The sequence below is a fragment of the Festucalex cinctus genome, chromosome 2 (assembly GCF_051991245.1).
Source record: "Festucalex cinctus isolate MCC-2025b chromosome 2, RoL_Fcin_1.0, whole genome shotgun sequence".
NCBI classification, from domain to species: domain Eukaryota; kingdom Metazoa; phylum Chordata; class Actinopteri; order Syngnathiformes; family Syngnathidae; genus Festucalex; species Festucalex cinctus.
This window is the reverse complement of record NC_135412.1, coordinates 13,905,475-14,168,148: the sequence shown is the minus strand read 5'-3', so window position 1 is coordinate 14,168,148 and position 262,674 is coordinate 13,905,475. Positions and strand designations below refer to the sequence as shown.

At 40.1% G+C, this 262,674-nt stretch overlaps 11 protein-coding genes, 3 long non-coding RNA genes and 1 pseudogene across 37 annotated transcripts; 8 read left to right on the top strand and 7 right to left on the bottom strand.

Moving 5' to 3' along the window:
- The first annotated feature begins 352 nt into the window (after nt 1-352).
- Nucleotides 353-12,681, top strand: LOC144013812 (protein Shroom2-like). Of its 6 annotated transcripts, XM_077513038.1 has the most exons (16): nt 353-513; nt 2,158-2,570; nt 2,907-2,992; nt 3,068-3,152; nt 3,356-3,447; nt 3,521-3,595; nt 4,561-4,662; nt 4,853-4,870; nt 5,030-5,149; nt 5,301-7,404; nt 7,479-7,534; nt 7,718-8,185; nt 8,360-8,815; nt 9,529-9,697; nt 10,057-10,329; nt 11,560-12,681. In XM_077513038.1, exons 7-16 carry the CDS (start codon nt 4,568-4,570, stop codon nt 11,830-11,832), a joined length of 4,032 nt encoding a protein of 1,343 aa, XP_077369164.1. In that variant the 5' UTR covers nt 353-513; nt 2,158-2,570; nt 2,907-2,992; nt 3,068-3,152; nt 3,356-3,447; nt 3,521-3,595; nt 4,561-4,567; the 3' UTR covers nt 11,833-12,681. The 6 variants fall into 6 exon arrangements, with proteins under 6 accessions (XP_077369164.1, XP_077369163.1, XP_077369169.1 ...); XM_077513037.1 differs by lacking the exon at nt 353-513 and having other exon boundaries at nt 2,152-2,570; nt 2,907-3,447; XM_077513039.1 differs by lacking the exon at nt 353-513 and having other exon boundaries at nt 2,481-2,570; nt 2,881-3,447.
- Nucleotides 12,682-13,074: 393 nt separating this feature from the next.
- LOC144015058 (claudin-34-like) lies at nt 13,075-13,914 on the top strand. The gene has a single exon (XM_077515375.1). It carries the CDS (start codon nt 13,075-13,077, stop codon nt 13,765-13,767), a length of 693 nt encoding a protein of 230 aa, XP_077371501.1. The 3' UTR covers nt 13,768-13,914.
- sumo1 (small ubiquitin like modifier 1) lies at nt 13,821-16,325 on the bottom strand. Its single transcript, XM_077513036.1, has 5 exons — nt 16,171-16,325; nt 15,758-15,832; nt 15,575-15,652; nt 14,906-14,977; nt 13,821-14,823 (listed from the first exon to the last, which is right to left on the bottom strand). Exons 1-5 carry the CDS (start codon nt 16,180-16,182, stop codon nt 14,755-14,757), a joined length of 306 nt encoding a protein of 101 aa, XP_077369162.1. The 5' UTR covers nt 16,183-16,325; the 3' UTR covers nt 13,821-14,754.
- A 922-nt stretch (nt 16,326-17,247) lies between these two features.
- Nucleotides 17,248-29,501, top strand: map3k2 (mitogen-activated protein kinase kinase kinase 2). 3 transcript variants are annotated; one of them, XM_077513034.1, is made up of 17 exons: nt 17,248-17,609; nt 19,758-19,830; nt 20,004-20,122; nt 20,270-20,310; nt 20,389-20,488; nt 21,561-21,674; nt 21,785-21,881; nt 21,997-22,127; nt 22,211-22,290; nt 22,373-22,437; nt 24,287-24,379; nt 24,463-24,696; nt 25,854-26,002; nt 26,081-26,212; nt 26,287-26,416; nt 27,177-27,354; nt 27,781-29,501. In XM_077513034.1, the coding sequence occupies exons 2-17, from the start codon at nt 19,776-19,778 to the stop codon at nt 27,998-28,000; spliced, it is 1,938 nt and encodes a 645-aa protein (XP_077369160.1). In that variant the 5' UTR covers nt 17,248-17,609; nt 19,758-19,775; the 3' UTR covers nt 28,001-29,501. The 3 variants fall into 3 exon arrangements, with proteins under 3 accessions (XP_077369160.1, XP_077369159.1, XP_077369161.1); XM_077513033.1 differs by having other exon boundaries at nt 21,785-21,899; XM_077513035.1 differs by having other exon boundaries at nt 19,758-19,917; nt 21,785-21,899.
- Nucleotides 29,502-30,450: 949 nt separating this feature from the next.
- LOC144015055 (alpha-tectorin-like) lies at nt 30,451-39,190 on the bottom strand. The gene is made up of 19 exons (XM_077515372.1): nt 38,399-39,190; nt 37,501-37,536; nt 37,292-37,392; nt 36,959-37,180; nt 36,798-36,875; nt 36,620-36,722; nt 36,405-36,534; nt 36,055-36,301; nt 34,259-34,418; nt 34,092-34,185; nt 33,901-33,966; nt 33,626-33,828; nt 33,337-33,471; nt 33,089-33,276; nt 31,544-31,701; nt 31,227-31,472; nt 30,997-31,150; nt 30,824-30,919; nt 30,451-30,682 (listed from the first exon to the last, which is right to left on the bottom strand). The coding sequence occupies exons 1-18, from the start codon at nt 38,484-38,486 to the stop codon at nt 30,824-30,826; spliced, it is 2,505 nt and encodes an 834-aa protein (XP_077371498.1). The 5' UTR covers nt 38,487-39,190; the 3' UTR covers nt 30,451-30,682.
- Nucleotides 39,191-46,618: 7,428 nt separating this feature from the next.
- LOC144013808 (DNA-binding protein SATB2-like) lies at nt 46,619-60,169 on the top strand (annotated as a pseudogene). Its single transcript, XR_013282331.1, has 12 exons — nt 46,619-46,758; nt 48,258-48,455; nt 48,654-48,840; nt 50,770-50,910; nt 51,321-51,444; nt 51,864-51,971; nt 54,071-54,121; nt 54,204-54,670; nt 54,753-54,953; nt 55,565-55,708; nt 55,939-56,130; nt 58,575-60,169. The product of XR_013282331.1 is annotated as a DNA-binding protein SATB2-like (transcript).
- An 18,268-nt stretch (nt 60,170-78,437) lies between these two features.
- Nucleotides 78,438-97,027, bottom strand: avpr2aa (arginine vasopressin receptor 2a, duplicate a). Its single transcript, XM_077513032.1, has 6 exons — nt 96,636-97,027; nt 86,588-86,967; nt 83,735-83,980; nt 83,408-83,554; nt 81,872-82,388; nt 78,438-79,980 (listed from the first exon to the last, which is right to left on the bottom strand). Exons 2-6 carry the CDS (start codon nt 86,963-86,965, stop codon nt 79,781-79,783), a joined length of 1,488 nt encoding a protein of 495 aa, XP_077369158.1. The 5' UTR covers nt 86,966-86,967; nt 96,636-97,027; the 3' UTR covers nt 78,438-79,780.
- A 22,364-nt stretch (nt 97,028-119,391) lies between these two features.
- LOC144014971 (uncharacterized) lies at nt 119,392-121,124 on the bottom strand. Its single transcript, XR_013282657.1, has 3 exons — nt 121,089-121,124; nt 120,913-121,011; nt 119,392-119,967 (listed from the first exon to the last, which is right to left on the bottom strand). It is a non-coding gene; the product is annotated as an uncharacterized LOC144014971 (long non-coding RNA).
- Nucleotides 121,125-122,281: 1,157 nt separating this feature from the next.
- idh3g (isocitrate dehydrogenase (NAD(+)) 3 non-catalytic subunit gamma) lies at nt 122,282-128,717 on the bottom strand. Its single transcript, XM_077513031.1, has 13 exons — nt 128,258-128,717; nt 128,074-128,121; nt 127,867-127,878; nt 127,637-127,734; nt 127,439-127,554; nt 126,131-126,191; nt 125,929-126,061; nt 124,898-125,031; nt 124,731-124,833; nt 123,517-123,663; nt 123,338-123,432; nt 123,198-123,258; nt 122,282-123,093 (listed from the first exon to the last, which is right to left on the bottom strand). The coding sequence occupies exons 1-13, from the start codon at nt 128,336-128,338 to the stop codon at nt 122,992-122,994; spliced, it is 1,191 nt and encodes a 396-aa protein (XP_077369157.1). The 5' UTR covers nt 128,339-128,717; the 3' UTR covers nt 122,282-122,991.
- On the top strand, nt 128,601-139,022 carry fam3a (FAM3 metabolism regulating signaling molecule A). 4 transcript variants are annotated; one of them, XM_077513030.1, is made up of 11 exons: nt 128,653-128,726; nt 128,842-128,904; nt 133,092-133,128; nt 133,215-133,322; nt 133,651-133,674; nt 134,470-134,596; nt 134,878-134,936; nt 135,016-135,066; nt 136,073-136,157; nt 136,513-136,639; nt 138,173-139,022. In XM_077513030.1, the coding sequence occupies exons 3-11, from the start codon at nt 133,116-133,118 to the stop codon at nt 138,269-138,271; spliced, it is 693 nt and encodes a 230-aa protein (XP_077369156.1). In that variant the 5' UTR covers nt 128,653-128,726; nt 128,842-128,904; nt 133,092-133,115; the 3' UTR covers nt 138,272-139,022. The 4 variants fall into 4 exon arrangements, with proteins under 4 accessions (XP_077369152.1, XP_077369156.1, XP_077369154.1 ...); XM_077513028.1 differs by having other exon boundaries at nt 128,654-128,726; nt 128,842-128,897; XM_077513026.1 differs by having other exon boundaries at nt 128,601-128,904.
- On the bottom strand, nt 131,032-132,399 carry LOC144013806 (uncharacterized). The gene is made up of 3 exons (XR_013282330.1): nt 131,991-132,399; nt 131,535-131,621; nt 131,032-131,453 (listed from the first exon to the last, which is right to left on the bottom strand). It is a non-coding gene; the product is annotated as an uncharacterized LOC144013806 (long non-coding RNA).
- Nucleotides 139,023-139,784: 762 nt separating the features above from the next.
- Nucleotides 139,785-193,002, top strand: wnk3 (WNK lysine deficient protein kinase 3). 7 transcript variants are annotated; one of them, XM_077513021.1, is made up of 25 exons: nt 139,785-140,407; nt 150,647-151,648; nt 161,893-162,065; nt 162,389-162,609; nt 163,037-163,194; nt 163,286-163,374; nt 163,455-163,674; nt 164,399-164,690; nt 164,780-164,889; nt 165,141-165,302; nt 167,410-170,160; nt 170,879-170,922; nt 171,801-171,936; nt 172,021-172,137; nt 172,304-172,405; nt 172,485-172,533; nt 172,620-172,772; nt 174,132-175,495; nt 177,676-177,922; nt 182,410-182,504; nt 182,583-182,917; nt 184,262-184,497; nt 184,566-184,658; nt 185,664-185,827; nt 187,375-193,002. In XM_077513021.1, the coding sequence occupies exons 2-25, from the start codon at nt 151,007-151,009 to the stop codon at nt 187,930-187,932; spliced, it is 8,511 nt and encodes a 2,836-aa protein (XP_077369147.1). In that variant the 5' UTR covers nt 139,785-140,407; nt 150,647-151,006; the 3' UTR covers nt 187,933-193,002. The 7 variants fall into 7 exon arrangements, with proteins under 7 accessions (XP_077369147.1, XP_077369149.1, XP_077369148.1 ...); XM_077513023.1 differs by having other exon boundaries at nt 165,141-165,335; nt 177,676-177,778; nt 182,422-182,504; XM_077513022.1 differs by having other exon boundaries at nt 165,141-165,335; nt 177,676-177,778.
- Nucleotides 193,003-194,404: 1,402 nt separating this feature from the next.
- phf8 (PHD finger protein 8) lies at nt 194,405-208,532 on the top strand. The gene is made up of 22 exons (XM_077513018.1): nt 194,405-194,673; nt 195,115-195,349; nt 198,213-198,298; nt 198,410-198,536; nt 198,637-198,797; nt 198,917-199,058; nt 199,614-199,800; nt 199,886-200,048; nt 200,200-200,287; nt 200,431-200,537; nt 200,625-200,716; nt 200,831-200,920; nt 201,081-201,362; nt 201,447-201,529; nt 201,606-201,772; nt 201,892-201,977; nt 204,647-204,768; nt 204,880-205,226; nt 206,137-206,232; nt 206,321-206,430; nt 206,536-206,896; nt 206,972-208,532. The coding sequence occupies exons 2-22, from the start codon at nt 195,252-195,254 to the stop codon at nt 207,058-207,060; spliced, it is 3,084 nt and encodes a 1,027-aa protein (XP_077369144.1). The 5' UTR covers nt 194,405-194,673; nt 195,115-195,251; the 3' UTR covers nt 207,061-208,532.
- A 620-nt stretch (nt 208,533-209,152) lies between these two features.
- Nucleotides 209,153-253,796, top strand: huwe1 (HECT, UBA and WWE domain containing E3 ubiquitin protein ligase 1). 7 transcript variants are annotated; one of them, XM_077513017.1, is made up of 81 exons: nt 209,153-209,215; nt 214,316-214,362; nt 214,481-214,547; nt 217,625-217,723; nt 217,877-218,083; nt 218,744-218,896; nt 218,994-219,056; nt 219,191-219,268; nt 219,370-219,417; nt 219,520-219,688; nt 219,767-219,867; nt 220,676-220,826; nt 220,903-221,030; nt 221,107-221,247; nt 221,335-221,440; nt 221,553-221,660; nt 221,748-221,849; nt 222,389-222,469; nt 222,614-222,720; nt 222,899-223,076; nt 223,154-223,245; nt 223,323-223,525; nt 223,614-223,671; nt 223,747-223,923; nt 224,045-224,290; nt 224,482-224,615; nt 224,694-224,806; nt 224,888-225,061; nt 225,181-225,397; nt 225,469-225,591; nt 225,695-225,932; nt 227,594-227,938; nt 228,094-228,216; nt 228,311-228,406; nt 228,502-228,771; nt 229,349-229,501; nt 229,571-229,698; nt 229,830-229,911; nt 230,414-230,590; nt 230,688-231,233; nt 231,348-231,543; nt 231,618-231,785; nt 233,814-233,962; nt 234,058-234,124; nt 235,184-235,407; nt 235,499-235,710; nt 235,789-235,971; nt 237,345-237,517; nt 237,828-237,967; nt 238,069-238,144; nt 238,228-238,326; nt 238,405-238,532; nt 238,603-238,762; nt 238,946-239,174; nt 239,292-239,467; nt 239,575-239,664; nt 239,974-240,134; nt 240,274-240,316; nt 241,681-242,070; nt 242,274-242,481; nt 242,554-242,678; nt 242,801-243,021; nt 243,181-243,572; nt 243,682-244,330; nt 245,821-246,529; nt 246,607-246,698; nt 246,832-246,988; nt 247,077-247,209; nt 247,392-247,594; nt 247,676-247,758; nt 248,501-248,600; nt 249,627-249,776; nt 250,261-250,506; nt 250,714-250,831; nt 250,940-251,080; nt 251,162-251,449; nt 251,537-251,642; nt 251,835-251,952; nt 252,422-252,603; nt 252,692-252,882; nt 252,963-253,796. In XM_077513017.1, the coding sequence occupies exons 3-81, from the start codon at nt 214,503-214,505 to the stop codon at nt 253,063-253,065; spliced, it is 13,539 nt and encodes a 4,512-aa protein (XP_077369143.1). In that variant the 5' UTR covers nt 209,153-209,215; nt 214,316-214,362; nt 214,481-214,502; the 3' UTR covers nt 253,066-253,796. The 7 variants fall into 7 exon arrangements, with proteins under 7 accessions (XP_077369143.1, XP_077369141.1, XP_077369138.1 ...); XM_077513015.1 differs by having other exon boundaries at nt 247,676-247,905; XM_077513012.1 differs by having other exon boundaries at nt 219,520-219,867; nt 241,681-241,995; nt 247,380-247,594; nt 247,676-247,905.
- LOC144013799 (uncharacterized) lies at nt 211,589-213,581 on the bottom strand. Its single transcript, XR_013282329.1, has 2 exons — nt 213,311-213,581; nt 211,589-212,385 (listed from the first exon to the last, which is right to left on the bottom strand). It is a non-coding gene; the product is annotated as an uncharacterized LOC144013799 (long non-coding RNA).
- Nucleotides 253,797-262,674: the final 8,878 nt, after the last annotated feature.

The following is a 262,674-nucleotide window of genomic DNA, read 5'->3' as shown; positions in this document are numbered from 1 at the left end:
AATTCAGGGTGTACCCTGTCCGAAGCCAGCTAGGACAGGCTCCAACACCCCTGCGACCCTTTTGAGGAATAAGCTGTTGTCATGTCTGGGTGGTCACGCCAGGCTTAATTTTGAGTTCATGACCTGTTAAGTTTGGGTTCATGGCCGTGAGGTTAAGTGTCTGTTATGTACTGATGTAACAAGTGTCTGTTTTGAATTGATGTAACAGCATCTAGTTTCAACTGGTTTTAAGTTATGTGACAGCTATGTGATGTCAGGAGCTTTGTGATGTCAATCTTTAATCCTTTACTTAGTCACAACCAATCAGATGGATTCACTGTCTGTAAGAGCGGTCTGAGAAGTGTTTGTCGGATTATTACTTCTGTTACCACTGTCCACTGTGCAACTCTCTTTGTTTCTCGTCTAGTCAAGTTTGTTCCAAGCCTCTCGATGTGAATACATAGTTAAAATGTTATTTGTGTCTGCGCTTTGGGATCCAACCTTCAGCACATGACAGCGGTTAAGAAAATTGATGTATGGATTTTACGACGATCTCCCCTCTATCTACCTTTAAAAGTGTCTTAAAACTCATCTGTATTCTTCAGCTTTTGGCGCACCATGAGACTTAACATTATTTTGGTGCTTTGTAGTGTGTGCTGTATTTTGTGTTATGAATTTATGTTTATGTATTTGTTTGTTTGTATATTCACTTTGTTCAGTTGTTATTAATTTATTGATGTAAATTTTATTTACTTGTATACTTACTTATAATGTTTGTTTTGTTCTTGTTTTACTTATTCTTTACTGCATGCCCGATTTCTGTTCCATATACAGTCTTCCCTCGCTATAACGCGGTTCACTTTTTTTTTTTTTTTTAAGTACAATTTTGCATATTTTTTTTACAGTAATATACCCATTTTATAAAATTTATGAAGGTTTGAACATTGTCAAAGTTTGAACAAGAGAGAAATGTGAGAACATGTAAATGCCTCAATGAGAAAAGTGTATAAATTGCGCGGTCGGGGATTTTAGAGCCTTAAAACATTTATAAGAGTTGTAAAACATAAAGCTAACTACTTCGCGGATTTCATTTATTGCGGGTATTTTTTGGAACCTAACCCCAGCGGAAAACGAGGGAACACTGTACAGCATTTTGTATATGCAATGCTTGTTTTAAAGTGCTTTATAAATAAAGTTGAGCCAGTAAATTCCTGTAAATTAGAATACAAAAAACGCCTGTAAACTAACTAGATTCCAGTGAATTATTTTCTTTCTTTAAAATATTAAATAACTATTATTTATATACAGTAAAAACACTTGTAGAAAAATACAGTAATATACTGTAATAGATTTTCACAGTAATTTAATGACATTTTACAAGACTTAGCTGGCAAATTTTTCCCAGTTATTTCTTGTAAATTCTACAGTCAATTTGTTACTGTGTATTTATTACTCCTTTGTGTATGCCACATACACTGCTGTCATTCAACTGTGTTATGTGATAGTTGTGGGAGTTTATTTATTTATTTATTTATTTATTACTAGTTTTAGTTTTAATTTCCATTTTGACTTATTAACATTTCAAATTCTGTTAATTTTAGTTTTAATGGTGGGCTTGCTATTTGTTTTATTTTATTCCTTTGTTTCTCTTTAGTTTAATTAGGCTTAAATTTCTTTTTGTAATTTGGGGTATTTCTCTTAACAAAAAATGGTCACAATAATTACTGTAGAGTAATAAAAATTGAATTTTAGAATGAATTGTTAAGTTAGTACAGATGTACAACATTCACAAATCAAATATAAAATTCAGCAGAGCCCAAAAAAACAGCTTTCAAATCAACCCAAAAAGCTTACAATAATTATATATACCGTAAAATTAATTGTTCAAGATGGCAACAAAAGATATTTTCATTCTAACGTTTTAATTTGTTTTATGAACAAATACTGTATTACAATTTGAGTTACCGTTTTTTTTAAATTAACCTTTGTTTGTCTAATTTCAATTAATAAAAATGTTTTTAAATTTTTCATAATTTTCATACTTCGTTAGTTTTCTAAGACGACTATCAACTATCATTATCATAACCTTGACATCTATGCATTTATTTATTTATTTTTATTTAATGTGCTGTTACATGATAACAAAAACATGTTTCCCTTTGTTTCCCTCGCTTACAGACATCTTTCAGCGTGGGGCTGCTTAGCGTGGCTATGGTTGAATCCAATTATGAGTTGCCAAGCCACTAGTTGGGCCATAGCTTTTGAGGTGTCGCTTGGGGGTTGGAGAGAGTTGGAGGGGATGCAGATTGCGAGATCTACTCACCAGGCAAGACAAATGGACTTGATGTAATGATCACAATGATGATGAGGCAGTTCGTGTGAAAATTTGGACTCAGTAAAATGAGGTTTTAAAGTTACCCCCAAGTGCACGTGTGTCCAAGTAGCCTCCCCTGCTGCAGGAGGATGGTACGGCCCATGTTACCAAGGTGAGTGGACTGCTTAGTGGGAGAGGCCATATCAGCCCAACTCATTGTGTTCACACAGAATGTCCGCTTTGAACCTCTCTGGACATGCTGGGATTCCACTCACAGGTACTTCCTGTTTCCCTCCATATATTGTGCTTTTTTTTAATCTGCTCTGATAAAATCATGTGCTTTAAAGAGAAGAGGGATTACATCAAATAATGGTGTGTGTGTTAGTCTGTTAGAGATAATAACAGCTAGATAACACCAGAAAGTTTAGGATGAATGATTGGTGCTTTGTTCTAAGGTTTGTGCTTAGAACTGAATAGAATTATCAGATTTTACAGCTGTCTTTAGCACATGTTGTCATACTCTCATGCTTAATTTTCTGGTACAGGCAATGGCACTCAGATAAGCCCAGCCATGATGACTGTGGCAGTTTGCTTTGTGTTGTTGTGTTTGTAGATGACCACTCATCCGTTAGCCCCATAGCTGCATATTTTGGCCCTGTTGTCAGCAAGCTGTTGAATCAGAGGGGCTCAGATGCTCAGGTGACGGAAGTCGAAATGACACTTGCCAGATAATGAGTGATTGGATGATGCATTGACATGCCTTCTGTTTTCAAGGGTGTAGATCTTGCAGTATCCTAACCCGGTGGAGGACTTTCACAATGATGGAGATCAGGCTGAAATTGTTTGCTGTCTCCACAGGGTAAACATTCTTGTTCAGATGCGCCTACGTGCTCACAAGGACACAGACTCATATGAAAAACAGAACTCTGGACTGTGAAATATATGTTCTTGACCCTTTGAACCTCGAAAGGACCCAACTTTCACACACATAATTTATGAAAAGTTTGTACATGACAGTCTTACTGCCTTCGATTGAGTGTGAGCTCCTTTCCAAAATCCTAGATTACAGCAAGGACACTGTGCTGGACAATAGCTCCTCCCCTTCTTTCAAATCCCCCTTTATAATCCCTGCAGAGATCTACCATCAGCAGAAGGTGTGTTGCACTTGTTAGTACAATGCCACAAACTCTTGTGTTACACTGGTATGAAAGCATAGCTTTGTTGCAGGCATAGCTGTGGGAACGTGACATGAACGTGCATCTTATCCAAGTCTTCAGTAGACTGAAAGTACTCATGCAATAGGTAAGTTTTTTTTCTGTATTCAATATTTAATGTCATACCTTCTCCTGTGATGCCCCAAGTTGATCACCTTGAGCTCTGATATGCCTTGATAGCTCTGTGTTTGAGTTAGTATTGTAAGAATCACAAGTATTCTTGTCCAGTTGTGAGTATTGCCGTTTCGAGTCAGTTGAACATCTCTTCTGGTGTGGGATAGACTCCCTGACAATGGACAAAAACACCTAGTTGCATTTGCATTGTGGATCAGCTTGTTGGGGGGGGGGGGCAACACAACACTTACTTGTGTGTCACACTGATGTTTGACTGTCAAAGTAAGAGTACCTTTACAAAAACTGTGGCACAATCTTCTGCCTTCTGGAAGATGCAGAAAAGATAGATCAGTTCCTATCATACTGTCGTACATATAACTACATGTCATGTTACCTTCTGGCTTGCGTTCATAAACATATTAGCCTGATTACTGCGGCAGCTAGAAACTTTTCCACATGAAGTGAGAGCATGGCAGGAAAGGAAAATGCCTCCCTGCATTCCTCAGTGGAAAGAATGTGCTTCCATCACAGCTTGGCAGTGTCAAACCATGGGTAGGACCGTTTAATGATTATGTTGACATTCGGTCAGCAACAACCAAAACAATTATAGTCACCTTGTAAAACTGGTGAAAAAGATTCTTCACATCCCAGTAAAGGTAATTTATTTCACTTGTTCATCCTGACAAGTTGCATGTATTTCCATTGTAAGCCTCATTTTGTCCACATGACTTTCCCTGATTTCCTGAGTGTGAGATAGTTTGGTGTAAACTTAAGAATTTAGAGTTCACCAAAAGCTTCATGGTGTTTGGGTTGACACAACCAGGGGAATTATTAATGTCGGTTCTTGTCTTATCAACCTGCTTTAGAAGTCGAAGTGTTGGTGGTCTGCAATCATCCTCTCTTTTTTCCCTTTTCTCTGCATTTACTCGTCATTATCAGGGCTAAAATGGTTGATGTTGTATCACCACACACCATGCCATCAGAAAGCGAGGTTCTTGTGGCAAGGTGCTTTCTGACCAAGATTTTGCGAAGCTCTATGAGGTACAATTACGTAGCTAGCATCCTCTGATCACATAGCGCTCAGGGCTGGAGAATGGAGAACGTATCCTCCATTGTTCTGCTTCTCTAGTTTTAATTCCCTGTGTCATGACTGCTTGTCAAATGAATAGACATTTTAGTACATTCCTACATGAATGATAAAGCGTCATTTTTTGTTCAACATGCCAACCAGGAAGAATCGCCTCAAAGGGTATGTAAGACCAATTTAGATGGTGTGAAATATACCACAATTTTTTTTTTTCCATACCTTTTAATCTTGTTCTGCAAGTCTGCCAAGATAGTGAAAGAGAGACAGTCTTCAATTTGCAGACATGATAAGTGCATTGGTTTCTGGCATTCTGCTCAACAGGAAGAATGATCCGAGCTCTCGCCCTCATTCCTGGCACTCCTCCAAGCTGATAGTGGAGGAGTCTGAGCTCCTTGGCAAAGAGACCACCACAATACCAGTGTGGCAGCAAAAAGAAGCAAGGTGGGTCTGAAAAGTTTGTATGCAAGGGATTCCCTAAGTTTCTTCCAGACCTCATCAACTCAAAGTAATCTTTATGCACTACTGTAGTGACGACAATGGCCATTAAAATGGTGCTTTAACTCCAAATGCTCATGTGATCTTTCATCACCAGGCTCAAGGAGTTATCCTGTCAAACAGACCAGAACCAGCATCAACGAACTGGCCAGCTCAGCACAGCGGGCAACATGGAGAAACTGGAGCGTCCTGCTCATCCTTTCCCACCAGATCGCGTTTCCCCGACGAAATATACTAGCATCAGTGAGCCTAACAGTGGTTCAGAAGGCAGAAGAGACACATTCAGCTGTTTCTCCAGTGGATCCAACTCTCTCGTTCGAGACTCAAGCTCACTTGGCAGAAAGGGAACCAGTGCAGAAAACATTTTTTTCAAAGGTCTTCAAGATGAAGGGCCCTTTACAGTGGAGCGCCCCGAGTACTTTCATACTCCTTGCCAGGAGGGGCATTGGTTCGGTAAACAGAATTCCTCTTGGATGTCAAGTAGATTTAGGCCCAGCATTGGTTCAGTGTGGCAGGTACCAGAAAAGAAGAAGTCCAAGTCTCCTCCTGCACCTCCCACTTTGCGCAATGACGGTTGTGTTGCCACAAGCATGTTGGCATACCCTGAGGGATCTGAAAAAAATCCAATGACTTACCGCAGGTCAGTTGAATGGCTGGTTGAAGGTAACAAATTTCAGCTGGAAACAAACATTAAGTCCAGATGTAGCGTCACATCAGAAAAAGACTTTTTCCATCCCAGCAGAGCAGGTGAACACAACCAACTCCACCCAAACAAACATTTCTCATTGTCCAGCACTGATGTCAGGCAATCTCATTATGCCAGCAGACATCCCCACCAGAAACAGTACAGTGACGAGAACCCCTTTTATCCCCAGACATGCTTTGCACCTCGCCCCAAGATTCAGAGTGTTGGAAGTTATTATCGCAGTTTACAGGACCTGCCCATGAAGGCCCCCAGCCGTAAATTGGTCTGGTGCTCCTCAGCCTCTGTGGCTGACACAAACCTAGAAAACAACAGATACTCTGGTTCGGTAAACAAAAAGGGAACGCACCAGTCAGTCCACCCAGAAAATAAGGGGCACAATGGTCTTATGAAAAATGCTTCCCTTCTTGACCCCCAAATCTCTGAACACTCTCACTGCCGTGGGCCACCGGATGCCACGAAGAGAAATGAAGGACACATTAACAATAAGAAAATAATTTCCCCAGCTCATCAAAGTTGTAATCACAAGGTTAGTCTTTCAAGTTTTCACGACCCCTGGGTACCACAAGAAGATCACCGAATATCCCCCTTGGAAACCCCATTGCTTCATTCACTGGCACAGGAGAGCAGAATTCAAATGGAAGTTACACCAACAAGTAATGTATCATCCCAGAATCTCTGTGATTCCATGGTTGCCAGTGGTGGAAAAAACAGTCGGCGTGGTGACCGTTATGCCACTACACTGCGGAATGAAGTGCAACAGAAGCGAGCCCAGCTGCAAAAAAGCTGTAGTGCTGCAACACTGACTTGTGATATCCAGGATGATGACTCCGCAGAGTGGAAATACGCAGAGCCTTCTATATCATGTAGCAAATCCCCCTCAAACACCTACAAAGACAATCTTAAAGAGGCGCAAGCTAGAGTCCTCCAGGCTACGTCTTTTCAGAGACGTGATCTAGAACCCCTTGGAGAAGATGCACCGGTGCTAAAAACCTCTAATGGACGAATTAGAGGACGTAAACGTTTCCACTTAGCCAAACGTATGCATTCCTTCTCCGAACCTGACAAAATAGATAGAGTCGGAGTGGACAGAGAGCATCAAGATGGACCTGAGGCCTCATCCTCTGAGGCCAAGCCGGCATTTTCTAAACCAGTTAAGCCAATGTCAACATCCAATAAAGATTTGAATCGAAGTCAACTTAGGGTTGTAGAAACCAAAGAGAAATGGACATTGGGGGAAACTCAGGAGACTCATTCATCTGTAGAAACCAGCTGCCTCATCCCCCCAGGGATGTTGGTCCTACAGGAGCAACAGAAGCTTGGAACATTTGCTGAGTACCAAGCCACATGGAACACACAGAAGAGAACAAGATCTGAGGCCAAGATCCAAGGCAGGTATTACTCGGCAGAGAACATCTTGGATACTGAAGCTGGGGAAACGGCAACTTGCTTCCACGAAAGATCCAGATCTTCTCCCTCCGCAGACTTTTGTACTCAGGTGAGTCAAGGATGCAGGTTATATTGCCTGATTCTTCACGCTGAACAACACGAAAACATTCATTTCTTCTGCAGAATATTCCATCCATGTGGAAAGGTCTTCAAGGAGAGCAGAGTAATTGCGATACAAGGTAAATTTAGTGAGACAAGAGGAAGACCTAATAAACTAATTTTGGGGTGACTGTGAGTGGAAGCTGGAGAACCAAGAACAAAAATGTCTTTGTAACTAAATTTAAATAGTAGCACAAAAAGGACTCAGAGCATAAAGTCTCTGGACACTACATCTAAATGTCTGTTTTCTATTTGACCACTAGAAACAAGGCCCCAGTCCCAGGCATCACTGACCAACAGACCAGCCCAGATGCTGTCAACGCGACCTTAGCAGTCTCCTCTGATCCTTGTAGCATGAGTCCTGTCCTTGACTCCCAGCAGCCAACCCAGCCACTACATGTCAATGCTATCTCACCCTCTAGACCCCATTTAGGCCCAGAAACTTGCTTATCACGGGACTTACTCTCAACGGTCCTTGCGGACCTTGAAATTCTTCAGCCTCTGTCCAGTTTGGATCCCACTACAAAGACTCCCACCGCTCCTGGCTCTCCTTGCCTTTGCACAATGCCTCAATCTGAAGGGAGAAGAGAGGATGCAGAGAGCAAGAAGGGGCAGTCAGCATCTTCCTCCTATTTATCCCTTGTAGCGAACACCCCTCATGTTACCTCGCCACTTCTGAGGCTGATGGACAAACAGCCGGCTGTGTCCGTGCAGGAGGATTCCCCTCTTCGGTAAGTGGCTTATCTGAAGTGCTTCAGATCTGCATCATCTCCTTGCCTTCTTGTTACGTAATGGTTTGCTGCTCTAGTCATACCAACTTTACTTGAAGAAAAGAAGATTTCATTGCAAAGTACCAAATTACTGCACAAGCTTTTTGAAAATTTTGGGACTGTGTTTCTTTTCAGGTCTGAAAATGACTCTAAGCTCTCCGATGGTATGATGGACATAAGCAGTTCAGGGGGGGGAATTCTTGTCTCAACCTACTCACCTCAGAGCAGCAACACTTCTGGCATCCTGAATCCACACTCAGACATCACCTCAGTGGATGCCAACGAGACATTGCCCTCATCATTCAATGTCTGTACACAGCAATCTACTAAGGACCTGGGATGTGGATCAGAGCAGTGCAAAGACCGCATTCCTGAGTCAAACCTAACGGGGGAAGAAGACGCAAAAACACAGCAGCTGGTCAGGGATATAATGGGTAAAGACAAATCCCTGGTGGAGATCTTAGATCAGACTGGAAGGAAGACCACAATGGACCTGATGGAGGGACTATTTATCCAAGAGAAGCAGATCCTGGAGGGGTCCCAACAACGTAGAAGAACCTCTAGCGGCTCCAGGCAGCCCACCACAAGCAGGTCGGTATTAAGCCCACCTCACGGATGGATGGATGGATGGATGGATGGATGGATGGATGGATGGATGGATGGATGGATGGATGGATGGATTGTTTTTCTGGTGACCAATTCAGGGTGTACCATACAGAAGCAGGTTTACGTCCATTGATCTAGGTCAGTACAGACGGTCCTTCTCAGTTCGTGTATTTTTCCGAGGCTTCGTGTCATTAAGCACTCACCGAAAATGTGGGCATCCGTCTACAATGGGGCCACCTGAAAGACGGAAGTACCTACCTCTGACAATCTCATCTGATTGTTTCAATAATGTCATTTAGAGATATGAAACAAGCACCCTTTTCTGGCTAACACAATAATGGGGTAAATCCAAGTTTCCACACATCAGCGCCGTTTCCGGCTACTGCTGGCCACGTTCCAACAATCGCACCCCCACCCCTGCAACCCCCCCCCCAAACCGGCTTCTCAGCTCTCTGAAGTGCTTCGCACAACTGAGACAGACACACCACACACTCGTACCCGTCAACGGGAACGCGCAACTGAGGGGCAAAGTCGGAAGCGCAAGTATTGTGACGCAGCCCACATGTCACAAACTGGAACCGGAATCAAAGCTGATGTGGGAAAACCCGGAAGTCCTGCCTCCTCCGTGGCATATACCCCATAGAAGTGCAGTCAGACTGATCTTCCTTTGTCTCTGGTGTGTATGTCCATGCTGTTAGGAGAGATGAGGAGGATCTATCTGCAGCGGGTTCCCTGGTTCCCAGCTCCTCATACTACAACACGTCAGCTCCAAAAGCTGAGCTTCTAATCAAGATGAAGGACATGCAGGAACAACTGCTGCAACAGGACTCTGAAGATGAGCTGGATGTAGACCTAGCCAGTAAAAAGGTATTACATCCTTACAATTCCCGACCTGAAAGCAGGTTTCCAAACCTTTATTGAGTCATGGCATTTAACATTAGAAAAGAAAATCTCAGCACACCACCAAACAAAAATGCCACAAAAAGTTCATAGTTCATACACTGGTTTGTTATGTACCTGTGGCTATGTAGTGGAAGACCATAAATAGTTGAACGAAGAGGAATTATTTGCAGTAAGTACCAGTAAATAATTTTCAGACTAATAAGGTAAAACTGGATAATTTCCCCCGGCACACCTGATGTTCTCTCACGGTGCAGTCTTTGGGAATTAATTAATAAGTAAAATAAATTACTAAATTAAGTGAATTTGCTTCGGAATCTCTCCAGCAGGAACTGATCTCAAGCCTGGCCAAGAAGCTGGAGGTGCTAAGGGAGGCACGACAGAGCCTGCAGGAGGACGTAGAGGACAACGAGGCTTTGGGCAGCGAGGTGGAGAATACTGTGCAACGTTTATGCCTGCCCAACCAACTGGACAAGTTCAGGATGTTTGTGGGTGATCTGGACAAAGTCGTGAGCCTGCTGCTGTCCCTTTCGGGTCGGCTGGCGCGTGTGGAGAACGCTCTCAACAGTCTGGAAGATGGCGCTCCCTTGGAGGAGAAGGTAGTTTCTTGTACATTCAAGCCCTAGTGTGTACTTTAGCGCCATCCAGTGGTGAACTAATAATTAATTGAATGTAAAAAAACAACAACGATTGATTTCAATAATATGCAAAAAAAAATCTTCCATCACATCAAAGTATTTTTTATATAACCATAGGTATAGTAATCACTTATATTACATGTCTGTATCGTTGCACCAAACAAGAGGCTGTCATGTTACACCACTACGGATGCCCAAAGGACAACTTCGCAAACGTAGTTAGCCCGGGTGGAGCTTCCATCAAGTATCGGACCCAGTGGGTCGACCATTGCTTCCCTTCCACAGCTGGAGCCTGCAGTGGTCATCGCTGACTCCCGTGATTCAAGCTCCCGTCGCTTGTCACCTTCTGCTTTGCTCTCGCAAGCTTTTTTTTTTTTTTTTTTTTTTTAGCTTCTTCCCGTAGCCACTCTTGTTAGCCACTCCAGCCTATGGCTCCAACTAACTCCAGCTAGCGGCTCTTGTTAGCTGTTCCGGCTAATTTTGGCTCGCTCAGTCTTGCGGAGTCGCTCATTGTGCTTCACAGCAGCTGCCAAGTCGTCGTCGCTCGCCAAGATGCTCGTTTGCTCACGCAAATTAGAATTGGTGGTAGGCTTGCCAAGTGTGATCTCTCTGAGCCACCGTAGTGTGTGTGCTTCTAAATGCACACATGTTGGTTGCATTCTATGACATAGCGACACCCAGTGGTCACTTTTTACACAGTGTGGCTTGAACGAGAACAGTGAGCGATCAGAGCAAAGCTCATTTAAATATTGAATTTTAATAGGAAATCGAGCTGTCCGAGATGTCAGGCATTTAAGACCAGAATGAATAGCTTCATAAAAAAAAAAAGTGTGGCATGGGACCCTCAACTTACTTGCCTATTCTTCCACTATGGTCTGTGGTCCATGCATCTTGTCTCATAAAATATTTCTTGTAATTTAATTTTGTATGTATTGTATGTATTAGTCAAAGTGTATATTTTACTTAGGAAATGATCAATGTAAAAGAAATAGTTGCCAAAACTAGAATAATGAAGTTAAACTACAAATACAGGAAAATTCTACTCAAGTACAGTAATTAAGAGTATTTGTAGTCTTTACAATACCAGCAGATGTGTTTTTTTTCGAGCCCTGTGGGCCCAAGACTGGTTACTATCACGTTTTTCTCTAATTTACCATGTTCAGTTAACAGATGTCCCTTCTCTCCTATCAGCGCACCCTGACTGAGAAGCGCAAATTGCTAATGCGGCAGCACGAGGATGCCAAGGAGCTGAAGGAGAACTTGGACCGCCGGGAGCGTCTGGTGTCCTCTATCATGGAGGCCCACTTGGACCCTGAGCGCCTGGATGACTATCGCCATTTTGTCAAGATGAAGTCTGCGCTCATCATTGAACAGCGCAAACTGGAGGACAAAATCAAGCTTGGCGAGGAGCAGCTCAAGTGCCTATTGGACAGTCTGCCGCTGGAGCAGAGGTCGCAGTTTTAAAATAAAAATAAGAAGGAGCTGTCCACTGGTTTCTGGACTATAGTTACACTCTAACTGGTAACATTGCCACCGGTCGTGTAGCCTACTAAGGTTTTTTTCATTTTGCACATGATGTATCATGCTTCAATGTATGTACTGTACAGTTATGTGACAGTGCTCAATGTTATAGAATCAATGCACTTTTGGAATGCTGTGATTTTAATGAGATTATTGGTTTAAATGTCTTGTATTTTATTCCCTAGGTATTTAATGGCATAAATCATAATATATACTGTAGCTGGGAAAGAACTGCAGCAGAACTTGATGTATGCCTTTGTGAATGATGAAGTCCACCGTAAAATGCACAGGGAAAAAAAGGTTTTTCTCAAAGTGTGCAAGGCAGTCCTGATATGTTTACCACATACAAAAGAACTGGTTCCGTTCATATTTTGTACATTGACATTGTTACATATTCTGTAAAGTCTCGATGGAAACACTGACATACAAAAAAAGTTGTTTTGAATTCTTTGTTACTTTTTCACTTTAGTTTAGTTTTCGTATTATTATTAGTTTTTTTTATGTGTATTGTGCGCAATATTTAAAAAACACCATTGAAGCGACGTAAACTGAGGGTGCTTTTGTTGTTGGTGGTTTTCTACTCAACAAGACTTCAGACATCTGGGTGCAGTTTCTAGTGACAAACAGGTATTCACTGTAGTGTGACACTGATTTAAAAGCCTCCAGCTGGAACTCGCGTGTCTGGTCCTTTGCCAGGACTTGTGTACAATACCTATCAATTGGCACGGTGCAGCCACACCTCATGTACCCTTTCACCAGGGCAAATGCAATAAAAGGATCAGGTGATCGCTACTTTTTGTTTCCTGTTGTTCAGTCCATTTAGAAAGATGTCAAGACAGCAGTGTAGTACTGTGTATGACTGATAACAAGCTGAGCAAAAGCACTATAACAGCAGGCACTGTAAATCATTTACAGACAGTAGCATTGGATCTGACTTACCCGGTAAGAGGACAAGGAAGTTTCACTTAGTCTGAAGACGTTCGTTCTACAGGTACCAAGAAAGCAGGTGCGTGATTCTAAAATAAGTGACTGGTTTCATGTTTGATTTGGCCCTGTGTTGTCATTCTTCTGTGTGTTCACCATCTTAGGCTGGGGCCCGAGTGATGGAGCTTAGCCACAGATTCAAGTGCAAGTAAAGTCAGTTGACTCTTGATGTGGATTTGTTCGTGAAATTGTGCACTGGCGATGAGCCGCTCCCACCCCCAGCTCTATGCTTTATGGCTGGGTTGCATGGGATGGACTCTAACTGCCGTAGCCCTCGGACTGGTCCAGTGGAGGGTTTGGTTGGTGCACGACAGCGAAGCGATCAGCTCAGGGGTCGCATGGGTCGGCGTGTGGAGGGCTTGCTTCAACAGTCACACGCAGGTGAGCCCCGGTTTCATGGTCAGGCACTGTGGGTCCATCAGCCTGTCAGAGGCGTCCACACCACCCGAGATCGCAGCAGCTCAAGTCCTCATGCTCCTTTCTCTGCTGGTGGGGCTACTGGGGAACAGCGGTGGTGTTTACGCCTTCAGGAACGCCTACTTTGGCTTGGAGACTAATACGGCCAACTGCTTTTTAATCACTGGAGCACTGTTCTTATCAGCTTCTGGGATGTCTCTCTTGCCCCTCGCATGGAATTTGAGATCAGTTTTGGCCAATCAGACCATCGCGTTCCCCCCTGGATTCAAGATGCCCCGTGCCCCGGATTCTCAGCACGTGGGATGTGGCATTGCAGTGGGAATGGCGGGCATGGTTCTAATGGTATTGTCTGGGGTTATGTTCTGTAGATATGGGTTATGTCGAACAGTGAAATCACCAGTGAGGTCGCAATGTGATAGATCGGTTGAATATGATAACCCAGCATTTGACTCTCATGAACTTGCTAGGGATATTTAAATCAAATAATAATTTAAAAAAAAAACAACAAAAAAAACAATACAAGATCCTGCTTTGTCCTTTCATAAATATTTTATTTGGAAAAAAATGCTCATGAGAATGTCAAACCATCTGTATCAAGGTTCTTCTGAAGAACTAGCAATGTTTGGACTCCAGTAAAAGCTTTCAAAGTGTTGTTGCACACAACTCTGCAAGAGTGTGACCTTCCACTGGATCATCATCTTGGACATTTGCGGTTGAAGCGACGGTCGCCTGTTAATCCCTGAGTGTGCAAAGATGAATTATCTCCAGAAACTTCACACTATTGAATGTAGGATTTCAGAAGCAACGAGTGAAGCTCCCACCACAGCAATGTGTCCAAAAGGGTGCAGCAAGCAATTTATTTACATGGTGAAATCTTCCAATACGAGCAGTAAACCACACAGGAGATTAACAAGGCTTTATCAAACACTCTAAAACTGACACTAACATGTACAACCACAAATACAATTAGTATAAAAACAAATATTGAAATTATTTCAATACCAAATTATTTAATGGGAACCAGTTGCAAATGCAATGTAGACAGCGGTCTCCTTGACAAACTATTGCATCACTTTTCTGGAAGGAAACAGCGAGACTTTACAATTCTGTACAAGGGAAATGCAATGTTCAAAATAAAATACATCAAAAATTGTATGTCATTTAGTTACATGCAGCATTTTTTACATCCTGATGCTGTTGCTTGTCTAATCTGTGTATATGACATTACAGGACATGGCTTCTCTGCGAGTTGAAACCAAAAAGGCTCCTGTAAAAATAAATCATTGGAATGGTAACCTCACGCGTACCCCTGCAACACCCAACCCCAGTCCTTATCCCCACCTTGCTGTCCCGATGCATGGAAGCCCACATAGTTTTGATCCAGATGGTTTGAAAGTGAACAAATGCATTCATAAAAAAAAACAAAAAACTAAATGCGAAATAAAAAGGATGAAAACAAGAAGTTTAATCATTCCAAAGTCCGCCTGTCTGTTCTTGATATACCTCAATGACATCCTCATCTTCCATTCCCAACTGTCGAGAGAAGATCATGCATTTCAGCAAGATGCCTCAAATGTGAACCTAATGTAAAAGTGTTCAATTTTAATGCAAGTACCTCTTTTGGAGTTTGATTATCTGCGATTCTCTGGCCTTCAAACAAAAACCTGAGTGTATTTGCTGCGACGCCCTGCAACACACAGAGACAAACGGTTTCTATCACTCTGTGTGACAAAAGGTATAACTCAACTCAAATTTATTTATATAGCGCTTTCACACAGCCTGAGCTGTCACAAAGCGCTTTACAGAAACACAAAAAACAAACATAACATAAAACAATAACACTAATACAATACAATCACAACAAGTCAACATTCTTCCATTCCTACATGCACTTTGATGTTTGAAGCAGTTATAGATGAAAGATGACAGAATAAGTCTCCTTTCAGCAGTTGATCAGAGACATGATGTCACACACGTCGGCTACAAGCTAAGTTTGCTTATAAACAAGCAGCTAAAAAGAAGAAGAAAAAAAAGCAGCTACTGCGTTCGTGACGAGCACCATACACACAAAAAGAATGGTCCAATTTTCCAGTCTCATCCAAACTGCATCTCCTCCAAAATTAATATTAAAATGAAATAGGAAAAAATGTCATTAAACAGAATAAAGAACATACCACATATTGTTGTGAACGTTTTGAATGATAAAGTGGCGTGCAATTTGTTCAATTCAATTTTATTTTCAGTTCACGTCATGACAAATTGCGCAAGTTGTAGAACTTCTAACCTGTCTCTGGCTGTAAGAGTCCTTCAGCTTTTTCAGATGCGTCGTCATCTTCACTTTAAAATGAATTTCACTGCTGTCCTGTGGAACCAAAAGTGGTCGAACAATAACGTTGTCAACTCGTGCAATGCAAACCAACAAAAACAAAGTTCACAATATTGGGACAAGATTTCGAACATCTCCTACCTGACCGATCACCTTTAATTTGATGTACTCCCCATCCTTTTTATCCCCATAGTCTTGGCTCGATGGTTTTGTCTCCTACAAAATAACGAATACACAAACGTTAAACGTTGCGATCGTAAAAAGTTAACACAAAGGACCCTCAGAACGAACAGATAACGGTAAAAACGCCGCGGAAGTTTGTATTCCAAACGACTGTTTAAAATACATGTTAAGAAATTTGCCTTTGAAGTTTTGATCTCGATGCTAAACTGGACAATTTTTAAATAGAGTTTGGGCCTCTAGCTAGATACGTGAGCTAACACAGTTAGCATTCCAGAGCACAAGACACAAAGTTAGCCACTAAACACCGCGGTGTTGTTTTGCCTTACACGCAAGTACAGAGCAACAACTGCTAGCTGATCCTTTCATCTCACCGAATCTGACATGTTTCCCTATTTGGGCGATGAGAGAGATACAATATTAAAATCAGCAACGGCAAATAAACGTTGCTTTTTCTCTCACATAAGCACACTTAGCTTATCTCGGACGAGATGTTGTTAAATGTGAGTCACAGGAAACGGAAAAACGTAGTAGCATGGCTACACTTTCAAAATAAATTATGTTTCAAGCGTCACGGGCACAGGGCGGGAAACCACACGATATACTTCTTTTATAATAAGAAGGCTCTAAAAACTCAATACAGTACAGTACTTGTAAAATAAATGAATAATAATGATGATGATGATAATAATAATTATAATAATAATAATAATAATAATAATAATAATAATAATAATAGTAATTATTATTATTATTATTATTATTATTATTATTATGAAGTTATTTGGATGCATATATAATATTGTGTTTTTTTGTTGTTTTGTTGATTTGTTTCCTTATGTTGTTGTACACTAGTATACTAATATATAATGTTTAATTTTATTTATTTTGCTATGCTGTTCTGTACTTATTCTATAGATCAATAAAGCTGACTAAAAAAATAACAACAATGATACACAAAATAAGAATCACAAGCTGACTAAAAACAACAACAATGATACACAAAATAAGAATCACATGCTCGTCAAAGAACAGATGCTTTGGAAGAGATCGGGCATTTTTAGTCACGATCTTCATAATGTGTGTGAAACTGTGGGTGATTTAAAACAATGAAAAGTATGAGAAAATTAATTAATTTAGAAATTACATGTGGTTCAGAAAATGGATGCCATCGCCATGTATTTTATTGGAATGTATTTTTTTTCCTTCACAGTTGCAGGTTGTAAATTCTATTTAGTGGAATAGTGTCTCATTTTTTATTATTTCTTAATCTTTGGTTGTGTTTTTGTACTTTCAGCCAAAGAGGTCGGAGGCTATAACATGTCAAGTGTGCTATTATAATAAGCATTGATGCCTTCTGTTTGGCTACAAAATAAAAAGCTTCAGCAATGTATGATGTCGTAAACGACCTTTATTTTGTTAACATAGTATAGCGACTTCCGTCACTCACTAACAACAATAAAGCTGTTAAGGCCACAGCAAGCAAAAGCTAGCGTAGTACTTAGTCAGCCAACACGGCGAAAAGTAAGAAAAAAATCGCAGCAGTGCAGTAACTTCGTTTTATATATATTTTTTAAAATCAGAAATAATTCCACAGAGAAGGTTCTCGATCGTAGTTCAATGCTACATTCGACGTCCGTTTTCCAAGGCAGACGGCGCTGAAGTGACAGCCTGAGGGCCTCGTCGTCGTGTCCCAAGCAGCTCTCGAGCGAACTTGTCAGCTCGGTGCCAAACTTCGGCTTCAGTTCTCCGCAGGGCTCGGGGCGCGAGGCTCCGGCCCTGTGGATGAAGGCGTAAATTTCGTTCCATCCAGGTAAGATATATCAAATACGAGCACGACGGTACAGTGTTATTGCAACCGCGTTTCCCAACATTACTGTGCAATGGGTTGAATAGCTTCACCATTCGTCCACTTTCACGTTAGCGTAGCTTGATAACTTCCCTGGCCTGACAGCTAAGCTGCACGCCGAAGTAATGCATCTCGCTTATTTTTCTTGCAATTTATAAGTACGCCGTCGTATGCTGTTGGTTGACATGATCTGTTGCCGCTTTGCTTTGGAATTAATTAGAGACTAGCCGCGCTAGTCTATATAGCATAGAGGCTAATACTCTGCAAAGCAGGCCATAATCACCCCTGCAATGTTTGTTGTTAGTAGTAACAAGTAATTTGCTGTAATGTAACAAAACCTTTATTGAACAAAGATGCATATTTGAATCCCATCGCACACTGCTGAACAAAAATGTCACCAACAAGTGCACAGGTCAATTTTGTACCTTCTGTCATCTAATAGCGTTGCCTGTCAATATACTTGTACCTCACTGGCGCAAATGACTGATCCAACGACACTTTACATAATAAAATTCATGGGTGAAATTGGATAAATTCCCATAGCACACCGGAGGATATCTCATGCTGGTTGGTAATCACTATTCACTATTGTATTGTATTTCAATGGGGCATGTTAGATGCTGTCGAATGCAGTTTCACAGCCTTTACTGAGACAAAGTTGAGCAACACTAAGAAAAAAAAAAAAAGTGGATACATAGGTCAGTTATGTGCCTACTACCTTCTGCCATCTAATGGAAGACATTTAATTGTACTACCGTTCATTACAGATTGTACACATAGATAATCATAATAATCTACATTTTATTTATCGCACTTTTCAAAGTACTCTAAATCTTTACAGTGGAATGCATTAAAAGGAAAAAAAAAACACAAGTTAACATCATGAAACAAAATCACACAAAAGCATTGCAGATGTGGGTTTTGCAAAGGAATTTGAAGGTGGCCTAGGTAGGGCGTCTGTCTAGGGAGTGTTCTTTAGGGGTGGGAAGAATGATGCAATATTAGTAAATAAATAACTAGGATTTGGATCAGTTAAGTGAAATTGAATATATTCCTGTAACACACTTGATAATCCCTCACTGCACACTTTTTTTTTTTTTTTTAAATCATTGCTTTAAAGGGATAGTTCGGATTTTTTGACATGACTCTCTATTTCATCCTCACCTCGAGTGTGTGACTTACCCTTGACAGTGTTCTGTGAGATGAGTTCTGGTCCGGTGTTGGATGAGAAGAAAATAGTCCGGCGAGTTGGCTGGGACCACTTAAATAAAACGTTTTTCTTCTAAAAACAATTTGTGCTCAAAAGAGTGATACATTTGCACACAAAACCACATCCTGAAAAAAAAGTCAGACTCCATTACCCCCGGGCACTATTTTTCTGTTCGTTCGTATCACTGCGCGTCACCCTGTAGACAGCTGATAGTTGCGCCTTCCGCCTTCGAAAAGACAAACGACTTGTAGATTAGTGCGCGTCTATCAGCTAAATGCGGGGCGCCGCGCAGTGATACGAACGAACAGAAAAGTAGTGCCCGGCGGTAATGGCGTCTGACATTTTTTCAGGAGAGACTATTGTGATGCAAATGTATCACTCTTTTGAAACAAAATTGTTTTAGAAGAAAAACACTTTATGTGACCCCAGCCAACTCACCTGACTATTTTCTTGTCCAACACCGGACCAGAATTCTTCTCACAGAACACTATCAAGGGTAGGTCAGTGCTGATCGCACACACTGGAGGTGAGGATGAAATAGAGATTCATGTAAAAAAAATCTGAATTATCACTTTAAGGGCCGGTGAATGCTGCACGATACTTCCAAATCCGACCATCGCAAAAAATGACAATTGCCCTCTTGCGTGTGTGTTATTCGTCTATGATCGCAACTTGTGGCAAGTGAATCCATGACTTGTTGGCTGATGCCCACAGATCGTATTTCTGATCTAGTAAAACACATTTACTTTTTCGGACACCTCGCAAAATGTGCAGATTTTGTGAGCGCATTTGTTTTTATTGGACAGTGACAGCGACAACATGCATATTAACGTGGCGTTGCATGAAGAAGAAATGTGTAAGTGTCAGTTGTGCTCATCTTCTTGTTCTAACTTGTCTTACAGGAGGAAGGAATCCCTTTGATGGGAGAAACTTCTTTCCTGGCCTCTTGGGTCAAACGTTGTGCCATTATGATGGGTATGTTTGTATTTACACGACAAGTTCTTAAACCCGTATCTCACTGAGCAGCGAAGGTAGCCCATTTCTCGTCAGGGTTCGTTTAAGGTCACAAAGACGTTCGCCAACACTTAAGAGTTGGCGTTAACAATGCTTAACTTGCTTTTATGCTTGTGTGCCAATTGAATGAGCAGATGAGCAGGAGGCGCTGCAGTCAATCATGCAGGACCTGGCAGAACTTCACCGCTCCAGCCGTCCTGCAGGGTTCCTGTCGGACCTGGCCAAGCCCAAAGCCTCCTCGCCGAAGAACCTGGTAAGCTCAGTGTAGATCTTGGGTTTATTGATGGCCGTTTCCTAGATTAAATGCTCTACCACTAGATGGCAGAGCATACAATTAACCTGTTTGTTGCCATTCATAGAACAGAGTAATAGTTTCTCTCACTGTTTGTGTTTGGGACAGAACGACGTCAGAGTGAAATTCGAGTTTAAAGGGGAGAAGAGGTGAAGTTCAGGCTTGCTTTGTAATCCATGTTCCTCTTTTAATGTGCACCCATTGACATCTTCTGTTCATCTGTGTAGGATTTTGCAATTTTCTCGCCCCATCAAGTTAGACGATCTAAGGGAAAAAGCAAAGGTGGCTTTCGGTCAGATGATGGACCTTCACTACAGCAACAACGAGGTACAGCCTGGACTCGTATTCACCGTGATACTGTGTCATTTAAGTCCTGCTGCACACTGAGTGACGTGGTCAAATGCATGGCAACTGACACTTGCAGGCCTGCCGAGTGCGCCCCCTGGTATTATTGGGAAATAAACTTTTGATGTGCATAATATTACTTTATTTTTCAACAAAAATATGGTCCCATTGTCAAGGAAAAAGTGTGTTTTCCTTGACAGTGTAGCTACATTATAGTGGAAGTGGAAGAGATAAAAAAAAAAAAGTGGATATTTGAGAGGCTATTGGCAATGACCCCCATTCAGAGATCGCAATCGTGAATTTTGGTGGTGGGAGGACTTCACGCGTCTCTTTTTAGTCATAGTACATATGAAATATAAAAAGATAGACGTTATTTTAGAGCCTAATATACAGCTCTGGAAAAAACAAACGACTACTGCAAAATGAGCCATTTCTCTGTTTTGGCTATTTATACTTATATGCTGATTGCTAAAGTAAAATGAACATTTTTATTTTAACCTATAAACTACTTACATCAAAATTTTAACTATTCTCATGCAGAGCATTTACTTGGAGAAAATGAAAAATAGTCTAAAGGCCAGTGTTTTTTTTGTTTTTGTTTTTTTTTTGTTTTTTTTAATGTCGCTTAATTTTTTTTCCAGAGCTGTAAAGGTCCTTTCACACTGCACTTAGCATAGTCATCGACCAACCCATTCATTGTGAATGTGCTATTGTGACACAATGGCTCAGCGCCAGCCAGCGCCGTGCCGTGGAGGCTGGCGGCAAAAGAGTTGGAAAATGTCCAAATCAGGCAGTCATGTTCAGAACCCAGGAACAATATTTCTGTTGCAAAAGACAAAACACGACAAACAAAACACGAGTGGCCCTTAAATCTGCAGTGTTGTGATGCCATTTACTTGCCATTCGAATTTCAAACCAACCGCAAAGCTAGTTGCAGACAAACTGCTCGCAGAACCGTGCACACTACGTGACAGTTCATTCGTGTTGCCTGGTTGTGTGGCGTTCCTAAGATTAACAATTGAGTAAAGCAATTTTCGCTGTTTGTTTTCTGCAGCTGGTGATTCCACTCACCGTTCAGGACGACCTGGACAAGGCGGTGGAGCTGCTAGATCGAAGCGTTCACATGAAGAGTCTGAAGATCCTCTTGGTGCTGCAGATCTCCTCGCAGGTCGCTTGGGTCAAGTCTATTGCTGTCCTTAACCTCGAGGTGCATTTAATTTTCAGTTAATTTTTTCTGTCCTGACTCTCTCTTTTTTTTTTTTTTTTCCTCCCCCCCAGAACTCTTGCTGCAATGTGGGCCTTCTGCCTTCCTGCGAGGAGTTGGACAACACAGGATTCAGAGTCACAGACAAGAAGAGCGTGCTTCCGTCGTTAGGTGAAAAAAAAGACAATGGTTGTGCTTGGAATACATTCAATTATTCCATACTCCCTCATTAATATGTATAGGGATTTCATTCTTTTAGCATGACTGTTGTGTCTTACTGGGTCAGGGTCCCATTCGACGGACCGTAGCTCTCCTCCACCCGGATACATTCCTGACGCACTCCAGCAAGTGGCAAGGAATGGCTCCTTCACGAGCATTAACAGTGAAGGAGAGTTCATTCCAGAGAGCATGGACCAGGTGCTTCTCCTGTCTGGAAAAAGAAAATACACTTTTTCACACACAGGAAGTATTAGTGGTGCTGCTTTTTCGTTTCTCCTCAGATGCTTGACCCGCTGAGCATGAGCAGTCCGGAGAACTCTGCTTCTGGAAGTTGTCCTTCTTTAGACAGCCCATTAGACAGGTAAAGATACTCTGGTTTAATCAGGTAAAAATGATTGGCGATGGCGGTTCTTGATGGAGACACTTTCTTGTTTGTTAAACAGCGAATACCCAAAGTCAAGGATGCCAAGAGCGCAGAGTTACCCTGACAACCATCAGGACTTTCCAGGTGTGTGAGTGTATTATATTTATTTCACACCATTACGTCAATGAGATTGGTCTTAGGGATAGACCGATAATCGGCCCCGGCCGATTATCGGCGCCGATATTTGGCATTTTGACAAATATCGGCATCGGCCATTTTTTGAATCTGAAGGCCGATAAAGCTCACTGAGCAGGGGATACTTGCGAACGTAGCGAATTTGGGGTTTTCATCAGGATTTGTAAGATGTTCGCAGTCAGTTTTTATTTGTCGTAAACACATTTGGAACATATTCACACAATTTTTCACCGCGAAAATCTTTTTGAAACGTTTTTACAAACCCTAACAAAAACCCCAAATGAGCTACATTCACATGAATTTGTTACTCAGTGAGAAATTATATATAGTTTGAAAGAATTCCCCCCCCCTCCCCATTTTATTGCAAATGAATATCGGCTTGAAATATCGGTTATCGGCCGACTTGACTACAAATAATCTGTATCGGTATCGGCCTTGAAAAAACCATATCGGTCTATCACTAGGTCACTCTTCTACCAGTTATGTCTGTCCTGCCTCTCCTGTGGCTCCCTGTGAATATCTAAAAATATTAGAAGAAATTAATATCAACAGGACTGTCTCAGAAAATTTGAATATTGCGATTTTCTGTAATGCAATTAAATAAGCAAAAATGCCATACTTTCTGCATTCATTGCAAATCAACTGAAATATTGCAAGCATTTTATTGTTTTAATATTGCTGATTATGGATTTATTTATTTTTTTACTTGGTCTGAGGAAATATTCTAATATTTTGAGTTAGGATATTTGAGTTTTCTTAAGCTGTAAGCCATAATCAGCAACATTAAAATAATAAAAGGCTTGTAATATTTCAGTTGATTTGTAATGAATCCAGACTGTATGGCATTTTTGCTTACTTGATTGCATTACAGAAAATAATGGACTTTATCACAATATTCTGATTTTCTGAGACAGTCCTTTTACATATTTATTTATTTTAGATCAAATGTTCTTTCAATGAATTAATGATTAAAAAAAGGAATAATTAAATATTCAAAAAATATCAGTCCAAATTTATTAGTTGTCACTAAAACAGAGATGAAAGGTATATAAAAATAGTTTTAAAAATGTCCAAAAAGGAAGCGGAAAAGCAGAAAGTTAGCATAAAAGGTTCATGAAATTGCCCCAAAATCCCAGACTTGCATCACAAAACATTCAAAAAGTAATCTCAAAATGTCCAAAAACAAAAGAAATCCTTAAAATTACCATAAAATGTCCCACAAAATTGGCAAAAATGTCAGAAAATTTATAGCAAATAAGCAGAATAAATATAAAAAAATAAAAAAAAACATAAAATGTCCAAAAAGAAAGTCAGAAAAGTAGCATAATATCCATAATATTGCCAAAAATGTCAGAAATTTGACGGAAAGGTATGAAAAATTACAACAAAGATATATATATATATATATATATATATATATATATATAATCTCCAGAAACGCAAGGCATAAGAAAGAAGAAAATGAATCTCAAAAAGTATTGGATGATGCATATTTTTCTGCTATTTATTAGCTCTTGGCCCCTCAGTACATTAGAAGTTACACTAACACACTGTTTCCTTCTTCACAATCTTCAAATGTTTTGCAGCTCTAAAAAGATTTTTAGTTATTTATTTGGCCTAAAATGACTCTTTAGACAGTAAAGGTTGATGAACCCTGGACTAGGATGTAAAAAAAATGTGATTTGGAACGTCATCTAACGGCCGCACATAATGCAAACTGGTCCAAATGCATTCACACAACCTAGTGATGTGCCTTCTGTCATGAAGAGCGCTCCTCATCGTGTCCCTTCCTCTCCAGAATACGACATCCCGGTTTTTGACAAGTCAGGCAAAGGAGGCACGTACCCTCGGCGATACGGCGTTCCCTTCGGCCTGCAAGATTACAGCGACGGTTGGCATTCACTTTTTGGTTTCCTCTGAAACACTAGACCACGAAAGCACGACACACATTCCGCTTGTCGTTTTGTGAGTCAGGGAGGAAGACCTTCCCTCGCGCTCGGCGAACGCAGGCACATGGTCTCCGCTCGCCTGTCAGCTTCAGTCCCACCGAGCAGTCACCCAGCACCAGCAGCGGCAGCAGCGTGTTCACCCCCGACCTGGAAGACGGCGCTGGGCCTGCCAGGCGGCCGCGAAGGGGAAGTGACATTGAGGCCAACCAGTCGAGCACCCCAACCCTGTCGGTCATGGACATTAGCCCGCCCAGCCGTTGTGAGTTCGCACTCTTGCATCGCAAACGTTCAGTTTCCTTTTGTCACACTGATCAAATGCACAGGTGGATGGAGTAGCCAAACATTTTACTTGGGTAAGACTACTGTTATTTGAAAATAATGATTCCTTTGTTTGTTTTTGTTAGGAAAAAAATTGTTAATATCAGAATGTGCAAGTGTTTAAATAATATGCAGTATGTATCTTCTGTGTTTTTTGGAGTTGGGTAATATTTGTTAGGAGATGGTTTTGGAAAGTCAGGTTTACATGCAAAATAAAAACAATTAAAAAAAAGAAGAATAATACAATTCAAGCATAATATGCCTATGTTGCACAGGCGCAGCATCGTGTCATCCGCGATGTTAACGATAACGGCGATATCGTGATATCGCGATATTGAAACTGCCACAATATATCGTCATGTCACGATAAAATCCATGCTAATGCTTAGATGAAATGGCACATAATATGCTTGTGAACAGAGTCAATATGTGGAGGAATAAGTGCCTCAGTATTAAGTGTTATTAGAGATTGTAAGTTGTTTATATAAATTGCTGTCATGTACAAAAGCACTTAGTATGAGCTCATTTTTTTTTACAGTGTTGTGACCTTTTTCTTGTCTCGCCAACCTCCCACAATATCGTGATAATTATCGTATCATGACCTTCATGTCGTAATATCGTATTGTGATGTTTTGGATATCGTTACATCCCTAATGGCTAACACAGTGTCATGGCTAACCAGTGTTAGCAACAGAGTCTGATAGCTTTGACTTGGAAGCGTTTATGGTGGCACCACAGGGATGCACAAGCGTCAAAAGGAATCACAATGTGGTTGAGGCCTGATTCCATATCTGACATACTGGTGTCTGGAAGCTAGCGTTAGCACACACAGCTTATGCTGTATGTTTGATGTAACGTTGATTATGCTACAATCTACATTTCCCATTAGTTGACTGATGGCGACTACTTTCGGTGACTAGTCGACTAGTAAAATATTTGTTTGTGGCAGCCGCTAGCACTCGTCAACTATGTCTTTAACATATATGCTCAAGCAAAATTAAATTATGTTGTGCTAGAGTTACTCTTAGAAGTACAGGTAACAAAAAATGTACTTTACTAAATGTAATTGTAGTGCATTACTACCCACCTTGTGTTCAGCTCCACGCGCGCCCACCAACTGGCGACTGGGGAAGCTCCTTGGGCAAGGCGCCTTTGGACGTGTTTATCTATGCTACGACGCAGACACTGGACGGGAACTGGCTGTCAAACAGGTCCAGTTTGATCCAGAGAGTCCAGAGACGAGCAAGGTCAGAATTGTCGTTACACCATTTTTCCGTCTTTTATCCAGACCAGGAATGCTTTTATCGTTATTTTGTTTTGAGTAGGAGGTGAGCGCGTTGGAGTGTGAAATCCAGCTTTTGAAAAACCTTTGCCACGAACGCATTGTCCAGTACTACGGCTGCCTGCGAGACTCCATGGAGCGAACGCTCTCCATCTTCATGGAGTACATGCCTGGGGTGAGTGCGTCGCTTTTGTCAAATCTGTGATTGCTTGTTACTTAATGCTTTACTGATGATGTCCGTCTCTACAGGGTTCCATAAAGGACCAAGTGAAGTCCTACGGTGCGCTAACGGAGAATGTGACGCGTCGTTATACCAGGCAGATCCTTGAGGGGGTTTCCTACCTGCACAGCAACATGATCGTTCACAGGGATATCAAAGGTATAATAAATACTAGACTAAGTGCAATTTCTGGAGAAATTGCGTGGGAATGCTGAAAGCTGAATGCTAAGATTTGAATGCCTGTGGAATGCTTATGAAGTAAATTGAGAGATAAACTATGAAATTCTAACCTCCTGGTTACTGGACAAAACCAGCAGTATCAGACACCTGGTAATGATAAGTTATATCAGTTATATCTCTCACCCACAGTGGAGAGTTGTTATAAAAGTGACTAGTGCATGGTATAAAAATGTTTTTGTTTGCGTTTCCTTCTTAACTCATTAGCTCCCAAAAACGTATAAATACGTCATATTTTAAATGTTTTGTGTCCCAAATACGTATTTATACGTTTTTTTTTGTTTTTTGTTTTTTTATGCCAGAGCATGGAGAAGGCTTTTATGCAGTCTCTCGACTGCAGAAAATGGTTGAGTGGCAGCAGAGTATAAGAGATCAACCAGGCCATGTTAAAACTCCCACAGTTCTAAGCAGAATTGTGAAAAACGATTAAACTTAGCTATGTTCTACTGCTAATTGCTGCACAGTGGAAACGGATAGGAATATACTTTTTTTTTTTTTTCCCTGATAATTGAAGAGACTCTAATCTCTCTTTTGGTATGTTCCATATTTTTATAGCAATAGAACATAATATTTCACGGGCCTTGAAAAATCAGTCAAAATCCAAGAAAACACTTAAGTGAAAATGGTTGGGAGTGAATGAGTTAAGAGCGATGGAAGGAAGCTTAAAAGTTGTTGTCTTCAGGGGCCAACATCCTCCGAGATTCGGTGGGAAACGTGAAGCTGGGTGACTTTGGGGCCAGTCGGAGGCTGCAGACCATTTGCCTATCAGGAACTGGAATCAAGTCGGTGACCGGCACGCCCTACTGGATGAGCCCAGAAGTAATCAGTGGCGAGGGCTACGGCAGGAAGGCCGACATCTGGTAGGAACACATGACATGTTGCTGTGTTAACATCAGAGGTGGGAGGCGGACTCCAGTCGCCTATTTGAGGATTTGTGACACGAGCCAAATTTCCACTTGATTTTGACCATGAGACTCTTTTGACTTTGACTTGAACACATCTTTCCTGTTTACCATATTTTATTTATTCAACAATAAAAACAGTAACACAAAACTTTTGCTGTTTGTGCTCGGCCTGTTCTTTTCTCATCCAATCACAGATCAGGACTTTGCCTTCACAAATTCACTGCCTTGCAAACTGGACTTGAGACTTCTGACATGCAAATATGTGACTTACTCCCACCTCTGCTTAAGAAATTCTGTTGTAACATTTTGTATGAAAATAATAACCGTACAGAATATTGTATATGAGTGAAGGACTTGCACTTTGCTGTGTTCTTCTCTCAGGAGTGTGGGCTGCACTGTTGTTGAGATGCTGACCCAGCGACCCCCCTGGGCAGAGTTTGAGGCCATGGCGGCCATCTTTAAGATTGCCACTCAGCCCACCAATCCCGTATTACCTGCCCACGTGTCGGACCACTGCAGAGAATTCCTCAAACGTATCTTTGTGGAGACGAAGCAACGTCCGTGTGCGGATGAGCTGCTGAGGCACATTTTCGTACATTAACTTTCTGCCCTTTCTGCTAATTGGACTGAGCTGGGCTTCCTTGCTGTAACCATATTGGACCAGGAAGAAGGTCAGGTGCTTCCAGGCCTTTGTATAAAACTGTAGAGGACAAACGTCTTCTGTTTTTGCACCTTAATTTTTCAAGTGGGAATAAGTCAAGTCCTCCTTTGTGGTGATTTGAACTCTTGGGAAGCATCTCCGTTTTTTGTTTTTTTGTTTTTTGTTTTTTTAACGCTTTGTCGTCAAACGAATCCTGTTGTGTTGCGGGATGGTGTCTACGTTGCGAACCCGACCCCAGAATGTAGTCTCCCGCCTTCGATGACCAGGGCCTGCTGCTGCTTTGAAAAAAAACAAACAAAAAAAAAAAACAAGAAAAAAATGCAACAAAAAAATAACATCCGGTGAACTTCCTCTCACCTGCCTTCATCTCGCCCACTTTATCAGTCACCATCTCACTTTGTGCCTTTTTTGTTTCTCAACATTGCCTGAATGAGTTTGTGAGTAGTCATTCGTGTTTGCTCCTGGATGAAACCTAATCCTGCTCAAATCTTCAGTTTGGCTGCTGGCTTATTGCCCATTGCCACATCACATCACTAAGCACATCCACGTCAGACGCTGTCACAAAAACAACAGGAAAAAAAAACAACTAATTAAGACATTGAATGAAACACTTTGTTAGTCAGCAATTTTGAAACATTCCCTCTCCTAGAGAGGCAACGTTGAGTCACACAAGCTGCGTGGCTACCAGTAACACGCCTGATTGTGCCTCTTGACCTGGCTTAAGTTGCCGTTAAGCAAACGGCAACCATTGCAGAGTGGTCTCTGCTTTTAAAGCGCTTCCGTTTCACCACAGATGCACATCGATCCTATCAAATGTGCCACATTGAACATGACCTGCTCTTCGTTCAATTGTGATTTGAAGCTTGATGCTGTTAGAATTTTCACCAGTGGTGGTCTTAGCTTGAATGGCGAGACTGCCTCTAATGGTCACCATAGGTCCACGTAAAGATTGCAGTTAACCAACCGCATTTGAGTTTTTCAACTGCAGCCACTAGGTGTTACTCAAAGCCACTAAAAGTTAATTCCCTCTCTTCCTCTGAAAGCACTCTATCCGACATGCTTTGCTGTTTGGCACTAAGACGGACACATCTCCGCATTCACTCATAATAAACTAAGAATGTACCCAGGATGCATATTTAACTCACTAAGGTTTAATGAGTGTATGTAGACATATATAAATGCAAATGTATGTGTATTTAAGTATATGTATATATTTATGTAGATATATGTATACATACATCCAATTCCTTCTCATTGTTTTGCATGTTTGCTTAGTTTTTTTTTTTTTTTTTTTTTACAAAAGTGAATGAATGTTTAGTGTCAAGGTGGCCTCGTTCACCAGTTTTGGTTGATGAGGTTGTGGGTGCGTGTTTTAACTACTGTCTTTGCTGAGTTGGGGCCTCCCAAATTGCCTGGAGCCAGCGTTCTCAGCATGGGGGGGGGGGGGGGGGGACACTGGCGATGGAAATCTTGTACAAATGTAAGAAGTCAAATGTATGTACCTTTTTTGTTTTTCTAAAGTCTGTGGATGTCTTGTAAAAGAAGCCATGTTTATAATTCTAAATTGGTTTGTGACCAATACGCCTGTTTATATCAGATCTGTATATCAGTGGTATGTATAATTTTTTAATATATATATTTTTATTTCACATGGGAGATTTTATGCATGGTCGGTCCAGACCGATGCAGCAGTGCCGTTAAATGTTTTTGGCCAAATTCCGCAGTCATGCGACAGCTCGGTGTTCATTAAATATGACGGTGAAGAATAATAAAAGATATTTATTTCACCTGTTGGCGGTGTGTCCACGTGCATATGCGTAAATTCGAATTGACATCTAGTAGGGTTTGAAGTAGGGGTGCACGATATTGCAAAAACATGGTATGCGATATAGATACTACAATATTTAACATACCTAAAGAAATGGCTTATCAAATGAATTATTTTTTTGGGTGGCAAAATAAGCAGGATCAATGTATTCTTAATTGTAATTAGTAATTACCCTAGAAAATCAACTACTGAATGGTGATGCACATTTAATGGACAAATTGAGATTAAAAACAAACAATTCCATTTTGTTATTGAATGTTTTTGCAATATCCATATATATCACGATATAGCCTAGATTTTATTTTTTGATACATTGGCCAACCCTATTCTGAACCATTCAATTGACTGACATAACACATTATCAATTATAGCTTTAAGTCAATCACTAATGAATCGTTTGCACATCCAGGAATGGAGAAAAAGGGAATGTGTCATATAGAAACATATCCACACTCTATTTACCCGATACTGTACATCTTTATGTTGCTTTGTCATCTGCGAAGGTTGAAAAAAAAAAAGTAACGTGTCTAACAGTTTGGTTCAGAAGAAACAACACATTACAATCACCAAATCCTTTTATTATGATGATGATGGTTATAAACACCATTATGTCAATACACCAAATTCTAGTGGTATGAAGTAGTAATAATTTGTCTTATTCTTTTTCCTCGAAAATTATTTGTCCCTAATCTCCAGACACAAAACAAGGTAATTCGCAACATGATAAGAAGGTCATCCATATGTGGACATCAAATGCATGTTTAACTTGAAGAGCCCATTGGGATCTTGGTCACCTGAGAACACAAAACGTGGTATTAGCTCCTGTCATTATACATTCACCCTATACCCTTCTAACGAGGTTCCATATCACTTCACATATCATACGCGATTATTGTAAGTTGTCGATCTGACAAATTTGAGCAAACAGGTCCTACCTAAATGATCCATTCCATTGAGAGTAAGTCCCCACCAAACTCTTCAGAGGCTTCCTTTAAGGCTCTGCGTCGTCTACCTGCTGACCCACTGCAGTCCTGCTTAGACAGAAGAAAATTCTGCCTATACTCCCTGACCAGTGGGCCGAACGTATAAGAACGTGCTGGCAACTCACCGGGGCGCACTGCTGCTTCACGCACAGGTTCACATTGCAGTGCAGGTAGAAGCTTGCACTGTCCACAAACTGGAACATTCGGAACGAGAAGTAGTTGTCCATCCCATTTCCGTTGTCCGCAATCTCCACCGTGCCATCTTGGAGATTCGGACAGCTGCTCAGAAACAAGAAAATACGTCTGACAAAGTGTTGGCCAGCCTGCTTTAATGTGGAGCCGGTGGGTTCGTCACCCGTCAATGATGAGGTCGTATCTCAAAGTGGCGTTGGGCGAAGGTTCTTGTGTCACCCAGCAGGACTGGGTCACAATTTTGACCGTGTTCCCGTCCAGCCCGTCTCCACTCAGCTGGATCCAAATCTGCTGATTAAGCGCCAAGTACGCGTTGGGCGCCAACAGCTGTGTGCGCTCGCTGTCTGTGTACGCTTGCATGGTCAGAGTGTAGTTCTCGGTCTCCGATACCACTCGGCGTACCACGGCGCTGCGAAACACTCAAGTCGTCAGCTGTTTGACCGTCACCTGGTCCGAGCTGCAATATAATGCTCCGCTTACCTGCTTTTGACTAGGAAGGTCAAGGTATTGATTTCCGGCTGCCTGTACACACACGTGAAGTTTAACTCCACCATGCGGGTGCGTGTGATAATGGAGTTGTTTTCAGGTGCTGAGCCCATAGCAATGCTGTTCCTTAAAACCACAAAACTGTTGTTCACCTGTCAAGAGTAGAAAGGTTTACTGTCTGTGTACAGTAAATGCCATGTAGTCTTCCATGTCTAATAATCTCTATCGACAAAAGGCTCTTATAGGTCTCGTCCTCTCATTCATCACCCAGTCACTCATTTTTTTCCTCTTTCTCCTGTTAACTCTGTTTATATACATTCTGTCCCTCAACTCTCTTCCCATCCCAAGTCAGCCAGCTGAGTGGATTCTCTTGGGGGTTTCTTGCATAAAGGAGGTTTTGCTTCCTTCCGTTGTCAAGTTTTTTGCTTTTGTGTTTTGTTTAATGGATACATTTCTTGGCCTGCTCAGTGTGGAATTTCTGTCACTCAATATTCTGATTGCTTCTATTGATATCCTACTGCATGAAAATAGTGGGATTTTTGGGCTATGAGACGAAGTGATGTCAGAACCTCAATCGCCATTTTGCTGGCTCAAAGAGCACATTTCAATAAGCCTGGTTCGTTAAAAAATTTACCAATAGAAACTGAAAGTGTACCGAGTCATTTTCGCCTATTAACTCATTAGCTCCCAAAAACGTATAAATACGTCATATTTTAAATGTTTTAAGTGTCCCAAAGACGTATTTATACGTTTTTTGTTGTTGTGTTTTTTGTTTTTTGTTTTTTTATGCCAGAGCATAGAGAAGGCTTTGATGCAGTGTCTCTACTGCAGAAAATGGTTGAGTGGTTGCAGAGTATAAGAGATCAACCAGGCCATGTTAAAACAAGCTGATTTCCCCACAGTTCTAAGCAGAATTGTGAAAAACGATGAAACTTAGCTATGTTCTATTGCTAATTGCTGCACAGTGGAAACAGATAGGGATATACTTTTTTTCCCTGATAAACACCCAAGACTCTGATCTCTCTTTTGGTATGTTCCATATTTTTATAGCAATAGAACATAATATTTCACGGGCCTTGAAAAATCAGTCAAAATCCAGGCAAACACTTAAGTGAAAATGGTTGGGAGTGAATGAGTTAAGCTGCCTTTGAAACGAAGTCATGCGGCTCTTGCTAGCCTAGGGGCACGCACATAGCAGTTAGCGACTAGCTGCTAACGCTTGTTGCTACTAACTGTCATGCATAGCTAGCTATAGCATGGAAAATTGTTGATGCGCCTGGCTTGACTCATCTTCCCAGCAGTGCACGCTAAATAAACAGTTACCCATGACAGAAAACGTTCCTCCCGAAGCTCTTTCAGGGAGATGTCACATAGAATTAGTTTCCTGATGTGTCAAGGAGAAATTAGAGTTATTTCTGAGACTTTGTAAAGATAGATGTTTTAGGGCACAAAACAGCGGAATGTAAAACCCAAAAGGGCTAAAACACATCTCATAATAATGGTCCTTGACAAACCAAAGGCAAAGTGTTGTTGCCAAACCTGGGTTTCTGTCCCACATGTGTTGCTTGAGTCAAAGTTGAAGGTCACCAAGTGGGTCTCCTCGTCCCTTTCACCTACGCAGGTATCATTTTTGAGATGCAAGGCGCTGTAGTCGATGCCTTCCTCCTCCAGCAGACAGCCATACAGAGAGATGGATCCTCTGCCCGAGTGGCAAGTTGGTGGGTCACCTGAAGAAACGAAAATGTTGGCCAATGCAGGTAACAGAGGGAAACAGTGTTTGTTGTTACCGAAAGTGTTTGTCAACTTGTACTCTGAGGCGAATATGGCTCGGCAGAGGCAGGTGGGTTGATTGAACGCGGAATCTCCACAGAACTCGTTAGCGCTGCATGTGTGATTCTGACAGTACCCCAGATTGTCAGAAGCTGCGGACAGACACACAAGTTTTCATTAATAGCCTTGAAAATTATTTCCTTTCTTAATGCGCTACTGATTGGCCGAGTGGATAGTAAAAGGTTATGACCATAGACAAGCCTCTCGGAAGGTGTGCGCGGCGATGTGTGCATGTGTCACCCTTACGGCAGTTGACGGAAGACCTCCAGTCTCCCAGGTCGATGCCATATTGCTGCTTGCAGACTCCGGCATACACCTCGAAGAACTGGCAATTGAGGTTGTCCTTAATGGGGTAATCGTTTAGCGTGTCGTTGCACGACTGGATGTATGGCTCGACTTCGACTTTATTGTGGCATGCAGTGAAAGGGTCCAACCGGAGCAGGGAGCAGCTGCACATGCACAGAGGGGATTGGTGAGTGTGACGAAAGCAGAACATGATACTCTCGGGTGATTGTGCTTACAGTTCTATTCCCGCCGCACTGTTGACCCCTACTATGGTGTTACCCACCCGGGGCATTATTTCACATCTGGGGACGATAAAGAGGAAGTGCATTAGCAGCAGGGAAAACTTGTTGACAATCAGTCATCAAGTCAGAATCGTGTACCATATATTTTACTATAGATGTTTCAATTATACCGCACTTCCACCTACCCCGTAAAGCTTTGGCTATCCGCGACGGGGACTGGAGAATAAGCTTGATCGCTTGCGTCTCCACATAGGCCCTGCAGAGGTGCTCCGTCAGGTACTAAGAGGAAGAAGCACAACGCAATTTGTCAATTGCAGATGAAATGTACAACGGTGACTTGTACTCAACCTACCTGTGATGCGCGCAGTGGCCCCGTCAAAGTAAATGGAAACATCGACGTCCGAGATGGCGTTGTTCGATATCTCCAAAGTGACACCATTCTCGTCCCTCGAGAGAAGCACTCCGTGGACATCAGTGGGAGAAGTACCAAGTGTTTGTATTACGCCATTTACCTGTATTACAAAAAAAAAAAAACAAGTTTAGTGCCCACCCAAATGACTAAATCCGTTTTCACACTGCATTTAGCAGTCGATAAAACCCCTTCATTGTGTATGTGATGAGGGGCAGGAACCACGGAATGAAGCGTTGTAGGCGGCATGGAGCGGCATGATGCCTCGAATTTGAAAATGTTCTATTGGAGAGCAGCAGCTGACGTCAGGCATTGGAGAGGAGCTGGCCAAGTGATATATTGTTATTTTGGCTGACTTATTTACAACAAGTAGCCACCACATGTTTAAACTATCCAAGTTCACGGCTCACCTGTTTTCTGAAGCTGAGCTGTGATTGGTTGTTACCTCAGACCTGAGCAACTGTGATGTCATTTTCACTCAACAGCAAGTGGCAAAATGGCCGCCTTCTGATATTACTAAAAACTGCTAGATTTTGCATCTTAACTCATATTCCACTAGCGCAATATTAAGCAGAATACCGTATTTAGACTAGTGGGGCTGCATAGAACATCTTATTGTCAAGAGGTTTTTGGGTGGTTAACTTCCTTCCATTTAATTCTTTGAAGTCATCAAAAGTGAGAACAAGCTTTTGCTCACTTGTCAGAGGAGGGAGTGCAGATTTTTCTCTTATTACTTGACTAATAACTATATTGTTAAAAAAGGACCCTACTGGCGGATTTTGTGAAAACGGCCATGTGCAAAACCACATACATATCACAATTCACAACATGTAAAATTGACTCATAAATCAATCAAGTATTTATCGAACAGCAGTGCATGATCCTACTATGGAGGACCAAAACTGCCAAAATTAAAAATAAAGAAATAAATTACTAAAAGCGAAAATAAAATTGGATATAATTTAAAAAATAAATACAAAAAATATATATAAATGGAAATAAAAACAACAACAATATAAGTAAATAAATAAATAAAAGAAAAAATAAATATAAAAATTTAAAAACCTAGATTAAAATATAAAAATAAATATAAAATAAATGGCCCAAAATAAATACAAAAATAAATAACCTATATAAATATAATTAAATATCAATCAACAAATAAAAACGCTGTGCTCTCATATTTATTTTTTTCATGCTTGCACACTATCTGTCAGGATGAGCCAAAGACACGCTTTGGACCGCCCCATCATTTGAAGAACATTTCGACCTGACAGAGCGTCTATACAGCATGAAATAAATAAATGTGAGAGCGGAGCGTTTTTATTTATTGATTAAAATGTTATTTTATTTATATATTCATTTTATGCGCTTATTTTTATTTTTTGAATCTCATCTTTTATTTTTTTATTTATTTGTAGTTGTTTTTATTGCTATTTATATTTATTTATTTATTTATTTATTTTTAAAATCATATTTTTATATCTGTTTTTATTCATTATTTATCATTCACATTTATTTATTTATTTATTTATTTATTTATTTATTTATTTATTTATTTATTTGTTTGTTTGTTTGTTCATTCATTTATTCATTCATTTATTTTTAATTTCGGCAGATTTAGTCCTCCATATCCTACTACCCCCCAGTTAAGTGTGCTCTATCGCCGACTCTTTCCACATCTACTTGAACCTCACTGTGACGGAACATCAGCCATAGTTTAGTGGCCATCTTCTTACCCGAACTCTCCCGCTTGTTTCAAGAGAGAAAGACACATTGGATGACGGAAGTTCCAGGTCCAGACGGTCCAAGAAGGTCATGATCAGACTGCGGCGATCTTCAAAAGCCGCCCGCAATATAAAGTTGCCACCAGTGGTTGGCTCAAGCAGTCTGTACATGCAGCGGTCCGTAATGGAAGACACTTGGCCGAAGAATTGGATTACGTGGCTACCCGTCACCGTGCACACACGGTGCGTCGGCTGGCACCTAAATGAAATGGAACCGAAACAGTCACGCGTAGTCGCAAGGTCACAGCCTTTACTAATCAAGTCAAGTCTGTTTTTTTTTTTAATATGGTGAAATTATTTACATGTTATTGGCATTGCAAGTCTCCATGGCTCCACAAGTTTGATCGGCAATGATTTGAGCCTGCGCGCTGCACGAGTAGTTGGTGCAGTTGTCTGAGATGATCGTATTTGAAGCAGGAAAAACGACCAGTCCTGCAGATTTAAACCGATGAATCCGTGTTATGCATCATTTATGTTGGCGTGACATGCTATCCAACGTTAAGGTTTTTTTACGTACCCTGGATCCTGCAGCCACTGAGGTCCAAGTATTTTGTTGCCACGCCTTCAGCGTTGGTGAAGTTGGTGTCAAAACCAGCTATGCTGCCAACTGAATGTACGCGCTGCAAGTGGAAAGGCACACGTACAAATGTTACATCTTAAAACGCTTCACCCATTACTACGTATAGGCTACTTACAAGATCTGGGTTCTGGTATGACGCCAGAAGCACACTTAAGGCCGTTTGGGATTCAAATTTCAAAAAACGAATGGTCATCTGAGCACATCAAACAGACAAGCAATATTAAGTACTTAGTAGTGGCTCATGTTGCGCATCTGAGCTGAAATGAAATGACTCACATTGAGTTGGCTGCCAGTGAACAAGTTGAATTTCAAATAGCAGGTCAGGGTGCCGGCGAGCTGAGGAAGTTCTGCCTTAACTACTGCTTCAAGCCCACTGGCAGCATCGCCTGTGTCCACCGCCACAGTGAACTCATTTGCACCAGAGATTTCAATGCATTCAGAGACAGTTGAATTAGTAGCCATAAAGCAGAAGTGAGTCAAATCATCGATCTGGCTTATCTGTCAGGATAGAAAACATCATCAGTATATTGAGGAATTTCAAGGCAGAATTATTTTTTCTTTCTTTTTTTCTGCGAATTGAATACAATATACGACTGTGTTGCTTCTCACTTCTAAATCTGTTTGCATTTTCCCAAAAATGTAAATAGGACAGCTGGTCAGACTGACAGACTGTGTCTGGGCGTGTGTCTGGCCGAACTGGCTGCAGACAGCTGTTGTGAAGAGGAGAACACTTGTCAGGTTGGACTTTTTGCTCAATGACAATAATGTGGTGAAAACAGCAGAAGCGTTAAGAAATTGTGATGTGAACGTTGGCTCACCTGCCAGCAGGAGTAGCAGCGAATTGGCCTTCATCACTGAAACATCAACATGAATAATGTGATCAAATATGGCTTTCATCAGCTTTCATCACTGCACATTCAAGCAGCCAATATTTTTTTATTTTTTGTCCGCTTACACTTTATAAAACATTAAATGTAGAACATAAAGATTAACATAATATTCAGCTGTGGCTGTAATTTGAGTTTTTTTCCACACTTTTTTTTTTCACATCTTATCAGAAAAGAATACAAATTTTTGTTCATTTACAGAGATGCCAGATGGTTTTAATTTGAAATCACAATATTGTGATATTCTTGATATCACATCAGTATTGAATTGTAAGTTACACGGCTAGTCAACATCTGCAAATGCTGATGGACTGCATCTTTTCCACGCCCATCATCAACTTAATAATGAGCTTTTAACAATGTTTCTCAAGATGCTTTTGGAACGTTAAACATAGTCGGGTCAAATTGACCCACTCTATATAGGACTTGAAATTATTATTTTTTCTATTAAACTTCTCATCAATTTAAATGGTCTGCTATGACCAATTTTCATTTAAAATGGTGACTAATGTTTATCTGAATGCTTTTGGAACATTAAACATATACGGGTCAAATTGACCCATTTCAAATGGTCGGTAAAATTGTAGTATTTCATGATGAAACTCGTTGAAAATATAGTTAATTTGAAACATTTGCAACAAAAGCAGATTGGGATATATATTTTTTTATATATAAATTAAACATGGCCTGGGTCAAATTGACCCAAGAACATTATTGTTATTCCTGAGATAGCAACCTATCAGGAGGGTTAAAACATCTCGAAATGGATTCATTTCAACATCTTTTTTTTGTTGTTGCCGTTTTAGTTGATGCTGAGTGCTCGACTTACCGCATGCAGTAGGATGGAGAGAAGTGAGGAAAGGATGAGCTTGGGGAGCAGAAGTCGCTTTCGATGCCTGCTCAGTGTCTCCGGCCATCTGCTTACATCTGCTTATATGCACTCAGTCCATATGCACGCCCCCAAATGCAGGTAACTGGACACATTCTTAGAATTTTCCAACCTCCCAAACTGGCTTTGCAAAACTGACATTATATATGGAAAAAATGTCATCCATCTCCAATAAATAGCTTCATTTTACCCTCCCCCCCTTTTATTTTATTTTATTTTTTTCTGATATAGGCTCCAGCACACCCACCATCCTAGTGAGGATAAGCGGTTCAGAAAATGGTGGGATGGATATTACATATTTTGTGAAACAGATCCCAATGTAAATTTGGAAATCTACGTGGAAATAAAAGTTCTTGCCTTATACATCTTTTGGTATCAAATGCAAATATTACTTGAGTCGGGCTAAAATATCATAAATCAAAAATTTAAAATAAAAATAAATACATAAAAAATTCTACACTATTGGTATTGATTGCGGGTGCTTCACTGTGTCTCAATGGAAAGCGTTGGAACTATGGAACAGCTACAGTTATGAATTGAAATCATGTAAAACAATAGGTAGGTTTATTTTATTTATTTATTTAAATACATCTTTAAAACTGAAATATTAAACAGATACAAAGCAGAAAAAGAATAGAAAACAAATACAATTAACATCATCATGAGTGTTTTGTATTCAGCGATGTCAATTCCTTTTTTTTTTTGTCTTAAATTTAGTATTTTATGTTATTTGCCTGATTTGCTGTTACTGTACTTGCAATCAATATTATTTGTTATAACCAGAATAGGGTTTCAATGAGTTGAAGTGGAACATTTTTGACAAGGAATCAGGGGTGGGACTAGATAAGTCGTTTTACTTCTTCTTACACTATTTTCAAACAGAATCTTCTTTTTGAAATTAGCTAAAAAAACAACAACATAATTTTGTTGTGTATGTACAATTGTTTACGTATTTCTTTTTGAATTAAGTTTGTCTTGATTTATACAAATTACTGACCAATCTAAAGTGTTGAAAATGGCTTGCTCTCTTTGATGAGATGCAATGTTAATAGTTGAACAAACATGCCGTTTTTGGGGGTCTCCTGAAAAATGCAGATTTTTGGAGGTACAAGGTTTTGGGCCCGATATGCTCTGTTTACAGCAAAAACAAAAAAAAACAAAAAAAAAAGGAATTGACCTCACTGAACCCTAAAGGTGAATGTTGAACTGAACGTCATAAAATATTTCAATAATAAACCCACAGCGGCATTTTTAAAGAGGTTTGTGACCACAAGACAGACACAAGGGTGTTTAATTGCCGTGGCTATACTGTACTGCATTTATGACACTTATTCTAAAACTACAAAGGTGACAACTTTGCCCGAGGCTGAATTTGTGAGAAAAAAAAAAAGAGCAGTGGGTGTTCATTGCCCCCAAAAAGTTGATCATCCAGTTTGAAGTACTGAACCGACCACATTTAGCTGCACATATGCTGTTGAAGGAGCTTTTTTTTTTTTTTTTTTTTTAAATGGATGTAGTCTTTTGAAGCTTTATGGTCTGTTACTGTGAAAGTGAAATGAAAAAATGACCAGGATATAATTTCATCCATCCATCCATCCATCCATCCATTCTTTTTCATACAGCTAAGTTATCCTGTTCTTTGTTTCGAACTGGCGCCTGTCCCAATTGAACTTTGGGTGAAAAGCAGACCGCATCCTGGACTGGTTACCAGTCAGGAGTAGGGCTGGGAACCTCTGGCTACCTCACGATACGATACAGTATGTGATACAACAAGGCTCACGATAATGATTATCTCACGATATGACGATACCACGATTATCGATATATTGCTCAGGTAATAAATCCACGATAATCGACAGTAAAACTAATCATATAATAATAATAGTAATAATAATAATAATAATAATAATAACGAATAAAATAAAATAAATAATAAAATAAATAAATAAATAAATGCCTAATAATAATTAAAAAATATATACAAAAAAGAAATAAATATATATATATATATATATATATATATATATATATATATAATAAGAAAAAAAAGATAAGCTTATGAGTCTTCTTCACCTGAAGACTTCCGTCCATTTCCCCGCCACTCGTATCAGGCGCCCCCCCTAGTGGCCCGCCAAGTGATTGCTCAATAAGTCATGAACAATGGAGCCCTTATAGTGACTTTATATTAACTACAAATATTGCGATACTTGCATAGACGTATTGATAATTTATCGGGAGACAAAGTATCGTCACACTCCTAGTCAGGACGCATATAGGCAACCATTTACACTGTCAGTGGGACGGAATCTACAGTGCACTTTCTTCTTATCCCAACTTTGCTACACCATCAGTCATAAAATTTTCAAATACTAGTTGTATAAAGCACTCCTCTGAATCCTTACATATACAATAACAGCCCTAAATAGTCTTGTCAGTAAATGTATTCATTCATACTTTTGTTGTTGTTGTTGTTGTTTTTTGTAGGTAGTCAAACATGAACACATACATGCATATCGCTGGCAGTAGTTCAAATTATCCTGTTATAAATCTCAATATCAAAAATTACTATTGGACAGGTGTGTGTTATTTTTACAAAGTGCTAAAAATGGAATGCTGTATTTGATGATGCAATGTTAATTGTTGAACAAACATGGTATTTAATTTTTGTTGTTATGAGGATTCCACCCAACACGAGCGGTACACTGGACATTTTTGCGCAATGGTTTTCCAACTATACGTTACTCACAACTACTGTTTCATACGCAACCAAGTTCTTACTGATCTGGCCATCAAATCACATGACTAACCAAAGTAGATGAAAGGCTTCCTAACCTCCTCCCACTTAATGTGTTCATTTTTTACTTTTGAGAAAGCAGGTTGTACTTGTAGGTGTAGTCGTAAATTAGTCTGACTTCCGCATGGGCTGCGTGGGATTCATTCTCGCTCGGTCATTTTGTTAATGGTTGTCTGAGTATGTGCCCTGTGATTGACAACAGGTGTGGCAAATGAATCCAATTGCACTCAATAGCGTGTGAAGCAAATTTGGGCCCAGCAAGTCTACAGGACTCAATTCTGATCCTGTCTGTTCTGTTGTCATCACTCCCAAAGAGAATCTGATATACAGTACAGTCACTTGAATAACACACACCCGTGTATAATACGCACCCCCCAAAATCACACTTATAAAACAGTTTTTTTTCTCTGCATGACTTTAAAAAATCTACTTTCACTCCAGTCAAACTTGCAAAATTTGCAACATGCAAAAATGACAATTAACTCACAACCAAAACATCTCCGAAAAAAATTTGCCCTTAGCAAGCATAAGTGTCACAACCATTTTTTCTTGATGTCTAGTATGAATGGAGTAAATTGTGCTACCACACGATTAAATTTTAAAATCAGGTTAATCAAATCTTAGAATTTTGATTAATCACGATTAATCGCTTAATTAAAAAGGCTTTTTCATCATTTTTGCCCACCAAATTTGAAGAGAACCCATTATGTACAGTATTAATTCTTTCGACATTTAATATTACGAGGACATCTTCAACATTTTTTGATCCACTGCACACGCTCATCCTCTTTTTCGAATCAGTTAATTACGTGCATAATTAAAATGGGGGGGGGACCACAATTTTGACATGAACAAATATTCTGAATGTCAAACACAAACGTTTATTAAATGCTTTATTTTAATGCATGTAATAATGTTTAACACAACCTGTGCTACCTTCGAGGTAGACATCCGCTGTCAAGCTAAAGGATCATCTGTGGTCAAAATTAATAGTGCGATTAATCTGTCTTAATACATGATTAATGTGATAATTCTTTTGTGATTAATTAATTACTTAACGCTTTAACTTTGACAGCACTACTTGGAATGCAGCAAAATTTAGATTTATTTAGATAATTTTGTTATATTCATCTTTTGTTGTCTAAACCTAAAATATGCCCCGTTTACAATCTGTTTGACAAAACAATTGACTTCACTGTGGACTGCATACGTTTAAAAATGAGTGCAAAACACATGTTGAAACAATTTGAATCATAAACCCAAAAGGGATGGGCCACTTTTAAACACGTTTGTGACGCACGAAGACAAAAAAGAAAAGAAAAAACAGGTCTTAAGTATCGTGACCGTACAGCATTTTTAACAATTATTGTAAAACTTCAAAAATGATCCCAATGTTACCCGAGGCTGTATATGGTGACAAATGAGCAGTGGGTGTTCATCTCCCCAAAAACGTTGATCATCCAGTTTGAGCGACTGAACCACATTTAGCTGCATATGCTGTAAAGGGGATTTCTCTTAGGTGTGCTCTTCTGTGTTCTTCTGAAGATGTCAGTGGGAAAGTGACAAATAGCAAGTTTTGGTACAATAATAATAATTTAAAAAAAATATATATATATGAAATTATCACGACAGTAGGTTTTGAGTAACACATGAACCTTTCAAGAATGCCCCTTTTATATCCAATCATAACTCTTGTTTCCAATGAAACTGGTCACATGTCAAATGTTGCAAACAAACAGGTGGTGTTTTTTTTTTTTTGAGTATTTATTGAGTATTTCAGTTTTTTTTGGAATGTGTTACCGGCATCAAATTCAGAAGCAAGCAAGCAAGCAAACAAACAAACAAACAAACAAACAAAATAAAAACGTTCATCAGTTTCTTTGGAGCATGTTCGATTGAACATAGGTTGAGAAGGATTTGCAAATCACTCTTTTTTTTATATTAGGGATGTAATGATAAGCTCGATATCGTGATATCACGATATTAAAACTGCCACGATATCATCGTCGTCATGTTCACGCTATTTAAATGCAACACATCTGTAAAAAAAAAAAGTCAGGTTGATTTCCATTTGTGCAGTTCCAGAACCCTCTGGTGGCTAGTTTTTTGTGCAGTTTAATTTTCACAAGGCATGTTTTGGCCCTTATATGTTTAAAATCTACACTAATTGTCAGATGAAGGGGAACGTAGTATGCCTGTGAAGCAAGTCAATATGTGGAGGAACTCAATGCGTGCGCGCATTAACAACATAACATAATAATAACAACAACAACAACATAATAATAATAATAATAAAATGTAATAATAACAATTGTGTCCTCTTTCATCTAAAAACTGCTTCAAACATCAGCGCGTATGTAGGGATGGAAGAATGTTGATTTGTTGTGATTGTGTTGTAGTGGTGTTAATGTTTTATGTTATGTTATGTTATGTTATGTTATGTTATGTTATGTTTGTTTTTTGTGTTTCTGTAAAGCGCTTTGTGACAGCTCAGGCTGTTTGAAAGCACTATGTAAATAAAGTTGAGTTGAGTCTGATCTTCATCTAAACCACAAGAATAAAGAGAATCTGCAAACACCACATAAACAGTGATATGTTTTCATATTTTTTTAATTGACTTTTCGTCACCCTCTTAAAATAATTGCCTAAGTCATGTTTTATTTATTAAAAAAAAAAAATTGTTGTTTTGTTTTTGCCTAAATTATCTCATAGCCCGTATTTCTTGAAATGGCTTGGTCAGAACCATCAAAAAGCCTAAAACGGGTCATAATACTGCCTACGGGTTTTAATGATGCAAATCGTTCAATATTTCTTAAGAAGGCTTCGATTATTTTAAGAAGGCTTCAATTTACTTTCACAAGAGAAATCTGAGTTGATCCTTGGATGTAACAATTAGTTGAACCTCCTTTGGCTGCAATAACCTCAACCAATCACTTCTGGATGAATTTTCATGATGAATGTTGAGACCATTCCTTTTCACAAACCTGTGCAGTTCATGTCTGGTGGGACGAGGATTACCCTACTTTAAAAATATCGTTATCGTTATGGTGAGAGTTTCAATTTAGGGTTTTGGATAATTTGAATTTAGGGTTAAGATAATTAGGTGTTAAACTTGGGTTAAGGTTTCAAATTAGGGTTTTGAAATCAGGTTAGGGTTTCAAATTAGCATTTTCAAATAAGGTTTGGATGTCACAGTAGGGTTTGAAAATAGATGTAGGGATTCAAAGTAGGGTTTGGGATCCAGATTAGGGTTTTAAACTAGTTTTAGGGTTTCAAAGTAGGGTTAACGTTTCAAACTAGTGTTAAGGTACTCTAAATGCATGCTCTTTAGGGGCTCTTTGTGTAATTAATTAATTAATTATTGCATAAAATTAGAGTTAGAGGAGATGTATTGTAGTGGCCCCCGACTAATGGCACGGCAAGGTTAACAGGTAAATGACGGAAGTTATTTCAAAGACGTTTTTTTTTTGTGGTTATGAGTTTATTTGTTTATTTCTGATCTGAAGTTTAGCTGCCCTCCAGTGGTGACAAGGAACAATTGAAGGCTGAAAGAAAAGAGAGGCAAATGAATGACAGAAAAAGGCCAGAGGCCTGTGGTGCAGGTGAAGACATGGAAACGTAGGAAGGTTATGAAGATTCTCGAATGGGGATTTGAGCACCATGGTGCTGTTCCTCTGGTTACCACTAGATGTCAACGTTTAGCAAATGTTTATGTCTGCTCGACCAAATTGACAAGATTTGATGAAAACTGTTTTGAAATGTCTCTACTGATTTGGGATTGTTTTAACAGCCATACATTTTGAATGCAAAATACAATCTGTGTCTGAAGACATTAAAGTAATTAGATGGACTACCATAATAAAGTGCACATGTAGTCAAAATGTTACGGAAACATGCACAGTCACCACAAGATGGTGTGAGTGAGACAAATGCGCAAAAGTGAAAAGCTGGAATTTGTTGCACTTGTTTTCATCCACAACTGAGATATTTTGAGCTTTTTTTTTTTTTTTTTTTTTTTTTGGTGGTGGTGTTATGCGTTTGTCACATTCCTCTTCCATTTTTAATAATACTTGTAGAGTTGGGAAAAGTACTAGCACTCAAGTGGGGAGACAAGGGCTAGTTGAATCACTTTTTATACTTTTATATATTTCTTGGAATCAATACATCGTATATAAACACAATATATAGCAGATGAAAGACCAAAGCCTTAGGTATATTTTTGTATCTATGCCATTTTCATATTTTGTGTCAGTGCAGTTATAAGCCATCAAATAGAGGAAGTGAACATGTGACATTTTGCTCCACCAATGGATAAGTTTCCACACTAATAAGCACTAATAAAACAAGGACAAAATTATCCTTGTTCTCCTCTTTTGTTTTGTTTAGTTTGTTTTTACAGCCATTGATCTTGACAATTTACTATAGTCATTGACCAAACTTTAACATAAAATATTATGAAATAAATTAAAGTCCTTGGGAACTGCTGGCATGTAGGTTATAGCTCACAGCCTCAAATATCTTTTTTGTTTCCCTTAAACTAAAAATTAAATTTTAAATTGAATTGGAAAAAATAAATTATTTTGGTTTATAGATGGGTGGTTCATTATGAAACTTAAACCAGTCCTGACATATGAGCATATTGTAGTTATAACAACTGGAAAATCAATTTTTAAACAATGAAACAAACCCGAGCAAACAAATTTCCTCATTCTTCAGACTCATCATCTGAAGAACAATTCTTGCATACGAAAACAGATTTATTTTTTGAATATGTGACAACAAACCCCAAAATGACTGAGACAAGTTGCCCCAAATTACCATATTGGCTAACACTTACTCTAGTTTAAAGATAGCTTAAAACAGAGCAGTGATTGAGGCATGACAAGATGGCTGAATCTCTCCTTTAACGAGTTCACATTACTTGCTGCTAGAATTTGTCTATGTATGCCGCCTGCTTCAAATTATATGAAGGTGACAATTTTTACTTTGGGTTGTGCAAAACAAATAACTGGCACTCATCTCAGCTCACATAGCGCTATTCTCTTCTCAGACAGTACACAACGCCTGACCATTTATACGAAGAAAACTAGTATTCCACTTATTCGTTGCGCCCTCTGGTGGAGAAGAAAATTACAATGTGACAACTTACCCGTGATACAACGAGCCCCGGTGTCCCTACTGATCAGTTTTAAACCATAGATTCTGAAATGTATAAAAGCAAAACAATTTTGTTCTATCAATCATCTCAACTTCCCACCACTGGCAGAGCGTAATCAAGATATTCAGGGCCACTGTGTCACTGGGCCCCCTCCCACTTTACTTGCCAGCCTCCGTTCCCTCCTCTGTCCTCTCACTCAGCAGCTGAAGCTGCAGCATTTGCATCTCTGTCACTCTTCGTGTTCACATCTCGTGTGCGCGTGTGAGCCTGCCAAGCAAAAGTTGCAGTCGCACAACTTCCCCGATGGACGGACTTTATTCACTCGTGAGCAAGATGGCATCATGAAAAGTAAGTAACATAAAAAAAAAAAAAAAAAAAAAAAAAAAAAAGTACTTCCACGTTTGTGTTCAAATTACAATTAAGAAGTAAGAATCAGGGTGTCGGTAAAAACACTTAAAAATCGATAAAATAGTTTAATTCATATGAATTAAGATCATTCTTGTAATCACTAATGAGCCGTTCAATTTTCACATGTTCAGCTGTAAATTAACACAAATTCTATAGAAAATAAATAATTAATTTAATTCATTTAATTTATGAAATAATTTAAATGTATGAAGCATACCTCATGCCCTGGTATATTCTCAACATGTATTTATTTATTTATTTATTTATTTATTTATTTATTTATTCTTTTGTCACAGTAAAAGTTGACTACTTATGGAACATATTTTAAATGTTGCTTGTAATTTATTGATATAACTAATAGTGGTGTTTCATTCCTAGATTACACATTGAGTGAGGTTGAGTGTTAAAAAAAAAAAAAAAAAAAAAAAAGTTGCGATGCATTCAACATTTTCATTTCAAAGTTATGCCACCGAAGGGGTTTTTGATTGTATATCAAGAACTCACGAACAATCAATCCCAGTCGCAATATTTGTATCCATGTGTCTTGACCTGAAGTGGATGCTTTTTAACTTTTTGGATGCCAATATGTGTTATGTTCTACTTTGCATTACAGGTCAGCCTGTTTAGATCGTGATTGTATTATCATATAATATATATTTTAAATTAAGGTCCAGTTCAAGCTCAGCTCCACAAAGATCTGTGACTGTCTAAACTGTAGAGTGTCCATCAACATTTTTTTTTTTTTTTTTAGATTCCCCCAACCACAATATTCTATGGTTACATTTTTTTTTCTACTATTTCAAATGCTTGTGAGTCCAGATGGCTGCTGTCTTTCGTTCTGTCTGATTTGTGTGCAATAATAACACCCTTTATTTTATTTTATTTTATTTACGTCATATAGAACAGGGGTTCCGAAACTGGCTCAAGAGGCAAGCCATGGCATGGTGTCCACAAAGTAATTTGCAATAAATATCATTTTAAAAAAGTGCATGCATGCATACATACATACATACATACATACATACATACATACATACATACATATAGGGATCAGTGTGTGAATAAAATAAACATAATAGGCCTAAACCTAATACTGCCCCCAACTTTAGCTTTGGGCCAATTGTGTTGCCATAACATCAAATAAGTCTGATCCGCATGAATTCGATTGGGTTCATATTGAACTGCTCATGAATTTTTAGGTTAAAATATTTATAAACGAAATAATTTGTATGACATTTAAGGCTAAACATGGCATTTGTGTTTACCTGGTGTTATGATGTTGAAGGTGCCCATTTGATATAGAAGCTGCAGTATTGTTTGATATCTTCATCTTTCAGGACTACAATTTAATGTATAGAAAAACATGTCTATTCAGTGTGGCTTCAACATACGAACTTTGACTTTAATGAACTTTTCCTTCTTGCTTAATCTTTTTCCAGGTTCTTTGCCAGGTGACCCAGGCGGAGCTGGGGGAACCGACAGTCTTCGAGACAACCCCGAGGAGGGCGGCGGCGTCAAGGGCGGGAGCAACGTTCCGAGCGGACGCCTGCTGTGCAAGATGAACCTTCTGGAGGTCAACGGCAGCTCGGACACTCCGAAAGCTCGACACAAAAGCGACGCACCGCTGAGGCCGGGAGGTGAGACTGCGGCAGGACTCCCGGGCTAAACTTAGCTCCGCCCTGATTTACAAAGCTTGTCTCTCACTTAAGATGCACCACTTCAAGGTAAAAGTGATGTGGCATCTTTAGGGCGTTAAAGAATTGTGACTTTTTTCCATCATTATCTTTAACATCTAACGTGTCTATCGTGTATTTTTATACCTTTTTCTGTACCAGGTGTGACAATCCCGGTCTACTGTGTTGTGGAATATGCAGACATGGACAGTGACGGCGAGCAGCATAGTCACCGTCACGCCGAATTTGTGCTGATCCGGAAAGATGTCCTGTTCACACAACTGGTGGAGACCGCGCTGATGTCCTTGGGGTACTCGCAGGGTTCGGCTGCACAGGCCCGAGGTGGGTTGTGTGTTTCGGTTCTTGGCTTCATTGGTAACTACGGAGTCTTGGATGTGATGTGAAAGAAAAAAATGAAAAGTGGCCACAAAGAAGTTTAATTTCAGAATTTACATTGATAGTGGAGACCTTCTTGCGGTTCTTTGAACTGTAAATGCACGTGGAACAACTGCATGGACTCCACTCAAGTGAGTCCTTCCGCTTGTAGCGTGCCTCTCTTTGCTCCCTCTGCTGAATTTGCATCCATTAATGAGGGGAGCCGCTTCAATTGGCTGAGAGTCTGCTGCGTTCACTCCCACAATGGCACACAGCGGAGCAGCTGCTCTCTTCTATCTGCGCAAGTCTAGCAAAATATCAATACCTTCTTAACTCATTCACTCCCATCCATTTTCACTTAAGCAACCCAGCAAGCAGCCCTTTTCTCCTGGCTGTTTTACTGGATTTTTCACTGATTTTGCAAGGCCCACAGAATATTGTGTTATTTTGCTATAAAAACATGGAACCTACCAAAAGAAAGATTAGAATCCCTTCTTTCATCAGGAAAAAATGTATATTCTATCTATTTCAGTTTTTGCAGCAAATAACATTTGAATATAGCTAAGTATCATCATTATTCAAAAATCTGATTAGAATTGTGGGGAAAAACAGTTCATTTTCAACACGGTGCTGGTTGATCTCTTATACTCTGCTGCCATCTGCTGGCCGTTTTTGTAATTACTACTTCTTTTTTTTTCACCCATTCGCTGCAGTTGAGAGGCTGCAACAAAGCCTTCCGTATGCGCTAGCACAAAAAACACTCAATAAGAAACAAAAAACATATAAATACTTTAAAAACATTTAAAACATTTAAAATAGAACATATTTATGTTTTTTGGGAGCAAATGAGTTAATTGGCACTAGTGCTGTCACTATCGAATATTTTTAGAATCGATTAATCTATCGATTATTCAATAAAATAATCAACTAATCGGATTAATTTTAATTTTGCATTAAAGTGTATTACAAAAGCATTTCCCCCCCATTACTGTATATTAACCAGTGATTGGTGTTTATTTCGTCATTCATATTCATATAGTGATTGAAAAAAAGGGGGGATGGATTTTAATTGTCTCATTTTGATGAAACACAGAAGATAGTCAGTCTTCTTTTATGAAGGATTACAGAAATCAGTGAACAATTACTGTTGATATGCTAAAAGGATTTGGACAATTGTGAATTAAAAAATGGCTCCAAACGATTACTCGATTATTAAAATAGTTGTTTTCATTTACAGAAAAAATATCTCTGGAATTTCACGTCTGGGAAACGCTTATCTAAAATGTTCCATCACTCCATATTTCAGCCACTCGTTTGTTTGGTAATTCATGAGTAATGAATTATTAACAGCAGCAATGAATAGATTGTAGCTGTTTTCCAGATGGGTGGCTCGACCACATGAATGTCCTGCGTGCCAGAAAGTTTAGACAATAAAGACAAATTACTGTATGGTTTTTTTTTTCAATAACAAAAATGTTTTTTTGAGATTAAATATAAAAGCATTGTCGGATATGACATTCCTGGTTGTGTCCTAAACACAGGGCGCATACACCAAGTGGGTAACACCCTCCATGCGACCCTCCTCCACCCATACTAAGCCTTTTCTTTTTAATTTTTTTTGTCTGGCATCATCCCAACGCCAGTCCACAAGTGTGGTCACACAACCAAATTATACAGTCTATTTTTTCCTTTTGATTCCATTTTATTTGGCATAGCTTTGGCTCAGTAAAGTATTTTGAAAGCGAGACAGCGGTTCTTTGATTAGGCTGCATGTTATGGCTCAATCACAAAAGTTGTTTATAATAAGCATGCAGGATTCTAGTGTGTGGGGTAAAGTCCAAGAACGAATGAGTTTCTCTTATGTGCTTTTATCCTATAACAAAAGTGTGTGTGTGTTATCCAGGCGTCATCAAGTGGGCCAGTGGAAGCCGATGCCCATCCACAATCTGACGGATGCTCCAGAGGCAACTGTGGCTGATATGCTGCTGGATGTTTACCACATGGTCACGCTGCAGATCCTGCTGCACAGATCCTCCAGTCCTGAGTGTGTGATCTGCTCATAACATATAGATTGTGTGTCATGTGCAATTTTGGGGTTTTTTTTGATAGAGAGCTCAGAATTATCCATTCATCACCAACCAGACACAACCCAACACCCACAGAGTTACAAAACCAGAATCTTACATCAACCCCAGAAACATCGAAATTCCAACAGATATGGGAGACCCCAAGAGACCAGAGGAAAGACTCAAGGAAGGAAGGAAGGGAGGGAGGATAAATGAAGCAGTGAGATCCACAAACACCAGCCTCCACTGATTCAGCGACCAGGGTGTTCTGTTTGCGTTTCAGTAGATGCTGGCGTGGTGATCTGGCATGCATGTGAACCTCCACCAAAGAGGGGAGCCGTCGACCTTTTGGTGTGTGTATTCAAATCAGCTTTCCACGTGTGTGCAGGTTTGCCCGGCTGGAGGAGTTGCCCTCCGAACAGTGGACGCATGCCACAGTGAGGAAAGCCCTCAAAGAGCTGCTCAGAGTGACCAATCAGAACGCTCTGCCCAAGGAGTGTCCGCTTTCCCAGGTCTGTCGACAGAGGTGGCAAATCCAGGTCCAGAAGGTAAAAACCGTGCCACGGTTTGGCTTTAGCCCCTTGTGCTAGCTAGCTAGCTCAGTAGCAGGTAAACAAGCACCCGGAGAGAGCTAGCTAGGTAGCTCGCTAGCTAGCACCTGGGGCTAAAGCTAAACTGTGGCAGGGTTTTTACTTTCTGGACCTGGATTTGCCACCTTTGTCTGTAGGGAGCTGGCTTACACAAGCATACAATAAGTAAATTAGGAATTGTAATTTACATTATTGGAACATATTGTATTGACCCCAATACTCTCTCTCTCTCTCTCTCTCTCTCTCGTCTCTCTCTCTCTCTCTCTCTCTCTCTCTCTCTCTCTCTCTCTCCTCTCTCTCTCTCTCTCTCTCTCTCTCTCTCTCTCTCTCTCTCTCTCTAGAGTATGATTTCTTCCATCGTCAACAGTTCCCACTATGCCAATGGTCCATGTCCAAATGCCAGGAGTTTGGACACTGGTACAAACGGTACAAACATCCAAGCATCCAAGGTGATGGCTCACATTCACACAATGATTCTGCTCTTCCGTTTCTCCCTTTAAGTCGCATTTTTGTGTGTGCTCGAGCTAAAGTGTCAAGCTCATGTGCCATATGTCAGTGACGGCTCATGGTCGGAAGGAACCGTCACACGTGGTTCACATTAATGTCACACTTAATACACATTGCAGAACTAAGCCATTTTAAATCCTAATAGAAAACAGCAGCATCAACCCCCCCAATCCTCACACACGTACACACACACACTTATTAACAAAGGGTGGTCACAAATTTGACGCCCTGCCAAGCTTCACTCCCATTTTTATGTGACCCTCAATCTGACATCATTGTAACAAGAAACAGATTCAGTACGGTGAGGACGAGTCATTAAAATCCACAGGAACTGAAAAGGACTTCCCACCAAATGCTGTCAGGTCATTGATCAAACAATAAACCAAAATGTCCCACAAGAAGAATAGAAGAACTCCACAACTCAGTCATAGAATCACCAACCATGACTTTAGGTACACTGTCACAATCTAATGACATACAATTAAAAGCCATTTAAGAAATGACACTGTTGAAGTTTCAACAGTTCATTGAAGGTTGCAGTTTGAAGTGGTGTCGTGTTTCTAATAATTTGTAACAGGGTGTTTCTGCTTTAATGAAGGAGAAACTTTAGAGAATTATGATGTACAAATTAGAGACAGTGGCACTGAAGACACAGCAGGAAACAAAGGTAGTGGCGGTGGAAATGCAGATGTTGAGGTTTTCTCTTTGTGTGACTGGGTTGGGACAGCCAAGGTTAAATGTTTTGGGGACAAATGGTGTACAGAATTTTGATGGTTTGCACACAGTAGAAGGTGATGAGGTTAGAGGTGCCAGGAAGGAGAGCCAGAGGAAGACCTAAGAGAAGGTTGATAGATGTAGTGAGGGAAGACATTAGGGTAGTTGGATGCATTGTGGCGAGCCCCTAACAGGAAAGTAAAAAGGAAAAGAACATTTAGGTAAATAAAGGAACAGGAATGAGAGAAATCCTCTCACTCTCGTGTTTTGGATTTCTGCCTTACTGACCAGTCTAGGATGTGTACTGCTCTTTCTGAGCAGTAAGTATGAAAATGCATGATTTTTCTTCTTTGATCGGTAAGTTCATACAGTAAAGGGGGTCAATGAACAGGTTCAATTTTGTATGAAGTAAATGAACAGTTCAAACAATTGAAAGAGCTTTACAGTGCACTGGAGATCATTCAATAAGAACCTCACCAGGTGATCTGGAATCTGTCTCGTTTTATCCGTCTGGATTCTTCCCACAGTGTGGGGAATGTCCATCTGTTATCTCGAGAGCATAGCTTTCAGTCAGGAGGGTTCTTTGCTCAACGCATTTGCTACCTTAGATAGTGCAAAGTGTGACGATCATCGCTGATGCGTGAGCTAGCCTAATATTGCACAAGTGATTTCTAAAGCTAGAAAAGATGAAACGATAGATACTAAAACTGATTACAATTTTACATTTATTGAGGCAGAATGCTGGGAAAGTGGTTATCTCGTAAGCCTCACAATCAGGAGATTGTGGGTTCCAATTTCTGTTGGAACAACTGTGTGGAGATTGCATGTTCTCTGTTTCTTCCTACATACTAAAAAAAAAAAATAACTTGCATGTCAAGAGGTGGCAAATCCAGTTCCAGAAAGTAAAAACCTGCCACCGTTTGTTTTTAGCCCTAGGTGGTAGCGAGGGAGCCCGCTAGGTAGCACCCCGGGTGCTTGGTTAACTTCTAGCTAGCTAGTTGGCACAAGGGACTAAAGCCAAACTGTGGCAGTGTTTTTACTTTCTGGACCTGGATTTTCCACCTCTGTGAAGACTGATCTAAAATTGTCTATGAGTGCCAAAGTGGGTGTGATTGCTTATTTGTATATTCTCCTTGAGCTTGAATGACAACTGGTCCAAGGTGTAAACTTGTTCTCTCCCAGATTTAGCTCCAGTTACCTGTGACCCTAATGTGGATAAGCACTACAGAACAAGGACAGATGAAAAATGAATGAATTGTAAAAATGCCTTGTGACCTTATTCTATGACACGTCTTACGATCTGATTTGTTGATTATAACTTGTTTAGGTGAATACGCAGAGACATTGTGGCAGCCCCAGGACAAATCTGATGTAAACGGTACACTTAATCGTTTCTGTGACTTGCTTGGATTTGAAGCCAAAAGCTTCTTTACAACATTTTTTTCTGTGTATTTACACAGTGGAGAAAGATTGGGAGCAAAGCGTCCTCAGCAAGCGTCTTCCATCTCTTTTACCCTACCTGGGTGGCCCTGGAACAATCAAAACTCGCCTAATAGAGCAGCAGAACTCCACCCTGACACGCTCCACCAATCCTTCCCCCAGCCCCCCCTTGCACTCCCAAGCTCCACCTCATCTGGGACATGCTGGCCTCCTGCCTCCGCAACTCATGCGCCATCAGCTTGCTGTGGCGCACCTCATCAACCAGCAACTGGTCGTCAGACGCCTGCTCTCCCAGCAGCCCGCACATGGGCTCCCCCAGCCATACGTCAACCACCCGCCCATTTCACGGACATGCAAGGGCCTTTCAGAGCCCCCGTATTCAGGATCTGAAGTGGCTTCTGATATCTACCACCGAGTTCGGAGTGAGCTAAAGAGAGCCAGTGTCTCTCAAGCTGTCTTTGCCCGCGTGGCTTTTAACCGCACACAGGTAAACTGACCAAATGATCTTAGCTTGTAAAACCAATAATCCCAACCAACATGCCAACTAACAATTCTTCATACATGAGCAGGGTTTGCTGTCGGAGATCCTACGCAAGGAGGAAGATCCCCGCTCTGCCTCACAGTCACTGCTGGTCAACCTAAAGGCCATGCAGGCTTTTCTGGGTCTACCAGAAGGAGAACGAGATCGCATCTACCAGGGAGAGCGAGAGAGGAATACTCAAACAAACCACAATCACATATCCAATGGCAACACTCACAAACACATGGAGGTACACAAGTTCTTTATTCTTAGGAAAATGTTAATTTGATGAATAATTTTTATTTTTAGGTACTTTTTTTTTTTTTTTTTTTAGATTTCAGAAAATATTCAATACAGTTTGTAGCATATACACCGCGCTGAAATAACACAGATGCAAGGAAATGTAGAGTTGAAAGTAGTTTTGTTATTGTCAGGTGGAAAATTCAGGTCCAGAAAGTAAAAACCGTGCCAGAGTTTGGCTTTAGCCCCTTGTGCTAGCTAGTTAGCTAGCTAGGGAGCTTGCTAGCTAGCACCTGGGGCTAAAAGCAAACTCTGGCAGGGTTTTTCTGGTCTCCAAATCAGCCCTTTGATCATTAGTTCCATACAAACACTTGCTGGTTACATCTTATTCCAGGTTATCCAAATCCTTGCAGGCATGATTCAAGCCTTTCTGACTCAAGACCTGAATCATGCATTTTATGGGTTATCAAGTAGTAATTTCCATTATACATCCACTGCTTTAAGACACCAATAACATTAATACAAGAATAATCTGAATAGAAAACTTTATATAATCAGATTGAACAGAATCAAAAATTGATTAATTGAAAAGAACCCTCAGGTTTTAGTTTTTGTCTGCAGACCAAGTCCAGTGCGGAATCCCACCCTAAGATGGATTCGCTAGTGAACATCACACCGAGGATCTACGAGGAGATCCAACAGGAGATGAAGAGGGCAAAGGTCTCCCAATGTCTTTTCGCCAAGGTCTCTGCTAACAAAAGCCAAGTAAGTTTTTAGGTTTCTGTTTCCTGTTAACAGCTTTGTTTATTTCAGTTACTAAAAGAAAGCCGAGATGATGGAGGTTTGATCACATTAGAAGTATTAAATTCCATCTAACAGCTGGTGCAAAAAAAATAAGGCAACCCCCTCATTTCTCGACATGCTGTTTTCTTGCAGGTTTTTTGTACTTTAGTGGGCAAATGTTCAAATGTTGTCACTGTCACCTCATCTGCCAGGGTTGGCTGTGTGAACTACTCAGATGGAAAGAAAGCCCAAGCCAAGAAAACCGCACACTGTGGGAGAACCTGTGCACCATCCGCAGGTTTCTTTCCATCCCGCAGGCTGAACGTGATCGTGTTTATGAGGAGGAGGCGAGGCAGCAGCACGGTGATAAGCTCCCTGCTGTCCTGCACATCCCGGAGCATCAGGTACAAGCATATTGAATTAAGGAATTGTGGGGCCAAATCAAATGTTATACAGTTACAGAATTTGTAGAGGGCAATGTTTCCTGCTTTGCGGCTTGTCTTTGTCTTGTTTTTGCATCGTAAGTCATTGAAAATAGACATGGTCAACGAGCTGCCCACACAGTCCCCTACCTCTCCCAGAAAAACCCCAAATACTTGCCAGTCAGGCTCGACCTCAGTATTATTCTAAACACAGCCTGTAATTTTTGATGGAGAGAAAAAGGAATTGCCATTATCTCTATTTAGATCCCTTCTATTTGATGGCCCGCAGGTTTTTGATGCCAGGTTCACGTTTTTGGGTGTACAGGCCACTCCACCCTGGTAATACACTCTCAAAACGTGGTTGTTAGGAATGTGAGAATTTAGCTGGCCAGTCACACTTTTGCTTTGATACATTTCCATTCATGTCACTGCGTTGGAGGAGCAGCACACAGCAAAAACTCCAGTGATTAATTGACTTGAGTTGATTTGAACACTTTTTCATAGTTTATATAACTCCACACTCTCCAGTGAAATCAACATTTTTAAAGTAGTTAAATATTTAACACTGTGAGAGAGTACATTTTTAACTCACTAAACAGAGTTAAATTATCAAACACCTTTTATTGAATGTTAGTGTTTTCCAGTGATGAGCAAAGGAAAGGAGTTTGACGAAAATGGTGATGATTTGTGTTTCTCAAAATGGAAAAGGGCAGGTGCAAAGGCAGAGTTAATTTAACACTGTCGAGTTAATCTAACGCGATGAAATAACTAGTGTTGTTCCGATACCGATACTGGTATCGGCAGAGTTGCCGATACTGCATTAAAACAGTGGTATCGGTATCGGTGACTACTCACAAGTAACATGCCGATACCATTAATTCCAACGCTAATATAGGATTTTGGATGCAGCATCTTGTGTCTTGCTGGTGCACGACATTCACTGGTATGTGACATGTTCACTGCATGCCGATCTAAGATATCCTATTGGCCCTTGAATGCTCTGAACCAATGGCAGGACAGCTTTTTTATGTTGAGGAAAAAAAAAAACACTTAAGTATCGGTATGGTATCGGTATCGGCCGATACTGCAAAGCTGAGTATCGGTATCGGTATCGGGAGCCAAAAAACAGTATCGGAACAACACTAGAAATAACACCAGCCCCGGACACCATTTAACTCCTAAAATGTTTAAATTACACTTTTCTCTTTGTAACAACTTGAGCAAAGAAATCTTTACAATAGCCTTTTTATTTGACCATTTTTGACTGAAACATCTTCTAATTTGTAGATTAACACCTTAGTAGCTGTTCACGATGCGTAATCCTGCAAGCCTCTGGCCACTAGTCTTATATAAATTAAGATGACTTGACTTGGCTTGACTTCAGACTGGATTTGAGTTTGAATTTCCCGCCCTTTGTCTGTTGATGTGGCATCATCTGCGCATTGTGTACGTGTAGAAGGGGATGTGTAGTTTCATTTATGGCCACAGGTGGCAGTAGCGATTCGAAATTCAATATTCTGCGTTTAGCACACTGCAAAAACCGAAATCGTAGCTAAGATATAATTTCTTAAATGTAACCTAAATTTGCTTATTTTGCTTTGACAAGTTATTACTTAAAATGGAATTGTCAGACATAATCAATGTGCTTATTTTTAGATACTTTTCACTTAATTATCTTATTTGATCAAGCAGTGTTAGCCTTGAGTGTTAACAGCCAGTTTTAAGTACCGTGAGGCTTAAAAAAAAGCATTTTCCACATTTTAAGATGACAATTAACCAACATCAAATGCCCTGAACTGGGGTTTCATAAGATAAATGTTCTTATTCTAAGATGTTGCATAATTGAGAAAAAAGATAAATGGAAAAATTAGAAGTATGAAAACAATCAGACAAACGTGCAAGTTTCGTTATATTTACTAAGCTCATTTTTCATCTTTCCAATATTCTGACATCCAAATTCAGTGGTCTAGTGGTAGAGTAAAAATACATATGCACGTTAAGAAAATAGTTATATTTATTAAAGCTTTGAAAAAGTCAATGTAACTTGTTTTTTTGTATAAAAAAATAAAATACTACTTTCAAGACCGCTGTGCTTGATATGGAATAGTATTATTTTCTTATTTTTCTAAATCTTACAGGTAAATTTAAGTACATTTTTCTTGTTCTTTTGGCAGATAATTTTGCTTATTTGAAGTAATAATTTTCTTATTTTACTATATTTTTTTTCTTAAATTTTCTCATGAAGAGGGGATAGGGCTCTCAGAGGTGGCAGTGGTGGTGCCTGTCCAAAAAAGAAAAGAAGTTGTACAGCTTTAAAATGACCTCCCACAAATTTACTCTAGAATTCCAACCCTGCAGGGTTTGAGAGATGAAGACTGAAGGTCCATGACATGTACCTTTTTTTCTTTTTTTCCTTTTTTGGACAGGCACCTCCACTGCCACCTCTGAGAGCCCTATCCCCTCTTCACGTGGACCCACAACTTACAGCGTTACCCCTCCTTATTGGGTCCGCAAGTGAGCCTCAGCATGGAATGAGCCCTGGCCTTGGAGAAGCAAAAAAGGCCCGTTCACGAACCCGAATTTCCTTGGAGGCGTTGGGCATCCTGCAGAGCTTCATTGGTGATGTGGGGCTCTACCCTGACCAGGAGGCCATCCACACCCTGTCAGCCCAGCTGGACCTGCCTAAGCACACCATTGTCAAGTTCTTCCAGAACCAGCGCTACAATTTCAAGCACCACAATTCCAGGGAGTCAGGCCCTGAGGAGGGAAACCGGGAATGTCCCTCCGAGGCGGTACGAGAAGAGGAGCAGCTCTTCGTGCCCATGGACTCGAGTGAAGATGGAAGAGGTTCAGCAGATGCGTTAGCAACGGAGAAAGAGGCTGAAACGGATCGAGAGGAGCGGGATGATGGGAAAGCAGCAACATCATCATCCATGTCTCCATATAGCAGCCCGGACAGCCCAAATTCTGCAGGGCAGCAGAGATAACAACAGGAAAAAACTGTGAGATTTGATGTCCTTTCTTGTCATTATTGGTTGATTATCTCCACATTTAATGCAATTGTTTGGAGCCACATGGGCGCAACAACACCAAAACCGCCACACAAAAGTGGAGCCACAGTTTCATTGTATACATCTACATATAATTTATTGTTCCATTGTTACTGCACCAACTGAACTTCATGTGAAACTTATGGAAGAGGATTAGGGCCAGTGAAGAGAGAGAAAAAAAAAAGTTTGGCAGGATTCTCACTTTGTTCACAGAATTCTGACTTTGGAATTCTGACTTTAAAGTAAAAATTCTGACTTTATTCTCAGAATTCTCACTTTAAAGTCAGAATTCTGACTTCAGATTTTAAAGTGAGAATAATAACACTAATGAAGTCAGAGTTCTTGACTTTAAAGTGAGAATAAAGAAAGTGAGAACTTTAAAGTCAGTATTCTGAGAATAAAGTCAGAATTCTGACTTTAAAGTTCTCACTTTATTCTCAGAATTCTGACAGTGAGAATTATGACTTTAACATTCACTGCCTTTGACAAGTATACTTGTCAATTGTATTTTTTAGAGCGGTGCGAAATGGGGGCGAATCTGAGCATGCTCCACTGTAAATATCAAACTTGGAAACAACTTTACTGATGCCCAACCACCGGTAGATGACATCATTGCCCCATTTTATAGGAAATAAACACAGTTTCAGAGTCCATGGGAGAAATGGCTGTATTTTGGCAAACCTACATTTTTCTGCTGTCAATTATAAAAGAACGGGACGGGACAAAAAGTAGGGAGTCTATTCTGTTATTTGGTAGATTCGGTTTATATATAATTATTGAATGTAATATCACGTGAGTATTGGAAATGTAAAAATTTTCTATAAAGACTGGCAGTGAATGAGTTAATCTCAGAATTCTGACTTTATTAAAGTCATAATTCTCACTTTAAACCCAGAATTCTGAGAATAAAGTGAGAATCCTGCCAAACTTCTTTTTCCCTCTCTTCACTGGCCATAATCCTCTTCCGTAGAAACTCAACAGCACAGCAATAAACAACAGTATTTATTACAACTTTTATATTTACTGCAGTAAATAAAGATTTACTACTCTCGCTCCTTGACTTCTTTGATGTGAAAAAGAGACAACAGTTACTTCTTTTTCCACTTAGAATACACATTTCGCAGCTATAATAACACATAGAGCCTGAAACGTTTGCAAGTATAACTGAGTTGTGTCTGAGTTTGAAGTGTTTTTTGAACGTTTGCGTGAAATTCGCTTTCATATAATATTACAAGTGCATCAGTGACTGTTGGCACGCTCCGTTGGCTCTTTGCACACAGCTGGCTATTAGAGCCGTATGGCGGACCGATGAAGGGCCATTAGGCGTGCTTGCGTGTGTGCGTGCGTGTTGTGGCATAAGGACGCAGGTGCTCTGCAGGCTGATATTACTCAGGATGCTCAGGGCCGGGGGCGGAGGGCTTTTGGAGGAAGGAGGCTCTCTGTGGAGCTTGCAAACACACCTGTGATCCTCTGCTCACATGGTCTGTCATTTTTCTCACACACACGTACACACACATTATACACACACCCTCCCCTAAGCATGTTAATGCACACTTTGATAAACAAGCTAATACTCAGAGCGACAGAACTTTACAAACCGCTGAGCACGACACAAGACCGTGTGTGTCTGTGTATGTATAGGCTTTAAAATCAACATTCTTTTACATCAAATAACTTCAATTGCACATTTGTTGAGACTTGATGTGGTACTGAACATTTAGATGTGAAAATAGAAGATTACTTTTTGGCATAATGTTGCTGATTAGTAGGCAACCGCATGTACGGTTGGCTCAGCAAGATACAAACATTAAGTCGTTTTATTGTTACACATCACAAGAAAATCCTCAACATATCTCGGTCTTTCTTTAAATGTGATGCAGCGCTTTGAACAGTTGCGCAACAATGAAAAGCAATTCAAAGCTATGGAACTGCCAATGTGGAGTAAACATTTTTCACTGGCAAATACAGTACGTTATTAATTAAGTAGTTATTTAATTACGTTTGAACAATTTATTTCGAACGTATTTGCCGGTACCGGTACGTTCGCATGTGAATGCACGCACTTTCAAATATGTTTGAAAGTAAATGCTATACGTTTGAACATATTTTCAAGTACGTTCAAACATTCAGGGGCATATTCACTAAGAATGCGCTGCGTCCGCTAATAGCGCGAAATATTGTACCACAAGTGCACCCGCAGTCTGCGCCCGGTTACCCACCTATTCACTAAGGATATTGCTCTAATCATATACCGGCGCAAACACGCCCACAAATTCTGGCAGCTGGGAGCAAATTTGCGCCTGATTTACCACACATGGCAATGGATTTGCGCCAAGAACATGGTTGTTATAGTAACAGTTGCGAGAAAGATGACATTATCAGAAAGCAAGGTTGGACCGAGTGGTGCAGAAGCGTTTTCCTCATTCAGCGCCATTAAGCTGTACAGAGGAGAGAGGACGACAATGACGTCATTCATTCATAAATGACAAATTATTGGGGCCATCTTTTATTAAAAATATATTTACAGAGGTTGATGTATGCATACAGTTTGCATCTGGCACATAAAAATGATCGTAAAATGCCGCCCCCACCCCCGGCCCCCCGCCTATGTCGATCAGCCCGGGTTACGTCATAAAAAGAAAAAAAAACAACAACAACAGAAAAAGCCCCCCCCCCCCTCTCTCTCTCCTCTCTGCGTGATCAGCCAAGAGGGACGTGCACCATGCGTCTCCATACATGCACTGCTGTAGTGATCAAGGGTGCGGCAGGTGACACATGCTTTCCATAAACGTTATTTGCGTCACGTAAACTCCTTGTGGCTATTTGGGCATTAGTGAATTAGATGCTGTATATCAATGAGTCTCATTTGCATTGGGGTGGGCATATTTTGCGTCAAATGTATTTACCTAATTGAAATAATAACACCGGCGCACCGGGGTGCAATCTGGTTGGCAACGCACTAAGTGACGGATTTCCCCATCTGCGAGTGTTTAGTGAATTAGGCGCTCCCGAATTGCTCCATTTTTACCGGCTAGCGCTGTGCAAAGGCTACGCAAAACTTTAGTGAATTTACCCCTCAGTATTTAAATATGTTCCAATATATTTGCAAGTAACATATTCACAAGTACGTTTGAATCATTTGAACGTACCTTGTAGCCTAAATGCTGAAAATTGAAATTTTTTTCCCCATAATGCCAAGGTGTATTTATGTGCGCAAACACAAGCTAAATTATTTTTTAAATTGTGTTGTTTTTTTTTTAGCAATTGGCCCACATACCAATAATTCAAAAGTTAAGTAAGTAAACATGGTTTATTCATAATTTCTGCAGTGCATTCCGATTCAGCATTTTTTCCAAGAATGCCATAACAAAAATGCTGAACTTGCAAATATGTATATTTGCCAGTCAAAAATGTTTACTCCACATTCGTAGTTTCAGGCTTCCGCACAAAGCAAATGCGAACAATAAAAGAAAAACAAATAGGTTTGCTTCTCTTTGTCCCATTCTTTCTTTATCACAGAATTTTATTTTGCGTAAATAATCTTTTTTAGTGTTCAGAATTCGGCTACTATTAAACTTGTAAATCGGACAGTGTTGTGGCTCTTGAATTAATGCCTCCCTGAGCTTTGACTTCAGCTGATGCTCAATGTGCTGTTGAGGCACTCAGTGCTTATGTAATTGCTGACTTTACGCTTGCTGATAATTACGAGTGCACGTAACATGTTGCATCAAACCTTAGTTAACATTTTAGTTTTTAATTGAATGGGCAGGTGCAGAGGTCTATAAGGTGATATGATCATGCACTCCCATATCTTGGGCAGTGTGGGCACTGTCAAGGAGCCACAGCTGGCAGTTCTGGGCTTTCTGCACCAGCTGCGGAAGAAAACGCCACCAGGTGTCTGAGATTTCACGCCACCTTCCCTCCTTCGCTGGTTCCCATGCGCAGCCTGCTGAACCATTTATACAGGGACGATTAACAGCGGCTGTTCCTTAGCTGTGAATGCAACTCTTAATACTGCCATAACGTTGAAAAACAATATACAAAACCACAATATCTTGTAACTATGTATAGAATTATACTAAGAGAGAGACAGCTTACATATTATTGAATATCATCAAGACATCACCTATAAACACATCTTCACAACAGTATAGCAGTTCATTATCAATATTTATCTGACATGACAAAAGTACATATTCATCATATAGACCAAAGATGTATATTTATCAACAAATCATTTTTTGGCTATAGTTATCAAATCTACAGGGTGTCCATAAAGTCTCTTTACCATTTAAAAAAATTTATTAAAAATGCAATTGATTAGATATTTTATTCTGATTTGTTCTATAGTATTCAGCGTTTATTAAAGTTATTTTATTTATTTTATTTGATTTTTTTTTACCTCTTTTAATACACTTCATTGCGTTCAGTGTTAACCTGTCTTACAGGGTGAAATTCCACACTTATCACAAACATCTATAGTATTCGGGAAAAATCGTGACAGCCTAGTCTTAGAATAATGACATCGAAATACAACTTTAAATTGAATCAGTGTCAAACGAGAGCAGATAGAAGTTGTATGAATAATCCTCGGTGCAGAGTCCCACCAGTGATCATCAAAAAACAAATCCAATTCACGTTCCCATGCTTCCTTTGTTGACCTAAACACGGACGCATTAAAAGAGTGAATAGAATCATAAATTTTAGAAGTTAAAGCTTTTCGTAATGGATCATGTTCATGAGACATATTTTGTATGGATTTCTTAACCTTGCTCTCGGACCAATCACAGATCGACATTGTGTTTGGGGGCGGGATATGCAACTGTGACGAAACCATGAAGCCAGCGCCAACGCCGGAGCTAACAAACAAACCTAACATGGACGAATGGACGCTGCAATTAATCCTGTTTTCGCAGAATTACTCACCATTTCCTTGTTGATGTTGAACAGCGAGGGGCGCTTCGTGCATTTCTAGCTGGTAAGATGTTCATGCTTTCCCCCCTTCGACATGAACGGAGATGACATTTTGAAATTTTCACCCGTGGCCGTGGTTGGTTAAAACAAACGTGTAGAATGTCGCATGGTCCAATCAGCTCGAATTAGTGTACAGAATGTCATGCCTTTTCCCGACGAAATTAGTATGGAGAGGTTATTGCCAGGTTACTTCTACTATCTCTCTTGTGACACTGGTGGATGTCAGAGATTTTCCAGAATTGTTTATGGATAACTTGAACATATGATCACCTAATTGTCTTCCAAATTGTCTAGTCGTTGCACTTCAATCATAGTTTCATACTTCCAGCAGCACTTTATGACAAATCTTATTTCTTCAGAAGATAATCACACATTTACGTATTTAGTTAGTAGAATGAAGGGGCACTAGTAATGGAAAAAACAAGAGCAGTTGTTCTACTAGTGCACCCATATTGTACTGCCATGTTTCCAAAGATGTGGATGTAAATGGTTGTTTCTTTTTAGGTTGGACTGATAATTGAAAGGTCACACATTACATTACTTGAGTATTTCTGATTTGTTTTGTATTGGATTTATGGAATCCATTGGGCTAACCTTCGGAGTTCATTAAAGCGAAATCCAGCTGTACAAGTCTATTTCTTCCCTTCAGCTTTCATGAAGGGAACATTCGACTGTACAACGGGACTGAAGCCTCCCCGGCTGACATGGGCCCTAATTTCATTAATTATAAACCAATATGCTGCTGGTGGCCCCTTCAGAGAAGGCTTTACCCAGCGCTGGCATCTGTTCAGTACAAACAGCGAGGGACGGAGGGAATGGAAGAAGGAGAGAACAAGGACGTACGCTGTGATAGGGCAGCGTTTTAAAAGTGCATGTCCCCAACATGGATGTGTCTGAAGACCGTTCCATCTAAGATCAAGATCAGAGACTGTGGTTTAAGGAGAACAAATTCAGACAAGAAAGGCCTTTAATGAAAAAGACATCGCAGATAGAAGCAAGCAAAAAATATAGATCTCCAACAGTGGAAACCAAAGCCTGTAATAAACTAAACTTGGAAGGCTTTGGCACTATGATTTTCTATGCATTTTCATTGTTGTCACATATTGTATGCATTTAGTCGCTTACCCAAAAGCACGGAGCCAAATTACAGCTTTGTGGTTTATTTTGCTGCTCAGAATTGTGGTGATCATTTTTGGCCCTTTTCAACAGAAGTTCTCAGATGCATGATGCAAAATCCTATTATACAAGACGTGGTTTTCACTTTACATTTCCTCCTGTGTATGATACAAATGACAATGCAGAGGCAGATACTTGGGGGGTACGGGGGGGAGCAAAAACAAAAAACAAAAAACAAAGCTGTTGTTTCATGTACGCCAGAGCTCGACTCTCACACGCATATACACACAAAGTGCAAAAGCATGTAACCAAAGTGGAAGCTGTTTACGCCCTCATTGTGCATAAATTATAGCACAAACACACATGCACACATAATTTTGTTCTTGGGTGTGAAATAACACAGAAAGGTGATGATTGTGAGCATTTGCTTGGAAATAAATACATTTCGGACATGACCAAAAACTAACCACATTTAATTTCCTCAACACTACCTTTAATAACTTGTCCTATGCAGATGATCTATTTATTGTGACCTTCTTTATAATCATCAATTGCCAATTATTATTATAACCAGTTACTTTTTTGTTACACAGTGAGCAGTATTAAACAAAACAAAAAAAAAGGGGGGGGGGGGGGGGTAGAGTGTGCAGCTTCATATATCACCGAGCGGCTATAATGTGATTTTCAGCTCTAATTAGATTTAAGTCACTTAGTGTGTCATAATGATGTTTGTCTCGTAGAGCAACAAACACCGTCCATCAGCCCAATTAAATATTAAACTGACCTACCGCTGGATCGTGCGTGTGCGCATCCACCCACAAACACCAATGCTCATATCTGACCTACATTCTTGTACACAAACAGTGTCGAGAGAGGTGACAAATGTGCGTGTGTGCGGGGTTGAAAATATGCAGGTGCACTGGGCCGTGAATCTAATGCAAAATTAGTGTTATCTTCCTGCCAAATAATGCATGACGCCACATCCCAGGACGCCAGCGCAACTCCACATGTCAACGCTGCAGTCGTTGTCACTCTCCCTGATGAAGGATATTTTATTCAAAATGTCACATGGAGCAGGAACTGGTAAATAAGTACAGCTACAATTGGCGGCGCACAGGCCTCAACCCAGCTGAATTAGAGGACTAATTAGCCCATAGACAAATACAATGCAGAAAAGCATATCTTTATATTTTTTTTTTCCTACTATCGGTCAACTTGTGTCTGGCCATTGGCCACTTTGGCTGTGCATGAATCGGTGGTGACTTAAACGGACATGCAAATTGGCTATTAACTCAGCCATTTTCATTGAAGCAACGCTCCCGGCTGTTTTACTGGATTTTGACAGGTTTTTCAAGGCCCACAGAATATTTTTTTTTTTAAATTGCTATAAAAACATGGAACCTACCAAAGAAGGATTAGTTTCTTCTTTCATCAGGAAAGAAATGACATTTCTATCTGTGTCCGTTTTGCAGCAATTAGCATTAGAATATAGCTAAGTTTCATCATTATTCCCAAATCTTTTTAAAACAGTGTGGAAAACAGCTTTTTGCAATATGGCCTTGATTGATCTCATGCTCTGCTGCAACCTACTGGTGATTTTTGTAATGACTACCAATGCGTCAATCATTCTCTTCAGTTCAGAGGCTGCATCAACGCCTTCTGTATGCTCTAGCATAAAAATGAAATGAAAACGTATAAATACGTCTTTGGGAGCATGGTAATGTTTAAAATAGAACGTATTTATACGTTTTCGGTAGCAAATGAACGAATGCTGAATCAGAATTTTCAGATAATGAATCATAGCATATTGTCAAGTGTGCTAGTGTCAATGAATCGAATGGCAATGCATATTACGTATGTGGAGAGTGCAGTAGTCTTGGTACACCCTACTATGTTTGCAAAAAATGTTGTGGAAAACATGTGGTGTAGATAAAGCACGATTTGATTTTTTTTTTCATCTCTATATAAATTGACTGACCCAATTTACCATTTGCCATGATCAAATTGGATATTTCATTTTTTGTGACTATGATGTGTTTTTCGGCAAAAATACAATGAGGAACTCATTCTAATTGATTTGGGGTTCAATGGTTAAATTGTAAACAAATATGCAAACACGATTCACGAGTCGAAGCACTAATGGACAATAAGTACAACACAGCAAGGCCTCCATTTATAAAACGGAATGATGGTAAATAACCACGTACAAATACTGTTACTGTAATTAAGTATATTTTTCAAGTACCTGTACTTGGAATATTATTTTTATAACATTTTTACACTTACTCCCTAGATATGGACATATATTTCTACTCTTTATTTTGTCAAATGACACAACTTTTGTCAACATCTGCAGTTGACGACATAAACATTACATAGAGAAAGGTAAAACCAACCATGATTGATTGATTGATTGATTGATTGATTGACGGAAATATCTGTAATTCTACTATTAAGTGCAGAGTGTGAGTACTTTGGCCAACTGAGAAGAACCCAAGCAATACAATCTCAGTGCAGTCGATCCAAGCTTAGTTGTGTTGGCCATTGATGCCCTGCAATTCAAACAGACAAGGCACACATGCCTCTGACGGCAGTCACCTGCATTCCCAGACTCCAACTGGCACTTTTAGTGATTAAGCTGACAAACCGTGCTGCCTGTGAGAAAATCAGATGTATAGACACAGGCAAAAGAACAGTGGACCAAAAACCACAGTGGAACTCAGTCATGGTCAGCCAAGCCCACCACGCCTCAGCCATGTGTTTGTCCAAACCTGTTATTTCTGGCACTGCACTGTCTCGAAGAGATCAGCGTCTTCTGAGTGAGGAATGCAGGAGCTTTAAATAGAATCGAATCGAAGGATGAAGGATGGGGAATTACAGAGCCTGTGTGGAACTCTTGGTTCATTTTTTTCATCAGCCAATGTCTCCACAACTGTCTGACCGAGGTAAAAGGTTCAATTTCTCTGTGAGAAAAACATTGAAGGCTGAAAATGTGACTCACATGTCTCTTTCTATTCAGACATATTTTAATTTTCCATTTTATTTACCATGGGTCATCACTATGATCACTGGTGCGCTGGAGGCGTTCACCCTGGACTGGTCGCAAGGCCATATATAAAGAAGCATGTACAATTTAGAGTCTTCAATCGACAATTAACTCATTCACTCCCAGCCATTTTCACAGAAGCAATCCCGTTCGCTCCCGGCTGTTTTACTGGATTTTGACTGATTTTGCAAGGCCCATAGAATATTGTGTTCAATTGCTATAAAAGCATGGAACCTACCAAAACAAAGATTAAAGTCTCTTCTTTCATCAGGAAAAAAAAAAGTATGTTTCTATCTGTTTCCATTTTGCAGCAATTAGCATTAGAAGAGAACTAAGTTGCATCAGTTTTCACAAATCTATTTAAAATTGTAAGTAATTGAGCTTTTTTTCTACATGGCCCTGGTTGATCTCCTTTGCTCTGCTACCACCTGCTGGCCGTTTATGTAATAACTACCATTTCTGCAACCGTTCTTTGCAGTTGAGAGGCTGCATCAAAGCCTTCTGTATGCTCTAGCATAAAACAAAAAAACAAAAAAAACGTATAAATACGTCTTTGCGACACTTGGAACATAAAAAAACGTATTTATACGTTATTGGGAGTAAATGAGTTAAGAAACTTCAACGCACCCAATATGAATGTTTTTTTTTTGAATGTAGGAGCAAGCCACAACATGGGAAAAAAACATCCAAACTCCACAAAGGTGGGCCCATGACAAGGTTTGAACCACAAGCCTTTCGACTGTGAAGCAGACATGCTTACCACTAATTCCCCCAAATATTATATCTGCTACAGCATGTGCAAGTAAATCTCAAGTTTACAGTGAAAAAATTGAATAAAACATGAGGGCATTCTTATGATATTCCAGTTTTCTTTCTTTTTTGCTTTTCTTTTTTTTTATATATAGCTCTTAATCACAAAATTCTTAAAGGGCTTCGCCTTCAAATACCAAAATCTCAAAAACATTACAATAACAAAGCATACAAAATAATCTGAGAATGTCCTATAAAGTTTAACAAAACATATAAATGGATAATAAATTCAACATCACAAGTCTACAATTTAAAGAAATTATTCATGACGCAACAAAAATTGGTCCAGCACGATACAACAGTGGTTTGAATGTGTGCCTCACAGGCAATAGGTTCTGGTTTTCAATCTTGGCTCAGGCACTTCTGGAGTGGATTTTCTGCAGTTACGTCACTTTCCACTAACAGTCCAATAACATGCACGATAGTGTCATCCAGGCTACCTCTCCAGTCTCTGTGCACTTGCCGAAAGTCAGCTGTGAGGACAGACAGTAGAAAATGGTTGCCCTTTCATACTCCCCTCATGACGAACATTTAGGCTATTTATTTTCTCGTTTATTAGTAAGAATGATCTAATATGAGATATCTTTATTAGAAAGTCATTGAACATGTTCTTTCTTTGGATAAAAAATTGTAATACAGTACAGTGCACTTGCATGCAGCACAGTACATACATGCACATATACCGCCCTCATGTGGCTTCAAAATGTTGTGCAACAACAATGCTGGCTGATTTGTAATATCAAATTGAAGTCATTTTTTTGTTTTGTTTTTTACTAGCTGTGTTAAACATGAGCACGCTGCTGTTAGTTTTAGCTAACCTTTGAGAATGTGACTGAAACTACAAGCAGTCACACTGAAGGCAGGATTCAGAGTTTTTGCACATTTGCGACCCCTGCAGAATGGACGCCAGCGACGCGCACGGCCAGGATCATGAGCATGACGTCATGCTCAGAGCAAAAGTTAAAGTTTCCGGCCTAACCGCACCAACATTATTTCACTTTCCAGGAAAATAGGGGCAACAGTCATTGTGCCACAGTAGTGCTTCCTGTCCATTATGCAATTCTTAGACTTAGACTTAGACTTGACTTTGTTGATCCCTTTGTGATGGCTCCCTCTGGGAAATTTACATTTCCAGCAGCAATAAGAACAGATAATAAAATAAAAAATAATTCAATCAATCAATAAATAAGGTTATTACACCAGAGATTGAATTAATAATAATAATAATAATAACAACAAAATAAAAATTCAATCAACCAATAAATAAGGTTATTACACCGAGATTGAATTAAATAAATACAGTACAGTTCAGTAAAGTAAAAATATGGCTATTTTAACACTCCACTTTGAGTTTTAAGTTTTGTCATGCCCCTTTAAGTATTCAACTTGTTGCTGTAAATACTGTTATTGAACATACAAATCAATCACTGCGTTTGTGTTAAAACCTATAAATGCCCTCATTGTACTTTATTTAGTTTATTTTCCACCCTGGTGAGTATTTCAATGAGTGATAAATCAACCATAGCGTCTTAGACTGTATTTAAACTTTTATGTGTCAACATATTAATTAATATTTATTTGTCACAGACACAGTCCCGGAGCGGTTGCTGTCCTGAGCTTTTGGTTGCTTGCTCCGCCTAACAACATCAACGGTCCCACCAAAGACAGAAGACATCCCCAACCACCAGATTTTGACGACATTAACAACAAGGTCAGATCTATAAGTATTGACGATAATATACAGTGAGCAAAACAATCTGAGTAATGTTTCCCAACCTTTCATGAGCAAAGCCCATAGGCTGACCTTTAGAAAAAACTCAAAGTACACACCAAACAAAAATGTATACTGAAATAATGATGATCTCATCTTGGCTTACCACAAATGGACAATAAAGGCTATTCTTTTCAATGGCAACTGGTGGATAAACAGCTTAATTGGACTGTCTGCCATCTAGTGGTAGAGCATTAATTGTTCTGCCTTATTATAAAACATTATATTCATTTGACATATTACTAGTAAAGTAATATAGTATTGGCCTGGGCGGGTGTGCAGTTACACAAATTCCACACAGGGTGGCGGCAGGGTTGTGCAGTTTATTGAAGTCATGTGGCGATCAAGTGATTAGCAAATAGGTCTACTTTTGAAAATCCATCCACTCACTAAGTTGTCATTAATATATAAATCAACACAAGGAGGCCCTTTTTTATTTCACAGTTGTCATCTTTTCTTAAATTTTTTGAGACACGACTGGTAATTGAAATAAATATTGTGCAGTTAATTTTGCGACTGAGACTCAAACTTAATAGGGTCATATCAGTCTTTTACTGTTCATGTTGTTCCTTACTTTTTTAACCTCCAAAACAACACAGTCACAAGGCAAGGCACAGTAAGGCAAGTTTTTTTTTTTTTTTTTTTTTTTTTTTAAATAAATGGGGCAAGTATTTGTGCTTTACAGAGGCAAAGAAAATAGAAATAATGATTTTTAAACAAGATTAGATGAAAAATGTCAAATCAAAATAAAACCTAAACATAACAGCATCATAAACAGTCAAATGTAAACAGAACACTGGATTATAACATTAGTTACAAAATGCAAAAAAAAAGATTTTTTTTAAGTAAAGTTTTAGTAAGATTTATGATAAAGCAGCTGTGATCATTACAATTTTTAGGCCAAATTTCAGTTCACCATACTGACCGTTTGAGCACATCTCTGGTTTTCAGAGAGTTTGTTCCACAGTTGCGGAAAACTGAATTGAAAACTGCTTTACTTTTTGGCACAAGCGCGTGTAAACTTACATTATGTGCAGTCAACTTGGCCAGAGAACAACAGAGATGTCCCATTGTTGATGATAAATAGGAGACATGAGTTGGAGGGTATCCAGGCAATACCAGATGGAGTCACCTATGAGACTGTGGAAAGAAGTGATGCATCACTGGATGGATAGAGCAAACAAACACTGCAAAAGGCTTTAGGCTTGTCTTTCGCTCTAGCTGTCGTGTGATGATGTTCCAAGACATGATTACACATCATTGCGGGAGTACAAATCAAATATGTTGGCGTTTTTTGTTTTTGTTTTAGAGTAATTGCAGCCACAGGAAGTTTATATTTTATTGTCGTTTGCCTGTTGGATTAGCTAAAGGTTATATTAGACAATCAGAAGAAAACAATTTTTATGTGAGAGCTTGAATATGAAGCACTTTAAAGTGTTTGTATGGCATTAAAAATTTAGGAAACACATTTTTTCCCCCATATCCATACATCCATTCTCCATAGATTGCATTCAGGGGTCACGGAAAGCTAAAGCCATTTATTTATTTATTTTTCAAATGGACGTAAATCAGTTGTAGTCAATCGCAGTCCTAACCGCATCACCATACTCTTGAGTTTTCATCTTGGAACATGTCGTCCTAAGTGTGACCAAACTCCCCAAAAAGTCCAAATAAAAAGCAAAACACATCCGCAGTTAAACCTGCAGTTCTAGTATTTGGGTGTGCATGGGTGTGAGGCCAAGCAACTTTTTAGACTCACGGCGGTCTGAATAAGTATCCATCCATCCATCCATCCATCCATCCATCCATCCATCCATCCATCCATCCATCCACCCAACCACCCACCCACCCATCCATCCATCCATCCATCCATCCATCCATCCACCCACTCATCCATCCATCCATCCATCCATCCATCCATCCATCCATCCATCCATCCATCCATCCATCCACCCAACCCATCCATCCATCCATCCATCCATCCATCCATCCACCCAACCCATCCATCCATCCATCCATCCATCCATCCATCCATCCATCCATCCACCCACCCATCCATCCATCCATCCATCCATCCATCCATCCACCCAACCCATCCATCCATCCATCCATCCATCCATCCATCCATCCATCCATCCATCCATCCATCCATCCACCCAACCCATCCATCCATCCATCCATCCATCCATCCATCCATCCATCCATCCATCCATCCATCCATCCATCCATCCATCTTCTATTCAGGCAAAAGACAACCATCCACTCTCACATTCACACCGTCACTGTGTAGTAACCAAACCCAGATTGCCCGCACCGAAGTCAGGCAAATTTACAACCACGACGTCAGTGACCCTTAGTGAGATTGGAAAGCAGCATCACACAAATAAAGTCACACTATCTTTTCACGCCATGTTTGGCTTATTATTGTATTTCGGTCACAGTCATTGTTGTGGTTATTTGGTTGTTGAAGCATGCAGGCTCAGACTTATACTGTATGTACAGTAGAGCAGCTGCGAATGCAACAGACGACATCAACTGTGAATGAGCCATGTAAGCCTCTTACGTTCCTCCCAGTCTTATCTCACTCTTCCTGTTATGTGTGTTCATCTACTAATGCACTTTGTCTGCCAGGCCAATTGCTTGTCAAAAAGCAGCCATATATGGCTCTTTGGGTTCTTCTTTCATTGAGCTTTTGCATCATACTGGAGCCTATTTCACTCAATCGCCACGTGATCTCATTTACAACTCTCAGCTGGAAGTCAGCCATGAAGTACTGCAGATGAAACAGCAGCAGACGTAGCCCGTCAAACCGTTTCATTGGCGATAAATCCATTGTAAGCATGTTCGATGATCTCAAGGAAGATGCCTTTTACCAGTCGCCGCTTGCATGACTGAAACATATGAGGTGTAAACACAAGGTGGGTGAACACTATAAAATCTCACCGGCTCTTGGTGTGAGCCCTCTTTCAATATGTACCAAGCGTGCGCTCTATAAAGAATCAGGTTAGAATTACTAAAGAATTGCAAACAAACAGTAAAAATAGAAATGTGGCTATATTTGGTAAAAAACTGAAAACGGCCACAGATGAACTGTACTCACCAATATAAAGTGGATGCCTTGTACTATTTGTGTTTATATTTGGGGGTAAAAAAAGCAACTCAATTTCCAGCTGCTTGGGCTAGCTGTAAAATCTGCATAGCGGTGTCTTGAGGTTAGTGGCCCAAAAGTTGTACTGTTTGTAGTTTATTGGTGAAATATTCATCATACATGATACATACATACATCATACATTAGAAACTTATCACTTTCTACTGGCACTGTTCCAGTAGCTCAGGGGTGTCCAAACGTTTTCATTTGAGGGCCACATACAGAAAATCAGAGGGGCGCAAGGGCCACATAATGTTATGAAGAGAAATTGATACTAGTCATAAAAATTGTACAAATAATGTATTTGTGCTTTTGAATATTTAGAAAAATGCAACAGTACATAAACTAATTTATTTGTAATATGGCAGTAGGGTTCTTATAGTTTGGGAATTTTTTATTTTAGTTTTCATTTCGTTTTGAGTTTTGTTTTTTTTAATTTAGTTATTTAGTTTTCAGGGTGGTTCTGTTAGTTTTTATTAATTTTAGTTCTTTAATAAATGCTTAGTTTTAGTTTAATTAGTTTCAGTATTAGTTTTAGGGTTGTTTTTTTAATGTGTATTTTAATGTTTTTGTTTTTTTTTTGTTTTTTTTTTTTTTTTGTTTGTTTTTTTTTTTTTAGCTTTCCCTTGCCCTTTTGTGGTTTGATCAGGTGATGTCGTTGCTATTTGTCAACTGTGGGCATGTGAGGCCCTTTGAGACTTTTGTGTGATTAAGGGCTATATAAATAAACTTGACTTGACTTGACATGAAGGTCTGCGTATGTGTTTTGCTCTTTTCTTTGGCTTTTTATTTACATATGAGAGAAGATAAATATTTGCATATTACTGGGAAGAAAGCGCACCCTGATTCTTAGCAGAAGAGACTCTTGTCCAAATTCTTCTGTCCAACGTTTCCAGATCATGCTCGTTGGAGATGATCTCAGTAGTCGTAAGGATGAGTGAGCACAAGTGTATGAAGCATGTGAACGTGTTTCCCGTAGTTGGAGATTATCAGAAAACTCTCGAACTTCTTTTCAGAAAAGTTGATTTCTTCTAGGTGTTAGCAGCAATCCTCATAGAAACTGAAAAGCTATTCCACTCAACCCACCGAAGTCCAGCTTTTGGTGTTTGAGCCCATATAGGAAGACCAGAGCCTATATACGAAACACTAAGATCAGACCTGGGAGGTAGATGAGCAAACCCTATTTCCATTTTGCTGCCCACATTACAATTGATTACTTGTGGGTCTGTTCAAACAGAAAACAAGAAAAAACAATGTTGGTCTTAAAGGTCATAACAAATTGTTCTGCTTGTTGTTCTTTTCCTCTCATGTGTTTAATGTTGCAGTGCACAAACGTTCGATTTATTGTCTGCAGATGTGCTCATAGTCTGGTGAGAAATGTAGTGAAGAATCGAGCAGAACTGCTGCTTGGTGGGTCTGATTTATCCTGACATTGGTCAAGGCTGGAGGCCTCATCATTCCACACTTCTCTGCTGGACCTCAATTGATTTCAGGAGAGAGGTTCGCCCGTTTTGCTGACCTTGCGACAGCCTCCAAGCTGAGTCATTATTCCAATTATAATCCGTCGCTTGGCAGGAAACACCACCAAAGCATAATAAAAACACTTGATTTGTGACATCAGCCTGAAACGCATCCCCATCAGGTTGTTTAGTGAGCTCTCACACACGTATGCATCAAAAAACACACTGTAACTGAATGCGCACAAGAGCGCTAACCCTTCAGACCTTCGTCAGGTCACCTCAACAATTGATTAATCAATGGCTATCGTCAAAGGACATTATATTACATTATGAATGGCTGTTTTTGAGAGTGGCGCTCATCCACATTAGTGAGGGGCTCGGATGTAGTCACAGACTCCAAAGGGGAGTGATAAGAACCACTGTCAGGTAATGTTTCTAGATCCAGAATTTAGAGTGAACAAAACAACCTTAAACAAACTTATCATTTAGGCATCTAATAACCTCCTATATGCAGTTCATAAGCAAAAAAAACAAAACAAATTGTTTTGAGGAAATTTTGGTAGAAGCATCTGAACATTACCAAATTGGTAAATTAAATTTTCCATGTTAGGGTTATTGCTTCCAAATTAGTAATGTATTGTAATATGTATTGTCATTACTGCTTGTGACCATGCATACACACAAATAAGATTTTGATCCGCTTTTTCTATTGTAGTCAATAGAGATTCTATATAACATGTTCTGTTTGTGGGCGGCACGGTGCCTGACTAGTTAGCACGTCCACCTCCCAGTACTGAGAACTCGGGTCCAGGCCTTCCTGGGTGGCGTTTGCATGTTCTCTCCGTGCCCACGTGGGTCTTCTCCGGGTACTCCGGTCTCCTCCCACATTCCAAAGACATGAATGGCAGGTTAATTGGGCGCTCCGAATTGTCCCTAGGTGTGATTGTGAGCGTGGATGGTTGTTTGTCTCTGTGTGCCCTGCGACTGGCTGGCAACCAGTCCAGGGTGTACCCTGACCATAGCCAGTTGAGATGGCTCCAGCACCCCCCGTGACCCTTCTGAGGAACACGCGGTTCAGAAAATGGATGGATGGATGGATATTCTGTTTGTTTTTTTGTTTACGGTCAGTGTGAATTGTTTACAAAATTGGACTCATCAAAACGTGTGAACAGCATTATTTTGTTTTTTGCTTTTGCTCATCAATATGTGATTTTTCAACATTATTTTATGTGATAACCCCCATAGAAGAATAGCCACTAAGGAAGCCCACCATGCTGTGCGGAGCGTCACAAGTAGACAGATAATATTCACAGGCATACATGTTTTTTTTTTCTATCCTCTGCAAAGAACAACGAATGTTACTGCATCTTATTGAGGACTCATAAGAGTCTCCATTGGTCTCTGTATGTCTGTATTATGATGCCCCCGGTGGCCAAAGCATGTAAACCATCAGGAACAGCACAATGTCCATTGAGTGGAAGAAAAAAACTGTGTCCAAAGCTCTCTAGCTCTCTTTACAGTCTTCTTAATTGTCATCAGAATCAAATTTTGGCATTTAAACAGCAACTTAAGATGAAAAGATACAACCTTCAAAATGCAACCACACAAAAATGGGCTTCATCTTGACTTTCTTTTTGAGGCTGTGTGAGTTACTAGCAGGGGGCCTCACATCGCATCACATCATATTATCAAGGGGGACATTGAAGGTTTCGCAAGCTCTCGTGTTTATCATTAAGCAGCCGTAGTGCCCACTAATGGCTGTAAAGACAAACAGACAGCGATGTACCAAAAATGTGTGGCATATCTCATCCATCAGAGAGGCTGAAGCTGATGACTATCGGTCGAGAAAAACCATCCATTGGCCTGGCCATTTCCTATCAGGAAGAGAAACATACATTAACACCCAAAGGAGCTGGGGAAGAACTTCATCCATTTCCTGATGAAACAAAATAGGACATGACAGGGTGTTGATGTAGCTTTTCATCTGGCACTCCTTCAAAGTGGAGTCTTGTGTCTGGGGAACAAATGTACAACGGAGCGCCGGGCAAGAGGAAAAGGTGAGGCTTCTCCCTCTACACGAACGAGGATTCCAGAGACATCTTGAAAGCATCCCAGCATTGTCCTACGCGTTTTGTATTTTGGACACAAAAACAGAACGTCTGAAATGTCTGCTTTGAACTTCTACACTCACTGGCCTCTTCAATGGGGACATCTGAACAATCTAATGAGACACTGTTAGAGAGGTATTCTGATATAACAATAGTGTATGTATATTATTGTGCTTGTAGTTTGCAGTGCATTGTGTCATATTGAGAGCTCGTTTCAAAGTGGTGTCTTGAAGTTTAAGTTGCTCTCGTAATTCAAAACGCTGTTAAAACGTCTTTACCCACTGAGATGAATGAAAATGACATTAATCCATTCCAGCCTCCCATGAAACCCCAACAAAAATATTGTAATGTGTAACAAGAAAACCAGCACACAATAATATCGAACTCCAAAAAGCATACATTACTGTCATAATTAAATAGAATGTTAAGCATTCAACAGTTTGACCACATTTTGCTTCAATTCAAATTGTGCTGCTCTATAGAAAAGCTTTAGATAAGTTTGGTTTAATACACATGTAATTCCCCATATTGACACATTACACCATCTGTGCTATAACTATAGTTTAGATTTACGAAGCATTTCAATGATGTCAGGCTCACATTGAAGCGGTGGATCGGATTTGTTTGTTTACACTGCATTCACATCTAAAATTCATCACCACCCTGACCTCTCTCCTTACATGCCTGCATGTGTATCATCTGCCTCTCTGTGTGGTGTGGTGTGCAACACAAATACTGAATACAGAAGTGGGTGAGTAGAATTTAGCCTTGAGAGATGAAAACGAGAAGAATAAATTCAATAAGAATTTAAATAATACAGAAGATTTTTATTGGGCTACTTGGGGGGTCATAATGAGGAACTTTAACCTGCAGGGTAATTACAGTCTTTGAGTGCTCATTGTTTTGTGCAAGTGTACCTAATGCTGTGGTCAGTGAGTGTACACTTTAGCTGGGATTGCAGTTAAATTAATACACAATCATTTACTTGCATTCGCTAGCTTATACAACAATACTTTCAAAAAACAATCACAATATGTGTACTTGATGTCAGCAGTTGATGGGTGGATTGCATTCCCAATTTCAAACTTACTGTGAGAGAAGACGTAAGCTAGAAACTGTCAAGAAATGAAATTGAAAAATTAGCATGTGCTAGCAAGATAGCACATAAGCTCCCGCCTCTGGTGATAGCGTCTCCAAGAATAACATGGCTGACATCATCAGCGTAAGATTAAACGTGTCCATGTGCATCACACACACTTGCTTAGGACTGGGACTACTTTCCTCGTCTGAATGACATGCACTTTCTTTGCTTCTTTAGATACCCTTGAAATGTCAGAAGACCACACGTTTATCTTTGTGTGAGTGAAATCTGGCAACATTTACTTCACGCACATTATAATCATGTCTAGTGTGCATGATGAATTTTAAATAAATATATTTCACGTGGTTCGTTCGCGTATACATGGAATGCTTTTCAAATCTTGCTCCTTCAGCATATTGCTCAGCTTTTCACAGTCAGGAAGGTCATTTTGTATATTTCATATGCTGTGTATGCACGTAATAAAGTCACATCATTGTGTCGCGCTGGGTGACGGAAAGCTGAATTGTTCATTTTGCAGGCCAAACCCGCCTGCTGGGATTCATGTTTGTTTGTGTGCATGTATCTGAGTGTGACTGCGTGTTTCAGTTAGTCCGTGCGCTTGAATGAGCTTCTGTCCAGATTTCTTACAGTCCTCTGCTGTTCTGCGAGACTAAATTCCTCCTGCGTGAATATATTTCTAATTCACTTTGATTTAATAAACTTTGTTCACATTATTAGATTTCCACTGCAGCCTTCCTGTGGAACATCCACCAAAATTAGCAGCCATCACTATACTCTCTGATTGTTTGCTCTTTGTCCACAATTACTTTGTTGATGATTCCCAACTTGCATCGCTTCTCATTTTTATCTAACAGAACCTCGTGTGAACCGTAGCGCTCAAAAGCTGAGGTGAGGCCATGCGCTAACACCTCCCGTGATACGCCCGTGGAGTTTCTGTTGACAACTCGCTGTCATTTCTTGGTTGGGAACATCTGGCGGCAGCGGACCACCTCTGTTCTCCGGAGGACATGGCAAGGACGCATCTCCGAGGTTGTGTCAGTCAGTCAGTCAGTACTGGCTGTCCTTGGTGGTGGAAGTGTGTGTGGCGGTGGAGTCGTCAGGAAGCGAGCCCCGGCGTCCGGGTCGCGACCCACAGTGCAGTAGATGTTGCAGCTCTCTGGACACGCTGCTGGAGAAGGCCGTGTAGATCCACGGGTTGGTGCACGAGTTGAGACTGGCCAGCAGCATGAGGATAGTGAAGGCCACTCCTGCAAATGGCATCAAGTCAATGCGGTGACATCACATTGTTCAAGTATTCTATTAAAAACAGACTAGGGGTTGCATGACTACTGGCATTTTTTTTTTTTTTTTTTTTTTGTAGTAGCCACAAATGTGCAAAAGTCAAGTTGAAGTCGAGTAGTCAATGACAAATTGACAATATTGATATTTGTACAGTAAAATACAGTGGTCCCAATAGTTTTTTGTTTTGTTTTTTGTACCATGATTCGTTAGACATATTTTGAGGGACTGGCATAGAAACAAAAAAAAAACACAAAAAAAACAAATGATTAGAAATACAACTCACCGTTACCCTGAATGTAGTTGTGTCTTGTGATATGTATACTGGTGCATTTTTCATTAGCCTACAGTTGTTCCTCATCAGTCCCATGGTCTTGAATATATATATTATGAATATTTATTTAATATAAGACTTGCAATGATCGTAATTTTGGTAACAGCAGACAAATAATGTGTCACCATGTTGGCCGACATTTCACATCAGCCCTGTGTGTTTGTGTGTGTTACATTAAGTAGGATTATATATTAGTATGTTTAAGGTAAAGGTCAATTTTAAAGTAAAGGTGAGGCGTGCATGTGAGCACAATGTCCTCATTGTGCCTGCCTATAATTTTGACTGTGCAGGCTGGTGGCGCGGATCATTATTGATGAAATGTCTATACTGGTCACGTTGCACAATCAGCGGGGATTACAAACAGGTTATTTACTACTATCTAGTGCTTGCCTTTAGGTTCTGATCAGGGAACACAGTTCACACTATTGAGCATGATACAAACTCCCCTTTCTTTTGATTTGAAACAGGTATTCTTACAATCCAAATATTAAAAACAAACAAAAACATCGAAACCAGTGATACCCGACCTCTTTAGTTTGCTGTGAGAGATTCATCAGTTATGGCGCCCGAAAAATCCAGTTTCACTTAAATAGTCACAAAAGTATTTGTTTTCTACAAACAATGTACTTTTGTTCATCTGTCTGGCCACGTAGAGGAACAGGCAGAACAACACCAAAATGCATTTTTGTTAAAAGCTGGGAAATATGTCAAGTGTCACAAAAACCGTCCCGAGTAGGACACTACAATACTGCGAATCATTGAAACTAGTTGTTTGGAGCCGCTAGCTACAAAAAATGGAGTTTGTTGGAGGGCAAAGTGAAAGTGGAAGACTGGTATGTTGTTTTTGATTGAAACAGAACGTTTTTCACTACTTTCATGGTGTACATTAAATCGTTTGTGTCCGGATATACTCGTCTTGCTGTATATCGAAGTCTTGAAGCTATCGTAGCTTACTAGCTGCTAACAAACAGACCACACGTTTACTACACATTCCTCAGCAGAAATGAAGCCCGAGAAAGTGCTAATTGTGATGATAATAATAATTGTGAGAAAAACTACCTGATATAAAATGGTCTGAGCATATCGTCGTACTTTTTGTGGGTGCAAAGCAGTTGCGTCGGAGTTTCGTGCTAGCCACGGTGCTAGTTTTCACTCCTCACTGTCGTCCTGGTTTAGAATCGCTGCCGGCAGTCGAAAGAATGATCTCATCTCTCTTTGAGCCATTAGAGCATCTGTCGGCCGCACACAAGTTCACCATAGCGTTGGTCGCTCATTTATCAACTGTTTGACCTATTTTCTAGGTCACATTGATTGTTTTCTAATTCACTCAAATTGACGCTCTGCGCTCCACCGCAATGGGCGCATTTAAACATACGTCACACTAGAAGGGGTCTATATGGCGGACGAGGAGCCAAAATGTCGGACCGGGCGTAACCGTTGTAGAGTCGAAACGCCTTAGGTAGAGTGCGCCTTAACTCGAGGACTCCCTGTATCTCTTACTCTTTGTGAATGTGTATGTTGCTGACCTTGATTGGGAGGGTTGGGGTCCCAGGCAGCCCACAGCTGGACGATGAAGAAAGGGGACCAGCAGACGGTGTAGACCAGCACAATGACTAGCGTCATTCGAACTGTTTTGGACATAGCTTTGGTGATGCTTGGTGGCGGCACAGCTGCGGGGTGAGGTGGGGCGTAATCGAGGGAGGAGCGAGGTGAGCCCGAGGCCACCTCGTAGGATGTGCAGGACTCCTGACCGTCGGGACTGTTCAGTTGCTGCTGGTCCGTCGGCGGTATGGTTGTTGTTGTGGTGTCTCCCACTTGGCTTTTACTGTAAGTGTTTTTGTGAGTTTTGTTCGTCATGGGCTTCAAGTGCAGCCCCGTCCGACCCCCACCTCCGGACCCCCGCCGACTCCTTTCCCAGGATCGCTCCTCTTCCTTCTTGAAGCCGTGGAATCGGAAGAAGATTTCGTTCCTCTTCAGCTCTACCATCACCATCCTCTCCGACTTCAAGTAGATGTTATTGTGGATCTCCCGGAAGATTCTTATCTGGAAGATGGACATAGTTTTTTTTTTTTTTTTTTTTTTTTTTAAGCACAATTGAAATGACATTACCACGATGTTCGCTCATGCAAAAGGACTCTGGATTCAATTTTGTGCTTGGCACATGCCAGATTCAGCTGGAAGTTATCGAGTTAGCATTTCTGGTTGAAGGACTTCAGAAAATTGCAACAAAAGGAGGAGTGTGTGTTGGCCTTTACCATCAGCTGTAAACCAACCACAGACATTTTCATGTGGCATGATTCAATTCTGTTACTCTCTCATTTGCCTTCAGATTAAAATCAATAAACATGTATAAGCACAGAATGATTTCTCGGTACTCATACATGCTTTTGGACATCTGCTGCTCAGAAACACTGTACAGTAAAGTATCAAGATGGCTGCAAGGTGATTTGACGCACAAAACGCTCATTAACTGTCACGTGTTATTAACTTGAGAATAACTTTACAAACATTTTCTTTGATTCTCATCTTCTATTGCTAGGTGCTGGTGGATTACTTTTGAAATTTGTTACTTTTGAGGATTTTTTTTATTTTTTTAAGACACATGTTGATACAATGGCGCAGCTCCCAGAGAAATTACTCTGAGCTGTTTGGGCTGCCATCCAAAGCATTCAGCTTCATATCATTGAGAAGATTGATCCCATACAGACCACTTGGATTACTCTACAGACCTCTTTAAACAATATGAGTAAACACGTCACAGAGCTGGAGAAACGAGTCAGCTCAAATGAAGATATTGTAGATTATAAGATCCGACTTTTGCAATTTGAGGAACTAAACAACTCAGGCCTTATACACATGTAAGGATTTTGTAAATCTTAAGAGACTGCGTGTCTTAGTCTGTTTCACTGATAAGGTGGAGTTTTTCTTTTCTTTTCTTTTATATGGGTGGATTTAGGTGCTTCTCTGGTTTTGACAAATTAAGTTTGGGCTACTGAATAACTGTCTCAGTCTACATACTGGTCTTTGTGGGCAAAATTGCTTAAAAGTGAAACCAGTTTGACCTGACAGATGGTAATGATGAGGGCGGGCAGTAGAAAGACAGCCACCGTCATCCACGTGATGTAGGCCTTGAGCCCCCACACCTCAGCAAAGTGACCCCAGCACTCAAACTCCCCGGGACTCACTTCTGAGCGCGAGAAGATGAACACCTGACAGAATGACAAGAAAGACTGCGATGGTCATCAAACTGACATGAATGTTACTTCGGCAATGACCTCATGGTACTAAAAATAGATTGAGTTCTCCGGTGCATGTAGTCACCAGTCTGGCCTCTCAATTCCGATCTGACCGTACGTCTATGCCAGAGAGGTCAGCTTACGAGCTCTTACCTGTGGTAGGCTGAGGACAAACGCCAAGCCCCAAGCCACCATGACTGGGGTGTTCCAGCGGGAGACTGCCCCGCTACGGTAAGCCTGCAACGGGCAGCAGATGGCGTGGTGCCGGTCCACCGTCATGGCAACTATCATGTAGGAGGAAGCAAACATTCCCACAATCTGCAAGTACTTGATGGAGCGGCACAGGAAATCAGGTCCCTGGAACTTATCTGTGATGTCCCAAATGAGCTGCGGAAGAACCTGCATACACACAAAAAGAACACATACAGATGGACACTTTCCAGTTCATCACTCCAATGTTAATCATGTCTGTCCTCACTTGTTGAACTTTTCACAACTCTGAAGTGTTCAGACAAGTTATTTAGAATTGCAATTTGGGAAAACACCCGTAGGCCCCAGAGCCTTGATCACTAATTTGTGAGAAATGACTCTTGAATCTGGTGGTGAGTCATATCTTTGACTTATTGTTGTTGATGTTATTTTAGCTGCAAGAAACCCCTGAACAGTGAGCCAGACAGATGCGGGATCATAAAAGTTATTTGCAGATGTTAGTCCACCCTGGGGTGCCATTGCTTTAAGTATTATTATAACATACGGGTTGAGATACACCTATTGTCTGCTGAGTGGCAAAGGCACACAGAATGTGATATTCTGGCTTGTTGAGTAACACAATAATGATTTTATAATGGAATGGAATCAAATCAAATTTGTTGTTGCATATGCGTGAGTATGGAGCAACAAAATTCTGCTTATCAGTTGTAACCCGTTCAAGAGACATAAAAAAGAACTAATGACAATTAGAGGCTGATAGAATGGAGAAGCCTGACGGGTCACCCCGTTTTTCTTAGAGGAAAAGGAAAGCAAAATGGAAGGAACAGGGGGGGAAAAAAACAACAATTCCCAAGCTTTGCTCCCATAATGGAGGGGCACAGTATGGGATTGGAAAAAAAACCTGTTTACAGCCACATGAATACGAGACATAAACAACACGACTGAAATACTTGCACATGTGGAAGAGGAATGGTATCGGGCGGGGGCAGACGTAACAGCTCAGACACATTGTAGTGAGCCGCATCCACGGCACACCTGGACTATCACTATCAGGGTTATCTACCTGAGCAGGAAGCTGATGAAAATGCGTGCGTTGATGATAGGGTTGTGTATATTTTTTTTTTAATTTTATTTATTTATTTATTTTTATGATATATGTGCCTACTGGGCACTCAAGAACACCGTGCTATCTGCTAAGCATAAATACGGTAAGTCAACAACAACCACAACAGAATGTAAAAATTGATTGAACATTAACTACGACAACAATAATGTGCATTTCTTCTCATTTTAGTCTCTTTCTGAGTTTTAGAAGACAAGCTCCCATATTTATCAGTTTCTCAAATGGGCGAAAATGACATCAGACCTTTAGGGACGATGAAGCAACAGACTTCCCTGCTGCCGCAGGGCTCAATTAAACTCGGTCAGCAGTGTCTCTCACGATTCAGTCTCGATTCAAACCGGGTCTCTTAAAAAAAAAAATGTAACGGTAGGAACTGCAACTCTGTCAGGCCACTAGCCACTAATGCAAGCAATATATAGCATAAGATAAATTACCGACTTGAACGATGCGAGAACGGCCAAGTCACGAGTCAGCTGCGATTCCACCTGATAGCGAAGATGTGTTTCTTGTCAATGAATATTTATAAATAAAATGGGCAGAGAATATATAAATAAAGTTTTGACATCTTCGTTTAGTTTCTCTTTGCAATCTATGGATTAAAAATGGGATGACTTCATAGTGTGAGTCAAAGCAGGTGAGCGAATATTTGTACTACTGCTGCATTCGAGGATGGTCAGAAGTCGGACTTTTACGAGTCGGACTTTTACGAGTTCAAACCGGGAAGTGTGTACGAAAACGTCCCCTTGAACTCGGAAATTACACCTGCGAAGTCAGAAAAAAAAAAGGACCCCAACTTCACCGACAGACTACAAGTGACGTCACTCTACAATGGCCACCACAGACAGTGAATTGTAAAACACAATTTACTCGAATATAAAACTAGATAGCTTTGTTCATTCATAAATATTCAACATAACGTCACGTAGCGCAACGTACGTGACAGTATGCCGCTATCTCCCTGCATAAAATTATACGGTGAGCTACTGAATTGTATGAAATGCTTATGAAATCCGATAAAAAGAATAAATGAAACAAAATTGTGAGAAGGTAGGTTTGCTGGAGGTCAAAATTAGTTTTAAGACCCCCCCCCCCCCCCCAAAAAATAAAATAAAATAAAATAAAAAATAAAAATAAAAAATATACCACTATCCACCATTTGGCCTCGAACACTTTCAAGTCGGAACTGATAAAAACCAACTTGGATATATCCAACTTCCGACCAACCTCGAATGCAGCATACCTCCAGATAAATCCTGGAGAAATTTGCAACTTGGTGACAATATGCAAAATATACAAAAGCACGTGTGGATTTATCCGCAGTCTCTTCTGGCTGGACAATGTTCGTGATTGCCCATTTCTGCCTAGTTTAGCTACATCGCTCAGTGTAACAAAAGTTTTATTGGTTTAGTAACTGATACTGTTTAATATTTATACTACTGACTAGTCAACATTTTTAGAATATGACAGATTGATGGAGAATGTAATGTCTAGTAACCCAAAAATACATGTGTTTATATTATTTTTACTATACAAGCCTTGCAAATTCTTGTGAGAACAGTCACCCCTTGGGAATTCATTAACTGTCAACAGGAAGTGTCACACCAGATTGCTAGTATGTATCATAGTACATATAGGTCAGAGGCTAAGTACTGATCAAGAAGTCATGAAGTCACCTGAAAGAAGGCCACCACCAGGTCAGCCACACATAAGTTGACCATGAAAACGTGCATGGGCGCATTGTGTTTCCTCCTCCTGAGTAGCACCCACAGCACAAAGCTGTTTCCCAGGGTGGTAAGAGCCAGAACCACCCCGAGCACGGCGATCTCGGCCTGGGCAAGGCCCTGGTCCCTCACCCTGGGATGGGGCAACGGGTAAGGGGTAGCGTTTGACCCATTCTCCGGAAATATCCCGAAGAAGGATCCTGTGCTGTGGGAGCCGTTGAGTGTGTTGAGATCAAATAAAGAGGAGGAAGAGCGGTTGTTCCTTCCCGTCACGACCAGAGAGGAGAGGGTTAAAGCATCCCAGTCCGTTTCCACGCTGACACTTTCCATTCCTGCAAGACAAACAATGTGGTCATGTGATGAGGGTACTGAAATTTGATGTTGTGTACCACGTATGAGACGTGATGAAAATGTTGCTGGGTGTGGTTTTCTATAGCCTGATTAGCGTCTTGTATGCCTTTTCCCAAAGGTCTGACCTTTGCCCTGCAATCCATAGACAAGCACCTGAGACTTACACAGCATCACAACCAATTCACACTGACTGCGGAAAGGACGCGGTGCATTTTCCATACGGCTTCCGCACGCACTGCAATTCACACCGCGTGCGTTGCATGTCCGTAAATCTGCACCCGCAAGACCACAAGATCATTGGGGTTCACGCTGGAGAGTTGAGGTCACGCGATAACAACCGGGTATATGGAGACCTATTTTGTAAACAATAATCACGCTTGCCTGTTGTCACATCAATATGCTTTTTGGACTTTATTTCTGGGATTTCTACCATGGCTCTTCTACCACGGGTAAGTCCTTTTTGTGTTTAAATAGTGTTATTTTGTCACGTTTAATTTATTCAGAGCTCATTTTTTGTCTTAAATGTCCGACTCATGTCATGCTATGTAGCTAGCTAGCTTCTCTCCCTCAAAAAACCCCCCAAAAAACGAGTTCGCAAACGGTTTTATTTTGAAATATACCGGATTTACCTTGATGCGAGACGCCGGACTTCCTGTCCGGCTCGTGTAATTTCTTCAGCTTCATGAAAATCCGCATGCGACATCCGGAAAGAAATAGAACGCTTGCGGAAACCTTCCGCATCCATTCTGCACCGCAGACGCACCGCACCGCAGCTGGTGTGAATTGACACGTAGACTTGAATGCGTTCTATCCGCGTCAGTATGACCGCCGGACGGAAAACGCACCACGTCCGTTCCGCAGCCAGTGTGAATTGGGCGTCAGAGATATTGGCATTGATTGTGTTTGCTACAAGCAGTTTGGACTTGACCAAATTTGTCAGACAGATGCAAACGTGAGACCAATCGTGCTCTCATGTGACTATTCTTGAGTTTTTAATTAGTCCGGGGTCATATGTGCCTGTGAGTGTGTGTGTGTTTGTCCACCTCTCAGATTCTTATGTTCAGTTTGACGCAAGTCCAGCAACGTTTATTTTCCCTTTCATATTTTCTCAAGGTTGATAGACAGATTTCCCCTCTATCCCTCCAGTTTTATCCCTTCACCTCCACTCTACATAATCATCCCATGCTTACCCCAGTGCATTCCTGCTTTCCCTTGTTTTTCTTCCCTGCCTCTCTTCCTCTCATACATCTGATTCTTTTCTCTGTGTCACTGTTGAGTGCAATAAATGTCATGTTTATTTTTCTTTGCTTATAAATAAATTGCTTGAACATCGCAAGAGAGGAACGACACGGCAAGCTGAGGAACAGAGAGTTCGTGGGAGGCTAGGTGCAATGTTGATCAAATAAACGTGGACATATAAGAAAGTCCGAGAAAACATGGTGTAAAGAAATGTAAAGAAAAAAAATAGCACAGATAAGGTAAAGAGAGATGATGATAAGAAAGTAGTGGGTGGCTAAATATGGCTCTTAAGAGAGCTTGGTTGCTTTTAATGCAGTGGATTTAAGAGCGTGATACTTGACTCCCTGGGGCTGCCAGCAATCAAGTGGATGATTCGTCCGTCTGTTAAGTGTTGTTAATGCTTTTATTTTGGTAGCTTCTACTTCCTGGCTTGCTGCAATCACTCAATCAATATTTTATTTATATAGTACCTTTCATACTAAAGCCAGCAATAATGTGGATGATTCTTCCGTCTGTTAAGTGTTGTTAATGCTTTTATTTTGGTATCTTTCTACTTCCTGGTTTGCTTCAATCACTCAATCAATATTTTCTTTATATAGTACCTTTCATACTAAAACAAACAGCAGCACAAAGTGTTTCAGAGAACAGATAACAAAGTGGTTCAGTTGCCTTTGCCGTCCTGCTATTTGTGAACAAAGGACTTTGATTTGTATCTTGTGTTACCAGGGTAGTGTATTTGAGTCCATCTGTTTGTGATGTCTGTCAAGAAGCACCAAAATGTCGACTGATATACTAGCGTCTCATAATAGACCCTCGCTGCCATGTTGAACATTACATTAGTGGTTGATTACGTTTCACCCTTGTGTGGCCGTTGCTTTGTCAAAATATTAGCAGTGGACATGTATTAATACTCTCTTGAAGGGGACGTAAACATAAACATGTACTATGCAAGATGTGCCTCCGGGATTCTGATTAATATTCTGTTTGTGAAATAAGATTTACATAGTTTTGTTCAAAGACTCAATGGGGGAGGAACTAGCGCAGTGAGCCTATGTTCAGATCTTCAGATCAGTTTTAACACTGCAAACTTGAATATTGTTTTGTTGCTGATATTACATTGGATACATTTTTGCTAAATATTAGGAATTAATGTTACACGTTTTGATGATAGTTTTTCATTTTCCAATCAGAATCAGAATGGTTTTGAAAGTTTCCAAAATTGAAATTAGAAATACCACTGTATCCATTTTATGTTTTCAACATGTTTTGCATTAAATGAGTGTTTGGATGTGCTTTCCTTGTCATGATATGTGTTTTGTTTACTTTGTTTTGATGAGATTTAGTCGAGTTTTGTCATGTCGTGACTGCTTTCATGTAATTTCAACTCATTAAGTTTCTACCTGTCCTCATCAGCTCTGGTCCTTCTCTCTCTCTCTCTCTCTCTCTCTCTCTCTCTCTCTCTCTCTCTCTCTCTCTCTCTCTCTCTCTCTCTCTCTCTCTCTCTCTCTCTCTCTCTCTCTCTCTCTCTCTCTCTCTCTCTCTCTCATCATTGCTGGTATTACGTTCCCTGACTTCTGTCAATCTGTTGCAGCTCAGCAGCTCATTGTTTGTGATTATGTGTTGCTGTTGTTAGTTACGTCCAAGTTTATTCCCTTTGTTACTTTGTACCTTGCTTTTCTCTGACTTTGTTAATTGAGTATTTGTTTTTCAGTGAGCCCTTTTTAAAAAATAAAGAAAAAAATAAATCCCTTTTTTGAGTGTACTCCTGCTCCCCTGCCTTGTCTGCTCCTTCCTGCACTTAAATCCACCTTTTGCCTCCACAACACCTCGAATACCCAGCGGTGTCTCTGCTTGGCTAAAAATAGGGAGGTAAAAGTGCTCTAATAGTAGTGGCAGGTTCTCACTACTCCACCGGGAACCCACTGGCCAATTAGCTGCTAATAGTGCCGCATGACATATTGTCAAGTGTCGCATGCTGGCTTTGACGGTGGAATGCGTGAGAAGCCATGCCAGATGGACCTCACTGACCCACGTCAAGGCGGAACCATGCGTGAGATGTGGAGAATGGGACTCTTCTCTTGTCAAACATTCCTCAACATCTCCAGTGAAACCTGTCCTTGGATATTAAATGGTCTTATTACCTGTTACTATATTTTGTCTTGGTGGCACACCAAGGCAGCATCCGGTTAAGGTGGCCTTTTGTGACTCGTTGACTGCATATAGATACGGCATGACGTGAATGACTATTCCTTTTTTTTATTTTCATTTTTTTTAATTAAGGTTTAATGGTACAAGGAGGTCTTAATTTCATCAAGGTAACTCCAGGCCTCTCTTTGTTTGAACCTTGCAGGCTTGCTCCCCTCACTGTAATTACACCATAGAGGATTCTTTGTGCCTACTATATCATCTTATTATCTATGTACTATATAAACATGTGATTGACTTTTAATGCTTTTTTTTTCTCCTGGAAACACAAGGTATCATTACTAAGCAAAAACAGTAAACCCCTCTTCAAACCCTCTTAAATTTGATGAAGTGAGACATGTCATATTTTTTAACTGTCACACAAAATAAGTGTGACATTAAATCAACCACTTACGTCATGAAACATGAAAAACCAACACATAAATCACACTACCTTTGGATCACAAGTGACAGACATGTGGTAGCTAGCCAGTCGGTGCTAACGTAACACTCTACAATACATCACTCAGTGCTCCTTTTTTGTCAAATATCCCAAAGAGATGGACTGAAATGCAGGACACCTGTCACAGAAGATTAACTCAAACCTGGCGAGAACAAAACTATGAAGTAGAGACTAAACTGTGTACAATAAATTCAATCAAAATTCATTTTAGAAACATAACAATGTCACATTATACTTCCCACAAAAAAATGTAAATCAGATTGTTTTCAAATGGGCCCCAAACTCGACTGCAGCAGATCCCCGCGTTAAAACTGGAAAAATACAAATAACAAAACACAACAGAAGCAAATGTGGTTCAATAAATTAATTTTCCTGTAGCCTACTTTCTTTCCTATCTGTCCTTCTGATTCAATAAAAAAAAAGAACATCTATTCTCTGTAAGCAGTCTGTCCTTTGTGTCTTGGTTGATTTTGTTCCTTAAATCTATTTAATTCTCTTTTATTCTCCTGGGACAGCACTTTATTCAGCATTTGTTGTTTTTAAAGCGCTTTGGAAGTAAATTTAATTGATTGGATGGACTGCAGACATCACTCTTGCTTGTCGCCGTACTCTGCATACTCTCTATACTCGGAGGCTTTTACTCAGATTAATGAAAGAGTCTGCTTATTCGCCGTGTATCTCTCTAGAGGCAAACTGATGCACGACCATCAATTTCTATGTCATCCTCTCAATGTGCAGCATATTCGGTTTTGGTAGCGATGCCTCAGGCATGACTGAAACAGGTAGTTAAGCTGCGCAAGAAAATATGATAAGTCTAAAGAATCTTTCAACGTATCAGTCCGACTTGCATGTTGTTTCACACGTTTGGGTCAAAAATCGTAAAAAAAAAGACGTCGTCGACAAACTATGCAGGTGCCTACTATGATAAAACTATAGTATGTCCCCAAAAAAATTCTACAGTAAATAAGGTTTTCCAAAATGTCAATATAATTGAAATGTTAGTTTCACTTCTTTTTGTTTTAATTTAAAACAAAAAGTGAGTTTCCCGGTATCAACAGCGTCTCTCTCTCTCTCTCACTCTCTCTCTCTTTATATATATATATACATATATATATATATATATATATATATATATATATATATATATATATATATGTATGTACAGATAATCGGTCTGTTCGTACTTATTACTATTTTAAACCTTTGTGGATGATGACAAGGTGTAAAAACAAGACGACACATATAGTCAAGTCACACCTTCCATCTTTGATTGGTTGTTTTGCCTCTGTGAAAGAGGCACTCTTTCACAGATATATATATATATATATATATATATAGATATATATATATATATTTTTTTTTTTTTTTTATCAAGTATTACTGTCCAGTGTTTTTGAATTTTCATTTTAGTTTTTTTTTTTTTTTTTAATTTGGTTAGTTTTAATTTTTTAACGTGTATTACTTGTGCACAATATTTAATAAACCATGGTAAAATGAAAAAAAGTAACACATCTCTTACCTTGCATTGCATTTCGGCTGAGTTAATGAAAAAAGAGGCGAGCTGAGCCATTGGAGCTAAAAGTCAAGCAGGAAAATTTGTCGCCTAAAAGTGACATCATCAGGAGGCTGCTTCTAGATGACATCACTTCTGTGTGACACACTTTTAAACATCTATATTCCAGTTAATATCAAAATAAATATACTTGAAAGAACATTTAAAATCATCCCCAAAGGCTCATGTATTAAAATATTTACCAAAGACTAAAACAAAGCACATTTTTGCTATACTGTAATTAGTTTTAATTAGTTTTGTAGTTTGTCAGTTTTTATTTTTTTGAAAGCATTTTTGTTTTTTGTTTGAAAATTGTTGTACATTATTTCGATGTACAATGTGGTGAGCGTTACGTTACTGTTGTCAGCATGGTACGTGACTTTATTTACATACTGATCAATACAACAAAGGGCCGCCTGAGTCACCAGTACATTATAAAGCCTGCGTGACCTAGCTTTCTTCTTCAAGCGCGACGTGTGACTAAATTGGATCCTCATGCAGCACAAACACATTCCAGTATGTGAATGAGGCGCTTCAATGCCAGGTGGACGTTCTACAAATGAATGCGAATAAGCGGCGATTGTCGCCTGATTTATTCATCAGACTCAGCACCACGGTGACAATAAAAGTAAACAATTTGTTCTTTCGCTGTCACACCAAAACAGCTCATTAAATGTTAATGGTGTGGAACCACACCTCATTAGTCACCCACATTGACACCTGCCACCTGCACTTTGTGTCAGTCGCAAACAGTTGGCGTATTTCCACAATACTGCTCAGCAATAGGGCAGTGTTGAAGAAGTTTGCTTTGTTTGGTGGTGTGGGGTTGGGGGGGGGGGCGGTGTAATGTATCATTAACCAGCAACACGTGCTTCGAACTCACTAGAGGAGGGGTGAGGCGATATGGTGCACACATGATGAAGTGACCATCCCAAAATAAAAGTCAGCCACTCAAAGAGGATTTTTCCTACCAAGGAAGTCCTTTTGTGCTTCTTTGAATTGTACCAAAAATATGAAATGATGAATGGAACAATCCCTCTGGGGCTTCAGTTGATAAAAAAAAACAACAACAACAACAACAAAATTTCTTGGACTGTGTCATTAAAAATTGTGCCAAACATTTATGTGTTGTTTTAGCAGACACATTGATGAGCTTGCGGGATTAATTGCCATTATACCATCTGGAAAGTGCTGCAAGCACACGTGCAGCCTAAAAATACACTTTTAGGCTTCAGTGTAAAAGACACCACGCTTCCACATAACACAGTAATCATGCAAAATGAGGGAAAAAAACACATTATTTGAAAGTGATAAGTATGATTGGGTGCTCGACTAGGGCTGTGTTCACGCTAGTTATGTTTGGATCAGTTAAAATGTCCTCTGGTGTGATTTTATACCCCGTCTTTGGTACAATCGTGAAATGCAATCATCCGAACCCCGGTGCGGTTTTGTTACTTGACTGAAGTTGCAGATTAGTGTTTAAATGACACAGACACATGTCAGCAAGTTGTCTGTGAAGCTTTTCATGACATTTCAACTACAGTAAAATATGAAATAAACTCATTCAACTCATCAGAATTCAAGCATTTTATTTTTATTTTTTTGCAAATTTGTGTTTTCCTTTCACTGAATGTCACAAACATGCAAAGTAGTGGGCCGACACTGGAAAGAAAAACAATAATTATGCTAACAAAATAATGCCGTCATTTGAATATATTGAAGTTTGTTTTTAAGTAATATTGCATAAAGGGGCTGTGTTTTCGTAGACAGTTCACATGTGTATCTCGTCTTAAAAACTGGCGCATCTTGATTTTCCGGGGCCAGCCAAGATTACCTTGTTTGGGAATTTAGCAGACTGCACGGCGCCGTTTTCTTTGACATGCACCTGACAACTAGGTGACTGAAAGTAAACTAGACTTTAGACCAAGCTCGGAGCAGGTCTAAGTTGTGGTTTTAAGCTTTGCAATTTTGGTGAATTTGATCAAGGTGAGAGAAGACAAATTCAGCACTGCTGACATGGATGCTGGATGTCATTTTATTTCATTCATAAATATGAGAACAGCGTGCATGGTCATCAATTCATTGAACGCATCATTAACTCATTCACTCCCAGCCATTTTCACTGAAGCTCTTGGCTGTTTTTTTTTTCTGGATTTTGACTGATTTTGCAAAGCTCCCAGATTATTGTGTTCTGTTGTTATAAAAACATGGAACCTACCAAAAGAAAGATTAGAGTCTCTACTTTCATCAGGGACAAAAAGTAATGATATATGTTTCCGTTTTGCAGCAATTAGCATTAGCATTAGAATATAAAGTATCAAGTTTCATCGTTATTCACGAATCTGTTTAAAACTGTGGGAGAACAGCTTGTTGCAACATGGCCCTGGTCGATGTCTTATACTCTGCTGCCACCTGCTGGACGTTTTTGTAATAACTACCATTGCTTCAACCGTTCTCTTCAGTTCAGAGGTTGCATCAAAGCCTTCTGTATGCGCAAGTATAAAAAACCCTAATACGTCTTTGGGACACTGGTAATATTTAAAATAGAACGTATGTATACGTTTTTTGTTTTTTTTGTTTTTTTTGTTAGTATCATCATCTTTATAATATTTTTAAAACAACCCCCTGGGCCTTAGCTATCACATAATTTGCTCGCAGTTCCTTATAAACATACTTTATGCACTTTGATTGTCTGCATGGACTCCAGCGAGTCAATTTTTGCTTCTGCAATCTCAAAAATTGTGTGCAGCTCTCCTGTGCTGAATTTAAAGGGAATGAAATTAAGCGCTTCCTTTTTGCCACTCCCACAACAGTGCATATGCACCTTTTTAACTGTGCCTGTACATTTTTTATTTTTTTTTATTTTTAGAATTTCTATTATTATTATTAGTCATAATCCCTGTTTATTCAATAGTAAAATTGTAATAACAAGACAGTAGTAGTACATTTCAAGAAAAAATAAGTCTTTTGAGAGAAGTTGTACATTAAGGAAAGAGAAACTGATTTTTGAAGGGAGGGAAAAGTTGTATTCTTAAGGAAAAATGTGCATTTCACAAATAATGGCACATTTATTCAAGACTGACTGCAATCGAACATCACTACATTTTCTTGAAAAAATATGCGGTGTGGTGGTCTTCGTGGGGAAATATCTTTATGAGTGTTCTGCACTCCTGTATTAATGGCTGACTTGTATTGAGCAAAAGAATCGCAAACGCAAACGAGTTGACACCGAATCAGAACTCACTTCCAACACCCGGCAAAATTTTTAACGATCAAGTCATCATTTATTGAGTCTGCTGAGAATGCACACGTTGCCTCTCACCTTGCTGTGCTCTTCCTCGTGCGGGTTTTTGCAACCGCAGCCGCGAGACAAAGCATTAGCGCTGTCACCGTTCACAGACCATTAACATTTCATGCTTCAGCAGCTCACGACGTTTTCCTGGAGCTCTTCTAATCCAGTCAAACCATTTTAAGGCACCATCTGCCGTTGAAAACATTATCACTCATCTGTGCTGCACATAGATCCCTTTTACAAAAATAAATAAATAAATAAATACATAAATACATAAATAAATAAATACAAATCTTTTTTCTTTTTCTTTTTTTTATCTATGTATGTACTATAATTAAAAAATATTTTAGGAAATTCTTTGCAGGACCGTTGTAGCATTTTGAGGGGTACTTCTAATGTTTTCCTTCAAAACAAAGTGAGTATCAAGTGAAGTTTCAAGACATGTTCTCATTCGGTGGTTTGAGTACAAGTATGTCTTCTCACTGTCTTTTCACTATTTGATATGCCATTTATTGAGGCAGATAGTCTTGAATGAAAGCTATCCTTATCAGCGCAAATATTTCACAACTTTCCCCAGTTAATCATCAATAACAAGCTAATAAACAGCGTGTCATGAATTTGCTTTAGAATTTGCATTTATTTTCGCACGTCAGGCCACACATCATTTTTTTTTTTTTTTTGCATTATTGACAACTGTGACGTGTACATGGAAATAAAGAAAATTAATGGCTGAATTATTAGTTGGATAATAAAGGTACTGTTTAAGCGGCGTGAATGTGTCTCGTGGAGACCTCGGCTGTTTGTTTGCACAAAGATGACCCACATTGATCCTCAAACAGTTGGACTGTATTCAACCACTTAGAGTAAATGGATTTTAAGAATGATGCCATATTGTAGTAAAACTCAAAGTAACACTCACGTATGATCCACTTTGGCTGTGCAACTGTGATGCCAGGTGAAAGAAATGATAGACTGGTCAATCCAGGTCAGCACAACAAAAAATCAGCTCTCTTCTCTGGCTCAGGTTGGATGCAAAATAAATGATAACAAATGTCATCACATCGTAATGTAAACGCTTTCCACCCCAAAAGTCTCTCTTGCAACATCCTTGGTCATATCGGAGTTGACAAGTGTTTGTAATCCGTCGTGGTAGTCGTGCGCGTCCCGGCAGCGGCGGCAGCTTGTGTGCCACTTCTTCATGCTCTTGCAGTGTGTTCTGCCTTCAGCTGCACCAGTACAAATGAATTTGAGCTCCTGCCTTCCCCACATCCCCCCCCCCCGTATCCCCTCCTCCTGGGTCAAGCCTGTCCTCGAGGGCTGAGGGTGGAGCACACAGGCAGTCGAGGAAGGGTGTGATTGTTTTACATACCTATAATGTGTGAGTGCGAGAGAGAGAGAGAGAGAGAGAGAGAGAGAGAGAGAGAGAGAGAGAGAGAGAGAGAGAGAGAGAGAGGTGGGCTGCTCACTCAGGTTATGAACAAATAAAGGTTCATGTTTGCAGGGGGTTGATAGTGGGAGCCCCCCTTCACTCATTCAAGCCATTTATGCCTTGTGCACACCACTTGTCGTTAGATTCTGAGCACTTCCCTCCCTGTCTTGTGCTTGTTCGCCTCCACGACCCATGCAGGAATGTCATTTGGCTCAGTCAGCAGGTTGTGACCTTAGCCTGTCCAGAGGTTAATGCGGAAAAAAAAGGCTGCCCTTCATATTCAATTCCATTTGCAGCTAGCAGTAATTTTACACCACTAGGGGGCACTTCTGCAGTCAAGTTTGACATAGAGTAATGCCTGCATATTGGCTGTTCACTTAACACATTCACTGCCAGCCCAGCAAAAAAATGCATCATTTGGCGTCTTTTTCCGTCAATGGCAGTGAAAGAGTTAACACAAATCCACCTGTTATTTATTTGTTACCATCACAAAGTAAAATAAAACTACTTTATTATACAGTACAATTTATTTCTTTAATTACAATACAATAAAAAAATAATAAAAATAAATAATAAAAATAAGGTATATTTTTGTGTAGTTTTAAGGCTTATTTAGTAGAAAATTATGTTTTATAGGGACCTGGGAACGGATTATTCTCATTTTAATGGTTTCTTATGGGAAATAAATGTTCGGAAGAAGAACTTTTCGGTTTACACACACTCTCTGCGAACCAATTAAGTTCGTAAACCGAGGTATCACCGTATTATAGCTTCGGACATCTTGGTACCAAGGAAACAATATCAAGTGATTTGAGGAGCTTCCTGTACATGAAAGTAACCCGTTGCTGCTATCTTGTGGCATCACTTGGCAATTACAAAAACTCTTTGTTCAGTTACAGGTGTATTTTTTTTTTTCTCATATTCTCAGAAGGGCTCTATCAGCAAAATCGCGGAGGGTCTACCGTGTGACTAAAATGTAGGCAAAAAATACACTCCAACGGTCACAGCCATTTAGGCGCTTGTGATCTTTGTCACAGCAAAGAGATCAACCTATCTTTTCAGCCAGCATCAAAGAAAAAACTATCCCAATGCCAGAACTAAAAGTAACAGCTGCTTTCCTCGACAAACAGAGAACTTTCAGTGAATCATCTTAAACGAAGGGAAGTTAGGACAATTACAACAAATGTTGCAATGAGATTATATGACTCAGCCATCAATCAGTGGCCGTGTACTCTCCTTTAATCAAGTTTCCATTTTTCTTGGCTTCCTTCGCATCCTGTCACATTCCGCAAACAAGGCTGCCATCGTCTTTAAAAAAAAAAAAGAAAAAAAAAAAAAGATGGGATTAGGTTTGGGTGGAATGTTCAGAAAGAGGCAAAGCGGTTTGTCTTTGTTTTGGATGGTCTGAACAAGGCCATGATGACTTGGCTTGAGGAGTACTCAGCACATAACACCTGTTGGCACAGCAGAATCGAAAAAAACATCTGAGAGATCCATTTACTGTCAGTCAAGCCATGAATAACAGAGACGGATGACCAGTCCTGGATTCATCTCGTGTGAATCCATAATAACCACGGATTCTCTGTGAGCTGAGTCAGTAATAAGATGCGTTATTTCCAACCAAGCTCCTATTATCCACACTGCTACTGATTTTTCCACTGCTCTTTCTGTTTGCATTGGCTCCTTTTTGACATTTACTTTTGCATTTTGTCAGGTTGCTCGTCTGTCATTTCCAACTTGTAGTATTCCCTCCTACTTTGAAAGTCTTTGAGCTACCACTGCATTGTCTCCTCAAATGGGACTTAGAAACGGTCATGTAAGTTCAACAACAGTGGCGTCTCAAGTCAATGAAAATAAAAAGCCACAATGGTCACTGAAAACACTCATACGTTGACAAAATTCTGAAAAGGAATTGATAAAATTCAGGTGTAGCTGAATTTTAAGGAACTTGTGAAATTGGCCTGGACTAAAATGATCTGACAGAGTGTTTTGAATCTGTGCCAGTCTACTTTGAAATCTCAAGACAGTCCAAAGCTTTCTGAGCTCCTCAGCGTCAGAAAGTTTAGTCTCAGCCGCAGGTCATGTGTCCGCTAATAGCATAATGAGCAGGAAAAAAAAATAAGGACGAAACATTCGACTGTTCATTCATTCGAGTCTTGATCTAAATCCTATTGAATATCTTTGGACAGACCTGAAACATGCTTTTGGGGAACGGTTTGCTTATGAGGAGTGGCCAAAAAAAAAAAGCCTGCCGACTGTCTCCTTCAGTTAGAGAAATTGTGTTATTCCACTAAATTAGGTGGTTGCCATAATGCATATTGAGACGCATCAATTCTTCTTGATAAATATCCTTTGAACAGATGCAGCTATTTGGCAAGTCACATCGCCTATATGTTTACTGATGCAAAGATGAAGCACACACAGGAAAAAGAAAAACAGCAGTGAAATATGAAGGAGATTATGTTTTGGGGCTTCTCTTTGTGAGAAGGTAAAAAAAACAAAACGGGGCACCGGGGCGAGACCTGCGTAATACCAAGACAAAACAATGACGTTGACAAAATTCACCAGCACAGGCAACCCAAGGCTCAAAAAGCCGCAGTCCCGGTCAAAACGCGACGTCTGTTCACCCTCGCCTCGCATGTGAGTGTGCAATTTCCTTTTTCTTGCCACAGTCATGTTTAGATAACTCCAATGTTATGTTGGAACATCCCTTGGTCCATAGTTTGTGAACTGTCCACTTTCCTTCACCAGCCTTGCGTCCCCTCCCAGACGAAACCACTGTTGACTTTTTGCAATGGTCCATAACGTAGTTGGACTCCATTGAGACACATCTGGATTTTCAGTCAATCATCTTACTGCATCCGTTGTTGCAGAGATGTATGTAGACTGCTAGCCTAGCCGCTAGCTGTCGACTGATTTCACAGACATGAAAATGCTTTTTTTTTTCCCTTTTTTTTTTTTAAATTTACATTTAAGAAAGGACTTTGAATTGGATTATCTGAGGTGCTATCTGTTTAATGAGGATTGTTGGGAGAAGATGTAAACTTCTGAATTAGTTTCTCACACTAGTCACGGATGTGCATGGTATGTTTTATGGTTTTACTTTTAATTATCGGATGATTTCGTTCTTGCTGGTGCTAACGACATCTGACTTTCTCTGTGTGACTGGTGTTCTGCTCATAAAGCCTTGCAGCTCTTTCTCACTCCATTAAATGCTCATTATCAACTAATGAGGTTGCAAACATAGTCTAAATTGATGCATGTGGTTTGTCACAAGCTGTCATGACCTCGCTGATAGGCTGTATAGTTATAGAGGGCCTTGATCGTGCAGATTCTAAACCAGATTCGATCAAAAGCTTTCTGGGAGTCTTTGAAGAAATTCTCCTGAGTTCCTCAGCTTTCTGAGTTACATCACACATCGGGACGCATTCCTGTGTTGTCTTTACATTGATCAAAGCATTAAGTGTTCACCCAATTATGCTGTCAATTCTTCCTCTATCTATCAATTTTCTACGCTACTTATCCTCATTAGAGTCACAGGTGACCTAGAGCATATCCTGTCTGACTCCAGATGAGAGGAAGGTGGTACCTGGAGTCCGTTCCCATACTTTTCACATTTTCACATGCCATCTCCATGCCAAGCCTAATAATCAATAGTTGCAAATATAAAGTAGTTCTGACTTTTCTGATTGGACTTAATGATTAGTGTCATTCAGATTCATCCATAATGGCTTCCTGTGACTGATGGCTCGTTATTCGAGCCACTGTTGATTGTTGAGCTCCCTCACGTGTCTATTATGCTCCATGTGTCTCTGACAATCAGCACCATACCTTTACTTGTGTCCTGTCCCGCTGTGTCATTAGCTACACTTCATTGTTGTTTGTGTTTTGTCTTCTAACATCCTAATCATCAGGGGTGCAACAGTTCAGATGCTTCATTTTTCTCCTTTGTTTTATTTTTGCCAGATACTGAACCCATGTGACTGTGGGAAATACCTCAATACAGTACAGTATATGTGAAGATTCACATTTTTATCTTGTAAGATAATCATAGATAAATAAAAATAAATACATTCAATGTTCGGTTAAGTCTTAGTTAATGCATAACATCAACAGGATGATTAAAATCTATGATAAGTCTATCCCACCTGTTTGAGGGAGAGGCTGGGTACACCCTGGAGTGGTCACCAGTCAATAACAAGGAGACTTATTTTTCTCAACCCAACCCAGGTAATGATCCTACCCGCCTTTTGTACTTTCTTCTGTCTGCTCCTAAATCCTCCAATGGCTTCCACATCTCAACTTACCTCGTATGTTAGACTCAAATGACACTGTCCTTCCTTCACAAACACTTCTAATAGGCAGCATGGAAACGAACACCCAAGTGTTTGTCAAAAGCGTCCCATCCCTCTGGTACCATTATACTGAGTCTTCAGTATTGTTGACTGTAACCTCCAATGTGGACAGCACCTTCACTGCCAGTGAACACTTTTCGTCGGCCTAATATGTTTGGGGCGTGGGTTATCTTTTGTCTGTCTGAAGTGCTTACTGTTTTTTCAACTCAATATAGTCTTTTTGCACCTGCAACATTGTTGCAAATTTGCAGCTGACGGCTGTACCAATAACAAGTTGAGTGAGTAGAGCAGCATGATGGCAGGTGACCAAAGATAGCCAATCACAACTTGTGATTCACAACCATCGTTTTAGAAGAGGCGAAGGTGAGTATTTTGTGGTGATTTCTCAAATGTAGCTAAAATTGTAATTGTGTTTATTTGTAATTTGATTACATAATCTCTACGTGTAATTTGTTAGTCTCCAACCTTAGTAACATTTTTTTTTATTTTCTCCATAGACCCATGTATAACATCACCCTCAATTTTAGATGATTTCAAAGCATACAATGCTTGTTACTCTCAGAAAAAAATAGTAGGGGTGTGAATTGCCTAGTACCTGACGATTCGATTCGTATCACGATTCACAGGTCACGATTCGATTCGATACCGATTAATCCCGATACGAATTTATAAGTCGATTGTTGCGATTTTTTTTCATTCAAATTTAGAAAATACTAATCATTAAGCTTGTAGAGTGTAAGATTTATATGAAAATGTATTATTTATTGATCTGAAATTTCAGTCTTATAGAGGTTGTAATCTGTTTCATGTTTGAACAGCATTAAAATAAAATATTAAGGCTTAATGTTCCGTTCATATAACATTCTTCCATGCTCAAGGTGTGAATCCTAAAAAAAAAAAAAAAAAAAAAAAAAAAAAAAAAAAAAAAAAAAATCGATTCTGCCCTTATTGAATCGATTCGAGGATCGCGCGATGTAGTATCGCGATATATCGCCGAATCGATTTTTTTTAACACCCCTAAAAAATAGGATATGTGTCGAGCATATTCCCTTATTGCTCATTGGTGTCTCTACATCGAAGATGACTGTACTCACCCAATGTGCTCCTCATGGAGGCTTCAACAGAGCTGCCTGTTGAGCAAGCAGTCGTACCTAGTCAGAGAAAGTGAAAAATAATAATGTCTCTTTTCACAGTTGGATCTTGTATAACTGCATTATGTAATGGTAGAATACTGGTGGCTCTATTTGTTTTCCATTAAGCATAGCAGACCTTCCATTCTCGGAAGAGAGCAATAAAATCTACTTATAGTCACTCTCTTACATACTTTGATGAACAATAATGTATTAATGAGAAACCTTGCAAAGCATGACTACATGGCATGACTTAGAGCAACGCATAAATAATAAACTGATTTAATTGATCAAACTGAGGATGGCCGGATATACCAATATGGCAGACACACAAATGCACTGCACGGGCATGTAAACATACCATAAGAGGCTCTCTCTCTCTTCTCTTGCTTCCCACACAGAGCACTATTTACTTCATCTTCCACAGCCTCCTCTTGCTCACCACCTCACTCTTCCTGGCCCGTATGCTGATCGCCTGCTGCTCTGACACTACACTCATTCAACCATTTTCCACCTCTGCAGATGAATAAACATCATCATCATAATTATCATCAGCATGTTGACGTCAACCCCTGCAAAGTGTGCTGCGCTCCAAGTATGTTGAGATGTACACAGCAAAATGTGGTCCCTCCTTTTCCTCAGGGATGCCCATGTTTTTTATACATGTTTTTTTACGGTAATAAAATCCCACCAGGGCATTTGGCCAGCTTTCAAAGCATTTGCCTTTGAGGTCAATTTGGTTTATAATTATTCATTCCAGAGTCTACACTGTCACCATCATCAAATGTTTATTAACCGTACAGTTAGTGTGTTAAGTAACTTTTTAACATTACTAATTGGCATCCAAGTATATGCAGAAGGTCACCAGTCACATCTGATTGCATTAAGAACACATAAGGAGGGCTAATAAATGTCACACGTCATTTTTCAATATTAATTGTCACAAGTCTTGAATGAAATCTGACATCAATATAAGGTAAGTGTCCAAAAAATAAACAAACAAACAAACAAAAAATGCTCTACCTTTTGCTTCCAAAAATCAGCTATGTGTTCTGATACAAGTTTAATTCATTCGTGACCATGCTCGTAATTCTAAATGCTCGTATATCAAATAATTTCTCCCCATTGAAATGAATGGAAATGCTATTAGTCTACTCCAGCAACAAAAATATTTGTAGTGCGTTTTTCAAAAGAAAAATAGCACTCAATACTGTAATTTATAATAACATACAATAATGACATACTGTTATACAATGTAAAGAAATTAATCAGTTTTGTTGCATTGTTCTACTCTTAGTGTATGTCTTGGTCACCAGGAGCTGTATAATACAGAAGCTTTTTAGGACTGAGGTAGTATTAGTTGTTCGTCGCAGAGGATGAAGAATATACTGTAAGCCTATGAGTGTTGTTACCTTATCAGTCTACCAGTGTTGCTTAACTGTTTATGTCCAATCAAAAAAAATAAAAATAAAATAAAATAAATATAACAATTCAAGGCTGAGTCTATTCATTATCATTGTCATTATCTATGACACAACTCATTGTGTTAGCATTAAGTTAGCTAGAATGCTATTTTCCTTCTTAAATCACATTTAAAAAAAAAATCATTTTTTAGTTTGGGGGGGGGGGGGTGTTGAGCATATTAATGGGATTGCCATTAATTGAGAGAGAGAGAGAGAGAGAGAGAGAGAGAGAGAGAGAGAGAGAGAGAGAGAGAGAGAGGCACTCCTGTACAATTATCCATCCATCCATCCATCCATTTTCTTGCCCGCTTATTCCTCACAAGGGTCGGGGGGTTGCTGGAGCGTATCTCAGCTGGCTTTGGGCAGTCTGCGGGGGACACCCTGGACTGGTTGCCAGCCAATCGCAGGGCACACAGAGACGAACAACCGTCCACACTCACAAACACACCTAGGGACAATTCGGAGCGCCCAATTAACCTGCCATGCATGTCTTTGGAATGTGGGAGGAGACCGGAGAAGACCTGTACAAATATCATTTATTGTAATTTGAATTTGATACATTTTCACCAAATTGTTGGTTGACCTCCATCACTGAAGTAGTATAAACAAAAACAAATGAACCTCTTAAAATTACCAACCTTTGCTCTGTCGATTATCTGCAATGTTGTTGTCCACTTTTCTCTCTCATTCGATGAACTTTAAACTTGGATTCATTCATTTGCTTCTCTCCTCAAGGATACTTTCAGTCTCAACTCCACTTGGAAGTGAAATTGATATTCTTCCATTGTCAAATTTGTCTTTTTTTTTCCCCCAGCTGCAACTCTTCATCCATGTCGTCCAGTGAGCGTAACACAGCCTCAGTCAGTCCAGCTTTTTGGGGGCTTTCGGAGAAGATATTTCAGGATTCAGGCAGAGCTTTCTAAACAAATAGCAGCAGCTCATCTGGTAGCTATCTACACTCAAAAGTTTTCCAACACTCAAAAGATGCATGTATGCAGGCTCTATTTTACTTGCGAACAGATGCCCCGCAGTAAATGTGAGCTAATGGGTTTCTATTGATCCTCCCACTGTACACTGTATAGTACCTCCATTTTGCATGCCGGTATCAAGTCACTCAACACGTCACTGACTGCTAATTAAAAATTAGATATATGTTGCAAACGGGCAAATAATACCACTTGGATGCCTTATTGCTTTGTTTGCTACAGTGGTCCGAAGGAAAAGACACAGCCTTTCTCATTGGCTTTGTTTAAAAATAAAGAAAAACAAACAGCACATTAGTCTGCAACTTACAAAACTTTAGGGCTGCTCATTGTCAACAAAAGTAGATTTACAATATACACAGTGGAGACGGTACTTTTATGGTAGTGGCCCCTCAACTTTTATAAATCCATGAAAGAATGGAACAGTGCCCCACTGTGTTGAAGAGCATCACAAATTGTAGAACCTTCTTTAAAGAAATAAGAAACATTGATTTTAGGAAACCATGCATGTCAACATTGACTTCTTTTTAATTGTACTTTTTTATGCACAAAACGTGTGGGAGTACATGTAGTTCTATTTGTGGATATTATGTGACTAATGGCCTTCGCTTTCTTGCTTTGACAATTCAATATTAATGGATAAACAAAGATGCCATTTTATTTTTGGGCTCATGAAAAATGACGGTTTAGGAGGTACGAGGATTCCGCCCGAGACTAGCATCTTAAGCAATGTCAACCATGTGGGTGTATTTGTCTAGTATATTTAAGTCTAGAACCATCTTTATTGGCCAAGTACTGTATGTAAAAATACACAAGGGCTTTGTATTCACATTCCGTCCAAGAAACTAACATAACCAACAGAGTGGGACTGAATGGGAAGCTTAGGCTAGTTGCTATCAACACCCCAAGTTTCTTAGATGAAAAGAAAACAAAAGGAGGGGGGGAACACGGCTCAATGTCTTCTCTTTTAAAAGGGGGACACAGTATGAACCTGGAAAAAAAAAACAGCATATACATATTGTTATGACAGTTTTGGTTTGGGTTATGGGTTCATTTTGTTAAGATGTTGATATTATCAGTTGCTTTACTGTTGTTATGTCCCTTATGATGATAATGTTTGTCAGTTGCCATGCAGTTGCTGTGGTCCTGTATGAGTCACTTATTGTCATTTCATCTTCATTTTCGTGCCAGGACAAATCTAGTGTAGCGTGTTTGTAAATTTGGTAGACCGCGCTTACATCTCGATGGGCGTTCCGCCATATTCTATAGACACGCCCCCGGCACATCTGGCAATTTGTGATTGTGAGTTCCATGGATGCGTGTGGTGCATGTCATTGTGTTTCATTCATAAATATGTCAACAATGTGCGACAATCCTTCGGAATCATTGCAAAATACCGTTAGCGTCTGAAAAATATTTTTAATCGGAGTTGTTGTCACATGGACAATCAATCAGGGGTGCAAGGTGGTATATTTAAATGCATTAATGAGGGGAGCCACTTTGATTGGCCGTGAGTTGGCTGCGTTCACTCCAACAACGGCGTAGAGCAGAGCAAATGCCTTCAATCTGCGTTAGCCTAGCAAAATACCAAAAGAAAGAAAACTCCACACGTGCGCACAGTTAGACTGCTCTTTGCGCTAGACACGAAAATAGGACGCAGGGTCTGTCAATGGAAAAATTAGCTACAAAGCTGTAATCTCTAGGCATCCAGAGGAGTGTGCACAGTAGACTTTTTGATTGCTGGAGTACACATGATGCGATAATGAACATACATTTCCTAATGTGTATATTGTAGTTCCTCTGCAGCACATATACAAACTTTAAGTGTGGAGTGACATGAAAAAAAACAAAAAAAACATCTTGACTGTCACAGTTGATGGAGGATAGCGCTGAAATACGCAGAGTTGTGTTCAACGCGTCCACATCTGCAAACTCGCTTCTCATGCTTCTCTAAACAAACTTCCAATTTGAATGGAAACATGCACTGCACTTGCGTACACATACTGAGTACACACACATCGCAGTCACGACCACGCCGCCTCCCACAACTATCACTTTGTGCTCAAAGGCTTTCTTTTCCGCATGATCATGTTCAAGGGCTCCACGAGCACAGTGCTCAAGAAGTGCCGTTTAGATTATAATGTGACATTGATTTTGCTCTTTCGTGCCCGCCACCTCCAACCCACACAAACACATCTTCCTAAACTCTTGCTCTTTCTGCTTAATCCCTCTGATTCCTAATCCCCCCTCGTCTGTTTTTCTTTGTCCAGGATGCTCATACACTGTACTTGTGTCCATTGCCTTCCGAGCGTCTTTTACCCTTGACTGACAGCCAATCTGGTTTTTCCTGCTCCCCGTGGCTATGAGGAGATTCCGGATATGAGAGGTTTGATGAGCAGATAAATGTTTGCGTTGAAGCCTCTCTTGAATGACGCCTAAACATGGTTCCGATTAGAGGAGCAGAATGAAAAATGTCTCATTTGAAAGGTCAAGGCACGCGGGCAACTTCCATGCTGTCCCTTGCATATACATAAATATAAAAATTAATAGTTAGTTATCCACCAATTTGTTGATACTTGAATAGTCAAATGCCTGAACTGTACATACTTGCACCAATTAGACCATTCCCACTGCCAAACTCAAATGCACTGTCATTTTTGGATTCTAAAATTGCCATTGTTTCTGAATTAATAATAATAATAATAATCATAAAAATATTTTTTTAAATAAAAAAATAAATAATAATAATAATAATAATAATAATAATAATGCGATTGGCTGTCAAACAGTTCAGGGTGCCCAAAGCCAGCTGAGATAGGCTCCAGCACCCCCTCGACCCTTGTGAGGAATAAGCGGTCGAGAAATTGGATGGATGGAATAATAATAATAATAATAATAATAATAATAATAATAATAAATGGTATTTGTAATACACTTTACATTTCAAGAGAAATCTGAAAGTGCTACAATGGCAAGTTTAAGAAAAAAAAGCACATTTATTTTATTATTGTTATTTTATTTGATTATTTAAATTTTCTAAAATTGTTCTTATGTTCATCACCCATTTTTTTCCTTCAGTGTTCATCTTTCATTATTTAAAATTACTTTTTTTGTTGTTTTTTTTAACCTTTGAATTTTCTTTGAACGAGTGTTGGCAGACCAGCAAGTAAGAATTTCATTGCTTGGTGCTATTGTTGTCTTTTTACTATGCATATGACAAACGAACATCTTGAATATTGTCATCTCGCCTTACTGCAGTGATGTTTTCCACAAAGGTTAAGGACTGATGGGATGAAGTTTAAGAAATCTGTCAAGCTGAAGAGGCTCTTTAACTACTGTACAATGTGGCCTGCAACACAAATGTGTTTAACACATGATGGGGATACAAATATTAAAGAAATAAATTAATTAAGAATTGATTGTTGAACATTCTATAGTTATCTGGGCTCAAGCTCACCTAGAGCCTATGGAAAATGGATGGAAGGATGAATTATTTAATAACACAAAAGCTTTCCCACAGATCATTTGAATAGAATGCATTTTTGTCTCATCAAGGTCTTTTGTGCATATTTTCTGTTCAAGAGAAGAAAATCCTTCAGTGGCATCCATCAGTAAGAGGCCTCTGACAAAGTAAAAGGGGGGGGGGGGGGGGGGGATTGTCCTACAAACAAAGTGAGAGGCCGCAGAGAGGACAGGAAACAGATGACAAAGACGAGAGTAAACCACTCAGGAATTCTCTTCCAGGACAAACGTGACCATTGACATGTTGTTTGAACCCAAGAGCCTTCTGCGGTGTAGATGGTTCTCAAGATCCCTGTATGATGACTACAGTATGTGACACATGTTTTGAACTCAGCAGGAGAGAAATGCAAGGCAGAGGAGGACAAGGTGCGCCATCTGGAATGATTTATGGCAATGATAATGATTCTATGATGCAGCTGGAGTCATTATGAAAAGAAGCCTGATTTAAATAAGAGGAAGGTGGACCACAGGCGTCTGTGATCATACATCACAGGCTTGACTCTTTAAAGTCCTCAAAGTTTTTTCACCAAGTAAAAATACTCACGTGTTACTGCGCATAAGTGCAGTGGACCCCTGGTACTCGTGGTGGCCGGCCTGTAATTTTTATTATTTATTTTTTTAATTTAATTTTAATTTAATATATATTTTTTTTAATTATTAAATGTTTTGTTTGTTTGTTTTATTCCCCCAAAAATCTTCAAAAAATGTTGATAAACTAACATGTGTTTTCCAAGTAAAAAGTAGGGTTGCCTCCCCCACCCCCCAAAAAAACAAATATTAAAAAACTATATCACTTCACTTGTGTTTAATTATAATCATATAATAACAATAACAGAATATATAAGAATATAATATATAAGAATATCACAGCTTAGATTGACGTATCATTGTAAAAAAAATAATAGATGAATAGATGAATCCACAAGTTTGCTGGCATCCACTGTACTCTTGTGTGACAGTTAATGACAATAAAGGTTAAATTGCCATACAGTTAATAATTGTTTTATGGAAGTACTGATAAGATGATTTACTGTGTGGAAAAAATTGTTTAGAATCCAAACAAACTGGCCTGTGTTTTACCTCTTTGGTTCCACTTGTAAATAATTACAGTTCAATTCCAATATCGGGGAACTGCTGAGAAAAATAGTAACTTGACTGTTCCCCAATCAGCCTTAAATGTTGTTCTTTTAATGTAATTCGCCTTGGTTAAGTGATGTGCTGTTGTTGAAGATTGTTTTTTAAAAAAATCACAAGGGCAGAAACAATGAATCAGTGCACAACACGCAGCAAACAATGATGCTTGTTGTCTAAGTCTAAAAATTAAATGGGGATGTGAGTGTTTTCTGCCTTTAACCATGTTAAGAGGCTGGATAACTGGTAAACTGCGTTTCTTGAATCAACAAGCAGAGAAGGGACCCCGGGATGAAAGGTTTTCGGGAAATGAGACGATGGAATAAAGCAAACAGAATACGAGGGCAGTGATTACAAAAGGGGTCAACTTTCTGTTTTTCCCCTAAGGGGGAAAAGGGTTGGATGCCACATGGAAAATCTCCAGTGCAATGAAGTGAGGCGAGCGCATGTAGATTGTTGCGAACACACACAAGCACACGTACTTACATAAACGCAAATGGTGCTGCTCTCCTGTTACACTCAATGAAACATTAAGTGTGTCAGTCACCATATTGTCTGTTTGGCAGGTGTCAGGTTCGCAGTCGTCTTTCTCAGTGAGCTTCTTGTGTACGAGTCGGCATGGCTAGCATAACCACCAGATGTTGAGGACTCGAGTCACATGACTTGAGGCCAGTTAGAGTTGAGTTGTGAATTTTAAGACTTACTAAAGCTAAAAGACTAAAGCTTATGAAAACCTCAACTTTTCTTTGAATTTATATTGCTGAGACTTGACTTTGACTTTAACTAAAACTGTTTACATATAAAATTCAAGCTAGTTTGCCTTTTGATTTTGAAAGACAACAGCGCTAAACCTAGCTTAACAAATGTATTGCTCAGGAATGGTAAAAGTTCTTAAACTTCAAAGGTTGTTTTTTTTCAATAAAGTAGTAGAAATTACAGATCTATTTTCAAATACAGGGAGTAAGTAATCAGAAAAATAAATACTCAAGAATGTGGCTACATGTTTCCGAATGCTCTCTCATGTTGAACATCTGAACACGCATCGGGTGTCAGCGTGACTCAGCTTGAAAAAAGATCTGTTGCTTAGCGCTCTCAGCATGCCTTAATAATCACCTGTAAGCACATGACATATGATCGGTCCGGTTGCATGATTTGCAGCCATTTGGCCCAGTTCTCAAGGAGCCTGGAGTTGGTTCCCAGGGTGAGGAGACCACAGGGGCAGTGGAAGCAGCAGTACAGAGTATAATCATCACTCCATGAAAATAAATCCTGATTGTGGTTTCCTGCTCTTTCACTTTCAGGACAATAATTGTTTCACTGTAAAACAGTTTTGTATCCTTTGAAATCCTTTGATGCTTTTCAACGTATGTCATACGATACGCATGATGCACAAGTTATCTTTAACTTTTCGTGTTGATACTTGTAGTTCAGTTGATCATTTAAGAGGGAACTTCAAGGAAGGCTTTTTCTATAGAATTAACCCCCTTAGTGGTCCCTGTTTTTTGTTGCTCATTATTAAGTCATGGTGTAGTGTTTAGTGTTACATAAACATGACGCCAGGGCAGCACACATGGTACGGTCATCTGTTAGCCATCCGCCTTTCATTGATACAATGTATATACTGTTCATATCGTGTCCTCCTAATTGGACTTCAAACATCTGAAAAACATTAACGCCAGTGTTCTGACTCGTTGGGTCTTCTGGGGTTTGTTTTTTATTGTCAGTTAGTTTGTTACTTGTTTGTTTGTGTGATTTACACTGGGGAACATGTGGAAGAGGAAGAACTCGCCTAAAAATCAGCATCTGTAAAAAGTTAATTATAAGAAGTGATCGACTTTTAAGTTTGGAGGTGAGTGTTTTAAACTCAAAGATAGCCTTTATATCTGTGGGCACAGGTTTACTGCTCCGATATGAAAAAGCTGACTGACCAAATGAAGTCCTGCAAGTGTATGTAACATTCCGGGTTAAAGTTCCTTGTGTTATTTTGTTGCTGCTGTTTGGTCTATGGATAAATGTCCTGAGTGGCTCGGGAGTTAGATTATCAAAACATTTGAAAAACAACTTTAGAAAACAACGGGGTATATTCACTAAGAATGTGCTGCGTCCGGTAATAGCGCGAAATATTGCACCCCAACTGCACCCGCAGTCTACGCACAGTTACTCACCAATGGGGTATATGCCACGTAAGAGGCGGGACGTGATTTTGCACATCGGTTTGTTTCCGGTCCGGGTTGCGAACGCGCAACCGAGGGGCACAAAGTCGGAAGCACAAGTATTTTTGACGCAGCCCACACGTCGCAAACCGAACCGGAAACAAACTGATGTGCAAAAACAGTCCCGCCTCTTCCGTGGCATATACCCCATTCACTAAGGATATTGCTATCATCATATACTGGCGCAAACACGCCCACAAAACTGACATCTTGGAGCAAATTTGCACCTGATTTACCACACATGGTAAATAATAGTAAATAAAGTAAATAATAATAATAATAATAATAATAATAAATAATAAACACTTAAAATTCTAAATATAACACATTAAAAGAAAATGCAGCAGCTTGAACCCTTCACTCACGTCCATCATGTTGCAGTTTGTTATTATTTAAGAGCCTGATGGCCCAGGAATAAAAAACAGTGTTCCAGAATCTATTAGTCCGGTGTGCATCTACTCTGTTTTATCCCGGTTGTTGGTAATCTGGATCTGTTCATGCTTTTTGAATACTGCTTTAATCACTAACAAACAAAAAAAACAGACAATGAACAAACATACAGTAGGATATCGTAAGAGAACCGTGTGTCTGCCTGACTGAGCCAAAGTTCCCACAGTGCCCAAGATGAAAGCCCCTTGCTGGACACAATATGCAACTGCAAAAAGAGAAAGTACAACAATAACAAAACTGACATAAAACAATGACATAGTTCATAGCGCTGAACCCACACTTCATGCAAAGGCCCGTGACTGCCTCCTCATTCATTTGTCACTTCTGCATCTTAATAAGACAATCTCAAGCTGTAGAACAGATTAACTGCCAAGAAATACATCCTAGGAAATAAAGCCTAATGGCGGGAGATAGGCTGAGAACAGTCAGGTCAGCTTAGTGCTTCATTCCTGCTGGATTTACGGCTTCATCCCCTCCAGACTGGCTTGACTGCAGCTTTTCCAAGATAAAAGGCAAGATGGATGGTCATTTTTAGATCAGCCTCACTTTGGGTGCCTTTGTGTCGGGCCCATGGGTTATGACACCACTTCCTGCCCAAGGTCACATGGGTTCTAGTGTACAAGTTTCTGGTTAAACCGCAGAGCAAAATTTTTTTTTTTTTAAAAGTCTGTTTTTTGATTTCCAAATAATCTGCGGCCTCATGATCTCAATTTGTATATTTTTGTCTTTAATTAAAAAAAATGTCAGGTAAATAACACAACAAATGTAAAACAAACTGTACTGTCATTGGACTTGCATATGAATCATCATGATAGAAGCACCATAAAAACTGAATTTTGCTAGTCAAAAAGGAAAAGTGCCTCCCAAAATTTTTAAATAAAAGGTAAGCTATAGCAATTATTTTAATCTAGTGAATCTGAAAATTGGGGTATGCGGACCACTAGTGGTACACAAACGGCAGTTGCATTGCCTTTGTGCCAACGCACGACTCTGGAATCACCATATAAAATCTCAACCAACATAACTATTTATGAAACGTATAGATTTATTGAAGCTCTATCAGCTCGTCATCATTTAGTTGTTGATGTTGGGGGTCGTCAACAAAGTGACTCACTCACACTTTTTCAGCACAGATTTTTTATTTTTTATTTTTTTCACCAAATGCTCAACAAGGCCTGTGACCAGCAGGGGCTGGATTTGGGCATTTTCCAGTAAAAATAATAAAATAATTAAATAAAATAAAAATAATTTATATATATATATATATATATATATATATATATATATATATATATATATATATATATATATATATATATATATATATATATATATATATATATATATATATATATATATATATAAATAAAAAAAAAAAAGTACAATTTTAGGGCGGCACGGTAGACGAGTGGTTAGCACGTCCGCTTCCCAGTTCTGAGGTCTCCGGTTCGAGTCCAGGCTCGGACCTTCCTGGGTGGAGTTTGCATGTTCTCCCCGTGCCCACGTGGGTCTTCTCTGGGTACTCCGGTCTCCTCCCACATTCCAAAGACATGCATGGCAGGTTAATTGGGCGCTCCGAATTGTCCCTAGGTGTGCGTGTGAGTGTGGATGGTTGTTCGTCTCTGTGTGCCCTGTGATTGGTTGGCAACCAGTCCAGGGTGTCCCCCGCCTACTGCCCAGAGCCAGCTGAGATAGGCGCCAGCAGCCCCCGCGACCCTTGTGAGGAATAAGCGGTCAAGAAAATGGATGGATGGATGGAAGTACAATTTTTAAGAATAATTGTCTCATTGACTCAGCATCAGTGCAAGCATTTCTTTCTTTTCTTTTTTTTTTTTTTTTAAACCAGACGACATTCTCCAGCAAGCATCAGATGCACTCCTCTGATGTTCACGTTGTTCCCTGCAGTCATTGGCAGCGATTAAGGAAAGGCGCGTGAAATCATGCGCTGGAGGAAGCTCATGGAAGCACGTCACACGTTGCTAGAGGGTCCTCTGTTCATTTAGGCCGATTTCACCAAGAACAGTTAAAATAATAATAATAATCATGGCTATGTTTTCCGGTGGCTTTACAGATATCTGTTTTCATCAAAACTCTGTTGAGACGCTTCACCTGGGGAGGACAAGGAAAGCACAGCAGACGTGATGAGGGAGGGCTCGCGGGTCGCAATAGAAACTAATCAGGAAAGAGCTAAGCAAGACCATCTTGGACTGTTTTCACTCAACAACTGCGCTGTTATATAAAATATTTGGAAAATAAAAGGAATTCTTTAAGGATATTGAAAATAATGAAATGGCTTGTTTTTAGATGAGTTTTGAAAGGATTGCACAATTCTTTCGTGAAGCCTTTCTGTGACTTCTAAAGCTCTACTGCGGCTCTATACAACGTGTGTTCCATGTCTCCCACAGCAACACAGGTGTTTCAAACGATTAGCTAATCAGCAAGCTTGCATGAAGCTTGATAACGATCCTCAGGTGTGTTGGCTGAGAGAGACAACACAGTGACAGTGTTCTAAATTACTGTTACTGTCTTCTGAAAATAATGAGTTCAATTATATATTGTACTATATCGGCATTAGCTCTATGGCGTTCATCTTGTTTTCTTGAAATAGGTTTTAAGATTCTTTATTTCAGACGATTGTCCCCCCCCCCCCCCCCCCCCCCCTCCAAATCAAAGAGAAATCTCTTAAACCTTGCTGAAAATTTTGGCTGGACGATTTTTAAAATGATGGATATTTATCATATCATATAGTACTATTACTGAAATACAAAACATTACTTCCAACACTGGTAGCTTGTAGCTCCAGTTGATCCAGAAGCCACATATTTATTAGATTAAACTCAAACGTGAACGTCACCTGCAAATATGCTTTGCTTTGGCAACCGTGGGAAACAAAACAATTGTCGAGCCGGTGGTCTGCAGACAACTCTACAGCCCTGAAAAAAAAAAAAAAAGCGTGAGTTTCTGAGCTGTCAAATAGCCAAAGCGCTCCAGTTTCAGGGGAGCAGCGTTTGTGATGACATCAGACAAGTGTAATGCAGTTTGTCATGAAGACAGCATGCTTGCCTCGCAGTAATGTTACTCTGGCACTGCCTTCTGAGCTCCGGCAGACGGGAAAACGCTTAACCCCATAAAAGATTAAAAAACAAGAGAACATTGAGAGTTGTTTTAAAGAGAACAAATAGTCCAGCGATAACCACCTCTCTGACCTCCCTTCTTTGTCTCAGATGTACATCTGGTCAAAGCACACACTCTTCTTTTTTGTAAGATGTGTCATTTCCGTGCTCCTTTAACAGGGGGTGCCAAACTCCTTTTGTAGTTATGTTTTCCCCAAGAGGACCATGTGACTGAAGTTATTGCATTTACACAACAAATGGATGGACAACTACTTTTTGAATCAGAAGTCAGAAATAAAAATGCTTACAGTATCGCATTATTTTTGACGTCTGTGTAAAAAAGGAACCACTTAGCAACACAAGCCTGACAATTTCTCATAAACATAAAACTAAACACGAATAGCTGCAGGCTTGCCTCGCTACCAGTTTGCCTAGCATCTTTCGCTGTACGGGGGGGAGGGGGGTGTGAGGTCGCTTCGGAAAAGTGAGCAAGACAGACAGTTTCAGTTGCAGTTTAGATACAATTCAATTAATTAGCTAACATTCTTGCTGACCCCATTGCCCACATTGCCCGTGTAGCAGCACGTTAGCAAGGCACAGCAGTGTAAAGCCTACTTGTGTAGTGCAGGTGGAATCTGTCTACAGCTAAGAAGCTGGCTACAGCAGCAAAACACCTTATAAATCAACGTGAGTCACCTTTTTAGCCTGTCCTCACCATTAACAAATATCCAACAGATGATCCTTCGCACCTTTCTGCGTGAAGTTTGCATTCTCCTTGTGTTTGTATGGGTTTTCCGCTGATACTCTTGCATCATCAGGTTTTCAATTATTTTCCTCAGAAGGCCCTTATACAGTAACTGTGAAAAGCAAAGTGGGGCCTCGATTTAAGGCTTAAATTTGTCCCATGACCAAGCTTGTAACTCGAAACACTTGTATCTCAAATCATCTTTCCCAATTGAAATGAATGGAAATGCCATTAATCCGTTCCAGGCTCCACAAAAAGTTAAACAAATCTCATGTATATTTTAATAAGGAAAATAGCAGTCTGTATTATTGTTATTTATTAAACATATAAAATACAATACATCGTGGAAGCCCTCTTTGCTGTTGATAGGGACCATGCTGGCTGAAAACTGCTGCTCACCGAAATGAATTGGGGGGGGGGAAAAAAAGAAAAAAAAAAGAAAAAAAAAGATATGAAACAGCATATCCCATCCCATAGGGGTGGGGGGAAAGTGTTTTCCACAAAACTCTGGGGAACATGTTAAGTTAACCAAATTAAAATTTGAAAAAAAAATAATCTGTAGGTGCTAAACTGCGATTATGCGGTTCCCTGTAAAATAATAGAAATAATACAGTTTCTGCAATTAGCTGGCAACCAGTTTAGGGTGTACCCCGCCTACTACTGGAAGCCGGCTGGGGTAGGCTCCAGCACCCGGCGACCCTTGTGAGGACGAGTAAGCGGTTAAGAAAATGGATGGATGGATCGATAACACAATGTAAAGAATTTAACAATGTTCATGGTTAATTCAGTGTGACTCCTTCTGGTGTGTGCGACTTCACCACCGGGGGCAGTATGATACAGTCGTGTCACAAACGAAGACTTACACAACTACTGTAAGTGACTCCATAAACTGCTGCAATTTTTTTCTCAAGAAAACAAACAATGTATGCCTGTGATTTTTGATATATTGTCTGTCTAGATGTGTTGTGTGCGGTTTCTAAAACTGCTTCTTGTTGGGAGTGAGTTGACTTCACTGCCACTACACAGCACTAGTATTTCAAATTTTTGTGCACAAGTCAAAGCAAAAAAAAAAAAACTAAAAACAAAAAAACATCTGACCGGCGACTGATAATTCCTAAGTTGGGTCACCTGTATGTCAAGACACCCCAGTATGATGTTATGATTTTGAAATCATAAGTCATGGAAAATTGTGGCAGAATGTAGGATAATTTCTCAACTGACGCTTGTAATGTATTTTAGTTAAGAATTGCACTTTAATTTACAGATTCTCTGTCAAATAAAAACAAACAAATCTAGCGGAAGTATACTCATTTTGTTTGCTTTAATGGGCCACTAAAAAAAAAAAAAAAGAAAATGATGTGGTCTGGATCTGGTGAGGCCTCCACAAAGTGATTTGTTTGTTTTGAAGAATAACAATAAACACAGTGATCCCCAAATAACAAGCTCTTCTTTCTCGGGACCGGTGCCTTCGAGTAGTGACATAGTGAGCGCCCATGTGATGCAATGCATATTCCCTTCGAAGGCTTTTTTTTTTCAGGTTGATAAAGACCGAATTGATTCACTTGCAAGGAGTCATTGTCGCTTTATGGCCTTTATTATGAAATATTAAGTTGATAAAAACAGGACTCCACAGTTGCTCAGTGAACTCCCACTTGGCCAAGATACTGTAGATATTGTGTGCCATTCTTCCTTTTACTTCCACAGCACACTCACATCCCAAAGCCACTTTCATTCATACGCTGTCTGTTTCATTGTTTCGTTATTACGCGTCATCTGTTTTCCACTGCATTGGGAGTCTTTAGTCATCTCCGATTAGGAAAGCTGAGGAAGACACTGGAAGGCCCAAAATACAACCAGCCTGATGGCAAATAGCAGACCGCTAACATATATGCAATGTCTGTATAATGTATGTTGAGCTGAGGTGAATCTGTGTGAGTGTGTGTTTGTTAGGGGGGCAAGCCCGACTGGTTGCAGATGTAGAGGCAGATCAGGGGCAGCTTGATTGACAACAATCATCTGTTTAGGGTTCTTGTACTGCAGCGTATTGGATAGGGAACAATTGAGCCATTCAGCATTACTGTATCAACAGTACACTAATCCGCCATTGCACTGGGCACAGCTGTAACAACTAAATCCAATAGAAAAATGGGATCAACAAAACATGGTCGGTATCAGTGTTTTAAGCACCGGTACAGAGCTGTGACACTTCTAAAAATTGAGCATTCATGTACTTCTGCCCGTGCAAGGAACGTGAACATGATTACTCCAGATACATATATAAAATTTAGGGGAGTTTTTTCCACTTCAAACACTGGTAGGTATTAGTTGGAATATTTTTAACTCATTGGAAAAAAGTGGGCAGATATGAAGGAAATACAAGTCACATAAAAAAATAATCAAATGTGATTGATACATTTTGAATCCACATCTTAGCAGCCATCTACTTCAGCCTGAAAGACATATTGACAAGTCTGTCACACTAGAAGAACACACTGCACACATTTGGAGTTAAAATATATTCAAACTTTTTAAAAATGTCTTTCACTTGGAACTGTCATCCTGTTGCACAAACTGTCAGGCAAACCAATTGGACCTCGTTTCAGCCACCATCAAAAGGATTATCTGTGCCTGTGTTGTACTTTTTTTTTTTTTTTTTTTTCCCCCCCCTTTTGGCTTTTTGCTGCTTTTTATGATGGATAAAAAGAGAAGAATATCCACCGGATGTTAACCGAGCCCAGAGTTTGGAAAACAAGTGAGACAACAGAAACCTTTATTACAAAAATCTAATCACTAAATCAGTGACTTTGTGTAACAGTAGGGCAGAAGTGCAGCTAACAAAAAGTTACTTGTTTAAAAGTAAAGTGAAAAATACATTTGTTAAAATTATAAATTTGACACAGAAGATTGAAGTGTTGTTGACCACCCTGTCAAATTTGAATGACAACAAAAATCACCTTGTAGATAAAACAAGGCTTCAAAACCATAAAAACTCACATCACTGTTAGTAGAGGTGCTAGCCATCAGCTAGTTTAAGAGTTAGCAGGCCCCAGAGCTTCTTTTGGCTGTCAGATAGGTGGCAGACTCAGCGGCGTCACCTCCTCACTTGGGAATTTATAGAGCTGTGCTGTAAATTGTGGCAAAAGAAACATTTTTGAATGAACTTAGATGGTTTAATAAGGTTTTTGTAATACAGGTTGACCAAATAGGAAGTTGACCCCATATAAATGGATTGCGTTTGAACGTAAATGTCCCGCTGTGTTGGGTTACACAGAGAGTAGGGCTCTTTGCAGATTCACAATGAACACTGGCCAGTGAAGATCAAGTGGCTAGTGGTCTGTTGCGACATCTTCCCCCGCCTCCACAGTGCAATCCATCCGCCATCTGCACCTCCAACTTTGGCTCCAGAGGGGAGAAGCGCATGTGAGCCGATGAGTGACAGGGGTGAGAGTGTGCATGCTGCTGAGAGGCGATATGAGGTAAAATAACTTAGGAAGATGTGTGGGGAACCTTTTGCAAAATGCACAAATCAAATCGATGACCTCAAATGAAACAGAGTGAAGACTTTGTGTTGTGTGGGCCAAAGTGGTGTCTCTGTGGAGTGAGTTACCGACTTGAATGAAAAGGGAGTAAAGATCCAGCTGGCAGAGGCTGAGGACCACACGAGGTAGCGAGCTCCGTAACGCTCACTGCTGATTCCATTGGCTGAGCAAATGTACTCTGAAATGAGAAGAATGTAATGACTCCATGCCTAGACTTTGTCAACACACAACAGAAGACACCACAAGATACAAGCCGGTGTTTGGGTGATATATTTATTTTTTTTGCTAGGTGGAAGTGAACGCAACTCGAGTCGCTTCACAACAGGCAGCTGTTAGGCAGGTAGTGAACAATATGGGGGGAAAAACGCTGAGGTGATTATTCTCCCGCCCAATTTAAGTTCACTGTCAAACCCAAATATAAATAACAGGTTTACATTAAATGACAGATTTACATTATGTAGGCTATTTAAACCAAATAACACAATTTTTGCTTTATGCTAACACGATGCAAATCACCATTGACGGGCTAACGACTAGATTTGTGCTGCAGTGTTACAACCGTTTAACAATACACATTGACATAAAATGAAAAAACACTCAGGGATATATATTCGTTTTATCTTATGTGAAGAACTAACATCATCTGACAGTGGATTATACTGCCCCCAGGTGTCCAAGGTGCACACAACAGAACAAGCAGCAGCTCTGAATTGGAAGTTGAAAACAAAAATTTGTAAAATAAAATGTTTTAAGGCTTTTAAGTTCTATTTAATTATGTGTTGTAGTGCCGTGATTCAGATAATGAGCTTTGAGTCAGATTAGATAGTCATATTTATTTAACAAGTAACATGCTGTATTCATGAGGGAAGTGACCTGAGAATAACAATAAAATAGTAAAATAAAAAGAAACCTTTAATCAATCTAAAAAGGACACATAATAGAGCCAAAAAGGACAGCAGGTACAGTGTTGAATAACTGTAAAACAAAATAAAATAAATACAGTATTTACAATCATATACAAATTTAAAAACAGGTTTAAAAATCAACACTAAACATGTTAAATAATAATAATAATAATAATAATAATAATAATAATAATAATAATTTTAAAAAAAGGTTATACCTGTGCGTCCTAAACGCCACACACACAGTTCTGCTTACAAGTACCCAGACGACAATTCTTGTGCCGGTGAAGTCCTTGGCACCAAAGCCTCATATAATCCTGTCATTCAAAAATTATTAAAATTAACACGTAATGACTATCAACATCACACTCAAAACAGTCTAAAAATCGCTCGCCAACAGTTTCGCTTCATACGTGCGAGCCCAGCAATCACTCTGGTGCTCCATTCAATCTGGCGTTTTTACCACACCCACACACACACACCCCCACGCACACACACCTGCTCTCATTTAACCCTAATTTGGTTAAAGAACTACAGCGACCCCTTAAGGTGCTACTTGCTACATATGTAATTACTGTAGGTTTTACTGTAAGTAAGTGCGGATATGCGAATTGGAACATGGATGGATACAAAGTACAATGATAGTGCTATTTGTATTTAAAAAAGAAAACAAAAAAAAACGTTTTTTGGAGGGATAGCCAAATTAGACAATTCATTTCAAAGGGCAAAGGTGAATTGAGATGTGCTGTGAGTTACGACAGTAGTCATAGAACAAATTAAACTCCCATCTAGTCACCACAATACTGTAATGTCTAAGAATTGAGGAAAAGGTCAGCTGCTTTAACCTGATGACGGTTAATCAAGCACTTGATTCCAATCTATATTTAAGGTCAACGAGAATGCCAAATTTAGTCGCATTGCATCCAGGGCCCATTCTTCATAGTAACCCAATTGAGAGAAGCAGAAATGTCACAATTATGTTTCGACAAGCTGTCTGCCAGAGAGTCTTGCTTTCCCGGTCGCCTGAGACAGAGAGATCCAGTTATTGTTTCAGGTTCTACGCTGTGTGCGCGCGCGTTTGCGTGACTATGTATAGCCTATTGTTGGCAGGTTTCGTCATAGTTGTTGGAAACCCTACAAGTAGCTTCTGCCCTCTAGCGACAAAACGCAAATACAGCAAGTCGCAAAGGCCAACTTTTGGTTCGAAAGTGTTGCTGAAAACGTACAGATGGGCCAGTTCCTTCATAGAAACTTTTTTTTTTTTTTTATGTGTATTTAAAATAGTTTATTCTAGCCATCCACCCATAACTGCTTATCCCCACTACTAATAAAATGTATTGTAATATTTATTATGTATGATTAAGACAATTATTTCATCATTTTAAATGTTAGAAAGTTATAAGTACATGTTAATGTATGTATAATTTATTTACATTACCAATATTTTTCTTTTTTTTTTAAATTCACAATAAATCAGCTACCCAGTTATTTCAACAGATGAATTCAAATACATTTTCCACATTTTGGGAGAGTCCCCTGGTCTAAAAGGTTTTCACATGCTTTGTTGAAGCAGCTTAAAAAACACAATTCCAGATAAACAATTCTTTATTGGCAATATGCATGTTATATTTACTACAGACAAAGACCTTGTCATGGTTTGTATACAGCATACATTAAGATGAAGTCATTCGCTTGATATGGCGTCAACTCAACATACAAGAAAGATAGTACAGTTTATAACAAATAGAATACAGTCGAGTTTCGTATCAAAGTTACAGCACAGCAGAAGTCATTAATTGTACAGTGTGGTTAATTTTTACTCTCTGTTAATAACGAGGCCTCACTATAAAACGTTTGCATTTTTGTGAACAAACTTTGAACAGTATATCATTATCTTTTTGATAATACAATAAATTGCTTACCACCATGGAGCAGACAAGGTTGCTTTTTAGGCATTCAAATGACTATGTGGACAACCACATGCTGTAGCTCTATCCAGAGTTTGCATTTATCAGTGTTAATTTTGATTTACCTTTCAGCATCTCAGGATATTGCTTGTCAACTATAATAACTTTGGAAAGAGCAGAAATAAATCCTAGCCTTAAAAAGTGTGTCTCATTGAATTTAACGGTGTGTCGCCAGGAAAGAGTTGGACCTCTTTGCCGTGGGTGTTTCTGGGTTTGGCTTAGCGAAAGATCAATGACAGCATAGCAGTCATCACGAGAAACACACAGTTGGAAAAATAACATGAATATGATATGTGCATGTGTGAGTGGCATCAGCGGTGCATTAGACTTTCACATCTCAGCTGTGTGTTGTCCTTTACTCTGGATGCTTCGCATGATGGACTGAACCACTTCTGATGTGGTGCCTTGACCGCCAATATCCACCGTGTGCAACTGATTGGTGACAACAACAAAAAAAGTGATAAAATAACATTGTGTTTAAATAAACAGAGAAGCACAGTGAAGGGCAAGGAATGTCACGGGGAAGCAGAACTCACCCGGGTTTCATTCATGGTTGTGAGTACTGCATTCCGGATCAGCGTTGCATAATCATAAAGCCTGCAGGCACACAAAAAAGGGAAGAAGAGAGTGAAAACAATCGCACGGCAGATGGAGGCATAAATGTGCAGACACATACTTAAGATGGTCAAGCATCATGCAGCTGGCGAGCAGCAGGGCGGTGGGGTTCGCAATGTTCCTATTTGCGATACTCTTCCCCGTGTTCCTTGTGGCCTGGGAAAAAAAAAAACCCAGCTTATCTTGCAAACACAATTTATGCATTTTCCATCCTCGTGCAACATCACCGCAAACACCCACCGTTTCAAAAACTGCGTAGTCACGGCCGTAATTGGCCCCGGGCACGAGGCCGGGCCCTCCCACCAGGCCAGCGCACACGTTGCTCACCACGTTGCCGTAAAGGTTGGGCATCACCATCACGTCAAACTGCTGAGGCTTTGATACCAACTGAAACAAGACACAGTGGGATGGATGGTCACGTGATAAAAATTGGCGCAAACTACGACTGGGCAATTCATAGATTCTTTGATTCATTTTTAATGGGCTTAGTCAATCTTCTTCATCAGATTTGATTTGAACTAACTAATGAGCCATCCAGAATTCAGTCCCTAAAGTTACAACAACATAAACCTCTGTTATTAGTATTTATTATATACTTCCTGAAGATCCGAGAGCAGCTATGGACATTTTTAAAGGCAAACTTAAGTTTTCAGCCTGGCTCTTGATTACATTTTATCTATAGTTTTGACTATACTATTTTCTCTTAGTTAAATATTTTCATTTATACTTTGTTTACTTAATCATTTTATTGTATCACTTAAGTTGTTCTCTTGTTAATACTCATCTCAGTTTGATCTGAACTGTGCTTTGAACCATTTTATTAAGTAATCTAATCTTTTAATATTTTATCTGGTGTTTCCTCACAGCAATTTGCTTTCGTTGCCTTCCTTTTTGCACATACGTACGGAATGTTGTGTGTTATGTTATATATAAATACCATATAAAGGACTTTGTGCTACATTTTGTATGAAAAATTCTATATAAATAAAGTGATTGTTTGACAGATTTTATTCGTTAAAGCTGCATTAAGAGAATTTAAACTGTTAAAAATACATTTTTTTACACATCTATATGCAGAAAAAATGCCTTGATGTGTAGAACAAGCCTTAACGTGTTTACAACAACTGTGTAAAGTGACATAATGCGCACTCCCGTCTCCCGGTAGAGTTTCAAATTCTTTTTTTTTTTCCCTCACTTCTGCATTGTTGGTTTAATTTTTTTTTGTGTGTGATTTGAATCTACTTCTGGAATGCTCAAAAATTTAAATGAAATAAAAGTTTACACTATTGTGCCGGGAGTAAGAAATGGACGCATAGTAGCACAGCTAAGTTAAAGAAGTGGGTACAATCTTTTGAAATCAGGAAATGTGATATTTGTGGGGTGAAAAAATTACATTTTAATTTACGGCCATTATCAAGCTCAAGTGCAAACATTTTCTCTCTGCATATTCTAACCTGCATGGTGGTGTTGTCCACAATCATGCTGTCGAATGTGATGTCGGGGTACCCCGAGGCCACCTCTCGGCAACATTGCAGGAACAAGCCGTCGCCCAGCTTCCTGTTGACGTGGAACAATTAGCCACACAATATTACTCGTACATATATGAGAAGAGACAACTCACATGATGTTGGCCTTGTGGACGGCGGTGACCCTGCGACGTCCCTTCTCTTTAGCCAGCCGGAAGGCATATTCCGCGATTCGGAGGGAATTGTTCCTGGTGATTATTTTAAGAGACTCCACAACGCCGGAGACGCTCTAAAAGTGGTCAGAGCACACATTCAGCCATTAAGTACGGTGAATTGGTTAACTCATTCACTCTCATTTTCACTGAAGTAACCCCCTTCGCTCCTGGCTGTTTTACTGGATTTTGACTGATTTTGCAAGGCCCACAGAATATTGTGTTCTATTACTATAAATCAGTTTCTATATGTTTCCGTTTAGCATCAATTAGCATCAGAATATAGCTAAGTTTCATCATTATTCACAAATATGTTTAAAACTGTGGGTAAAACAGCTTGTTGCAACATGGCCCTGGTTGATCTCTTATACTCTGCTGCCACCTGCTGGCCGTTTTTGTAAAATTGCTTAGACCGCTCCATTCAGGTCAGAGACTGCATCAAAGCCTAACTGGCACAAAAATTATATTTTAAATTGTTCATCTATCTAAACCAATGACATATAGTGACCAACAGAACAATTTTTCAAGAGAGCAGAAGGTACACTGTTGCCATTCATACAAATAACCTCTGTGACAGTTTTGATTGGTGGTGTGTCGTGAGATTGTTGTAATGTAAAATATGTGCCTTGGTGAAATAAAAGGTTGGAGAAAACTGGTGTAAACAACAATATGAGGGAAAAAAATAAAATAACAGAAGAAATGAACATGGTGTTTTTTTCTTACTTCTGTACGATTTGCTGGGATGTTTGAAATATGTTTATGCAAATCAATGTTTGTTCAAGCTTTTTTCTTCTTTCATTTCTGTTTTTTTTCTCAACTTTGTTTTTAATTGATGGGTAAATCTCAATCAATGAAAGATAGTCATTGATGCCTTAAAACAAAGTACTGTCCGGCAACCAAATAAACAGTGAGCACAAGATGATCAAGGGTGAAGCTCAAATTGAACCAGGCAATGTGAGAAACGTTCGTCCAACCTCATGCTCCAGACTGCTGTACTCTCCCTCAGTGTTTTCCCGGATGATCATGATGTCGATGTTCTTGTGGCGAGTCTGAACTCCTGGGAGGGACTGGCAGTGCATCACATTGGCATACAGGTCCAAGCTTGTGCTGTTGATACATTATAGAATTCATTAAACAACTAAAATGTATGTGAAACTGAAACTATATAAAGCTTACCGAAGAAGGTTATTCCTGGATTTGACAGAAGGAGGCATGGTATGTTTGGTTTCTATGTTACCTGTCAGGAGAATTAAGGATATAATCAGCATCAAACTTAAGTAATAACATGTCATTATCTGCTCCACTGTTTGTGTTCAAATATCCATCGCTTACCCACACTACTTGTTAACTTGTCTATGCCGTTTTGCATTGTTTGTTAGCATTCACCTATGTGGACTTTCCAAAGGCAAAGCTATGTGGTTTAAAATATGCAACACATATTTATTTATTTGTTTATTTATTATTATTCAACTGAGAGTGGCAATAAACAGACTGAAGCAGGGCTGGGAATAAAGGTCGACCAAGTCGGTTGGGTCGACCACAAAAATTGGTCGACGCAAAAATGCATCCGTCAAAGCTATTTTAATAATTTTAAAAAACATATTTGCGGCACCTGGAAGTTGCCAGGAGGCACGGAAACAATATTTCGTGTTCTGCACGGACACTTATTGTTAACGGACTCCGATGCACCACTACTAAGTAAGATGCTTCTTAGGGTTTGTTTGTGGTCTCTTTAGAATGAAAAGAGAAAAAATTAACATCACTACATGTCTTATGTTTGTAACAAAACAATCCACGTCAAAATCGCTAAATAAATAAGAGCTTTAATGAATTTATTGCTGCCGGCCAGACACACGTAAGATGGCGGACAGCCCTACGTGCATCATCAACAGGAAAGCGGTATCTACTACTGTTAGACATAGAGCAAGACTCTTCCGGATACAGCGACTTCAGCCAAGTTCCCCCAAGAACCAACCCAACTCACTCCTCCAAGTAGCATGCAGGCAAGGGAATTCAGCATTTGCCATAAGTAAGGACTATTATACTCCAGTTTTACGCTACCAAATGTGCAAAAACCAAGTCAAATTGACACAATGCGTTTAACAACAGACACGGAAGTTTGCACGGACGCTGGCGGTAGAAACGAACTCACATTGGACGTTGATGGATTTGAATGGGATGGAACCATGGTAACAGCATAGGATTGTGGAGCATAACATAAGTTATTTGAAAAACCTTTCTGTACACGTGTGCGGTACCGTTAGTATGATGCATCAATGGATTGGCTATTGTAGGCTTCGACAATTCAATATGTTTGAACGAGACAAGCGAATACGTCAGGCTTAGTAAACATATGATGAAGATGAAGCGCTATTTAAGTGCGTTAATATTCTGATCATAGTTATGGATCACTTGAAAATATTACAAAAAGTTAAATGGAATAGATGATTATAAATACTGAACATTGTGAAGAAAATTACTCACCTTTGAGGGCTACTCCATTACGGCGAATGGCAGTGATGGCATTATTGATATCATCTTCAGTCTCCAAGGCAGAGTTAACTTGTACCACCTCAAAGTCCACAGGCACACAGCTGAATCTACAGACAAAACTTAGGGTGAAGCAAACGTAATGTGGCTGGTTCTACTGAATTTGTTGTTTACAATTTCAGTATGACCAACCTGAACACTTCCCTGACGTGACTAAATAGCTCTGGACCGATTCCATCTCCAGGGATGAGAGTGACAGTATGTCTGCCACCATACTTTGCTGGAGGAGGCTATAACATTAGATGCAGTAAATTGTGACTTAGCTCATTAGTGCAGATCTCGTCATGTCATCTTATGATGACCTTTAGATTTGTATTGACTAATGTGATGCAGTTTAATGTGCACCCATGTCACATACTTACAATGTTATCTCCCTTTGGATGCAGACAGGCAGCAAGAAAACATATCAAATTAGAAAAAACAGATCAACTTGTGATAAATAGATATAACGGTATTCATATTGTGTAAAGACAATACAGATTGACACACATTTCGCAACTGACATGACATTTTCACCAGTATATTTGATGTAACAACCCCCACGTGTATTCACATGACATGGCACTCACAGTCAACACCGTCTTATTCCTGTGACTTGTGACAGCTGTTCCAAATACCTGACGGACAACAATTAAAATAAAAATCTGTCAGTCGTTTGACCTTGTGCCACGATAAAGATAATAGAATAAGTTTTACATAGAACCCACCCACAGTCGTTCGGATCTTATTTTAAAGAAGTGTTTATCATCTTACTTTAAACGTGTTTCCAGCAATTCCAGCTCGAATAGGTTTTATTATTTTGGCCACGGAGAGTGCGGCACAGGGAGCAGCCATCTTGGGTTAGTACTCGGCACTCGCGGAGCATGAAAGGAGGAGGTGGAGTTTTGTTTTTTTTGTTTTTTAACACAAACAGGCATTCAAGTAAAAGTGTATGTTGATTGATTGCTCAATGAAAAACACGATTGTCCAGTTGATGTGGTGATTTAAGGGCTTAATAAAAAAAACAGTGAGTCGGCGATAAAAACATACTGCAAAAGATGTATGATGGTTGATGGTGAAATCTTGAAACGATTTGTTGACCAACCACGTGACGTTGTTTGCGCAGACTCAGTGCAGACGAACCAATATTTCCGGAAGATAACCGACATGTTCTTCTTTTTAATCGGCTGCATTACAGTTTTCTCCTGCATTATGCGCTCCACCCCTGCTTGAAGATACCGAAGTAACACACACTTGTATTTGTGTATATTACACGTTTCCCCAGGAGCTGCTACCCACAACGCAAGCCCCAATGAAGAAACTGCGAAAAAAGTAGTTAACTCTTTTTGCTCCCTCAGTTATTCCAGCTGTGACGAAGAAAGCAACACTTAACAGAAAAGCGTGGACACCGAAGGTATACGGTAATGACATTGTGACATTCGTAATTTTTGTACAATCAGATGTTTAGTTTGTTCCAAAACTGAGGATGAAAATGAAAATAATAAAATTAAATATGACAATTGCATTGCACAAAATACGTCCCCAAAATTTTACGACACTTTTTGTAGCCTACTCACGCACCTTTTTTTTTTTTTTTTAAAGCAAAGTGCACTGCTGCATCAGTCGTCGTCTTCTTCTTCTTCTTCTTCTTCTTCTTCTTCTTCTTCTTCTTCTTCTTCTTCTTCTTATTATTATTATTATTATTATTATTATTATTATTATTATTATTATTCATGAAGGATGTAAACAGGCATTTTCCTGGAATAAAAAGTGGCCAATATGTGAGAGGATGTTTAAATGCCTCTGGAAGTTGCCTTGCACCAGGGCAATTTAGAGTAAGAAAGAATAAGAGTGTCTTTCATGTCATTTTAACAGATTAAAAAAAAAAAAAAAAAAGGTTTAATTTCTGCTATAGGTCGCTTGCACATGTCGTCACTTCCGCCTCGGATTTCTCGTAGTCGCCATGCTGGGTGGCCTCCATTTACGTAGCGATTCGGTCTAACACGTATCTATCACGTTTGTTTTCTGCGTTTAAAATGGTACATTGTTGCTGCATCGTTGGCTGTTCGAACAAAGCCAAGGGGGGAAATGGTCGGTCTTTTTTCCGAATTCCGAAAATAATTAGGAACCAGGGCCTGGAGACAGAGGAGTGCGGACTCCGGAGGGAAGTCGTTACTTTGGGCTCGTGTGTGCAGCGATCACTTTGTGAGCGGTAAGCTTGTTTACCTTTATTTAATGCATGAGGATTAATAACGTTTCGACCGCCCATATATGGGCAAGTTGCTTATGTTTTGGATTCGTGAGCAAGCAAGTTCGGTAGTACAAGCTGGCTAGCGGACGTTAGCCGAAAGCTAACATCGAACATTTTCACCCAAGTAGTGTCAGTGCAAAGTGTTTACTGCTGAAATTGGATTGATTAGTCTTGGGCTTTTAATGCCGATAACATGTTTTTTGGTGGCAAAATGTAAACTTGGAAAAAAAAGAGACAGAAGGGGCTGATGCAAGAAAACAGACCCCCGGTAGCCTACACATCATGCTAAAGAACTTATTCACGGCCACCCTACTGTGGTAAAATAACCAGTCTTTCCATTCTTTATTTGTTTATATATTTGTTTATTTTAACAGGTCGCCCTGCGCCCGTTTTTCTGTCCAATCATCCCGACTGTGCTCCAACATTAAAGTTGGGTCCCAAGTTACAACATCTATGTCTCAGCCCAGTCGGTGCCAAGATATGAACGTGCACAGGAGAGACAAGCAAAGAAAAGACGACTCGAAGTGGCAGAGATTGTTGCAGTTATGCAGCCAGATGGCTCCAGTAACCTGTACCCTCAAGTACTGCTGACATCATTGACTCTGGTATGCCACTCAGAATTCATTACATGATATATTGTATGCATGAGTGAATGTATGTGTTTGTTTGTGTGTGTACACGCACCTTATATTTTAGAGACATTTGGAAGTGTTTATAGAAATAAGTATTTGCCTGTAGCAATGTTCATACATTAAAAAATGCAACAAAATGTGTACATTTCTTTTACACTGACAAAAAAACTATACTACTTTACTATATTAAACCTATTACTGGTATGTATTTTTTTGTGATCTTTTTTTTTATTATTATTTCTTTAGGGATCTCATGCCACACCGACTTGATTGCCAATGACATGATGGAAACGAAGGCGAGCATCAAAGCATTGGAGGAGGACAACATGCGACTGTTTGTTTGGCGCTAATAAAGGCAGCGTTTATACAAATTCTATTGTTGGGTTTGTTTACAAAGCTATACATAATACAAATGACAGGATTTGACTCAATGTGCAATATGGTCCCTCTTAAAGTAATGGCATAAATCTCTATTATTTCTAAAAGCACAAAAAATGAAGTGAATAATGATTAGATGTAGTAATTTCAGGGTTAAAAATTGAACTGTTAATTAATGTAGTTTATTTTAGCACAGGTGCCTACCATCCTGAGATGACGGTATGATGTAATGTTGATGGGGTACGCAATGACTTTCATTATGCTATGTACAGAGGAAAAAGTTGCTCTCTTTTAAATTTGTTTAATGAAAGACAAGTACCAGTACTGTGTTACAGTTTTCCCAATAATCCTTGTTTCACACTTGTCACAAAACCACTGTCCTTTTGGCAGTCTAGATTGGCACACTTCAAGTGATATCATTTGATTTTACAATCTGCTGCAGCACAAAAAGCTACTTTATTCCGCATCTTTGAAGTACATGAGCAAGTGGTAGGTGACAGCGGCTGAGCAGGAACACTGGAAGTCCACTGCTGATCTAGTAAATGCTCTCCCGAGCAGTTCAGGTAAGGAGGGGATTTTGGGGGGAAAAAAAACTCTGGCTTTTCCAACTGGCCAAAACGAGCGATCTGGGTGGACTCGCTCAATCACACTTTGTCCACACCACAAAGTCGCAGAAGTCCCGTCCAGTTAAACTCATCTGTGCCTGAATCTGAAAATATTACAAACATTGTAATGAAAATATGAAACATAGAATTAAATAAGAAACTACAAAAAGTAAAGCCATACATACCTGGTAATAATATTGGTGTTGTCGTGACAAGTGATGGGAATTGTTGCCATCCGGCACCAGACAGAAATTGGGTGTTGTGACAGCCTCCTTAACCGTGAGATCATAAGAAAAGCTGTCAGTATGCTCAGTAGTTACCATGAACACGTTTTATTGTACTGGAAACTGAAACTAAAAATACGTCCTCTGAGAGTGGTTAACCTTAACCATTTAGAATAAGTTGATTAAGTAACATGTAACTAGTGAAAGGGTAGCATTAAACTTAATTAAGCCACGGGGAGGCTGTGCATAGTTACTTTTTATTCTTATACGCTCTGCCATATTTGCCTGTTATAAAATTGTTAGAAAAACCACATCAGGTAAACCTAGCTGTGCATGTAAACACAATGATAACAGGAAGCCTGAGAACAAATCAACATTTTTGTGTGCAGAATTACCAACACCATGTGGTTTACTTACGTGCAACAGCAATCGTTTCTTCTGATGCGATGTTAAAGTTTACACTCTGTATCCACCCGCTTACAAAATAATTGTAAGCCTCCAGGGATTTGTTGGCGTGTTATGGAGCATGTTGTCAACACGAGGTAGTGAAAGATGTCCAGAGATGTCACATTTGGCCAGCAAGCTTTCTCCGTCAAAAAAAAAATCACCCTTGGTCAGGACGTAATTAGGATCAATCCCGCCACACAGAGACACCTTCTGCCTGTATCGTTGTTTTTGATCTTCCGGTAAATCGTGAAAATACTGCGAAAATTACATCAGGTTGATAAGCTCTACCGTGTAACTCGCGAGTGTACCTTGTGAACCGGCGGACACCCAATATGGCGCCCGAAGGAAAAACTCCCATGATGCATTACGATGTGCAAGCGACCTATTAAAAGGTGTTTGACACATCTGTAGACTGGATGCCCATACGTAAGAAACTGAGCTTTGCTATATATATATATATATATATATATTTTTTTTACAGAATAGCAGCCGTGTGGTTTGAGCAAACAGCATTTACACTTTGCCACTTCCTGAAGTTGGTACAATACAGAGGTGGACTGAATATGATGAATATATGTACCGTAACACCCCATGTAATAACATTGCTGGAGAATACTTAATATAAAAAAATATTGTTTTCTGAGCAGCAAACAATCAGTAATATTATGGATTAAGTAAAATTTTCCTCCTCATATGACAAGTAGCCAGGCGCTACTACAAAAAGATAGTGTGTGTGTATATATATATATATATATATATATATATATATATATATATATATATATATATATATTCAGGTGGACTGAATATGATGAATATATGTACCGTAATAACATTGCTGGAGAATACTTAATATAAAAAAATATTGTTTTCTGAGCAGCAAACAATCAGTAATATTATGGATTAAGTTAAATTTTCCTCCTCATATGACAAGTAGCCAGGCGCTACTACAAAAAGATAGTGTATATATATATAGATTCAGATGGACTAAAATGCACACCCTGTGTAAAAAGGCTCTCTGTATACATGCACAAACCAACCGTCTGCTTGTTTTTTTCCTCCCTACCCCAGCCCAGGTCTACGAGAGAGCAAATCATGAGATTAACAGGTAGCTTTACATTGTTTTCACCACTTTTGGCCTGGTGGCAGCCATCAAATGTGTTTCTGAGTGGTGTGTTCCATTTCCCTCCACAGGCCCCATGCGAGTTGTGGCTGTGCTGCTCTTGGTGGGACTCACGTGGCTGCTGGCAAACACGTTGTTTGGAGGGGAAAGTGGTTCTTTTGTACGCAATTTCCTCAACAGTAAGTGATGCGGCAAAACTATTATTGTTCTTTCCAGTGATCAGCTCATAAACAGTGACAACAGTTTAGTCACTACTTTACTGCATCAAAAAAAAAACCTGAAATTATTTAATCTAAAGTCTGCTCCAATATTAGAGTAAGAAACCCAAATTTTGTCAGGCGCATGCACCTACAAACACACATGCACTTAATTAAAGTATATGTAAACCTAATACAATTGAAGTGTGTGTAAAAATAACAAAACTATGCCACTTGTATGGGAGTTTTGTTTTTGTTTTTGTTTTTTCGCATGTGTAATTATTTTTTTCTCTTTTTTTTCCCCCCCTAGGTGCAAGTCAGGAACCAACACCTGGTATGGATAAGAAACTAGTTTATATATGCTCCTAATATTAATAATACAAACTTTATTTATTTGTATTGTACTTTACATTCAATGATCTTGAAGTGCTACAGAAAAAAATGTAAAATGTAAATAAATCAATATAATAGTATAATAGTACTCAACAGAAAGCAGTAAGTAATAATTAAAGAAGAATATAAAAATGTATTTAGCAGAATCCTTTTGCAAAACGAAATGTTTTAATGTCTTTATAACTCATTCACTCGCAGCCATTTTCACTGAAGTAACCCGCTTCGCTCCTGTTTTACTGGATTTTGACTGATTTTGCAAGCCCCACAGAATATTGTGTTCTATTGCTATAAAGACATGGAAGCTACCACAAAGTATATTTGTATCTGTTTCCCTTTTGCAGCAATTAGCATTAGAATATAGTTAAGTTTCATCAATATTCACATTCCTGGTGAAAACACTGTCAAAAAGAGCTTGTTGCAACATGGCCCTGGCTGATCTATTATACTCTGCTGCCACCTGCTGGCCGTTTTCTTTTTTTTCTTCTTTTTTTTTTTTTTTTATTGTAATAACTACCATTGCTTTAAGTCACCTCTTCATCTCAGAAGCTGTATCAAAGCCTTCTGTATGCTCTTGCGTAATAAAAAGGACAATATTATGATTAACTCTTATCAATTGACGCCTCCCTCTCGGGGCGCTTATATTTAAATGAGACACTCACAAGATAATGTCATAGCCAGTAGGATGGGAGACAACTTCTTTCCTGCAAGTAACTTTTTTTTTTTTTTTTTTTTAAAGCTGATGTTCGACCACGGAGATACAAATGCGGCCTTTCAGCGGCGTGCCCCCCCAAACATCTGGCTTTCCGCCTGGTATCCGGAGCTGCCAACGTGATTGGGCCCAAAATCTGTCTGGAGGATAAGATGTGAGATTTGGTGCTTATTGTTTCCTTTTGTCACCTGTCATCTCACTTTGATTTAATTTGTTTCGCACTATCCCCCGCCCTTCTGTGCTGTCTCCGTCTGAGGAGCTGAAAGCAAGTACACTTTCTTTTCGTCTGTCCCCTCCGTTGCTTTGGATCGCGCTCAAGTATTTTGATCTCCTCTATATTAGTTTTCTCCCTTAAATTGTGTATTTTTTGTCTGGGTTGGTGAGGCTTAAACAAAGTATTTTTTCTTTAACCTAGCTGTTTTACTGGCTCAACAGGTTGTTAAGCAGCGTGAAAAACAACGTTGGCAGAGGATTAAACATCGCTTTGGTGAATGGTACAATGAACCAAAGTGTTTCCTTACTGTATTGAGCTTGACTGTCGTTTTCACACACACTTTTTTTGGTTCATTTCAGGGGTCACAGGTGAACTTTTGGAGACAAAGACCTTTGACATGTGGGCAGGAGGTAATAAAAATTGATATTTGTCATGTATACAGTGGTAAGTTCAAGTTGAAGTTCGACCAAAATCAGTTCCACGATGATAATCAAAGACTAAACTCTCAGCATCATGAACTTTGATTAGGAGACATCATCAATTGCAAAACAAAAGCAGAAATCATTACATCTAAAATTAATCTGTTAAAAAATGATTAAGAAAAAACTGCGCTATACACCACTCATGTACATTTTAATCACAAGCTTTGCAGTTTCACCCACATGTACATATAAAATTATAAATATGGTAAGTATTACTGTAAAACACATATGTGGTCTGTATATCGTGTTGTTAGATTAGGTAGGACTCTTAATGATTAGATAGATGACTTTTGAGCTAGGCCGTTGTGCCGCTGTTATTCGTCCTTGCTTGGCGCCTTTCTAGCTGCCTGCTTCTGACATATGTATCCAGTAGAAACCAGTTAAGGCCATCAGGCCACATATTCTCACATGGGGAGGCTGAGCCGTTCACCCATGTAGGTGGACGGCCTCGACAGTGTAAATGCAGGGACGATTCTGAATAGATAGTTTCTCTTCCGCATACTAATAGAAGAGGGCTCCGCAGCTGTGTACTCGATCTTTCTGGCATCCAGTAAATATTTCAACTGAGAACATGCAGTCTTCTGGTTATTACTGTTAGTATAATATTGTGAGCATTAAAATATAAGAACCAGTGGAAGTTCCCACCCAGAACTTTACACTGTCTGTGTGTGACTTGTCATCGGCCAGTGTGGTCCCACTCGCTTAAACCCCGGAAATATATTTTTATTGTCAGGAAATCATAAATAATCCAGATGACTACTGTCGTTCATATCTAGTTATAATGATACTGAAACAATAACTCTTGAATTCCGGGGCACATTTTATAGCAAATTTTGGTTGAAGTCCAACTTGTTCAGTTTTTGGAGCGTTCCAAAAATCAGATGTGAATGGCTTTGAAAGATCAATTAATAGCTTGTGTACTGTTTGTCTTCAGACGTTTCTGACCTATTGAAATATCTGCGGCCGCTCCATGAGGGAACGCTGGTGTTTGTGGCCTCCTTTGACGATCCAGCTACAAAGTAACAAGCCATTTCACTGTATTTCACCTTGACTAGTAAATGGCAATGATTTTAATTAATTGCATTAGTTGAATCTTGTCACTATCATTTTGTCAGCCTATTTTGTACTACACTGTGGAAGTACTCCAAGGATATATTTTGAGACCTCATTCATTTTTTTATGCTTATACTGTATTAATCTACATTAGTTAAGAAGGTAATGAAACAATAACTGAAAATAATAACTGCCCTTCCATACGGATGAGCTCCATTCAGAATGCAATTCCTGTTTCATCCTGCATCTCACATAGCACCATTCTATAATTTAAAGTTAAATGAAACATGTTTTTTTTCCCCCTACCTTTTCCATTGCCAGGTTGAATGCAGAGTCTCGGCGACTGTTTGAGGAGCTTGGGAGCACTGCCATCAAGGAGCTGGCTTTTCGGGACAGCTGGGTGTTTGTTGGCGCCAAGGGCATTGAGAACAAGAGTCCATTTGAGCAGGTACTTTAAAACTGTGTCAGCGCAGGTATCACAAATGTTCTCAATGCTCTTCTCAACCAGCCAATTGGTAGTTTTATAGTTGACATGGGTGTCCGGCTTTCCCCATTAATGGCCTTTTCGTTTCATGACACTGCAGCGCTTTAGAAAGCAACCTGAAAGGAAAAGGACCATGAATTAAATTAATCTATAAGTTACCCATTGAAGATTGGCTGTATTGTACAAGTAGTATAGACCACGTCAGTAACTAGTTGATCAATGTTTTGCACAACAGAGACTGATTGAGCCTTTTTCAGCAGTAACAAAATAACAGTTTGTTCAAAATTCATTTGATAACTTCATTATTTTTCATGTACAATTAATACCTTTAAAAAACGTTTTTTTTTTCCCCCAACTTGCTGTCGATTGAAGATGACATCACATTTGCTGAGGAAATAGGTAACGACCAATCACAGCTCACCTGTTTTCTGGGTTTGGTCCTCAGCACAGTTGATGTCATCTTTAGTCAACAGCAAGTGGCAAAATTAGTTTTTAAAGTTATGAATTCTTCATGAAAAATAATGTTATCACATTAATTATTAAGGATAGGTTTAAAAAAAATCGAATATTCATAATAAGCGCAGTATCGATTCATAAAACCATGAACTGAACATTTTAGTATCTCTTTTTTTTTTTCCTTCCATGAATTAACAAGAACATTGAATTTTAAAAGCCAATTTTCTTTGTATCTTAGTTTTCTTGAAATTTGCTGTTCATGTGAATTTTAAAGTATTTTCTTACATTTATGAAAGACCTGACTTATTGTACTTTATGACAATTCAGAATATTTTGAATTTATATTTGCAATTATTGAATTAGAATTATGAAAACATTTTCACCTCATCCATGCTAATGTTGGTGTAACACTTAAGTGATTAAAACGTGTTACTTTCTTGTTATAACTAAATCATTTAACCAGTTAATGCCTATGCATAATTTTATTTGGAATTTTTGTTTGTGGTGATTTTTTTTTGTGGATTTTTTATTATTATTATTCATGTCCTTGATCTGTAAAAAAAAAAAAATTGATGTGCCATAATTAACCAATATTGGATTGAACTGAAGTGAATCAGGGAAAAAAAGTCTAAATTGTATCAGACTGAACTTTTGTGATTCAAAATTGAATCGATTGAGGAAATTTGAATCGATGCCTAGCCGTAATTATAGAGTAAATAATATCTTGTTACTGTTGAAAATGTCTCAATGAGTGAAGTATCCCTTTAAGTATTTTGAGCAATGAGATTATTGGTACCTTAGTGCATTTAAATGCATTGCAACCTATTGAAATAAATAATAAATGGCCAGTAAACAAATACTAGTCTTGAAATAATTAATAAATGGGCTCAATATGGATGTTTATTAATTAAGGGATGATGTAATTAATTTGAATTTAAATGTTCTATTTATAGTAGTTGGCCAACCATATCGTTGTCACCCTGTATGTGAGCAGCTGCTGCATGCTTTCCCTGTTGTTGACATTTGCTTTGTTCTCATTAGCGGATGAAGAACAGTAAGAGCAGCAACAAATACGAAGGATGGCCAGAGTCACTGGAGATGGACGGCTGTATTCCCTTACGGCCACCCGTGGAAGTTTAATTCAGTCCTTTGCAGGAAGCATTTCCATGACAGCCGACCATTCCACGGATTGAAGCCGAGGAGCTACTTTATGACCGCCCTGTTCAAGTCACACGCACAGATCTTGGTCATGGGATGTGATCTAGAAATAAAAGAAATGTTAGTGGTCGTGAAAGATTATTTTTTTTCTGGTAATGTAGAAGCAATGTTTGTGCAAGGCTGCAAAAGGGAAACTTGAGAGGTGACATTTGTAACAATGGAACTGGAGTCACTTGCTTTAACAGAAAGTGATACTTCTCCTGTCTGCCAAAAAGCTGAAACGCGATCCATCAAGTTGTAGCGTTTTTCATGAAATGATACAAAACATTTGCAGCGCTGCCTGAAGTTTAAATGTAAACGTTGTATTTGGTTTTCAGGTCAAAATAGCCATTTTAATGCTGTGACCAATTTATGTGAAATTGTATGCGTAATAGTAGGAGCTGTTTGTTACCTTAGAACCTGTTGCACAAGCTTACCCTGTCTTTACCAACATCACCTGACAATTTAGTTACATGTTTCACTTCGATATAACTACGTATTTATTTAAAATACAGAAGCTTTGCCATCCAGGTTCAACGTTTGCTCAAGATTTTAATAATATCCAATGCTGGTTGATATTTGTCCACTGAGTGCTATTTTGGAATATTTTTGCATATGTATGTGAATACCCCCGCAAATGTTTGACATGTTAGAACTATTTAAATGCACATAAATAAAATCAGGAATTATCTTATGTTTCAGTTGTTTCGTGACTGTTTTATACAAAGATTAGTTCTGAGTAAAGCTATTTTGTCATCCAGCATACAGTATAATTTTAGATGGTCCCTGATGTCCAAAGTTGGAGAACCGTGTCAGCGTGCTCATGAAGTCCACCAGAGGGCGACAAAAATGCAAGTGTCATCGGGGTTGTTCGGTTCACAACGCTCCCAGCATTTTTTCTTTTTTCCTTCTCATGAACAGTGATCTTGCAAACCAAATGAAATGGCTGTACGTTATAAGCATGCGCATTCAAGTATACAATTATTGTTGTCAATTTGGCCAGACCCAATTAAAATTGTATCATTATGGGGCATATGGGGGAAAAACGAAATTTCTTGTGTCCTGTGACTGTCCAAGCTTTAAATAATAAAAACAATATGATAGGCATTTGATTTTGCAAGCAGTGATCAAGTGGAGTTGACAAAAAAGTAATTGTTTATGTTGGTTAAATTTACGCTCTTTGTTTGGATACACAACCTGTTCTAAATTATCATTTCACCAGGAAACCATAGAACAAAAAGTAAACGTCACGATTAGCTTGCAGAAAGAGAAGCGTGAGATATTTTAATAGTGATGTATTTTATGCAATTCTTCATTTGCCCTTGCGCTTGAATTAAAATATCTGTGACTAGTACAGGCTTGAAATACTGGATGACTGGAAAGGTGATCACGTGGACGCAGCACGGTCGATGATTGGTCGCAAGCGGTGTGGCGCTCGACTGATGAAGATGATGGTAGTGATGATGACGATTGTGATGATGAACCCTGTGGCAAGTGTACACGGGCGAACACTCAGTTGAGCTCACACGGGGAAGCCGCCAGGCACAGGCCCGCCGCGGTGCAGTTACAGGGACGTTTCTTGTAAATAATGTCATGCAGTCAAGTGACAGACGTTATCTTTTGGCCTGCTAGCCAAGTAGTGAATGGCCGCTCGCGAGCAGCGGACGGGGACTGTCGTCAGGCGTCGGCGGCGGCGGCGACGGGCATCGTGTGAGAAACAAGGCGAAGCCCAGCACCGGCGGCGAAGAACCGGAGCACCTGCGGAGGAGAACCGGAGCACCGTACCCCACCGGCGGCGGAGCTCCACAGACCGCTCGGCTGTCACTGAGGGTCGCCGACTACTCGGGCAATTTTCAAGCCTTCAACAACCGCAGTGAAAATATACAACAAGCCGGACTTTTTCTTTTTTATGACGTTTTTTTCTAAACGTGTTTCCCCAAATATATTTTTTAGTGTAAATATCGAGCTCTAACGTTTGTACATAGGGATACTAAGCGTTTATTTGTACTGAAGTGGCTCGGTGTTGTTTTTCTTGAAAGAAATCCATCGCAGACTTGACAGACACGATGTTGCATTCGGGTGAGTGAAGTTTATTCAATGAATTGTGTTGATATGATGCAGGAACGTTAGCCCCATCCAATTGAAACAAATTAAAATTGTTGCTTTTACTATTACGTACTGTATTGACTTATTATCAATCACCTGCTGGACAATATATTATTGTATGTTTGGGTTGATTTTGCACATTCATGCTCAAAGTAGCCTGACCTGTAAAGTCTTGATGTAGTCCATAGCAGCATAACAGGCATCACTATGGTCTACATCAGGGGTCACCAACCTTTTGGAAACTGAGCTACTTTGATACGGATTAATGCAAAAGGCAACCAGTTTGATACACACTTCTGATTTAATCCTATTAATAATAAATCTAAGCGAAGATTAATCGTGTTAACATCTCAAAAAAATATATCAAGGTAGCAAACAGATCAATATCAATACAGTATGCAACACTTTATTTCTGTAAACGTCTCTGCAAATGTTTACATTTTCAAATTGTCCAACAAGGAAATTAAAGGTAATATAATGTATTCCTAGGAAATTACAATCACTGGTGGTGAGCTATTTTTAGAACTGGCCCGAGGGCTACTCATCAGGTCCTTGGGGGTGACCTGGAGCCTGCAGGGACCATGTTGGTGACCGTGGTTAAATAACGTGCGTTGACTGCATTTGACTTGGAGGCATGTTCCCAAAATACATGTTTGTTTCCCCTATTTTTCCTCCTGTATTGATGTGCAAGTATTGCATCTAATGTCCATGGCAAGGGCGAGTGGGTGCTCACTTGACTAAAAAAGGCCGACAGCTGCTGAGCCACTCCAGTCAACTCTGATCTCAGCCTGCTCAGTCATCCATAAAGCTTCAGCCAGCCTTTTGCAGGGGAAAAAAAAGGCTCGTTTGCCAGTTACAGAGCAATAAACATAACATGTAATTTACAAATTTCCATCAACAGTCTCATTAATTAAGGAGATGTTCTGTCCTTTTCACCTAGACTCTGATACAGGATGGTTCTGCTGGCCGAGGGCGATGATAGACAACAAAAAAAACGGGCTTAGATAACACATAGTTGTTTGTGTCTCTCCCCACAGTGTGTGCTACCTACACACCACCCGCCCATGCCTGACCTGGATTGGACAAAAGTCCTTGTGTTTTCAGTCTTGGCTTTGCTAATGCAAAGAGAACAATCAGTGTGTGTTTGAATTTATTCAATATTTTCAGATGTCAACATGTTGCCTTAGATGAGCAGCGCAACATGTGCTCAAGTCAGTCGACTAATGGCCGTTGTTTTATTTTCTTGATTTGAACTTGAGTAACAGTCCCTTCTTCACGCCGGGTCAAGGTGAGATTTGACTTCACGGTGCCTCTTGTGCTTTCTCTCTACGTCACGGTGCCTCTATCTCGCTCTGTGGCAAGGGAATAATGCTGAGTGTGGGTGAAGTGCCGGATATGTTCAAGTGCTACATAAATAATGCTGTGAAATGTAGTTGCATTAGTTTGCATTAGCTTGCATTAGTTACCCATTTAGGGTAATCATTTTCGATCATGGCTCTGTCGATATCACACCTTTTACTTGCTACCACTCAATTTTGGCAAATAGGCGATCATTTCGTAAGTCCTCCTCACCCCCTGCAGTTATTTACTTGAGGCCTACAAATGAATACAAGGAAACAAGGTTAGCTGTTTGTTACAGTTGAGGCACTGATGGTGCAGTGGTACACTAGCGTGGTTGAATGGATGTATCTTTACTGTATGTGCCTTTTTATTGACTGGTGACCACCAGTCCCGGGTAGGCACTAGGCATGGGGCATTATCAGATTTTTGTGGTATCGCCGAATTGCACTTACAGCTCTAAAATGTGTTATTTTGAAATGTTTGTGTCAATAACATTTTTCTCCCCCACTAAACACAATCTCTTTTAATTCGAGAAGTTGAAATGTGATACTGTACATAAGTAAAAGTACTTATCAGAGAATGAGTAGGTCTGCTTTTCGAAGATAACGTTAGAGCGGAACTGCGCTGATGTTAGCCATGCTAGTTAGTTATGTTGTCTACTCTGGTAGCAAGTATTTATTTCAATAATTGCAGACAGGCTAGCTCTGGTAGCTGATTGTAAACATTTATTTTAAAACTGTGTTATATAATATTTAATTTGTCAAAGTGTGTTTGGTTATGTTTTGCAAGCACGTCCTCTACCAAGCCATAGTTTGACTCATGACTCTGAATAAGATTAGTGGGAAAGAACATGGATGGATTGGTTTTATAAATAATGTCAACAAAAAGTGGAGTTTAATTCAAAATATTTTTTATTGGAGAGCATTCTCTAGTCGATTTTTATGAAATACTGTACAGCGTCTCTGTTTTACTCATTCAGCGGTGGTGCCCTGCCATTCATAAATTGTAGTCTCCACAACTTCAAATTTCCAATTAAAGCAGGTGGAGGCTGGAGAGGAGTGCAGCCAGTCACCCAGTGTTGCTCCGGTAAAATGATAGCCAAGTTGTTTGAGTAAGCAATGCACATCAGTATGCTTGTGGATATTCTCATTCATCCAGCAGATTTCGTTCTCAGGACATTGCATTGATTGAAACTGGACTACAAAGACCACAGTTCAGTTCTGATCGATACAATGCCCTGAGAATGCACATAGGGGCGCGCTCAGAACTACGCAAGCCAGTAATGATTTTTTTTTTTTTAATCGTCACAACATATAAACTGTTAATTAATCGTTAAAATTGATGAATCGCCCAGACCTTGTAAAATGCATTATTTAATTCACCAGATCAATACCAGGAATGTGCAGTTTTTTTTGTGCTATGAGTTTTGGCCAGTTTGCATTTCAGAAGATTAGCTAGAAAAAAAGGTCAATTATGTCCAAGCATTTTTTTTTATGCTTTCTTGAGTCTGTTCATTCACACAAAAACTACTAATCGATTTGCATGACACTTGATTATACGGGCCAAAGAAAACCCCAATTAAAGTTGCTGTGGGTTCGGATAAAAGTGTGAAGCAACTAATTGCCACTCTTCTTAATACTTTTGGAAACCTTAAGTTCCTACATCTATCTCAAATTTACAACGTCATTTCATTGGTGCAACATGCTGGAAGCGGTCATTTGCAAAGATGTTAAGAATGTATTGCTGATTGATAGAAATCAATTATATTGGCAATATAATCTTGCCAATATTTTTTTAAGGATTAAAATGGAATATACTGTATATAAAAACTTAAAAAGATAGCTCCTTTCAAATGCCATAAAAAATGGGACCAAGATAAATGATTTCAAAACTTTTTTTCACCATTAATATGCCCTAAAACTTCTACAACTCAGGTGGGGGGGGGGGGAATCATTCTTTTTGAGATGGCAAGTAAAAATGTGATGCAAAAGGTTGTGGCTGTCTAACACCGGCACTAGCACTTCATTGACACTTCTGGACAGGGAACTCCTTGAACTTTTATGCTATATATCAATCTGGAAGTGTTTTATCATTTTACAATCTATTCTTAATCCAAGTGTTGCACTGAGGCAATTGATCATTTATTTTAACTAGTGCTGTCAAACGATTAAAATTTTTAATCAGATTAATCAGCTAAATTACTTGCGTATTCGCGTAATATGAAATAAATACTAAATACCGTAATATTTGGACATAAACACATTTTATTATCCGAATGTCATTTGCAAACATTGATTAAATGCATGTACGCAATTGCATGCATGCGTGTATTGCTCAAAACGTAACAGTGTTGCTATCGGCCTTTTGGCAACCTCCATGAATCCTGACCAATTTTATTCTCGTCTTATTTTCATATATTTTGGAGGCATGTCTTGATAATGAGGCTGTCTTCACTCTGTTTCGTTGTATATTTCATGCATTGGAAATTCTATATGTAAAAGCTATTCTGTGAAAGCTATCTGCAGACCAGTGCTTGTGTTCTCAGATGTGAGTGACAACAAATATGTCAGGAAAAGCCGACTAGAACATCAGAGCTTTTTAATTTTTTATTATTATTTTTTTTAAATTAGAGGCATTTTAAATGGTGCAAGGTATGTAAAGACTTAAATCTACAGAATATAGGTGTCCTGACAATCTGACATGAATGTAGGGGGAAAAAATTGAAATTATCTTAATCTACATTGCTTATATCATATAAAACTGGCATTTGGCAACGGGGGTTTGTAGACTTCACTTTTTTATGTCCACTGTTAATAGAATGGAATAAGCCTTCATTCGTCCCACAATGGGAACATTCACACTTTGTGGCAGTCAATTGCACAGCACTTCCACAATTGTACAATCTGTGCACACATTTATGTCACCAAGCAATGAGAATGAGCCACAGCAGTGTATATGGCAACTGTAGATGAATAATAAATACAGTGCTACATAAGCAGATGTGACCGTCGACGACAGACAGGTAGACTAGGCAGCAGTTTTGTGAACAGTATTTTAAAAAATATATATGCATAATATTAAATACTGAAAGCTCGATAAGAATTTCATAATGAAATGAACATCATCAATATAGTTTTCCTCCCTCTTTTACATTTTTGTTGTTGAAAGGCACCTCCCCTTCTCCTCCCATCTCAAAAGCAACTGTAGCTGCCTTAGTTGGCACAGACATTTAGCTATAGTTGCTGCTTTCATTCACACATTCAACACTAGCACATATTTGATCAGACAAAATCCCTCCAGCCCTCTTTTGTCTGTGCCCCCTCCCCTCTTGATCCCTCTCTTGTTCTTATTCACACACACATTTTTCCCACCCCTCTCCAAAAGCCCCTTGCCACCCTCCCCTCCTTCTTCCATCTCCCCGGTTTCCAACACTGCTGTCCAATGACAATCACTTCCTGTCCCCCCTGGACACTTTTTATCCAGTCCTTTACCCCCCCCCACACACACACGCAAACATTCCCCTGGCTCCACTTTTGTCTGCCTGCCTGATTTTCCTACAACAGTTTGGATTCAGGAATGTAATGTGCGATGAACTAAAGGATTACAAATACAAAGTCCAGCACCACCTAGCAGTTCGCACCATTGAAGTTCATGACACTGGCTGGTCAATCTTTAGAGGCGGACCAACCAATAACTTCATTTGAGGCGCCATTGACTAATTTTGAGAAGCAATTTTTTTGCAGGTTAATCGCAAGGACCTGAAGCAATGGTTTTGTTAAAAACTAAAAATAGGGAGGTGCTGATGAGAAACATCCATCCATCCATCCATCCATCCATCCATCCATCCATCCATCCATCCATCCATCATCCATCCATCCATCCATCCATCCATTTTCTTGCACTTATCCGGAGTCTTCTGGAGGAATCCCACAATGACTCCATGATGGGTGGTTACTTTGAAACTGCTGTTTGGTGCATAGGCATAGACAAGTCAGGATTCGTACCTCCACCCGAAGGTGGAGGGGCACTATACCTTCTTGTCTACTTGGGTGAACCCCAATGTACAGATCCCAAACCAAGGAGCAATAAGTATGCCCATACCTGCTCGGAACCTCTCACTGTGGGCAACCCCAGAGTGGATGGGGGGGGGTGAAGAGTCCAACCCATTTCGAGAGAGGACTGGTACCTGTGTTTGGAAGCAAGCTTGACTATATCTAGTACGTAGTAGGAATGTACTGTACCCGCCTCACACACCAGCTCAGGCACCGTTTACCTTGATTGATTTGATTTGATTTGATTTATTTGTTCATTTTTCCTTTCGGACAGCATTGTGACAAACAAACATTTCAACATACAATTTTAACATATGATAACCGAAAAGAAAAAGGGCTGGCAGGAAGAAGCATAAAGCTTATAAATTCCTGCCCCCATACTAAACTAGGACGCATAAAATCAAGAGTAATAGTTAAGGATCAGCAGAGATGATCAAATTTCACACAGTTCATCAAGTCCATGAAGTTGATTATCCAGTTGATTACATTCGGAGACTTTTGATTCAGGCAAATGGATTATAGAAAGTTCAATCAGTTCATCTTCACCAGTGATTTGATCGCATGTAGTTCATGAGAGAAGATTCGTTCAAATTGATTGTTGATCACTTGTTGATTAGTACCATGTGGATTATCACAGTCCAGCAGCTTTAGATAACTGGGCATAGTGAAAACCATGTGTCCGACACCGCCGTCACTCAGATCCGTCTTCATCACGATTTTGACTCATCGCGACTTTTTTCTCCAGTTCGAGCAACCTTGTGGCCATGTCTCTCCTCATTCCGTTCATGGCGAGGTTGAGTGCTGCAAGGTCGTCAACCTCGCCATGAACGGAATGAGGAGAGACATGGCCACAAGGTTGCTCGAACTGGAGAAAAAAGGCGCGATGAGTCAAAATCGTAATGAAGACCTTCATCAGGCTGCATTTTCCTTGGGCTTCAAATGATTAGCTACAGCCCTGCGCAGAGCCAGTAAGGTCGCAAGCCAGCTGACATACCCAAAATGTACTTCGTCTGCATATGACCCCTTAATCTTTGTCCTTTAAATTTATGAGGAAAATAATGCAGTCTTAACAGAAGGATATAACTTCAAATTACCAACTTTCTTGTTATGGAAGTTTTACATTTGCCTGTATCCCACTCATCCACAAAGTATTTTATTTTTTTTGTCTGCAATCTGCAATCATGTTCACTATCAAAGAAATGCTGACAAACAAATGCAAATAAAAGTGTGCACTCTTCTTGACGCTCATGAGGAAGAAAGGGAAAGAGGTGGAAACAAAATGTTTGTTCTAACTTCTAGCTTGCTTATGTGCTTACGATTTGTATGCACAGACAAGAGACTGTGCATGTGTGTGATTGAGAGCCAGTGATGGGTTGCACTAGCTTGATGTTCTGTGATAACTCCTTCCGGTATGTGGATTTCATGGGAACTCCTTGCCCCGAGGACATACGTATTAAGTTCCTGCCTACAAGGCAATTTGCCTCATTTATCATTTTTTGGGTTAACTGGAACAGATCCTCACATCCTGTTTGAGCCACAAAGTCAGTCGGTGCCTTTACATAGCATGTTGCCCAATTTAATGTCTTATTTAGAACTTAACTTTATTTACTTTCTTTAATTATTTTTTGATTTGTGTTTGTATTTCCATCATGAGATTAAGGATGGTTAGATGGTTTTTTACAAGTCCCAGTTGCCCTAATGTCAATAAAGCTGTTAACGAATGTTAATCTGTGCAACACTGCAGCTCTGCTTACCGTCTGGCTTTGCCTTCAAAGTGCTTCCCTGTAGTACGATGGCTGGACTCCAATAGTGAAGGATCTTCGCCCAGTGTAGTTGCTAAGTCATGGGTCGAGAAACAGTATTTGGGATGGTATTATGAAAATTAACTCTGCTGTTACATCACGATTCGGGCACAATTCTGAAGACCTTGCACATTGTTTACTTGGTTGTGTAGTTTCACGACTGTTTGATAGACAGACACTCCATAGACCATTTGTTACCAACAATTCAAATATTGCAGTCCCATTTAAATTGTATGCTGCAATGTCTCTGATCAAGTATATTGTGTGACAAAAGTCACGTGTATTTTTTTCTGTTGATTTGCATATTGTAATTTAACCTAATCATTTTACATCATAGCCACCTGTTTCAAGCTAATTATAGTTATCGCCAACATCTAGGAATGTGGCATAGCTGGAATTTCTTTTTGTACTTCAGAAATTGCGAGGCCTATTGTGTTCGTAATTTGACTGACAGCTTATTGCTCGACTTGTTTCAAAGCAAGTAGCAACATGTGTGATGCTTTACTTTTTAGTTTTAAGACATTTTCTGTCTAGACTTGCTGCTGTCTGCAAGTCAAGCGCACGTATCAATGGCATACGCATGTGTTATCCTCGTGTTGTAGAACTTGGAAGTGCTTTAATCTGAGACAAGGCTGCCTTATAGCCTTGGCCCTTCACTGACATGTTTGGTTGTCAAGTAATATGGAGGAGTCATAAAAAGTGAGTTAATACACTAACCTGGAGCCCACTGTTTACTTCCACTACACCAGTACACTTTCTGACATAACAAACACATTGTATGAGTGCAGTGTGCATGAATACATTGATCTCCTGGAAGTTACGCATTAATTGTGAAAGTTGACATGCAGAATTTTTGCTGTCAGCACACCTGACTTCATTTCAGCAAGCATCAAAGGCTTAACTATTATTGTGGCCTTTTGCACCTCTTTCTCTGAAAGGTGGTACGAAATGTTGGCGAGACAATACGAAGTGTTGCTTATGTTAAGCAGTTTTACTTTTACACATTTCTACTTCCTGTTTTCCACTTGCTGGTGGCTTGATAAGACACTCAGCCACTCTTTGTGAACAAATGATGTCGAGAACTTCTGTTTGTGATTTAAACTGCTACATTAGCATATTGCTAGCTGCTTTTACTTGTTTGGTCGATATTGTTAAGCGTTTCCCCTCTTGATTTAAAGTCAAGGCATTGTTTGAAGAGTCAATTGTCATCTTAACTGATAATTATTAGACTGGTTGTTTTTGTTTGTGTGACATTTGATAATGTTTGCTAATAATAATAAGTAGTAAAAAGAGTTGTGTATAAAAGATTTACTCAACAGCGGGATTGGAAAAACTAGTTTAATTTTACCTGAAGCTTCAAGAGGCTATTCCAACGCTCCATATAATCACACCACGTTATATTTTCAGTACGCTTTGTCAGTCCCGTTGCACATGAAATATTCACACTGAGTAAGTCCATAGTTCATCATCCATATTTCATGATCCAGGATAGGCATTACTTACTGCTGCCAGTCTTGTTCAGAGTATCTGAAAGAGTATTTGAGTAAAAGTATCTTAAAAGAAAACAACTTTACACATTAAAATCAGCTTTTAGATTGAGTAAAAGTCTAAATTCTTAAAATATCTCACATTTCCTGTACTTAAGTAGTACCAAACGTAACTTTTTGATATTAAATGTCTCTGTCTAATATTGAAAGTACAATTATTCAAGAAAAGGGAGTGATTACAATTTTATTTACTTGTTTTTTTTTTTTTTTTAATTCAGTTTACTTTAGTGTAGAAAGTGAATGAGTGAAGTTAGCTTGGCCTCCCATCACGCAACTTGGCTTCAAGACACACTACTAGTGCATCCATAGAATGTCTTCCTGATAACCCTGTGTCTAATTTTCATCACCCCACACTAGAGGTGACCAATATGACAATAATGAGATGATAGAAAAGTTTTTATTGTGCCAATTCTCTCTAGTTTATATTGCCGCTTATCCTCTTTTAGGCAAATATGTGTTTCATATTGTGGATTATGGCAATGGTGAATGATACAAATTACAGAGGCAGCTTGCTATGCTTGAGAAAAGATTTTGCTTACAATGCTAGTACCACGCAGCTGCCACCAGGTAAAATGAACCCCAGAAGTGATACCACCACGCAACACAAACATACAGTGCAAGATTAAATCTAACAGTGTGTTAAATGAATAAATATTAAGGTGGGTGAATGAATGCACAAGACAAATACTACTACGTTGGGAAAGAATTAATTAACAACAATAATAAACCTGTAATTATTAATTGCTGGAAATTCTTATTATTTTGAATTCAATCGGTTCATCTAATTGACAAAAAAGAAATCGTAAGCTTGTTTGGTTTTGACGACATGATGCGGGTTTGTCAACAGATCCAAGATCCAAGAAGGCAGCGTAGCGGTGTCCGAAATATAAGTTCTACATCTTCATTGCAACAGACAGATGCAGGATCCCCATGCAGGGCAAGGGACACTTAATCAGAAAAGAATGGGGTACATTTTGGGTTGAGCAGAAAACTGTTGTTTGCCACAAGATGGTTCCCTACCCTGAGGCAGACAACAAATATCTTCACTCACATAGAGAAAAAACGTGAAAAAGAGAATATGGAGGAGATCTAAAAAAAAAACAAAAAAACATGTCAATGTACCATCTGGGGCAAAACGTAAAAAATAAAAAACAAAGTCAACTGAACAACTGAAAATGCAGCAGTCTTTTACTCTGGTCACTCTAACTTTAATCACTGTATGATTGATTTTAACCATTTATATTGCAAAGTTTGTTTGCACGAGTAGGCTACAGATTTCTAGAACTTGAATCAGAATGTAGATGTTTTATTTTGATATATCTGCAATGTACGCTGTAATGTTGTGTACTGTTGATCTTCTACTCTGGCTGCACTACTTGAAAAATAAATAGGGCCCGAGCAGCGGCCGCGCTATCTTGTCCTTCTCAGCCTCTTAACCGTCTGTTGTTGTTTTTTTTAATTGTTTTGCAGGCTCTTGTTGAAAGCATTCGCTTGAAGATTCCATCACTTCCAGGAGGCTTGCGAATGCTTGTGGTAAGGCCTTGAATGAGTGTTGTTTGCTTGGCTTATTGGAAGCCTCAAGTGGATTCTGAAAAAAATGTGGAGGATTCATCAAAGGAAAGCAAGGACATAAACTAAAAACACTCGTGATCTCACTGTTGACGAAATGTTGGGACGAGAAAGGAATATAAGTGGCTAAGGGTTACTAGTTTGAGCACAGAAATCAAATCTGGTAGACCAGCAAAGGTGAGAGACAGAGACGGGGAGCGACGGAGGAGAAAAGTTGCAAAGGAGGTCCCGGTGTACTGAGAAAAAAAACTCCAAACCTCCATGGCTACTGACCCAGGAGAGCCCACAGGCACAGAGGATTCATCGGAGAAACCTGATGGGCAGAGAGAGGAGGACCTTGACCAGACTCAGGCTCAAGGGTGGAGAAGGACCGTAGAAGAGCGTGGAGAGACAGGACAAGCTCATCACGAGGGTGTGATGACTTTAGTCACACCCGAAATTTCCTTCTCAACGCCCACCTTGCCAGTTGACACAAGCCAGAAAAGTCAGAGGAGGGAGAAGCGCTTCTTCAGGAAGAGCGTCGAGATTTGCGAGGAGGAAGATGAAGTGGCTCTCCCAGAAGATGCTCACAGCGCGCCCCACCTGGAGCTCTGCTCCTTTGATCCAGTCTTCGCCAGCAATGTCCAGCAGCAAGGAGCTGTGTCCTGCACTGCCCTGCGCCAGGATCCATCCTGTCCCAGTGACCAGGAGCCAGGCAAGGGCGGACTTCCTTCTTCACCCACCCAAAAGGGGAAAGAGAGGGAGCGTGAGCAGGAGGAGGAGGCAGAGATGAAAGCCGTGGCCACCTCTCCTGGAGGCAGATTCCTCAAATTCGACATTGAGCTGGGCAGAGGAGCGTTCAAGACCGTTTACAAAGGCCTGGACACGGAGACCTGGGTGGAGGTGGCTTGGTGTGAACTTCAGGTATGATATCATGACTTCTATCTTCTTTCACACTATACTCAACCTTTGATGATTAGTTGTTCGCTATTCACAAATTTAATTTTTTTTTGTTCTGTGGAACCTATCTTGAGCTATTCCTTGAAAAACCTAAAAGCTCCCTACAACCCCTAGCAAAAAGTATGGAATCACCAGTCTTGGACGAGCACTCATTCAGACGTTTTATTCTGTAGATCAAACTCGGATAAAAAGCATGAAACAGTCGTAAGGTCTTTCCAAAGTGTAACATCTTGGCTTTCAGAAACACTAAAAGAAATGAAGAAAAAACATTGTGCTGGTCAGTAAATGTTACTTTTATAGAGCAAGTGCAGGGAAATAAATATGGAATCACTCCATTCTGAGGAGAACAAAAAATGGAATCATGAAAAACAGACAATGAAAAAACAATCAAAACACATCACTAGTATTTAGTTGCACCACCTCTGGCTTTTATGGCAGCTTGCAGTCTCTAAGGCATGGACTTGATGAGTGACAAACAGTATTCTTTATCAATCTGGTGCCAACTCTCTGATTGTAGTTGCCAGATCATCTTTGCAGGTCGGAGCCTTGCTGTGGACCATTTTTTCCCGTTTCCACCACAGGTTTTCAATTGGGTTGAGATCTGGCCTATTTGCAGGTCATGACATTGACTGGACAGATGGCCTTTAGTATTTTGTCTTGACGCTTAGATGTCTTCCTTGATCTACCACTACGCTTGACTTTAACAACTTTCCCATGCTGTTTGTACTTGGTCTAGATCTTCGATACAGCTGACTGTGAACTGCTCAAAATGGGGTGATTCCATATTTTTTTCCTCAGAAGGGAGCAATTCCATATTTATGCACTTGCTCTATAAAAGTAACATTGACCAGCACAATGTTTTTTGTCATTTATTTTAGGGTTTCTTAAAGCCAAGATGTTGCACTTTGGAATAACCTTACGACTGTTTCATTCTTTTTATCTGAGTTTGAGCTACAGAATAAAACTGAGTGAGTGCTCGTCCAAGACTGGTGATTCCATACTTTTTGCTAGGCGTAGTACATAATCCTCTAACATTGCAGGTGATGATGACATTCAAGGCTTTTAGGTGCACCGATTGAGAAAGTTACCTCACAATGAATATGAGTTAAAATATTTGCACTGATAGTACATTATTCCAGTCTCTTCAATTCCAGGAGTTCTTCCTTTTGAAACCTTTACAGTAAATCCCAGCATGTGAAAGAGGAGCTTAGGTTGTTGAGGAGGAATATGACTGTCTTTTCTTAAGTGGTTACGAATTAAATTGTGGGCTCAGCACTGGTTTCTCAAGGGTATTTTCTATTCTTTCATAGTTCTTACAAAGGGGATGTTATTTTAACATTTGTTCATAACTGCGATGAATAGAACATTTGGGACACTTTGACCATGCGCCACAAACCGATCCCACACATTGTTGCTTGCCTAATGTAATGAAGCATGAGATGGACTGATGGAGATGAAAATGGAAATGAAAGCTGAGGCGTAATGTAGAACATTGTAACACGTAGTTAACATTAGTAGTGGGAGACATTCTTGCGGAGGAGAATCGAAAGTACAATAGAAAGCTGTGTTGTAGCATACATCATTTGACTGCTGGCTTTGTGTGTTTGGTTTGGAACTTATCATTCGGATCGCATCGGTCTTCAGACTGACAACTAGCAGCCATGCTGCTATCCACTTTGACCACCATGTTTTTTTTGTACTGTGTTACTGGTAATGGTGCTGGCCAACGCCACTGTTTATCTGCAAATGCGTTCTATTCAACCAACTTTAATTGTGAAAAAAATGTAAAAAAACAAAACAAAACGAAACAAAACAAAAATGCCATTCCTCCAGTACCTCTATCCCACACAATCTGTCATGCTTTCATCACAGTAAAGGCACAGCCCATTGCTATAAGAACAAAACAAAACATTACAAAAGGAATAGAAAATAGTAGTTGTAAATAATATTAAAGTACCGGTATAATTTCAGAGTTTGTTGGACACAGCCTATAGCAGTGCTATCAAACATACGGCCCGCGGGCCGTATCAGGCCCGCAGAGGGTTTTAATCAGGCCCGGGAGATGATTTTGTAAAGTTACAAAAAATATATATTGTAATGTTGGACTAATTAATCAGCCGACGAAAACCAAAATATATAAAATTTTTCATTTCACAAGCAGTCCTCAGATGAGCAATGCAACTTGTACCGGGAATCGTCCTGGATGTCATTATTTTATACGCAACTTAAAGTTACGGCTTGTTTAATTATTATTATTATCATTATTATTATCATTATTATTATTATTATTATTATTATTATTAGTATTGTTATTTTAAATAATAGACCGACATAGACGGGTTAAATACGACACAAATTCAATTACTGGTAACACAAATAGGTATGACAAGGATTAACGTCCTTATAACATCTTTAACTGTGCCAGGCAATGCATTCTGGGACAATTTATATGCAAAACAGGTCGATTTAACACGTCCGGAACGTAGACCGGCAATGTTGTTGCGTTCCATTTGCATTTGCGTTAGTTTTCGGAACAACATGATTACAGTTGAGCTCCGTAATTTAGGGCTAGTCCACAAATCTGCGTATAAATGACAGTAATTGTTTTTAAGTTATATACCGATGCGGCCCACTTGGTAATATATTTTCCTGCATGCGGCCCCTGAGCTAACATGAGTTTGACACCCCTGGCCTATAGTAAAGTCTTCTGTGAACTGATGGTACTATGTTGCTCAAGAGAAAACACATGGAGACTGAGAGTGTGAGAGAAACGATACAACAGTGACAAGATGTTCTGCATGTGAAAAAAAAACAAAAAAGCTGAGAGACGGAGTGGGAAAGAGATGAGCCAAATGTAGGATTACTATGGCATTCCTCCCAATGAGCTGTTGCCTAGCTAATACTAAGTCATCATATGCAGAGCGGAAACTCAAGCGTGCACACACACGTGCCCACCAAGGCTTGACTACCACATTGGGTATGAGCTGCGCCTTTTACTCTTCTTGATTACCAAAGTCCTTCCTACAGTTGAAATGTACCTACGATGAAAATTATATACCTCTGTCATCATTTTAAGTGCGAGAATTTGTACACTCAGTAGCTGACTAAATACTTTTTTTACAGTACTGAAAAGTTTGTGTATTTTGTAAAGTGGCAACAAGAAACTCATTGCTTCTCGGAATGAGTTGTACCAAATTCAATCAGAATCCCACTGAGTTGAACTGAATTGAATCGTTCCAATATTGTCCTTGAATTGTATCATTCCCAACCCATGTATCAAGATACGTATCAAATCGCCTTTTTTGGAAAGATGCACACCCCTGTCAATTAATATTGATTAATTAATTTCGTATTAATTTCTTTGAGTCCAAACTGTTTCCAGCATCAAACCTTTATTAACAGAGAGACACTGTTTTAATTAATATTTTTACATAATACATTGACATTCCCAAGCAGAAGTTAACCATTCCTTAAAAAAAACACAAAAAAAACAAAGCAAAACAAAAAAAAAACCTCTTTTGAACACCCTCTCAACTTTAAGCAGGGGTGCCCGGTGCACACATCTCATTCTTTTACATTAACTAAAACCTTAACACTCTTCCTTTTAAATGTGAAGTGAAAATCAGAATGTTGCTGTCAGGTGGAAAACTCACATCTCCAAGTTCACTATTTTCAGGATTTTTTTGAAAAACACCACTATATCAAGTTCAACATCAATGCGCCATCCCTGCTCACGCAGATCCCCAAGCAGACAAAAAAGCATTAATACTTAAAAAAGCAAACAACTGTGGTTTCATTTCATCATCTTCCCAAACACTTTTCGCAGAGCCATGATGCAATGACTAAAGCTATGAGCAGACTAAGCAGTGTAATAGGCGGAGATGAATTGTATTTTTGAGGCTGACGTGCTTCCTTCTGCGCCAAAACATTGCAGCAATACATTTTATTACTTTTTAACAAAACACACTCCAATGTATCTCACCTATCTATGTTCACAAGTTGTTATCTAAGAACATCCAGACTTTAATTTTTGAAGCTACATAATGCTGCACAACTCTTGCAGAGTGAGTAAAAGCTGGTGTAGTATGACACTTCTTAGAGGCAGTTGAAGTCTCCAAGAGAGTTGTAAGCTTTATTCTCAAGCTACCGTATTTTCAACACTTTAAATAGGTTGATATGTGAAAACAAAACATGATGTGTGGACGGACCAATAGCATTGATTTGGGGTAAAAAATAGGAAACTGTCCATTTTTGGACATAACGGATTTCTGCCTTACATCAACAATATGACGGCTAGTGGCTAGCATGAGGATCTGACATAATAGTCTACAGTGTCACTCACTGCTCCTTGGTGTTAGGGGTGGGCAATAAATCAAATTAATTTGATTAATTGTCATTTTTAAAATCGATTCGTCAAAAATTTGATAAATCGTGAAATTGAGTTTTGTCTTTTGGATTATTAAAAGCTGCTGTTTTATGTTGTTGAATTGTTGGGTTTATTAGATTAAAATCGATTAAAATCATAATTATCCCAAATGACTGAAAAACATTGGGGTTTTAATTTTTTGACCATATTGCCCAGCCCTAATTGGTGATAGCAGCACAAACAGATTCAACACACAGATCCAAATCAAAGTCCTTTATTTACAAAATACTGCTGAATATTGGTTGATGTTCCTTTAAAGCCAAGGGAGTAGCGACCAACTAAAGCAAAAGAATGGCTTGAAATTGAATGCGAGTTACTAATTGGCGTTTTTTTGGTGGATGTTCTTCTCTTAACACTGCCGTCCTTTCAGAAGTGGCACCAAAAACAAACTAATTGAAAAAGAAAATACACATATTGCAGAGTAAATTAATTGATGCTGACTAAAATTAGCCCGACTGAGATGCACTGATTGCTCACGTGATACGATGTCATAGAGAAATATATGATGAAAACTTATTTTTCCCTAAAATGTATGCTATGTGTCTAACTCTCAGCCTCACAACCCTCTTTCGCTTTCTCGCTATCCATAATTTGTGTCCGTGTGAGTGAGCATGCAGCGTGATCCAGGGAGTTAATTACAGCGGGGACCTGTCAGGCTGGAACAAAAACCCTGCACAGACAGCATACCAGCGGCAGCAGAAAGCAGACTGGTTCAACCCAGTTGTCCCAGACTGGAGCAGCTCAACACAGCTCACACTGTGCACTCCCTTTAGGGCCATTAAGTACGTGGATTAGTTTTGTCATCGTGTAATCTGCACCTCGTGCTCTCATAACAATGCTTGGACAGAAAGGCTCTCAAAAGGCCTCTTGTTTAGAAAATCAAAAACATATTTTTGGATTTGTGTGTGGAAAATAAATCTGTGATAAGCTAAATGTGAGAGGAGAAGGGTTTTGAAATGATTTTAGTTGGTTCTCGAGTAAGTTTTATGTATATACCAAAAAAAAAAACAATGTGTCAAATGGCTGCACAGGCCCGTAGTTCACAAATATCAATGACATACCCTGGTCTCGAACCGCCATTCAGCCACAGAAAAAAAAGATTTAAGACGAAAAAAAAATGATTACGTCTCCTAGAGAATGATGGAGGGATCCCCCCCCGCCTTCCAGGATAACTAGCCTGCAAGGGATGCTGGGTGGGTAACATTTGGTTCTGATCACCCAGGACTCAGGAACCATTTGCATTAGTTGAGGTTATCCGGTGGTGACAGTATTGATGAATGTCTACATTTAGAAACAAAATGCAATGCACTATAGCTGAACCCAATCGACCCAAACGGACCAGACACATTTGGTCAGCTAAAGCCTCAAGCTTGCAAACCATCGATGGGTATTCTGTCATGAATGAATGATTAACTCCTGTGATTATTTGCTAGTCTGACACTGCAGATTGTATCAGGGGCGGAAGAAATTAGATTCAGTGACAGATTTGCGAAGCAAATTCAATTAATACACAATGGGCTCTTAAGATTGCTATTCTAGTTAACATACTGTAGTTAGTGAACTTGGCCTGGTGGCCTGGCGTTCTAATCTGGCATGTGGGCCAGCTCTTTTCCAGCTATCTATCTTGTTACCAAGATCTGTTGTGGCTTACAGTAATCTAATCCCAACCACCCGCCACCTCAGAATGCCAAATGCCGGATGCTTATTTGAACATTAGGGAATCAAATGCACCACAATTGGGCCAATGTCTGAAGCAACAAAGCTCCTTTCATGAACTTGCCTTGTTATTTTACTAATTCATATGACGATCAATGTAAACAAGGAGCAGCAAATATCCTTCGGTACGCTGCTGATATCTCATGATGACTCACATTCGTTTGCAAAATAGACGTTTTAGTGCTCAAGTTAGGGCTGCTCCATTATGAAGATATTAATGAATGAATATTAATCACAATTATTTTGGGAAAAATGAAATAACGATTAGGACGATCATTTATTTTTTGGTACAAAACAAGAAAATGTTTAAGCATTAAAAAAAATTAATAGAAATAAAACTATTTGAAACACTATATTATGTTAGTTCTTTTTGGATGGAACAACATTTATTAAAAGTAATTTTAAAATTTACCAAAAAAAATAAAAAAATGTTGCAAATGTATAATTTAACCTACTCAAACAACTCAAAATTTTTCTCATTCACTGCCTTTGACAAGTATACTTGTCAATTGTATTTTTTAGAGCGGTGCTAAATGGGGGCGAATCTGAGCATGCTCCACTGTAAATATCAAACTTGGAAACAACTTTACTGATGCCCAACCACCGGTAGATGACATCATTGCCCCATTTTATAGGAAATAAACACAGTTTCAGAGTCCATGGGAGAAATGGCTGTATTTTGGCAAACATACATTTTTCTGCTGTCAATTATAAAAGAACGGGACGGGACAAAAAGTAGGGAGTCTATTCTGTTATTTGGTAGATTCGGTTTATATATAATTATTGAATGTAATATCACGTGAGTATTGGAAATGTAAAAATTTTCTATAATGACTGGCAGTGAATGAGTTAATCTTTTTTTTTTAAATCTTTTTTTTTTTTTTTTTTTTTAAATTATGCTGATTTTTTTAATTGTGGAGTGTAATAATTGAAATTGTAATTGAATTTCGAGTACCGTAATAAGCGAAGTGCACATTAAGTTTGCACATGCGCAAGGGAAAAAACGAGGCTACCAACTACCATATCAATTTGAATGGCGGAGATTAGAGTGGTGACAATCTTTGCCTTACTGTACACTTTAAAGCTTGCAAGTCAACGTCCCCGATATCAGTAAACCACATGCTATGCATGTTAATAAAAAACAGCAACTCTCCAGCCGTTTCCATCGGATCCAATTCATTTTCAATGACCGTTTGGTAGTTTCGTCTACCCACAATGCACCACGCCGCTATCCATAATGCACCTTGACTTCGAGATGCGCACTTTGCTTATTGCACAGCCCTAACTCAAGTATGTGAGCAGTAGCACTGACCTCATCTGCCGTATATCTGTCCGGCGAGCGTTATAGCGCACATCCTTAACCTTTCTCTGCCATTTTGAGGCTAATTCACATGTAGTTTGACATGCTCAGCCAGATGTCTAATCCTCCACATGTCATAAGGTCAGCTATTAACAAAAAGGCTCTGCCAAACTACAATCACGTATTTCATTTGACAGCAGCATAGTTGATAGAGGTTGAATGTAGATGCAGATGGGGGACAAGGTTTTTTATTTTTTTTTATTTTATTTTATTTTTTTTATGCAAGTCTGTCTAGCCAGAATTGAACTCTGTGTGAACCGTGCAAACTCAAAGACAGCTCGATGCCGCACAAGGGAGACACAATAGATGCTGACGCTCCCTTTCTAGTGTCTGGTGCGGTTATCGCTGACAAAATTATTAAAACCCAATTGGGGTGAGAGGGGACAGGCAGTCTTGATGTATTTGAATGAAGTCAGCCACGTTTACACAAGCGTTACCTAAGGTAGTAGCTGAGGCCAAGCGTGCCGGTGAGCCTCGACTTATTCTTAGCCATAATAGTGCAATGAAGAGCTGTTACGAGAGGAGGGATGGAGCGGTTGTCTTCAGCAGTACTTCCACAAAAGGACACTGAATGCATTTGGAAAGAAATTGGGGAAATGAAACATAAAAAGGGTGAAATGTGGGTAGATGTGCCTGTATTACATGGTTGTCATTTCAGTCCTCTTTTGTACAATGTCTCCTTTGCTGGACATTTGATTCAGAAAGCTAAAGAATTGATAGAATTGATCGGTGGAGGGCTCGTTTATTATGATGTCGTCTATTTTTAGTGAGGTCTGTTTGTGACGAGCGCTGCTATCCACCTGCCTCTACATATTTTTTTTTTTTTCTGTTAGATTTTGCTTGAACACAGCAGGGTAAGAAAATGTACGTAATTATCACAAGCCTCTACACAAATATCAGTTATGTGACGACTAGACCAAGGAGCCGAAATTCTTTGCATTCTGTACCAATGGAATAAGCATTCAACAACAGTTGCTAGTGACACATCTAAAAATAGTGCAGCACACGTGTTTGGATTTCCTGACAGCAGTGTTTGATGCTTTTGTATTAAAATATTGGAATAACCGCATCCTCATGTCAACACAGTGTTATTTTGATTTGACATCCAGGGTACTTGTATTTATTAAATGAAAGGCTAAAAATAAGGTTCAAGGTAGTCTACCAGTCTTTCAAGTAAACGGAACAGCACCTTTTTGCAGCGTTTCACAATGATTGTTGCGAGTGAATTTGATTCCTGCCACATCCTCTCTCGCCAACCATGCTTCAGATGTGTGCACACAAATGTGTTGGCATAAAAGCGTAAGGTGCTGTTGGCACTGTTGCACTGCTGTGTGGATACTGGCATCTAGAGGTTTTCCATATCAGTGCATCGTCATGAGGAGACAAACGTTCCTAGCAGATGCTGTGCAGATTGTCAGGAGTAACAAGTTATTGAGTTACACATACTATATATTTGTGGTCATGTAAGACTTTATAATATAATTGTGATAATATACCTAGAATGTTAGTCCAATGCATTTTATTTAACCTTATGGTGCTCAGACCTTGTATTTTCTTTGGAAATGTGCACATTTTCCAACCTCTGAAAAGTGTCCTGCTGCCATTGTAAAATCACTTATGAGTCCATTCATACAGTCCATGCACCTATAATGCATTCTTTCACTTGGTTCTGTGTACAATAGTATATTACTGGCAGGGGCGGAATGCTTGCATCTCTTTTCAGGAAACCAAAAAAACTGCATGTTTGTTGCGCCTCGAATATTGCATCATCAAGTAATGCAAGACATTTCCAACACTTTAGATTTGTTAATACTGATACTTAATATAGACCCACATGAAGACTGACCAATAGTATAGATTTGGGAAAAAAATGTGAAGTTGACCAAAATTTGGATATAGGAGGTTCCCACTCAACAGTGACGATAGGTTGGTACATTATGGAAGTTCACATTATGAGTTTTTTTTTTTTTTTTTTTTTTTTTTTTTAAAGCCTGACATTATTTTTTTTATTGTAGTTTGTCTATAAATACAAAAATTGTCGGTTTGATTTCAGTGTAAACAAACAAAAAACAGTACACACATTAATTAGAAAGTAGGCCTATTAAAAAAAGCAGCACATTTTTCCCCCTGTAGATATTACACTAATACTAAACTTTTTGCTTTATCACCAAATTGCTAGATTTGCTTTGTCCCTGACTCACTACACCAATCTGAGATTCAGTCTGTTTTTTTGTTTTTTTTTCCTCTCCCTCTTTAAGTATCTGGTTGCAATTTGCTGGTGATTAGTCTACGTTGTGATTGGTTTATTCTGAACACAGCCATATCTCAAGTTATAGAAACCACATCAGCTCAGTTTATTTCTCTTTAAAAGTTTTTTTCTTCTACTGAGTTCTATAAATTATAGGTCACATTGATGGTATGAAAAGTTTTTAATTGATTTATCTTTGTTTCATTTTGTGTATATAAAAAAAAATCAAGAAAAACTGGCATTTGAACAGAGGTGTGTAGACTTTTTTTTTCTGTATAGTCATTGTATTTTTCCTTTCAGTGTATTAGTTTTAAGATAAATCACAAGGTGAAGTGGGCCCCCCCACTGCCTTCATTTCTTTCATAAAAAATAAGACATCATCTGCTGGATGGGAATTGGAGGCGGCAGATATTATAGACTGCAATTGATCTCATCTTTCATGTTCTCTCTCCACTCAGGACCGCAAGCTGACCAAGGCGGAGCAGCAGCGCTTCAAGGAAGAGGCGGAAATGTTGAAGGGGCTACAGCATCCCAACATTGTGCGCTTCTACGACTCGTGGGAGTCTGCACTGCGTGGCAAGAAGTGCATCGTCCTCGTCACTGAACTCATGACCTCGGGAACACTCAAAACGTGCGATCTCTTATTATAATTATTAGTCCTATAATAATGTCATGTTTTCTCTGGTAAAACATTGTCATTCAAAATAAACTATTATTTAGTTTTCAATAGCCATGTCATTTAACATAAGTTACTTGATCCATTGTCAAAACATAATTGAGTTTATTATTTTGCATGCATGTTAGAGGGAGCACACTCAAAAATATTATTTGGAAAGTACTAGTACATTAATTTTACTGAGTGATGTTGTCGACATTTGACTCTAAGGGTTATTCTTTCATCTATGTCTCACCATCCATTTTCTGTGCAATATTTTAAACTGTGTCGTTGTGCAGGTACCTGAAACGTTTTAAAGTGATGAAGCCCAAGGTGCTAAGGAGCTGGTGTCGACAAATCTTGAAGGGCCTTCATTTCCTGCACACCAGGACGCCTCCCATCGTGCACCGGGACCTTAAATGTGACAACATCTTCATAACGGGCCCCACTGGTTCCGTAAAAATAGGTGATCTGGGACTTGCAACCCTCATGAGGACTTCCTTTGCCAAAAGCGTCATAGGTAGGCTTCTTAAAGAGACAGCGTCAGTTTGAAATCAACGCTTGTGTGGTTGCTATATCAGGACAAGTTGGGGTCCATAATTTTGAAGTGCCCACAGAGTATCTTGTAGATGAGTATTGGCAGTGTCTTGAAAATGTATGTGCACTTATACAAGCTCAGAGTAGTAGTTGGGCAGTTGAAGCAAAGGAGAGCAGATGCAGCACAATAATAATGTCTGATAACATATATATTGGCCGAGATATACTGTAAGTTAGCAGACAATTTTGGATATTGATTCAAGTCATGTAAATCAAGTCAAATTTATTTGTATAGCTCTTAATCACAAACGAGTCTCAGCGTTTCGCAAGTCCAGATTCGCAAGATCCCTTGATCTCACTATTGGGCTCGAATAGGAATGAAGCTGTATTTTCCTGTTGTGCTTGAACAGGAACCCCAGAGTTCATGGCTCCTGAGATGTATGAGGAGCATTATGATGAGTCTGTGGATGTCTACGCCTTTGGAATGTGTATGTTGGAGATGGCGACTTCCGAATACCCATACTCCGAATGCCAAAATGCTGCTCAGATTTATCGCAAAGTTACAAGTGTGAGTCAATTGGACTTGACCGAAACTAACCAGAAGGAGTTAAGTTTATCATTTTGTCATTAAAATCTTTTTTCCTGCATGCTCTATGCAGGGTATAAAACCAGCCAGCTTTGATAAAGTGAATGACCCAGAGATAAAGGAGATTATTGAAGGTTGCATTCGTCAGAGTAAAAGCCAGAGGTAAGCAGATTTTCTTTTCATCAGACCCGGAAAAGTGATTTTCTTCACATCTCCTTTTTTCTTAATCTTTGCACGCACAGGCTCTCCATCCGAGACCTCCTGAACCACGCATTTTTTGGTGAAGACACAGGGGTCCGCGTCGAGCTGGCAGAGGAAGACACAGGCACCCAGGATTGTTTGGCTCTCAGGATTTGGGTTGAGGAGCCCAAAAAACTGAAGGGGAAACACAAAGATAACGAGGCCATCGAGTTTAGCTACGACCTGGAGAATGACAGTGCTGAGGAAGTGGCTCTTGAGATGGTGAGATACCAGACAATGCTTACACGATAGAAAAGCAGGAATTTTCGTGGTTTCTCAAAGATGGACTGCAGTCAGTTTCATGAAGCTGGTCCAAGTTTGATTTAGTCAACTTTTAAAACAGACTGTATTTTTTTTTCTCTTCAGCTTCACTCATTGATAGTCTGCTCCTATCTAGATAACAGGAATGAGATCAAAACATGAAGTAGCACCTTAGCAAAGTGAAACATGTTAGAATATTGTAGCTTGACAGAAACAACACTTGCTCACATGCTCAGTCACCCATACACATGACTACTGGATTATCTCCAACTATCATGAGACTGAAATTCCCACTAAAACTTCTAGAGGATATTTTTCTTCATTTATAGAAATAAATTGTTGTAAAACAAAGCACGAGGCCTTGCGAAGTGCTTTTTTGTCGTCTTTATTGAAGATAACAGCGGGTGCGGCAGCCAGCAGCTCACAACAGTAGAATCCATAGCCCAGGGCTACTCAGCTGCACTGATTGCTGGGGTGATAATGATCACATCCGGCGCGATGACAATTTAAACTCCAAAATGTTTGAACTATGCACCATCATTTTGGTCAAACTCCAAATTATAATTTTATGGCTGCAAGTACAAGTTACTAGGATTCTATACTTTTTAAGAAGGATTCATTCTGTCTCTCTTCAAGACTAATTATACATCTTTGTCTCTCACTCCCTCTCCGTCTTTTGTCACAGGTAAAGTCAGGTTTCTTCCACGAGAGTGATGCCAAGGTGGTGGGGAAATCAATCCGGGACAGAGTCAATCTAATAAAGAAGTCGCGGGAGCGACGGCAGCAGCAGCTGCTCCAGCAACAGCAGCAGGGATTTGAAGAAAGACGCGACTCGGCTCAAACTTCCCACACCTTCACCCATCTGTCCAGCTCATCAGTATTGGGGGGTGGAGCAACTGGAGGAGGAGGGCAGGATTCTGACAACCTGCCTGAAGCGGACCAGCATGTTGTCAGAGGGGCAACACTATGCCTACCAGGTAAAGCAAAAGCCATGATACAGTTTATGACTTTTAAGACATGCTAAACTTCTTTTCATTCTCATTCTTTTTTTTTTTAAACTTGTTAGGGGAAAGTCTTGCCAGCTGTGAATCATATGCTCGTGGGCAGAGCCAGTCACACTCCCAGCCGGGGGAATCATTTGCTCTCTCCCAGACTTCTCAGCCCATTACTACATCTGTATGTATAAACACACTTGATTTTGGGTCATTCGTACATGATATCGTGTATTGTATTGCGGCACCGCTTTTTGCGGTATGACAATTATAGTTATTTTGTACAGTATTTTTTGTTCAATTTATGCTCGCAATTGTTTTGTGTTGAAATACAGTATGTTTACAAAATGTGTTTTAATAAGTTTAATGGGAGTTCACTGTATACACGATTGTTTATTAACTTAATTGGTCATCTCCCATTTGTTTGGTCTACAGTGTACAGCCATCATCGCTAATCCTCCGAGGCTCCCAGCCGGTGAGAGTGGAGGTGTTCCAAGTTTGCCAGTTGGCCAGAGTGTCAGTTTGTCCAACATCGGTCAAAGCAGAGGTCCACCTGTTGGTCAGACCTTTCTTCAGCCAACTGCCATGGTTCAACAGGTATCGCCAAGTATACCTCAGCAGTATGTTCAGGTGAAAGGAGCGATAACACTAACTTGTAATCAGTTGGGAGTTACTTTTGATTTTCTAGTTTGTGTTTTGATTTTAGTCTAGACTTTTTTTCTCAGATTTTTTTTTGACTATTTTTTTTTACTGTGTGCTTTTATTGTTTTTAGTGTTGCCAGTGCTTTGCACTTTGAGATTTATTTTATAAAAGTAAAGTGCATTGCAAATAAAATCTATTATTATTACATTTTAGTTGTGGCCCGCAGCACTCGACTGTAGTATCAATCAGGGTTTGTACCATGCAGACCTCATCTTCATAAAATGTATTTGAGAACTTTAATATTAACAACACAATCACATGCTTTTTAACGCCCTACTTAGTTACTGTTGCTACTCTTAATGCCTGGTTCACACGGCAGGAGAATTGGCCCAATTTTAGCCCCGAATTTCCCCTCTCGACAATCGTAAGGACGGGCCGAGACGCAAGCGATAATCTTAACAGATAATCCTGCCGTGTGTGTTGTCACCACACCACACTGTTAATGCTGCATTCCAGAAAAGTGGGAAGTAGGAATTATCCACTCAGATTGTACCAGCTATGACCTTAAAACTTTCCAGGTGAATGTAAATAACAAAGATGGCTGATCATATTAAACTAGTTTTGTTTTGTTTTATTTTTTTTTTCTCAAAGTGTATTTTGAACTCCAGCAGCGGCATATCATGCAATCAGTACAAATCACATTGTTATATGAAGTTGTTGAACAACTTAAGTAAACGAATACAGATAAACATATTTTTATCATCATGTAAATTATGTTTTGCCATTCACTCTACTGTCTGTTGCCATTGTGGAGTTATGTCAGATTGAATCAACTCAGTGAAGTCGAGGTAGATATTTTTTCTTCGACTTTATGACTCGGGCCTCCTAGGTGAGTGGCATTCCAGTGCACTTTTCCTGGTCGGTAAACTCAGACTCCCCAATTTCCTGGAATCCAGCATTATTTTTGCCTAAAGAACTATGATCCAATATTTGTAAAAAAAAAAATGAGCATGAGAGGGAAGCACACAGAAGGATGTGCGTTATGTCCTAGATTAGAAGATTAGGTCCATCATATTAAAGTGACACAAGAATGATAACATTCAAGGATTTAAGATGAGGCACTCTGTTGCTCGAGAATTTTATTGCTGACAGTCTCTAGTCTCCACCTTTTGTCCTGCAAAATAACCATGCTTTTTTTTTTTTTTTTTTTTTTAAATGACTTTTTTTTTTTTCATCTGTACATCAAAACGTGTCTAAACATTTACACGTTTAGTTTACTTTGTGGAGACACTTTTATTTCTCATATTTTAATTGTTTGAAAGTTGTCTCAACTAAAAAACAAACCAGTCATGTTTCATGCAAACAAGCTATGGATAGTGCCCCACCCCCACCCCTTCCTTCTCTTGATGACTATTTACTCAACCACAAATCATTTTCATAATCCTCTGACACTACTCTGACTGCATGCTGTACAGGGTTTCCCCCTGGTCTTTAGTGGAGATGCAATTGAAGATTTTAACATCTATTACTAGGTGTTTGCGGCTCTTTAAAAAGGCCTTGCAAATGACACTTAAATTCACTGTTCAAAGGTTACAACACAAAGATGAATTACTGAATTTTGGAGGACTTTGTGAAGAATTAGTCAAATTCATAACAATGCTCCAAACAGTCAAATGTGTTTTTTTTTCCTCAATTGTATACAATGTATCCAAAATATTAACACAAAATTACTGTTATGGTATAATATTGGTTCCAAATTGCAACACGAATGGTGCTCAAATTAATAAATGTCTTAAATTGAAGTGACCTTAAAAAGGTTTTTAAAAGGTCAGTTTTTCCCCCCCTTAAACCTGCAATTACCCTGTTTTAGTGAAGTGTCAAATGAGCTTCCTCCACTCTTAAAAAAAAAAAAAAGAAAAAAAAAAAAGTGGGAAACCCTGTAATATCAAATGTGTTAATTGTTATGGCAAAGCTTTTTCTTACCTAATGTTCACTACTTTCTTCCCTCCCCCTCCCCCTTTCTTTCAACACGAATCATCATTGTGTCATATCACTGTCCAGTCACAAACATTCCCATCAGATGCATTTCAAACCGCCGCCCCCCAAGCATCGCTGGCCCCCTCACAATCATACATCACCTCTGTTTCCCCACAAGTTCTCACTTCACCCATGTCACTCAGTGACACTGCTGGGCTGGTGGTGACTATTGTTCCCCTCACTCAGCAGCCCCAGCCTGAGGCCCCTCCCATTCAGCTCGCTGACATTATTCAGCAGTCAGCACCCCAACAAACACAATCTCTGCAGACTATCATTCAGCCACAGATCGGGCTCGGTGGCCAGATGTCCAGCCTTCAGCAGCAGCAAATGGAGAACCAGGTTGCTCTGCCTGAGCAACACTTTAGCACCACTCAGCCTTTGGTAGGACAGCTTCAACAGAGCCTTCCAGCTCTAGCGGTCATTAAACATCAGCATGAGCCTCAGCAGCAGATCTGTGTACAACAGACCCTTCCCCCAGCTCCACAGGACCAAGCAGCAAGCGCTGGTATGGAGCAACAAGCTTTGTCGTTGCCATCACCAGGGGAACATTCTCAACCAGTGAAGGGTCCTTGTGAGCAGATCACCATCCAACCACAGCAGCAACAGCATGTTTTAAGACTGGAGCAACATCAAAGTTATCAGCAACACGCTCAACTAAAGCAGCAGCAACTGGAGCAGCAGCACGCCCTTGTACACAAGCACTTATTGGATCAGCAACAAGCTATTATTCAAGCCATGCCGCAGCAAGCACTTTCGCAACACCATTTAGGGCAACAGCAGCCGAAACAGTTGTATCAACAAATGGAAAATCCCCAGGCGAGAGTAAACGAAGATCCACTGCAGCAACAGCAAGTGTTGCATCAGCAGCCCCAGTCGACTCAACAGGAACCTCAACAGCAAGCTTTCTTACAGCAGCACCTCCAACAGCAGTTTGTCTTACAGCAGCAGCAACAACAACAGGGCCAGCTGGTGGCACAACAAATCCAGCAACAAGAGGTTTCGCCTCAACATCAAACAGAGAGACTGCAACAACAGGCTCTATTGCAGCAACAATTTCAAGAGAAGCAACAGTGCCAAGTTGCCATTGTTCAACTTAAGCAAACAGAAAAACAAGAGGCTGTCTCTTCTCTTCAAAGCAGCAGTGCGCAGCAAATACAACAGAAACAATCAGAAATGCTTCAGGCATGCGCCCCTCAACTAAACAGCACTCAGTTCACAACCCATAACCCCCTCACGGGGCAACAAGCTGCACTGATCTTGCAGCAGCAAGCATGCTCAACTCCGCCTCAGCATGCTACACTTGCAGGGGAATCTCAAATCCAACTTGGAGTTCCACTTAGTGCTGCTCCGGCACCCCCCGTGGCCATGCAGCCTGTCCAGACATCAGGTATCATCCCAGCTCAACCGCTCGCCCAGCAAGGACAAAGTGAAATTCCTACCCAGAACCGAAGCCATGTTCCTCTCCAATATATAAGCCAGTCTACCCCGCAAGCAGCTCAAATGATGATTGACTCTCATGTTGTTCCTCTGGTTGTAACAACTCAAGGGCAGGCACAAATTGTCATCCAAGCCCAGAAAGTTCTAAGTGCTTATCCTGAACCAACAACTTCTACTGTGATCCAAATGTCTGCTCAGCCAATCATTCTGGCTCAGTCTTTGCAGCCAACAGTTTGTCAGTCCCAACCATCACACAACCAGAACTCATCTGCTGACGTTCAGGTCATGGGCCAACAAAGCCAACTTCCAGCAACATCGATTTCTGGTCAGATACAACACGGCACCTTTGTTCATCCTAATGCTCAAATGCTGCAGGCTCAGCTTCAGCAACAAACTCCATGCCATACTCTTCTCCCGGCCCAAAGTCTTTTGACCACTCAATCCGGCCCTCATAATAACTACCAATCTCCCCCATTTAGACATGATGTAATAAATATTGCACAGCAGCCAGTGCTGCAGTATCAGCAGGTTGCTGTGCCTGCTGGAACCAGCACAACCAGTCTCAGTTCTGTGGTAGATCCTTCATGCGTTACTACTGCAGTCAATATTCCAGTGGTCCTGGCCCAGCAGCAGCAGCCGTTGGGAAGCACCGCAAACTCCTCAGTCATTCAGCCCATCCCCCAACCACAGCTACAGATGCTTTCTCAAGCTCAGCAACCAGGACCTCCATCCGTCATCCAGTTGTCAGTTGAGCCTATCCTGGCCCCAAGCCAGCAAAAATGTCCTCTCAGTCAGGCTGGGATATGCAGGGATGAGGTTGAGCTGTCAGCACAAAGTCATCCCGATTCACACGTAGCCCCCAGGAATGTGGCCGATCAACATTCAAAAAATTTGAGCCCCCCGTCCTTGTGCAAGAGCGGAACAACAGTACCATCACCTCAGCACCTGGCCAAGCACACGCTGCCTGTGCTCGCTCACATACAAACCAGTTTTCAGCCCCAGATGCCATTACAGACACAGACATGCATTCAAAAGCAGGCTCATTCTGACGCCCAGGCACCTCCTGCCGAAGCGCCTGTTCTTCTCCATGCAGTCCTGAGCCCCTCTCATACCTCGTCTCCCTCGTCATCACTACCATCCCACCATCTTGCTCCTGCTACCCCTGCGCCAGAACTGCCATCTCCACCAGCAGCCCAGGTCACCTTACCAGGGCAAGACAACTTTATACCTGCCTCCCCTCCACCTGCCACCGCTATAGAGTCGCTTAATTGTCATGTCCCTAAACTGCCCCAAGCCTCGCTGCAAGACTGTGACATTTCCCTGCTGGGCATTTCTCAGGTACAGGAAGAATGTATGGATTGAGCTGACTGTGTGATTTAACTCATTCAATCCCAAAAAAGTGTAAAAACATTTTTTAACACTTTGTCCTTCCCTCCCAAAAATGTGTTTACACGTTTTAAGTTTTTTTTTTTTTAATGCAAGAGCACACAGAAGGCTTTGATGCAGCTTCTGAAATGAAGAGGTGGCTTAAAGCAATGGTAGTTGTGTGGTCAGTAGATGGTAGCAGAGTATAAGAGATCAGCCAAGGTCATGTTGCAGCAAGCTTTGCTTTTACCAGGAATGTGAATACGGACAAAATTTCGCTATATTCTAATGCTAATTGCTGCAAAACGGAAACCGATACAAATATATATTTTTTTTCATGATGAAAACAGACACTCTAATGTTTCTTTTGGTGTGTCCCATGTTTTTATAGCAATAGAACAGAATAATCTGTGGGCCTTGCAAAATCGGTCAAAATCATACAAAACATCCGGAAGCAAAGAGGGTTGCTTCAGGGAAAATGGCTGGGAGTGAATGAGTTAATAGCAATTTTGCTGGCGGATTGAGTGAGAGAGTATAAAAATATTTGATTAAAAACTAACACTTTTTCATTCTAAAATGTACTGTAGTTGTATGTCACCGCTTCACTTACATTCATTGCTGATTTTGTTTGTGTTATTTCTTTTCCTGTACCTTTTTGTGTTTATATTTATCACATCAATGTATTCCTCAGGATTGTCTACCCCTGTCAAATACAGAACGCACTTCCTCAACTGGGTATGTCTGATTTCACAAGTGTCTCACAGTGTGGCCACTGGCCATCATCATGTATTTTAAAACTAACATAGGGTTCGTATAAACTTAATAGCTTAAAGCATTTCTAAAACTGATAAGAAATTCTTTATGCTGTTGCTACTTAAGTATAATTTTTTTTCAAGCAGGCTAAATCAGCTGTCTAATTTTCAGTGACAATATCTTCATTATAATTTGCATGTATTCTTGTTATATTTCTGCATTCATTTATATATGTAGCATTTTTTTTCTTACACACAAATCCAGTGGTGCCTTGAGATATGTGTGACCTGATTTACGAGCAAAATTTCAGCCATATATTTGCTTTGACTTGTGTGCAAAAATTTGAGTTACATATGCTGTATTGGTGGCAGTGCACTCTCTTCTGAACTAGCAGAAGTTCGGCAGATAGTGAACAACTCTTCCCAAAAAATAAAAAAAATTAAAAAATGGGGGGCATTGGTGCGGGGCTGTTGGTATTAAGCGGCTGGCATCTCCCAGTTGAAGTTACTATCAAACTAAATGTAAAACAAAGAATTACACGTGTATTTAAAACAACCAAATTAAGTCAGTATAGTTTAATGTTAACACAAAAGTGCAAAACACCATCGATGGGATTGTTAGTGATCACATCTAAAATTTAAAAAAATGTGCAGCTAATCCATGTAATCTAATTAATGCCATTTCCATTCATTTCAACAATAAAGGATGATTTTTAGAGGTGTGTTTTGAGTTACGTGCATGGTCACAAACTTGTATCTCAAGGAGGCTCTGTATTGGTTTTTCATGTATTTGCCCACGCAATGTCTACCTCCTTGGGACTTCTCATGTACATGAAAAAAGGTATACTCTGCCACCCACAGGTCTGTGCCAACAAATGGAGAAGAAGCTGTTCTCCTCTTGGCCAATGGCAAATTAGAAAAAGTAAAGGGCCAGAGGAGAGCATCTTCTCTGAAACCTGAGAAGGTTTCACATCAGTTTCAACTGAGTATGCTTCAGGTGAAGATTCACAACAGCAAACAATTTATATATATCCAATAATGAATATACATGAAGGTTTTCCCCCCCTTTGTTCTTTCCTAGGTGTCAGGCAGTGGGGACAATATGGTGGAGTGCCAGGTGGAGACACATAGTAACAAAATGGTGACCTTTAAATTTGATATGGAGGGCGATGCACCAGAGGACATTGCAGATTATATGGTAAATTGCTCATGAAGAGCAGCATTGCCTGCACTTTATTATTATTTTTTTGTCAGGTCACCTAATGTGGGTGGAGCATGGCATCAAAGTTTGATGATCGTTAGGAGCATTCACCATAAAATTAGGTTTGCAAGGACTCGTTTGTTGTGTTGTATTTTGTTTCCAGGTGGAGGAAGTCTTTGTCCTTGATGTGGAAAAAGAGAAGTTTGTTGAGGAGCTCAGAGCCATAATTGTGAAAGCACAGGAAATACTTCAAACACATTCACTTGTATGTCAATTTCCGCGTTCAATACCGTCTGTACCATATGTTTGAGTCCTGATTGGCATTTACTTTTTTTCCCAATTAGACTGGCTCTACAGATCAGTTACAAGTCAGCACTCCCACTAGTTCTACGTGTAAGTTTATGATCATCTTTTCAGTTTTCCCTTCCCAGTAATGTTGCACTGCTGAACAAACTGAAAATGTGTGTTTGATTTCTCAGCTGACTCCATCCCGCACTCGTCTCCAGTGGGACGCTGGCGTTTCTTTATCAACCAGACCATTCGCCACAGAGATTCTCTTTCTAGCCAGGGGACTGCCACGACACCTCCCACCGGAGAAACAAGGGCACTCCCACCCCCGAAAACAGACAAAGGTGAGCTCAAGCGTCACTTGCAGTATATTGGCTTTGCAGTTTTGAAGTAAAAGCATAACGTTAAGACTAGGGCTGGATCAATTCTAATTTCCTCAATCAATTTGAGTTCTATTCACAAGAGTACAGTTCGATTCGGTTTAGATTTTTTTTCTGATTCGATTGCAGTCACAATACATCAATTCTTCAATATCAAAGACATGATAAAATCTCCACAAACATTAAATTCCACATGCATTTTTGTGGAGGCTGTTACTGGTTAATTTATTTAGTTTGTTAATGAAAGTAACACGTGTTATAATTGCTGCAGTCTTACACAAACATTGACATCAAAAAGGTTGAGATTCTAAATCAAAAATTGTAAATATAAATTTAAAATATTCTGAATTGTCTTAAAATGGAGAAAGTCAGGTCTCACAAATGTACTAAGAACGTACTTTTAAATTCATGTAAACAGTAAATTTCAAGAAAACAGTAATATATTTATAAAACGGCCTTTTAAATTCTAGTTTCTTATGAATTTAATGGAAAAAGATATTAAAATAAGTGATTCATGGTTTTATGAATCGATATCAGGCTCAAAAAGCAAGATCGATTCGATATTGATTATGTAAGAGGTGTTTGTGGAATCATTTTGGTACTGACCTGAAAAGATGCAAGTGACTTGCTGAGTTTAAAAAATGTTTAAAAGCAAAGTTCAAGAGCATTATTTAAATCAGACATGAGTTAGTAAAATTGCAGAAACTTAATTTTTTTTTCTTCAATGTACCAGTACGAGTGTAATGAAAATTGTATATGTGAGTATGAGGATGTATTATTATCATGTATTCCTATGAATTTTATGTACATACGCTATATGAGCAGGATCACACATTTTCTTTTATTAAAATGTAACCTATTGTATTAATAATGAAATCAGTTAAAAGATGCAAAGAATAAGGGGTAGGTCTAGATAAGTTTTCAACTTCTTCCTACTCCCTTTGAACATGTAAATTGTCATTAATTATTGCATGTTTCATCTTTATTTTAAATGTTCTTTTCTGCTACTTGTCTATGTTTATGTTTATATGTTCATTAAACAAACAAAAAACATATTGTTTATTCTAGGTAAGACTAGATAAGATATTTTGGCCACATTTTGCTAAACCACACCCTGGAAACAATCACACTGCAGCTCAGAACAATGGAATTAAGTAATAGATTATTAAATATATTTTTGGTAATCATGTGCTTGGGGGAACTGTACACGTCCCACGTTGTCCAGTGAGATTTTAAAGTGAAATGTTTTCTTGTTGTCATTTTGCGGCGATTACAAAACTTAGACCAGGGTTGTTTGATGCCACTTTTTTTTCTGCTTCGTAGAAAATGAAAGCTCCCAGAGTCTCGAGCCCATCAGCGGAGTGTCCGCTGCGCAGCCAGGCTCTATCTTAGCCCCCTCTGCCACTTCTGCACCCACTTCGCACACCACTGCACCTGAAAGCGTTCTTGAAGCCTCTATCACTCAGATTATTTCAGATGGTCACAAGTTGCCAATCCTCACCACAGCATCTGTCGACACAAGGCTCAGTGCGCCGATTACCACGGCAGTACCTGCTGCCGCCAATCTTACCGCCGTCCCCGCTTCTGCCATCGTTGTGCCTCTCGCGCCTGCCAACATCCAGGCTGACGTCACAGTAAGCCACTTGGAGCCGCTGCAGCAGACTCTCTCCCAAGGAGGCCCATCGGCTCCACAGCAGCAGGTTCCGGTTGCTCAGCAACAGTTGCAGCTTGAGCAGCAGGTGCAAAACCAACTACAGGCGGCACAGCAACTGCAGCAGACGCAGGAAGTGTACCAAGAGCAAATTCAGGTACGGCAGGAGCAGGAGTTTGTGCAGCAGCAGATGACGACACATGTGATACAAGAATGTCAGTCTCAACATCAGTTAAATGCGCAGCAGATGGTGTACACGCCACAGCAGGTCCTTGGTAGCCATGTGGCGCAACCGACCCAAATCTCTGCCGATCTTCCACCACAGCGTTGCCAGACCCAAAACCCAAATCAAGAGGACTTGGCGAGAGCCACCGACATACCTCTGAAACAACACCCGCTTCCCAAACAATCCTCTCTACAGCAGACCGAGTCTGAGGTGTCCACGGGAGAGATGATCGGCATAGACGACACAGCGCCGTGTCATCCTTCCTCGGATTCTTCGTTGCCGCCTCTTCATTTGGGAGCCACCGACGCATCCCTACTCCCTCTCTCCCTCACGCTCACCCCTTCCCCTGCGCAGCCTTCCTCTGTGGCCGAGTCGGACAGCGAAGGTCCCCCAAAAATCGAGTTTGGGGACAATCGCATGAAGACACTGGATGAAAAGCTGAGGAACTTGTTGTATCAGGAGCACAGCGTCGGCGGCGCGGCTCCGGCCGGGGGAGCTGCGCCTGCGCTCACATCAACATCGACTGCCTCCACGTCTGCAGGCGGAGACGAGTTGTCTGAACCGCATCCACCACCTGTTCCTGTCTCAGATGCTTCTCCGCACTCCTCATCCTCCACCACCTCCTCCTCCTCCACCACCACGCCTGACCCTGAGAGCTGCGGAGCAGCAGAGGAAGACTCTTCAGAAGTTCTGACGGTGCAGCAGCTTTGCACATCTTTCCCTTCCACAACCACCACCGGACCCCCTGCCAAACAAGATGTCCCTGCTGAGCCACAGCGTCCTCCTGTACCAGGAGAACCAACCATCCTCGTAAGTGACATCGATCAGTCAGCGTTTGCATACATCTAGGGGTGGGCAAACTCGGTCCTTGAGGGCCGGAGTCCCGCAGTTTCAACACAGTAAATATATATATACAGTAAATTTTGTAGTGTAAATTTGACTATTAGAATCAATTTTGACTCTAGATATGGACCAAATAGACTCAGTTTTAGAGTAAAGTAAGATTTACACTAGGAAAACAGTGGGGGGAAAAAAAGTAAACTCACTCAAGGGTTAAGGTTTGAACTGATGTCCTTCAGCTTGGGTGGCTGCCACACTACCACCTGAGCTCTGCCCTCCTACAGTTTGCTTTTCTCCAAGAGACAAAAAATGGTGTTTGGTCTGTTGGAGTTAGGAAGATTCCATGCAATCATGGAATCAGCTGCAGCTGATATAAGTGCTATACTAGCAGAAAGCAGGACCTGCGTGGCTCAGGGAGTAGATCTGCTGTCTCCCAAGCTGAAGGTTGTGTGTCGTTCCTATCTTGAGTCACTTTTATTTTTTTCCGATTCTTTATTTTACTCTCTTCCAAGTGTAAATATTACTCTAAAACTGAGTCTATTTGGTCCCTATCTAAATAGAGTCAAATTGAGAAGGCTCTGCACAATCCTGATAACGATTCTGTGGATTGGAATCAGCTGCGTTCAGTAGGGCACTATATAGGGACTCGGAGTAGGGTGCACATTCGGACACAGCCCAGGTGTGTGGTCCACCTGAAACATCCATCCATCTATTTTCTGAACCGCTTGTTGCTTACAAGGGTCGCGGAGGGTGCCAGAGCCTATCTCAGCTGGTTATGGGCAGCAGGCGGAGTACACCCTGAACGGGTTGCCAGCCAATCACAGGGCACACAGAGACGAACAATCATCCACACTCACAAGCACACCTAGGGACAATTCGGAGCGGCCAATTAACCTGCCATGCATTACTTTGGAATGTGGGAGGAGACCGGAGTACCCGGAGACGACCACACAAACACGGAAGGCCGGAGCCTGGACTCGAACCCCAGTCCCCAGTATTGGGAGGCAGACGTGCTAACCAGTCAACCACCGTGCCGCCCCCACCTGAAACAGAGTACATAAATACATGAATAGATGCAGAGTTAAAAGAGGAGTGCAAAAGATCTGTAAAAATAATCAGACCTCTCTGGCCCCATCTTGTGGGTAAGAGCACGACATCAAAAAGTGGGCAGTGACAACGTACAATTACTACTTTCTGACCTCTGTGGCTACAGTTGCGCAATCTCAGCTGCATTTAGTTAAACGGGTTGGAAACAGTTACACACAGAATTATGGACACATTTATTTATTATTTTATAATCTATATCAACCTCACTGCTTCGAGCTGCATGGTAAACACCTTATATCTGCGCTCCATATAAACAAAGCAAAAAAAAACAATATTAATGCAGATTGATTAAAATGTTGAATTGTTGAACAATGTATCTGTGCTGAAATTATTAACTATTAATACTGACCCACAGTACAAAAGTACGTTACAACAGTTAAGATAAAAAAAAGTGCATGTTGTTGCTTTACTAATGCTAAAGTCTTGTATCCCCCATACAGAAAAAAATCAGTTCCATGTTCGAATACAAATCTTCTTGGGGGATTTGTTGTAACACAACCACGAAGTTCGATGTGCGTGATGTCCGCTTTTTGTCCACAAATTGAAAGCAATTTAGGTGTTTGTTTGTTTTTTCAAATGGAAATTTAAGATGAATCCTTCTGTGATCATCATCCCCTGGATGAATGCTCAAAATACAGCCACAGACTCAACTTTTTCTGGTTCTTAGTACAACCGCCAAGTAGTTCCCAAGCCGTGCAAGAAATTTTTAAATGCTACATGCATGGTCATTTTGGAAAAGAAAAAAAAAAAGTTCAAATAAACCACTCCAGGAAACAAAAGCCAATGAAACAAATGGCTCACTGCTGCTATATGTTGCACAGGAAGTCCCTCCCAAAATTGTTTCGATATGAGGGTGGATAAGACATCTTCCAACATTTGAGTCATTGGCCACTATATGAAGAAATCCACTCTGTAATCAATATTGAGTTGAATGGCGTCATTTAAATGTGATAAACTGTGCAATATGTTTCCTGTTTGTCTGTCTCTCTCTTAAAAATGTCTCAGCACCATGCAGCCACTCTTAATTGTCCTAACTGTTTTAGGCTGTACCCCCACCCTCTGACACCAGCACCAGTGGAGAAGCATTGCGGCCCCACCGCCAGCAGATCCCCCTCCGGCATGGAGCGCAGGAGCATAATGCAGGAGGTGGATATTTTGGCCTAAACCTGACATGTCCTAGTATGAGAAATCCTGTTTCTAGCAAGAAATCCTGGACTCGCAAATTCAAAAGCTGGGCATGCAAATTGCGCCATTCCGCCAGCTTGTTCAAGAAGCCCAGAGTCCAGCAAGGTAGCGTTCTCTTAGGGATTTTTACAGAGACAGTGAGTGAGTGAGTGAGTGAGTGAGCGAGCGAGTGAGTGAGTAGCTTGTAAATGGAAGTCTAATAGCTAGTACTAGTTTTAACATAGCCAATTAACTTCCTTAACTTTCAGGAAGTGTTGATGTTAAAGGGTTAGTTCGGATTTTTTGACATGACTCTCTATTTCATCCTCACCTCCAGTGTGTGCGATCACCACTGGCTTACTCATGACAGTGTTCTGTGACACGAGTTCTGGTCCGGCGTTGGACGAGAGGAAAATAGTCCAACAAGTTGGCTGGGGTCACGGAATTAAAGCGTTTTTCTTCTAAAAACAATTTGTGTTCAAAAGAGTGATACATTTGCACACTAAACTCCTTTCTGAAAACGTCAGACGCCATTACCGCTGGGCACTACTTTTCTGTTCCTTCGTATCACTGCGCGTCGCCCTGTAGACAGCTGATCGGCGCGCTGCTGACAGCTGAGCTCTGCGCCTTCCGCCTTCGAAAAGACAAATAACTTTTAGATTAGTACGCCTCTATCAGCTGCATGCGGGGCACCGCGCAGTGATACGAACGAACAGAAAAGTAGTGCCCGGCGCCGGCGGTAATGGCGTCTGACTTTTTTCCCGAAGGGAGTTTTGTATGGAAATGTATCACTCTTTTGAACACAAATTGTTTTTAGAAGAAAAACGCTTTATTTAGGTGACCCCAGCCAACTTGTTGGACTATTTTCCTCTCGTCCAACACCGGACCAGAACTCGTGTCACAGAACGCTGTCAGGGGTAAGTCAGTGATGATCGCACACACTGGAGGTGAGGATGAAATAGAGATTCATGTCAAAAAATCCGAACTATCCCTTTAAATGTTTACAACTGCACAGATCAATAACCCCGTGTTTGACTATTGTTTTGTTGACTGCATTGTGGTGAAACCCCTGCTAATCGGCGGTTCATTATTCATAAACTCACCTACTTTTTGGTTTTGTTTTCATTTTTCTTGTCGAACCTATTGTTAGTTTGGCTTAAAAAAAAATATTGATTCACTTTTTTTTCCTCTTTCACTTTCTATAAATGCTTTAAAATGCCACAAGATCTCATTTTACCCACAAAATGGCAAGCTAAAGTGCTGGCTAATAGGACAGTAGTAATTGTCAAAGAAGTACAGTGGTGCCTTGAGATATGACTTTAAAAGAATTTCAATTTTTGCCATGTTTTTGCTTCAGTTCAATAGACATTGTGCTGCTCCTTCTGGTGTGCATGCCTTGGCCTCTTGGCAGTCAGAGAAACGCTTTGGGTTCAACCATCTGTTGCTTAAAGTGTTACAACTTACAAGTACAAGACAGTAATGTTAGCTTGTCTATGGTATTTGTTAGCATTAGGCTTAATGGACTTAACAGCCTAATGACTATGTGGTTATTTTAGCTGTACAGGTAATTCTCTTATGCTGCAGTCGGACTGAACACAGGTTGATTGTTTCTGGCGGTGCGTTTCCAAATGTCAAAGCTTTTGGAAGTTTGACGTGTCGATTGAGTGCATTTACTTGCTTACAGTTGTTGAACTGTCAAGCAAGATGGCATTTAGCAGCCAAAGTAACACAACCACCGACCACCAGATTCATAAGCAATCAGTTGAGTTCACTTCTACCTTGGGATGGGCAATAAATTAAATTAATTCGATACATCAAGATTTAAAAAAAATAAAAAATCACAAGTGACATAATGTTGGATAGGTGGTTTGCAAGACATTTTTACAATAGCTACCTACCAACTACTTAATTGTGGCATTTAAGCACAAACTATGAATGTTAAGATTATGATAAAACTGATTTAGAATCAGTATACAATATTGTTGTCTGAACAACTTCTACAGGAAATATTTTTAATTAAATGAAACCTTTAAATAAATGTCTAGTTTATTAGATTAAATTCATAATTGTCCTGAATGAATGGAAAAAAAATCAAGTTTTATCTTTTATTTATTTTTTTAAAATTTTATTTTATTATTTTTTTTTTTTACCATATTGCCCAGCTCTAAATGTTTGTTGGGTTCATTAGATTAAAATCGCAATTGTCCTGAATGACTGAAAAAAAAATCAAGATCCTGTTTTTTTTTTTTTTTGGCCATATTGCACAGCCCCACTTCCACCATATATCACTGCGTCTCAAATATTTGCTTGCACATCAAATAAATAAAACAACTAAGTCAGGTCGCTTGTATCTCAAGGCACCAATAAAGGAGAGTCTTTGCCACATATTTTCAAAATCAAATGTTTTGGTATCACATTTTGTTGTATATTTATGGTTCAACTTATTAACTCATTCAGTCCCAAAAATGTGTAAAAACGTTTATTTAACACTTTGTCCTTCCCTCCCAAAAACGTGTATATACGTTTTATGTTTTTTTTTTTCTTTTAGCATACAGAAGGCTTTGATGCAGCTTCTGAAATGAATAGGTGGTTTAAAGCAATGAGAGGTATTGCGGCCGGCAGGTGGCGGCAGAGTATAAGAGATCAGCCAGGGTCATGTTGCAGCAAGCTCTTATGGTCAGTGTTTTTACCAGGAATGTGAATATGGATGAAACTTAGCTATATTCTAATGCTAATTGCTGCAAAAAGGAAACAGATACATATACACTTTTTTTCCTGATGAAAACAGAGACTCTAATCTTTCTTTTGGCGTGTTCCATGGTTTTATAGCAGTAGAACAGAATATTCTGTGGGCCTTTCAAAATCAGTCACAATCCAAGAAAACAACCGGAAGCAAAGGGGGTTGCTTCAGTGAAAATGGCTGGGAGTGAATGAGTTAATACAAGCATTAAACACATTTTAAGAGGTGGCATTAACTATGCAGTAGTCCCTATCTTCCGCAAATAGCAGGGGTTTACTACATCCTAATTTGAATTCTATTATCTGACATTATTGATGATGTTTTTTCCATTTCCTTTGTGCTCAATTTAATTTTCTTACCATTTTTTCCTTTTGCATGGGTTAGTCACCCGCGTGGCGAGATCAGTGGAGAGTAGAGCAGGGTGGGGGAGTGTAGTACCAGTGGCCAGCACATGTCCCTTCATTTGACACCACCCCTCCCCATCCCAAGTCCACAGGCACTGCCAGCAGCATCCCTCACAGCTCACCACCAACAAAGGGCTCTGTACAGAAAGTATCACGCATTCTCAAGTCACGCGGAATTGCTAAGCCGTTGAGAGAGCACTCACTTGATTATTTATTCATTACAAATATCTCTTTGTTTGTTCATCTATCTATGCCGCGGACGTATATTAGCAGAATAATTATCTCATGGCAGAAAGTTCAATAAATCTGTTACTATGCATAAAGCAGAATATGTCCAAGGTTATTTTAGTTAACTAAAACTAACGGGAAAAAATAAATAAAACTAAAATTCAAAAAACAATTTTGTTAACAAAATAAAATAAAAACTAAAATTATTTTAAAAAAACGAAAACAAACTGAAATTACATTTTAAAACTAACTATAATTATAGCAAAAATGTCCTTTGTTTTAGTCTTTGGTAATTAATATAATGCATGAGCCTTTGAGGATGATTTTAAATGTGTTTTTAAGTAGATTTATTTTGAGATTAACCGGAAAAAGGACGTTTGAAAGTGTGTCACACAGAAGTGACGTCATCTAGCAGAAGCCAATAGAAAAGCACCTTCAGATGATGTTTTTTTTTTTTTTTAATACTGTATTGCGCACAATTAATAATATTAAAAAAAACAAAAAACTAAAACTAATACTGAAATTAACTAAAACTAAACTAAAACGAAGCATATATTAAATAATTATAACTAATAAAAACTAACAGAACCACCCTGAAAACTAATTCAAACTAACTAAATTTAAAAAACAAAACTCAAAATGAAATCAAAACTAACTAAAATGAAAAATTCCAAAACTATAATAACCCTAAATAAGCCTCGCTTTAAACTGGCCCACATTTTATATGAAGTCAATTTGTGAGTAAATTGTGACAAGATTATTATTATTATTATTGTTGGTGGACAATAACATTTTTATATGAACTGTCTGGAGAGAAACACGAGAGTAACTCGATAGCATTTTGAATCTTAATCCCACATAGAACTCTACTAACCCAACCACCTTTTGCTTTTGGCACGAGTTAGCTGTTCATAAGAAAGATTTGATCACAATTTATGTTTGTGTTTTCTTTGCAATTGTGCTTTTTATAAGCCCTTAACCACCTCACCTCATCTGCATCATTACTCATTTTACTGTCACAGTATTTTTTTTTATACTCATTTCACAAAACTGTATGCAACCCATATACTGTATGTTACAAATTAATAATGTGGATGAATTTTAAACAAAATGTATGTTTGTGTTCCTTGTTTGTCTGTATGTCATCTCTCATGGACATGTTTCTGTGTCGTCCGTGTTTTGCATATTTATGTATCTGTGTGTCTCTTGCTCCCTGTTGTCCCTTTTGTTTTTCACCCCAGTCTCATTATCAGATGGACGGTCCGGCAGTCAGTCGTTCAAAGAGGTGAAGGAGGTGGCCCCGCGTCAAACTCAGTCGTGCAAAGGACGATTCCACGTATGGATTGGACCGCAACTTTCATTTGTTTGGACAAAGGAACACAAGGCTGACTCTTCCCTCGTCTGCTTTCGACAGGTGACCCCAGTGCCTCAGTCCTCCCTGCCGAAGAGTGCGTCGACGGGCCGTGGCAGCACCCACAGAAAAGTGGGACGCTTCTCCGTTACAAAGACGGAGACTCAGGATGAGCTGGGGCAGACGGACAGCTCCCCGGTGTCTCCTGTTCTGCTCAGAGAGCGGAGGAGATCTCGGGCCGAAAAAGATGAGAGTAGGAGGACGCCAGCGATGGCCCACCTTTCTCGAGCTCACGGGCATAGCCACTCCCCAGTAGATAGCAGTGATGATGATGACGACGGTGGGAGTGAGTTGGAGGATGAAGACCTGAGAAAAGAACTGCACAAGCTGAGAGAGAAGTAATTCAGAGCAATCTTTTTACGAAACCCTCCTTTTACAATTTGCATTCATTTCTCCGGATCAACAATAATGTGCCTGTGTCAACTTGATCGATTGTAAGAGTGTAGACCATTATTCAAGACGGATAATTGTTAGGTTTACACACCAAAACATGTAAGGATGACAACACAAGGATGAGAAGACAAGACTTATTTGTTTTTACTCGCAGCGAGGAGAGCAGAGTTGCCAGGTACAAGCTGTCAAAGATGCTCTGACAATTCTCTTGCTTCCTCTCTTTTTATTTGGGATTGTTCCCTATCCGGTTACAAAAAATGACATTGCACTACTAAGGGGTGGGGAAAGCGCAATAGTGCAACGCTGCATTTTCTTAGATTAACATACAGTCTGCTTGGATGTGTGTTACAAGTAAGCATGTGATTATCCTTTAGCAATGAAAGTCCTCGTTTTTGCTTCTGCCCCAGACTGTGTGACTCATTTTAAACACAGCCACACTGTCTGGTACAGTTCATCTGAAAAAAGCAGTTCACTTAAAGTTCATATGAGTGTGAAGCATTTCAGCAAATACATATATACACTTTAAACTTAACAATAATACAGTTTTGTTTTGTTTTGTTTTGTTTTGTTTTTTTAAAATACGCGTTAGAAAACTCTTCCCCATTACTCAAATGTGTGGTGGCACTATGTATCGTCACAGAATGTTCAAATATTTTTATTTTTTTCTCCAGAAATGAATATAGTTGGTCTGTCCCAATGCCATTGTTTTTTTTTTTAAATACATTATTATTTAAAAAAAAACACACAAAAAAACCTTGAGAACAAATCTAGTAGGGGTGTGAATTGCCTAGTATCTGGCGATTCGATCCATATCACGGTTCATAGGTCATGATTCGATTTGATACCGAATTAACTGAAACTTCAACACTGTATTTAACAAACAGGTTGCAATCTGTTTCATTTTTGAACAGCATAAAAATCCAAAAATCCGTGCAGTATTATGTCGCCTCAAGATTGAAAGTCTGGATGTTTTATAGACAGGTTAAAAAATGGATGGTTGTAATGCTTTGGTGCAGAAGGAACTGGTCATCCCCAAAGTTTAAGTGCATGAAATGGTACATGATAACAATTACAGTTACAATACCAACTCGAATGATGTTTGGTAACGTAAGCAAGATGCCACTTTTTTTTTTTCTTTTTTTTTTCCTGAAAAGCAGTGATTTTGGAGATGCACATTACTTAAGAAACATTTTAACATTATTAACATTAAGCAGAAGTTAACCAATCTGTTCAGAACAAACCACACATGCCATAAATATCAACACGTTAACTGTGTTTTGAACATTCAGGCACATCAAAGAAGTGGTGTTGCTTCAGGCCCAGCAGAACCGAGAGCTACAAGAACTGTACAGACAGCTTCGTTCCCAAAAAGACCAAAGGCAAAGTCTTCCCGCTTGCTTGTCTCGGAGCCCCGCCCTTCCCACAGCACCCCCGCTCCTCTCTCCCCGAAGACCCAGGCCAGCCAAAATTAAACTCCGGCCCCGACCTCACTCTCACATGGATAACAATGGAGTCACACATGCTGGTAGATAAATGTGGTCAGGATTTCTCTTGGTTTTCCCTGGGTAGTTATTTATTGTACACCTTGTTCAGGATTCCAGCAATCGAGCAGTTTTTCGGGTACGGAACAGAGTGGAGTGCCTCGTTGCAACTCAGAGCAACGCTCCTCACTGCCTAACAAAAGAGGTATGGATGTCTCAATTTACTGTGGGAAAAAAATTAAAAAAGAAAGTCAAGTCTCCATGCTCGCCACCAAATGTCAAGCAAGTCGAATCAAGTCATTACAAATTTTAAGAAAATCTTAAGTCATACAATCTTGCTCAGTCACAATGTATATTGGAGTGGTAAAATACATTTTTACTGGTTACAACAAAAAAGTACATTTATAGTTCAAAAAATAAAATAAACACACAAAAACTACATTTATAGTTCAAAAAATAAAATAAACACACAAAAAGTACATTTACATCTTTAAAAACTTAAACTTCTGAACAATTATTTAGATTTTTTTTGGTTGTCAAGTGTTTACAGCTACAAGTGTATCACTGATACTGATAATAAATATTGACAATGTTCCCTCAACTACTTCGCGGTTCACTTATTGCGGATTCACACTATTGTGGATTTTTATTTGGCTCCATTTATGTTGCTATTTTTGTCCTTTTTTGTAATATTTAATTTGTGTAAATAAAAACAGCTCTTTCTCTCATTCAACACGATCTAATTACATTTTTCAACAAAATATAGAGCATTTGTTAAATTAAGAAACATGTGCCATAAGTTTATAAAAATTTTGACATTTTTCTTCTTTTAATTCTTCTTAGCAAGTCAGTGTCCCATCATTGGTGAGCTATTTTTAGAACAGACCACATACACACTGGCAAGAGTTCATCTCATTGTCTCAATTAATTGAAGGCTTAAAATGAGGCTATCCACCACTTGTTTACCGCAAGAGAAGCTCATTAAGGTGACATGCAGTATTAGGTTAATGAACGGGGGGCAAAACCTTTTTTTAACGACCTCTACTAAAGTCAGAGGACACTGTAGATAATTATGTTGTTTTTGGTGCCCAAATCTATTTGTCCATGTAAATGTGAGAATGAGAGACTTTTGTGCACTTTGTTGTTACTTGTCATCACCGTTTAAATGGTTCAGTAGTCAAACTCTTTGCATGCTTCATTTGTTGCGCAGATCAAAGCCCTGCCAGGAAGAGCACATTCACAGATGAACTGCACAAGTTGGTTGATAATTGGACTAAGGAGGCAGTGGGCCAGAGCGTGCCCAAGCCTTCTCTCAATCAGATCAAGCACATTCAGCAGGTGCAGGAGTTGGGCGGCTGGACCCAACCAACTGAGGTATCGCCAACACACACACACACCCACACACGCACGCACAAAATCAATACAATGGATCTGTACTCTGAGACGTTGTCATTCTCATTAGAGCCACCATTTACAAAACGAGACAGTTTTAAAGTCAGAGTAGTTGCCTGTAATAGTTTCTGTTGTTCCTGGTTTTTCTTCCTGTATACACTAAAAATTACAGTTGAATAATACAACCCCTAGCAAAAAGTATGGGATCATCAGTCTTGGACGAGCACTCACTCAGACGTTTTATTCTGTAGCTCAAACTTGAATAAAAAGCATGAAACAGTCGTAAGGTCATGCCAAAGTGCAACATCTTGGTTTTCAGAAACACTAAAAGAAATGAAGAAAAAATATTGTGCTTGTCAGTAAATGTTACTTTTATAGAGCAAGTGCAGGGAAATAAATATGGAATCACAATGGCGTGATTCCATATTTAAGTCATTTACTGACCAGCAAAATGTGTTTTCTTCATTTCTTTTAGTGTTTCTGAAAGCCAAGATGTTGCACTTTGGAATGACCTTACAACTGTTTCATGCTTTTTATCTGAGTTTGATCTACAGAATAAAACGTCTGATTGAGTGCTCGTCCAAGACTGGTGATTCCATACTTTTTGCTAGGGGTTTTATATGCAGTTATACCAAAATCATGCTCACATTTTTTTAAATCTCTATTTGTGGTTAATAATTCATTCTGATTATATATAATTATTTAAATTAAATAATATGTATATTGCGTTACTTTTATTATTATTATTATTATTATTATTATTATTATTATTATTATTATTATTATTATTATTATTATCTGTAAACACTTTTCAGTTCAAAATGAAGCTGGAATAAATTTTGAGTAATTAATAAAACTAAAATAAATATGAACAAACGTTCGCCATTTGTAATAACTACCATTGCTATAAGTGACCTCTTCATGTCAGAAGCTGTATCAAAGCCTTCGGTATGCTCTAGGACAGGGGTGGCGAGATCCGGTCCTCGAGGGCCGCAGTCCTGCTGGTTTTGGATATTTCCCTTCTTCAACACAGCTGATTCATGATCAGCTCATCAGCAAGCTCTGCAGAAACCTGATAACGAGCCTGTTAATTGGAATCAGCTGCACTTCGAGTAGGGAAATCTGCAAAACCTGCAGGACACCGGCCCTCGAGGACCGCAGTTTGCCACCCCTGCTCTTTTTTTAAAAAAAACAAAAAACATAAATATGCTTTTGGGAGTGCAGGACAAAGCATGAAAAAGCATATTTATCCGTTTTTGGGTTTGAATGATTTAATGAATAATGCATTCGCCCCCTAGTGGAAAAAACGTTGAGAAAGTTTTTGATTTACATACACCCATTTTAAATGCAAATATTGCTGACAATCGGGTTAATTTAATTGTGGCAGCCAAAATTGTGATCACAATTAAAAGTTGTGATTAATTGTGCAGCCCTACATGCTGTACAATAGAAGAAGTAAGCTTTGTTTGGCACAACAAAAGCGCAAACAAGTGGCAATGTTATCGCAAGTTGTGCCTGTTTCTGTCCAGGTGGCTCCACCAGGTTGGTTTCCGTTGGTCCCGCTGGCACCCCCGTCTGCTGGCTGCTTGCCCGTGGCAGCCGCTCCCCACAATCCAGGCGGGGCGAGCCTGTCCATCTCCCCCGGCTCCCCACCGCAAGCGCACACAGCCCAAGTGCCACAAATGCAGCCCAGTTTACACCTCCAGCAGCAGATGACCTTTCAGCAGGCCCCGCTGTGCCACCTTGGACAGCATCAGCCCCAGGCGCAAGCCCCCGTACGGCCGCAGTCTCAAGCGCAGACGTCGGCCGTCGCCCCGCTGCCCGGCCTGTCGTATCAAAGCCAACCGCCGCTGCCTTCCCGCGCCGCCGCGCCGTCTCCGGCGGCCTCAGCTGTGTCTGCGCACGTGGATAGCAGTGTTGCTGCTGAGGGGGCGTTTTGCACGTGTCCTTCCTCATCTTCAACCTGCTGCTCCTCCTCATCCTGTCTGAAAGCTGCTGTACCTTCCAGTGCCAAAAAGAATCGCCCCGCAGACACCCCCCGCCTCCACACTTCCTCCGGGACAGAAATGAAACCAAGGTTGGTGTAATTGTGGAAAAAAAAAAAAAATGTGCCAGAAAAAGTGTCAATGAGTTGGAGCAGGAAGTAGCATAGATCCATTTGGAGCATAAGGCTGGATTTACACTACAGTATTCTTCTGCTATTTGCAGATGATTGGAACCGAGCCCTGTTGCAAGTAGCGGAAAAAAAGGAGGACACGAGCCGCACTATTAAAAATATATATAGTTGCTGATATTTATAGTTTCAACTAGAGCTGTCAAAATTAACTGATTAATCGACAAAAATTGTCCAAATCCTCTGATTTCAGCATATCTACAGTAATTGTTCACTGATTTCGATACTGATTATCTTACGTGTTCAATCAAAATAAGACATTTGCAAATATCTGTTTTTACATCAACAACATCAATCCCTCACCTTTTTTTTTAATCACTATACAAATACAAAGTACGAAATAACCACTAATAACTGCTTAATAAACAGTAATCAGGGGAAATAAATGCTTTTGTAATACACTTTAATGGAAAATTAAAATGAATCAGGTTAGTCGATTAATCGATTGAATAATCAATAGATTAATCGATTCTAAAAATATTCAATAGTGACAGCACTAGTTTCAACTGTATACAGTATGTGTACCCAGAAATATGAAAACACTTGAATATAATTTCAGACAATGGCTTACAGATTGCTGGAAGTGTGCACGTACATGCACTTGCTGCAACACTGCCAATGTGACCACAGTGAAAGCTCCAAATTCCTCTAGCACAAAGTCACTGAAATACGGAGGTTGATACAAAACAGCAAACTCGAGTGAAAACATAGATCATGAATACAGTATATTGTAAATAAGCTACATTTGATGTCATACGGAACATAATTGCCAACAGAAATCAGATGAGTCACATGGAGGTTATTTTGCATTAAAACCAATGACTGGATAAATCAGCAACGCTTTATTTATTGTTTGTGTTACTTGTACAGTATTTATTATTGTTGACCTGTGTGTTGTTGCTACCCTAGGTTTTAGTAAAAAGAAAAAAAAAGGTACGGATTGGCAAATTTGGCACTTAATTCTAAAGTGGGTGCTCGGACCTGCACTGTAAATCCAGTCTAGATCATCGTATGCACGATGATATTCAAATGAAAAAGGATAATGAGGGGCGTGAATGTGAGATATGCGAGGCTCGAGTATGTACAGATTGGAAGTGACATTGAACTCAGCACCTGAGCTTTGTGAATAGTGTGGGTCTTGTTTTTCTTATGAGTGTGTTTGTGTACAGAGTGTGGCAGAGAGTTTGCAACATATCCCTGACAAACATTGACTTACCGAAACATCAGACAAAATATGTTATGTTTTGGTTCCAGTTGTCAATGCTTGCAGTGAAAGGACTATCAATTTTAAAAGTGCAATTAGTAATGATCATGGAAAGTGATCAGCATGTATTGTCAGAATTTGTCTGTAATGTCATAAAATATTTTTGTATAAGTGAAGTGATGAAACTTTCCAAATGGTTGGCTTCAAGCACAAGCTGCTTCAAGAACAGACTTAATTTCAAGATGGTTAACTCGGATTTACCGAAAGCAACCATGAAGGATTTCTGCTGTATGGCTCATTAATCCCAGCGCCAATCTGTTACTGAATAAACCTCAATTTTTCAAACAATAAATGGCTAAGGAATACAAGTTTAAGAATGATGTACCATATTTTTCTGACTATATGTCGCTCCAGAGTATAAGTCACATTTTGGGAAATGGATATTAAGAAAACCAAGATCACGAACAGCATCACTTGTACTTGCATCCTTAATCCCCGTTCCCTAATCATGGATGTGTTCAGAAATACGCCTGAGCACTCGCACTGCTTCATTCCAATCCTTCGGAAACGCAGAGCTCTGTACAAATATGCCGTTCAGTTATTCTGAGTGCCCAAAGAAGGAGTGCTGTTGTAGATGACAGCAAATAAATTCTGTTTGGATGAAACTTGCGCTTCTAACTATAGAAATGTTTTTCTTTTCTGTTTAAACTGGCCTATCTTAACTAGAATATCGCATCGCATTGTGGCCAAAGGTAGAATCCTGGTCGGTTATTGCACCTTTTGATTGTTTGGGTTATTGTTGCATAAGGAAACCACATGCTAAACTAGCGATGTTTTTGTCACACATTAATTCCCATGACTACTATTTCTTCTCCTTCATTCAATTTCTTCTTCTTCTTCTTCTTCTTCTTCTACTACTTTTTCTTCTTCTGCTTCTATTTCTTCTTCTTCTTCTTCTTCCATTTCATTCCATTTCTTCTTCTTCTTCAATTTCTTCTTCTTCTTCTTCTACTTTTTCTTCTTCTGCTTCTATTTCTTCTTCTTCTTCCATTTCATTCCATTCTTCTTCTTCAATTTCTTCTTCTTCTTCAATTCTTTCTTCCATTGCTTCAATTTCTTCTTCAAAAACAATAAAAATTCTTCTTCTTCAATTTCTTCTTCTTCTTCTTCTTCTTCTTCGTCTTCTTCTTCTTCTTCCATTTCCTTCCATTTCTTCTTCTTCTTCTTCTTCTTCTTCTTCTTCTTCTTCTTCTTCTTCCATTTCCTTCAATTTCTTCTTCTTCTTCTTCTTCTTCTTCTTCTTCTTCCATTTCCTTCCATTTCTTCTTCTTCTTCTTCTTCTTCTTCCATTTCCTTCCATTTCTTCTTCTTCTTCTTCTTCTTCTTCTGCTTTTTCTTCTTCAATTTCTTCTTCTTCTTCAATTCTTTCTTCCATTGCTTCAATTTCTTCTTAAAAAAACAATACAAATTCTTCTTCTTCTTCTTCTTCTTCTTCTTCTTCTTCTTCTTCTTCCATGTATTCTTCTTCCATTTCTTCTTCTTCTTCTCCCCTCCATTTCTTTGCTTTTGGTACATTATCACCACCTTTTAGTGTGCTCCAGAAAGTTGTTTTTTATTTATTTATTTTTTTTAAACATTTGTGGCCACCAGCAACGCATGACTTCTTCTTCCTTTACAATACATTCAAGAGCACTTTCTTTGACGGTTGGCACTTGGAATATACTGTTGGTGCAGGTGGCCACCAGCAGGAATGCACCAAAAGTATTTGCCAACTGCCAAAAGAGCGTCAACACAACTGGGAAGCGGGTATTTTTGATGCCAGTCCAAGCTGTAATTTTAATATCTACAAGTCGCACCTGAGTAGAAGTCGCACAACCAGCCAAAATATGAAAAAAAAAAGTGTGACTTTTCCAAAAAATAGAGTAATTAGACGTAAATAATGCCACCCAAGTTCATGTTACTTGAGGTGTTCAATACTGCTTTTGTATGTATAATTGTCTTGTCAATGTAGGACATCTTTGTTTTATCAGTTTGGGAAAATTTGTTCTCAATCTATTTTGAAGACTTTAAATTGGTTTCTAAAACATAAAAGATAACCGTTTCTATCAATTTGTTCAAAGAATGGAGCATATTTGGATTTACAGGGTTACTGCCTGACAGTAATGATATGTTGATTTTGTGCTTTAATTGCACTCTACTGTCACAATATTAAGTACACCTACGGGGAAAAAAAATAGTTGTCTTCTCACGGCAGTAAAATACAATGACTACAGTAGTACCATCGAGATGACCTATTTCTAATAATTCATTCAAACATTTAACTATACTGGCCATTGTTTTGAAATAGCATTTTAGCATTGTAAATTATCAAAGATATCACGTTAAATCAACGGCGAATGTAACGTCAAACACGCACATAAAACACGCTACATTTTGATCACAAGTGGCCATTATATGGCAGCTAATGCGTGAGAAGTATTTTAGTTTCATCCTGAAATTTCAGCTAAAAGCTGAATTTCTCCAACATTCTGCATGTTTAATTTATGAGAACCTTTGCATTGTTAAAAAAAATTGTTTTTAAAAAAAATAGTTAAATTTAGAAAGTAGAAGATGTAGCTCTTAAATTTGATGACATGATACGAGTGTGTGCTAAATTGTGAATTTTCCAACAGCTAATGTGACTGCCCAATTTGCACAAACGGCTAATTCAATTCAACGGCTTGTTCGAGCAAACCTACAGCAGAAACATTTCCTTCCACAAACTGTTGTGGTGATATACTGAGGAGTAAGTGCAAACAGTTCAACAACTGCCAAGTTATTGTGACCAACTATTTTTGATTAGCCCATTTTGCCTTTTTGCATTTTTCAGTGTGTAAGTTCTGTTTTTTCTGTTTGACTTGCATTAAATCAATTCATATGTTCAAATGAGCCTCTTGAAGATTACTCAACCAACTGAAGGGGGAAAGAAAGAAATCAGTGACCGCAAACTGTCATAAAATAATCTGTGGACAATTCATGTTCTGAATACACACTGCAAAATGTTTATGAAAAACAATTGTGGCGCTCCATGTTATGCAGGCATGCACAGTATGCAAGCAGATACATTACACTGGACTGGCTTAGCGGCTCATTTATCCGTGCAGGATGATACATATTTGCAGTGGTTCTCTGGACTTTGTCTACTGCATCTGAGGTAAAACATTCAGAAGATCAAATAGTTGGGTTACTTTTGGCATCACTTTGGAGTTCACCAGTGATTTTCTGCATCCTTCGCTGTCATGTCTGATACTAACTTGTTGACCGAAAGCTTGATTTTCACATTGTATGATGTGGAACTGGCTTTGTGTTACCTAAATAAAATTAAATAAAGAAAAAGAAATATTATTTTTGTATTTTGAAATGGAGATGTTTCATTGTAATATTGTGATCCTCATAAATCAAAAGGCTGGTTTGTATGGGACTTGCCCTCATTTTTTTAAATGCATCTTTGTGTCCTGAAACAGAAAATCTTTGCTAGTCTAACTTAATTTCTGTTTGAACACAATCATCTAAAGCATACATAACATGACTATTGCATGCTTGATTCAATTTATGAATGGATGCAATAAAAGTCAAAGGAGTCCCTTTAATGCATGACTGAGAACCAACGGCAAAGAAACACATTTGGGAAGTCCTTACAAAGTATGTTGCTCGTGATTTGCCCTCTGTACAGTGTAACACAATCAACTTTTGGTTTTATTTATGTTTTGTAACTAATCCAAATAAATGATGTCAAACATCCACATTCTTCTCTGTGGTTTTATGTATGTATAAAATGTACCGAACATGCACAACTAACTTTGTTGGCATCATTACATCCATCCATCATCAGAACCGTTTATCCTAACGAGGGTCACAGGAGTGCTGGAGCATATCCCAGCTTTCTTCAGGCAGTTGGTGGGTTTGATCTTATAAACAAAACCATTTTCTATTTCTTAGCATTCAAAATTTTGACTGATGTCAAATGCCAATGTTTTTAAAAGACACCTGTGGAAGATCCTATATATTCACTTTTTTTTTCTCCAATTATTTGTCACTTTAATGTGCTTGCGACAAATAACATATCTTCTTCATCTATCTATGCCAGTGACATGTAGTGATGGACAGAAAAAGTAAATGTTCCGAGTGAGTAGAAGGCAGAAGGTACAATCAACATCTATAAGTACAGTATTCCACCCTGTTGCCTCCATACAACACAATAACTGTTGTTGAATTATCAGTAATTAGGTGAAATGAATGAAACAGTCTGGAAAACAATTTGTCTTTTGGGTTTCTTTATTTGAAGCTGCAAAAATACATAAGTCTTACAGAGCATTCTACAAGAACAAATTATCATGGGAAGAAGGGAAGAATGCCATGGGAAGAATACTGGTAGGTTTTGGGAAGAGAAGGGGAGGGTCATCTAGATATGAAAGCAAGCAGTCTGTTCCGAGGCCATTGTTAAGGAAAATACACGTGTTTACAATACAGTATAAACTTATGTTAATACGTGCTACTGTCCATAACTGTTCAACTAAACAGGTCCAAAGCATAATTACAATTTACAGCTATTACAATGTGTTAGGCTACGATAAAAACTTGAGCAACCCTCAGGATGATAAGCGGTTCGGATAATGTATGGATGAAACTATTAGAAGGAATACATATCAGCAACAATGTCACTTAAAAAAAAAAAGACTTGTTTTTATCTGTTATATTATCACTTTAAAATTTCAATATTTTTGTATATCTTCTTTTTTTGCCTTAAACATCCCCTCAGGATGCCCACCACCTGCTAATATTGGCTAAATCCTTAGTTAAACAGATTATTCAATTTCTACCCCTGAAATAATAATAATAATAATTAATAATAATAATTCTTAAATTCAGGTTTTGTGTGTTTTGAAGAAACTTTAAAAAATGACTTACACCACGACAGTTACAGTTAACTTTGACACCAAATACAACTACTAATTTAAACAATGAAGTTCATATTTTGTGCATTTTGTATAAATACATTTACGACTTTAGTCTATATTTTCCGAATGGCTTTCGTTGTTTATTTACAATTTAAACTGCGATCCCACCCTCCCCCTCCCGAACATTTTTACTGCTTAAAACTTTATTTGTCCGCACTCATGTTAACAGGGATGAACAACGGTGACGCTGTTGTCTTTGAAAATGGCGTCAGTACATTTTAACTACGCTGTCATTTGTAGCTGAAGTATTGTTTCGGGTCGCTTCAAAATTCCCATTTTAAATGCGTAGCGGTATTCCTGTTCTGTCTTTTTGTTTATAGTCACTGAATAAAAATGTGGCGAATAGTCACCATTGCATGCTAAGGCCGTAGCTGCCCTGATATCGCGTTGTGATTGTCAACTGTTACTACGGCGGCGGCCATTGAATGCTTGGCCTCTCTGCAGCGCCATTCTGGTGAGTGGCTAAACAACACTTCGGCTTTGCACAAACTACAGCTCGCGTTTTTCTTCAGTTGTGCAGACGAAGCGGATAGTTAGATGGTCCTTGGGATTGGGCTGCAATATATATATATTTTTTGTATCGATTCGACAAATGTTGATAGATTAGGTACATCGTTAGCTAGCGTAGCTAGCTAGCATCACAAGGTTCAGTTCTCGAGTATGTTTACAAATAAGAGTATATTTTAGATTTACTATGGAAGCATCAACATCAGGATTATGTAGTCAACCGTTGCATTTTACGCTACAACACAATGAGAGTTTGCAGTTTCATAACTAAGATCAGGTCAGGTGTAATGTAACTAGACTTTTGTGTTCAAATGTACTTGCTATGTGTCCACCCCATCACTATGATTTATTTAACATAGTTGCATATTTTTCTGTTCATGTATTTCAGCTCTCCTGGTGCACCCAAGTGGATGTGTGTCTTTGCTAAGTTCAACGAAACAACAGTACAAAAATATTAGGAATTATATAAGAATTCCATTTGTAAATTGAGGATAAGTTATAGCTTCTCCCAAATACACGTTTAGTATGGCTTCTGTACCAGTGTACTGCTTATGTCGCCTGCCATATGATGTGACTCGCTTCATGATCGAGTGTGACATTTGTCAAGACTGGTTCCACGGAAGGTAAGTGTTTTTTTGTTTTTTTAAATATATAAATAAATCTTCACTGTCATACTCATGTTTATCTGAAGTCAAGTTTATTTATATAGCCCTTAATTAGAGATCGACCGATAATCGGTCGGGCCGATAATCGGGGCCGATATTTGACATATTGGTACATATCGGTATCGGTCTGTTTTATTAATCTGACGGCCGATATGAGCGATCCATTTAAAACTCCGTCTTTTCGCTTCGAATGCAGCCCAGAGCGTCTCTGTCTGTTATGGAGTCCAACTCCAGCAATGTAACGCCCATAGCAGCATTTGATTGGTTAGCCGTGCAAGAGCCAGAACCAATCAGTATGAATGGAGCTGCATTGCCTTGCATTGAATCCCCGCTAGCTAACAGTGGTGTGTTCAGCTTAGCATGTAGGCTAACACCCAGTAGCTAATTCGCTACTTGAACTACTCGGGGAGGGAATCACACACATTTTCACTTAATTAAGTAAATAATGTTTGTTAGAAAGGTTCCAAATATTAACAGTTGTCATTATTATATTGTCTAGTTCCATGTTAAGAGTAGAGTAACGTCATTATATTTACCTCTCGTGATGCACACATTGCATTCTGGGTCACGTCCATTACTTGTTGCATAGCGGTTATTATGCAGTGAGATGCCACAATGACACTAAATAGCGTTTAGTTACTTTATATTGTGTTTATTTGTCGCACTGGTTTGCCATTGTGTGCCTTAAGCTTCGACGTCGATTTGATTGACAGCTCGTTGTGCACCTCGTTAAAGTCCGCTCCGTAACAAATTAAGTGTCTCAAACACCGTTTAACTACACGAACGTGTCCTCTTCCGTATGTTTGGCATTAGTAGAGAAGTGCACTAAAGTATAGTGTGCTTATTTGCTCGTTTTGTCTCTCTTTTCACGTCATGTCTGCCGTCATTTGGGACATTATCCTCTCAATGGATGCCACTAATATGTAACATCTACGGCCGTACACGGCTGCAATTAATGTTCAGTGATGTAATTTCGTTACGTGCATCATACTTTGAATAATGAGCTCATGTTTGGTGTGTTGTATAACTTTCTCGTGTGTTAGTAACTATTCATGTGGACAGCTAAGATAGTGCTTGTTAATGTGAATTAGCAATGTTGCAGCCCAGTTATTACTTAGACAAGTACATCTGTGCCATTAAGTGATACAGTACAGTACAGTAGTGAGAGAATAGTGTGCCCATATACACACACGTGTCTATAAGTGTAAAACACATTAAACAGCAGAAACTGGCAGCGGTCCACCGCAACAATGTCTGTTTAACCAAGTTATTCTTACTATTATTATAACCAAGTTATTTTACTCAACCCTTTTTCTGCGTTGATTGGGGCATCCTAAGTGGCAGTAAACTACATGATGAAGTGTCTTTTGACAGTTCTCTTGTAGAGAGGAGTAGCATGATATTGCTGTTCTCGATTTAAGATCCTCAGCTTATCAAAACTGTCTATATGGTAACAATAACAATAATCATAATAAGGTCTACAAGAACTGTATGGTGTTCAGGGATGAATAGTTTTTCTCATGGAATTTTTTTATTTATTTTTGCTGTAGTAATAAGTAATGCCACAGCTGATGCACATTTTGAATGACAGGGTTCCTCCTATTACTTCAAAATATAAAAATATACCATTTATAGAATAAAACTACAAGTATCCCAAATGCTATAAAAGGTAATGTCACATTGGCCCCCACATTTAACTCCCCCCGCCACCAACGTCTTATTGCAGATAGAAGGATGTAAAATGAAAAGTGTAGTGTGAGAATCCATTGTAAAGAACGGTTAGGGTTTGCATTATTCAAAAATTTGGTGCCAACATTTTAACTTTTACTGCAAATGAATATCGGCTTCAAATATCGGTTATCTGCCTCCTTGACTACCGATAATCGGAATCGGTATCGGCCCTGAAAAAAGCATATCGGTCGATCTCTACCCTTAATCACACAAAGGGCTTCTTCACATGCCCACAGTTGACAAATGTTAACATCCCCCCCTAATCGAATCTCCTTTAAATTTATTTACAGCAGCGGTCACCAACTCTGGCCCTCAGGGGCCCCTATCCTGCACGTTTTAGATGTTTTCCCCCTTCAACACATTCAAATGATCAGTTCACCAGCAAGTTCTGCAGAAGTCTGTTAATGTTGCTGTTCAGCGTAACTCTCTGAACTCCATTACATTGTCCACAATAATGCCGTTTTAAACTTTGTGAAGCGACTGAAGATCTATGCAAATGTTAGGGCTCGTATCCACCATTAATATCACTACTATACGATGTCAGTGTCGCACTTCACACTGCCATGTTCAATTCATTCATAAATTCACAGCTTCGTCATTGAATTTTGACCAACTAAATATTTACAGTAGTTGTATTTTTATATTGCAAGTTTAGAAAGCAACTACATTGTTAATACATAAGTTTTGCTCGTTTGTTAATGAATAAATATTTCATATTCAAATCACACTCCTTTTTCCCCCTTTCCCCTCCTTGAGGCATGACAAAGATTGGTAAATATTTACAAAAATGCTTGAGGAAGTGTTTTCTTGAGGCGTGGCTGATTGTTAATTATTGACAAAAATGCTTCAGAATAGGTTAGGTTCATACTCGTGCACAGGTATAATGCAGTAAATAAATAAGTTATTTAAATGGATTAGATCTGTGATGTGTGTGTGTTTTTTTTTTCTTCCCATCGCTAATCAATGATGTGCCCCAAAAATCCTGATCACACTAAAAAAAAATGATTATATTGTTTTTGAGAGTGAAGTATTGCAGTACTACACAGTGCAACACTATTTCCGACTTCTTAATTTTTGGTTGTTTTAATAGCTGCGTGGGAGTAGAGGAGGAGAAAGCAACAGAGATTGATCTCTATCACTGCCCCAATTGTCAACTCACTCATGGACCATCTGTCAGTAAGTAAAACATTCCTTTTATGCCTTGTAGAAATGGAAATGTTGAAGTTTGACATGCAGCGATGCAGATGTTTGCCATAATATTCGGGCTCTCATCTCTTACGTTCACAGTGCGTAAACGTCGTGGAGGCAACAAGCAGGCAGATGGAGCCGCTGCCGGGATAAGAGACCCCAACCGTTTGGTGAAGACTGGCAGCCCCCAGTTTGTGAGGGAGCTACGGAGTCGCACGTTTCCCAGGTAGATTTCTCGATGCAAAAATACGCCCCGGCATCCGACCAATGTCAAAGGAGACGAGCTTAACGTTTGACACGTGCATGTTTTTGTGTGTCGTTCACAGCGCAGATGAAGTGCTGCTGAAGCCGTCGGGGGCCCAACTCACAGTGGAGTTTCTTGAGGAGCACTCATTCAGCGTTCCTGTCATGGTTTTGAGGCGAGACGGGCTCGGCATGACTCTGCCGCCAGCATCGTTCTGTGTCAGCGATGTCGAACACTACATTGGTAAGTCACTCCTTCCCCGTACGCTGTTACTTGGTCAGACGTCAACTTACGAGATGTGATTTTTTTTTGCGTACAGCTCAACAAGAACACGGCCCTAATTGTGTTAATTATGCCTGCAGGTTCAGACAAGGAGATTGACGTGATCGACGTGTCTCGCCAGTGTGACCTGAAGATGCGACTCGGTGACTTTGCGGAGTACTACAACAGCCCCAACAGGGATAGAGTGCTGAATGTCATCAGCCTGGAGTTCTCAGAAACCAGGTTCTAAAATTTAGCATCTTTAACACGTTACCCCAGGAAACGTGAATTTTTTATTTTTTTTCCCTCCCCCTGTACTAGAATAAAGTGTAATTGCATATACAGTACAGTAGATGGCAGTGGCGCAAAGAGTATTGGCTACTCTGTAGAGGCATACTAACAACAATTTTATTGACAAATACCATTTAAGGTTGTTGGGGGGAGCACAAAATATTTTCTTCTTCCTGGGGAGATGTAATCTAAAATAATTGAGAAACACTGGAATATAGGCAAGTGTGCACCGGAGAGCTTTTCATCCCTGCCCTTGGGTGAACACCAAAGAACCCCAAGTGCATTGTGAAAAGGCCTCGGTGCTATAAATTGGCGCTGTGTTTTTCGCAATGTTCTGCCATAGTGATTCTGGTTGCCTTCCACCAGGGTCCTTTCTTGTCGAACAGAAATCAATGTAGAAATGATTCTAATGATAAAATCAGTGACTCACTCAGCCCTAAAATTAACTGAGGTTCAAAGAGCTATGCCATTGACAGCAACTGTTGTGTTTTTTCTTTTCTTTTTAAGGCTCTCAAACCTGGTGGAGACGCCGAAGATTGTGAGGAAGCTGTCGTGGGTGGAGAACCTCTGGCCTGAGGAGTCCGTGTTTGAGCGGCCCAATGTGCAGAAGTACTGCCTCATGGGAGTGAAAGATAGTTACACAGACTTTCACATTGACTTTGGAGGCACCTCTGTTTGGTATCATGTTTTACGGGTGAGGACAAAAACACTGACGTACCTTTTTAAATGAATTGAATTTGTTTGAATTTTAAAGCCTTACAATTGTCCTGTTCATTCAGGGGGAGAAAATATTCTACCTAATATCTCCTACACCAGCCAACCTGGCTCTTTTTGAGCGGTGGAATTCCTCGTCCAATCAGAACGAGATGTTCTTTGGAGACCAGGTTGACATGTGTTACAAGTGCTCCGTCAAACAAGGAAACACTTTGTTCATTCCAACAGGTAAGAGCAAATTACTCGTTAACTTTTATAATGTGAGTCTGTCTCAAACGCTCTCTTTCTTTCTTGCATTCTCTTTGGCTATATGCAATAAAGAAACAATTACCTTTTGCAATTGTGAAAAACTAAATTAATGACGTGTGTTTTATTCCAGGATGGATTCATGCAGTGTTGACTCCAGTGGACTGTCTGGCCTTTGGAGGAAACTTTTTGCATAGTCTTAATATTGACATGCAGCTTCGGTTAGTTTCCTCAACCCTTTTATGTCATTCACATACACTGTTAATGGACACATGCCCTCTAAAAACTAGATGAGACAGATGAGTGAAGAAAGAATGTTCAAGTGGTCGTAATAAAGTATGTGTATTCCTCTGCTTAATTTTAGAGCATATGAAATAGAGAAGCGGTTGAGCACAGCAGAGTTATTTAAGTTTCCCAACTTTGAAACAGTTTGCTGGTATGTTGGGAAGCATCTTCTTGATACCTTCAGAGGTAATATTTAAATGTCCATTATTTGCACCTCATTAATTATTTTTTTAATCTTTGTTTTTGTAAGCGTGCAATGTTGTTTTCTCGCAGGTTTGAGAGAAAATCGCAGACACCCAGCCACTTATCTGGTTCACGGGGCAAAAGCACTGAATAATGCCTTCCGCACCTGGACCAGGAAAGAGGTAATATTATTCAAGTGATATTTTCAAATGACCCATAAATGGTATCATTGTGCAGATTACGTTGCACATGAAACAATCCCCAATTAAAGTTGATGACTATCTTGTTACCCGCAGGCGCTGGCCGATCACGAAGCGGAAATTCCAGAAACCATCAATACTCAGACACTGGTGAAGGACCTTGCTAAGGAGATACGGCTGGTTGAGGTAACTAAACAAATGGTGTCATGCAGAGGCATACACATTTATGATGTGGAATGAGCAGTTAACAGTTTAAAAATGTGTTTTGTACGATATATTCTTGTATAATTTGAATGTTTTCAGCTGTATATATGTTATGATATGACCTTATTTGCGATCTTCATAGGACATTTTCCAACAAAACATTGGCCGCACTGGTCCGCAATTTCCTGGCTCGCCGCTCTCAAAAGCCCCTTTGACCACCTCTCACAATTCAGGCCGCCCGCCTGGAAAGAAGAAAGGCTTCAAACCCAAGGATGTCATTGTAGGTCTCGCTCCACCAGGACCCAAGAAGAAGAACCAAAAGGGTCTCCTTAAGACAGAAGCAGGAGAGTTGGACCTGCTTGAGATCCACACCAAGCATACACTGAAAAAATTCCAACCTGGCAAGTCCAGAAGCAAGAACAAGGTACACAGAATAAAACATTTCAAAATTAGAAACATCTTTTTTTTTTTTTTAATTTTACTTTTTCAAAAACTTCCATCTCTTCAGTTGGAGCTGCCTTTGGAAGACTTTGAAGGAAAGTTAAACAAAAGCAAGCTGAAACTTGTGCTGACCAATGGGAAAATTCAAGGGTAATAACCTTTTTGTGCATGATCTCCTGCTCTCACCAAATGCTGAGGTTCCAACTGGTTATTTGTTCAACTCTAGCAAGAAAACGGGCAGCAATGGTGCAGGAGGAGCTGCCAACTACCAGCATCTTGCCATGGAGGGATCCAGTCTCTCTGACCTGGAATCAGAGGATGAACTCCAAATAGACGAGACCCCGCCTCCACGCCGCAAGCTTGCTGGATCCAGCAAGAAGAAGAAATTCAGTGGTGAGATGTGAATGCACGATCGTTAGTATAGTATAGCAAAATATATGATATAATCATTGAGCAGTATTTAAATATGTATGTCGCTCAGTGACATGTGGTGCATTAAAATGTACTTTCAGGTCTTCCAAGGAAGCTGCCCAGAGCCAAGCCTTGCTCCGACCCAAATCGTATCCGAGAGCCAGGAGAGGTCGACTTTGATATTGAGGTAAGAGCAGTTAGGACCCACCAGAAATATATAAAGTGGTGTCTTAATATATGGGTGACCTGCTTTGTGAGAGTTTCTAAATACAAGCCGTTGTACGGCCAATTTATTATTATAATGGTGCACACGTACTAAAAATAGCCATGTGCGTGCTATGGCCGACTGACCCCGGGTTTTCACCGGATGCGGTTGCGGTGCGGTCCGGCGACGCAAGCAATTAGATTCCATTCATTCGAATGGTGCAGTTTACACCGCTTGCGGGTGCGTTGCGTGTCAACTGCGTCTCAGCTGCGGCGTGCCGCAGGCCTTCCGCAAGGATAGACCTATTTTCTATTTTTGCCGGACGCCGCAGCGGTAGGCCTCCGGCAAATGGCAAGCTAGCACAAAACACATCGAGCGGGACAGGAAGACCGACGCAGTTTCAAAATAAATTTCCGGTTACCTTTCAGAATAAAACACTCGCCAGCTCCTATTTCGCAAGCTTTTCAGCAAAACGTGACGTGGGCGTCGCCGGGCCATGTGCTCATTCACGGTTTAGACACCAGCGAACATGGACGAGGAGAGGTTTATATTGGAGGTGGAAAACCACAAAATAATATATGACACGGCACATCCTTTTTATAAGGACAACCAAAAAAAGGATGTTGCATGGAATCTCATAGCAGAAGAAGAAGAAAAGGTTAAATCAAAAGAAGTCCACCTCTCTTTCTGCTTCTCTGTTGAGCACAGACTTTCTGTATGTTTGTCGTTGTGAAATGCCACATGATCGCGCGCGCGCGGTCCCGCGAGACACGTTGGGAAGTGGGCGGTGACGGAGCTGCCGGACCGCAGCTCTGCGGAGCCGGTGTGGATTGACAAAAAAATTGACCCGTCCGGAGCACGCAGTCAAGACGCACCGCACCGCAACCGCACCGCAACCGCATCCGGTGAAAACCCGGGGTGAGTCAGTACGCATTTGCGGATGACGCATTACGTTGCATTGAGATGTATGTTTGACAATACACACGCCACAAATGTGGCGTGTTTCTGCCGATGGTTCCACTGACATAATGCATCACTACTCACTCCACTGTAGTGAAAGCTAGCAGAGTTGTGACATTAGCTGAAAGCTATAGAGTAAAGTTGCATCACCAGGCTATGTTCAAATAATGCACAGACAACAACTGTGTGCAACAACGGCAGCTTATTTATCATAAAATAAACATTATGACACTGTGCGGTGTTGTTACTGTAATGTTTACACACCTGTATAGTGCATACAATACACTATGATAGTGAAAACGCATCGCAAAATCAGTTTGTTTTTTTTCTCTTCATTTCAATGCAGGAACATTATGAGTGTTACATGCTCACGAAACAAATCTAACTCATAACTCAAGGCTACAGAGTATGCTTTTGCCTGTATATGCAAGTAAGATTCATTTCAAATCAATGTATTTATTCATGAACCCATGTTTTCACCAAATTATAGCAATGTTTTTGGTAAATTGTTGTGCACAAGAAGCAGTTGAGGTATAAAAACAAAAACTCTGTGGAAAAACAAGTGCCTGAAGCATTAAACAAATATATGGTTGTTTCCAAAACAAAGTGAAAGCTGCTGATGTAACGCATATTAGTCATCACAGTGTTACTGGTTCGTTAGCTCTTGTGTATTTTTGGCAAGCGTGGTAATTTTTTGATGACTGCTTACACTGTTTGTTTGTTTGTTTGTTTGTTTTTAAACACATTTATAATATACGGCGCCATATTAGGGCCACGTATAAATATATAATTTTTTTTTACGTGGCAAATTTGCGAGTTTATAAAGTGGCAGATTTCGGGGCAAAAAAACTCAAACTTATGAGAAATACACGTAGCGTAGTTATAGTCTAATCATTTGAGGATTCGTGGTGGTTAATGGGACTTTTTATAAAATGAAAAGGCAGGATGGAGACGGATTCATTCTTAGGTTAAACTTCACTCGTCATACACAGCTAGAGCGACAACACTTCCTGATACCCTATCAGCTGACTTGCACTAACCAATCAGAAGCTAGTATACTTTAGGTAAATGCAAGTGAATGACGGAGAGCAGCAGATTCGACACATCAAATTAAATACTTGTACCAAAAAAAAAAAAAAAGTGTGAATGCGTAAATAATAATTCTGGAAACATAAATATAAGGTAAATATACATTTTAACAAATGAACTTAAATGCTTGATACTCAGGGTGTGGACCTTTGCAAAGTGAGGCGTCTTTGTCGCTGGCCGTAACCAATGTTTCAAAGAGTGAATGGTTAATCTCAGCTATCTTCTTATTTGAAAATCCAACCGAAAAGTATTAGCGCAAACATTCTAGTAGTACACTACGTGTATTTCTGGTAAGTTTAGGTTTTATTTCATCGCAAATCTGCCGCCTTATAAACTCGCCAATTTGCCACTTTCTAAACTCGCAAATTTACAAATTTTATTTTCTTGCAAATTTGCAAGTTTTTTTTCTCTGAATATTGCCCCCACTCTCTCTCTAAAAAAAATAAATAAAAATATTTATACATGGCCCTAATGGCACCGTCGTAATAATATGTAGCCCTGTTTGCAACCAGCAGTTTGTGAAGCATAGTCCTTCAGAGGGAGACTTGCAAACTGTTAAAGTTCCAATCTCCAATTAAGCATGTTTGTGCACATGGCCTCAGGAGGATTACACCACAGATGAAGAGGCACTGGCTGCTCATGGTGTGAAGGGTGGTGCAGGGGGCATCCTGGACTTACTGAAGGCCAGCAAGCAGGTGGCAGGCTTGGACTCCTCTGCACTAAGGTTGGAATACTTTGGTCCACTGTCATTGTTTTATATATCAACATTTTTAATCATGTCCCCAACCTTCTTTACTTTGAGGTGATTGCACAACTTTTTTTTTTCCTCCTCCAGTGAGGAAGCCCCAGCATCTCCCAGTACTCGTGATGCCATCCAGGGCATGCTCTCCATGGCTAACCCACCTTCCTCCTCCTCCTCATCGTCGTCGTCGTCGTCGTCCTCCTCCTCCTCATCCCCCTTGTCGATATCTGGTGGGCTGACCGAGGGATTGGGAATAGTAAAGGGGAAAGGTGGCAGAGCTGTGTGGGTGACTGGGGGGGTCAAAAAGACCTTGGAGAAAAAAGCTGTTATCCAGCGTCCTGGAAAGCGTCCCATTAAGCGTCCAGCCCGGCATCTTAGCGAAGAGGACAGCCCAGATGAGCAGGAGACGCTGGGAACATGTTTTAAAGATTCAGAATATGGTGAGCAAATGACGACAGACATAGTGTTGCCCCCACTATATTCTGGCCCCGCTACATCATTGGAGAGTAAAACTATTAAATAATAATAATAATAATAATAATAATAATATATATATTTTTTTATTTTTTATTTTATTTTATTTTTGTTTTAAATACAGCATGTCCTCGTTTATCATAGGTGTTACGTTCCAAAATCTACCCGCGATAATACAAATCCGCATTAATTAAAAAAATAATAATAATAAATATATACTGTTAATTATATTTTGGTTTTGTTTTGGTATGATTTTTACTTTATTATAAATGCTTTTTCATTCATAATAGTCTTTTCATTTACATTAATTTTTTCCATTAAAAGTATGTTTTTTGTTGTTTTTTTTTGTTTTTTTATTTATTACAATATACATCACAGTATATATTTTTTTTCCATTTGTTTTTTTTTCGTTTTTGTATGATTTTTAGATTATGAATGCTTTTTCATTCGTTTTTTTTAATTAGTCTTTTTTTTTTCCCATTAAAAGTACGTGTTTTTAATTTACTTGTTATACTTATACAGTAGATATTTTCTATCTCCATAATGCAATGTCATGCAGCCATGTGACAAGACACCGTTGGAAAGGTCTCATCGAGATGAATGCGCTGATGCCTATATTTCCCCGGTCGGCCGTAGGGTTCGGGAAATACAGCCGCGCAAAGATAAAAAAAACAAACAAACAAAAAGCATGTGTAAAAAAAAATATATATATATAAAGAAAAATAAAAACGCTGGAAAAAATCCACGAAACAGCGAGGCCGCGAAAGATGAACCCGCGATAAACGAGGGAACACTGAATGTCTCTGCGTATTTCAGTTTACAGTAATTCACATTTGCTTCCACTAAATTTCTGGCTTCATTGATCGTTCTTCCAAGTGTATCCGTCGTTGGAGTCTGATGAAGAGGACCATGCTAACAAGGCTAAAATGAAGCGGAAGAAAAACTGGGATGACACACCTTGGAGCCCGAAAGGTAAGGACCGCAAGTTGACTGCAAGTTTGCATTTAGAATTTTAACCCTTTGTCGTCTACTAATCGCTATCCTCTCTTTTACTTCACAGCGAGGGTGATGCCTACACTTCCAAAACAGGACCGTCCAGCCAGAGACGGAGCTCGAGTGGCGTCTGTGGAAACGGGCCTGGCAGCGGCTGCAGCCAAGCTAGCACAGCAGGTGAGTGCGGAGACAATGGTGAGATGGAACGTCACTGTGAAAGGTTGCTGAGCTGCTATTAAAACATAAGGATGCCTTTTTGTCCTTTTTTCGGCTATGATTCAGGAGCAGCAAAAGCCTGCTAAAAGGAAGTATACCAAAAAGGTGCGTCCTCCTGTCCCTGTTGCGAGCCCACCTCCAGTTCATACAGAACACGCGCCGCCCTCGCCACCGCACATTCCAGAGTCGGCACCAGACTTTAGCCCACACAGGAGGATGGATTATTATTCTGCCAGTCTACTAGACCATGAGTACACAGCGGGGCCAGGACCTTTTGGCCCTGGTGGCCCTAGAGGGGGCGGAGCTATGGCCCCCGGGGTATTCCTTACTTCACGCCGACCGTCCTTGTCTCCGCAAAATAGCAGCTCGCTCTCTGGTGCGTCGCCTTCAGGGCTTGCCAGTCAAGGCACGACAGGAGTTGGTCAAGGTAAGCATAAAGAGCGAAATGACACAATTCCGTATCTTCGTCGCTTTTCCTCATGTGTGTATCGTTGGCATTCAGGGAAACGTCCAAAGAAAGGACTTGCAACAGCGAAACAGAGACTTGGGAAAATTTTGAAGATTCACCGCAATGGAAAACTTCTTTTGTGATGGAATCGAACTGTAACTGAAGACCTGCGTTAGGAGTACTTGTTTTGTGAAAAAATATATATTATTGAAGGAGGTAATGATAGTCATCTATATTTTATACGTAAGAAATTGTTTACTAATGTTTTCATGTGTTAGTTTGTCCATCTCTTGCCCAACATCTGCTAAGCTGGTTCGCAACGTATTTGGCACTCCACTACTGTCTCGACTTGACAGTACACACAAGCACACTTCTCACTTGCTCTAAAGGCCACGTAAAGTGAACTATAACAATGGGTTTTCAAATCACATTTTTAGAGGGAAAGAAAATATTTGTCTTTGTCACTTAAAATGTAAATTACAATGCAGACACAATGTATGGTTTGATTTTTTTTTTTTTTTTTTTTTTGTAAACCTAATTTGTACCTCAAATGAACTTAGTTTTATAATAGGACTTTTGAAGACCTCAATCTCTACAGTTTTGCTAAAAGTTCAGTAAAAAAATCACTGTTGCTCTTTAAACATTTCATTTATAGCTTGTTCTAAAAATTAAGATTAAGTGACACAACAATTGACTTTGTACACATATATTTATTGTAATTTAATTTATTTTAAAAAGGCAATCTTTTATCAACTTTAGCCTATTTGCTTATACTCTTTCCACATTGTCATTTTTGCTTGATCCCCACTGACTTTCTCAAACGCAGTACAAAAATGGTAATTATTTTGTTTGAAATCTTTTCATATTTTTACATCTGTTTTAAGTGTACATATGTAATATCTGTGATGTGTATATAGCTAGATTGGAAGAGCAAAGACAAGATGATTTACAGTGGATATAAAAACACACAATTCTGGGTAAACATTTGACAGAGTACATCTTGCTTACTGTACACCGATGTGGTAATATGCGTCTTCAGTATTTGACTTTTTGCTCCAGTGAAGTCAATTGGAAGTGTTTATTAAGCCCTGTTTACAGTTCCTAAAAGAGCAACAGCAATGAATAAATTCAAGTACCACCACCATGCTTCATAGTGGCCATGGTGGACTTTATTTGGTCTTTCTTTTTTTGTATCCACTGTAATTCCTGCTAGACTTTAGCATTCATTCCGCAGAATGTACGAGAAACGGAATGTCTGCAGAAATGTTGATGTACCAAGTGAAAACGTGAATTATCAACTTGTGTAAATATGTTGTAATTTTGATTTTATAGTGCAGAAACATTGGAACCTTTCTTATTGTTGTACATAACACATTGCTGTATTTTTTAAATAGTTGTTTTTATATTTGTATGCAGTAATTATGTTTAGTTGTGTCTTGGCTGTGTAACATTTGAAGTGTACAGGGAAATTAGTCCATTTTGTTTCCTCCACGTTTAGTTGATTATTAATCATCATAGATCCATTCACTTTTGTGTTTTGTGTACTGTTTTAAACATGCTTTATTTACGACTTGGAAAAGAAATTATAACTTTAGATTTTTTTTTCAAATATGAAGTGTGTTTTTGTGTGTGTTCAGACTATTGGAGACAGTTACTGAAAGTGTTTTATTATTGGTTGGTTTTAGGGCCAAAACACTTAGATGTATTTATTTAAATATTTACATTCAAATTTTTATTACTGATGACAGACATTTTCATCCATCCGTTTTCCATACTGCTTGTCGTCATGGCTGAGCTGAGCTGCAGCCTATCCCGCTGACTGGGAAAGTTCCTGGAATGGTCACCCAGCAATCACAGGTCACTTGGACAAAGCATTCACATGTAAGTGTTAAATTAATCTAACATGGAGGTTATTTGAGTGTGGAAAGGATGCCAAGTCTATAATATGCAAGATTTTGTCAGGAGAATATTGTCGAAAGAAGAAACAGCCGGGATTCCACAATCCAAACTCAGAACTGTGGCTTGAAAACCAAATCACTTGGCAGTGGCGATATTTTTTTTTCCAAGTAAAACGAAAGTACAAACCTGTAGAAACTCGACAGTTCGCAATTCACTTGTCAAAAATCTCATGAATGGCGTTTTTATATATATTTTTGGTTTGTTTTTGTTTTTTTTAAACATGGGAGTGCCCCTTGCCGGGCACTGGTAGAAGCAGCACGCGGCTATTCTCGCGAGATCCATTTTTGCCCTCCCACTTGTTAGTTCAAGATGGAGAAGTGAGTGCAACACGCATTTGAGGTAAGCGCAAATATTTCTTTAGACTAGAGTCGCGTTGGTTTTCTAAGGCAGTTGGCGACATAATTGTTTCCTTCTGTAAATAGCTGTGTTGAGAAACTCCCTCGTTTTTCATACCAGAGGCCACAAGGGTGTTTTAAGGGCTCGTGCGCGGTGGCTGTGGCGCCTAAAGCGCCATTTGTAATGTAGCTGTGATCCACTGATACAGCATTGTGCCGAGCTCTCGTTGCTAACTTAGCAAGCCACTTATAGGCTACAAGCGACAGGATAGCACCTACTGATAACTACTTCTGCGACCGTCACGGCTACAAGCTCACTTTTTATTTTTCTGGTCAGTAATCGCTCGCTCTCCTCAAATGGACAGATGACCAATGGGTGGGGAAAATAAATGTTCAGAATGGTAACCGAGTGCTTATTTGTAATCTGCGGCCATTAGCAGTTAACCCCAAACATTATAATTGGTGCCGAGATGACAGGCATTCCTTTTAGCAAATAGTCAATCACTGTAACGCACTGTTATAAAGACGGTTATGTTTCACCTTTGGATACATTTAGATTCAAAACGAACGTCTTAATATTTGAATTTAATCATTCATGATAGCCCGGCAACGTTATTATGTTTCACTTTTTGGTGACCCGAAGAAACTGTATTGCATTCATGTTACATATGTTAGTGGAAAAAAAAGTATGTGCTATAATGAAAGCTGAGAACCTCTAATGCTCTAATGTCTTCATTTATGGCTTAAAAAAACAAAAAAAAACACCACCAAAATAATTTCTCGTGACTGGTTGATTGCAATAATGCCTTACTGAGAAAGTAGGCCACATAATTAAGAATGGCTCGTCCCATGAGATGAACTTGATTAGACAGCAAATTTGCTGAATACACCAGTATTTCAGTTGGTCACAGTTTGTCATTTGCCCAGTTTGTTATCATAGTCGGAGGCAAATTCTGTCTCAGCCAGTGTTTCCCAACATTTAATGAGCCTCGGCACATACTTTACATTAGAAAATGCTGACCGTACACTACCAAACACAAATGCCACAAAAAGTGTATACATTAAAGTGCAACTGGCTTAGTTACACAACTGCACGCTATGGTAAAGTAATCATTATCTAGTTTAATGTAGCCAACCTTCGCTAGTTAGACCTAATTGTAATCCACTCCACTCCACTGGATAGAGACAGCTGCCAAAATACAGTGAACATAAGTGTTGATGGCCTCAACTGAGCCGCCACTCAGCTCAGCACCAGAGAGGCTGATGTTTGGCCAGTTAACAGCCAGCCAATTCTACAGTGTTCATCACTGACTTCCATGTCACGTAAGAGACCAGGCCCACCTTTAACCCATGAAGGCCTAAAGTGCCTGACAAGACGTTCCTCTAAAACCTCTGGGTGACTTTAGAATCACCCCAAAAAACCTGAAGTTTTTGTGGAAATTCAACATTGTCATTGCCTACTATAGAATTGCTATCTTGGCTCCTGAAGCTGATAGATACACAATTCCAAATGCCTTCAACGCAGGCAGTTGTAATAACCTAGGGGAATCGAGTGGTAATTATGTCGTCCATTCCGTTACAAAGCCACCGAAATTTTCAACATCCTCATTGTCTACAAACATATTTCTTAACAATATGTCACTGGTTACAGTCATTCAAAGCCCCCCGGTGCCATCGTCAATTGCCGTCATTCATTTCATAACTCCTGCAAATCTGTCAGCCATAAATGATCGAATAAAATTCCATGACATGCTACAAGGCCCAAGTCACCCTCTCATGTACATTCTAATCCATTTCATCGGCTAAGAGACCAAGAATTAACAAAATGACGTATCCGCTCTCCCGGCTTTAAAGGTGTAAGAGTGCTAGAGCGCTCCTGGCTCTAATGGTAGTGCGATAATGCACTCCCGGCATTTAATGGGTTAAAAGGCATACACGCATTCACCGTCACAGATGTTAGATACTATAGTGTAAAAGGCGAGGATGGCGACCCCAAGTGGAGGAAAAATATCTGCATCTTGCCTGTTTGTGTTAAGGTTTTACCAGGATCCTTCATTCAGCCATTTTGGGTGGTTACATAAGCCATGTTGTTGTTGTGATTACACTGTATGTTTATATGGTATAATACATGAAGTTTCAATGATTATTTCATCTTTAGCATTGTTATACTGTATTCAAGCCATTAAGAAAATGTTACTTGTTTTACCTTTTTTTGTAATGTTTTTTTGTTCTCCGTATTATAAAATGTAACATAAAAATCTTTATCTAGTAAAGTTATTTTTTTGTAAATATATTTACAGTTGACCCCTACTTTTCACAGGGAATAGGGACCAGGCTAGCCCGCAAATAGTGACAGAACACAAGATAACAGAAGGGGCTTGTTTAAATTCAGGGTTAATATTTTTGATCTCTGGTAAATTATGTCATTGTTTGAATCAACTAATGTACTGTAATACATGTTCAATTGTCCTTTACTGTCATTAAAAAAAAAAAACTGACACTGAAACAAGCTGCAAAGCATGCAAGTGAACATAGTTGCGGAGTTACTGAAGCAATTTCGAGCAAAGCAGTTGTGGTTATGCACATCTTAAGCCAGTACTCCCAATTTTGCAGATGTACAAGCTACAAATAAATGTTGGCAAGAACACACATGATTAATTAGACAAAAAACCTCAATTTATGAGATGACTGACTTGACCCATAATGGAGTACTCAGCTGCAGAGAACAGATGTCTGTTATGTCTATGTGAGGTGTGGTGCTCATTTGTTCCAGTGGAGTCTGTGGACTGCCAGATTGATAATTGTGATTCACTCAAGGGAGTTTTTCACATTATCAATCTGGAACTTCACTCATCAGATCCGTTCAGAAAAGGAGGGACCTGCTGTACAATACTTTGAGCTGATTGGATGATGCAGCATTTGGGCACGTTTGTTTTGACCAATCATGGCAACGGATGGAAATGTAGTCTTCAGTCACGTCTTTGGGGGTTAAAAAAAAAAAAACTGATAAAATGCGCAAATCACAACACTTAAACAAGGAAACTGAATAATTATGTGAGAACAGAATTAAAGCTCTTTATAAATAAAGTTGAGTTGAGTTGTTTGCTTCTCCCGGCGCTTCCTGGTTTGGTCACAGCTGCATGTCCCACCCTAAACATCGCCTGATTGGTCCACCTAAAAAAAAAAAAAAAAAAGTCAGCTGGGAACGTATCAGTGGGAGCAGTGCAAGATGTATTCTCATAGTATTTGTGAACAAACGTAAACGTAGGTCACACAGTTAACACATTTTTTTCTCTTGTGCTGTCAAACTTTCAAAAGAATGCCATGGCTGCTGGCGTAGTTTCATTCAAACGATGACAGTAGGGCTGCACGATAATGGGGGGCAATATTGGCATTGAATATTGTGATATCAATATTATTGAGATATTTAACATGTACCTAAAGAAATGACATTTTTGGTATCAAATGAAATAACTTCTTTTTTTTTCATGTGGTAAAATAAGCAGTCTCAATGTCTTCGTAGCTAAATGTAATAACTAGAATTTTGTGTTAGTGCTCTATGTACTATTCACATATTGGATGGCGAGATGATGCACATTTAAGGTTGCAGTTGATTAATCCAAGTCAGGTTTAAAAAAAAAAGGAAAAAAAAGCCATTTCCAGTCATTTCAAAAGAGACTTCCAACTCTTACAGTTGGGGACAATTTCTCATGAAATGACTCCAAATAGTGCGTCTAATCAGAGCCTTGTCATTACAGTATTCGCTTTTGCACACCACCCACCCACATAGGCACTGTGGTACGAACACGCGCGGGCAACGTCACTCGTGGTGAAACGCACACCGTCTGAACGATCACGGTTCTTTGCCGAGCCTGCTGAGCCCGTTGTTGTCGCGCTTGTGTTTTTCTTCCGAACGCCAAGCGAGAAGCCCAAGTGTGTGTCAGTCAGTGTGACGACAATGATTCAGCGAGTTGCTCTATGCGTTGGTGCTGCTCGCTAGCAGTAGCTGGCCAGCTTAAGCTAGCGCGTGCTCCGGCAGCCTGATGAGTCAGGGTAAGAAACTGAGCCATGGCATACGCCGCACTTATATTTCACTTACCCGCATGTAATCGTCGCGGCCACCCGAGCAATGTTGTTACCGTGAGGCGAGAATGGACCCGAGAAGCAACTGCGGGCTTTTTTTCTCGGCCTGCGCAGCCACGACCTAAATTAGGAGAGTGTCAGGTCAGGATAGTGTGCTGTATCTCCTAGTTGTGGATTGACAGATGCGACTCAGATGGCTCAAAAGACACTTTATTTTCAAAGGCCCGAGATCGTTTCCAGGTTAAGCACACGCTCGTCCTTCGTGTGATTTGGCCGACTTGTACGCAGCGCAGTCTTGGATGATTTGAACGCTTTGAAGTGTGTATCTCGACACACTTGAAAGCGACACAAGCTAACAGCAACTCCGCAGCGAATGTTGCCGTTCGCTTTTTGTTTATTGCTCGTGCTTTGAATGTGGATTTGGACTAAAGCTCATATCAAGTATGTTTTTATAACATGCTATGCATTTACCAGGGCAAAGTGACCGCCGTATACGTTCGGGAATTGATAATTGTCAAGCTGGTGTTAGCATGCTACTTAGCTAGGTAGCTACCTAGCCCCAACTTTAAGCTGTCAGCGTTTAGTGTTTGTGATTGCGGTGGTCAAGTCAGCTGTGGACCAACCGTTTAATTTAGAATCATACCACTCGGACAGGACAATAAACGTTTATTGGAATTCCGAGGCCAGTCGAAGGCGACGTTTCGCGTCTATTTTACCGGTTCGCCGTATGTTCCTAGCTAGTTACTGGCTAATGTACTCTCTGGGAGTTTGCTTTGTGATGACTAAATGACCCCCAACAGTAAAAACTTAAAAACTTAATCACATTTTCTCATAATTTCATGTGTTGCTAAAGTACACATTTCCCTTGACAACACTGCCCCTGCCAGTTGAGTGATTTGTACACATTCCAGGATTACGAAATTTTTTGTATGTATGCTACATTCAAACAAGACATAATTGGTAAACCGTTCAAACCAGCTTCTAAATATTCTTGGTTTGTTTTTTTGCTATCCTCTTTTAGGTGAAGTGACACAAACATGCCATTAAGTAGCCGTTTCCAAACCATCTGTACGTATACCTGAAATTACATATACTGTAGCAAGATTGTGTTTAAAAAAAAAAAAAAAAAAAAGCAATAGTTATATGTCTGGAAAACATGGTTATTAATATGCATTGTTTTCAACAGGAGCTTCTAATAAACACCAACCATGAAGGTGGACAGAAGCAAGTTAAAGAAAACCCCTACAGAAGCTGTGAGTATGCTTGATTATTTGTGTGGGATGATTTCTAGTAAAACCAGTGTTGACTGAAATTGAGATCCGCACTGTCAGAATTACATCATGTTACACTACAGCAGTGCTTCTCAAATAGTGGGGCGGGCCCCCCCAGGGGGGCGTGAGGCTTCGTCAAGGGGGGGCACGTTTGACCTCGGGGAACATGCTTTTTTATTTAGATTTTTTATTTTATTTTTTTAAACCGTTTTAGAATAAAGTGCAATTTCACCTCCATTACACTAGGGGGCAGTGGCGCTCTCATTGGCAGAGTGTGCGCAGGGAGCATTCGCTTGGTGGTGTAGTGGTTTTTTGTTTGCACTGAGCATGCGCACTTTGCACACACCACAGAGTATGAGTATGAGTATGAATTGTGGGCACGAAGTGTAGCAGACCCTCAAGTGACACCATGAAAAAATATTTAACAGGGATGAGAAGACGGGCGGAGAGCGACGGAGATAGAGAGACAAACGAAAGTCACCAGAAAGCTAAGACGAGGAAATATGACGAAGCGTATTGGGGGGTGGGCGCGAGATGTTTTCTTCTTCCTGCGGGGTGGCATGACAGAAAATAATTGAGAAGCACTGGACTACAGCATGACGATCTAATATTTTCATAGGGGAGAAATGTTCATTTGAAAAAATTAAGTCACTCCAGAGTAGGGGTGGGCGATATGACGATATAGGATCGTTAAGTGTTGACGATCTCATAAAGCTGAAAGATCGACAAGATCGTCTGTAGGGCACATTTTATACAGTTCAAATTTATGCGGGCTTAAGCTTGGTTTATGCTTGATGCATCCCTGTGGTCTTTTTTCTTTTTCTTTTTTTTTTTCCTCCCTCCCTCCACACACTCACTCACACAAACACGCACACAAACTTACTCCACTCCTCTAGTCAGCATGCTAATGCTAAGTAAGCATACTACGTTCGAACGAGAGGGCGCGCGCGGCCGCAGATGAGTCGGATGCTCGCGGGAGCTCCGACCGCCCGGACGCGGTGGCCCGGAGCCACGGGTGCCAGCGCGGTCCGGCCACCTCAGAACTGACAACCGACGGGTACGCAACTCTCCCCGTGCCGCGACACGTCCACTATCCACATTGCCCACACGCGCACCTATGAGAATTTGTAAACTCCACGGATTCGCGGACGAGTAAACACTGTCGTAAACAGTGTTTTCTACTTTCCAATTCTGTGTTTTATTTACTTTGCTAACTCATTCTAAACTGTTTTTGTCGATTAGTTTATTGAGGAAAAAACATTTTACATTTGTATTGTGGTGTTAAGCGCTGTTCATACACCGTTAACACTGTAACTAAAATAACAAGTAAGTAAGACTGTTCATTACCATTTATGTTTACATTCATTGCACTATTTGTTAAAAAAAAAAAACATTGCACTATTTCAGTTGAAACCTGTTCAGAAAGCTTAGTTGGCTTTAGGGCTGGGAAAAAAAGTCGACCAAGTCGACTAGGTCGACTTTAAAAATAGGTCGACTGGAAAAATTTAAGTCGGCGCTCCGCCCGAAACCATGTTTGCGCCGCCACGGTCCATGTTTCACACGGGCCTTTTATGCCTACACGCAGCGTTTGTGTTGCGAACTACCGTACATTGAGGAGGACAGAGTTAAAAAAAAAAAAAAGACTCCTGGCACTCCCCTAACAAAAGACAAAGAATGTCCAAAGTTTGGGACCATTTCAAGCAGATTGAGAGGACAAATAGTTATTTGCAAATTGTGCAAAACAACAATGGCGTACCATAGCAGTACGTCATCAATGATGCAGCATTTTAGAGGAAACATGCATATGCAGTGCTTGAAGAAACCAGAGCAAGGTCAGTTTAGTTATTAGTTGTTAGTAAATCAATCAATCAAATCAAATCATTGTTATTAGTGTGATAGTATTGCTATTTAGAACGCAATGCACTGCACTGTGTGGTGACTGGAAGTTACAGCTTAAGGCGCCACTTGACGACTGCGAGTAGCAATGCATTGCTAAGCTAACCGTCTAACTCCACTGGTCATTCTCAACGAGATATGCAGGCAGTATGGCACACAATATATTTCCTTTCACACGCACGCACATTCGCCATGAGCCTCTACGGATAACGAACGGCCGGGAGAGTAAAAAGTCCACATTGAAGGAAGTTGACAAACACCGCGTGTGCGTGCGCGGGTCTATGTGCGTGTGTGTGCAGTTAGATTGTAAATGGCAAACTTATTATTGGACAGGAAATATAAGGAACAATGGGTATTTATATCCAGGTTATCCACTCAATTCAACACACGAACATTTGCAGCCTCAAAACTAAAAAAAAAAAATGTCAATTAGTCGTTAAAAATATGAGAGGGAAGGTCGACTTTAAGAAAAAAAGTCGTTGGTGACAGCCATAGTTGGCTTAAGATGTCTGTTTTTTTTTTTTTTGCTTTTAGGGTTTTATATACAGTTTAAATATGTTTTAAATTTTACAAAAATGTTCAGAAATGTGAAGATTAGTCTAAAAATATGTTAAAAAAAATAAAATAAATTGTGATAAAATCGAGATATGACATTTTTACCATATCACCCACCCCTACTCCAGAGTATGTCACACCAGTCCAAAAAAAATCCTGAAGAAGATAAAAGCATATATATGTCACTCCAGAATCAAACTCAATTACAACAGAGTCCAAAAACAGTCGCTCTTTGGTGCATCTCCGCCACCATTTTTTTTTTTAATTTATTTTTTATTTTTTAATCACGCTAAAGAAGGTGACCACTAGTGGTAATGCATGACTATACGACTACTACATCCATCTTCTTCATCTTGGTGTTTTTGTTCTTATTTATGTTCTTCATGTACTTTGTTTAGCAAATACTTTTGAATTGAGATTCAGTCAAAAAAAATTAGGATTTACTTTGATGGTTTTGAAGAGTCACACCACTGTTGAATATACTGTATCACTGCTGGCGTAGTCAAGCTAGTTTTCTTTGTCTTTTATATGCATGAAAATCAATTTGGTTTACACTCTTTTGTCCTATGTACAGTACATGTAACTTTGTGTCACTTCTAAATCTACAGCCCGCTGACTGTAGGATACTTATAGAGAAACTGAAAGAATGCTGTGATTATCAACTGCTCATTGAACTACAGCAAATAAAGACCTGGAATATTGGCAAGGTAAGTCTCAAACTGTCATTTCATTGGAAAGAGAAAGGCCAAACTGAAGAGTTGCATTCCATGAATTTCACAGAGTAGGTAGATTTAGAAACCGATTTAATTTGTTTCATTTTGACCATTGGTGAGTATCTCATTCTTGTCTTTTCTTGATAGTGCGAGTTGTACCACTGGGTGGATTTGCTGGACCGCTTCGATGGCATTCTGTGTGATGCAGGCCAGACAGTGGAAAATATGTCATGGCTGCTGGTGTGTGACCGGCCAGACAACAGTGAGGGCAAAGCCCTGCTTTTGGCAGTGCTCAACTTTACGGCTTTGCTCATTGAGTACAGTTTTTCCAGGCACCTTTACAGCTCCATAGAGGTAAGTTTTGATTGGAAAATTTTGATCAATCTGTTAGATAAATTCCGACTAAAACCCAATTGCAGGAAAACCTAAGCACATATTCTTTTGGAAATAATGTAAATCCAGAGTCTGGAATTTACCTTTATAAATATAGTTTTATATTCAGTTTGAAATAAGTATTAATGACTAATGATGTAGATAAATTAGAATTTTGCACACTTTTAACCTTCATTGAAAACTCGTGTTGACATAGATGACTGATGAGGGAAGAGGAAAGGAGCCATTTTTGTATTTTGCGACTTTCTTTTTTTTTTTTAATTACCTGTATATCATGTTTTTCACCTTCTTTATCAAATCCTTGGCACACTTTTTTTTTTTTTTTGTATTACATATAAAGGGTTCAACAGATGACGTCAAGGCATAATCTACGAGTCATGCGTTCATATAAAAAAAATCATAGACAAACATCCTTGCATAATAATTTGTAATATGGTGTGTATTGTGATGCATCATAGCTTCCAATCTTTTAATCACTGCTTTGTTATTGTAGGCGAAGTCTAGCAATGTCATATTGCAAGATAAACTACCATTCCCACCCCTACCGTTACCTCGCATCATGCACATGATGCAATAACTCATCAGAAAAAAAATATTTGCTCATTTGTTCCTCCTTTACAGCACTTAACAACCTTGCTGGCGTCATGTGACATGCAAGTAGTCCTGTCTGTGCTGAACCTCCTATACGTGTTCAGTAAACGGTCTAACTACATCACAAGACTAGGATCTGACAAAAGAACACCTCTCCTGGCACGTCTGCAACATCTGGCTGAGGTTGAGTATATGTTTTTGTTTTTTTGACAGGATGATTTCATTTGTGAGTTGACTAGAAAAGTAGTGTATTGTTTTGTTTCTTTGGGCTCCTCCGTAGAGCTGGGGAGGAAAAGAAAATGGCTTTGGCCTGGCTGAGTGCTGCAGGGATCTCCTTATGACGGTAATTTTTTTTGTAAATTATCTATTTCATAAATTCTGTTTGACGATTTTGCCTTAATAAGCATAATATATTTTGTTTAACCACAATTTATAACCCTCACCCAACTGCTTCTCCCAATGGTGGTGCTTGACCAGAAGTACCCTCCCAGTGCCACCACACTGCACTTTGAGTTTTATGCTGAACCAGCTCCCGAGGTCAAAGTGGAAAGGAAGGTAAAGACGAATTAATGCTTTGCTATATTATTAAAGAAGTAAACATTTCTTAAATGGCTTGGTCTATTTTAACCATATATCTAAATATTTATCTCCAACAGACAAGCAGTAACACACTACACTATATTCATATTGAGCAACTTGACAAGGTATGCACTTATTGAATTAGAGAATCAACACAGGAGTGATAAAGTAGAACTTCATTTTAAACATGGTTCCCCCCCCCCCCCCCCCCCCCCCCTCCTTTTCAGATTTCAGACAGTCCATCTGAGATCATGGAGTCACTCACAGTCATGTACAACATACCTAAAGACAAACAAACACTGCTTTTCACACACATTCGTCTGGCTCATGGTTTTTCAAATCACAAAAAGAGGCTGCAGGCCGTGCAGGCCAGACTGCACGCCATCTCAATACTAGGTGGGTTATCACTACAAATTAAGAACCGTGTAAATGGCCTTGAATCTATAATGGCTCCCTTTTTCTTTGTTTTTGCAGTGTATTCAAATGCACTCGGTGAGTCCACTAACAGTATTCTGTATAACGGCTTGATAGAGGAGCTGGTGGATGTATTACAGATTACAGACAAACAGCTTGTGGTAAGTGACAGATGGCTTTGTATGATATACAGTGATACCTTGAGATGCCACTTTGATTTGTTGCGTACAAGTCATAATACATGTATCTCATATCGTCTTTTCAAAGAAATGAATTGGAATGCCATTAAGCCATACCAGCCTCACCAAAAAAGATTTTTGAAAATAGTACTCTATTACACTTTATAAAAACATGTAGTCATAGCATTATTCAATAAAATGATAAGTATGTAATGGTTTGTCCTTCATGATTCTGACTAATTCATTGCAGCTCCTTTTGGTATTTGGTACTTGAATACAGTCATGCAGACACAGAGTTTTTACAACTACTGCAATCTACATTAATCTTCTCTAGTCTTAGTCAGTTTTAGAATATTAGCCTGTATGTTGTCTCTCTGCATGTGTTGCTGTCTGTGTTTCGCCATTATGTGTAAGCTTTGAGCTTGAAAACTGTAAGGTGAAATTATGTGGTTTTAATTACACAAGTTTGACCGTTTTTTAATTTGTTTTTTTTAATCATCACAACAATAATAGTAGTATTAGTGATGATGATGATAATAGTTCGCTGTGTGCCAAACTGCTGCTGCTAAGTTGAACTACGTTCACTATGACTACCATGCTTGTATCTCAGATTTTGGCTTGCAACTTAAAAAAAAAAAAAAAAAAAAAAAAGTCTATCTCAGAACTCTTAAGTCAAGTCACTCGTTTCTCAAAGCAACACTGTGTTATTTCTCTCATGTAACCCCTCTGCCAAGACACGCAGGGATTGATAAGTTCAGCTTTAGTTTGAAATGTACTGTTCGACCTTCAGGATATCAAGGCTGCATCTCTGCGCACTTTAACATCCATTGTCCATTTGGAGAGAACACCTAAGCTTTCCAACATCATTGACTGCACCGGCACCGCTTCCTACCATGGCTTCTTGCCTGTGTTGGTGCGCAACTGTATACAGGCAATGATTGGTGAGTGTCCTTTTTGGTAGCAGTTGCATTATCATCTCATACTATGGAGTGTGAATTTTTAACCTCTCGTTCCCAGATCCTTTGATGGAACCTTACCCACATCAGTTTGCCACTGCACTCTTTTCTTTCCTCTATCATTTGGCCAGCTATGATGCTGGGGGTGAAGCCCTTGTCTCTTGTGGAATGATGGAAGCCCTCTTGAAGGTAGACCCTGCTGCTGTGTACCTACATCTCTTATCAAAGCCCTTCCCTTTTTCAACATCATGATTTGACTTTGCAGGTGATCAAATTTCTGGGAGATGAGCAAGACCAGATCACTTTTGTGACAAGAGCGGTTCGGGTCGTGGACCTCATCACCAACCTTGACATGGCTGCCTTCCAGTCACACAGTGGCCTTTCAATTTTCATCTGCAGGCTAGAGGTTGATACCCACAAGTTTGACATGTAGTATCCGTGAAACCTAAATAGCCATACTTACCCATTCTTCTCCGGCATTTGACTCGTGTAGCATGAGGTGGACCTGTCGAGGAAAGAGTGCCCATTTGTCATTAAGCCAAAGATCCGAAGGCCAAGGCCTGCTGTCGAGTCTGAAGACATGGACACAGACATGGAGAGTAAGTCGGCTACAAATTATTTTTCAAAATGGAATATAGAAGATCAAGATATTGATTATTTGGCATTTGATTTTAACATAACATGCTAATAGCTTATAATTAAATTAAACAGCGTCCGAGGTTGCCATGGAAAGCAGCCCTGGACCATCAACATCTTCTGCTTCCAGACCGGAAGTGGAGCAGAGAGCATTGAGCAGTACTGCAAACACGCCTCGTGCAGGTGGACACACAATAATTGTAATATAAAATGCAATACAATGTATGCACTTTTGAAATATTAAAACTATTTGTATGTTGTTTTCTGCAGGCATGCAGTGTATTCCCCAAAGGGCAGCTCTGTTAAAATCAATGCTAAATTTCCTGAAGAAAGCCATCCAAGACCCTGCCTTCTCTGATGGCATCCGCCATGGTGAGTCATCCTCTTCATCCAGAGACACAGATCAAGGCATTCTGAAGTAGGCATGGGCTGGTTACCAGTTTGATGGTTTACCGTGTTTTTAAAAAGATTCAATAAGCATAGAAGGTGCAAACTCCAGATTACTTACTCACATACCCTTTTGCTGTCAATATGCATTATATTACATTGTCCTTTATAAAAAAAAAATTAAAAAAAAGGTGCCAGCTGGTACTAGTTAATAGTTAACCTCAAGGACAGCATAAGTAGCGTATGGATTTGTTCTTTAAAAAAAAAAAAAAAAAGTTCACCAGTAATGTAGAGAACCTGACTTACTAAGAATGAAAAGAAAAATTATATTTTGACCTGTTTTTAATTAATCCATGTATTTTCAAAAAATAACATTTTAGAGCTGTAATTTTAGTAACGTACCACAGCAATATTTTTCCTTAAGGATCTAATTATCGGCCCATGCTTATGTTAGCGCTCTATCTAAGATTATTTGCATGCAGTTTGCTGCTGCTGAAGTTTGTGATCATGTTGTTTCCTACAAGTCATGGATGGATCCTTGCCTACCTCACTCAAGCACATCATCAGTAATGCAGAATATTATGGACCCTCACTGTTCCTTCTTGGTGAGTTCTCCTTTGCACTGCCGAAGGTGTTTTCTGATGAAAAGCTTTTAGAATTTCCTGAAAAGTATGTTTGTGTTATTTTACTGCCTTTTTAAAAACAATAATAATGCTGTTTTTCTTTTTCTCGTCTCTTTGGGTTTGTAGCAACCGAGGTTGTGACGGTGTTTGTGTTCCAGGAGCCATCCTTGCTTTCCTCCCTGCAGGACAACGGTCTCACTGATGTTATGCTCCATGCCCTGCTCATCAAAGATGTGAGTTTTGGCAACGTCATTTGAGACAAAATAAAAAATACCTTTGTTGCCAGTTAGGTTCTAACCAACTTAACAACTTAAAGTTACTTAAAGTAGCTGGGAGCACATTGTATTTGCGAGTGCATGCAATAGTTGAGTTTATATGCTTTACTATGTAGTTGTAATCTTTCACTTTTAGGTTCCTGCTACACGTGAGGTCTTGGGATCGCTCCCTAATGTGTTCAGTGCCTTGTGCCTGAATGCCCGAGGACTCTTGTCCTTCGTTCAGTGTCAGCCCTTTGAGCGCCTCTTCAAAGTGCTCTTGTCCCCTGACTACCTACCTGCCATGCGACGACGACGCAGTTCTGACCCATTGGGTGAGTTATCCTCTGACACTATTTGTTTTAGGTGCTTTTATAGCCTGTATGAGTGATAAATTTGTCTCCCACTGCAGGGGACACTGCATCAAATTTGGGAAGTGCTGTAGATGAGTTAATGAGACACCAACCAACTTTGAAGACAGATGCTACTACTGCAATCATTAAGGCAGTTTTGAGTTTTTCAGCTTTCTCATTTGTCAAATCTGCCGATGCATTCTAATCATAGTTGAATTGTTGTTTTAGTTATTGGAGGAGATATGCAATTTGGGCCGAGCTCCCGAGTATGTCTGCCAGAAACCATCTATCCAGAAAGCTGATGGTACTGTGGCTGTGCCACCAGCACGCTCAAGCCATGCTGCTGAAGAAGCGTCAAGTGAAGATGAAGAGGAAGAGGAGGCCCTCCACACATTTAGCCAGCAGCAGGGGGAAGCAGAGAGCAACAGGCAGTCAGTGCCACTTGATTGGTTTAAATATTTTGAAGTTTGTACTTGGTGTTTGTCACTCGTCGTCATCATACCACATATCTTATTTCAGGGTGGTGGGAACTGAGGAGCGGATACCTATTCCTTTAATGGATTACATTTTGAATGTGGTTAGTGTTGAGACTTGGACACAATCTTATTTTTAAACGTAAAACCATTATTGAAGTGTGGTGTCTGTTTTCTAGATGAAGTTTGTTGAATCCATACTGAGCAACAATACGACGGATGACCACTGTCAGGAGTTTGTCAACCAGAAAGGGCTGCTACCTCTGGTCTCTATTCTGGGCTTGCCCAACCTGCCCATAGACTTTCCCACCTCAGCAGCCTGCCAAGCCGTTGCTGGTGTGTGCAAATCCATTTTGGTGAGTAGAATATCAACTTAATTTGCTTTCCTGCTTTTTTTAATCAGAGCGGCATCCAACAGTTGGACTATTTTAACTGGCATCCTGAGCATACTTTCTCTTGTCAATTCTATTTATGAAGACTCTCTCACATGAGCCTAAAGTGCTTCAAGAGGGATTGTGCCAACTCGACACTATTCTAACATCTCTGGAGCCCCTACATCGGCCAATTGAGGTTCCCGGTGGATCTGTTCTTCTGAGGGAGCTGGCGAATGCTGGCCATGTTACTGACGCCACATTGTCGGCTCGTGCCACGCCACTGCTACATGCGCTTACTGCAGCGCACGCCTACATCCTAATGTTTGTCCACACTTGTCGTGTAGGACAGGTAAATATGGATTTCAAGAGTTTTTGATTACATTCCCTCTGTGATGCTTACCAAGCAGTTCAGTGCAATGCCCCTTGCCCTATACACCAATTTATTCAACTGTTTCAGTAGCAAACTGTGTTTACTGTCTGAATTATGTTTTGATTTTGTGTAGTCTAATAATGTCTCTGAATGTGTCTATTTGTCAACAGAGTGAGATCAGGGCAATCTCAGTCAATCAGTGGGGATCCCAATTGGGTTTGAGTGTTCTCAACAAGCTGAGTCAGCTCTATTGTTCACTAGTGTGGGAGAGTACTGTTCTGCTCTCCCTTTGCACACCTAACAGGTATACTTACAATTAATTGGCTCCTTTCATGTATCACCGCACCTACTGTTACCATCCTAAGTCTTTTGTCTTTAACAGTCTCCCTCCAGGCTGTGAGTTTGGACAAGCAGACATGCAAAAACTCTTACCCAAAGAGGAGAAACCCCCTAATAGTGCTGCAAATACCACAACCCCTGGCTCCAGGAGAACAGGTAACAGTAATTTAATGAAGCTAAAATTCAGTTTTTGTGTGCATCTTAGAAACACATGTTGTCATCTACCTTTATTAATAGAGTCTGAGGTGGTAGAGCCTTCCAGTAGTGGACTATTGGAAGGCATGGGTTTAGATAGTGATAGCTTGGCTCCTATGGAGACAGACGAACCCACCTCAACAGACCCTAAGGCCAAGTCCAAGCTTACCCCGGCAATGGCCACGCGCATTAAACAAATAAAACCCCTGCTCTCGGGTGAGTCATTTTTCATATTGCATAGTATACTAAATTTTGTATCAAATATCTCAACAGTTTGAGCTTTACTGCAATAAGTGCCATATATAATATTTCACTAACGTCTTTTCTATTTTCAGCATCGTCTCGGCTGGGGAGGGCACTGGCTGAGCTCTTTGGCCTGCTTGTGAAGTTGTGTGTTGGCTCCCCAGTGCGTCAACGCCGGTCTCACCATGCCACAAGTACAGGCACGACACCCACGCCTGCTGCCCGAGCCACTGCCTCTGCTCTTACAAAGCTCCTCACCAAGGGTCTGAGTTGGCAGCCCCCACCCTACACGCCGACTCCTCGCTTCAGGTATTTTTTTTCCCCCACAAATTATGTAGCTTAACAAGTGGTTATTCAGTTAAGTGTTCTTGTGCTCACAGGTTGACGTTCTTCATCTGCTCTGTTGGCTTCACATCTCCTATGTTGTTTGATGAGAGGAAGTACCCATACCACCTCATGTTGCAAAAGTTTTTCTGTTCTGGTGGACATGATGCCTTATTTGAGTAAGTTATTTGAGCAAAGAGCCCAATCATTTTATTGAACTGAATGTATCATCATGTATTCCATGAATTTCAACGGTTGTGCTAACTTTTTTTTTTTTTTTAGGACATTCAACTGGGCCCTGTCAATGGGTGGCAAGGTTCCTGTGTCTGAGGGTCTGGAGCATACTGAGTTACCAGATGGAACAGGGGAGTTCCTGGATGCTTGGTTGATGCTTGTGGAGAAGATGGTAAATCCAAGCACTGTGCTGGACTCTCCACATTCCCTACCAGCAAAGATGCCTGGGGTCACGCCAACCACGCCCCAGTTCAGTGCACTTCGGTTCCTCATAGTAACCCAAAAGGTAAGTTTACCTTAGCTGTGTAATGTAAATAAGTCAAATTTAAGTACCGGCTTGCATGTACCTTTAACTTTAATAAAATTGCACTTCACTTTACTTAGGCTGCTTTTCCATTAGCCTCGTACGGCATGTTACCACACCACACTGCGCGGAACGACACTACCCTGCCTCTATTGCATTTACATTACAGCAGGCAAGCGGTGAGAAGGGCGTGGGATCATTTGAACTATCCAAGCCCCACAGTGCATGCGGATCTGCCATAACATTTGACGAGTGGCAAGTCTTGCCAACATTCAACCATATTTACAATTTCATATGGACCGCTGTGGATGAAATATTGCGATGTTGATTTCACGACCGGCTCGCAAAGCTATTTCTCAATGGAAAGCTCAGCCTCATTCAACTGCCGCTGGAGGTCTTGCCTCGCTTGCATAAAATAAGGAAATGGGCACGCACATCTGGGGACAAAAAAATGCCGCTTCGGTGTGGAACCAGTCCGGTGGAAAAGCGCCATTAGTGTCAAAATATTGTAAGGTGGTGACAATAGTTTGAGTGAGTTACAGGTTTACAGATCTGTAAGTCATAATCATCAAAATTACAAGAAATAAAAGTTTGCAGTATTTCGCTCTGTCTATATAAAACAGAAACTTCACATTTTAAATGATAAATATTGAACTTTTTCATCGGCATACTTTATTTTTTTAGACTAGTTGTATAGTTGAGATAATTGATATTCACTTTTATAAGCCGATAGAAGCTACCGATCTAATTCACCATCTATCTACCCTTCAACCTCACAAGGGTTGCGAGTTTGTTAGAGCCTCTTCCAGCTGATTTAGGGCCAATGGTTGGGTATACCCCGACCTGATGGGCAGCCAATGGCAGGCCACAAATTGACAAAACAAACCATTCACATTCGCTTTTGCGCCTTAGGACAATTTAGTCTTGAGTCAAAACCTACGCAGGCACGAGGAGAACATGCAACTTTTGCACTGAGATGTGCTAACCAGTCCTCCACCACGTCATCTTAAGTCAATTACAGATATCGTGCAATCTATACTAAAATATTTTGACTTGGCGCAAACATGTAAAAGTTTTTGTGTACAAATTGGAGATATTTGGACCCGATATTACATTTCAGTAAAGGGAAAAAAAAATATTGGCCGAAACAAAATTAAAATGTAAATTCCAAATCTTAACTTTTTTGGAATGCTTTAAAGCATGTTATATGTTTTAAAATTCTTCAGGGAGCTTTCAGTGTATGTCTTAAAAGCTAAATGAAAACCTAAACAACTAAATGTCATAGCTCCCTATAGTTTTCTAAAATAATTTTTTCCCCAAAAATTTCACAATAACTAAAATGTTAAACTTTCTGGTATCTTTGTTTTACTTTCAAACAAAAAGAAAAGTTGCAATAAGTTCCTACCTAGGGTCAGCAGCGTCTCTTATAAAGCTAACTGAAAATCTAAATACCGTATATTGTTTCCTTAAGTCAACACAGTTTTATATGAATCTAATATCGGCCATCAGATTTTTAAAAAATGCGGATACTGATATTTGTCAAAATACCAAATATCGGTGCCTATAATCAGCCTGGCCAATCATCGATCTATCACTTGTCCAAATGTTGATGCTGATAACCGACGTTAAGTCACGCCTTTTAGGCTGCATTCAGCTGCATCCGTAGCCTATGGAACAGGAAGCCGCTGAAAGTTTATGGAGGCCGGATGGCTGAATCCATGCTGGCCATCCTTTGCCACATCCTGCGGGGGGAGCCAGTTATCCAGGAGCGACTGGCCAAGGAGAGAGAGGGCACAGTACGTCCAGATGATGAGGGGGCTCCTTCTTCTCTGGGTCAAAGTGGAGCTCCAGGAGTATCTACAACCAGTGGAGAGACAACAGCAGCCACTGCACCATCTGGTGGTGTGCCAGCTGGGGGACCGGCTGAGGAATCAACCAATTCCGCTCCAAGACGTGAACCCCAGGTTAATCAGGCGCAGCTTACACAGGTATGTCAGATTTTATTTTCGAGGCACTTTTGAGTCAGCGTTCGAGTAGGAAGTCCAAATCTAAAGTTCAGATTTTTGCTGCATTAAGACAATTTCCACCTGTCTGGCTTTGTTTAAAGTTTGTGAGCAATAATTTTTCAAGTTTTACATTTCAGCTGATAGATATGGGTTTCTCAAGAGAGCATGCCATGGAGGCACTATTGAACACCAGTACCATGGAGCAAGCCACAGAATATCTTCTTACACACCCTCCTCCTCACCTTGGGGGAGCAGTAAGGGTAATCTTTATCTTTAGTCACGAATAACAAACTTTTTAAGTCATCATCACTCAAGCTCTAAGGCCAATGGCAATCTTAATTTCTGTTGATCTAGGATCTTTCCATGTCTGAAGAGGACCAAATGATGAGAGCAATTGCTATGTCACTTGGCCAGGAGGTCAGCATGGAGCAACGCTCCGACTCCCCTGAGGTGCGTCTTTCACGCTGTCTAAATTGTGTTGAAGACCTGAGTATTAGCTGGTAGAGGAAATGTCAAGACAAGTTGCTGATAAAATGATCACTTAGGAAGCCGCACGTCGTCGCGAGGAAGATGACAGGAGAGCCAGGGAGCGAGCAGAGGAGGAAGAGGCACGCTGCTTGGAGCGCTTCATGGAGGCTGAACCCCTGGACCCACAGGAGTTGCATACATTCACAGACTCGATGCTCCCTGGCTGCTTCCACCTTCTGGATGAGCTGCCTGACACGGTCTACCGGCTTTGTGACCTGCTGATGACTGCGATCAAAAGGAGTGGCCCTGAGTACAGAGACCTCATCCTCGGCCAGGTCGTTGACCAGGTCAGTAATTTAATTTTACGTTTTTTTTTGTTTTTTTTGTTTTTTTTGTTTTTTGTTTTTTATATATATAAATACTTCGAGTTTTAGTTAGTAGTTCCAACTTTGTGTTGCTGAGTACTTTCTTCAAGTATCCAGAATGCGTAGGGCAGATGGGGAAACTTTTAGGTACAGGCTCGTCTCGGAAAAAAAAAAAAGTTTTAAAAAGAAAAAAAAAGCTATTTCAATAGTTAAATTAAAAAAGTGAAATATGTATATTATTCAAGTTAAAGGAAAAGAAAGTACCTTGGAAATTGCTAATTCCTACCTAATTTCTCTATTAAAAATAATTTGCTATCTTGACCTTGTGCAATATTCAAATTTCTTGAGTGAATTGTGGGCTTTGAATAGCTACAAGTTTTAATCGAGAAATATTTTATTGCATGTGGTGAATCTGAGTTTCTCTTTAAGAATTGAAGTACTGAAATGAATTTGAAATTTTGAGGTGGCACCTTGTTTAGAAACAGTTCTAAGTAGAAAAGGCATTAAAGGGCTCACTCTGTAGAGTGATAATATATATATATATATTTTTTTTAAATAGGTGTGGGGTGCGGCTGATGTGTTGATCAAGGCAGCTGTGCCTCTCACTACTAGTGACACAAAGACAGTGTCAGAATGGACTAAACAGATGGCCACACTCCCCCAGGCATCAAAGCTGGCCACTCGAATTCTGCTGCTCACGTTGTTGTTTGAGGTAACTAGATTCTTCTTACAGCAGTGCAGCAAATTCTATATCTCAGGATTTTTTTCTCTCTCTCTGAAGGAGCTGAAGCTCATGTGTACCACAGTAGTAGAAAAGAGTGGCATTCTGGATTTGTTGATTAAGCTACTGGAGGTTGTACAGCCCTGTCTGCAGGCGGCAAAAGAACAGAAAGAGATACAAACGCCAAAGTGAGTTCCCAAGGGCTCCAAATAGCCTGTGACCTAAATAATTACTGCACAACACAAACGTCCCCATTTCTGATAACATAAATGCTGAATCTTGCTCATGTTTCTACATTTACTATTTTCACTATCTGCAGGTGGATTACACCTGTCTTGTTGATCATTGACTTTTATGAGAAAATGGCAGTATCTTCAAAGCGCAGATCACAAATGAACAAGGTAAGTCAGTTGCTTAATAAATGTTTGCCAGGTCCAACATTATGCCTTTTTTGGTTGGGCCACCATGGGCCTTCCAGCGCAGACACTGGCCTCCATTTAAACCAATACTTAATGAAATTCATGATTATATGTAGGCGAACTTGTTTGAAATTGTGAAGTCTGTATTCTCAGCATTCATAATGCATCCAAATATGTGTTGCGCAATGTGCATTAAATGGGGGAGGTCAAATGTGCACACCAAGGGTAAAAATGGTTGATCAATTTACGTGGATAAAACTCTAAATATTTAATATTAGATATTTAAGAAGTAAGAGTTGATTTCATTACATTTGTACTGGACTGGTCAGGCCGGGATATGTAAACTGTGGATGGCCCAACAGTCACGCGTTGGCCTTGGGCCACCATTAATGTCGGACCCTAGATAGTTAAAAGTAAATGTGAGCTTTGTCAAGTGTTCAGTGTTGGGTACTACTAATACCATGCACTTTTAATTTCTTTTAAGTATCTTCAGCCTAATGGGAATAACTGGAGATGGTTTGATGACCGCTCAGGCCGTTGGTGCAGTTACAGCGCTTCCAACAACAGCACTATTGACTCTGCATGGAGGGCTGGGGAGAGCAGTGTTCGCTTCACAGCTGGACGCAGACGATATACAGTTCAGTTTAACAACATGGTGCAGGTATATACTAACGCAGTGTACAAGAAATGGGATGACCTCTTTTGAGCTTTAATATGGCTTCCTTTTTTCTAATTAACTACAATAATCGTTGGTATAGGTGAATGAAGAGACTGGTAACCGGAGGCCGGTGATGTTGACTGTTCAGAGAGTTCCACGCTTGCCCAAAGCAACTAAGACGGGCTGCGTCACAGACTCTGAGAGAGAAGAGGGTGACAGGTGCAAAGTGGAAGAAACTCAGACTGATCTTGACACTGGGGCAGCAGTGGAAATGAGTGCCCCCAAGGATGTTTCCAGCCAACTTAAGGAGGGGACCTCGGGCCCCACATCTTCCCAGGAGTCTGACACTTTGCAGGGCTCTGATATTGTAGGCCTGAGTGACGACATGACCACCGTTCTCATCCGCGCTTGCGTCAGCATGATTAGTGTCCCGGTAGACCCAGACACTCTCCATGCTACATTGCGTCTCTGTTTGCGTTTGACGCGAAACCACCACTATGCCATGATGTTTGCTGAGCTGAAGAGCACTCGAATGATTCTTGGGCTGACACAAACCTCTGGTTTCAATGGATTCACACCTCTTGTTACCCTGCTCTTCAGACACATCATAGAAGATCCAGCTACTCTTCGGCACACTATGGAAAAGGTTTAAGTCATTTCTCTTCTTCTATTTTCTTTTGGTTACTGTGCTTAATTTTTTCACAATGAATATTATATTCTGTAAATTGAGTTGTGTAAAAGAGTCCATCTGTTGTTGCAGGTGGTAAGATCTGCAGTGACGAGTGGAGCCGGTAGTACCACCTCTGGAGTGGTGTCGGGCAGCCTTGGCTCAAGGGAAATTAATTATATCTTGCGTGTCCTGGGCCCTGCTGCGTGCCGTAACCCTGAGTGTTTTGCTGAAACTGCCAGCAATTGTGTCCGCATTGCTCTGCCTGCACCTCGTGGAGCTGGCACAGGTGGATAAATCATAATTTGAGCTGCCCGTTTATTTTGCTGACCTGTATACATTGTTTGTTTTCTGTTTCCATAGCCTCTGACGACGAGTTTGAAAACCTTCGTATTAAGGGGCCAAATGCTGTGCAGCTGGTGAAAACAACTCCTCTGAAATTGTCGCCACTACCTTCTATCCCTGAAACTATCAAGGAGGTCATATACGACATGCTCAATGCCTTGGCTGCGTATCATGCTCCAGAAGAACGTAAGATATTTAATTGGGCAGAGCGGCATCAAATTATTGAATACTTAATAATTCCATTACAGCCAGGAGGAGAGGGTGCATCAAAGACGGAATGTCCCAACTCAGTTTGGGATCATTTAAAAAGAGAGTGCGTTGTCTTCTTCAAAGCAGAGCGCATTTACAAAACCGCATACTAACAATGCCCGACACAGAAGACGACGTAAACATTGTTGGCTAATTTAATACAGGCTACCACCTGTAGTTTTGTTATGCCCCCCACGAGCAGTCAAGGATAGACACAGCCAATGTACTTTCAATGGCTTTGTTGAACAATATAAAAACACATAAGCACATACGTTGAGCACATTAATTCGTTATCTGAATCATACCTTACAATATAACATGAACACCCAGTGAATCAATGCGTAGACCCCGTGCATACTGGTTAACCTCCCCTAACATCCAAACTACAAACACACGGCACTCACCAGTAGTAGTAGTAGTGATCGCTTGGCCAATTAGATGGCCGTTGCGACCAGTCGTCTGAAGTTGTCTCGATCCTGGGCTCGAAGCAGAAGGTTGGAAAGAGGACTGGTGGCAGCCACCTGTGCTACCCAGGTGAGTCTTGAGTGTCCACGGGGGCGGCGCCAGCCACGAGGAGGAGGGAGAGATGCATCAGTGAGGAGTTGTTTTGCCGGTATTGAGTCATCCAGGCGGGCCTCGTGACCGAGCAGATGAAGTCGCCGCCTCTTGATGAGGGTGGAGAGCGGTATTGGATTTCCTGCCCTGGTGTAAATAGTCTCGTTGCGGACGAAATCGTACCAGCAGACACGCAGAATACTCCGCAAGCAACGCCTGTGGAATGTGTCGAGGCGGAGTTGCATAACCGCCGAGAGCATCCATGTTTCGCTGGCGTAGAGTAGGACTGGGATAATGACGGAGTTTGGTGGCCAAGCGGATAGAGGGGCTCGACCATACCCTAGAGAGCCTGCCAAAGTCGCTACGTGCCAGCTGGAGTCGACGCAGGATCTCGGGATCGCATGAACCACTTGTGTCGAACTTTGACCCTAGGTAGATGAACTCCTTGACGACCTCCACCTCTCATGACCATGACCAAGTGGTACCAAAGAAGGGACCATGAGTGTATCCATCAGTGATTGTAACTTGGTCTTGACCCAGTTGATTTCCAGTCCGAGTGGTAGAGCCTCCTCAGACAAAATTGGCAGAGCGTCTGATAGGGCATCCAGGAAGGTGGCGAGCAGGACAATGTCATCAGCGTAGTCTAGGTCGGTCTGCGTGGAGTGGAGACTCGCACCCACCTCTGGGCAGCGAGCGAGGGACAAGGAAACCCAAGAGTCAACGGCGACGTTGAACAATTTGGGGGCAGCCACACAGCCCTGCTGCACGCCTGAGCTGATGCGGAACGGCTGTGAGACCATCCCGTCTGCTCAGACTCTGCATGTTGTATCCATGTACAGATCCCGCAGGATGTTAATGTACTTGCGCGGAAGGCCAATACCCTGAAGCAGAAGCCAGAGGGCATCTCGATCGAGGGAGTCGAACGCCGCCTTGAGATCAATGTGCGCGGTGAGGAGATGCTGTCGGTATTCCCTCCTCTGCTCAGCCAAAATCCGGAGTTTTGGAGTGAAGCCGTCTTGTTGTGGGCAGCGCTGGGAGACAAGGTAGGGCTGAAGATGGTGCAGGATTATGGAGGTTCCGACTTTGGACGGAACAGACCGAAGTGTGATGGGACGGTAGTTGGTAGGGTTTCTCTTGTCGCCTTTGTTCTTGTAAAATGACACCACTACGCCGGATTTCCAGTCCTGCGGTCACTCACCAGGTCAGGCCCATACCTTTTAAAGCCCCGCACATTCAGCCTCAAAGATTCTGCAACTCACATGCATAATGTGGAGTACTAATACAAATTTTTTCTTAATTTAATTGATGGATTGATCGGTAGACTCTGTTCTGAATAATTAATTTGCTGCAGCCCTAGTTTAATCACATTTACTGTCAGTCATTTTTTACACTTTATTTTTGTGGTTGTAGCTGAACGTCCAGAAGAACGTGTGGCAGCTGTTCCTGGTGGCCAAGACCTGTGCCAAATATTGCAGGACGTCGGTGATGATGTTTACCAACAGTACCGTCTCACTCGACAGGGCAGTGACTTTGACTCCCAGCCTGCGTTTCATATCAATGTGAGTCTTGTCAAGTACCATTGTTGTTTTGACAAGTACCGTTTCAGATGGTACAGTGATAATGTATATATTATAATGGATACCTTTTTCCATAGAGTCAAGTTTTTGCTGCGGATGGAGCCGTAGCAGAATCGTCCCAGTCTGGCACACCTCAAGGAGAAGGTGACATGGCTCTACACTAACTTTTGCACTGGTAGCACTAGAAAGCTGGTCACACTAGCGCAGGATTTGGCCGCACCCCTTCTTTGGAGCCGTATGGCATAACAATATTTGCTCATGTATCTTTTTTTTTTTTTTTTTTTAATACATGGGTTGATTATTTTAAAGAAGACAAAAAAATGCTTTGCTTTCATGTAATTATTATTGTTCAACTATTAAGGGCCAGCTCTTATAGTATGGGGAGAGATTTGTCTTAAAAAGGAAAATATTGACCTGTGATTTCCACATATTGTGAATTGTTGAACACGAGAAATGTCAGAGTTTTCAAGGTACTCACATGTTGCCAACATTCCACTAAGAGGCAGTGTTGCTGTCTCTGTTGAACGGCAACGAGTCAGCTCCTGTTTTACGTTTGTACATTTTGAAATTAACAAAGGACAAACAAGCCTTTATTTGATTTTGGATTGTTTCCCAAAAGCTTGCTTTCCCTTGAAGACAGATGACCTATTTCCTCTGCTGCCATTTCTTCTTCTATGCCACTGCAGCAGTAAAGAGGTAGAAAAATGCCTTTCGGGTCAAGACAATGCAAGCTCCAAATGCTTCCAATCAGCACCTTTTGTGGCACTACGAATAACTGAATAATACAATATGAATAACTTTTGAAGAACGTTGGGAGTGGAGCAAAGCGTGGTCGGAGTGTACAGGTGTTTCCGTATGTCCGCATGGCTAAGGAGAAGGCGTTATCTCGTCACAATGGGTGCAGGAGGATGATTGTTCTTCGTGGAAAAAGACAATAACTTCCAACCATGTTTTAAACGGTGATACTATAGAGGGAGCATTAAAATATGAAGTCATGCTTTTGCGACTGGATCAAATATTTACCAGCACACACTGAAAAGGTGGTAACATTTGTGAGCATATTGGTCGTAGTGTCAAACTTTGGGTAAAAACAAGGTTTATTGATATAGTTGTATCACAAAGTAGCATTAAAAAAATACAGACCTTTTAGATGGTGTCATTTAACTTTTGCGAGACTAATATATACTGCATGAATGCCCGTAGCCTCTACGCCTGAAGAGATGCGGGAGGAAAAGAAGGAACAGGAGGGAGATAAGAGTAGCAGCTCAGAGGAGGCTAAAGCCGCAAAGGTAAAGGCGAGCAAACCTCTAATGCCTACCTCCACCATCCTGAGACTACTGGCTGAACTGGTGCGCTCCTATGTTGGCATTGCCACACTAATTGCCTCTTACTGCTACACTGCAGGACAGTCAGAGCTTATTAAGGAGGTGGGTACATCTGCTTGGTTTGATAAAACACTTAGTGGTGTCTATTAGTTTATCACAATATATATCTTTACTTATGTTTCTATTCTAACAGGATTGCAGTGTGCTAGCGTTTGTGCTTGACCACTTGCTGCCTCACACCCAGAATTCAGAGGACAAGGATACTCCAGCATTGGCCCGTCTTTTCCTTGCTAGCCTAGCAGCTGCTGGCACTGGCACCGATGCCCAGGCTGCTTTGGTTAATGAGGTGAAGGCAGCCCTTAGTCGAGCTTTAGGGATGACAGAAGGTGTTGAAAAACATGCTAGGTAAGCGGGATTAGTTATAGGCACTCTGGTATTAGCCATTGATTGCTGTTGCAAACTTCCAATGCCCCTCTCTCACAGGCTTCAGGCAGTGATGTGCATAATCAGCACCATCATGGAATCATGTCCCTCCACGTCCAGTTTCTACAGCACAGCAGCAGCCAAGACCCAACACAATGGCATGAATAATATCATAAGGCTTTTTCTCAAGAAAGGACTGGTCAGTGACTTGGCCCGTGTGCCTCACAGCTTGGATTTGTCGAGGTATGTGATTAGGTCACAAAGTTCACCGTGGTATCGCTTCTGTATTTCACAGATTTCAGATTTAATCAGATCTTTAAAGTTTAAGACATTATTTTGAAGTCCCTGTAAAGTGAAAATGTAAATTTGATGTGCCACGGAGATGACTAACAACCCTGCTAAATTTAAATACAGTAATTTAAAAATATAAAACGACACTTAAAAGTCCCGAATGATCAATCAGTTTTCTACGCTCTGCAGTGTTGTTAGCCTGTCAGTTGAATGTGCTGAAACCACGACCAGCTCAACTGGCAACTGTCATTTGTAACACTCCATCTAACATTTTTCTATGTTTTGAGCCACAATTTGCCTAAAGCCCCTGTTGGCTGGAATATCATTGCATGGTTTTATACGGCGCGAGGTGCTAGCCACCAACTAGCTAACTGGCTTCTCTGGTCCAACCGGCAGATGGCAGGCTATTCTGCTCAATCTGCTGCGTTACCTTTCTCTTATTGTTGTCGGACCACATAATAGCGGGGCAGTACTCTGCATTCAAAACGTTAAATTAATAATTTCTGTATTTAGTCAGGCTTGAATCATTTGGTTATCAGTTGCCCTCACACTGTCAATAATCATATTCTCTCCAGTTATTTTAGGGGTCCCGAGGATCCATAAAAACTCATAAAAGGCATTGAATTATGTATTTAAAAAAATAAAGGCCTTAATTGACATGAAAATGTCTTAAATCAATCAGTCTTCAATGTGATAAACCATAAGTAGGGGTAATTATTCTAATAGTTTCTGTTGTCAAACTAAGTGAACAAAAAAAATAAAATACAGAATGACTCTTGTGGTAACATCATGATGTTACCATGATGATCATGATGTCTTCAATCATGATAGCAGAACTAAACAACATAGGGATGTGGTTTTAGTGAGTATTCTTCAGAGCAGATGCACATTATGTATATACTATAGCAACTTTAGACAACATGGGAAATTGGGAACATTGAAAAGTTGGTCTTAATTATTTTTTTTTAACACTATTTCTAATTTTATCATCTGAAACAATCTTATCCAACTAACAGATATGAACACCCCATTAAAGACAAATCAGGTTCAATATTAAGAACAAAATAACAAAATACAAATAACAAAACTCACACACATACCCAACAAAAACAAGTACACTTCAATTCATATTTACTGTTCAAGTTGGTCTTAAATTTAATTTCAAATGGAAATTTCAGTCATGAATTTAATTTGCATTCAGCTGAAGGAACCCTATATATATTTGAAGAGCAAATTGGCCTTTGTATAATTAATTCTGTGCTGTATGGTATATACTGTAAACTATGGTTAAGTAATGCCTAATAATTTGTATTTTATTGGTTTAGCCCCAACATGGCTAACACAGTGAATGCTGCCCTTAAGCCTCTGGAGACACTGTCCCGCATTGTTAATCAGCCCAGCAGTTTGTTTGGAAGTAAAGGATGTTCCAACAAGAACAAGACTGATCATGACACAGCTGGTGCTGCTAGGGATAGCAACAGCAACACTCAAGATCAAGGTATCCACATTCAACCTTACATACCAGATGATTTAGTTTCTAAAAGACACTGTAAATTAAATCCTTCAAGGAGAAAGTGGACACATCTGTGATTAGACACTGCCACATCTACAATAGGCCACTCACATGTAGGGGTTTGTCACCCCTGAAGAGTAAACATCTTGTTGAGGTGTGGGAAGAACTATCATCCAGGTGTTCTGCTTTTATGCCTCCCCCTTTCCTCTCCTGAAGTGGATGCTGATTAATGAAATCTTGCCATATCCAGTGTTTGTAAATAATGTAATGTACTGATTTCTGGCATCTGTTACAGGAGAATCTGGTGAAGCAGAACCAGTGGAGGGCAACCACAGGGTACAAGGAGCAGACAGTGACTTGATGGATGGAGAAGCAGAGGGAGATACAGTGGTCATTGCTGGTCAACCAGAGGTTCTCAGCACGCAGGCTATGCAGGTTACTAGCATTGTTTTATATAGGCTATTTATATGGTGTTTGACTTACATCATGTAGACAACAGTTGCTGCACATAACATGCTATCAATATGTGCATGAAGGTGGAAAATGAGTTGGTGGATCTGATTGATGAGCTACTTGAGAGAGATGGCGGTACTGTCAATAGTACAATCATAGGTAAGCCTTAATCTGAGGTCAGCATTTGTGTGGGAAAATGATCAAAAAAGAAAAGATTCCTGGCATTTTCGTTTTCTCTTCAGTCGGGCGAAGTGCTGAGGATGAATCGCAAGAGGATGTGTTGATGGAAGAGGCTCCCTCCAATATTAGCCAGACTTCCACTCTTCAAGCAAACCGAGAAGGTGAGTGTGGCAAAAACAGGTTATCACGTTTTGGAAACTGTCAAATGTGATTTGTTTACAATTTTCCTCTATGATTAGACTCTATGAATATCCTGGAACCAGAGGATGAGGAGCACACACAAGAGGAAGACTCCAGTGGCAGCAATGATGATGATGACAGCCAGGATGAAGAGGAGGAAGAAGAGGAGGACGAGGAGGAGGACCCGGTATGATCTGTAAGATGTTGGCTCAAGTAGTGTTGTTTGTAAAAACTCATGACTGCCACTTGCTCTCAAGGATGATGAGGAAGGAGATGAGGATGATGACGACGAAGGTTCAGAGATGGAGTTGGATGAGGATTTCCCTGACATCAATGCTGCCCCTCATATCCGCTTCGAAAGATTTGACAGGGATGATGACCTCATCATAGAGTTTGACAACATGTTCTCCAATAATGGTAAGCAGCCAGATCTGTTTGCACTTCTGTTGACCCTTGTAATATAGTCAGGCATCCATGCTGCCTGTTTGTATCAGTCATGATTAGTTGCTAACAGACATGAACTGAAATCAATACAAATGTTTTAATTATATTTTAGAGCCGTTTCCTAATGTCTACCTACGTTTTCTGTTCTTCCATCAGCTGACATCCCCCCCTCCCCAGGCAACATCCCTAGCTCCCACCCACTGATGGTCCGCCATGCTGACCACGGTTCCCTCACCCTAGGTGTAGCAGGTACAAGCAGCCGTCTGGCACAAGGCATGGGTCGAAGCCAGCGTACGCTTAGGCAGCTCACTGCCAACAGTGGGCACACCATCCATGTCCACTATCCTGGAAACCGCCAGCCCAACCCTCCACTCATCCTACAGAGGTAAGGTCTAATTGTCTGTTGATGTTTGTGTTTTCAACAAAGCATTTCTGCCAGAGCGGTAGCGTTAGAATTTGGCTACTGAAATTGTAAACATTTCCACTACTTAACCTCGTATAGATTGTTGGGCCCCAGTGCTGCAGCGGACATTTTACAATTGTCCAGCTCTCTGCCTCTGCAATCTCGTGGCCGTGCTCGTCTTTTAGTCGGAAATGAGGATGTCCACATCATTGCTCGTTCGGATGACGAATTTGATGACTTTTTCCACGAGCAGAGCAGCACGGGTGGGCAAGCAGGTGAGATCACTCAAACTGTTGTTGATGTTTGTATGGTTTCTTAGTTTAGGATTCACTGTAATCTTATACGTTTTTTTTTTGTTTGTTTTTTCTCCCCATTTCTCTAGGCACCCTCTCAAGCATTCCTACTGCATTAACTAGATGGACAGACGAGTGTAAAGTGCTGGATGCTGAAAGTATGCACGACTGTGTCGCAGGTAGATATTAACACTTTTGACAATGTTGTGATGCTTACATGTAGACTTGTCACAATATTTAATTACAGCTCGTTGAGAAAACATGGACACTTTTTTTTCATTCTCAATAACTGGTGTTTTTTATGCATGCTGGTTTACATATACCGTCAACATTCAGTCGCGCTGCTTCGTTCGCTCTCCTGTTAGTCATGTTGCTCGCAAGTGCGAGTTGGCATTCACACTTACACATATATGCCACTGTATGAGAACAAGTAATGGCAACAACCAAGATGAAGTTGTGACATATGTGTTGTTGTGGTTTGTTTTCAGTTGTGAAGGTGCCAATCCTGCAGCATCTGGAAAGTCTTAGAGATGAGGAGTTAGAAGAGCGTAGGGAGAAGCGGAGGCGGCAGCTGGCTGAGGAAGAAGAATCCAAACAAAACGAGCGGAGAGCCTCTGGAGCGGAGCAGACCAGGGAACAGAACCTGCAGGTAGGTCTTCATATTTGATTTTATTGCTCTTACTTTATTATACATACTAAGAAATAACTTTATTAACTTGCAATGACAAACATTTACATTTTGTTTTTCGTGTCTATTTTTTTTTTTTTTTTTTTTTTTTTGTCTGCAGGGTTCTGGATTGGGGACAATTAATGGTGCAGAAAACGCTGCAGGTACTGACTTGTTGAAAGGGTTTTTCTATTGTTCTCAATTCTAAATGCTTACATCTCAAAAGAAATCACAAGGCATCAGGAGTCAACAGTGCGTACTCTGGGATGAGGTAGTAGTTTGTATAGTTTTAGGATCACACCAGATCTGGGAGATAACTATACAGTCTACTGTCTTTCTTAGGGCAACGCCACAGCATCTGGGCCATATCATCTACAGAGAAGGTTCTGATATTTGAATACATGAATTGTGTTGTTTTGAAGCTGGTTGTGCTGTGGTGAGGTAGTAAGTTGTGTTGTTGTTGGGGAACAGGATTGTACACCCCGTTCAGGAGATAACTATACAACTTACTGCCTTCCTCAGTAGAATTATTTGACAACATGTTGATAGTGTGATTGTGTTGTTGGATTTAATCTCGTCTAAAATTTAATTTAAAACTATTTGGACCATCTACAAACAAATCATTGCTGCTGTCTTAGCCATGGAGTGTTCTTAACTCCTTCCATGGTCATTGTGGTGGTGTTGACTCTCATTATGAAAGCTGTATGTTAATATGTTGGTTACCTCAATTACAGCTACTCGAAAAACACTACGAACAGCTATGTGTGATATTGTTCAATTATACACCACTACAATAAATATGCTAACAATGTCAAAAAAAGAAAAACACTGCAGTGGAAATTAAATACAAAAAAATTATGCACTTTTTTTTTATACTGTTACATTGTGCAAGTGGGTCATAATGTGGGTATTGTCAGTGAGTGTACATTAATTCAAGAAAAGGGAGTCAACACTATAGTGTAAAAAGTACTTGCTCACATATGAATTTAAGTGACTTCCCATTCCTATCCATCGGGTTCATTATGACGTCGGTCATCCCTTTTTTATGGGAATCTTTTCCCAATTCTTCAAGGAGCACATTTGTGAGGTCACAAACTGACCTGAATACCTGAATCTGATAGATTTATTCTCTGTTTTGTATGGGCTTAATCAGATAGATTTATTCTCTTTTGTATGGGCTCAGTTTTCAAACTGACCTTTAAAACTTACTGTACAATGTCTAAGAGAAAGGATATGCAACTGAAGGTAGCCATGGTGTCATGTATTTCATAATTTGTGCTAATCTTCTCATTGTCTAGAATATTAGTATTCTGTTGTGGTAGTCCTATTGTGTGTGTTGTCTGTATTCACGTTTTTCATCTTTTCCTCATTGCTGTACTGTTTAGGTGGGTGCTGCACACTGCAGTTTCCAACGGTTTTAAAATATTTAAAAATTGTATTATTTAATCACTGAAAAAAAAAACCCATAATGTCATGTTAATACTTCAGCCAACAATTTACACTTTCCCCATATTTTTGTCTGTTTTAGAGGGTGAGCAGTCTCAAGGAGGTACAGTATCTTGTCTGGACCCACCCAGGGTATCAGAAGGCTTCCTCACTGCTCCTCCTTCTGGGGAGGTTACTCCCACGACACCAGCGCCACATGAACAGGCCTTAGTTTCCTTGGAAACTGCAATTAATCAACAGGTCCACCAGCCGATGGCCGGCCTGCTGTTGGCTGAGTCACATGCCAGCTCATTGGCGGCTCTGGCAGGTGCGCGCCTTCCGCACTTGTCTGCAGCTGACAGGCCAAACAGTGAAGCAGAAGCATCTCAGATGGAAATGTCGCCAGCACCTACAATTGGTGAGAGACGCAGTGGAGGAGAAAGTGGTGGTGGTGGTGAAATTGGTGGAGGAGCATTGGATGAAGGCAGGGAAGGTAGACTTAACTTTCTTAATACAGATTTTCCATGAGTAAGGCTGTACCCATAGTTTAAATTAACAGTGCTTTTCAGAAAACGAGACGAGTAAAAAAAAATATATATATATATATATATCAGGACACCTTAAAATCAGTTCCACAATAAATTGTATGCTTAAGTCCTAATCTCTTACCCCTTGGATATAATTTTCTCCCCCTAGCCTCAAGTCCGGATATGGCAGAGACCTCAGAACCTACAGTAGTTGGTGTGTCAAGACTGGAGGGGTCACCAATGGACACCAGCAGCCCTGCCTCTGCCACGCAAGATGAAGCTGTTTCCAACCCTGTCCAGACTGCTCTTGAATCTCAGGATCTGCCTGGCAGTGTGGAGAGTGGTTTGACTGACAGGCAGACCGATGCAGCGACTGGGTGAGTTTCTTTTTGTTTATGAATGTGCCATCGGTATGTTGAAAAAAATCTGAAGAAATGTTGTCTTATTAGCTCCACTTCGGTTTCATCTGCCGGTGAAGCAATCATCAGGAGTAACAGTGCTGATAGCCAATCCCAGGCTATCCAAGAAGAGCCTCTCCCATCCACAAGCAATGAGGACGAAGACCCACTTGCAGGTACAGGTGGTTGTATTATTTTATTTTTGTTCCCCAACGCACCCACAAACTTTAATGATCCCACAAGTCATGACATCATACTTGTGATGTCTCAAGTTTTAGTTGTATTTTTATGTTTGCAGGAATCAGTCTTCCCGAGGGCGTGGATCCATCTTTCTTGGCAGCTCTTCCTGAGGACATTCGTAGAGAAGTGCTTCAAAATCAGTTGGGAATAAGACCCCCATCCCGCTCAGCTGCTGCTACCAGCCTGCCGTCTTCTACTGCACCTGTACTAACAGGACCAGGGGTTACGGAGGTCAGCCCTGAGTTCCTGGCTGCGTTGCCACCTGCCATACAGGAGGAGGTGAGAAGTAACTGGATGATTAAATTTAAAAGGCTAAGAAATGAAACAATGTACTTCATAGAGCATTTTTAACAACATCAACAACAATGTTAACAACATTAGAACAACAACACTTCATAGAACAATAAGTTCAACTAAGTTTTCCATTGAATATTTCAGGTCCTTGCCCAGCAACGTGCCGAACAGCAGCGTAGGGAGGTTTCCCAACAGCCCACACAGGGAGATACTCCTCTGGACCCAGTTACCTTTATCCAGACGTTGCCCTCGGAGTTGCGACGTAGTGTCCTGGAAGACATGGAGGACAGTGTGTTGGCTGTCATGCCACCCGACATCGCAGCTGAAGCGGCTGCTTTGCGCCGAGAGCAAGAGGCACGGCAAAGGCAACTGATGCACGAGAGGCTCTTTGGTCATAGCTCAACATCAGCTCTCTCAGCCATCCTGCGCTCGCCAGCCTTTACCAGTCGTTTAGGCAGCAATCGTGGTGTCCAGTACACCCGACTGGCTGTGCAGAGAGGAGGCACATTTCAGATGGGTGGTAGCTCCAACCACAGGTAAAAGCTGAGCAAAAACTTTTTATCTTTTACTTATTTATATAAGAGGGAATAGGTTTTGGATGCTTACTATTACTTACTATTACTATTCTTAATGTTATTTCCTCAGACCATCCAGCTCCAGTGTGGATTCTTTGTTGCGTCTGCGCGGTCGTTTGTTGCTGGATCACGAGGCCTTGTCCTGTCTGCTGGTGTTGCTATTTGTTGATGAGCCGAAGCTCAACACCAGCCGTCTACATCGTGTGCTCAGGAATCTTTGCTACCACTCTCAAACACGTGGGTGGGTCATTCGCAGCCTATTGTCCATCCTCCAACGCAGTAGTGAGAGTGAGGTTTGTGTGGAGACCTCGCGCGTTGAAGATTCTCGTGGGAAAAGGAGTTCCCAGGGAGGCTGTGGGGGCAAAGGTTCTGCTACCTCCTCCCTCTGTTCTTCGTCTTCTTCCTCCTCCTCCCTTGAGCTTCTAAACAGAGTGGAGTCTCGTAGTTCGAGCCAGCTTTCTTGGCTGTCTGTGTCTATGGACGCGGCCTTGGGCTGCCGGACTAACATCTTCCAGATTCAACGGGTATCTGGTCGGAAACATGCTGACCGGCACTCAGCTGCTAGTTCTGCAGCATCTGGACCCCTGGGAGGAGGTGTATCAGGAGCTGCTGCAGGGGTCACATGTGCTGGAGGTGGAGGCTCCACAGTACACATCCATCCGCAAGCTGCACCTGTAGTCTGTCGACATGTGTTAGACACACTCATCCAACTAGCGAAGGTGAGTCATGTATCCTTAAGTAGATCTGCATTATGATCTTCGTATACTTGATATGGCGCAAAAGTGTGCAACTAGGTAATGTGCAATTTTTCTCACTTTATTATGAGTAGTAGATTTTTTTTTTAGAGCATTTTTAACCGCTCAACGGACAACATATTTCAGTATGTTGGTAAAAATTGTGCAGTTGAATTTGATATTTTGTTAATTAGTTGTTCTTAACACGCACTGGGGCAATGTGCAACACTCACTTGTATGTTCAGATACACAAGATACCTTATCTAATAGCTCTTGCACTTTACCTGGGTGTTGTGCAGTTTAATTCTGCTTTCACAGTCTGTTTTCCCACAAGGGGAGTCGGGAGTAAGTCCACTTCCTAGGAACCCGACTCCCCAGTTATTCAATAACAACTAATGCTGATGACAGCCACAGAGCTAGGGGTAGGCTCATTGCTGTTCTTTTGCTTGCTGCCCCACAAATCCATACAACTCGGGCTGGGTTCAAAATATCGATATATCGATATAGTAACGATACTCCTTTTCATATCCCAATATTGATACATAAAACCATGTATCGATATATCGACCCCGCCCCCAACACGCACACAAACGACACATCCAACACACACACACACACACACACACACACACACACACACACACACACACACACACACACAAATGCTTCCGAGCCCGTGTCACTTACACGGAGGAAGCCAGTATCGGTCATCTCCCCACCCACCGCCTCCCCTCAACCACCACTGGAACATTTGCACAAAAACAACAATGTGAATGTCGTGAGTGTTGGTGTTTTTTGTCACTTTTTTACATAGCCTGTACTGTGATTGTAATTGATTTCAATAATTATTTATTGTTTTTATAAGGCCATGTTAAATAAAACAGAGTATTAATGTAACTGCAATGGATTCAATTCTTAATGCAAATATTCATATTTTTACTAATGCATTAAATTACAGCAAGAAGTTTCTATTTGCAGCACTGGTACTTTTGACTGTCTAAAATAGGTGCTGCATGAATTCCTCAAATGAATCGAAAATCGTGAATCGAATCAAATCGGGCCCTTGTGAATCGAATCGAATCGATCCTGGAAATCTGAATCGATATCCAGCCCTACATACAACCATGACAATATTTTTTCTATCACATAGAGTACACTTTTTTTTTTTTCTGCACATTTGCTCTGTTGGTTGCCTAACACTGATGATCTGTGTACATGTGGCTTGACATGGTCACGACACATCATTCATCTACATTGTAGTGTATCGTACTTGGGCCATTCACCTGCACTTTCATCTCCTGTGATAGAAACTTTCAAGGAACTTCAGATGGAAACTAGCTAATCACTATAATCTGGCATACTTACATGTTTTGTTGTTGTTGTTGTTGTTGGTTTTATTTTTTTTAAATAAAAACAAATGATTTATCATCCGAGGCATAACTACAGAATGACTTATCACTGTCTTGTCCCTACAGGTGTTCCCCAGCCACTTCACCCAGCAGCGTTGTAAGGATCTGTCCGTGTCGCCCTCTGACCTCGAGGCCCGTCTTTGTTCAGGCTCCACAGGCGTGGGTGGAATAGGTGGAGGATCGAGGTCAAGTTCACAAGCTCAAAACAACCCAAACTCCAATACTTGCAGTGCACAGAATGCTTTTGGCTCCTCAACTATCACTCCGCAGTCTCTGGGAATTTCCACTGATTTTTGGGACCTCCTTGTAAAGCTGGACAACATGAATGTCAGTCGCAAAGGAAAAGCCTCAATGAAGACTGTGCCTTTAGGGGGCAATCCAGAGGCTGAGGGACTCCAGTTAAGCCTGGAAACTTCCCCTCTTGGTCAGTTGATGAACATGCTGTCGCATCCTGTAATCAGGCGAAGTTCCTTGCTCACTGAAAAGCTGCTGCGGTTGCTCTCCCTCATATCCATTGCCCTGCCTGACAACAAGGCCACAGAGGTCCCTGCTGGCCACGCTACTCCGCAGTCAGCCAACCCTAGCCCGGTAATCAGCTCAGGATCCACAGCCCCTGCCACTACACAGAGCTCAGCTGCATCAAGCATCCAGCCCACTGTAGTGGGCACAGTGGCTTCTGGTGGATCTGGGGCTCAGAACACCTCCTCAGGGACAAATCTGTTAATGTTCGCAACTTCCACACCATTACCAACATCCACTGGAACAGTCTTCACAGGTAGAAAGAACAGTAAAAGCATTTAAAATCTTGTCATTATGGTGGTTATAAATTATGTATTGTTTCTACCAAAACAGCAAAAACGAAGAGTGCTTCGATTAACACAGAGAGTGACAACAAGAGTGCGTCAGCTGGACTTACGGAGAAGCAACTTCAGCTTTCAGTGGAGGTATGAGAGAAAGCTGTGTTTAGGGTTTTGTTAAAATTAGGCTTTGAAAGTTGCCTTGTGGACCAGTGTGCCCTTAGTTGTGTTTTTTTTTGTTTTTGTTTTTTGAGTTTTTACACTCTTCACTTTCTTTAAGGTCTTGACTTCTCATTCGTGCTCAGAGGAGGGTCTGGAAGATGCAGCTAATATTTTACTTCAGTTATCCAGAGGGGATGGTTCCACCAGAGACACTGTGCTCAGACTGCTGCTCAGTGGCGCAAGACACCTTGGTTATACCCTTTGCAAACAGATTGGTCAGTGCTATGCTGATACGTTTTTTGTTTTTTTTTGTTTTTTTCTAGCAATACTTTCCTGAAACATTTCAAGTTGTTTCCCTCTCAGGTACGCTACTGGCTGAACTTCGAGAGTACAACTTAGAGCAGCAGAGACGAGCACATGCAGATTCTCATTCCCCCGATGCACCTCCTGATGATTCTTCCATCTCTGCTAGACTGAAGGGAAAAATGACCAGCAGGTGAGCCAGTGAAAACTTTGACACTCAATACATTACTTTCACAGTGCAATGAGAAGGAAATATTGCTGATTGATCAATGTAAAAACCACTGAAATCACTTCACGTTTTATCCTTTAACCAAGACCGATTTGTTGTACCTACATTTTCCTTTACCTTAAATGTATTTGTTGTTCGGGGCACAGGTTTGATGGAGCAGAAAGTGTCGTAATTGTGGCTGCCCAAAAGCGCACGCTTGGCGGACGAGAACTACAACTCCCCTGTATGAGCTCACTAACTTCCAAGACATCGACACAGAAATTTTTCCTACGAGTGTTGCAGGTCATTATTCAGCTACGTGAGGACACGCGCCGTGCCAACAAGAAGGCCAAACAAACTGGGCGAATAGGTGAGCGAATTTATACACCATAGAAAGCACTGTTCATATGTGGTATGGACTGATAAACTCGCCCTCTCGCTCAATGGTCAGGCTCGTCAAGCCTGGGCCCAGCCAGCAGCATTCAGGCTGCCGTCCGTCAACTCGAAGCAGAGGCTGACGCCATCATCCAGATGGTGAGAGAGGGTCAGCGGGCACGCCGGCTCACACAGACTCTACCGCCCACTGTCGCCTCCGCCGCCGTCACCGCCGGATCGTCAGTCGCAGCGTCTCATGCTCCTGCTGGTGCTGCCCCCCCTGCTGGCACAGCTGCTGCTGCCACGGTTAGCATGGGCCACGTTGACAGCAGACACATCTCCACACTAACTCACTGGGGACGCAATTCAACAGTGTATATTCAAACATTAATTGCCGTCATAGGTTTTATATGATTTGCTGTGAGCTACTGATATGTTGTTAGCAACGTTGGCTTATCCATACTATTTACTGTATTTGCATTTTGCAAACAGCTGCTTTGATGATCGAAAACATGTTGGATTATTACTATTAATATCAAAATGTCATCTTGTGTGCAATCGTTCAGAAATGAATGTCAGTAATACACCATATGTGCTGTCAGCATGATTGTGAAAACAGAATGTGCCTGCGCCAACTCTTCAACCCCCTGATGATGATGATGATCATCATCAGCAGCAGTAGAAGTAGTAGCAGCAGCAGCAGCAGCGGTGATGGCTGGCTGAAGTTGCTTTATGCTTTACCCATACCTGCTCATCAAGCCCCATTACCTTTATGATTGAATTGGGAATGCCATGATGGCAAGATGCACAGCAAAAATGTAATGCTAATTATTATCCTTGTTTCCCATCCTGTCTTTTTTTTTTTTTTTTTTTTTGGCCATCCCTGGTTGGGTCGCTACAGTCCGAAATGCAGTCAGTGTCAGAGGCCCAGGCGGCTCAGCGAGATGAGTCGCCAATGGATGTTGACCAGCCATCTATGGAGCTGGACACTGCAACTCTGGGTGAGTTGATCACACCTTGAAAATGTTTAAATGTTGTCTCAGAGGATGTGTGTGTATTTGTTGACTTGTTTGTAAATTGTTGCCTGAACTCTGTGGCGTCAACACATTTTGCACACTTTTGTACACTTGTATTTAAGATGATGATGAAGATACGGTAAGAAGCTCGGTTCCATCTCTGATGAGGCCAGACACCATGCAGGGTCTCATGACCATAGCTGAGGGCAGGAATGTAGAGCAACCCACTAAATTAAGTGCTCCGCCTTTAGGCTTGGCTGCTTCTTACCCATAATAGACCGATACAAATCCCACATCACTGATCCCCCTGTCAATCTGCAGTTCTATTCTTTCCTCACTTGTACACACAACCCCAATATACTTGAACTCCTCCATTTAGGGCAGGATCTCATCCTCAACATGGAGAGGGCACTCCGCTCTCTTAGATTGAGGACCACGGTCTCAGTTTTGGAGATGCTGATTTTCATGCCAACCCCTTCACTATCGGCTGCAAACTGCTCTGGTGAGAGCTGGAGATCATGGCTTGATCAAGCCAACAGAACGTCATCTGCAAAAAAGCAGAGATGTAAATACGGAGTCCACCGAACAGGACCCCTCTCTGCATAGTCTGCGCCTAGAAATTATGTCCATAAAGATTATGAACGGAATCTGTGACAAGGAGCAGTCTTGCCAGAGTCCTACCTTCACTGTAAACGAAAGCAACTTACTTAAGCCGTGATTTGTCTGGTCCATCACCTATGACCTGTTTGCCATGGGTGACCCTGCCAGGGCCATAGAACCCCAGACAACGTAAGTCCTAGGATCACTGGGACTCTCAAACACCTCCACTGTAATATAAAGTGACGGCTCAAGGAGGGGTCAAAATAATCCGTTACACGTCAATCAATAATGCTATAATTTACAGTTTTAACCTACAGATTGTCCTTAAAGTGTTTATTGAAGTTCTGTCTGCCTAGCTAATAGCATGCAGTGAACGCAATGGCACAACTGTTTGGGAATGTATTTCCTCAGATGAAGAAGGAAATGGCCAGGCTGAGAGTGAGGAGAAACTCCCAGACCTCCCTCTGCTCAGCGAACAACTCCTTTTGGATGAGCTGTGGGACATGCTCGGGGAATGCTTGAAAGAGCTGGAAGAGTCCCATGACCAGCATGCAGTATTGGGTAGGTGGAATCTTCATTGAATAGGATTTCTATGTGGTTATGTGGTGAAAGACTGTTACACTCAAAAGTACACAAAACACCCTTTTCCAATAATACTGTATATATACCAGGTGTGTCAGAAGTTCCGAAACTGATGTCACAAAAGATTTAAATTAAGGATGGGCAAGTACCGATGCCAGGTATCACGTTGGGCCAATCGATACCTTATCTTGAGGTATTTGGGGCCATTTTACGCTCAGGGACTAGAAATCAGAAAAATAAGAACATTAATTTCATGCAATGTTAAGAAAAAAAATGCTGTACTGGAATTTATAAAGATCTGTCATTGTTGCTGGGCAAATGGTATATTGTATTTTGTAAGAGTAAAGAAAAAATGTGATCAGTTAACTGAAAAACCTTACGTTGTACAGATACCCTGCCGTTTTGCATATCCAATGTAGTATGTTCTATTTGATTTCCATTGCGATATCTCCATATCCCTCAGTTCTTCAACCGGCTGTGGAGGCATTCTTCCTTGTACACGCCACCGAGCGAGAGAGCAAACCCCCTGTTCGGGACACCAGGGAGAGCCAGCTCTCTCACATCAAGGATGAACCCCCGCCTCTGTCCCCAGCGCCGCTTACACCAGCAACACCGTCATCCCTCGATCCATTCTTCTCCCGGGAACCGTCCTCCATGCACATCTCTTCAAACTTGCCACCAGACACCCAGAAGTTCCTCCGATTTGCTGGTGAGTTGTCATTGACATTAAGCTAAGCAAGTAGTGCCACACTACACATTTAACCATGAGAATTGAGTCTGGTTATCTTTATACCTTTTAAAAAAGAAAAAGAAAAAAGTATGTAGTGTCAATTGAATAAAATGTCACTTAGCTGTGAAGGAGACTTTGGACATTGTGTGTTACGGTCTAGTAAGTTTTAATTCTCCTTTTTTGTAGAAACTCACCGCACAGTACTCAATCAGATCCTGCGTCAGTCCACCACTCATTTAGCTGATGGACCTTTTGCAGTCTTGGTTGATTACATACGTATCCTGGACTTCGATGTGAAGAGGAAGTAAGTGATATTAATTTGACCCTTTTTTTTTTCTTCTAAACTTTAATTTTAAAAACCTTTGCCCAGTTACTGGCTTTCCAAGTCGCTGACCTGTTGTTGATCTCGCAGGTATTTCCGACAGGAGCTGGAACGCCTTGACGAAGGCCTTCGGAAAGAGGACATGGCTGTGCATGTGAGAAGAGATCACGTGTTTGAGGACTCCTACAGAGAACTACATCGCAAGAGCCCAGAGGACATGAAGAACAGGCTGTACGTTTCATAGCTTAAACATAGCCCTGAGTCTGCTCCATTCAGGAGAATATGAACACTCTGACGTCCCCTCTCTTGCAGGTACATTGTCTTTGAAGGAGAAGAGGGCCAGGATGCCGGCGGCCTTTTGAGGGAATGGTACATGATTATCTCCCGAGAGATGTTTAACCCCATGTACGCCTTGTTCCGCACGTCGCCCGGAGATCGGGTTACCTACACCATCAATCCCTCGTCCCATTGCAACCCCAACCACTTGAGCTACTTCAAGTTTGTGGGCCGGGTGGTGGCCAAAGCCGTTTATGATAACCGGTTATTGGAGTGCTACTTCACTCGCAGCTTTTACAAGCACATCCTGGGGAAAAGTGTCAGGTAATATGGGGGGGGCTATTATAACCAAATCCAAATCTCGAATAAATCATTTCATTTATAACGTTTATGTTTGTGTTATGTTCCTAGGTATACTGACATGGAGAGTGAGGACTACCCTTTCTTCCAGGGTTTGGTGTACTTGTTGGAGAACGACGTGTCCACGTTAGGCTATGAACTCACATTCAGCACAGAGGTTGGTGTCAGCTCTCTAATTGTTAGAAATACTTTGTTGTGCTGAAGATTGGGTCTGGGAGCTACACCATGAGTGCCTACCGAGGAGTTGTATACTCACTACCAACTTGAAAATGCTCTTCATGTTTGACTCGCAAAAATAAATCTGAGATACTGTAAGGCAAGTGGATTCCTGCTCTTTGTGTGTGTGTAGGTCCAAGAGTTTGGTGTATGTGAAGTGCGAGACCTCAAGCCAAATGGTGCAAACATTCTGGTCACAGAAGAAAACAAAAAAGAGTATGTGCATCTGGTTTGCCAGATGAAGATGACAGGTAAGATTGTGGTTTAAATATTTTTTTATGTGAGACCTTTCATTGCGGAAAAATGCAATAAAATAAAACAATTAAAAAAAAATCCTGTTCTGATTTGACTATTATACCATAAAATGAAACATTACCTTCAAGATGTATTCATGGTGAGATGTTCGAAAATGAAGGCCATTCAAAAAGTTGTCAGAGACAGGTTTGACTGACAAGGTGTTAATCGTTTGTAATGGAGTGTTACTATGATGCTTAAATGTTAAGTCTTTAAGGTTCATTCATTTTATTGTGGTTGTATGAAGAAAATCTTGAGTAAATGCTGCAAAGACATGAATGTTTTTTTTGTGTGTTTTTTTTTTTTTTTCTCGCTAATTTGATATTATGAAGCCCAATGTCTTCCCACACCATGTGGCCTAAGTAACAGAACATGCTGTTTTTAGCGTCCCAAACATTTTTTTATTTTTTGAACCGTGTCACGCAGGTGCCATTCGCAAGCAGCTGGCGGCTTTCCTCGAGGGCTTCTATGAGATCATCCCCAAGCGGCTGATCTCCATCTTCACCGAGCAGGAGCTGGAGCTGCTCATCTCTGGCCTGCCCACGATTGATATTGATGACCTCAAGGCCAACACAGAGTACCACAAATACCAGTCCAGCTCCATCCAGGTACTTGACATGAATGCAGCCCGTCAATCTTTATGTCATTGTGACATAACCTAGTATGTAAACTCGCTTGTTTGTGTTTGAACCAAAGATCCAGTGGTTCTGGAGGGCCTTGCGTTCCTTTGACCAAGCGGACCGAGCCAAGTTCTTACAGTTTGTCACCGGCACGTCCAAAGTTCCCCTCCAAGGTTTCGCTGCCCTGGAGGGCATGAACGGCATCCAGAAGTTCCAAATTCATCGCGACGATCGCTCCACTGACCGCCTGCCCTCCGCTCACACTTGGTAAACAAACCTGTTGCGTACGACAAATGAGCACTCCTTAAATTAATACGTGAAAATGGCTGTGTGTTGTTTGCTCGTAGTTTCAACCAGCTGGACCTCCCTGCCTACGAGAGTTATGAGAAGTTGAGACACATGCTGCTGCTGGCCATCCAGGAGTGCTCTGAGGGATTCGGGCTAGCTTAATCAATGAGACTGTTAAGACACACACAAAATGAATCAGCTCTGACTACTCTACATAATTACATTTTTGAAGACGCGGACACACACCCTGCATAGATATTACTGGATTCCATGTAAAAATGGTGCAGATTTACTGCTCTGCAGTCCATTCAGAACAGATCAAATCAGTCGGTCAAATGGTCTAATTAACATTAAATACCACACAGTGTCTCACGTGATATAAACACACACACATTCGCGTGCTTGTGTGCCCCTCCCCATTTAAATGGAAAGGGCAAAGGCTAAAACGTGGACTAATATAAGAGACATTTTCTTCATCTAGTTTGATTTTTCTCTGTACAAAAGGTTTGGGAGTTTATTGTTTCAACTTTTTTTTGTTTCTCTGGCTGTGTAAAAAGAAAAAAAGAATGTGTGAACAGGATGGTTATAAAACCTTTGGGGAAACACGTTGGTGGTTTCTTGTTGCAAATTTTTGACCTCACAAAGCCTTGAAGATTTTTTTTTTTTCTTTTTGTGGGGATGTATGAACAACTTGAGAAATTCACAAAAATGCACTTTTCCAAAACATTTTGTGGCATTTTTAAGGAAGGATGGTACACTTGAAGCGAAACCCTGAAGGAGATAAAAAAAAAAAAAAACCCATAAATTCTAGAGTATTTTTGACTATTCAGTTGCTGACTCAGCCTTGAGCCTTTGAATCCGATTGGAATAAGATGAATAAATGCATAAAATTGCGTCTATTGTCTTTTTAAGTGTTTTAAGAGTATGTTAAATTAAAAAAATCCTGAAAGATGCTTGTCATTTAGGTGCATCACAGCAGATTTGGTTGTTAGGTACAACTAATATACAGTAATGACAATGCAAGATCCTTAAGCATGTGGTCTAGTCCGTGTCAGTGATGGACGCAGGTGAGACACTCATGTTCCTTTCTCTCCAGTGTTGCTCATGAACTGAAGCGAGTCCGTACTCTACGGTCTTTGCTTGAAAGTGGGCACTGAGAAGATGAGTATGGTCTATTAACTTCCTAAAGTGAAGAAAGAATGCAAATGTGAGTTGAAAATAACAGTCATTCAAACCTCATTCACTCTCCATGTCTCCGTCTGCCTCTCAAACTTCCTTGTCCATCAATTTCTACCTGACTTCGAGTGCCGGATTTGCTCCTCTCAACTGCTACTACAGTGGAAATGAAATTCCCCCACCCAACAATGCCGTTCTCCTCTTCTAGTGAGTCACACATGGTGGCAAAGTGGCTGGTTGGATGTAAGCTGAGGCGTGATTAATGATGCGACTATGCTGAGACTTGCGCCTTAGTAAGCAGCATTTTGCCAGATAGTTCTTCAAAAATTAGGCTTCGAGCTGTTCTTCCCCCCCCCCCCCCCCCCCCCCCTCAGTCTGACGTGTTGATTTGCTTTTAGGCAAACTTTAAGCTGTCTTAACAAAGGAGTTACTTCTATCTGGCCACTTGGCGCGCTTGATGGAGGCCATTGTGCTCATTAGGATATTAACTCATTCACTCACAGCTATTTTCACTGAGGCAACTGATTTTGCAGCTGATTTTGTAAGGCCCACAGAATATTGTTCTATTGCTATAAAAACATGGAACCTACCAAAAGAAAGGTTAGTCGCTTCTTTTATAAGTTAAAAGTATATTTGTATCTGTTTCTGTATCTGTTTGCAGCAACTAGAATTAGAATATAGCTAAGTTTCATCATCATTCACAAACCTGTTGAGAACACTGTCAAAAAGCTCGTTTTAACATGGCCCTGGTTGATCTCTTATACTCTGCTGCCACCTGCTGGCCTTTTTTTTTTTTTTTTTTTCGTGTGTGTTCATAACTACCATTGCCTTAAGCGACCTCTTCAGGTCAGAAACTGCATCAAAATCTTCTGTCTGCTCTAGCATAGAAAAAGCAAACGTATAAATACGTTTTTGTAGGGTAGGACAAACTATTAAAAAAACGTATTTACATGTTTTTGGGTTTGAATGAGTTAATTAAAGCTGCAGAAATGTGTCTGTCCTCAAGACTTTCTATCCTGTCTGGGTGGTCTATACACAGTTCCTTTGCTCTGTGCTCTGACTGTCAATCAACTGTGATGCTTATAGACAGCCGTACATTTCTAAAAAATGTTCAATTAACACATTTTACCACTGGTGAACTGAAGTTTATTGAAATGCTTTTACTCCATATCAAAGATTAATAAATATTACATACTTTGGCCTTTAACGACAATTCAGCGCAGCAGTACAATGTGTCTTATTAGTAACTTTATTTCCACAATTTTTGTCAGCAGGTTATGTATGAACACTGCGGGAGTACATGATGAAATTTAACTTCTTAAATTTGTGTGTGAGCCAAAAAGCCGTATATATTTTACTGCGGCTGCACATAAAGCAAATCACGTTACTGCGCTATTGCAACGGGGGGGAAAAATTCAGCATGCTGACAAAAAAAAAAAAAAAAAAATTGAGGGCAAAGGGACAAAATCCATTCATTAGTCTAATTAGTCTGAGAGCTGTTCTCCACTGAAGAAACACTTGAATTGAGCCTTGCTTTGCAGAATTCATCACCCACTTGTGTTGAGTGACTTGACTCTCCTCCTAGGGAAAAGGTGAGGCCTGCTGAATAATAATAGAAATATCTGTAATCCACTCCAATGCTGTTAGCATAGAGTGAACAATGGCTTACTTGTTTGTGTTCTCTGTTAATCCTCTTGTGTTTTATTCATGATAGTTGTTCTAAATATAACGCACGGCATCCCCGGCGGAGACCTGCAAGTGGTCCCCACGTTGTCATCATTCGTCACCTCCTTCAGCTTGTTGTGCCCTGACAGGAAATGGAGGTAGGCCTTATTGGCAACACTGAGACATCTGCATTTGTTTGTTGTGTGAGCGGATTAGAGAGAAGCACCCGCAGATGAGATTGGCCCGTCTTTTTGGCCCCTCACCTGATGAGCCAAAGCCAAAATGACAGTCTGCTTTCTGTAAAGGTCACACACATTCTTTATTTCAGCTATACTTGCCGGCTTATTTTCTACTACAGTGTACAACATCCTCGACTCCCACACTAGTCGTGTTGTTGCATTTTAAAGGGGACACACTAGATTACGTATGTCCAGATGATAGATGCTGAGGTTTACTACACACTTGGGGTGGGAAAGATAATCATTTTTTGGATCTCACGCTGCTTCATCTATCCCTCCTTCCCTTCTTTAGTTTTTCCTCTGGTCTCTTGAGATCTCCCTAATGTGTTGGAATGTAGCGGTTTCTCGGGTTGGTGAGAGATTCTGGTTTTGTAACCCTGTGGGTGGCAGGCGGTGTTTGGTTGGTGCTGGATTTCACTTTTTCATCTTTCTTTTCTTTGATCCTTCCTCTGGTCTCTTGACATCTTCACGACTCTGGCATGAATGTAGTATCCTGTTAAGGTGAAGGTATGGGATTTTTAATAGGTTTCAGGTGAATTGATGATGGCATGTTGAATCGGTAAAACTGCCGAATAAATAATACTAAGCTCTCAAAAAAAAATCTTTTTTATTTTTTTAAATGCATCATTCATCGTATTAAAAAGATACTGAATTAATTCAGAGAAAAAAAAATCCTTGTCTTTCTTTCAAATTCTGTCATTTTTGGGGGCAGGGGATTTTATGTACTAGTGGTATCAGTCTGAAAAAAGTAATGAACATCCCTACAATCATCAATCTATTTTTTTTTTCTGTGAAAAATGTCGGGCTTTTAGACAAAGGAGTAAAAAGTACAGATGTTTGCAAATGCAGGCGTAAATTAAGAAGTCATTAGAATAATAGTCGAGAACAGAATATGGATACTTAAAGAACCCACTTGAGCGGAGTAAAAAAAAAATATATATATATATATATTTGACTTGATTGCTTTTAGTTTTCCAAACCAGAGGTGCACGAGTTGAACTATTTACACGACAGTTAACATGCTTCATTGGATGTTGACTGCACAGTGAAGCCAGCCAAACACGCGGTGGGAAACTCGATCAGAATCGTTTCCCTTCAATTAGTGAGTGATTAACGCCGGGTCAGAGACGCTCGGATGACCTTGTGGCCTCGTAATGACTTTAAATGGATCAATGCTGCTCCAGCAGCATAATGGCATGCAGGCGGATGGACAGACAGACGGCTTGCATCCTTCATTTGCATTTCTGGTGCCTTCTCTTTGCTTTTTTGTCTGCTGCTTGCATGCTGCACTCTTGAATCTGCTCTCTTCAATTCCTCTGAGGAAAAAATGTAACAAGTGCAAGAAAATAGACACATCTTTGATTAGAAACTCAAAATTTGTTGATCAGTGTAATGTAAAAAAAAAAAAAAAAAAAAAAAGTAAACAGTTTGTGTGTCCTGATTGTAATTGATTGTAATTGTGCAGCTCCTGTGGCCACATGAGGGCAATATAATGCAGGCATGCTGATATACTTGGTACATGGAGATGGTCACAACCCCTCTGTAAGCAAAAGTATTTATTTTTTTTATTTTTCAGGGGATAAAGCATATATGCCTGTAAACATCTTGAAGCCCGTTTTTTTTTCCGTCACTGTTAAGCTATTAATTGTGAAGTGAGTTAAGTTCAGTGTCACCATAGTATAGTAGGGATGTAACGATACCCAAACGTCACGAAATATCACAATATGAAGCTCACGATACCATAATTATCACGATTTTGTGGGGAGGTTGGTGATATTTAAAAGGGTCACAATATTATAAAAAAAGAAGAAAAAAAGCACAATATTATGCTTTTGTACATAACAATGTTGTATTATTTTTTATTATTATTGTTTTATTATGTTATGATGTTAATGCACGCACACTGACTTCCTCCACATGTTTACTCGGGTCACAGGCATATTACGTACCCCTTCATCTAGCAAACTAGCGTGGATTTTAAACATATAAGGGCCAAAACATCTCTAATGAAAATGAAATTGCACTAAAAAAACTAGCCATAAGAGGGTGCTAGAACTGCACAAATGGAACTCTACCTGACTTTTTGAAAAGGTGTTGCTTTTAAATATCATGAACATTACGACGACGATATTGTGGCAGTTTTAATATCACAATATCATGATATTGCCATTATCATTACATCCCTACCATATTGTTCTTGTATCACAATTTATTTATTTTTTTTATCGCTGGTCAAAACAAAACAAAAAATCAGCAACAACTGGTCGCATCTCAAAGTTTGTAAATCCGTTCACTCACTCCACTACCTCACCCCCGCACCTTACTTATAGTCCACAATCATTTAATTTGTTGAATTAGTTTACCATTTTCGTAATCAAAATCCTTGACGTTTTTCCAATGGGTGATGGGTAATCCAAATAAATGAGAATATTCTGGGCTACTTGGACATCAAATTAAATATGATACATGGAAGTACCATTTATTAGGGGTGTGAATTGCCTAGTACCTGACGATTCGATTCGTATCACGATTCACAGGTCACGATTCGATTCGATACCGATTAATCCCGATACAAATTTATAAGTCGATTGTTGCGATTTTTTTTCATTCAAATTTAGAAAATACTAATCAGTAAGCTTGTAGAGTGTAAGATTTATATGAAAATGTATTATTTATTTATCTTATAGAGGTTGTAATCTGTTTCATGTTTGAACAGCATTAAAATAAAATATTAAGGCTTAATGTTCCGTTCATATAACATTCTTCCATGCTCAAGGTGTGAATCCTAACCCGAAGTCAGACGTTTTGTTGAATATTTTTCCATTAAAAATGGAAGTTTAAAAATCGATTCACACACAAAAAAAAAAAAAGGCAATGATGATAAGACGTTGAATCCGTTGAATCCGAATACCGAATGAACAATTCTGAGCTCTTAAAAAAAAAAAAAAAAAAAAATCTTTTTTTTTTTTTTAATTGAATCGATTCGAGAATCGCGCGATGTAGTATCGCGATATATCGCCGAATCGATTTTTTTTTAACACCCCTACCATTTATCATGTTTTTACCTTTAAAAAAATAAATGCTTTTTTTTTCCCTTTTTACCCCCAAGCATGTTCAGAATTTTAATTTTGGGAAAGGTTGAATGAAACTTGAGTAAAAGGGGTAGGACTAGATAAGTTTTTAACTTCTTCCTACTCCCTTTTGAACATGTAAGTTATGATTGATTGAATGATTATTTTATTGGGATTTTCTTCTCTTTTGATTGTTGTTGTTTTATGTTTTATCTCTGCTGTTTATCTGTTTATATGTTCAAAAAAATAATAAAAGGAAAAAAAAAAACTTGACTAATTAGACGTCACCAGCAAATGCAGCAGTTGGACGTCAGCCAGCACGAGTCTCAAACCTGATGTTGGCTTATGTACTGTGACAGATAATGATGCCATCTATTGCAATATCAATATTTTCCAGCCTGACCGTATACGGTATACAGTAGGTGTGTATCACCTTTGCACAAACAACCCCTTATCCATTTCCGTTCTTATCTCTCCCGGCGTTCCCCTTCCACACTGCAGCCATTTACTATATTGCCTCCGCCCCCTCCTGCTCTTAAGCTGATGGAATTGTCTCCGTCTGCCTTTTGCTGACTCCGTCTGATTCGCCTTCGCCTCCTGACTTGCTCATTCGATGCCTTCGCTTGCTCTCCCTCTTCGTATATCACTTCCATCTCATTCAGTCCGTGCAGGAGGATTGAACGAAGGAAATGACCAGAGAGCTTTTGGCAAGGCCAATGGGATGATATAGTTGGATAAAAGCTCTCCAGTCGAGGGGAAAATCTTATTGAGACTCTAAATGTGTATTTTCAACACGTGCAAATATTTTCCCTTTCTATTGTTCTGTACAGGATGTTGGATTTGCAAATGCCCTTTTACCTATTAGTGTTTGTTTTCGGAGCGTGGCCTGAACTGATGAAATAACTCCCTGCGAAATCTTGATTACTTCCTCCACTTCCTGTTTACAAACTCAACTTCTTATGTTGAATTAGATAAATGTGTACCACTAGTCAGGTTTACATCCAAATGTTTCGAAATTTCTAAGCAGATTTTGTGAAAATGTTAAAAACGGACATGCGACTTATTCCCGTGAGAGGAGACTGCATCACAAGATGAAGTCATATAAGTGTGTCTCTCTGCCACAAGACACAAAATGGATAGATTACTGATCGAGCTTCCGTGGCTGGGAAGAACTTTAATCACAATTTTGTCAGCATTCACCACCCACTGAGCCATCATAAAAAGGAAGACGACAATGAAGATTATTTATGTTGAGAATACTACTGTCGGAAATGATACCACAGCCGCAGCGTCGTTCACCGACTGTATGGGAACAAGTCCTGAGTTTCTTCGCTGTTTTCCAACTAAAATTGCATTAATGTTTTTCCTTTAATTCTAAAAAGAATTGCGTTTCTTCGTCTCCCAAAAATATCTTACTTTATCATCCGCCTTTTTTTGTGACTACAAACATACGTGTGATGTAGAATCTGGTCAAAACGTGCACCGTATATCCGGTCTTGTCGCTTATTCGCAAAAGCTGTTTCCATAGCCAAAATGCACATTTTCCTTTTTCCGATAAACTTCAAAATCCACGCCCTCCAAGTGTAAAGTGCAAATTTTGGGCCTTTATTTCCCACGAATTTCTGGCGTTTCCATTCAGATTCTTTTTAGCAATTCTTAAAAAATGTGCATAAAAATAGGTGGATGGGAACCCCACTAGTCTTAATTTCGTCAAGAAAAACTAAACAAAAATAATTTTGTCAAGGCACATTTTTCACCGGACTAAAACTAGACAAGACTAGACTAAAACCGCCATCAATAAACAATAAGTGGGACTAAATCAGTATGCATTTTCGTCGACTATTGAAAATGAGACGAAAATGTCCTTAACTTAATAAAAACTGGACTAAAATCTATGGACATTTTAGTTCATGAACAAAAACGAGACTGTCATTTGACACACAGTACAAACACATGGGACAGACAGGAGGTGGATTCATGGTGAAAGGTAAAGTAAATTATAGTTGTAACTTAACATTAATCCAACAACTATAACGTCCCAACAATAATTTTAATGCGACTGCTAACTAATAGGGATGTAACGATACCGGCAATATCGTGATATTAAAACTGCCACAATATCGTCGTCGTCATGTTACCGATATTTAAAAGCTACACATCTGTTAAAAGTCAGGTTGATTTCCATTTGTGCAGTTCTAGCACCCTCTGGTGGCTAGTTTTTTAGTGCAGTTAAATTTTCATTTGGAATGTTTTGGCCCTTCTATGTTTAAAATACACTAATTGTCGGATGAAGGAGATTGTAAAATGTTTTTAAGCGAGTCAATACATGGAGGAACTCAATGTGGCTTTGCATTAGTGATTAAGTGTCGCAATATTAAGTGTTATTAGAGATTGAAGGTAGTTTATATGTATTGCTATTATGTACAAAAGCACAATATTGTGCTTTTTTTTTTCTTTTCTTTTTTCCACAATATTGTGACCTTTTTTAAATATTGCCAACCTCCCCACAATATCATGATAATTATCGTTTCGTGAGCTTCATATCGTGATATCGTATCGTGATATTTGGATATTGTTACATCCCTACTAACTAATGCTGGCTAACTTATAGCTCATAGCATGGAGCCATAGCAACCACTGGAATTGTGTGTGTGTGTGTGTGTGTGTGTGTGTGTGTGTGAAGTTGTTTTTCATTAAAAAGATGAGAACATTTTATGTGAAAGAGTTTTAGATCCGAAAAGGTTCAATATAATCTTCTGGCAAAAAAATATATACAGTGGTAAAATTGTTGTTCCGACAAAAACTAGACTAAAATGACTAAAATGTTTTTGTTGACTAAAACTAGATGCAAAAAAATGTCTTGGACTAAAATAAAGGCGGGCGTGGTTGAGTAGTTAGCACGTCGGCCTCCCAGTTCTGAGGACTTGGGTTCGAGTCCGGGCTCCGGCCTTCCTGGGTGGAGTTTGCATGTTCTCCCCGTGCCCGCGTGGGTCTTCTCCGGGTACTCCGGTCTCCTCCCACATTCCAAAGACATGCTTGGCAGGTTAATTAGGTGGTCCAAAGTGTCCCTCGGTGTGCTTGTTAGTGTGGATGGTTGTTCGTCTCTGTGCCCTGCGATTGGCTGGCAACCAGTTCAGGGTGTACCCCGCCTACTGCCCAAAGCCAGCTGAGATAGGCTCCAGCACCCCCTGCGCCCCATGTGAGGAATAAGCAGTCAAGAAAATGGATGTATGGATAAAATAAAGGCTAAAATGCTAGATTTATAGTCGACAAAAAATGGACTAAATAAAAATGGGATGAGGTTGACTAACTGATTAAAAACTAACAAGCCTGACTAAAACTGAGACTAAATTTAAAATGGCAGACAAAATTAACACTTAACTCCACTACTGTGGCCTAACACTTACATTATAGGCCTTTTAAGTGACTTTCTATTTAAGTTTCATGGTTTTGACCCAGATTCGATGAACTCATGGGGGGTTGATGGCTCTCACCTTTTTAAGACCACCACCATCAATCATTATTCCCATGAAAACGTCTCTCTCCTGCTGCAGCTTTTGTCTGCTTTGCCTGGCACGAGTGTGGCTCCGGCTGGCAGCAGATGGGCATGCTGGTTAGTG

Coding starts and splice junctions, on each gene's coding strand:
- avpr2aa (XM_077513032.1), bottom strand. CDS start 86,965: ATGGAAAGTGTCAGCGTGGAAACGGACTGGGATGCTTTAACCCTCTCC. Junction 82,389..83,407: donor TCATCATTACCATCTGTCAG/GTCAAACTGGTT, acceptor TCCATCTTCCAG/ATAAGAATCTTCCGGGAGAT. Junction 79,981..81,871: donor CCCCAACCCTCCCAATCAAG/GTCAGCAACATA, acceptor TGCCATTTGCAG/GAGTGGCCTTCACTATCCTC.
- idh3g (XM_077513031.1), bottom strand. CDS start 128,338: ATGGCTGCTCCCTGTGCCGCACTCTCCGTGGCCAAAATAATAAAACCT. Junction 127,555..127,636: donor CACGTCAGGGAAGTGTTCAG/GTTGGTCATACT, acceptor TTTTGTCTGTAG/ATTCAGCTGTGTGCCTGTGG. Junction 123,664..124,730: donor TGGACAACACCACCATGCAG/GTTAGAATATGC, acceptor GTCTTGTTTCAG/TTGGTATCAAAGCCTCAGCA.
- sumo1 (XM_077513036.1), bottom strand. Junction 15,653..15,757: donor AATTAAAGGTGATCGGTCAG/GTAGGAGATGTT, acceptor TTGGTTCCACAG/GACAGCAGTGAAATTCATTT. Junction 14,824..14,905: donor ATAATCAAACTCCAAAAGAG/GTACTTGCATTA, acceptor TTCTCTCGACAG/TTGGGAATGGAAGATGAGGA.
- LOC144015055 (XM_077515372.1), bottom strand. CDS start 38,486: ATGGCCGGAGACACTGAGCAGGCATCGAAAGCGACTTCTGCTCCCCAA. Junction 33,277..33,336: donor CAAGTTGACAAACACTTTCG/GTAACAACAAAC, acceptor TCGTTTCTTCAG/GTGACCCACCAACTTGCCAC. Junction 31,702..33,088: donor CATGTGGGACAGAAACCCAG/GTTTGGCAACAA, acceptor TACTCTTGACAG/GTGAACAACAGTTTTGTGGT.
- wnk3 (XM_077513019.1), top strand. CDS start 151,007: ATGGCTACTGACCCAGGAGAGCCCACAGGCACAGAGGATTCATCGGAG. Junction 170,923..171,800: donor GAACGCACTTCCTCAACTGG/GTATGTCTGATT, acceptor TGCCACCCACAG/GTCTGTGCCAACAAATGGAG. Junction 182,505..182,582: donor CGTGCAAAGGACGATTCCAC/GTATGGATTGGA, acceptor TGCTTTCGACAG/GTGACCCCAGTGCCTCAGTC.
- LOC144013812 (XM_077513038.1), top strand. CDS start 4,568: ATGGTTGATGTTGTATCACCACACACCATGCCATCAGAAAGCGAGGTT. Junction 8,816..9,528: donor AGGCAGCCCACCACAAGCAG/GTCGGTATTAAG, acceptor CCATGCTGTTAG/GAGAGATGAGGAGGATCTAT. Junction 10,330..11,559: donor GCGCTCCCTTGGAGGAGAAG/GTAGTTTCTTGT, acceptor CTCTCCTATCAG/CGCACCCTGACTGAGAAGCG.
- huwe1 (XM_077513010.1), top strand. CDS start 214,503: ATGAAGGTGGACAGAAGCAAGTTAAAGAAAACCCCTACAGAAGCT. Junction 218,084..218,743: donor ACCTTTACAGCTCCATAGAG/GTAAGTTTTGAT, acceptor CCTCCTTTACAG/CACTTAACAACCTTGCTGGC. Junction 242,482..242,553: donor CAGACCGATGCAGCGACTGG/GTGAGTTTCTTT, acceptor TTGTCTTATTAG/CTCCACTTCGGTTTCATCTG.
- map3k2 (XM_077513033.1), top strand. CDS start 19,776: ATGGGAGAAACTTCTTTCCTGGCCTCTTGGGTCAAACGTTGTGCCATT. Junction 20,123..20,269: donor CCTCCTCGCCGAAGAACCTG/GTAAGCTCAGTG, acceptor TGTTTGGGACAG/AACGACGTCAGAGTGAAATT. Junction 26,213..26,286: donor TCATGGAGTACATGCCTGGG/GTGAGTGCGTCG, acceptor CCGTCTCTACAG/GGTTCCATAAAGGACCAAGT.
- phf8 (XM_077513018.1), top strand. CDS start 195,252: ATGGCTTCTGTACCAGTGTACTGCTTATGTCGCCTGCCATATGATGTG. Junction 195,350..198,212: donor CAAGACTGGTTCCACGGAAG/GTAAGTGTTTTT, acceptor TTGTTTTAATAG/CTGCGTGGGAGTAGAGGAGG. Junction 198,537..198,636: donor CGGAGTCGCACGTTTCCCAG/GTAGATTTCTCG, acceptor TGTCGTTCACAG/CGCAGATGAAGTGCTGCTGA.
- fam3a (XM_077513026.1), top strand. Junction 134,597..134,877: donor ATCTGTCTGGAGGATAAGAT/GTGAGATTTGGT, acceptor CTGGCTCAACAG/GTTGTTAAGCAGCGTGAAAA. Junction 134,937..135,015: donor AAACATCGCTTTGGTGAATG/GTACAATGAACC, acceptor GGTTCATTTCAG/GGGTCACAGGTGAACTTTTG.
- LOC144015058 (XM_077515375.1), top strand. CDS start 13,075: ATGAGCCGCTCCCACCCCCAGCTCTATGCTTTATGGCTGGGTTGCATG.